Raw genomic sequence first — 275,591 nt, 5'->3', positions numbered from 1 at the left:
GGCCTGACGCCGCCCGTCCTTTGAGCCGTGGTGGAGCGGCTGGCTTTTAATGCCTTCGTACGGCGAGCGGTTGGGCGGCGGGGCTGTTTGTCCCTTGTGCCGAGGGGTGGCCTCGAGCGAGGCGGAGATGAGTCACCTGCTCGAGGGCAGATCCGCTACCCTCGAGCGAGGCGGAGATCGGTCACCTGCTCGAGGGCGGATTCGCTACCCTCGAGCGAGGCGGAGATAAGTCACCTGCTCGAGGGCAGATCCGCTACCCTCGAGCGAGGCGGAGGGTGTCCGGCGGGCCCGAGAGGGACCCTCGAGCGAGACGGAGATCGTTCCGCGGGTTCGAGGGGGATGCGAATGGGCCGCCCGCTGGGCTTCTTTGAGTCCCTTCCTTTCTTCCGAATGGGAGGCAGGTCGTGGGCCTTTGTGAGCCCAGTTACTTTAACAGGTGTTTTGTGTTTTTAAAAGCGGTCTTAGTACCCCAATTAGGGTGTCCCTAATTGTGATACCCGACAGTAGCCCCCGAGGCTTTGGTTGAATCAGTAGGTTCGGCCAAAGGGTGATTCGGGGATTTCCCTTTTGACGTGATCTGTCAATGTCGCGCACCCGCCAGACGCGTCTGAGCACCAGCCCGGCGGATGTGACAACACGCCGGTCGGGATAGTACGCCCGTGGGGGGAGTGCTTCGAGGCGCGTGCCTCTTTGTTTGTTTGTTTGAAGGACAAGACGTGTCCGCGCGCTGAGGGGGGCCAGGGTGATGGTAGCGCCCGCTGCTTGGCAGCTGGTGCTCCCATCGCGCTGTCCAGCACGTAGGGCCTTGACCCCGGCGTTCCTGGTCGTTTTACGGTGTGCCGTTCGAGGGTATTCGGCCAGAGCCGATGCTGCACCGCTTAGCGTCCAGGGGATCAGCTCCGCTTTATTTTGCATGGTGATGTCTTGGCACGGGGACCGAGGACATCCTTTGCTCGTGGAGCGCCGCTTCGTCACGGGCGATACAAGCCTCCGCTCTTTGACAAGCTTGAAGCTTTGTGCCCGGCGCAGCTATAAATAGAGGTCGTGGGGTTCCCTTTCTTCTCCAGCCTCCCGACTCTTTCTTCCAGCATTGCCTAAATCTTGTAATGTTTCCTTTGCCTTTTTGTGACCGGCCCCCAAATGGGGTGGCCTGGCTTTTTTAGGCTTTTGGCGCTAGAAGAATGCTTGCGAGCGGCAGGGGAAGACCGGAGTGGGCGTGCGCTCCATCCCCCAGGCTCAGTGGGATCAGCAGAAGAGCATTGGGCCCGTGGGGTCATGCTTCTGTGATGTCCCCTAGCCTGAAGGGGGATGGAGGCGCCTGACCATGGCGTTAGCGCCAGGTCCGGCGGCTGTTTTTCGCATCGTCCCCCCTGGCGACAAGGTTGCTCTCGGGGAGATGGTGCGGAGGGCGCCGTCCGCCAGCTCGACCCCCCGCGTGGTCTTCGGTGGAGGAGACGCTAGAAGAAGGCTTGCGAGGAGAGCGTCCCGCTGGACCTGTGAGGTCTGGGGGCTGCTTCTCGCATCCCTAGCAGCCTCGCTGTTGCGTCAGCTAGGGGCTCGGTGCCTTTCTTCGTCGCTCGCTCCTCCCCAAGACAGGAAAAATTGCCACGTAGGTGGCAACGTGTTTGTATCTTTCGATGGCTTCGCGCCGGTGACCCTTTGTAATCTTTATTTGCATTGAGCAATAAAGTTCCCTTTCTCCTCTGCGGGGAGGATCCCCGAGGGTATAGGGATGTACATAGAGTCTCGACCCTCGAATATGTGTGAAGTCACCTTCGCGGGGGCGCGTCAGCGCACCCGCGGGTGTAGCCCCCGAGGCCTTGGAGGAGAGTTTGTGCTCGTCCAAGGGCTATAAACATTGTCCCGCTGGGTAGCTTTACTGGGATGGCCGTCCAGCGTCTTTTTCAGCCGCATCAGCACTTTTTCAGCCGGCCTCGGCACTCTCAGTGCTGGTACAGCGATCCGGCGTTCAGCTTTAGCCGTTAGGGGAACGTACGCTAATAGCGGTGGGTTCGGTTTACACGTGGAGCTTCATAAGTGACGGTTGTCGATTTATTCGAGGGTGTGGTTTTGAACCATGGTGTGCGAGGAGCCCCCGAGCCTAGGCCCGTGTGAAGGCATTCAGGGGAAACCCTCGACTTCGACTACGACCCTCGTCGCCCTTCCGCAGGGAGGAGGGGTGAAGTGCACAATGCTACCCATGCCCGGGCTGCGAGCTATGGCTGCTTCAGTGAGCTATTAGCGGGTTGTTCAAGCGGATGTCCGTGCCCCGTTCGATAGGGGTCGGCTCGTGGTCCGTAGACACGTCCTATAAAGCGCTTGCGAGGGTTCGCTAGGCGGGGCTCGGACCCATTCGATAGGGTCCGAGGGCTCGATGCTCTCCCTCGATGGGATCCCCCTTCTAGGCACCCTCGACTGGCCTTGAACACTACGTAGGATGTCTCGAACTCCGCGTTCGAGGGTAGCTTGTACGGCACATCCCTGCAGTCCCTGACTCTGGTGATCTGGGGCGCCTGTCGAACCCCCTGAAGGGCCAGGCTTCGACCCCCTGATCAGTAAGGCCTCGAAATGCGATTCCTTCGAGGGTAAAGGGACCCTATAAAGGAATATTCCGTCGTGATCTGAAAACGTCGCAGAGCCGTGAGCCACACGCGTGCGGGTCTTCCGCCGGTAGCGGGCGACGTGGGCGCGCCTTTTCAGGCGTCCGCCTCGGGCAGACGAAGCGGCGTGGGCGGCGACTGACGGATGGGATAGCACAACAGTCGCGCCGCGCCCGCCGGTTACCGTGCCGCATTTATTGTTGCGTGCGCGTGTGGGAGACTCCGCGGTCGTGGGGCCCATCCGTCAGCGATAGCAAAATCTACCTCATTCAATGCGGTAGATTAGGGCCATGGCCGTGGATGCGCCCGTCATGGAGAATAAATATGAAGAGAAAGGGGAGATTCCGGGTTCACCTGGCCATTTGCCTTCATTCTGCTTTGCCTTCTCCGCCTCCCCTGCATCCTGAGCCCGCAGCCAAGAGCGGAAGGAAGAAGAGAAAGGAGAAAGATAGAGAGAGAGAGAGAAGGGAGAAAAAAGCACCTTAGCCATCCAGAGCTTTCGCTCCCACATTCCCCTTCGAATTGAAGACATGTCGGACATCCAGGAGCCCTTGCCGTGGGGGAAGTCCTCCGCCACCGTGGCGGTCCTGGAGCAGCTGGTCGCCGACCGGCTGCTGCCACGGAACCCAGACTTGGGAGCGCCGGCGTGGATTTCCCCGCACCCGGACGAGACCGAGCCGAAGCCCCCGCAAGGCTACGTCGTGAGCTTCGTGCGCCTCCACGAGCGAGGCTTCGGCGTTCCCGTCAGCAGGTTCATGCGGGCCTTATGCGACTACTATGAGGTGGAGCTGCACAATTTCAGCCCCAATTCCATCTCGCAGGCGGTGGTCTTCGTTGCCGTCTGCGAGGGGTACCTCGGCATCGAGGCCCACTGGGACCTCTGGGTCCATCTGTTCCGCGGTGAACTCTTCGTTGAGAATGCGCGGAACCAGCCGAGGCGGTACGCGCGCGCTGGTGGCCTGACGCTCCACGTCTGCCCGACCCGGAGGAACCTTTACATCTCGAGCAAGATGACGACGAACAACGCCGGGTGGAGCCGAGGGTGGTTCTACCTTCGGAACCACAAGGACGCGCTTCCGGCGTTCACTAACAAAGTTCTCCGGGAGCGACCGCCGAAGTGGGACTGGGGGGTGTCGCCCCCAGCGCAACAGGCCAAGCTCGAGGGCCTCACCGACGCGCTGGTGCGTCTGGTGAAGAAGGGGCTGACGGCGGCGGCCGTCATCGCGAACTTCCACCGGCAGAGGGTTATCCCTCTCGTGGAAAGGGCCCTGCGGATTTTCGAGCTCACCCCCGGAGCAAGGTTGAAGGCCCGAGGACGTCGAGCAAGCTTCTCTCCCACACCAACGCCGCCCGGAGGGCGAAGTACGCGGTGGCAGAGTTCCCCCAAAATCCTGCAGATCTTTGGAGGATCAAGATGCGCCCCGAGCCGGGGTATATTTCCTTGGTAAGTTTTGGCTTCGAACTCGTCGTGCGTCGCATAGTTCCCCTTTCCTGACCCTGTCTCCGGTGCGTTTTACAGGGGTTGAGGTGCGGCACCTCGAGGCCCCCAGTCCCAGAACAGCGCCTGATTAATCGCCTCCACGCGGAGAAGATGAAGAGGCGGAAGGACGCGGGGGAGACAAAGGCCGAGAGGAAAAGGAAGAGGAAGGCGAGGCACGACAAGGCGTGCAAGCTTGCTCGCGCGGAGGGGAAGCCGCAACCCGCCACACCCGAGTCCTCGGAGGAGGACGAGGAGGAGGCCTCGGATGCCGAGGACCATGCTCCGAGGAGGGACCGGGAGGGCGCGAGCCCTCCTCCGTTCTACCTATGGGACGAAGAAGAGGGAGCAACCGTGGCGCCAGAGGAGCCGGGGGCCGTAACGGGGTCATCGGCGAATCCCTCCCTCGAGGGTGCGGCGCGGGAGTCATCCCCGCCGGCGGCCGTCGAGGAGACGCCCGCGCCCCAGGTGCTGATCCGTGGCGACGAGGCTGCGGCGGGAGAGGAGTCGTCCGTGCTGGCAGCCTCGAGCCACCGGGCCGACACGAGGGGGGCGCCTTCGGGGCAGTCTTCGAGGGACGGCTCGATGCCCCGGGCTTGAAGGAGCGCCACGAGGAAGCGGAGCATGAGTGCTCGATCTGGGTAAGCATTTTGGATTTCGTTTTTTGTTACGTATTTGGTGGATTTCTCGATTCTGCTCAACTTGCGTCTCTTGATTTCCAGCCCCGGGGCCGTTCCCAAGGATGCAGTGCGGCTTGCCCCGGCCAAGGCTCTCAAGACCGGGGCACGCAGCACTCCGCACACGGCGCCGCAGCCCCAGCCCACCGTGGATCTCGAGGCGGCGGCAGCTAGGCTACGGGAGGCCGTGGCGCAAGGGGCCCAGGCGGTGCAGCAAGCTCGGGCACAGGAGGAGGAGGGTGATGCCGGCCAGAGCGACGCCGGCCATCGTGGTGCCGAAGCGGCTGCTCAGGCGGCCGATGCTGGCGAAGAGGCCGGGCAGGGCGACGCAGACAGCGCCGCCCATCCAGATACGGAAGGAGAGATCGGTGGGGGCGCGCAGGAGTGCCCTGCCGACCGTGTGGAGGAGACCCTTGTCTTCGAGCCCTCAAGGGACGAGGGCGGGGGCGTCGCAGAAGAGGGTACGACGCAAGAGGCGCCGGCGGTGGAAGGAGCCCCTGCGCCGGGGACCGCGGAGGCCCTGGACGAGGGTACCGTTGCGGTAGTGCCTCAGCCAACGGCGCAAGGGGGTGTGACAGCGGTGGTGGAGCTGCCGGACAGCAGCGAGGAGTACAGGGATTCGATGGACATCGACCCCGCTGCTGCGGCAAGCGCTGCCGCACACATCGCCGAGTTCGCGTCGGCCAGCGCGGGCGTGCTCGAAGCGGGGGCGTCCGAGGGGAGCCACCTCGGGGCGATCGTCCCGTCCGGGGTGCCCTCGGAGTTCCTCCGCAAGGAGCAGGAGCAGGAGGAGGCCTGGAACAAGCAGATGGGCGTCGGTCGCGAGATCTTGCAGGCCCTCGACCGCGCCTATCAGCTCCATCAGAATGCGGATTACCAGGTCAGCCAGGTAAGTATTTCCCCCCGGAAATTGCTCGGATTCGGTTTTAGCTTTTACACGTCTTCACCCACGCCCTCCCCCTTTGCAGCAGCTGAGGGAAATCTCGCGCGAAAAGAGCGTCGAGATGAACCAGCTGTACTCCCAGCTGAGCCAGCTCGGGCAGCACAACGCCGAGCTGGTGCTCAAGAACATTGACGCCAACGCGAAGATGGCGGATCTGGGAGCGCGTCAGCAGGCGCTGGAGGAGGAGCTGGCGCGGGTTGCTGGTGAGCGGGACGTCCAGAGGGCGGCAGCGGAGGAGAAGGCCCAGAAGGCCGAGGCACAAGCTGCCGAGCTGCAGTGCCTTCGGACGGCGCTCGAGGAGAGGGCTCGCGAGGCGGAGGTGCAGAGCGCTGAGCTGCAGCGCCTCAGCGCGATGCTCGAGCAGCAGAAGGCCGAGCTCCTCCATAAAGAGGTGGCCGTGATCGCGCTCACCGGGACCCTCCGGGAAAAGGGCGAGGCCCTCGAGGGGAAGGAGGTGGCCCTCCAGAACATGGGGGCCGCCCTTAGAGAAAAGGAAGCCTCCTTGTCCTCGCTCGAAGAGGCCGCCCGTACCCAGAGGGAGGAAGTGCAGAAGAACATGGCGGGTGAGTACCTTCGACTTTTCGTCGATTTGCTTTCTTTCGTGGCTAATGTCGATTTCCTTTGCTCAGAGCTGAGGCAAAAGGTGGCGGACGAGACCGCGGCGAAGGAAGCGGTCCACACCGCGCTCACGGCGGCACAGATGGAGTTTGCTGAGCTGGAGCAGACCGCCGTGAGCGTGTGTCAAGAGCTCGAGGGGGAGGGTGCCGTCTCGGGTAGTTCGGTGATCAGCCGCCTGCGCGCGCTGGGCGGTCGGATTGCTGAACATGCCAAGAGCACTTTCCGCCTCAGTGTCCTGCGGGCTCTCGCCGTGGCCTCGACGTATTACCTCATGGATCTCCAGAGGGTGTCGTCGGGGTACGTCGTTCCCGATGATGCGGATGCGGACGCCGCGTCGGTCATCATGGATGAAGCTGACGTAGCCGCGGAGGAGTTCGCCACCGTTCTCGCCGAGAAGCTCGAGGCAGACATCCCTCCCATCGCCGAATTCGACGCCCCTGAAGACCCGCAGGGGGGGATGGTAGCCTGTAGGAAAGTTGGGCCTCAAAGCCCATTGTAAATAGATTAGTGTTTATATCATAGTCGCGCTTTGTAATCACATCCTATGAATATAAAAGATTTTGTTTCGTAATTTGAGTGCGTGGCCCGTCGAGGCCTTGCGTGTTCGAGCTTGTGTTCCTTTACCTTATTCCTGTGTTCTTGTATGCGACTTGGATGACGTCTGCGAGGGGGTTCGCGTTCATAAGCAACGTAGACGTAGGGTGGTGAGGGGGGTGCCGTATCCCGGAGGCGTAGGCGGCCCCACGACTCGGCCGGCCCCGTACCGTAGTTGCTTATGCCTCGCGTGCGTTTTTTCCAAGGATACGAGAAACTTAGGGTTGATACGGAAATATTTCAAAAAACATTAGCGACTTTTTGGGGACGTTCGGGGGTTCCCCCCGTAGTAGCCCCCGAGGGAGGCTCGGCTTTGTCGAGGGTAAAGCCGGGCGTACCTCAGTGTTAACGCGCATCCTAGCCTTCGAGGGCCCAGACGGTTCCCAAAAATAAGCCAGTAAAGCGTACTTTATTATTTCGGGAAATTGAAGATGCGAGTACGAGCAAATGCACAAAAAACTTGAAATTCTAGGGATAGAAACGACATAGCTGTTGTATATTCCAAGCGTTGGTGAGGACTTCGCCTTTTTCGTTGGCCAGCTTGTACGTGCCGGGCTTGAGCACCTCGGCGATTATGTACGGTCCTTCCCATGGAGGTGAGAGCTTGTGGCGGCCCCTGTTGTCCTGTCGAAGCCTTAGCACCAAGTCCCCTTCGTTGAGGTCTCGGCGCCGGACCCTCTGCGCTTGATACCTTCGCAAGGATTGCTGGTAGCGCGCAGAGTGGAGGAGCGCCATGTCTCGAGCCTCGTCCACTTGGTCCAGCGAGTCTTCGCGAGCTCGCTGGTTTCGTTGTTCTTGATATGCCTTAAGCCTCGGCGATCCGTACTCCAAGTCAGTGGGGAGGATAGCCTCGGCACCGTAGACCAGGAAGAACGGAGAAAAGCCCGTGGCTCTGCTCGGGGTCGTCCTCAGGCTCCAGATGACCGAGGGCAGCTCTGTGAGCCACCTCCGGCCGAATTTGTTCAACTTGTTGAAGATCCTCGGCTTTAGTCCTTGGAGGATCATGCCATTGGCACGCTCCACTTGTCCGTTCGTCTGTGGGTGTGCCACAGCCGACCAGTCCACACGTATGTGGAAGCTGTCGTAGAACGCCAAGAACTTCTTGCTTGTGAACTGGGTGCCGTTGTCGGTGATGATCGAGTTCGGGACCCCGAACCTGAAGACGATGTCGTTGAAGAATAGAGCAGCTTGCTCGGATTTAATCTTGCCGATGGGTCGAGCCTCGATCCACTTGGAGAATTTGTCGACCGCCACCAGCAAGTGGGTGAAGCCCCCGGGCGCCTTCTTTAGCGGACCGACGAGGTCCAGTCCCCACACGGCAAACGGCCATGTGATGGGGATCGTCTGCAGGGCATGGGCCAGGAGGTGTGTTTTTCGAGCGTAGAACTGGCAACCCTCGCAAGTCCGCACGACGTCAGTGGCGTCGGCGACCGCGGTGGGCCAGTAAAAGCCTTGCCGAAACGCGTTACCCACGAGGGTGCGTGGCGCGGCGTGGTGGCCGCAGACGCCTGCATGGATGTCGCGGATCAGCTCCTTGCCCTCGGGGATGGGGATGCATCGTTGCAGGACACCCGAGGGGGCCACGCTTGTGTAGCTCATTGTCGATTAGAACGAAGGACTTGGCCCTCCTGGCGAGGCGCCGCGCCTGAGCATGGTTCGAGGGTAAGATCCCTCGAATCATCCAGTCAAGGTACTGGATGCGCCAGTCTCGCGAAGTGGGGGCCTCGTCGACTTCCATTGCTTCGACCTCGTCCGCGGAGGTGGTCCCGAAGTCAATGTCCATGGGCTCGACCCCGTCCGCCGGGGGGTTCCCGTCGGGGGACCCGGTGGACGAGGGGCCCGGCTCCGACGGGTCCTTGAATTCGGCGGAGGGTTTGGTGATGTCGCGGGCGAAGATATTCGGGGGGACGGTGGTCCGCCCCGAGGCTATTTTGGCCAGTTCGTCGGCGTCCTCGTTGTACCTGCGCGGGACATGATTGAGCTCAAGGCCGTCGAATTTGTCTTCGAGGCGGCGCACCGCGTTGCAGTATGCCTCCATCTTCGAGTCGTGACAGCTAGACTCCTTCATTACTTGGTCGACGACGAGCTGAGGGTCACCGCGCGCGTCGAGGCGTTTGACGCCGAGCTCGATGGCGATGCGGAGGCCACCGAGGAGGGCCTCATACTCCGCCATATTGTTCGAAGCAGGGAAATGCAAGCGGATCACGTACCGCATGTGTTCTCCGAGGGGTGAGATGAAGAGGAGGCCGGCACCGGCACCAGTTTTCATCACCGACCCATCGAAGTAAATAGTCCAGCATTCGCCCTGGATTTGTGATGGGGGTAGCTGAGTGTCCGTCCACTCAGCCACGAAGTCAGCCAAGATTTGGGACTTGATCGCTCTGCGGGGGGCGTATGTGAGAGTCTCTCCCATCAGCTCCACAGACCATTTGGCAATTCTACCCTCGGCTTCCCGGTTGCGGGCTATCTCTCCCAAAGAGAAAGACGAGACCACGGTGACGGGGTGGGCCTCGAAGTAGTGGCGCAGCTTGCGTCGAGCCAACACTACTGCGTAGAGCAGCTTCTGAATCTGCGGATAGCGTGTCTTGGTTTCAGACAACACCTCGCTGATATAGTACACCGGCCGCTGGATGGGCAGAGCCTGACCCTCCTCTTGTCTTTCAACCACGATCACCGCGCTGACCACTTGGGTCGTCGCAGCTACGTATAGATAGAGGGGCTCGCCGTCCGTAGGTAGTGTAAGAATGGGAGCACGGGTGAGCGATGCCTTCAGCCTTTCGAGGGCTTCTTGAGCTTCGGGGGTCCATGTGAAGCGCTCGGTTTTCCTCAAGAGTCGATACAGGGGCAAGCCTTTCTCGCCGAGACGCGAGATAAAACGGCTAAGGGACGCTAGGCATCCCATGACCCTCTGTACCCCCTTTAAGTCTCGGATCGGTCCCATCCGAGTGATGGCCGAGACTTTGTCAGGGTTGGGTTCGATGCCCCGCTGGGAGACAATGAAACCCAAGAGCATGCCTCGAGGCACCCCGAATACGCACTTCTCGGGGTTAAGTTTTACCCCTTTGGCCCGTAGGCAATCGAATGCGATCCTGAGATCGGCAACCAGGTCGTCCGCCTTCCTGGATTTTACAACGATATCATCGACATATGCCTCTACGCTCCGCCCGAGATGGTCTCCGAAAACGTGGAGCATACACCGTTGATAGGTAGCTCCGGCGTTTCTGAGGCCAAAGGGCATCGTAACGTAGCAGTACATGCCGAAAGGTGTGATAAAAGAGGTCGCGAGCTGGTCGGACTCTTTCATCTTGATTTGGTGGTAACCGGAGTAAGCATCAAGAAAGGATAAGAGCTCACATCCCGCAGTAGTATCTACAATCTGATCAATTCGTGGCAAAGGAAAGGGAACCTTCGGACATGTCTTATTTAGACTAGTGTAGTCCACACACATCCTCCAGTTTCCACTCTTTTTCTTTACTAATACTGGATTAGCTAGCCACTCGGGATGGAATACCTCTTTGATCAATCCGGCCGCCAGAAGTTTCTGCAACTCCTCGCCGATCGCCCGGCGCTTGAGCTCGTCGAAGCGTCGCAGGCGTTGCTTCACCGGCTTGGAGTTGGGTCGGACATCAAGAGAGTGCTCGGCGACCTCCCTCGGTATGCCAGTCATGTCCGAGGGGCTCCACGCAAAGATATCTGCGTTGGCGCGGAGGAAATCGACGAGCGCCACTTCCTATTTGTCGTCGAGGGTGGCGCTGATCTGCAACGCCTTGTCGTCGGAGTGGCTCGGGTCGAGGGGCACCTTCTTGATACCCTCGGCGGGTTCGAAGCTCCAGGCGTGTCGGTGCGTGGAGTCCAAGGCCTCGCTCGCCATTTTGTCGAGGGTGGCTACGAGGGCCTCGTCCTCCGCTTGAGCTTCCGCACGCTCAACGCACTCGACGTCGCACTCGTAGGCGTGCTCGAACGAAGAGCCGATGGTGATGACGCCCTTCGGACCCGGCATTTTGAGCTTGAGGTAGGTGTAGTTGGGGACGGCCATAAACTTGGTGTAGCAAGGACGACCAAGGATGGCATGATAGGACCCTCGAAATCCCACCACCTCGAAAGTGAGTACCTCCTTTCGAAAGTTGGCTGCTGTGCCGAAGCACACAGGCAGATCGATCTGGCCGAGGGGTTGGACTCGCTTCCCCGGCGCAACGCCATGGAATGGCGACTTGCTGGGGCGAAGCTTGTCCAGTCCGATCCCCATGAGCTCCAAGGTAGGGGCGTACATGATGTTGAGGCTGCTGCCTCCGTCCATGAGCACCTTGGAGAAGCGAGTGTTGCCGATGATGGGGTCGACAACGAGCGGATACTGTCCCAGATGCGGGACGTAGTCGGGGTGGTCCTCGCGGCAAAAGGCGATGGTATCCTTCGACCAGTTGAGGTAGGATGGCGTGGCTTCGGTGACGGAAAAGACTTCGCGGCGCTCACGCTTGCGCTGCCGAGGAGTCATATTCGTCGTTGCTCCTCCAAAGATGAAGAAGGCGTTCTCCACTGGGGGGAACTCGTCATCTCCAGCTTTGTCGCCCGCATCCTTCTTCTTGTCTTCGTTGCGATGCGCGACGCGGTTGTAGTACTTCTTGAGCATCTCGCACTGCTCGAGGGTATGATTGACCGGGCCCTTGTGGTAAGGGCACGGCTTCTTAAACATGTCGTCGAACTGGCCACCGCCGCCTCGAGGGGGGCCTCGAGGTCCCTTGCGGTCTGGGGCGGCTGCCAAGGCCTCCTCGGAGTCCTCTGCCTGCCCCGACCCGCGCTGGTTCGGTGGGACCGGCTTCTTTCCTTTCCTCCCCCGCTTCTGTTTCTTGGTGGGGGCGTTGGGCTTGACGTTGCCGCCCTCCGCGGGCGCATCGTCCTTGCGCTTGCTCGATTTGTCGTCGAAAATGGCACCAACAGCCTCCTCGCCGGCGGCGTAGTTGGTGGCGGCGTCGAACAACTCATTGGTGTTGACGGGTCGGCTTCTGGCAAGCTCATGCACCAAGTTCCTGCAGGTCATACCCTCGAGGAAAGCGTTGATGACCTCGACGTGGGTGACACTAGGGAGCTCGGTGCACTGCTTGGAGAAGCATCGCACGTAGTCACGCAGGGACTCGCAGGGCTTCTGGCGACACCCTTTGAGATCCCAGGAGTTCCCAGGGCGCACGTACGTGCCCTGGAAATTGCCCACGAAGATATGGACCAAGTCGGCCCAGTTGTGGATCTGATCCGCAAGCAGGTGCTCGAGCCACGTTCGTGTGGCGTCGGCAAGATGAAGAGGGAGGTTGCGGATGATGACCGTGTCCTCCGTCGCGCCGCCTAGCTGGCACGCTAGGCGGTAGTCATTGAGCCAAACTGCAGGATCAGTCTCGCCCGAGTATTTGACGAGGGTGTTGGGTTGTCGAAAGCGCGGGGGAAAAGATGCTGTTCGAATCTCCCGGCTGAACACCCGAGTGCCCGGAGGCTCCGGTGACTCACCCCTGTCGTGCTCAGGGTCGAAGCGTCCACCCCGTCGAGGGGTGTACCTCCTGCCGTTGATGACGTTGCGGGTGTCGCCGTCGCCAGCGTGCCCGCGAGTATCACGGATTCGCTCCCTTACGGGAACTCTTCTGATGCGCTCGTGCACCGAGGGTGCCCTCACACCGGGCGCTACGGCTGCCTTGCCCTTCCCCGCTGGGGGTGTGTGCACAGAAACCTTGCGGTCCTGACGCGCAGTCCCATCACGCTGCTCCGGGGCCTTCGAGCGCATACGAGACGCAGAACTCTCGGCCTGCTGCACGGCAGCTTGCTCGATGAGCTCCTGTGCCTCGCGGCGCAAGTTGCGGCCCGAAGGTGTCGATGGCTCGGGCATAGCTTGGAGTAGGTAGGCCGCAGCGACGAGCTTCTCGCCCGCCGTCTTCAGTTCCGGAGATTTGTCGACGTTGTCGTCGGCCAGGATGCGCTCCCGGGCAACACGTCCCGCCGCCTGGGCGTGTGCACCAGGCACGGTACGCTGCTGCTCGAGTGCGGCGCGTAGCTCCTGGGTTTGTTGACGCTGCTCGTCGAGCTTGGCTTGAAGCTCGTTGAGCTGCTCCAGTTGAGCTTGTCGCGCCGCTGAACTTGACGAGGAAGGGGCTGCAGGCGGAACCACCGGTTGCTTTGCCCGTACGTCCGCCCCGCCGTCCTCGTCGTTGGCTGGAGCATTGTCATCTTGCTCGTCCGCGAGGTCCGCCATGAAGCATTCCCTGGAAGGATCGAAATCCCCCTCGCTGGAGTCTTCGAAGCAGGTGAGGCAGTAGGCCTTCGCCAGCTGGAACGCGCGGAGAGCGTCGGGGTCGCGGACCCCGGAGTAGTCCTCGGCCTCCTCGGGTATGAAGTTGTTCATGAAGAAGTCGATGTCGTCGGCGATCGAGCTCGCCGTCTCGGGGTAGGATTCGTCAGGGAACGACGTGATGGGGCTGCGAATCGACCGAAGATGATGACCCGGCAGATCCTCATGCTCGATGAAGCTAGCGCTGGTTGACGAGGCGTGGGCGAGCGTTGCGTATCCCGAAGGGGAAGGGCGACGCCGAAGTCGAGTTCCCCCTGGGAGGCACTAGTGCTGCAGCAGGTGACGATGTCGGCGCAGATGACGCCGAGGCACGTGATGACGAAACGGTGGCCCCGTTGGCCGTGATGCTGAGTTGCGACATGCCAGCCTCAACCCACGTGGGGGAGCTGTGGCGTGCCGCACGACGCCGCTCCGTGCGTGCTTGTCGCGAACGCTGACCCGAGCGCCTGTTGCGCCGGGCTGGCGAAGTCGGAGTGATGGGGTTGCGTCCGGGAGAGAGGAGCTGCATAAGGTAACCGTTGCCGGTTGCCCTGAACTCGAGACTCCCGAACGAGATCACGCGTCCCGCTGGGAACGGATCCAAAACACCCATAGGGTATGGGTTGGATCTGCTCGCCATTCCTGGAGATCAAATGGGAAAAAGAGAGAAAATATCACGCAGAGCCCCCTACCCGGCGCGCCAACTGTCGGTGTCCCGACCCGGGGGCCTGGATCCCAACTAGTAAATGCTGCGTGTTTCCTCGTCCCAGATGATGATGCAAGAGGCAATCACAGTAACACACGGTTTTATCCTGGTTCCGGCCGCGGGGCCGTACGTCCCGCAAAGGGGGTGTGCGAGGGCACTGTATTATCTTACACCCGGAGTGCTTATAGTAGGGGATACAAGCGAGGCGAGAGAGGAAGGGAAGCTCCCAAGTATCTGCTAAGAGTGGAGTCGGTTGAGATGAGTACTCAGTAGTGCTGAGAGTTCTCTTGGGAGATAGAAACCAGAGAGACCCAGCAGACTAGAGTCCAGTTAGAGCCTAGAGACGCTTAAAGGGGGTCCGCCTCCTCCTTTTATAGTCACAAGGAGGGGGCGGCGTACACGAGTGTAGGGCGCGGAAGTCGTCGTTTTCCCCCGAATCGCGGGTACAGTGGTCGAACACTGTAGGAAGTACACTGTGGGAAGGCGGCGCGCGTTGCTGTTGTCCTGGATTTCGTCCTTGGTCCCGCGGGGATGGCGCCGGTCGTCCTGCAGTGCCCCGGCGGTAGTAATGGCGCGAGTCGGCCCCGGACCCCCTGGTCGGAGTGCGGGTGTGCACACTAGAAGGTCCGGGGGACACGTGACGTCGCCGGACCCCTTCCTCAGTGGGGGGCAGGTCCGGAAGGTCGGCGGGAGTAGTACCGAGCCTGTCTTGTCCAGCGTCGCAGGTCCCAAGGCGCTGCTACAGTGTCCGGGATGGCGGAGTGGTGACCAGAGTCAGCGGATGGGACCCCGGTCACATCTACTGTGGGAGTGGCGGCCTGACGCCGCCCGTCCTTTGAGCCGTGGTGGAGCGGCTGGCTTTTAATGCCTTCGTACGGCGAGCGGTTGGGCGGCGGGGCTGTTTGTCCCTTGTGCCGAGGGGTGGCCTCGAGCGAGGCGGAGATGAGTCACCTGCTCGAGGGCAGATCCGCTACCCTCGAGCGAGGCGGAGATCGGTCACCTGCTCGAGGGCGGATTCGCTACCCTCGAGCGAGGCGGAGATAAGTCACCTGCTCGAGGGCAGATCCGCTACCCTCGAGCGAGGCAGAGGGTGTCCGGCGGGCCCGAGAGGGACCCTCGAGCGAGACGGAGATCGTTCCGCGGGTTCGAGGGGGATGCGAATGGGCCGCCCGCTGGGCTTCTTTGAGTCCCTTCCTTTCTTCCGAATGGGAGGCAGGTCGTGGGCCTTTGTGAGCCCAGTTACTTTAACAGGTGTTTTGTGTTTTTAAAAGCGGTCTTAGTACCCCAATTAGGGTGTCCCTAATTGTGATACCCGACAACTTGGGACCCAAATTTAGTGTTTTGACTGCCATATTAAAAAGTTCTAAATATATTTCATTTTCCTCAGAGCACCTATTACCCAAAGACAATAGAATAATCTGAAAAAAAATCATATTTGTTAATTGTTACTTGCATGTTTCTTTCTCAAAGTATGTTTTGTCTCTATCTTTTTCATTTTATTTTGTTCCAGTGCTACTCGTACCATCATTTGGTATTTTTAGATTAAAAAGTTGTGACCTTGGTGGTTATTGGGGAGATTATGTATAATATTGATCCAAGTGAAAATTTTATCATTTGTGTATACGTGACTCCGAGCATATTATATGTTTATCTTCAACTTAAGATAATTCATTATTATATATATATTTATATGTAATGACTTTAAAATTATTTGAAGATAGTTTGTGCTCGAGAACTATCGTCTATGACTCTGCGTGTCAGGATTTGTTCATTATGTATCCTGTGTTTCTATACTGATAGCTTATTCAGGTTGGACAAGGCCAGTGAACTTTGATTATCTAGTGAACACCTTTTCTTCTACCATTTGAGTGTGACTGGTCAACAATGAAGGTTTGTCAGGACATGCCAGTTGATGGACTATCTGCTCAAGTATGGTTCTATGGAACCTTTTTTCTAAATTATATATATCAACTATGAAGACTTGTCAGGACATGTTAGTTGATTGAGTGTCCTATTGATACAGTGTGCTTGTGGTGCTGCATTTTGTGAATACATAAGAAATCTAGTGTCAGGGGATACCTGTTACATTGTTTGTAATCTAGTGCTGTGAGGTTGAACACTTATGAGCTCATGTCTATTCGATCATGCTCTGCGAAACATGAATACAACTATTGTATATGCTTCTCTGTCAATGTGATTTGTGGTTGATTAAATTTCAGAATATTTGTCTCATTGGATGTCTGAGATTCGAAATCTAAAATCTAAGTGTCACAACTACAATATACTAGGCGAGATGACAGGACCAGCTGCACGTACCATTAGTATATATGGTGGTTCTAAAATCAGGTGCTAGCTTCCTGAGAAACACTCGATTTTTAACCTGAGTGCATTGATGTGCCCAGGCAAACCAAAATGCTCGGGTGTTCAATCCTTCCAAAACACCCGAGTTACAGATAGACAGATCCCAGTTTAAAGGCAGCAAGCGCCTTGATATGAAGCTAGACACAGAAAAATTACAAGGGAACTGCACAACAAAAAAAAGAATGCCAAGACTTGGCCAAGATAATGACCAAGTTAGCAATGATCAGACAGTAAGCATATTTTTTTCATTCTTTTTCTTTGGAATCAGAGAGCGAACAGATTAATGGACCTGTTCATCAACTTATCTACAGTTGGATCAAATACAGGAGAGGGAAAGAATACAACGTATAGTTTCTTTTGAAACAAAAAAAAATACTTCTGCCCTAGTTAGCGAGAAAATCTGCCTTGAGTCCTGACAAAACTACAGCTACAACTTAGTTTCATTTACAATCTTCAGACCCCAGCTCACGTCCTCGCAGTGCCTCACGTAAGGCACCACCTTGCCCAAGTCAGTGTCCCTCTTTGCCTTGCAGTCGTAGAAGGGAGCCTGGTGGAAGCACGGCTCAATGGACATGACGCGGCCGCACGGTGGATCTGGTGTCACGTGGTTCTCTGACCTGAACATGATCCATGGCTTCAGGCCAGCGAGCCCCTGAGCTGCGTACCCGAATGTGGAAAAGCCACTGGTGATTAGCTCATCGTTCATGCTCAGTAGATAGATCTCGGCAAGCGCCTTCATGTTGTGCTTCCTATTCCTTGACCTCTGGTACTCCTCGTGGCTTGGCTGGTACACTTTGACAGTAGTTCCATCAACTGTTGGGTGTTCTTCGTATTTCTTCTGGATCTGATCACTGTACCAAGAGCTCAAAGAAGTAGTTAGAACGACGATTGTTTGGTTATTCTGAGTCTCAGCTGCTGCTCCCTTATTCTGAGCTTCAGCTGCTGCTCCCTCCATCATGCCAATTTCTGGCAGGAGCTTCTCATTCTGTGCACATGAAAGGATCTGATTCAAAATGTGCGGGAATGGGCCATTTCTTTGCAAGATGCCCTTGGTTTCATATATTCTTATCTGAATTCCCACTCTTTTTTCCGCTTTGGCCATGTAGGACCGGTAGTATTTTGTAATAGAATACCAAATATTGTTTGTTGGATGAAAAAGATAGCGTGCCAAGTGATGGAAAACAGTGTCTTTCTCTGGAAATAGCCTGCTGAGTTCATCTTGGAAACCTGGAATTAGAAACAGGGACGGCACAAAGTACATGTCTGTTCTTATGATCAGCCATGGAACACCTTGCAGGAACTGCTGGTCGTCTTCGCAGAAGAAAAGTTTGTCATGGAAACCATAGTTACCATCGAGGTGGAGATACACATAGTTAGGCCGAGTACCAGCCAAAGATCGATTTGTATTGCCACCGGCAGCTTTGTTCTGCAGCATGTTGCCATAGCTCTCTGGACTACTCTGAGTAAACTCGCCATAGCTCAGAGGGAAATCTGAAGGGACTAACCATGAGGTTCCAGGGAAGGGTTCGCAGAAAAGGTCACCAATCTCCTTGTAGCGGTCCACAAGCAAAATCCGATTTGTAAGTAGCGCATATAGTAATGCTGAAGTAATCTCAAGCATCCGATTCCCCAAGCCAGCGTGGATGGTCAGTATCAGATAGTTGCAATCTGTGGTATTGGTGGTCTGACTCTGACCGGACCTCAGCTGCTTTGATGCTTCCTTATATGCTTTGGTGCCTGGACCACACTTTTTCTGCAACAATTCTTGTTTCCTTAACCTCTCTATGAGGTACGGTGAAGGTATGCTTGGTGACTTGTGATAGCGTGCAAACTGATACCTGCTCCTACAAGATTTTTCATCAAATCCCTCGATCAGAAGGCCACCCAGAAGTCTATCATACTCAATTTGTGGGGACGGAGATATATCGTCAGACACATCATCTTGTATATCTGAAAGAAGGTGAAAAGGTTTTGAGTCAGTCACTGCAGCTTGCAATTCACTAACATATAACAAAACATGATGTTGGCACATGAGGACCGCCAAAACCAGAGGAGCCATGGAGTACTAGAAGGAGTTGGTACCAAGTATCATTAAAAGGAAAGGTTACAAGAAAGCAGGCTGTAGACAAACACAATGCCAGGAAGAACCAACAGAAAGAGTGGCTATTCAATGAACAACGCAGAAGCATGCAAGTACGGTTAGTCCATAGCTCCATATTAAATGTCTGCATCTACTAATTTGAATGTAGGTAGGTTGTTTGATCTTTTCCCTACTAAAATTGCTTGCAAGTTAAAAGAAATGATGCATCCACTTGGAGATCATTCATCACAGGCCTGCCCTTTCTGCAATTCAAGAGACTAGACAATGGGAAGGAAGCACTTCCTTGCTGTTCCCTGTGCAGGAGGCAGTATTATACGCATTATAACACCATGAGCTGGACGCCTGGACATGCATGCAGTTGTACATGGTATTGTTTGTATTGTATCACCAAGTGTAACATTTCCTCTGTTTGCCTAAATTGCAGATCAATGTATTTTCCCATAATGAAGATTTTACTCCAGATTTTCTCACAATGAAGCAGGGAAGTATCTAAGGTTAAGTACATAATAAAAAAAGTGTACTAAGAGTCATCAGGACAACAACTAACCTCCTGACAAAGGACTATCTGGAATTATCTAAACACAGTAAATCTTCCTGCTCCCGGCAGACTTACGGTAAGGAGTAAGGCCAGTCCCAGTGGAGGTTTCATAAGAATTTCATGCACATTAAATAGGGTGCCATGTCACCATTTTAGATGATGTGGCACTGATTTAATGAGGAGAGAGATGAAATGAGTTTCATCTAGATGAAACTATGTATGCACAGATACCAACACTTGATGAGTCTTAGAATTAAATAGGATGAGAGCCTATGAAATAGCAAACATGAAACAATGCATTGTGGGGGTGAGTTTCATCCATGGTTTCATTTGCATTTTGGTGATGTGGCACTCTTGGAAACAACAAAATGAAACTACCATTGGGATTAGCCTAAGGACCACACATTCAAGAGACCGTGGACAAATTGAACTAGCTGCCGCACAATTAGATCCATATCATTACGACTTTTTTTTTTGAAGAATTCTATCATTACGACTCTCAATGTTATGAAAGATCCCACTACAAAGTCGAAATCAGGTCAGTGACATTATAGTTTGTTTGAGACATGCCACTGATACGCGTATACTGCATGTATTTTGCGCATGCCAGACAAAATTGCCCTTATATCAGGTCATCACAAACTGTGGATACTTAATTCGACAGGACTAAAATTCACACAAACTGAAACTTCCGATGTATCCACAGGGTAGCCGTGTGGCCGAATGCGCATAAATAATTGACAGGTGAAGGCGTGAAGTGAAGCTCACACAACCGCCGTGTGCTGTGTGCTCACACAAGGCAGATGCACACGGCGACACGCACGCGGGACGAACCTCGGTCGTCCACCGCTTGCAGGAGCATGACGGCCACTCGGCCAGGACACCGAGCAAGCACACCGTCAGCGGGGCGCGTGCCGCGGCGGGCCAGAGCCCCTACGCCGCCGCCCTCTTCGTCTCCCCGTGGCCCGTCCCCGTCACCATGCCCCTTTTTTTTTTTGAAGAAGAAGTTCACCATGCCCCTGTCTCAGTCACATGAGCTCGCCATCGGCTCTTCTTTTCCTATGCGCGCCCGCGTGCCGGCAAGGCGAGCATCGCTGTCGGCTCTGGCCTTTTTTGTGCAGCAAAGGAGGGAAGAGGGTCGAACGAGGACGAGTCATGCTGCCATCGTCAGCTTGGGAGCAAGTTGCGCAGTTGTGTGGCTATCGGCGGAGGACCGGTAGTGGCAACTGGCAAGTGGCTACCGAATTGAACAGCAAGTGGCTGCTAGAGTGCTACTCGTACACTGCTACTAGTATATTTTCATTTTCCTATTCTTCGCTAGCCGCCCGCCCAAGTTGCAGAAATCCCAGAGGCCACGAGGGGGAAGGAACAGGGAAAGCGCGCCTCTGCTGCCTCTGTACATTTTCTTTTAAAAAAACTTGATTACCTACCAAATGTGAGGAATTAGTGAGCTACTTCTGACACGGTACTTTTTCTTTTGTAAATAAGACAAGGTAAAATTTAGCAAACCATATTTCATCCACGCAAAACAAGTGTTCTATTTTTTCTTTTGAAAAAAGGAAACATTTGAATTTAGCAATAGGAAAGGAAAGAAAACGTCAATTTTGTTTGATCTGGCATCCACCACGAGCCTCATTCCGTGTTCCATGCGGCGGGCGCCAAGTACATGGAAGTTGCCGCAAGGCCGGTCCGGCCGGCCCTGTTCGGATTTTCTGTGGGGATCGCGTTGGGTTTACCTGGCGGATGGCTATTGGCTAATCATAATCTCTGCATTTGCGTATCATTTCAAAGCTAAAATTTATGTGTCAACTAGCATAAACTAGTACTACTCCGAATGACTAATGGATGCGACCAAGCTCTCCAGGGGACAAAAACAACTCCGAATAAAATAAGCCGGAGGTGGCAAAGGAATCTGCTTTGCTGGTCCGATCCAACCGACCGACGATTCCCCCAAGAAAAGCCTCAAAGCTTCGAACCATTCCAGCTCCGATTTCCTGCCCATAGCACATCGGTGGTGGCAGGTGAAGACGATGAAGGATAATCGTGCTTGCTACTTGCTAGTGCCGTGCCGTGCCGTCCCTTTGGAATCGCAAAAAGCCACCGCTGTCGCACGATTGCGAACTCTGCCTGGCCGTTCGACATCCGGTCCGTGGGCGAAGAAATCGGCAAAGGATCACGAAATTTTGTACGAGCTAATACTAGTCATTGCGAACTGGCCGCAGTAGAAGCAAAGCAAGAACATACCTTGGTCGTCGTCGTCTTCCTCGGGCGCCTCGAAGTCAAAGACCCACTGCGGCGAGGAGTCGGCCTGCCACCGCAGCAAGAGCAGGACGGCCGGAACCGTCAGCAGGCAGAGCACCAGGCCGGCGCGCACGGACGCGCGCCAGAGCCTGCCGCCCCCGCGCCTCGCCTCCTTGAGCTGCTCCGCGGCGTGGTGGGGCGGCGGCGGCGCCCGCTCCGTCTCCAGCCCGCCGCGCAGGGGCAGCCGCTCCTCGTCGCCCCCGCTCCCGTGGCTCTGGTTCGGCCTCCCCATCACCATGAGCACAGCTACCGTAGACGTCTCATATATGCTCGCTGTCTCTCTCTCTCTCTCTCTCTCCCTCTTCGCTCTGGCTCTGGGCTCTGGCTCGCTCGGCCCGGCCGGGGTCGTGCGCTATGCGGTTATCTGCTCTCTCTCTCTCTCTCTCTCTCTCTCTCTCTCTCTCTCTCTCGTTCGTGGCGGAGTGGTCAAACGAGTACGACCGGCCGCCACCGCGTGGGAGAAGGTTTGAACTTTGGAGGACTTCCACACCATGGCCTGCGGACTGGACGGGCCCAAGATGGGTTCATGTCCATCGCATGGTTTGATGTTGGGGCATGTCCAGTTTGATTTCGAACACGGGACTATCGAGTTCACATGGCAAACATGGAAACAAATCTTCAACGCATGCCTGTATGTTGGAAGCTTTTTTTGACAAATGTGACAAGTATATCTTAGATTCAAGTGTAAATCCCAAAGAGATTTAAAATACATTATCCTTGTATAAATCCATTTTAGGAACTAAATGTAGCTCCATTAGTTAGATTCTTTGTGCCAAAGCACTCACTTCAATTGAGCTTGAATCAAGAGGGGACTCGTTTTCTTCTTTTTCCTCCTCTCTTCTCCTTTCTCCTCTTCACCATGCCAAAATTTCTTGAGGGGGGAGGGGTGTAACATCCCGACCAAAACTTAATAGGATTAATAGGATACTCATACCAACAAGTTGCAATTTTTTTTCAGAAGCCGGTCTCCAAAGAACTCCGAGATTAACCGTGCTTGGTCTGGAGCAATTTGGGGATGAGTGACCAACCGGTAAGTTATTCCCGGGTGCGCACGAGTGAAGACAAAATGTGCAAAAAAAAGCATGTGTTGATCTGTGAGGATAGTTTGTATCCTAGTTAAACTGCCAGATGTAAGCGGGCTCGGCCTCGGGGAGACGGGACGTTACAGAATGGTATTAGAACCGACTCTCGCGGTTTCACGGGCACATACGGGCGTAAGTGCGCGGGCATGAGCATGGGCGCGTGAGGCGCAGATGCCACCGGCATGTGGATGGGCACGTGACGGGTCAGTGCGCGGGTATTTGGGATGTTTGGGATTGACTGTTTGGGATTGACCGACGATGACGTCGGTCTCTAAAGGGGTGGTGAGTATGTGACATCCCGACCCAAGGCTTAATAGGATTAATAGGATACTCATACCAACAAATTGCAACTTCTTTTCCGGAAGCCGGTCTCCAAAGAACTCCGAGATTAAACGTGCTTGGCCCGGAGCAATTTGGGGATGAGTGACATACCGGGAAGTTATTCCCGGATGTGCACAAGTGATGATAAAATGTGCAGAAAAGACATGTGTTAGTCTGTGAGGATAGTCTATGTCCTGTTGAAACTGCCAGATGTAAGCGGGCCCGACCTCGGAGAGGCGGGACGTTACAGAGGGCTGCAGGCCCCCAAACGGTATTTTCGAACGCACGTTCTGGACAGGCACTATCCGAGCCGTCCATCAGGCCTCCTGCGCATCCGCGCCTCCACCAACTCTCAATTCTTTTATTGTTTCTATCTTCTATACCCAAATGAATACGGTATGTATACTAGTGCGGTACTTCTCTCTCCTACCTGCGCTCGTACTCTTCCTCCCACGAGCTCCTCCACTCCCTCTCCCCTCTCCTCCGCCGAGCTCCTCTCCTCCACTCTCTTCCCAAGAACTCTACCTCGTCTTCAACTCTTCTACAAATCCGTGGTTTGGAGTTAAGGGTCCAGGAGATAATATCGTATCCTCTGCAATCCTTCTAAGCTCATCAGTGCTGCAGCGAATCCTCTGAAAAGGTGGTCGTGCGGTATACTGTTTGCCAGTGGGTTCACGTGGTGTGTAAGGTTTGCAGAATCTTTTCTGTTTTGCATGTGAGCCTCCCTGTCCTTGGATATCACGGGCTGAGCTGCGGCTCTGCTGCTTCTTCTATATAAGCAGGGTCCGATACGCTTGAGTCTTCATTCTTGCGGTTGCAGTCATGATTTCCAAGTGGGGTTCTTCGATTTGTCCTTGTAGGTGCTAGAAGAGTGTTTGCGAGCGGCACAAACACTTGTTTTCTCTCAGGCCGCCGCCTTTGCTCCTCACATCGCAGTTGTCCTGGTTGTTTTTGTGGTGAGCTGGTGGAAGCCGTATCAAAAGCTCTTTTCGGGTGGGAACTGTGGTTGTCTCCCCCCCCCCGATGGCTTCTGGAGAGATGGCATTGTTTTTGTTGCAAAACGTATCAGGGAGAGGAGCAGGTGCAAGAAGAGGATTTGCGATGTTCTGGATCCATCCATATCTTCTTACAACAAGCTTTTTCCTCCCTGACTGTATCTAGATTACTCCCTTTTGGGAGTAACAAGCTTTGTATCGGCCCTTGGGCTGTCCTCTTTGTAGCTGAGGTTCGAGTGGTTTCGAGTGGTGAAACTGTTGAGATCTGAGTATTCTCTTTTATTGGAATGTAATTCCTGAATGGAAATCTCTGTTTTTTGCTCTAAATCCGCTTTTTCCGTGGAGAGGTCTGGGGTTCGTTGGCTGAAATAACTGTGAAGCCGGTGCGCGGCCTTTGGGCTCCTTGTTATTTTATCGTACTACCACTGGCTCCGCTTATTTAACTGCTCGAGTAAATCTAGGTTTATCATGCTTTCTTAACCTCCTCAGCCGCCGCCAAAAAACTCATCTGCTTTCGCCTCCAAGTGCCACGAGAAACTAGCCACCACTAGCCCCCGAGCGTGAAGCAAGAGAGAATCGTTCTTATGGCGCTGAAGAGGTCTGCTGCAAAGGGGAAGGTGGACGACGCTGCCGTTGGCGAGGCGGAGGTCCACGTGTGGAAATCGAGTAAGTGTGCCGACTCCCATCTTCTGGATCTGGTGGAAAAGCATCTTCTTCAACCACGTAGCGTTATCCATTGGCGTGGAGCTGCGGGGGAATCTTTTTCCCATGAGGAAGGAAACGAATCTGTTGTTTTCCTTTCTTATGTTCTTCGGGGCCTCGGTTTTCCTATTTCCGATTTCTTCCGGGGCCTCCTTTTCCATTGGGGGGTTCAGGTGCATCATCTGACCCCTAACTCGATTCTTCACATTTTGATTTTTGTCCACTTGTGTGAAGCCTTCCTGGGGATTGAGCCCCACTTCGACTTGTTTCAGTATTTCTTTCATCTGAAACCTCATCCCAACAATTCGAAGGTGGATGTAGTTGGGGGAGCCGGGTTGCAATTTCGTCAGGGGAGAAAACCCAAGTATATCCCCTACGATTTGAGTGACAAGGTCATCAACTGGAAGTCGATGTGGTTTTATATTTTCCCTTCCTCTTCGCTCTCCTGGTCCCCCTATGAAGATGTCGAATTGGAACTCTAAGGGAAGTGGGGGGGACCAGGTTAACTTTCTTATGGGGGAGATTGAGAAGTTGAAGGCAGAACATCAGATTTGTGGTGCATCTGTGATTGCGAGCTGGTCGCTGCGCCGGATCCAGCCGCTGCAGCGGCGGGTCAATCTGGGCTTTCAGTATACAGGAGATGCAGATCCTTCCCGTTATACCCAAACCAAGATTACTGAGGATGATCTGAAGGATCGGGTGCTGGGGCTGCTGAAGAATGTCCCTAAGACGGCCAATGTTGCTGGGACTTTCAGTGCTGTCAGGTGTCCTCGGGAGGTACTTTTTCGAGTAGTCGACTGAAGTTGTAATTCGAGTACTTTTGTCGAGTAGTCGTGTTGATTCGGTATCTTTCATGTAGATTAATCCCGAAAATTATCAGAGTAGGCCTCCGCTGCCTGAAGATGTGCCCTTGGCGCATACTGACTCAAGTGTGCATCTGACTTCTTTTGCCTTGTATTCTGATTGGAAATTGCCTTTGGATCCTTGTTTGATCGTAGTCGATTCTTGTTTGCAGGCCCTTCGGCGAGTTGGACGGCGTCGGACGTCCAGGAGCAGGCGACGGATGAGCCGTCCGTCAAGTCTGTGAAGACTCGGAAGCGGAGCGCCGCCTCTGCGAGTAGTGATAGGTGAGAACGTCTTGGTTCCCTTCTGAGTTATTGCCTTTTCTTGATGGCTTTTCCTCTTCTTAGGCCTCCTTCTCCTTCCAAGAGGCAGGCGGTTGGCTCTGTCGTGAGTCCTGCCGACTCGACTCCTGCTGCGCCGGGTGAGTCCGGTGGGAGCGGCTCTGCTAAGGGGCAGAGTGCTTCGGGATAGAGCGTTGTCCCGAAGTTTGTCAGGGCGAATAGATTCGTTCTGAAGCACTCCTCTCAGTAAGTGTGTTGATCAACTGTTTGTATTTGATCTTTTGATACTGCTATTGAGGTGTCGAGTGCTTCTTCCTTTTGTAGCAATTCCGACGCCCTTGGATTTGATGAGTCGGAGAAGGGGATTTTCGATTCCCTTAAGAACATTGCCCGGTTGCCTCTAGATTCGCCGAAGGAGGGTGATCGGGTGGTTGATTCTGCTGCTGGCGTGGCGGGGAATCAGGCCCTTGGGGAGCGCGGGCAGGGAATCTCCTGCCGCTGGCACTGGTAAGTGTCTTGATTTGGTCGACTGGTTTTTTCGTCGAACTTTTGTTGATATTTTTGTGCTTTTTCAGACAAGCAGGGTGAGGATTGGCCGAAGAGTCCTGCGGTTGCTATCAATGTTGACCTGATTCCGCTGGGGACGCCTCAGCTGGAGGCAGAGAATGCGGCCAGGGAGTCGACCGGTGTTGCCCAGGGGATTTTGGGCTGTCATTCTGCTCTTGTTGTGAGTAGCTTTTTTGTACTTGAGTACTTTGCTTGTTGTTGTCGAGTACTTTATCTTGATCATGCTTTGTTTGCAGAATCTGGCCAAACAAGTCGCGGAGCAGGCTGAGTTTCTTTGGCTAACTGGAGAGGATCTCCAGTTGACGGCTGACCAAGCGTTGCAGCTTGAGAAGATGGCTGCTCTTGATAAGTCTTCTCGGGAACAGTCGGAGAAGGTTAGGCTTCTGGAGGCCCACGTCGAAGCCTTGGAGTAGGATAATTCTGCTATGAAGGATAAGGCCTCCAAGCTGGAGGAGAAAGTCAAGACTTCTGCCAAGGAGAAGAAAGGTATTTTCTTCCTTCTTCTGTGTTCTTCGAGTGGTTTTCTTCAGTCCTCACGTTTTCCATGATTTGACAGAGCTTAAAAGCTTGTTGTTGCTAAAGGATAACGACGTGACTGATCTGACCAATATTATGTGTCGTCACGCAGATGCTTTGGAGAAGCTGACCAAGATCAAGGCCGACGCTGATAAGCAGATGGTCAGCGATATGAAGCAGATCAGGGAGCTGACGGCTTATCGTGATCAAAAGGCCCAGCAGCTGGCTGATCTTGAAGCGGCAGCTCAAGTAGTCGTCGAAATGGTGGAGGACGAGGAAGCTGCTGGGAAGAGTCTACTGGCACTGCTTCGTGAGGCCCCCCAGAGACTTAGTAGCTTTTTCTCTGATACCTCTAGGGACTACTTGGCCCATGCTTTCGGATTAGTTAAATCCTTTCTCCCTTCTGTGAACTTGTCCTTTATTGGCGATGGGGTTGCCGTTGGCTGCTTGGAGAAGAAATTCTCTGAGTATGTTGCGGAGATGAAACCCATCGTTGATAAGGTTATCAGTAGCTTGGACCCGGCACCATAGGCTTAAACAGTTTGTTGTAATATCCTCTTGGTTTTTGTGTATACGGGTGTCTATTGGAGTACTTTTGACATTCTGATGTATAGTACTTTCTTTTAAGTTGACGGCCGATCGGCTGGTTGCCTTGATATTGGCTGTCTTGATTTGTTTCTTCGAGTACCGTAGTAGTCGAATGTTCTCTGAGTAGTCGACCAATTGTTGTCTTATGGATGTAGAGATCCTTTTGCGAGATATGGAGCATGTCCGATCCATAGGTCGAGTACTGGAGTAGTCGGATAGTTCGTCGTCTTGCAGACGAGAGGAATAAGTCTTCTTTGGATGTAGGAATTTGGTCCCGTCCGAGGATCATGATGGTAGTCGATGGATTGTTGCCTCGTGGATGAAGAGATTCCTCTTGCGAGATAGGGAGCATGTCCTGTCCGATGATCGAGTACCGCAGTAGTCGAATAAGTTGACGTCTCATTGATCGAGGAAAATAGGGAGCTGGTCCCATCTGGAAATCGAGTACCTCAGTAGTCGATTAGGTCGTCTCAGGGACGAGAAAAATAGGGAGCATATCCCATCCGGGGTTCGAGTACCGTAGTAGTCGAACGAGTCTTCTCATGGTCGAGAAAAATAGGGCGCTGGTCCCATCCGGGGTTCGAGTACCATAGTAATCGAACAAGTCTTCTCATGGTCGAGGAAAAATAGGGAGCTGGTCCCATCCAAAAATTGAGTACCGCAGTAGTCGAGTAAGTCTTCTCATGGATGAGAAAAATAGGGAGCTGGTCCCATCCGGGGTTCGAGTACCGCAGTAGTCGATTAGGTCGTCTCATGGACGAGAGAAATAGGGAGCTGGTCCCATCCGGAGTTCGAGTACCGTAGTAGTCGAATAAGTCGTCTCATGGACGAGAAAGGGAGCTGGTCCTATCCGGAAGTCGAGTACCACAGTAGTCGATTAGGGCCGAAGGCCTCGACTACTCGATTCGCCGTGCCTTTGACTTTGAGTGAACAAAGAAATGTTGGTATGCGAGGTAGTCGAAGGAGTTACCACCCCTTGGGAGAGGGAGCACATGTCTCGTAGGTTTTACTCCTGAGGGTAGAGAACTTGTCTCTAGGGCCGCAAGGCATGTGTCCCTTAGCCCTAGTTACTCGATTCGCCGTGCCTTTGACTCTGAGTGAACAAAGAAAGGTTGGTATTCGAAGTAACTGATGGAGTGAAGACTCCTGAGGAAATAACCCCTTGGGAGGGGGGAGCTCATGTCTCCTTCGACGAGATCCTCTCTTTCCTTCAATTTAGCAGCACTCGATTTTTATCTTGGCCTTTATTGGGTGTGAGACCTTTGAAAGACTTGAATATTTTTTTCTTCTGCCAACCCGAGTAGTTTGGGGATTGAGTCAGAGCTCGGGCGAACCCATCCTAGCCTTTATTGGGTGTAAGACCGGGGGTAAGCCCAATAGATGACTCGAGTCAGAGCTCGAGCGAACCCATCCTAGTCTTTATTGGGTGTAAGACCGGGGGTAAGCCCAATAGATGACTTCTTTTGCCTCTTCTTTCTGTCAACACGAGTGGAGAACTGAGTCAGAGCTCGGGCGAGCCCATCCTAGCCTTTATTGGGTGTAAGGCCGGGGGCAAGCCCAATAGATGACTCGATTGCCAGTGCGAGTAGTTTTGAGGTTGAGCCAGAGCTCGGGCGAACCTAGCCTTTATTGGGTGTAAGACCGGGGGTAAGCCCAATAGATGACTCGAGTCAGAGCTCGGGCGAACCCATTCTAGCCTTTATTGGGTGTAAGACCGGGGATAAGCCCAATAGATGACTCTTTTGAGTAACTGGCATGCTGAATTTCTTGTTGGAAGGGTATATTGCTCGTGTTGACTTTCTCTTTGTTGTCTTTGTTGGCAGAAGTTGAAGGTGCTCCGAGTGCTTTGTGAAGAGTGCTGCATTGGAAGGTCGAGTGCTTTCCTTTTGGGTGCAAGAAGCATTTTGAGTGGATCTTCTGATGAGTGGAATCAGTCGTCAACTGCTTTGGTTGAGAAGGAGGTGTTGCCTTGTCGCGACGCCGTTTTCGCGAATTGTACCCGTAGAAGTCAGGTATCCGGTAGTTGGATGTCGAACTGTAGGCTTTGACTTCCTCATGATCTTCTCTTTTGCTGATGATGACTGTTCTTGCATTGTGACCAATGTTGATAATGTTGTGCAAGTCATTGTTCGAGTGGTTGAACGAGTTGCCGAGTTGTTGTTGATGTTCTGTCTTGAGAATCATCTTCGGGTTGTTGTCTAGATGGACTGTGACTGTGATTCCTGGAGGTGGATTTTCGCAGGTGGCTGCTGCTGTTTCAGTTGTCTCCGGTCCAGAGAGGAATTCGTCGTAGTCCAAGCCTCCCGGAGTTGTCGGATCACTCTCTCGGTTGGTAGCATCCGAATGGAGAGCCATGAAAATTTCGCGATCGTGATTGCGAATTTTTGAATTTATGTTGTCCTCCTTGAGCGGAAGGTCTTGCTGGAACAGTAGTTCTTCATCTTCTGAGAATTGCTGCCTCTCTCCGGAGTGTAGTTCCATCTTTGTAGTAGCTGTAGAAATCAGCTTCTTGTCGGATTCGGTCTTCTTGTCCGAATCGGGTTGTGGCATGAGTCGATTTCTTTTGACGTCCGAAGCCGGATAGACTTCGTTGTCTTGCTTGACTCGGGGAGGGATTCCGAGGGTGTGTCGTAGAAGATCTTCGTCGTGTGGAAAGTGGTCTGCTGGGGGCCATCCGCCTTTGACTTGAACTGAGAGTTTGTTTATGAATTTGTTGTATTTGTCCAAATTGTTCCGTTTTTCTGAGGAAGACATCTGCAGCATGTGGTGATCCTCTTACGGGGTAGGGGAATTCGGAGTTTGGATGACGTTGCACCAGCAATTCATGTAATCTTCGATTGAAACAAAGTCTTCTTCAGGGCGGAATTCAGACAAGTGTTGGTCCAATTGAGTTGGTGACTTGCTTTGTGAATTGTCCTAGAGGTTTTTTTACTTTGGACTACTCCCAGAGAGCTTCAAGCTTGTCGGGATTGATTAATCCTTCCATGAACAAGTCAATGTCATGTGACCAATCAGCTAATTCGTCTTCCTTAATTGGTTCATCCAATTGTTCGAGTTATTTGATGAAAGCTTGATCTTGTTCTAGTTCTGTAGAATTGAGAGTCCATTGAGTGGAGGATTCTCCAAGAGTAGCGTTGATGCTTAGTGTCGGTACCCCAGGACTGAGGTACCCCCTCTTGCTGTGTCTAGGCAAGAAGAGCTTTGTAGTTATCCTTAACTATGTCCAGCAGCCGAACCCCTGCGGTCCGGAAGCCCTGTTCACCCGTCAACGGTCCCGGACCCATCCTCTGGTTGGGAAAGGTCCGGGAGCACCACGTGTTCCGGAAGAAGCAGGCGCTTAGCCCGAACAGCCGGAGGCTCCGGACCTCCCGTGGAGGTCCGGGTCCCCGCGGAATCCCGGACCCCCCCTTTGGGGTCTCGGACCCCCGGTATAGTAACCGGACCCCTCGCCAAGGGAAGGAATCGACACTCCGCCTCGGGGTGGTCCGGAGCCGCCACGTGTCTGCAAGCACAGACACGTATGTAAAGCCGCTTGGTCTCCATATTAAGGTTCACCTACCGCTGTATTCATTGCGGTAGGAGGACGTCCGCTTTGATGTAGCAGAAGCCGAGGCGATTCTTTGACCAGGGGGCACTATTGATCGCGTATTACCAAGATGCTTAGTGGGGCTGCTGGCGCCGCCCACGCCGCGCCTGTCAGTCTGCCGTAACAGGTGGATACAACGGCTCGGCTTCACCCATTATGACGCCTACATAATAGCCTCAACAGGTCACGCCGCAAGCTACGTTCCCCCAACGGGCACCTTACTGACGGGACAAGAGAAGACCACCCTTCGTCAGAGGGCTAGCCGGGCATGGAAGCGTATCGGAGGAAAGATTCGTAACCACTGTAACCATTTGACTACTCTGCACAGTATGCTGCACAGTCACGTTGGGCCCACTTGTCGGGGCCCCAACGTCCTATGTATCCGCACCCCTTGGTCTATAAAAGGGGGCGCCCGCTAGAAGAAAAACTCAGGCTGGGTAAAAGCCAAGACCCGGCAGAGGATAGATTCATACACAACCAAGATCAAAACCTCTTCCAGTGGACGTAGGGTATTACGCTCCGGCGGCCCGAACCACTCTAAATCGTGTGTTCTTGTGTGCTTGTCTCAGAGCTAGATTAGTCCAATCGCCTAGTACCTTCCCGAGCACTCCCTCTTTGGGAATAGGCGGGTGCGTTCCGCCACCCGGCTGTGGGTACCCCAGAAATCCCGCGACACTTAGTATGTCTTTAGCTTTCTGGAGGCAGTGCTCGATCTTGTCATCGATATCATCGATGTTTGAAAAAGTGTTTTTCGACTACTTCTTTTTGCGAGTAGTTTTCTTGAAGCTAGTCCTTGACTTCTTCTTCTGGAAACTTGGTTCGGAAACACGGATGCAATTGGAAAGTGCAGTCTTTCCGTTTGTGGAAGTTTCCCGTTTGGAATCTTCCAATAGCTCCTTCAAATCCTCTTCCAATTCGGAAAGTGTTTTGGCTTTGATTGCATCGAATTTGGGTTGAATTCGGGCTTCATTGATGAGGTTCGAAACTCCAAATTCTTCGAGTTGATCGATGAATTCGTCGAATTCACGTTGTTTTGCAGCTTCTGAGACTTCTGGAGGATCTTGGTCGGTTGAGCAGCTTTCGAAGCCGCCCGATCCGTCGGCGATGAAGATCCAAGAGCCGATGCGAAGGGAGGTGCCATTTTCGAGCATAGGATTGTCATCGAGAAAAGCCATTGAATTCTTCTGACGATCTTTGGCGAGAGCCCCACGGTGGGCGCCAGCTGTCGGTGTTTTACCGTCGGGTTCTCCAAGGGGTATCCCGAAGAGAATGATTATGAGTAGGGACTCGCCGAGCTCAGAACGCGATGGTGCAAGGAACACAAGGATTTAGACAGGTTCGGACCGCCGGAGCGTAATACCCTACGTCTTGTGTGATGGTTTGTATTCCCTCTGGTATTGTTCTATGTTTTGGAGGGGTCCCTGCTCGCCCTTATATAATTCGAGGGAGCGGGGTTACATGGAAGGTTCTAGCCGAGTACGTTTAGAGTCCTATTCCGAGTGGGCCGGGTAGTTTTCTTGTACGTCGACTAGTTCTACTCCTATTCGGGTAGATACAAAAGAGGTAAGGCATAATCATGTGCTACTCCATACTCTAGAATATTTCATGCCCGTGAGCAGTCCTGCTGCCCCGGGTCTAACAGCATGTCTGGTATTCTTTTTTTTTTGAAATCTCGTTGAAAAATTATAATGATATTTTGGTACATTACACATCAGACTCTGGTGCAACAATACCAGGCATTAATAATGAAGTGGACAAAACAAAAATTATGAACTCTGGTATTCCCTGTGTCAGAAGAGATCTTTAGTTAGTGCTTGTTTTATTCCTTGCTATAAGAGTTATTAAGAACATCTATCATTCCTAGGTTCCAAGCAGACACTACATGGTCAAGCAGACTCTTTTGTTAAGTCACAGTTACGTTTCCTGCAAGACGGTGTTAAGTCCTTCCGGAAAGAAGTGTGGTCTTATTTCAATGTCTGAAATAGGAAGCCCAGTTCAGCAAACACCTTAATTTCCAACAACAATCAACATTAGAGTTCCTGATTCCCAGCCTACATCAGAGCAAAATACCCAGAACATATATGAACACTTATTCTTGTTCTAAATATTTTTATTACCCAAAGTAAATATACACCTAGCAAATTTTTTGACGAAAAGACAAAGTTGTCTGAAATAAAAGGATTATCAACAAACTTTAGTTTGGTTTCCCAAAGAAATTTCAGATATGTACAAAATCAAATCTTTTCTGAATCATTTTTTATAACCAACCACAAATTGCCACTTCAAAGTATAATAATGTTATCAGCAAATAAGTATGAAAAGACGGCTAGCAATGTGACAATGTGGCACATCAGTCACACTTATACAAATCGGTCTCAACATATTTCAAGGAGGGGGTAATTAATTCCTTATTGTCTTGTTCAGGTGGCTAAGGCCAATGTTTAGTTCCAAACTTTTTTCAGAAGTCCATATCACATCAAAAAGAATCTTATTATTTTATAGTATTAAATAAAATCTGTTTATAAATGTTTTTTTGACAGCTGAGTGCTAATTCGCGAGACGAATCTAATGATCATAATTAATTTATAATTTGCTACAGTGATGCTACAGTAACAATCCACTAATCATAGCTTACTATACCTCATTAGATTCGTCTCCCAATTTAACCCCAGGGTTCTGTAGTTAGTTTTATAATTAACTTTTATTTAATACTTCTAAATACTAAAAAATTCCAGGGACTTTAAAAAAAGTCCCTGGAACCAAACCACCCCTAAGTCTTCCGAACATGAGCAGTTATTACACAAAGCACAACATATTTACATCCTTGGCAATGTGTTTCTTTGCCTCCACTCGCTCTTGTAGCCATTTACAGTTCGGTTATTCATCAAACATTAGCAGTGACCATTACTATTTTCTCTTTTGAAAGACAACCATTTCTATTCTATTAACAGGTATCAACTATTCAATACTGAGGTCTTCATCAGCAAAGTTTTGATCCCTACATGGTCGAGTTTGATGAGTTCTATATCCATCTAATATAAGAGAAGTTCTCTATGTTTTCCATCTCAGACCTGCAAGATAAAGAAATATCAATTTTGAGAAATCTAAAAGTAGTTTCTGGTATAGAATAACATATATCGCAAGCCGATCCATATAAATCATTACATGATCGAAAGCGGCATTAGTTAAACTTAAACAAAGTTTCTTGACTCAAAATTGATGTTAATATATTAAATGATTCACACAAGATGAAATTACAGTTACTTGGTTAGGAATCAAATCTTAATCTCTACGAACACTCTGAGGAGATCAGTGGCTCTAAAATGCCGCATTGTAAACTGCATTTCGTTAATCTATCATTCTAAATGAAGTAGATCCTCCATATCAGGACTATCAAAATATATCACGTAATAAACAAATAACGCAATTGCTTTTGTAAAGTGCGCCAAAATTTCATTCAGAGTCTTGATGATAGAGATTAATAACCATACAAGGATTTCAGACTGAATCGCAATATATAGATACGCAGCTCTTTCTACTTGTTCGAGAGAAAAAAAGACTATTTTGGCAACAAAGATAGCAAAAGAATCAAATGTCCACATAGTGTCGGTACCCTGTAGCAGGGATACCCACTCATACTGCAGCAAGGCAGGACTCGCGTAGTCATCTGTAACTACGCCATAAGGGGCGGAGCAGCCGGGCCTCACGGGTCAGGCTCTTACCTCACCGGGCCAACGGCTCTGGACCCGCTCCCCGCTCTGGGACGGGTCCGGTGACGCCACGTGTCCCTGAGGAGGGGAAGCTCCGCGCCAACAGCCGAGGGGTCCGAGACCTCCCCGCGTCCGTCCGGACCTTCCACGCGCGTAGAACCAACATACCACCGGGGCGGGGTCCAGGGGCGCCACGTGTCCCGCAGGCGCAGGCGCGGGCGCGAGTCTTCCGCTGGAAGACTCGCCCACCCACCGCATTCAATCCGGGTGGTTGAGGCGTGCTCTGCCGCCGCGGCACGCGGGGCAGCCTTTATCAGACCTCACTGTAGACCGCATATTACCGAGGTACACAGTGCAGCCGCATCCGCGCAGAGCCCGTCTGCCACATTAAATGGATACGACGGCACGGCACCTTTTCATCATACCGCCTACGCCGCAAGTTACACGGCCCGTTCAGCTACGCTGCAGGAAACGCCGCAAGCTACACCCTGGCGCCGTTTCGACAAAACAGGGCATGGCTATGCCGGACGGAAGATTCCCACGAGCAAGGAAATCCAAGAATGAGATCTCTGTCGCCTGCAACGCCATGATGTCTGTACAGTATGTTATTTTATACTACATCGTTGGACCCACCTGTCGGGGACTCAACGGCCATGTACGCACCTCCATTGAGATATAAAAGGGAGGCGCTCGCTGCACACTCTAGACTTAGCTAAGGCCAAGGGAAGGCAGACTGGAGACACACGAAGACTCTCACAACACAAGCTCGGTTTCACTCCGAACAACCCTGCTCTCAACCTCTTGAGAGCGCAAGCAATACAACATACAGTGGACGTAGGATATTACGCTCCGGTGGCCCGAACCACTCTAAACCTGCTGTGTTCATCGCGTTCTTCCACTAAGATTGGGCTAATCCTAGCTAACCCCCGAGTACTCATCCTCTGGGTTTAGGCGGGTGCACTACGCCACCCGGCTGTGGGTTTGCACACCACGACACATAGCTACAGAAGATATTGCTGAGAACATAAACCTGAGTCAAACATTCTGGATGGAACAAGATGGGATAGTAAATAATCATAAGGTGAACAACTAAGGAGGCAAGATATATGGTGTTACTAGCAAATACCTGTTGAGTAATAACCAGCTTTTCTGTAATTGGCAAATGACCCAGACCATGCTCTACTACCTGATATGGCAAATTTTACATATCAGTTAAATGAATTAATTCAGCCATAAAATTGGAGAATAGAACTAAAGGCCATGAAAATATGTAGTACCAAACAAATCAACCGATATGAATAAAACACTAAGTCTGGTTGATTATTGTGTAAATGTGCCCTGTATACGCCAAAGCCTCTACATTATCAGTTTATACATGCCCTTCAGTTATAGCACCAACAGGCCATGCTCTACTACCTTTCATGTTCTGACAAGTAAATTATGGAGCAATAATCTGAACACCTAGGTTTTATATACTGCAAGAAAAATATGAAATAGCATATGAATATTACCGTGTAGATTATGGTGTATGGTGCCGACTGAAATTCTGATTACAATCAAAACTCGGAAGGGAGGACTTACATGCAGCATGTTTTCAAGAAGATGGTGATTACAATCGATTGAAGCAGAATGGAAGTAAAAAACCATGTCCTCAGCGTATTTATTCAGAAGATCCTCCCATATAAATAGGTTGCATATCTACGAAAAAGAACAGAAATGCGTAAATAAAACAATAATCAGTGAAATAAATAAAACAAAGAATCAGTGAAAAATATATACCGAGCAAGTAAGAAAACGCCGACCAGGGTTCCGGGGGGTACCGGATCGACGGGCAAAAGCATCTCGGCCGCAACCACACCGAAGAACAGGAATCTGTGTAGGGTCCGGCATTCTGGTGAGCGAACAGAGAAGAAAGGGCTAGGGAAAGGTGGAGAAGAAGCAAAGCAAGCTCCACGCCCGGAAAGCTCGACGGAGAAGAAGATCAATGTGCCACGGAGATCGATGGGAAGCTACGGATCTGGGGAGCAGAACTACGCAGAACAAAAACGAAGCAAAGGATGCGTGCACAGCGAGAAAGGGAAACAAGAACCCGTAGAGTACACTACAGAAAACAAGGTTCCGTAGATGCAGGGAAGCGGACCCGACGGAGCAAATCTGGGAGGCCGACCAGGGAGGAGATCGAGCGGAGGGGGCGCGAAGGAAGGAAAAAGTACGCTGCAACAGAAGCGGGAGAGGATAGAAAATGGCAAGTCCGTTGGGGGAGATCGCCGGAGAAGACAAGGAAGCGAAGGAGGCTCGTCGGAGGAGATCGCCGGAGAAGACAAGGAGTCCGTCGGCGCAAAGCTCGGACGGAGAAGATAAGCTCGGGCGGCGCAAAGCTCGAACGGGCGCCTCACAGGGGAGTGGCGATGGGCCCAGCACAAATCGGAATACATGTTGGAAATAAAACGGAATACACAACGAATAAAAAAAACTTGACCTACGGGGAGTGAGACCGCCCTCACGGAATTATTTAAAAAGTAGAATAATTTTCTCACAGCAGGCCAAGAAAACCCCCGAACTCCTGCCCCACCCGTACACGGGGGCCGTCGCCTTGTGAGTTAGGCCGAGCTTCACAGTGCTTTGGACGTGGGACAAACAAGGAAGTTTTTTTAACCCCAGAGTTGAAATTCGCCTCCGAGGAAAATCGAATCCAAAACTTCTAGAGAGTGACTCCAGCGGTGCTACCACTACCATAGCAGCCGTTTGGCATACACAACGAATACAGGGTGCGTCGGAGGCTGGCACAGATCCAGAGAGTGAAATGAACGGTGAGGATAAAGCATGCTCAGAACGTACGTTCGGTGAAGAGTTTTCGCTCCAGGCCCCCCTATCCCCTTGTCCATTGGAGCCCCAGAGCCCCCTCACGCTGGCTACGCTCATGCACAATGTCCATAGCTAGATAGCAAGCACTACGATAAATTTGTCAAACTAAAATATGTCGGATAATTCTCTCATTGGCACGTTTATATGAATACACCATGTGTGCACATATTTAGCCTTGCTAATGGGTTGGAACCCGCACCATACCCAACACCACCCAAAATTAACATATTTAGATACCCAACCCCACCCAACCCAATTAGTTAATTTCTCAACTCTAACCAACCCGCCCCATTACAAGCGGGTAACCCATAAAAACCCATGGGTTCTACTATGCAGAGGAATTTAGTGGTTCTACACTTAATGTGGGGACCACATATATGTCTAGTCACACTACTTTGCACAGAGTATCTGTCAGTCATATTGACTCATCTCTAAAAATTTCATTCAATTTCGATAAAATTTTATAGTGTGAACGCGAGGTTTTAATTCCAGGGTCCGGCTCTCGATGTGGAGCCCACGTATAGTTCTAGCCACGCTATTTTGCACAGAGTAGCTGCCAGTCGTACTGAGTCATCTCCAACAAATTTCAGTCAATTTCGATAAAATTTTATAGTGTGAACGCGAGATTTTAATTCTAGGGTCCGGCTCTTGATGTGGAGCCCACGTGTAGTTCTAGCCATGCTGCTTTGCACAAAGTAGCTGCCAGTCGTACTGAGTCATCTCCAACAAATTTCAGTCAATTTCGATAAAATTTTATAGTGTGAACGCGAGGTTTTAATTCTAGGGTCCGGCTCTTGATGTGGAGCCCACGTGTAGTTCTAGTCACGCTGCTTTGCACAGAGTAGCTGCCAGTCGTATTGAGTCATCTCCAACAAATTTCAGTCAATTTCGATAAAATTTTATAATGTGAACGCGAGGTTTTAATTCTAGGGTCCGGCTCTTCATGTGGGGCCCACAGGTAGTTATAGCCACACTGCTTTGCACAAAATAGCTGCCAGTCGTACTGAGTCATCTCCAACAAAATTCAGTCAATTTCGATAAAATTTTCTGATATAAACACGTGGTTTTAATTTCAGAGTCCAGCTCTCATGTGGGACCCACATTTATATATAGTTATACTATTTTGTAAAAAGTATCCATTTCAACCCATCCCAACCCGCCCCAACCCGCATTTATATAGAACCCGCCCCGACCCACCCCATTTACTAATACAACCCATTTTAAATTATTCAAACACACTCCATTTCAAAACCCACCCCATAAAACCCATTTCAACCCAACCCATTAGCAGGCCTACACATATTCATAGGGACAGGCGGGCATACCACATACGTGTACGAGTATCCAGGTATTTACTGCATTTTTTAGAAAAGTTTGCAAATCTTGCAGACCTAAGAGTTCCTTGTTAAAAACTTGGACTATAGAGTGATTTGGAACATTTAGATTCTCTTGGGAAGATTTCAACTCGAGGCAAGTCATTTAGATACAGTCAATGGGGCATACTGGTACAGTGTTGCAGCTCTGTGTACCGATTGTGTTGTACTTTCCGTGGACCGTCATTCATCGGCCTGGATATAGTTGCTGTATACTTTGTTTCAGTGCAGGAGTAGTTGTACGTTATGGTGCTGCCGGTTTCAAATGGAGGTGATCTTTTGTTGGTCATGGAATATGCTGGTTGTTTAGTTGAAGATGCACTCGGTCGTTTAAGCAAAGCAGGTAGCTTCGTGTTTTGAAAGTGTTCACATCAAATTTCTTGCATGTTTTTTTTATTTATACGTTGGTGTTCTCTTGAAAAATCGGAGTACTGCCCCCTCAAAAAAACTCAAAGTACTGTGACTTTTTAGTTAGGGCCTTCTTTGTGGTGGGCTTAATGTATCAGGTAGGCTAATTTTATTTTCGTCAATTGGTCATGTCCGCATTTGCGCACACATATTTCGATCAATTATATATGCAGTTATTATATACACAAGCTAAGGGAACAGCTTGAGACCTTTGTGCTCGTCCTCGCAGTGCCGGGCGTAAGGCACCAGAGCTCCAATGTCCGACCCCTCCGCCACACCGCACATCCGTCGCGGCGGCGCCTGAAGACAGGGCTCCACTGTCCTCGATCGGACGCACGCCGGATCAACCGGCGCTTCGGGCGTCGGTGGCCGGAGCAGCACCCAGGGCCGCACGCCGGCGAGCCCGTGCGCGACGTACCCGAACGTCGACACCGCGGTGGTGACGATGCGATCGCAGAAGCTCAGCAGGTACATCTCCGCCAGCGCCCTCTGGTTGTGGGCGCGCGCCTCCGTGCGCTGCTCCCTCTCGTGGCTCGGCTGGTGCACCTCCACGAACTCCCCCGTCTCCGTCGGGTTCGCGTAGTACACGCCGCGGATGCGCTCGTAGTAGTCGGAGAAGAGCGACGTCACCAGAATCGAGGTGAGCTTGTTGCTCCTGCTCCCCGACGACGCCACGGCCGCCGAGGAGTGGTTCGCCGCCGCGCCGCCCTTGCGCGCAACCTTCGGCAGCAGGCCGGGCTCCTGCTCCGAGCACCGGAGGATCTGGCCGTACATGTTCTCGAACGGCACGGGCATCTCCGGGAACACGCGCACCTGAAGGCCGACGCGCTCGTCGGCCCTGGCGAGGTAGGCCCCGTAGTACCTGCGCACGATGGCCCACACGTCGTCCGACGGGTGGAAGAGGTAGCGGGCGAGGTGGTGGAACACGGCCTCCTTCTCCGGGAACAGCCGCGCGAGCTCGCGCTCGTAGGCCGGCATGAGGAAGAACATGGCGGCGAAGTACACGTCGGACTTGACCACCACCCAGTTGAACTTGGCGAGCACGCGCTGGTCGGACTCGCAGAAGGCGGCGTCGGTGAAGGACTGGATGAGGTCCAGGAACACGAACGCGGGCAGGCTGTCGGCGGTGACGTTGCGGTGGTCGCCGCTCACGGCCCCGGCCTGCCGCATGTTCTTGTAGCTCGTCGGCGACCCCATGGTGAAAACGCCGGCGAAGTCGGTGATCGGGAAGCCGGCGGGGAGCGCCCAGGAGCTGCCGGGGAAGGGCTCGCAGAAGAGGCCGTCGAACTCGTGCGGCGCGTGCACGAGCAGGACGCGGTCGGTGAGGAGCGCGTACAGGAAGGTGTTGGTGTGAACGGTGATCACCAGTCTAAACTGGTGAGCCGTCATTTTTGACCAACAATTAATAGGGGCTTGATTGGAGCCCCCCAGAATTCTCCAGGGGTGTTCCCCCAGTGTATGGTGCTCAAATATATAAGGGGATGAAACCCCAGGGCAGAGACACGATACATAGACTGCCCTAAGCCTCTGCCCCTAAAAACCCAATCCACTGAGCACTACAAGCACTGGGAAGGGCTCTCCCGTGCCCTAAGGTGGCTAGAAGAAGGAAGAGAAGAAGAACAGAGGAATAAGAGCCGATGGGAGCTCAAGATCGATGGTATGAGATCCTAATTCGAGCCCTGTTTGTGGTTCTCTCTTAGGCTAGTGATCCTAGAAGTCTAACAATGGCACCAGAGCCATCTAGACCTAAGATTGAACCCTCTAAGTTTCAATTTCACTTTTCTGTTCATGTTCTTGCCCCAAGAGCAAGCCCAAATCATACTGTCCGGCCGTAAGCATAAGAAAAGAGCTAGGGTTTCTGAATTAAAGCATGAAGGAGGAGGGGAATTGAATCAATTAAGCACTAATCCTAAGAAATTCCCCAAAATCGGGAACCCTAGCTACAGTGAAATCCTCAAATCCCCACTGCACAAACCCTAACCCTAAAGAAAATCCCCAAATCCTAAGGAACTCTAACCCTAAGATGTAAAGTAAGATGTAAAGTGAATGGCGGGGACTTACCTAAAGGGCTGTCATGGCCGCCACCATGGCCGTCGGTAAAGGCGAGGGAGCGCTCGGGAGTTCGTCCCGAGCGGCCTCGCAGGCCCCGAACCGGCCGGCGCCGACCCCACGCGCGTGCCACGAGGCCGCGGTGGCCGGCCGCCAACCGGATCTTGGCCCCCTCGCCGTCGCCGCCGCGGATCTGGGGATCTCGTGCGCGCGGGAGGTGGGGCCTTAGGGCACCGCGAGCCATGCTCGACGGAGCTGCGCGCCGGCCACGGCCGCGCGCACCTTCGGCGAGCAAAGCTCGGCGGCGCCGCTGCCTCTCTCCGCGCCGGCGAGCGCTCCGCGCCGCCGTCGCTCTCCGCTCGCCGCTGCCGCTGTCGGGTGAGGAGAGAGAGAGGGAGGAGAGAAATGAGGGTTAGGGTTCGCGGGGGACGCGGCCGGCCGCGGTTTTGATCGCGACGCGCGCGATGACGGCCGTCGGATGCGTATCCGACGGCGCGCGCGCGTCGACCACCGCCCGGGCCGTAACAGGCCGGCGGGGGAGGCCACTTTACCGGCCCAGGCCCAGGTTTTTGGGCCTGGAGCCCGGGAGAAGAGGCGGTTCGGCTAAATGGGCCGGGCCGAAAGATGATGGGCCAAAAAAAAAAAAGAATAATGGGCCAAATTTATTTTTCTAAAAAATTAAGATATAGATATTGGGCTGCATAGTGTCGGGCCTAAAATACTTATGGGCTGAAATAATGTTGGTTTAGGTTATAAATATTGTTTTTTTTTAAGTTTAAAGATATATCTTTTGGCAAACAATAACAAGAATTATGATTAGAATTGTTAAGTAATGAAATTTTCTCATGATTATTTAAATTTTGTGATGATTACTTTATGGCTATTACTTGAAGTTATTATTTTATGTGTTACAAGTAATTCATTTTTAGTAAGGCCAAAATTAAGTAAAATTATGGTAAATTTATGTAATTATGAATGATTGAGTTTTTGCCTAAATAATATTTTTGGGCCAAACCTTATGGGAATTTTCTCCATTAATGATTAAGTATTCTCATTATGTTTTAATGCTTCATTTTATTTCTAAGACACTTTATGTATATGTTTTGCCTTAGTACAATTTATGCTACCACTGAAAATTATGAAATATTCTCCAATTAAATTGGAATTATTTTTCAGTGAAGCTTTAAATTCAGTTTAAGTCTATTTGAAATATTTATGATCCAATTATGATGATGAATTATTTTCATTATGAAATTAAGTTATCTGCCACATACTTATGTGCCACTTGAATTGAGGCTTAATTATGAAGCATCATATGACCCATAAATATTATCAATTATGTGAGCATATTATACTCACAAAATTGATATGCCCATAAGTGAATCATAAAGTTGACCCATTTTAGGAAAAAAAACTCAGATAATGACATCTTTCAATGGCCAATTTTCTAAGAAATTAAATAATGGGCCATATTTGTTTGATGCCATTAACACTTTTGTTTACATTTGGAAAATGTGCATTCCATTAATGACACCACTAAGGAATTATTTATTATAATGATTGGAATGCACAAATTCCAATAATTAAGTGGCTTTAACTTATAATTGTCTCAGATTGGAATCAATCCAATGGGATATTTTGATTCAAGATCAGAATTTTAATGGTGATTCGTGGTTGTATTCTAACCAAAGTTGTTTACAATCATGGATTATTATGATTTAATTCATTAATAAAGTATATTATTCTTAAACCAGACATACTTAATGAGTCCAATTTTGGACATAAATCTTAATAGCTGGTTTTTTTTTTGAATATTTTCTTAGTTGAGCCACAAATAACGTTGATAAGAATGTCAGGGAAATACTAAGTTTTCTCTGATAAGTGGGAATTTGCTCAAAAGAGTTTTGGCATAACGTAACCGATTATATGACTTGTGACTATACATGTCATTCTTATCCTGAAGATTATGATTAATTTTGTGACTCATGACTATATTCTGACCAAAGTTGTTTATGGTCATGTGTCGCTAAGGTTGGTTGAGTAACTAAGTTGTCAGCTCTTGAGCAATATTGGGCATAATTATAAACTAAGTTTTATCAGATTAAGCTAATGCTGAATGATATGAATAATGAGAAATTATGTCAATGCATATGGGTCATTTTCAATAAAATTTCCGCTGCAAAAGAAATAATACTCTGATTAAGTGTAGCATACATTCATCATTCTAGCCAAAGCTAATTGATGAGTGTGTGACTACAAAATTTTGTTATTCCGGTTCATCTTCTGGCCAAAGCTGATTTTGAATCGGAATAATGAAAAGAGTTCATATCTAAAACTAAGTGTGGCTTGTGATTATCATTCTGGCCAAAGCTGATTGATAAATACATGTCCACAATACTTTTGTTGATCTTAATCCACTTCTGGCCAAAGCTGATTTGGGTTATGATTCAACAAAAGAAGTTTTATGCACATAATATTAAGTGTGGCTTGTACCTATTCTTCTGGCCAAAGCTGATGAATAAGTACTAGTTCACAAAATTCTGTTGTTCTTTTCCATTTCTGGCCAAAGCTGAATTGGACTGGTTCAATAGAAGAAGTTTGTATTGATGCTTGCTAAACTATTCAATAAAGCATCACATGCCTCTAAAGATCAAAACTAATGAGTGGCACTAAGCAATTAAATGAGAGTAATCATGCCTCATGGAAAGTACATCCGTTTATGAATGCAAAATCAAACTTATGAATTATCCCTATTGAAGATAAGTATTAATTAAGTCATAAGTTCCTAAGATTATTTAAGATATCACTATCAAATGTGAAGTGGTTTTATCTGCACCTCATTAGTTCTTAAGATCATAACTAAGATGGCACATACAAGTGTTATAAGAGGTGCAGTTCCCATTAGAAAAGTTCAATACCAAGGATATTGATGAGAAATTAATGATTTTATTGATCATCAATACCTAATGGGAAAATATTAAGATAAGTCACTTATGGACAAATATCAGAATAAAGGGAAGCAATCCCTCAATTCTAGATAAATGTAAGAATCAGGGGGAGTAATCCCCAAGATAAGTATTTATTAAAGCACATTTGATATTAGTGGTGAGTTGTTTCCTTCATTTCAATGAAGGTAAGATAATATGATGTGCATCAAGTCATGATTAAGCTCAAAGGAAATAAGACTAAGCTAAGGTAATAAGATGAGTCTCTAAGTAATAAAGTTTTAAAGAATTGTATTTATGAAAAGGAGGATAGCGTCATTAGATTCTATTAGTATAAAATTATGTTTATTTCTAATGTATACATTCATGTTACTTTTATATGTTGTAACAAGGATAAACAAACAAATAAATAAAGATTCTTCGAAATATGGTACTATTGCATAGACCACATTTCGAGGGGGAGAGTGGAACCTTCACTAAGAAATTTTTTTTCCACCTCTTTATGTCAGGTAAAGAATTAAATATTGAGAAAAATATAAAGATAAGGTTATCATGTGTTATTTTCTTATGTGTCATTTAATTGACGTTATTCTTATTATGAGCTATATGCTAGCCTTAGAACTAAATATTATTTCAGTATCATATCTCACCACTAATGTGGCTAAGTTGAGAATTAGATGGGAGCTTTAAAGCAAGGAAAAATAATGTTAAAAAAAATAAGCTAAGCTCATTTATGAATACTTGCTTTAGCTCCTTGTGGTGCTTTTGTGCCCACATGAAGATCTTTGATCAATCCCACTTAAAGTGAAAAGGAATATATATAAGGAAAAGGGATTGATTATGTTATATAAGATATAAAGAATTGATGATATTTGTTGCTCATCATTTGAAAAACTATTGAAGTCCATAAGTGATACATAAGTACAATGAGAAATAAGTTATTTAATTAAGTTTTAAACAATAGGGATATTGTGTACATAAAATCCAGATTTTCTTTTATCTGGATACTAAGATTGTCTTGGTGATATTTCTTAAGTTTTGAACAAATAATGTTCACCAAGATAAAGGTCCAGGAAATGGGTTGATTCCCATTAAGGGCAATAAATTTGCTTATGTTATGGCAGACGTAAGCATTATATAAGTTATAAGTTGCCCTAAGTATCCTTAAAAAGACCGGGATATCAGGGAAATAAGTCCAGGACTGGACCCCTGGAAAATCATTTAGAACACTTCGCCTTATTGGCATAAGTGTAAAAGGTGTTATGTTACATGCCCACAAATAAGGAGTCCAATATTTTGGACAATTATATTACAAGAAGTGTTGATACTGAGAAATTCCACATAAAGTATTATCAACACTCTTGTGGGAGAAGTCATATGTGGAAGGCTTCGACCAATACTTTACCTAAAGGCATCGTTAAAGATGCAAGTTAAATTGTGGCATGTTTTTGAATTATACACCATTAAATATGGATTTGTGTCCCTGATCCATATCATTTTAAAGATAAGAAATTGCTTTAAGCAATTTATCCCGGAAATTATTAAATGAAAGAGTGCAATTTTGAATCGAGTAACATGTCGAAAGGTATTCCCAGACCTAAGACATTGTGAAAGATTGAATCCAGAATCAAATATGAATATTCAAGGCCTACATAAACTATGTTTAAGACTAAGTGGTGCTTGACAAATTAAGTATGTCATAAGTGTTGAGCATCAAATAAGTTCTAAGATTATGGTGCTCAATATGTAAGCATTAAGTGATGTGACTAAGTCCTAAAGATTGAGCATCATGTTCAGAGGCTTGCCTAATACATTGCCGGCATAAAAGATAAATGGCAGCCTATTAACTAAGGGACAAGATATGATTCTGGAAATACGTTGGTTTTCTTCCTCCTTTTAAAAGTGCATGCACATAAGAATAAATATATGAGGATAAATGTATATGTTTTATACATATAAGAGGAAAACCAACTGCACTCAGGGACTATAATAACCCCATCTCCCCATAATACTAAGTGGAATCACTTTGATTTTGAATGGGAACCATGATCACTTAGTCCTGTGGTACTTAATTGACTGCAGTGACTGATTGATCTGGTGTACCATCTTTTGAGAAGTGAGTCCGTAAGTTTTCTATAAGTATAAGAATAAGTTTTGGAGCTCCTAAGTTAAAGAAGTTCATTTGATATGAGATGGCATACTATAGCAACTGGGTTCAGCAGTATGTCAAATTCATCGTTGTAATCCTTTTGTCTTGGTATGCTATTTTGTTGAAAAGTGAACTTATTAGTTTAGCCTGATGATCAAGGGGGAGAATGTTGGTGTGAACGGTGATCACCAGTCTAAACTGGTGAGCCGTCATTTTTGACCAACAATTAATAGGGGCTTGATTGGAGCCCCCCAGAATTCTCCAGGGGTGTTCCCCCAGTGTATGGTGCTCAAATATATAAGGGGATGAAACCCCAGGGCAGAGACACGATACATAGACTGCCCTAAGCCTCTGCCCCTAAAAACCCAATCCACTGAGCACTACAAGCACTGGGAAGGGCTCTCCCGTGCCCTAAGGTGGCTAGAAGAAGGAAGAGAAGAAGAACAGAGGAATAAGAGCCGATGGGAGCTCAAGATCGATGGTATGAGATCCTAATTCGAGCCCTGTTTGTGGTTCTCTCTTAGGCTAGTGATCCGAAGTCTAACAGAAGGTGGATGCGAGCGAGAGCATGCGGTTGCCGAGGCCGTTGATCGGCGTCCAGACGACGTACTGGCACTCGGAGCGCGCGGCGTTGCGGCCGGACCGCAGGGGCTCGACGGCGTCCTTGAACAGCGGCGCGCCGGGGCCGCACCGCCTGTGCCGGGCCTCGTACCGCCTGAGGCGCTCCACGAGGTAGGTGGATGGCCGGAACGGCGACGGGCGGCGGTAGAGAGACGATGCGTACCTGGAACGGCAGGACTGCTCGTCGAAGGCCGGCGAGAGGAGCCCGCCGAGGAGGCGGTCTTGGTCGTGCCGAATCGTCGGCGGGGGCGGTCCCGCGACATGCTCACGGACAAGCGATGCTACGTAAACTGCACAGTGCAAATGAAGTCGATCAGTTTGACACCTGAAAAATCTCAGATTTCTGAGGGGGCGACGTGCAGTTTCATATCATTAGTTTGGATACAGATTTCTTCTTTCAAAAAAAAACTACGACTCCATATGTCCAAATTAAAATGTCAGTGTTCATAACAAACGTTCGAGGAATCCACTACTCTGCGGCTAGTAGGTTGGTTGACTCAAACAGAACTCTGCATGCAATCGCACCACCAAACGAAGAGCCAAAGTCCACCGGACTCGGGTCAATGTAGTACCTGGCTTTTGCACGAATTCGCATCCTGGCGACGATGAGAACGCCGGCTGGTTCCCGGCGCCGCCGAAGACCAGCAGAAGCAGCGTCGAGGTGGCCAAGAACCCCGTCACGACCACCTCCACCCGCCCCGGTCGGCGCCATCCCGGCCACGGCCACCGCCAGGCCACCTCCTCGTTGCCACCGCTTCCGTCCCTCCCGGCGCCAGCCACAGCCTTGCTGTACGCCGCCGCCGCGTCCATCTCTATCAGCGCACCGGCAGGCACTTCCGTAGACGCTCACGCTTCTCTCCCCGCTCTCCGCGCCCCGCCCATATAACTAGTGATTCTGCATCGCATGGAGGAATGCACACGCTGCTAAACTACTGTAATATTGACACTGCATTCCAGACGACGCTGACCGTGATGCAGTAAACTCACCAGCGAATGAATAGCGTAAGGACGGGGCCAGCCTGAGAAGCTGACCGTGCGTATAACGAGCGGGGTTCACCAAACCTCAAACCGGTCCGGTTCCGGTTTAGGCCGGTACCAAACCGGCACAAATTCAAAATTCGAATTTAATTCGAAAAAATGAAAAATTCCCAAAAAATTTCTAAAAATACTTCAAGGTTCGACGAATCTAATGGTGTCAAATTTTCTCAAAAATTCGTTCGTTTAACATATTTTTAGGGCATTTAAAGTTAAAACAAAAAAGAAAAAGAAAAAATGAGACGGCCCATTAAGACCCACTTGGTAAACCGTTCAAACCGGCCGGTAAACCAGTCAAACCGGCCGGTAAACCGGTCTAACCGGCCGGTATACCGGTCCAAACCGGTTACACATGCGATTTTAAATTTGGATTTGAATTCAAACCGGTCAAACCGACCGGTAAACCGGTACGAACCGGTTGAACTGAGTTTTTTAAATTCAAATTCAAATTTGACCGGTTTCTACCGGTAACCGGTCAAACCGGTTCGGTAAATCGGAACCGGAGTGCTCCGGTTTGGGGTGTCCGGTTGGGAAAAAAAACCCTGATAACGAGGGGAACGCTTGCACGGCCCGCTCGCGCTGTCGGTTCCTTCCTTGTGCGACCGCGCGCTCCTGTCCCGGCGTGCGTGCGTCGCGAGGTATGTGACGCTGATAAATAAAAGAAAAAAATTAATTTACCCTCCTCAACTATAGCCAAAGTTTGGATAACCCTCTAAACTATAACTTCAATTTACCCCCTAAACTATGCCATTTAGTTTATTTTAACCCATAATAGAATTTATCTTTTTTGTTTCTCCATACACAAGTTGAATTTTAATTTTAAATTTTGCAGAATAGTAGTGGACATCACAATGCATATTTAGAAAAAGTTTTATAATTTTTCGCCATTAGTTTTCATATAATTTTAAATTTTAATGATTAATTTATTATTAAATACCCTAATCTGTCAAAATAATGATAAAAAATTATGCTTATTTTTTCTAACATGCGTTATGGTGTGTACTATTATGTTGTAAAATTTCAATTTAAAACTCCACCTATGAATGAAGAAATAAGAAATACAAATTATATTAGAGGATAAATTGAATCAAATGGTATAGTTTAGAGGGTAAAATGAACTAAACGATAGTTTAGGGGATTATCTAGACTTTGGCTATAGTTGAGGAGAGTAATTTAGACTTTTTCCATAAATAAATAAGGGGCGTACCTCACGAGTCCAGCGCTTCCTTGGCGTGTTGATAGAAAAAGAAAAAAGAAAATACGGCATCGAGTGAGCAATTGAGCACTTGAATGTGCAAACTTCTAAAGACGCACAGTGCAGGGCTTGCGCCTCTGCGAAAACCGGATGCAGAGTTGAACTTGTTCTGCACCACACCAAAATGAATGTGTGAAATCACACTATATGATCGACGAATTATTGGCCGTGTTACTAATTGTGGAGAAGTTTTTGTGTGGCGCCCTTCTTTAAAAAAAAAATAATCTCATGCTTGCAAATTCCAACGTCGATTTCATCATGAAGACAATAAAAATGCAAAGGAAACAGGTCCAAGAGCGTCGACCTGCACCACTGAATTTGACATGCGTTTGTAGCGTCAAATGAAGTTTACCTGGCTTTTGAACGAAGAACCCGGTCCCTGGCGACGAGAACGCGGCCAGGCTTCCGGTGCGGCCGCCGGACACCACCGCGAGCAGCGTCAGGGCGGCCAAGAACCCAGCCGCGGCCACCACATCCGCCCGCGCCGCGGCGCGCCATCCCCGCCACCGCCACTCCTTGTCGCTGCCGCCAGGCTCCCCGACACCCTCAACCGCCACCTTGCGTGCTCCCCGCAGCGTTCGCCTCGCGTCCATCGGCAGAGCAAAGCAGAGCAGAGGAGCGCACCCGCTCTTCCCTCGACGCGCGCGCTTCCCGGCGCCCTTGCTGGCCTAACATGTATATACCGGAAGCAGCAGCAGCATGTACAATGATTGTGCCCCTTTGAAGCAACACGCATCACATCTTCTGGAACCATTGTTAACGCCACCGTCCGGACGCCAAACCGCAGTGATGCAGTCAACGGCTTGGCATCATGGATGCATACATGACGATGCGGCGAGCACACACGACACGACTAGGGGAATGCTTGCTTGCTCGGCCAGCCTAACCCTTGGACGTGGACACATTGTTATTTCCTACTAGAATACTAACTATACCTGCAGGAAGTTGCAGTGTTGCACCCATGACAGGTACGGGTACATGGACACTTGGCGATCCCGGTGCGATACCTCCTCGTTTGGCACTGGCACCCATGCCGTGGCCGCAGAGGAAATCAGGAAACGGCCTGCCCGGCGACTCACTGATAACGCCTGAACGTCCACGGCACGGGGTTCACCGGATTAAAAAAAAAGGGTGAACATTTTTTATATTCCGGAGATAAGGAACAATTTTATATTCCAGTTGGTAAATGTACGATAATGAAAGCTAAAATCTCTACCAGGCTCTGTGTGTACATATTTGCAAATCTTTTTATGACGAACGAATTTGAATACGGTGCAGAAACCCATCTCTGCAACTTCCACTTGTACAGGTCGGTACGGTACCGGAAACGAATACAACGAATTCTCCAAAAGGCCTGCCTAATTACTCGTTCTCCACACACCACAGGGGACGCCGCAGTTCTGATTCTGAAAGAGGAATCGGATTCGGATCAAGCAGCCGCCACTCAGAGAGTTAGGTGTCGAACAGCTTGAGGCCGAACTGGACGTCCTCGCAGTGCCGGACGTAGGGCTTGACGGCGGCCGCGTCGACGTCCCTCCTGGCCCGGCACCCGAGCTGGGGCGGCGAGTGCAGGCACGGCTCCACGGACGCCGACCGGACGCACGCCACCGCGGAGACCTCCTTGTCCCAGTCCGGCCGGAGCAGGATCCACGGCTTCACGCCGGCGAAGCTGTAGGCCACGTACCCGAAGGTGGACCACGCGCTCATGGCGATCTTGTCGCAGTAGCTCAGCAGGTAGATCTCCGCCAGCGCCTTCTGGTTGTGCTCGTTCGACGTGTACTGCTGCTGCTCCTCGTGGCTGGGCTGGAACACCGCCACCACCTCCCCGTTCCTGGTGGGGCTCTCGTAGTACATGCCCCGGATCTTCTCGTAGTACCCCGAGTAGAGGGACGCGATCAGGACGGCCTTCACCTTCCCCCCCGCCGCCGTGTGGTTCGCCGGCGGCTCAGCGCCGGCGCCGGCGAGCTCCGGCAGCAGCCGCTGCTCCCTGATGCACCTCATCAGCTGGTCGTACATGTTCTCGAACTTGATCGGCTTCTCCGGGAAGATCCGGATCTGGAACCCGATCTTCTCGCCCACCCTGGCCAGGTACGCCTCGTAGTATCTCGAGATGATGCCCCACACCCTATTGGTCGGGTGGAAGAGGTACCGTCCCAGGTGGTGGAACACGGCCTCCTTCCGCGGGAACATCCTCGCGAGCTCCGCTTCGAACATGGGCGTCAGGAACAGCGCCGGCGCGAAGTAGCTGTCGGACTTGAGCACCATCCAGTTGAACTTGGCGAGCACCGCCTGGTCCTCGTCGCAGAAGACGTTGTCGGAGAGCTTGAGCTGGAACTGCTCGATGTGGAGGTACACGTAGGGCGGCAGCGACGACGCCGGCACGCCGCTGGGGTCGCCGTCGTTGCGGACGGCGCCGCTCTTGAGCATGTTGGCGTAGCTCTCCGGCGCGCCGATGTGGAGCTTGTGCGGGTTGTTCTCCGGGAAGTCCCCCGGGAGCACCCACGAGCTGCCCGGGAACGGCTCGCAGAAGAGGCCCTCCTGCTCCGGCGCGACGTGGGTGAGGAGCACCCGGTCGGTGAGCAGCGCGTACAGGTAGGTGGAGGCGATGGTGAGCATGCGGTTGCCGAGGCCGTTGCAGGGGAACCACACCACGTACTTGCACTCGGAGTGGTCGGCGTTGCGACCGGACTTGAGCTGCTTGACGGCGCGCCGGTAGCGCTTGGTCCCCGGCCCGCACTTCTTGTGGTAGGCCTCGTACTTGCGCAGCTTCTGCGCGAGGTAGGGGGAGAGCGGGAACGGGGATGGCTTCCGGTAGAGGTTCGATCTGTAGCGGCTCTGGCAGGAGGATTCGTCGAATGCCGCCGAGAGCAATCCTCCCAGAAGCTTGTCCGGGGATGGAGATGATGTGGTTGGTGCCGAGATGTTCTTCGGAGTAACAGCTTCTGGTTCTTCTGCAGAGAAGATTCTTCACTGGATGAGTTGGGGAAAAAAAGGGGCGGGAAAAAATTTACCTCATCATAATAAATGTCATTCGATAAGAGACTTGCAGGTGGGCCCTACGACCCTAACTAACATGGACACTCGATGATGGTTTTTTCCCCCTTCAAAACTTGGATGGTATGGAATCAGCATGCAGCATAAAACGTTAAGCATACAAAGCACCATGATTCTGAAATTGCACTGATGTTTCGGTATCTGAATGTATGGTGTTTTCTTACACGCAATCATGTACTATATTCTTCACAACCACGTACTAGAAATGGTTAACGTCTTCCTTTTTCCGAAAGCTGCTAGATGCTTCTTACTCTGGCCCAGAAACAGGGCCATCGAGCTAGTCAGCAAGAAATTAGACAAGACAACAGAGACAAAACCCAGAAGGTCAGTTAAAAATATACAAATGGAGTATGTTTCAACTCTCGTACTCTCAAAATACAAAAAAAAGAGGAAATTCTGAAATTGTGACCATTTTCATCAACGGCGTGTCATGTTTCAACCCTGAACTGGATATCATAGCAAGAATAGGGGCAGATCCTCACTTTCTGAAGTTTCAGTTTATATCAGCATTATTGCTGGGGATGTGCTCACGGGAACTGTACTTTCTGGACACCGTCACTTTTGTAGTTTTGTTTGGAGTACTGGGAGACTATTCTTTTTTTTTTAAAAAAAACTTCCATTTCCCTTAAGGCCCCCGGCTAGACTTTAAGGAGTAAGTACAATAGTATGTCTCCTATAGCCTGGGCCACTCGAGCAAAGCCTGGCCCAGTGGGCCATCTAGAAGACATTTCGCAGAAAGGCAGGCAGAAGCTACCCCTTACCAAGAAACAGTGGCGAGGTAGGACAAGATCCGGGCAATGATTCTAAAAAAAAAAAAAACCGGGCAATGATGCACCGACGTGGTGCGGTGGTGCCATCAGGACACCGCCCACACGCTGACACATCAAACAGGGCACCTCTGTACTCCAGAAGCTCACTGTTCAAGCACGCAGCAAGTCGGACCTGAGTTCCCGATCCCAGGCCAAAAAAAGGATTTGTTCGTGCATGAAGTAGATCGGCGATCACAGCACAGATTTGGACTGCCCAGGCAAGCCTGATCAGTAGTTCGTACGCGGAATTCAATTCAAGCGATCTGATTAGGACGCGGTGTGCTCCACCATGGCCAGTTGGCCGTAATGCCAGCGTACCAAGTAGAAGCACGACCGGATCAACGGTGACGTCGTCAAGAATCGGAGCCTGAGGTGAGCTACCTCCTGACGATTGACGAAACACCAATCTGCTCTGCCCCTCCGCGATGAGGAAGGTAAAAGGAGCAGAATTGCTTACGACACCAGCTGCTTGTTCGTACGCCAACGGCCAACCCCGTCCGAGAATTGGGGCGCGAAACGCGAGAATTTCCCACACACACGCCGCCAGCCGGTCAACGAGCTTCTTCTCCGGCGTGGGAGGGGCGCGATCTCCCGAATTCACAAGCCGAAACGACGGGGTAGTAGCAGAGGACAGGGAAGCTTACTTTTGCTTTGCGGCGTGGCGCCGCGGCCGCCGGCGGCGACGTTGCGGGCGGCGACGGTGGGCGTAGACGGGGAGGACGAGGGGAAGGAGCCGCTGCCCCAGCGGCCGCCGAAGACGAGGAAGAGGAGGGGCAGCGTGAGGAGGAAGCCGACCAGCACCATCTCCGGGCGGACGCCGCCGCCGCCGCGCCAGCCGGCGCGCTTCTTGTCGTCCTCGCCTTCGGCCGGAGCCCGCGGGCTCCGCGACCGCTTCACGTCCATCTAGCCCCTCTTCTCCACAGGCCTCCGGCTCCGCTCCCCTGTTGATCCCCTCGGCTGCCTCTTCTAAGCTCTCGTTTGATCCGTGTGTTGACACGGCTTGCTTGTGCCGGCTTCTCTCCAAGCCCTTGGAGCTGGTCAACCTGGTGGAAGCTACGGGGGGCTTGGGCTTGAAATGGAAGGAGACGGAGTGACGCCGACGTGTGCCCGATCATACATTGGCCGCACTGTTTGTTCTCTTGTTGGTTTCTGCGACGCGAAGGGGTGTTTAGAAACAGAGACTTCAAAAAAGTCCAAGGGACTTTTTAGTATTTAGAAGTATTAAATAAATATTAATTATAAAACTAACTGCAGAACCCTGGGGCTAAACTGCGAGACGAATCTAATGAGGTATCTTAATCTATGATTAGCGAATGGTTACTGTAGCATCACTGTAGCAAATTATGAATTAATTAGGCTCATTAGATTCGTCTCGCGAAAAAGCACTCAGCTGTCAAAAAACATTTATAAACAGATTTTATTTAATACTATAAAATAGTAAGATTCCTTTTGATGTGACAGTGACTTTTGGAAAAAGTCTTGGAGCCAAACAAGGCCTTATTCTATTCGCATTTGCAAGTACCTAACTGGTGTAGTGTAAATTCGCGCGGGAGTTGTTAGCTTTGATGATCGTTGAATTAGTTATTTTGTGGGTCATCGTGATGGGAATGACGAGCAATTTTCTATATAGTTCATGCCGTTTTTTTATGGAAAGTTCCTGCACTTTCCGTTGTTCAAGAAAAGTATTTGCCCTTTCTAGCCAAACTGCAACTTAGTGTTATTATTCTCGTACGTCCTCCAAAGTTCATCTTCTGGTTCCGCATCTACTTCCTCCATTTTAAATTACAGATCATTTTGACAAATCTTGATACATAATTTTTGTCATGCACCTAGATGGACAATATGTCTAGATACCAATGTAAAAATTATGTGTCTTGATTTTATAAAATGACCATAAAATGACCTACAATTTGGAATAGAGGGAGTATATTTCTCCATGAAGCGGTAGACTGAGTCCTTGCTTGGAAGTTGGAACATGTACACCGGCTGTAATTTTAGAGGAATTATTACTGTATAAAAGAAGGAAGCAAGAGATTTCTAAAAAAAAGGTTAAAAATCTAGTCACTTATTTATTTGGAATGAACTTATTCAGTACCCAAAACGTCACTGGCCCTGTTTGGATCCATAGGTTAGAGTTAGATTGGGTTAGATTGGAGCCATCTAACCCAAAAATAGCCAAACAGGATGGGTTAGAGTGGGTTAGATGCATCTAACCCACCCAAAAAAACTATCCCCCTCTAAGGGGTGCTTATTTGGGTTAGATTGAGGTGGGGCCCACTCTTTTTCCTCTTTCTCTCCCCTCCCCGGATCCATCTGTGGCCGCCGCCCTCCCCCTCCGCACCGCACCCCGAATCCCCGATCCGGACCCAGGGGCGCCGCCAGCCCGCTATCCCTCCGAGTGTGCTCGTCCGCCGATCGCCGCTCCGAGCGCCGCCGTTCGCCGCCGCCGTGTACGCTCGTCCACCGGTCGCCACTCCGAGCGCCGTCGTTCGCCGCCGTCCGCGTGCGCTAGTCCACCGGTGGCCGCTCCGAGTGCCCGCGTTGCCCGGCAAGATCCGCCGCTCCGAGCTTGAGGCGGCCGAGCTCGAGGCGGCCGGAGAAGAGAGAGGGAGGAGGGAGATCCCACCGCCGGGGCGGAGCTCGAGCTCGAGCCGGGCCGCCACGAGCTCCACCGGGGAGGCTCCGCCGCCTGAGGGCAGGGGCAGGGGCAGGGACGGGCAGCCGCCCACGCGCACGGAGCTTCGCCGCCAGGGAGCAGGGTCAGGCGCCGGAGGAGGACCTCGGCGCCGCGGATCCGGTCGAGCTCGATGCCGGCGAGGTCGAGGTGGTCCGGGGTCCCGCCGCTGGAGGGCCGGAGCAGGGGAGGGGGCGCGCGGGTGAAGCGAGAGCGAGAGAGAAGGAAGGACGGCCGGCCCGGCGAGGGAGGAGGATCGCCGGCGATAGAAGAGGGGAGGGAGGGAGGCACACCGCGGGCAGTTGAGCGCCTTCTCCTTCTGCGACCAAGCAAATGGGGTGGTGTGGGAGGGAGAGAGGAGCTAGGAGGAGGGCACACAAAGCTGGCCACACCAAATCTTGCTAGAGAGAGACCAAATGATTGGAAAAGTGCATTTAATCTAACTCTAACTCTTGCATCCAAACATGTTTTTGGTTAGAGTTAGTTTTGTGTTAGTCATGAGCTAGAAACTAACTCTAACTTCTAACCAAGTTAGACTATCCAAACAGGGCAACTGTTTATTTATTTTGAACGAACTTTATGCATGAGGTGGACTTTTCTCCACCTATTCTAGGGAGTAAAAAGCAGCTCATGGTGTGGATCTATCTGTATTTCAATTGATACATAGCAACAAAAGAATATGACAGTGCGCAAGGGACGCCGTATTCGGGACACTTGGAGGGGCGGCAGATCTAGTGATCTACAATACCAGCTTATGAGGTGCGCATTCGGTGATTTGGGACTCTGGAGGCGCAGCACGCGTACACGTGCTATGTTTTTGTAGGGTGTCAAATTGACAAATTGTCCGCTCCCTTTCTTTCATCCTCCATTATTCCTACTCATCTTGGTGCAGGAACGAATGGACTCCCATCTCCGATCCTGGCCATGCCGCCGTGCCTGCGCCGCGTGTTCCTTCCTCCGGTATACCCCCCACATGGTTTGTGATGGTTTGTGACGTCCCCTGCGCATCTGTCTTTTCAATTGTTTTTGCGAGATTGGGCTCACCGGGACACGACGGCTTTCGCAAGGACATGTGATTTGATTCTTCCAAGAAGGTTTACTTCCCTTTCATGGTGCAGAAATTGCAGAGCGGCTAGCTAGGGATCACCATTATCATTGGGTCGAGCTTAATTCAATGGCGGTTGGTAGGTGGGGTGGTGTACTAGAATATATATATGGCCATATCGAGGGACCGAAACCGGCGACCAGAGGGGGTGAATGGGAGCCGATCAAAATTTCTTCGAAATTCGATCTGTCGGCCTATATCCCGAAAATTACCCAAGCCCTCAAACGTTCTGACCAAAGTTTGGAATAGCTATGAAAAGCTAAGCCAACACAAGAGACCTCGAACGAGCGAGCAAAACCACGAAGCAGATCGGAAGCGAATCAGAAAAAACTGCAGAAATGATATGCCTGGACTGGTCTGACCGGTGCACAGGCCTACCGGTCTGACCGGTGGCACCCAGAAAACCCCCGAAAACTTGGATTCAAACGATGAATCTCAACCAAACGACCACGAAAATCGATGAAACTTGGGGGATAGCTTCGCCCCTACTCCGTGAACATATCCCCAAAAGATCTCGTCCTAAAGATCAAAGATACTCGAGAATTCGAGGGGAGATCAAGAGGGATTGGGGTTTTCTCAAAAAATTCAAGAACTCCAATTCTGAAGAGCTCGTGATTCCAGAAAGTTTATGACTAAGCTAGGAGCACGGGAATCACTCCAAAAAGCTCTACGAACCGTCACAATCAAGTGCATAAAAAACGAAACGAAAATCCATAACAAAAAGCACAAGAGGGACAGAATTGGATTGATTCAAAAGCCCAGAGGGCACAAGGAGGATGAGGCCTCCTTTCCCAATCAAATCCAATACAAAGTCTCACACATCCATGGACAAATCTACTCTAAAGAGAAGAACAGAGGGAGGGAGACACAGGGGCGGCGTCCTGGAGAACAGAAGAGTCCACGAACAGATTACAAAAGCCGCAATTAACCTAACACAAGTGAAGGGGTATTTATACCCGCGGGACCGGTCAGACCGGTACGCTGAACCGGTCAGACCGGTTGGTTAGACCGGTCAGACCGGTGCCAGGGACCGGTCAGACCGGTTGGCCTGCAGCACCCCCTGTACACGATCTCATCCGACGGCCGAGGTTCTTTCTTCGAAACGAAGTCTTCTCCGTGATGCCGCCGTCTTGATGAAGATCCAGTCCGCGGTTTTGGAGGGTCCGCGAAACCCGGGTAGGTGGCCGGTTTTGAGAAAACCGTCAAAACATCACGCGCGGGAAGATTCCCGCCTCCACGCCGTGGCCCTAGACGCCGTTCCCGCCTCGGCCTTCTGACGGCCCTAGACGCCGCCCGACGCCCGTCACCTCCTCGCCCGCAGCGAGGCCCTAGATGCCGTCGACGCCCGTCACCTCCGTCAGTCCCGAGACCGACGCCCGTGCCTCCACGACTTGGCGTCTTCAACCGCCGTCCGCCTCCTTGGTTTTGTGTCGGTGTCCCGACCCAGGGGGCCCGGATCCCATCTAGTAAATGCGGCGTGCTTCCTCGTCCCAGATGATGATGCAAGAGGCAACACAGTAACGCACGGTTTATCTTGGTTCCGGCCGCGGGGCCGTACGTCCAACAAAGGGGGTGTGCGAGGGCACTGTATTATCTTGCACCCGGAGTGCTTGTAGCAGGGGATACAAGCGAGGCGAGAGAGGGAGGGAAGCTCCCAAGTCTCTGTTAGAAGTGGAGTCGGCTGAGATGAGTGCTCAGTAGTGCTGAGAGTTCTCTGAGGGGGAAGCCAGAAAACCAGAGCTGAGCCAGCCCGGCTAAAGGAAGCCCACCTCCTCCTTTTATAGTCACAAGGAGGGGTGGGGCACATGAGTGGGGGCATGGAAGTCGTCGTTTTCCACTGAATCGCGGGGTACAGTGGTCGGATACTGTAGGAAGTACACTGTGGGAAGGCGGCGCGCGTCGCAGTCGTCCTGGATATCGTCCTTGGTCCTGCGAAGATTGCGCCGGTCGCCCTGCCAACCTTTGCAGGCGGCGTGGTCGTCGCTGGTGCATGGTCTTCCATATACGGCGCAGTGGCATTCGGTGGGCCCTGCAGATTAGGGTCCTGCATGCACCAGCGGTAGCGGTGGTGGGACGCACGGTGCCCCCAGACCCTCTGGTCGGAGTGCGGGCGCGCACACTAGGAGGTCCGGGGGACTCCGTACGTGCGTGCCGAGCGCCCCTCCCTGAAGGACACGTGACATCTCCGGACCCCTTCCCCAGCGAGAGGCGGGTCCAGTTGGTCGGTGTCGGCAGAATAGTACTCGGGAGCAGTGCCGAGCTTGTCTTATCCTGCGTCGCAGGTCCCACAGTGTTGCTACAGCAACTGGGGCGGCGGAGCGGTGACCGAGGTCAGCGGATGGGACCCCGGTCACATCCACTGTGGGAGTGGCGGTCTGACGCCGCCTGCCCTTGGTGCCGTGGCGGAGTGGCTGGCCTTTAATGCTTTCGGACGGCGAGCGGTTGGGCGGCGGGGTCGTTTGTCCCTTGTGCCGAGAGACGGCCTCGAGCGAGGTGGAGATGAGTCACCCGCTCGAGGGTAGATCCGCTACCCTCGAGCGAGGCGGAGATGTGTCGCGCGGTCGAGGGTCCCAGGGGGAGCCCTCGAGCGAGGCGGGGTTTTGTCCAGCGGGCCCTAGAGGGATGCGAATGGGCCGCACGCTGGACTTCTTTGAGTCCTTTCCTTTCTTCCGGATGGGAAGCAGGCCGTGGGCCTTCGTGGGCCTAGTCGCCTTAACAGGTGTTCGTATTTAAAGTGATCTCAGCACCTCGATTAGGGTGTCCCTAATCGTGGCACCCTACAGTAGCCCCCGAGGCTTTGGTCGAGTCAATGGATTCGGCCAAAGGGTGATTCGGCAATTTCCCCTTTGACGTGATCAGTCAATGTCGCGCACCCGCCAGATGCGCTTGAGCGCCAGCCCGGCAGATGTGACAACACGCCGGTCGGGGTAGTACGCCCGCGGGGGGAGTACTTCGAGGCGCGCGCCTCTTTGTTTATTTGTTTGAAGGACAAGACGTGTCCGCGCGCTGAGGGGGGCCAGGGCGACGGTAGCGCCCGCTGCTTGGCAGCTGGTGCTCCCATCATGCTGTCCCGCACGTAGGGCCTTGGCCCCGGCGTTCTTGGTTGCTTTGCGGTGCACCGTTCGAGGGCAGCCGGCCAGAGCTGATGCTGCACCGCTTAGCGTCTAGGGGCTCAGCTCCGCTTTATTTCGTTCAGTTGTGTCTCGGCGCTATGACCGAGGGCATCATTTGCTCGAGGAGTGCCGCGCCGTCACGGGCAATACAAGCCTCTGCTCTTTGATAAGCTTGAAGCTTTGTGCCCGGCAAAGCTATAAATAGGGGTCATGGGGTTCCCTTTCTTCTCCAACCTCTCAGCTCTTTCTTCCAGTGTCGCCCTAATTTTGTAATGTTTACTCTGCCCTTTTGTGACCGGCCCCCGGATGGGGCGGCCTAGCTTTTTTAGGCTTTTGGCGCTAGAAGAAAGCTTGCGAGCGGTGGGGGAAGACCGGAGTGGGCGTGCGCACCATCCCTCAGCTTCAATGGGATCAGCAGGAGAGCTTTGGGCCCATGGGGTCCAGCTCTGGCGGCTGTTTTTCGCATCGTCCCCCCCGGCGACAAGGTTGCTCTCGGGGAGACGGTGCGGAGGGCGCTGTCCGCCAGCTCGACCCCCCGCGTGGTCTTCGGTGGAGGAGATGCTAGAAGAAGGCTTGCGAGGAGAGCGTCCCGCTGGATCCGTGAGGTCTGGGGGCTGCTTCTCGCATCCCTAGCAGCCTGGCCGTTGCGTCAGCCAAGGGCTCGGTGCCTTTCTTTGTCGCTCGTTCTTCCCCAAGACAGGGAAAATTGCCACATAGGTGGCAATGTGTTTGTATCTTTCGATGGCTTTGCGCCGGTAACCCTTTGTAATCTTTATTTGTATTTGAGCAATAATGTCCCCTTTCTCCTCTACGGGGAGGATTACCGAGGGTATAAGGGTGTACAGAGAGTTACGACCCTCGAACATGTGTGAGTCTCCTCCGCGGGGGCGCGTCAGCGCACCCGCGGGTGTAGGCCCCGAGGCCTTGGAGGAGCGTTTGTGCTCGTCCAAGGGCTACAAACGTTGTCCCACTGGGTAGCTCTACTGGGATGGCCGTCCAGCGTCTTTTTCAGCTGACATCGGCACTTTTTCAGCCGGCCTCGGCACTCTCAGTGCTGGTACAGCGACCCGGCGTTCAGCTTTGCCGTTAGGGGAACGTACGCTAATTGCGGGGGGGGGGGGGGGGTTCGGTTATACACGTGGAGCTTAAAATTGACGGTTGTCGATTTATTCGAGGGTGCAATTTTGAACCGTGGTGTGCGAGGAGCCCCTGAGCCCAGGTCCGTTTGAAGGCGTTCAGGGGAACCCTCGACTTTGATTATGACCCTCGTCACCCTTCCGCAGGGAGGAGGGGTGAAGCGCACCATGCTACCCATGCCCGGGCCGTGAGCTATGGCTGCTTCAGTGAGCTATTAGCGGGTTGTTCAAGCGGACGTCCGTGCCCCGTTCGATAGGGGTCGGCTCGTGGTCCATAGACATGTCACATAAAGCGCTTGCGAAGATTCGCTAGGCGGGGCTCGGACCCATTCGATAGGGTCCGAGGGCTCGACGCTCTCCCTCGATGGGATCCCCCTTCTAGGCACCCTCGACTGGCCTTGAACACTGCGTAGGATGTCTCGAACTCTGCGTTCAAGGGTAGCTTGTACGGCACATCCCTGCAGTCCCTAACTCTGGTGATCTGGGGCGCCTGTCGAACCCCCTAAAGGGCCAGGCTTTGACCCCCTGATCAGCAAGGCCTCGAAATGCGATTCCTTCGAGGGTAAAGAGATCCCTCGAAGGAATATTCCGTCGTGATTCGGAAACGACACAGAGTCGCGAGTCACGCACGCGGGTCTTCCGCTGGTGGTGGGCGACGTGGCCCGATCTGTGCGGTGCGGCGCGGGCGCGCCTTTTCAGGCGATAGCCTCGGGTAGATGAAGCGGCGTGGGCGGCGGCTGACGGATGGGATAGCGCAACAGTCGCGCCGTGCCCGCCGGTTACCGTGCCGCAGTTATTGCTGCGTGCGCGCGTGGGAGACTCCGCGGTCGTGGAGCCCAGCCGTCAGCGAGAGCAAAATCTACCGCACTCAATGCGGTAGATTTGGGCCGTGGTTGCGGCTGCGCCCGTCGTGGTGAAATAAAATGAGGAGAAAAGGGGGTGTTTTGGGTTCACCTGGCCATTTGCCTCCTTCCTGCTTCACCTTCTCAGCCTCCCCTGCATCCTGAGCCCGCAGCCAAGAGCGAAAGGAGGAAGAGAACAGAGAGAGAGAGAGAGAGAGAGAGAGAGAGAGAGAGAAGGGAGAAAGAGCACCTTAGCCATCCCAGAGCCTTCGCTCCCACTTTCCCCCTTGGATTGAAGAAATGTCGGACATCCAGGAGCCTTTGCCATGGGGGAAGTCCTCCGCCACCGTGGCGGTCCTGGAGCAGCTGGTCACCGACCGGCTGCTGTCGCGGATCACCGACTCGGGGGCGCCGGCGTGGATTTCCCCGCATCCGGATGAGACCGAGACGAAGCCCCCGCAAGGCTATGTCGTGAGCTTCGTGCGCCTTCACGAGCGAGGCTTCGGCATCCCCGTCAGCAGGTTCACGAGGGCCTTGTGCGAGTACTACGGAGTGGAGCTGCACAATTTCAGCCCCAACTCCATCTCGCAGGCGGCAGTCTTCGTTGCCGTCTGCGAGGGGTACCTCGGCATCGAAGCCCACTGGGACCTCTGGATCCATCTGTTCCGAGGCAAACTCTTCGTCAAGAACGCGCGGGGCCAACCGAGGTGGTTCGCGCGCGCCGGCGGCCTGACGCTCCACGTCCGCCCGACCCGGAGGAACCTCTACATCTCGAGCAAGATGATGACGAACAACGCCGGGTGGAGTCGAGGGTGGTTCTACCTTCGGAACTACAGGGGCGCGCTCTCGGCGTTCACCAACAGGGTGCTCCGGGAGCGACCGGCGAAGTGGGATTGGGGGGTGTCGCCCCCAACACAACAAGCCAAGCTCGAGGGCCTCACCGACGCGCTGGTACGTTTGGCGAAGAAGGGGCTGACGGCAGCGGCCGTCATCGCGAATTTCCACCGGCAAAGGGTTATTCCGCTCGTGGAAAGGGCCCTGCCAATTTTCGAGCTCACCCCCGGGAGCCAGGTGGAGGGCTCGAGGACGTCGAACAAGCTACTCCCCCACACCACCGCCGCCCGGAGGGCAAGGTACATGGTGGCGGAGTTCCCCTCAAAATACCGAGGATCTTTGGAGGATCAAAATGTGCCCCGAGCCGGGGTACATTTCTCTGGTAAGTTTCAACTTCGAACCCGGCGTTCCTTGTGTAGCCCTCCTTTCCTGACTCCATCTCGGGCGTGCTTTACAGGGGTTGAGGAGCGGCATCTCAAAGCCTCCGGTCCCGGAACAGCGCCTGATGAAAAGGCAGAAGGACACGGCGGAGGTGAAGGTCGAGAGGAAAAGGAAGAGGAAGGCGAGGCACGACAAGGCGTGCAAGCTCGCTCGCGCGGAGGGGAAGCCGCAGCCCGCCACGCCCGAGTCCTCAGAGGAGGACGAGGAGGAGGCCTCGGATGTCGAGGACCACGCTCTGAGGGGCGACGGGGAAGGTGCGGGCGCGAGCCCCCCACCGTTCTACCTGTGGGACGAGGACGAGGGGGAGCCGGCGGCGCCGGAAGAGACAAGGGCCGTGGCCTTGGCGCACCCATCCCTCGAGGGGACGGACCGGGAGTCGTCGTCTCTGGCAACCGGTGAGGAGACGCCCCCGCTCGAGGTGCCGATCCGTGGCGACGAGGCTGCGGCGGGCGCGGAGTTGTCCACGCTGCCGGCCTTGAGTCCCCAGGCCGACACGAGGGGGGCACCCTCGGGGCGGTCTGCGAGGGGTGGCTCGGTGACCCGGGCTCGAAGAAGCGCCACGAGGAAGCAGAGCATGAGTGCTCGATCTGGGTAAGTGAATTGGATTTCGTTTTCGTTGCGTGTTTGGTGAATTTTCTCGATCCCGTTGTCCTCAACTCGTGTCTCTTGATTTCCAGCCCCGGGGCCGTTCCCAAAGATGCGGTGCAGCTTGCCCCGGCCAAGGCCCTCAAGACCGGGGCACGCAGCACGTCGCGCACGGCGCCGCTGCCCCTGCCTGCTGTGGATCTCGAGGCGGCGGCCGCGAGGCTACGGGAGGCCATGGCTCGAGGCGCCCAGGCGGCGCAGCAAGCTCGGGCACAGGAGGAGGGGGGTGACACCGGCCAGAGCGGTGCCGAAGCAGCCGCTCTGGCTGCCGACGCAGGGGAGACCGGCCGGGGCGGCGTGGACGGCGCCGCCCTGGCAGGTACTGAAGTTGAGGCCGGTCAGGGCAATGCGGCTAGCGCCGCCCGACCGGACACAGGAGGAGAGACCGGCGGGGGCGCAGGAGTGCCCTTCCGACCGTGTGGAGGAGGAGACCCTCGTCTTCGAGCCCTCGAGGGCCGAGGGCGAGGGCATCGCAGAGGAAGAGACGGCGCAAGAGGCGCCGGTGGTGTTAGGAGCCCCCGTCCCGGGGCCCGCGGAGGCCAGGGATGAGGGTACTGTCGTGGTAGTGCCCGTGCCAACGGCGCAAGGGGGTGTGACGGCGGTGGTGGAGCTGCCGGACAGCAGCGAGGAGTACGGGGTCTCGATGGACATCGACCCCGCTACTGCGGCGAGCGCTGCCGCGCACATCGCCGAGTTTGCGTCAGCCGGCGTGGGCATGCTCGAGGCGGGGACGTCCGAGGAGGGCCATCTCGGGGCGATCGTCCCGTCCGAGGTCCCCTCGGAGTTCCTCCGCAAGGAGCAAGAGGAGGAGGAAGCCTGGAACAAGCAGATGGGTGTGGGTCACGAGATCTTGCAAGCCCTCGATCGCGCCTTTACGCTTCACCAGAATGCGGATTACCAGGTTAGCCAGGTAAATACTCCCCCCCCCCCGAAAATTGCTCGGATTCGGTTTAACTTTTACGCGTCTTCACCCACATCCTCCCCTTTGCAGCAACTATGGGAAATCTCGCGCGAAAAGAGCACCGAGATGACCCGGCTGTACTCCCAGACACGCCAGCTTGGGCAGCACAACGCCGAGCTGGTGCTCAAGAACATTGACGCCAATATGAAAATGGCGGATCTGGGGGCGCGTCAGCGGGCATTGGAGGAGGAATTGGCGCGGGTTGCCGATGAGCGGGATGCCCAGAAGGCGGCAGCGGAGGAGAAGGCCCGGGAGGCCGAGGCCCTCGAGGATAGAGCTCGGGAGGCTGAGGCGCAGAGCGCCGAGCTGCAGCGTCTCAGCCTCATGCTCGAGCAGCAGAAGGCCGAGCTCCTCCACAAGGAGGTAGCCGTGGTTGCGCTCACCGGGACCCTCCGGGAACAGGGCGAGGCCCTCGAGGAGAAGGAGGTGGCCCTCCAGAACATGGGGGCTACCCTTAAGGAGAAGGAAGCCTCCTTGTCCTCGCTCGAAGAGGCCGCTCAAGCCCAGAGGGAGGAGGCGTAGAGGAACATCACAGGTGAGTACCTTCGAGTTATCGTCGATTTGTTTCTTTTCGTAGCTGACGTTGATTTCCTTTGCTCAGAGCTGAGGCAGAAGGTGGCGAACGAGACCACGGCGAAGGAAGCGGTCCACACCACACTCACAGCGGCGCAGATGGAGTTTGCTGAGCTGGAGCAGACCGCCGTGAGCGTGTGTCAAGAGCTCGAGGGGGAGGGTGCCGTCTCGGGCAGTTTGGTGATCAGCCGCCTGCGCGCACTAGGCGGCCGGATTGCCGAACACGCCAAGAGCACCTTCCGTCTCGGTGTCCTGCGGGCTCTCGCCGTGGCCTCGACACACTACCTGATGGATCTCCAGAGGGTGTCGTCGGGGTACGTCGTTCCCGATGATGCGGACGCGGACGCCGCGCCGGCCATTATGGACGAAGCCGATGCAGCCGCGGAGGAGTTCGCCACCGTCTTCGCTGAGAAGCTCGAAGCAGACATCCCTCCCATCGCCGAATTCGACGCCCCTGAGGGCCCGCAAGGGGGGGATGGTAGCCTGTAGGAAGACTGGGCCTCGAAGCCCATGTAATAGATTAGCGAATATATCATAGTCGCGCTTTGTGATCGCATCCTATGAATATAAGAGATTTTATTTTCGTAATTTGAATGTGTGGCCCGTCGAGGCCTTGTGTGTTCGAGCCTATATTTCTTTACTTTATTTCCGTATTCTTTGTATGCGACTTAGATAAACATCTGCGAGGAAGTTCGCGTTCATAAGCAACGTAGGCGTAGGGTGGTGAGGGGGTGCCGTATCCTGGAGGCGTAGGCGGCCCCACGACTCGGCCAGCCCCGTACCGTAGTTGCTTACGCCTCGCGTCCGTTTTTTCCAAGGATACGAGAAGCTTAGGGTCGAGACGGAAATATTTCGAAAAAACATTGGCGACTTTTTGGGGATGTTCGGGGGTTCCCCCCGTAGTAGCCACCAAGGGAGGCTCGGCTTTGCCGAGGGTAAAGCCGAGCGTACCTCAATGTTCGTGCGCATCCGAGCCCTCGAGGGTCCGGAAGGTTCCCAAAAATCAACAAGTAAAGCGTACTTCCTTATTATTTCGGGAAATTGAAAATGCGAGTACGAACAATATACAAATAGCTTGAAATGCTAAGGATAGAAGCGACGTAGCTGTTGTATGTTCCAAGCGTTGGTGAGGACTTCGCCGTTTTTGTTCGACAGCTTGTACGTGCCGGGTTTGAGCACCTCGGCGATTATGTATGGCCCTTCCCATGGAGGTGAGAGCTTGTGGCAGCCCCTGTTGTCCTATCGGAGCCTCAGCACCAAGTCCCCTTCGTTGAGGTCTCGGCGCCGGACCCTCTGCACTTGATACCTTCGTAAGGACAGCTGGTAGCGCGCAGAGTGGAGGAGCGCCAAGTCTCGAGCCTCGTCTGCTTGGTCCAGCGAGTCTTTGCGAGCTCGCTGGTTTTTTTGCTCTTGGTATGCCTTGAGCCTTGGCGATCCGTATTCCAAATCAGTGGGGAGAATGGCCTCGGCGCCGTAGACGAGGAAGAACGGGGAAAAGACCGTGGCTCTGCTTGGGGTCGTCCTCAGGCTCCAAATGACCGAGGGTAGCTCCGTGAGCCACCTCCGGCCGAATTTGTTCGGCTTGTTGAAGATTCTCGGCTTCAGTCCCTGGAGGATCATGCCGTTGGCACGCTCCACTTGCCCGTTCGTCTGTGGGTGTGCCACAGCCGACCAGTCCACACGTATGTGGAAACTGTCGCAGAACGCCAAGAACTTCTTGCCAGTGAACTGGGTGCCGTTGTCGGTGATGATCGAATTCGGGACCCCGAACCTGAAGACGATGTCGGTGAAGAATAGAACTGCTTGCTCGGATTTGATCTTGCCGATGGGTCGAGCCTCGATCCACTTGGAGAATTTGTCGACCGCCACCAGCAAGTGGGTGAAGCCCCCGGGCGCCTTCTTCAGCGGACCGACGAGGTCCAGTCCCCACACGGCAAACGGCCACGTGATGGGGATGGTCTGCAGGGCATGGGCCGGGAGGTGTGTTTTTCGAGCGTAGTACTGGCAACCTTCGCAGGTCCGCACGACGTCGGTGGCGTCGGTGACCGCGGTGGGCCAGTAAAAGCCTTGCCGGAACGCGTTACCCACGAGGGTGCGCGGCGCGGCGTGATGGCCGCAGACGCCGGCATGGATGTCGCGGATCAGCTCCTTGCCCTCGGGGATGGGGATGCATCGTTGCAGGACACCCGAGGGACTGCGCTTGTGTAGCTCGTTGTCAATTAGGACGAAGGACTTGGCCCGCCTGGCGAGGTGCCGCGCCTGAGCACGGTTCGAGGGTAGGACCCCTCGATTCATCTAGTCAAGGTACTGGACACGCCAATCTCGTGAGGTGGGGGCCTCGTCGACTTCCATTGCTTCGGCCTCGTTCGCAGAGGTGGTCCCGAAGTCAATGTCCATGGGTTCGGCCTCGTCCGCCGAGGAGTTCTCGCCGGAGGGCCCAGCGGACGAGGGGCCTGGCTCTGTCGGATCTTTGAACTTGACAGAGGGCATGGTGATGTCACGAGCGAAGATGTTCGGGGGGACGGTGGTCCACCCTGACGCGATCTTGGCCAATTCATCGACGTCCTTGTTGTACTTGCGCGGGACATGATTGAGCTCAATGCCGTCGAATTTGTCTTCGAGGCGGCGCACTGCTCTGCAGTACGCCTCCATCTTTGGGTCGTGACAGCTAGATTCCTTCATTACTTGGTCGACGACGAGTTGAGAGTCGCCGCGCGCGTCGAGGCGTTTGACGCCGAGCTCGATGGCGATGCGGAGGCCACTGAGAAGGGCCTCGTACTCCGCCATGTTGTTAGAGGCGGGGAAATGCAAACGTATCACGTACCGCATGTGTTCTCCGAGGGGTGAGATGAAGAGTAGGTCGGCTCCGGCGCTGGTTTTCATCACCGATCCGTTGAAGTACACTGTCCAGCATTCGCCCTGGATTTGCGGTGGAGGTAGCTGAGTGTCCGTCCACTCAGCCATGAAGTTGGCCAAGATTTGGGATTTGATCGCCTTGCGGGGGGCGTAGGTGAGTGTTTCTCCCATCAGCTCCACAGACCATTTGGCAATTCTACCCTCGGCTTCCCGGTTGCGGGCTATCTCTCCCAAGGGGAAAGATGAGACCACGGTGACGGGATGAGCCTTGAAGTAGTGGCGCAGCTTGCGCCGAGCCAAAACCACTGCGTAGAGCAGCTTTTGAATCTGCGGATAGCGTGTCTTAGTTTCAGACAACACCTCGCTGATGTAGTACACCGGTCGTTGGACGGGCAGAGCATGACCCTCCTCTTGTCTTTCGACCACGATCACCGCGCTGACCACTTGGGTCGTCGCAGCTACATACAGATAGAGGGGCTCGCCGTCCGTAGGTGGTGTGAGAATGGGGGCACGGGTGAGCGATGCCTTCAGCCTTTCGAGGGCTTCTTGGGCTTCGGGGGTCCACGTGAAGCGCTCGGTTTTCCTCAAGAGTCGGTACAGGGGTAAGCCTTTCTCGCCGAGATGCGAGATGAAACGGCTAAGGGACGCTAGGCATCCCATAACCCTCTGTACCCCCTTTAGGTCTCGGATCGGTCCCATCCGAGTGATGGCCGAGACTTTTTCAGGGTTGGGTTCGATGCCCCGCTGGGAGACAATGAAGCCCAAGAGCATGCCTCGAGGCACCCCGAACACGCACTTCTCGGGGTTGAGTTTTACCCCTTTGGCCCGTAGGCAATCGAATGCGATCCTGAGATCAGCAACCAGGTCGTCCGCCTTCCTGGATTTTACAACGATATCATCGACATATGCCTCTACGCTCCGCCCGAGATGGTCTCCGCTGGTATGTGGCTCCGGCGTTTCTAAGGCCAAAGGGCATCGTAACGTAGCAGTACATGCCGAAGGGCGTGATAAAAGAAGTCGCGAGCTGGTCGGACTCTTTCATCTTGATTTGGTGGTAACCGGAATAGGCATCAAGAAAGGATAGGAGTTCACAACCCGCAGTAGTATCTACAATCTGATCAATTCGTGGCAAAGGAAAGGGAACCTTCGGACATGTCTTATTTAAACTAGTGTAATCTACACACATCCTCCAGTTTCCACTTTTTTTCTTCACTAATACTGGATTAGCTAGCCACTCGGGATGGAATACCTCTTTGATGAATCCGGCCGCCAGAAGTTTCTGCAACTCCTCGCCGATCGCCCGGCGCTTGAGCTCGTCGAAGCGTCGCAGGCGCTGCTTCACCGGCTTGGAGTTGGGTCGGACATCAAGGGAGTGCTCGGCGACCTCCCTCGGTATGCCAGGCATGTTCGAGGGGCTCCACGCAAAGATGTCTGCATTGGCGCGGAGGAAATCGACGAGCACCACTTCCTATTTGCCGTCGAGGTTGGCGCTGATCCGCAACGCCTTGTCGTTGGGGTGACCCGGGTCGAGGGGCACCTTCTTGATACCCTCGGCGGGTTCAAAGCTCCCGGCGTGTCGGTGCGTGGAGTCCAAGGCCTCGCTTGCCATTTTGTCGAGGGTGGCTGCAAGGGCCTCGTCCTCCGCTTGAGCTTCCGCGCGCTCAACGCACTCAACGTCGCACTCATAGGCGTGCTCGAACGAAGAGCCGATGGTGATGATGCCCTTTAGACCTGGCATCTTGAGCTTGAGGTAGGTGTAGTTGGGGACGGCCATGAACTTAGCGTAGCAAGGCCGACCAAGGATGTCATGATAGGATCATCGAAACCCCACCACCTCGAAAGTGAGTACCTCCTTGCGGAAGTTGGCTGCTGTGCCGAAGCACACAGGCAGATCGATCTGGCCGAGGGGTTGGACTCGCTTCCCCGGCGCAACGCCGTGGAATGGCGACTTGCTGGGGCGAAGCTTGTCCAGTCCGACCCCCATGAGCTCCAAGGTGGGGGCATACATGATGTTGAGGCTGCTGCCTCCGTCCATGAGCACCTTGGAGAAGCGGGTGTTGCCGATGATGGGGTCGATGACGAGCGGATATCGTCCCGGATGCGGGACGTAGTCGGGGTGGTCCTCGCGGCCAAAGGTGATGGTATCCTTCAACCAGTCGAGGTAGGATGGCGTGGCTTTGGTGACGGAAAAAACTTCCCGGCGCTCACGCTTGCGCTGCCGAGAAGTCATGTTCGTCGTTGCTCCTCCAAAGATGAAGAAGGCGTTCTCCACTGGGGGGAACTCGTCATCTCCATCTTTGTCGCTAGCATCCTTCTTCTTGTCTTCGTCCTGGTGCGCGACGCGGTTGTAGTATTTCTTGAGCATATCGCACTGCTCGAGGGTATGGTTGACCGGGCCCTTATGGTAAGGGCACGGCTTCTTAAGCATGTCGTCGAATTGGCCACCACCACCTCGAGGGGGGCCTCGAGGCTCGTTGCGGTCCGGGGTGGCAGCGAAGGCCTCCTCGGAGTCCTCTGCCTGCCCCGACCCGCGCTGGTTCGGTGGGACCGGCTTCTTTCCCCTCCTCCCCCGCTTCAGTTTTTTGGCGGGAGCGTTGGGCTTGACGTTGCTGCCCTCTGCGGGCGCATCGTCCTTGCGCTTGCTCGATTTGTCGTCGAAGATGGCACCAACGGCCTCCTCGCCGGCGGCGTAGTTGGTGGCAGCGTCGAACAACTCATTGGTGTTGACGGGTCGGCTTCTCGTGAGCTCGTACACCAGGTTCCTGCACGTCGTACCCTCGAGGAAAGCGTTGATGACCTCGACGTGGGTGACGCTAGGGAGCTCGGTGCACTGCTTGGAGAAGCGTCGCACGTAGTCACGCAGGGACTCGCGGGGCTTCTGGTGACAACCTTTGAGATCCCAGGAGTTCCCAGGGCGCACGTACGTGCCCTGGAAATTGCCCACGAAGATATGGACCAAGTCGGCCTAGTTGTGGATCTGATCCGCAGGTAGGTTCTCGAGCCACGTTCGTGTGGCGTCAGCAAGATGAAGAGGAAGGTTGCGGATGATGACCGCGTCCTCCGTCGCGCCGCCTAGCTGGCACGCTAGGCGGTAGTCATTGAGCCAGACTGCAGGATCAGTCTCGCCCGAGTACTTGACGAGGGGGTTGGGTTGTCGAAAGCGCGGGGGGAAAAGATGCAGTTCGGATCTCCCGGCTGAACACCCGGGTGCCCGGAGGTTCCGGGGACTCACCCCTGTCGTGCTCCGGGTCGAAGCGTCCACCCCCGTCGAGGGGTGTACCTCCTACCGTCGATGACGTTGCGGGCGTCGCCGTCGCCAGTGTGCCCGCGAGTGTCACGGATTCGCTCCCTTACGGGAACTCTCCCGATGCGCTCATGCACCGAGGGTGCCTTCGCACCGGGCGCTATGGCTGCCTTGCCCTTCCCTGCTGGGGGGTGTGTGCACAGAAACCTCGCGGTCCTGATGCGCAGTCCCATCAGGCTGCTGTGGGGCTTTCGAGCGTATACGAGACGCAGAGCTCTCGGCCTGCTGCACGGCAGCTTGCTCGATGAGCTCCTGTGCCTCGCGGCGCAGGTTGTGGCCCGAAGGTGTCGATGGCTCGGGCATAGCTTGGAGTAGATAAGCCGCAGTGACGAGCTTCTCGCCGGCCGTCTTCAGCTCCGTAGATTTGTCGACGTTGTCGTCGGCCAGGATGAGCTCCCGGGCAACACGTCTCGCCGCCTCAGCGTGTGCACCACGCGCGGTACGCTGCTGCTCGAGTGCGTCGCGCAGCTCCTGGGTTTGTTGACGCTGCTCGTCGAGCTTGGCTTGAAGCTCATTGAGCTGTGCCAGCTGAGCTTGTCGCGCCGCCGAGCTTGACGAAGAAGGGGCTGCAAGCGGCACCACCGGTGGGTTTGCATGCGCGTCCGCCCCGCCGTCCCCGTGGTTGCTCGGGGCGTTGTCGTTTTGCTCGTCCGCGAGGTCCGCCATGAAGCACTCTCGGGAAGGATCGAAATCCCCCTCGCTGGAGTCTTCGGAGCAGGTGAGGCAGTAAGCCGTCGCCAGCTGGAACGTGCGTAGAGCGTCGGGGTCGCGGACCCCGGAGTAGTCCTCGGCCTTCTCGGCCGTAAAGTTGTTCATGAAGAAGTCGACGTCGTCGGCGATCGAGCTCGCCGCCTCGGGGTATGATTCGTCAGGAGACGACGCGATGAGGCTGCAGATCGACAGAAGATGATGACCCGGCAGATCCTCATGCTCGATGAAGTTAGCGCTGGTTGATGAGGCGTGGGTGGCAGCGTTGCACATCCCAAAGGGGAAGGGCGACGCCGAAGTCGAGCCCCCCATGGGAGGCACTAGTGCTGCAGCAGGTGACGATGTCGGCGCGGATGACGCCGAGGCACGTGATGACGAGGCGGTGGCCCCGCTAGTCGTGATGCTGAGCAGCGACATGCCAGCCTCGACCCACGTGGGGGAGGTGGGGCGTGCCGCGCGACGCCGCTCCGCCCGTGCCTGTCGCGAACGTTGGCCCGAGCGCCTGTTGCGCCGGGCTGGTGAAGTCGGGGTGACGGGGTTGCGTCCGGGCGAGAGCAGCTGCATGAGGTAACCGTTGCCGGTTGCTCTGAACTCGAGACTCCCGAACGAGATCACGCGTCCCGCTGGAAACGGATCCGAAATGCCCATGGGGTATGGGTTGGATCTGCCCGCCATCCCTGGAGATCAAATGGGAAAAAAGAGAGAAAAATGTCATGCCGCGTGCCCCTACCTGGTGCGCCAACTGTCAGTGTCCCGACCCAGGGGGGCCGGATCCCAACTAGTAAATGCGGCGTGCTTCCTCGTCCCAGATGATGATGCAAGAGGCAACACAGTAACGCAAGTTTATCCTGGTTCCGGCCGCGGGGCCGTACGTCCAGCAAAGGGGGTGTGCGAGGGCACTGTATTATCTTGCACTCGGAGTGCTTGTAGCAGGGGATACAAGCGAGGCGAAAGAGGGAGGGAAGCTCCCAAGTCTCTGCTAGAAGCATGGTTGGAAATAGCCCGCTATAGTCTCGCTATAGCCCGCTAATAGCTTTTTAGGAGATCTATCGCTACGCTATACAACATTTGTCCGCTATATCCGCTAAAAGAGGTTTTATGAGATTTAGCCATGCTAAATGTCCGCTAAATAGGTTTTTGTGAGACTTAGCAGCGCTAAATGTCAGTTGGGTACTATTGGGTAGTTAAGAGACGTGTTAGACTCAAATTTTAGGTGTTAGACCAACAATACTTATCATTTGTATGAGATTATTTATTATTTTATCATTCCGCTAAATGATTTAGCTTTCGCTATAGCCCGCTATAACTTCGCTATAGCTATTCTATAGCTTTTAGAGAAGGTTGCCGCTAAACTTCATAGCCCGCTATTTCCAACCTTGGCTAGAAGTGGAGTCGGCTGAGATGAGTGCTCAGTACTGCTGAGAGTTCTCTGAGGGGGAAGCCAGAAAACCAGAGCTGAGCCAGCCCTGCTAGAGGAAGCCCACCTCCTCCTTTTATAGTCACAAGGAGGGGTGGGGCACATGAGTAGGGGCATGGAAGTCGTCGTTTTCCCCTGAATCGCGGGGTACAGTGGTCAGATACTGTAGGAAGTACACTGTGGGAAGGCGGCGCGCGTCGCAATCGTCCTGGATATCGTCCTTGGTCCTGCGAAGATTGCGGCGGTCGACCTGCCAACCTCTGCAGGCGGCGTGGTCGTCGCTGGTGCATGGTCTTCCATATACGGCGCAGTGGCATTCGGTGGGCCCTGCAGATTAGGGTCCTGCATGCACCAGCGGTAGCGGTGGTGGGACGCGCGGTGCCCCCGGACCCTCTGGTCGGAGTGCGGGCATGCACACTAGGAGGTCCGGGGGACTCCGTACTCGCGTGCCGAGCGCCCCTCCCTGAAGGACACGTGACGTCTCCGGACCCCTTCCCCAGCGAGAGGCGGGTCCGGTTGGTCGGTGTCGGCAGAATAGTACTCGGGAGCAGTGCCGAGCCTGTCTTATCCTGCGTCGCAGGTCCCACAGTGTTGCTATAGCAACTGGGGCGGCGGAGTGGTGACCGAGGTCAGCGGATGGGACCCCGGTCACATCCACTGTGGGAGTGGCGGTCTGACGCCGCTCGCCCTTGGTGCCGTGGCGGAGTGGCTGGCCTTTAATGCTTTCGTACGGCGAGCGGTTGGGCGGCGGGGTCGTTTGTCCCTTGTGCCGAGAGACGGCCTCGAGCGAGGCGGAGATGTGTCGCGCGGTCGAGGGTCCCGGGGGGTATCCCTCGAGCGAGGCGGGGTTTTGTCCAGCAGGCCCTAGAGGGATGCGAATGGGCCGCACGCTGGACTTCTTTGAGTCCTTTCCTTTCTTTCGGATGGGAAGCAGGCCGTGGGCCTTCGTGGGCCTAGTCGCCTTAACAGGTATTCGTATTTAAAGTGATCTTAGCACCTCGATTAGGGTGTCCCTAATCGTGGCACCCGACATTTTGTGGCGCAAACCAAGAAACCCGCCTTCTGTCGCCGCTTGCGCCCTCGATCCAGGAGTGGACGCCACAGCTGCCGCCCGGTCCGAGCTCCGGTCCCGGCTGCCCTTTACCGCCGTCCACCGCACGGTCCATCGGCCACAGCACCTCCACGGCAGCTCCCCGTCGACACTCGACGCCCGTGTACCTGCAATCCAAAGACCAAGTGCACGATCACACCGCACAGTTGACAATTCACTCATCACAAGCAGGATAGAGTACTCTCATTCCTCAATCTCCCCCTTGATGAGTGCATTGTCAACACACCACAAATGAACCAAGAGAAGTGAAACCAGAAAAGAACAAAGAAGCACAAGCAAGTGACAAAAGGCTCAGAAAGGCAGGAACAGTCACTTACTCAAGCAAAATCGATCCCCTAAGACAAGGGCAAAGGCTCGACGCAATCAATCAAAAGCCAAAGCATGACTCCTCAAAGACAGAGGTAACGCTCGACGCAGTCATGCAAGAAGCAGAGAGAAAACGAGAAAAACCAGGAGCCAAAACCAAAGCAGAAACTCCCCAAGCAAAGTTTTTCCCTCTCACAAGTGCAACTCTCCAAGCAAAGTTTTTCCCTCTCACAAGTGCAACTCTCTCAAAATGATGCACTCTCAAGGCCCTGTGCACAACAAGTTTTTTTAAAAAAAATCAAACAAGTCTCCCCCTTGTTCGATCACTTCTCTCAAAATTCTCCCCCTTGTTGGCACATGCACACATCAAGCCTAAAAAGATCTAAAGCTCCCCCAGAAGATGAAACTCCCCCTGAACAGATCTATACAATGAATGCAATGCAGGAGGTGTAAGTGAAAGCATTCAGGGATACAATGATATGAGCAACATCTAGTCACAAGCATGTGTGCATCCATAAACAAGACCTGCATCTAGCTCAATAGGGTATATCAAATCAGTCTAGAGCTAGGCAAGTTCAGTTTAGGAGAAATAAAAGCATCACCCATGATCTAGCACTAACAAGTAGGGAATGAAAACCAGTGCTACTCAAACTCATACAGGTGAGCCAAACCAGCCAAAACAAGTTGCCAACATTTATTTTTCAACCAAATTTAAAATAAGCAATTCTTAGTGCCAGGGGTTGAAAGATTGTCATGCTTTACTTAGCAACGAGGCCAAGCCTATGCCAAAAGACAATCAGAAGCTTAAAGCACTCGTTTCAGTCATGCACAGCCTTGCCCGGGTTCTCACAAGTGCAAAGTGAGCTGTCCCGAAAGCTCGATCAGTGCGACAAGCAATCCCACCTGGATCTTTTCAAACCATTTCCAGAACCGTTCAAGCAATTTTATCAGATTTAGATCATTTCAAATATGAATTGCTGAACTAAAAGCCACACTAGCATGAATACGATAGCAAAGCATATCAACACGCCCTAACATGCTAGTAGCCAAGACAGGGTGATAATGTTTTCAGTTTTTCAAATCAAAATAGCTTAACTCAGATGATGTCATATACACAGTAGAGCAAGCTATACATGATCAAATTTATCAACTCACACTAGCAGGCACTAGAAGATCATAGCAATGTATACAAGAATGCTAGTGTAAGTGAGACAATGCAAAATGCAAACATGTACAATGCATATGCACAATGCAACTACCAAACCTAGAAAACCAAGAGAAGCAAAACAAAGACCTACCAGGCTAACCAAAACAAAAGTCAGCTATCAAAAGGGGTAACAAACCCCAAGCTCCCCTCGCAAGCGAGCAAAGGTGTCCTGCTCTAGCGGTTTGGTGAGGATATCTGCGGTTTGCCTCTCTGAAGGGACATGGATCAGGTCTATGTGTGCTTTCTCATGGTTATCTCGCAGGAAATGGAATCAGATATCTATGTGTTTGGTTCTGGAGTGTAGGACAGGGTTCGTTGCAATGCTAATAGCGGACATGTTGTCTACAAAGATGGGAACCCTACCGAAACTCAAGCCATAATCCTGCAAGGTTTGTTTCATCCAAAGTATCTGGGAGCAGCAGCTAGCAGCGGCAACATACTCAGCTTCTGTGGTAGAAAGCGCTACGCTAGCCTGCTTGCGAGAGGACCAAGACACCAAAGATGTACCGAGAAATTGACAAGTGCCGGATGTCGACTTGCGATCCAACCGACACCCACCAAAATCGGCATCAGAAAAGCCCACCAAAACCAGAGAAGAATCCGTAGAATACCAAAGACCAAATTCAGGGGTGAATTTCAGATACTTGAAGATGCGTTTCACCACCTGCCTGTGAGAGATGCGCGGCGAAGCCTGATACCACGCGCAGAGGCAGACGCCGAACTGGATGTCCGGTCGCGTTGCCGTCAGGTACAGGAGTGTAACACCCTAATTTAAATTCCAGCATTTATTAATAAATTTAATTGGCTTCATTTAATTTTCTAAGGTTTATTGTGTTTAGTTGGCATTTAATCAAATTTTTTGTTCCTTAAGTAATTAAAATTTATCATAGGTTTAAATTTTGTGTTGCATTCATGCTGGTGCATACTTTTATTTGAGTGTGGTTTGAATTCAAATTCAAATTTGAATTCAAACTTTGTTTGAATTAGGTTTAGAAAGGAGAAGAGTAGGAAAATAGAAAACCAAACCCGGCCCAGGAAATCCAGCCAACCCCAGATCCCGGCCCAAAGCAAACCCAGGCCCAGTTTGTTTCCCCCTCGGGCCGATCCAGCCTCTTCCCCGCTTGGGCCCGCTTCCACCCGCACCACACGGCCCAGCTCACCGCCCCACTCCTCCCTGCTCCCACGCGCGGCCCACACCCCCCTCGGCCTGCCAGCGCCCGGCGCCCACGCAAGCCCAGCGCTCGCCCGCTCTCACCGCCTGCAGCCGGGCCCCGCTCGTCAGACCTCCTCTCACGCCCGGCTCGCGCGCCAGCCGCCCCTCTCTCTCTGGCGAACCGGGCCCGCACATCAGCCAGCCATCGCCCAACCGCTGACAGGCCGACCCCAGCGGTCAGGCCCGCCGTCTACCTCGCGCAACGGCCGCGCCCTTCGCCCGCAAATCTCGGCGGGGTTACCATCGGGGCACGCCCTCCCAAGATCCCCGCCGGCATTTATTTAACGCCCCACGGACCCCCGCTGCACCCCACCTCTGCCGCCCTAAACCCTAGCGACAGTTCTTCCCCCCCCCCCCCCCCCCCCCGCAGAACCTCTGCACCGCCGCAGGTAAGCAAGCGCCGCCGCCCCAATTCCCTCGCCACCGGCGACTCCTGCACCCCTGATCCCCCGCGGCATCTCTGCAGGACCCCTGTGAACCGATTCGTGGCGACTGGGAGCCCTGGGGAGCCCTACGCCGGCGGGACCACGAGCTCTGCTCCCGCCTCGCCGCCGGTCAGCATCGCCGTCGACGCTGCGCTCCTTCTCCGGCCAAGCTGAACCCTCAGTAAGAACCAGTGCCCCTCCCTTGCCCTTTTGCGCCAGGTTAGATAGGCCGTAGCCCTTGCAGCGACCGGGACGCCGTTCACCGGAGTTCCGCTGCTGCGCAGCCCCGCGGTTCGCCGTGGCGGACTCGCTGCAGCCTCGTTTGGCCCCCCACGAAACCCACAATAGTTGCCCGTGCTACACAGAAACCTCCCGCGCCCTATGCACGCACGCATAGCTTACAGCAAGGCTTGAATCTCGCGCGCCGGCGAGCCCTGTCTTGTAGGGTTGCCGCCCGCACAACAACCGCCGCCCAGGGCGTCCCCATGCTCCGCTTTTGGCCCAGTTGTTTTACGCGTGCCGCGGGCATGCTCCACGGCCTTTCCCCGACGCGAACGAGCCCCTGTAGCGGCCGGACGGCCAGCTCCGGTGAGCTCGCCGCCGCGGAGCTCTGCTCCGGCGGTTTGCGCCGCCAGCCCGCGCCCAAGCAAGTCCCAGCCGTCCGATCCGTAATCTACGGATCAGATTAGATCTAAATCCAAAACCGCGCTGAGCCACGAGATCAAGATCCAATGGCCCATACGCGTAGATACCGGTTCGGCCTTGACTTTTTGCTAAAGAGCCCCTGCCTTTTCCCTGATTCAACCCGCAGTCCACCCATGTTCAAAATATTTACAGTTCAGTCCTGGTTTTTATGTTTTGAACCCTGATCTTTTTAGTTTTTGAACCCGCCGTCCAGCACCTGGCCTTTTGCATGTTAGCCCCTAGATTTAATGGTTAATTATGTTTTAGTCCTCAGTTTTTACAGAAAACCCCCAGAAACTTAGTTTTTCTTACAGAAAAGCCCCTGGAACTTCAGTTTTCTTACAAATAAGCCCCTAGGACTTGTTTTTGGCCTAGAAAATGCGTTTTAGCTCCGTTTTTAGCGTTCTTTTTACTCACGCGATCGTTGTGACGCGTAGAACAGTATTAGAGTAGTTTAGTGTGCTGTTCTTATGTATTGATATACTGTTTCTTAGTTTTTGTTAATGTTTGTTTGTATGCTTATTTTCGTGCATTGTTTTGGCCATGTGTTCGTGAGTAGACGTTGATCCATCTGAGGAGCCTCAGTACCAGTACCAGGAGCAGCCGTCTTCCGAGCACTTTGAGCAGCAGCAGGAGCAGTACGAGGAAGGCAAGTATAACATGAACAACCTATCACTTTTAATTACAATTTCATACTGCATTTTAATACTGTATGCCTTTAAGGATTTCCTAGCCAGTTTATATCCTTTAAATATACCTTTGGGTTGCATTTTGGTTAGTTGTGCTAGGTTGCTGCGCTATAACACACTTTGGTCCTTTTAATTAAATTGATTAATGGTTTACTTGAACTTAATCCTGAGAGTGGCCCTCTGTGTGGCTTGAGTGGCTCACGTCTCGTTAAAAGATGCTTTTGTAGAAACATGGTTTAGGGGGCCAGCACGGTGCTTAGTGCTTGGTTGGCCACTCTCCATAAGGACCGGTTCATAGAGCGACAACCTGGGACAACAGCGCTACCACAAGGCTAGAATGGGATAGACTTGGCGTAATAATTAGATCTTTTTGGTTTGGAGTAACTTACCTGCGGGGCAAGAGTAGTAAGCTTCAATGGTCCCTGCTCCTCCGGCTTGGTCTGTGCTTGGATTGCGCTCCTGTGCTTGTACCCCCGGAGGTGGGCCCCATCGTCGCCGACCTAACTCTCGCGGTTACGCCTTACCAACGAGATTCTTTTTAAAGGCCTCGTAGTGAGTCGCTGGCCATCTCACCTAAGGAAGTGTGATGAACAACTGGCGTAGCTCACGACTTGTGGGTAAAGATGTGCAACCTCTGCAGAGTGTAAAACTGGTATACTAGCCGTGCTCACGGTTATGAGCGGCCCAGATCCTCCTTTTGATTAGTGAAGTTATCTCCTTCCGACGAGGGAGGTGCTTCTCGGGGTTACCTTGGTGGCTTGGTTTTGGTTTGGTTCTCAGTAGTAGTGTAATTAATTCTGATTAATTACTATGTAACTGGGTCAATGGTAATTCATCAACTCATAGTAAATAGCTTTAATAAAATTTTGCCAACACTTAAAAGCTAATGCAGTTGAGTCAGCCAGCCTAGAGCCTCATAGTTTGTGTTATACTTGTTGAGTACAAGTTGTGTACTCACCCTTGCCTCTTCTCTACTTTTTCCTCTTGGCTACGCTACTGCTGCTCAGTTCCTGCCGACACGAGGGAGTTCGTCCAGCGCTACCAGGACTACGAGGACTTCTAGGTGCTTCGTCTCCCAGTCGACGTCCCTGTGGCGCCCTGCTTCAGCTTCGGAGAGCTTTATTCGTATTTTGTACTTCGCTTCCGCTGTATCAGACATTTTGTCATTAATGTAATAAATAACTTTCGTATTCGCTTTATTATGTCTTTTTACGTGATATGTGCTATGATATACTGTTCATTCTGTTGTATATACGTGTGACTTGATCCTGGCACGTATATGATTGCTCGGTTTATGTTCTTTTATAAACCGGGTGTTACAAGGAGAGAGCCGATCATGCTCCTGTACTCCTTCTGGTCCACCGCCTCGCCGTCCAAGTCCTCATCAAGCGCCGTAGTTGTGCTGATCGGAGTCGGCTGAGGAGACAAGTCACTCATGTCGAACTTCCGCAGCAAGTCTCTAGTGTACTTGGCTCTATGAACAAAAGTGCCCTGAGGAGTTTGCTTGATCTGCAACCCGAGGAAGAACAGCAACTCACCCATCATGCTCATCTCGAACTCCCTGGACATCTGCTCAGAAAACTTGGAGACAAGAGCATGAGAAGAGCCACCAAAGATAATATCATCCACGTATATCTGAACCAAAAGAAAATCAGTGCCAGATCACATGAGGAACAAAATTTTATCAACACATCCCATTTTAAAGCCCTGAGCCAGCAAAAAGGTTTTCAATCTATCATACCAAGCTCTAGGTGCCTGTTTCAAACCGTAAAGAGCTTTTCGAAGTTTATAAACACGGTTTGGAAACTTGGGATTTTCGAAACCAGGGGGTTGCTTCACATAAACCTCTTCTTCGATAAAACCATTCAAGAAGGCAGATTTAACATCCATTTGGAAAACCTTAAAACCCTTGGAAGCAGCAAATGCAAGAAAGATTCGAATAGCTTCCAAACGAGCAACAGGGGCAAAAGTTTCCTCAAAATCAATACCCTCTTTTTGGCAAAACCCCTGGGCAACAAGACGAGCCTTGTTCCGAACAACCAAACCATCCTCACCCTGCTTGTTTTTGAAAACCCACTTCGTTCCGATGGAATTACAAGCAGGTGGAGGCTCGACTAAAACCCAAACTTGGTTTCTTTCAAAATTTTCAAGTTCCTCATGCATGGCATTGACCCAATTAGAATCAGAAAGAGCGTGTCCAATATCTTTGGGCTCAAAAGAGGCAACAAACGCTGAATGAGCAAAGCCAGCAATACTTGTTACTTTGGACCTGGTGACTCGCTCGTTGAGATCACCTAGCATCTGTTGAGGTGGATGGCGGCGCTGAATGTGTCGCGGTGGTTCCCGTGTCGAAGTCGCCTCCTCCTCAACCAAAGTTGATGTCTCCTCAGGTGCAGCTGGTGAAGCCTGAGTCACCTCCTCGAACAGCCCCCGGGAAGTAGACGTAGTCGGATCGGGGCCATCGTCATCGTCCGAGCTCGTGGCAGAGACGGCTGGGTCCACAGCATGCGTGGTAGCCTCAGCCTCGCCATCTGCAGCTTCTTCCTCCTCATCTTCAAATATGGAGGTGCCGAGCTCATCATCTCCTGCAAATTCAAAGACAGAAGAATTGCACGGTGCAGTCTCGTCGAAAGTGACTTCACAAGTCTCTCTGATGATGTTAGTATCAATAATCAGCACAAGGTACGCTCTAGAGTGAGAAGCATAACCGAGAAAAACACAGTCAGACGAGCGAGACTCAAACTTATCAAGATTTCCATCTTTCAGCACAAAGCACCGGCAACCGAAAACTCTGAGATGGTCAACACGGGGCTGGCGTCCAAACCGCAACTCATAAGAAGTCCTGTGCATGAAAGCACGCAAGAAAATGCGGTTGGACACGTAACAAGTGGTGTTAACCGCCTCAGCCCAGTATTTGCGAGGGGTCCTATGCTCATCGAGCATCGTCCTCGCCATCTCAACCAGCGTCCGATTCTTCCGCTCTACAATTCCATTCTGCTGTGGAGTGTAGGGAGAAGAATACTGGTGTTCGAGCCCTTGATCACTACAAAAGTTGTCAAAACGAGCGTTTTTGAATTCTGTGCCATTGTCACTGCGGATCGCTCTCATGGCCAGAGGTAACTCATTTTTCAACCTCAAGATCAAGTCTCGAACAAACTCGAAAGCCTCATCCTTGGTTCTCATGAAAAAGACCCAAGAATAGCGAGAAAAATCGTCCACGATCACAAGAACGTACCACTTCCCACCAACAGACATCACCCGAGAAGGACCGACAGTGTCCATGTGTAGCAACTCTCTAGGGTGAGAGGTCATCACCTGATTAACAGGCGGATGTGAAGTGGCAATCATCTTCCCGTGGCGACACGGATGGCAAACAAGGTCCTTTTCAAACTTCAATTTGGGCAATCCTCGGATTAGGCCAAGTGAGCTAAGTCTCGACAACAAGTCAAAGCTCAAATGTCCCAGTCTCCTATGCCACTTCCACAGATCAGAAGAAGGACTAGCCAACAAGCAATGAGAAGGGCCAAAAGGAGTTCCAGAGAAGTCAACCAAGAAAACCCGATCGCGAGGTGTAATCCGGCAAACCAAATCTCCCCTGGAATCCAAAACACGGGAGCAACCCTCCTTGAAGCGAACCTCAAACTCCTCATCAAGAAGTTGCGAAACAGAGAGCAAATTAAAGCCAAGATTCGAAACCAAAGCAACTTCTCTCAGGGTAAAGCGATCAGAAACTCGAACAGCGCCAAGTCCACGTACCTTTCCTCTTCCATTATCCCCGAACACAATGTACTCCTTTGAGCGCATCGGGGTGAGGCTGGAGAACCATTTGTCATTTCCGGTCATGTGGTGCGAACAACCGGAGTCCATGATCCACCTGTTCTCCAAGCCTCCGACCTTCACATCAGTAGTGAGACAAAGGGTGAGCAAATGTCTCCACACTGGGGTTAGCAAAGTGAGAAGCAAACCAGTGTCGAGCCATTTACTCTACAGAAGGGTTAGAAAAACCAGACAAAGCGTATCCCACGTCCCGTCTATCGCGTGACTGACAAACACCACCGCGAGGAAAGCGTGGAGCCTCAAAACCTCCTCAAAAGCCTCGGTCCCGTGATCCATAGCCATACTGAAAACGATCAGGAGCACGACCGGCAAAGTGACCACCCGCTGGAGCACGGTAACCACCACCGTCTCCCTGACCTCCACCTACACGGCGCACCCTAGCATCTCGCCTATCACTACGCCGAGAAGGACCATGCACCCGAGCAGAGTACATGTCCGCGTTTCGTCTCTCCTGCTCTCTCCACACAGCCCGCTTCCTCCTGAAGCAAAACTCCTCCAGGTGACCTTCCCTGTCACAGAACTCGCAGTGGTACCTCACCTCACACTTGGGAGGTGGAGGCCTAGCCTGCGGACGGGGAGGAGCAGCCCTCTTCTTCTGGGCAACCTGGGCTGTGGCAGCAGGGAGCGTGTCGAGGGGGTTCCTCAGCGCATTGGGCTTTGGAACCCAAACCTGCTTCTGCGGAGGTGTTTTCGGTGGTTCTTTAAGCACACCATCCGTGGGGTCAATAAGCGAAGGCTGTGTGCTCGTGCTAGCAGTGTTTCCAGCAGCCTAGCCAATCTTACCATACAACCTATCAAAGTCTGACTTCGTGTATGTGTAACCGACCCCAAACCCATCACCACGCTTGAACTACTTAATCATCATGCCCAACTGCGGCTCACTGCTAGAAACCCAACTCAGAATCGCCCTAAGATAGGTATTCTCGTTCTCTAAGTTGGCTTTCTCTACTGCAAGACTATCTAAATCAGCAATCAAACCAGGGCAAACAGAGCAGTCAATAGGTGGGCTAGACTCTATGACCTTAGTCTTTCCAAAAGACTTGATCAAAGCGTTCTTCTCCTCTAGCTCCGACCTAAGCGTGGGACAAAGCTTACAAGCGCTTAGCAAAGCAGGCCTAGATCTAAACTCCTCTAGTTCACAAACAACAGTAGCAAACTTGGACTGCAAAGAAGCTAGATCAGACTTGAAGATAGGACACTCATCACATTCAAGCACATCACTAACGATGGGAGCGTCCTTGACAAGTTCAAGCTCATGCTTGGCCTTAGCTAGCTCGTGAGACACGTCAGAAAGCAAAGTCTTAGCAACATCTAAGTTCACGACGTTCTCATCATGCTTGGCACGGAGAGCAACAAGATCATTCATGTGAGATATGCAACCAGCGCACTCATCGTCACTAGATTTCTCCCTAGCACAAGCCAGCTCAGCCCTAACCTTTCTACGCTCTCTAGCTACTTCCTTAAGCAGCCTCTTTTGGTTGTCGAGAGTGGCGTACAACTCTCTAACCTCTGTATCAAGCAGGTCGATCGTGGAGTTTACCTCTGAATCGCTCTTGGATCCAGGAGAAGAGCCGGAGTGCGTCGGTGAAGCATATCCACCCGAAGACGCACGAGCACCATCAACTTCGCCCGCCATGGTGCAGAAGCTCTTACGCCGACCGGCCGCCAAGCAAAGGCCGATGAAGCTGGTGGCTTCCTTGTCCCACTTCTTCTTCTTCCTGTCGTCGTCGTCGGAGGTCGGTGAAGAAGAGCGGTCGGTGTCGGAGCTCTTGTCGAGGTCGCTGAGCTGCGCCAGGAAGGCCTTCTCCCTCTTCTTGGCTTTGTACTGGAAGCGCTTCTTGAGCGACTCCTTGTCGAAGCAGGGGCGGAGCTACATGGTGGTCCGGGTGGTCCATGGACCACCATGTGCTCGGCCCATACAGATAGGAAATTTGGATGACACTAGCCCATGTACCATACTTCGTAGCTTTCGTGTTTCTGCAACCCTACTTTCCTGTTCCGCAGAGCGCAGAGAGTGCAACTTCGTATCCTGCTGCCTGCTGCACCCTTCCGATCTCTCTTTTTACTACGACACATAGCGGCAGCGACGGCCGACGGGCCAGTGGCGAGCACCGGACGACGAGTCGACGAGTCGACAAGCAGGCGAGCAGCACATGTGAGTGCTTTGCAATACGCCTCAAAATCTTCTTTCGATTATCCTATTTGTTTAGCCATGTTTCAATTTTTCCTTCAAATCTCTCCGTAGAGCTACTGAGCTAGAGATGCATGATGCATCACGCATCTGCTATTTGCTAGTGGCTGTGATCAGCAATGCGTCATCTATTTGCTAGTGCCTAGTGGCTTCGATCAGCAACAACGATTCACCACCAAGCATCAGCCATAAGGTGCACAAAATCTTATTTTATTCTATGTCACTAGAAAATAATATATTATTGGAATCCCTTGGTTCTTAGCGTAGTCAAATAGACCTTCATCTTAATATTTTACCGACATGTTTAATTTATAGCGGGTAAAAAAAATTAGACAATGGACCACCATTGCTCCAAATTCTGGCTACGCCACTGTGTCGAAGCGTCCTCCCCGGTCACGACTGCGGTGCTTGTGGCACCGACGCTCCTTGTTGGAGCCTCCCTCATCGCGGTCACGGTGGCGGTAGTAGTCGAAGGAGTTGTTCTGGCCACCACCAGACTTCTTGGGGCAATCGGCGACGAAGTGGTTCAGATCGCCGCAGTTGTAGCACCCGGGGTTCTTCTTCCTCTGCATGTTGTGGTAGACGCGCTGGAACTTGCTGATCAGAAGGCACAAGTCGTCGTCGCCCAGCGACTCCAGCTGCTCATCTGAAACAGAAGGCAAAGAGGCAAGAGAAAAGCCAAGAGCAGAGTTAGCGTTAGAGCTCGATCCACCTGGGCCAGTCACAAGAGCGACGCTCTTGGAAGGAGGGGCACCATTAAGCTTGTCTCGTGTCTGGTTATCCACCTCCGTGGCCTTGAGCTTGCTAAAAAGCTCATTCACGGTCAGAGTCTCATAGCCTGCAGACTCAATGATCGTGTTCACCTTGAGATCCCACACAGAGCGGTCAAGTGCGTAGAGCAACTTGAGAGCCTTCTCGTGCTCTGTGTACTCAAGGGCACCAGCAGATCTGTTCGCATTGACCTTGTTCACAATCGACTGAAAACGACTGAACATCAGGTCAATGCTCTCACACGGCTCCTGTGTGAAGTTCTCGTACTCACGCCGGTGAGTCTCGAACAGTCTGGCCTTCACCTGAGGTGTACCCTCATGGTAGTTCTCAAGGCACGTCCAAATTTTGTGGGCTTCCTAAAAACCCTGGACGCGTGAGAACTCCGCACGAGAAACGCTAGCGAACAAGGCATTGACGGCCTTGGCGTTAGCCTCGTGCTGGGTCACCTGGAGAGGAGTGGTCCGAACAGCAAGCACCTCGTAAAGCTGGTTCGTGGTAATCTCCCAGACATCGGCTCCCATGCTCTGCAGGAAGGCTCTCATGCGAACCTTCCAGTAGGCATAGTCCTCGCCAGAAAATACCGGGAGCTTACCAAGACTCGCCATGGTCGCCGAGTGGTTTTCGAACCGGTTAAGGTACTAAAAACCTCAACCCGCTCTGATACCAATTGAGAGACCGAAGCCGGCGACCAGAGGGGGGTGAATGAGAGCCGATCAAAATTTCTTCGAAATTCGATCCGTCGGCCTATATCCCGAAAATCACCCAAGCCCTCAAACGTTCTGACCAGAATTTGGAATAGCTATGAAAAGCTAAGCCAACACAAGAGACCTCGAACGAGCGAGCAAAACCACGAAGCAGATCGGAAGCGAATCAGGAAAAACTACAGAAATGATCTGCCTGGACCGGTCTGACCGGTGCACAGGACCAGTCTGACTGGTCGAGTCTGTTCAAAAACTAGCAGACCGGTCTTGCCTACCGGTGGCACCCAGAAAACCCCAGAAAACTTGGATTCAAACGATGAATATCAACCAAACGATGACGAAAATCGATGAAACTTGGGGGATAGCTTCGCCCCTACTCCGTGAACATATCCCCAAGAGATCTCGTCCTAAAGATCAAAGAAACTCGAGAATTCGAGGGGAGATCAAGAGGGATTGGAGTTTTCTCAAAAAATTCAAGAACTCCAATTCTGAAGAGCTCGTGATTCCAGAAGGTTTATGACTAAGCTAGGAGCACAGGAATCACTCCAAAAAGCTCTACGAACCGTCACAATCAAGTGCATAAAAAACGAAACAAAAATCCATAACAAAAAGCATAAGAGGGACAGAATTGGATTGATTCAAAAGCCCAGAGGGCACAAGGAGGATGAGGCCTCCTTTCCCAATCAAATCCAATACAAAGTCTCACACATCCATGGACAAATCTACTCTAAAGAGAAGAACAGAGGGAGGGAGACACAGGGGCGGCGGCCTGGAGAACAGAAGAGTCCACGAACAGATTACAAAAGCCGCAATTAACCTAAAACAAGTGAAGGGGTATTTATACCCGCGGGACCGGTCAGACCGGTACGCTGAACCGGTCAGACCGGTTGGTTAGACCGGTCAGACCGGCGCCAGGGACCGGTCAGACCGGTTGGCCTGCAGCACACCCTGTACATGATCTCATCCGACGGCCGAGGTTCTTTCTTCGAAACGAAGTCTTCTCCGCGATGCCGCCGTCTTGATGAAGATCCAGTCCGCGGTTTTGGAGGGTCCGCGAAACCCGGGTAGGTGGCCGGTTTTGAGAAAATCGCCAAAACCTCACGCGCGGGAAGATTCCCGCCTCCACGCCGTGGCCCTAGACGCCATTCCCGCCTCGGCCTTCTGACGGCCCTAGACGCCGCCCGACGCCCGTCACCTCCTCGCCCGCAGCGAGGCCCTAGACGCCGTCGACGCCCGTCGCCTCCGTCAGTCCCGAGAACGACGCCCGTGCCTCCACGACTTGGCGTCTTCAACCGCCGTCCGCCTCCTTGGTTTTGTGGCGCAAACCAAGAAACCCGCCTTCCGTCGCCGCTTGCGCCCTCGATCCAGGAGTGGACGCCACAGCTGCCGCCCGGTCCGAGCTCCGGTCCCGGCTACCCTTCACCGCCGTCCACCGCACGGTCCATCGGCCACAGCACCTCCACGGCAGCTCCCCGTCGATACTCGATGCCCGTGTACCTGCAATCCAAAGACCAAGCGCACGATCACACCGCACGGTTGACAATTCACTCATCACAAGCAGGATAGAGTACTCTCGTTCCTCACATATGGGCGTCTGAAACATCGGGTTTCTTAAAGACTGGTGCCCCCTCCGGCCTTCTCCGCATTTCACGCCCGCCGCTGCTCTCCGCATCACGCCACATCATCAAGTTGAGCTCGTGCTGGTGGAGGGAAAGAGTAGATGTGCACATATGTTTTGATTTTCGTGCATCCTAAACTAAAAATACTCTACTTTACAAACCAGTTATCCAAATTAAATTTCTATTACACTGTTATGTTTCTTACGACAAGATCTTCAAAAATAGACCACACTTGATTATATTTAGATGATATTTAAAAAAAATATTTTTATTTGTTCTGGAACATTTTCTATTTTGGGATAATTTTATCCTATTTTGGAATATTTTATTTGGTTCTGGAACAATTTGTATTTCTGGAATATTTTCAACTCCGACGGATTTGTGCGATGGTATGACGGTAGTCGCATATGCTATGAGTAGACACCCCAGGCGGAGGCCTAGACAAGCTTCGAGGATCCGGGCATCAGGACCATAATGTGCTAGACACGGAAGGATGGACCACACAGTCAGCGCGGAACAGGTTCAGCTTGGCAGACGAGAGCGGACATGGAGGAAAAAATACGGCAGCATTCATCCGTGTCGTATGCCCAAGTTCCACCCACACAGATTGATGGGTCCTGAGCTGTGACTACCCCACCTGGAGCGATGGGCAAAAGCAACATATGGGGCTCAGGGTGCGGTTATATATCACTTCAGATGGCATTTCCACCTATCATTATCTGGAGGATATATTAGATACCCACAAAAAAAGAGGATATATTAGATGGACAATCATCAGCCCAACTGCGAAACTGTTTTCATTCTATGATGGGCTGTCATCAGCCCAGCTGTGGAACTGTTTCCACGCGTACTGCGGGATGATAATTTTAGCTGGCGTGACCCACATGCATGTAAATTCAAAATTTAAAAAACTATAACAATTAAACCAAGCATCCAAATTAAATTTGGATTGCACCATTGTTTTTCTTATGACAAAATATTTCAAACAAGACCCCAGTTACCTTTGTTTGCATGACATTTTGAAAAAACATTTTTACACTAAATAATTAATTTCAGATATTGGGAATAAATATTTTGTTAAAAAATTAAACATATCGAACAAATAATAATATATTATGAAGAAAATATTAAATATCACGAACATTTGATTGTATATGATAAATAATAGAAAAAAGTTCAAAAAATTTAGGTACAAATTGAACAGATGATTGTGCATTTGTAAACACATTAGTTACACATAGATAAATAAATTTATGTGAAGCACAAATTCATCTACATTGAAAATATATATTCTATAAGTATATATACACATGATGAACAGCTTAACTCATAAAAGGAAATAAATTATTTCACACCCCAACTTATGAGTCCACAACACAAATGAATTAATATAAATAAGCATGGCTCATTCTCAATTGTGATCAAATAGTTTGATACTATAGTAAAAGTTTTTTTAGATCATAGTAAAAGGTAAGTAAGTATAGATCTACTAATATCTTATAAAAGAAACAAACAAGGTTGATAAAAATTATAACAAAGATAAATTATATACTCAAACAAAGATTATGTACATGAGATTTATAATGAGGAAAGAAAGAGAGAGAATATATAAATAAATAGATACAAAGGATTGGGAAAAAGAAGGGAAATAGACATAGAAGGAAAGAAATAGAAAAGAGAAGAAAAGAGCAAGAGAAATAAGCGAAGGAAGACAATAAATAGAGAAGAACAAGATTTGTTACATTCTTATCACTAATATAGTGTACTCCCTCCGTCCTGAAATATAAGTCATTTTGAGAGTGTTTTACTGTGTCCAGATTTATAGAATGTTCAATGAATCTGGACATACAGTTTGTCTAGATTCAGAGAATATTCAATGAATCTGTTAAACTGCCAGAATGACTTATATTTCAGAACAGAGGGAGTAGATGTTAATTGGGAACATGCAACTTTATTTTATAGAATTAATAGCTGATCGTCTGAGCTTCTATTCATCATCATAACTCCATCAAAATTTGTACCGGATGATATTTAAAGTAATTGTAATAAATTGATTATTGAGAATAAGAAAAGGGAAGCATAGGCTTAGCAAAACACACTATATTAGGGATACCAGATATAATTTTTTTTACATACTTTTTGAAGAAGTAGATGCTCTTTAATTCATTTATATTGTTAAAATTTATGATAGCCATGCTAGAGCGCGCAAAGCACGCTTAACGTTCTAGTTATTAAACGCCAACAGGCTCTGAAAATGACAGCAGGATCGACCCTACGCTAGTGACGTGCTTGTATATACTTGTTGAATACTGTACTTTAGCATCATAGAGCTCATCCGTCGCCACCGGGGAGAAACCCAAAGCTCAGGCTACTCACAGACGACTTCCTGTGTGCCGTGTGCGTGGAGGAGGAGAAGGCTCAGGCTCCGGGTTTGTCACTTGTCAGTCTCTAGTTGAGGTGTCCGTGGCACACACAAACGCAAAAGCGCAGCAAGTGGAAACTGTCTCCAGAAGCTCTGTGATTTTCTGCGGGGACCGACTCGGTTGGTTGATCCATATAGAAACTGTCCGTACTACTAGTAGCTGTGTATGCGTCTTCCGAGGAGGGAACTGCCATGTCACCGCTGGATTGGTGAAGGATAAACCTTTCTCTACTAGGGAGGAGTTCCTGGCGAATCCAAAGAATAATTTAATACTAAACCATGTGCCACATGGTCTTAGTTCTCCCTCGCTAGCGTGCCTCCTCCGATGCCACGGTTTCCTAATTTGCAAAGCACATTAACTTGGTAGGACATTAGCCCTGATTAGATTCATGGGTTAGAGTTAGATTGAATTAGATTGGAGCCATCTAACCCAAAAATAGCCAAATAGGATGGGTTAGATGCATCTAACCCACCCAAAAAACTATCCCCCTAAGTGGTGCTTATTTGGGTTAGAGTGGTGGGGCCCATGTTTTTTTTCCAATCGGGATCTGACTGTGGCGACCCCCATCCCCTCCCGACCCAGCGAAACCCCTCTGTTCCCGACCCCCTGGCGACCAGGGCGCCTGGCGGCGGATCCGGCACCGCCGCTTGCCCTCCGAGCTGCTCCCTGCTCCCCGGCGCGGCCCCCCTCCAAGCTGCTCCCCGGCGCGGCCTCCTCCGAGCGGCTCCTCGGCGCGGCCCCTCTCTGACCGGCTCCCAGGCGCATCTTCCCCGGCCAAGCGCCCCCTGACCGGCGCGGCCTCACGTCCGTGCTGCTCGCCGATCGCCCAACGTCCGAAGCTCCGTGGTCCAGGAACGCCCCCCCTCCCTGTCTCCAAGCTCCACAATGGACGGGGATGGCTTCGGCGGCAACGATTGGGCGTCGCAGGACTCCTTCGCCGGCGCCAACGCCTGGAGCCAGCAGCCGTCGGCGAGTGGCCCTGCTCACGGTCCCCCTGCCCGCGGCGGCTTCGACCTCAACTCGCAAGCGGCCGCAGTGGACGAGTTTCCGAGTCTTCGACAGTACGGAGCCTTCCTCCAGGGCGACGACGTCGAGCTCCCCCCTGGCCGCGGCAGGAGCTCCGGACTCCCTCCTTATCGTGCACCCCGTGCCGGAGCAGGAGATGGATTGACGACTCCGACGGCACCCTCCGCACGGCAAAACCTCTTTGGCGGCAGCTCCTCGGCGGGAGCCGGTTGCGGAGGAGGAAACGGCGGTGGCCTGAGGCAGCGCGCGAACTCGGCTACCGCGGCACCCATCCGCCGTCGTCGAGGCACCCGCGCACCGGCGTCAGGGTCAAGCGGCAGCGGCCTGCGTGGACGGCGTCCCCCTGCTTTAAGTGAGACATCTCATTTGTATGGACACACAAATTAATTTTATCATATTTTCCTTGCTTTTTTTTCCATAATTGAGGACTTGTATGTTTAAGTGAGACATCTTATTTGTATGGACAAATTAATTTTATCATATTTTTCTTGTTTTATTTGTGGAGATGATTTATTTGTGACATTTGTGAGTGGCAGGAGGCCACACAAGAGCTGGCCACATCAGATCCAGCCAAATGATTGGAAATGTGCCTTTAATCTAATTCTAACTTTTGCATCCAAACACCACTTGAGTTAGAATTAGATGAGAGTTAGTCTAGAACTAACTCTAACTTCTACTAACAAGTATCCGAACAGGGCCATCGGTAGGAAACGGAAGCCATCAGTAGTCAAGTACAGTGAGCCAGCGGCGCCGCAACACAAACCAACCAGGGAGGCCATCGAGTGAGCCTGTCGCCGAGAAATGAAACACAGCAGTGGCTCGACGCAATCACGCGTCAGGCCGTGGTCTCATTCATCATCGCGTCTCGTCGGTGAGCGCGCATAATTGCGAGCACGCATTTGCCGCCGCGCCGCCTGGAGCTACCAACCCTTGCATGCATGCCTCCTCGAGACGTGGCCGCGCCCCGGGCGGAGCCACCAGGCATGGACACCGGCTTTTACTGTCCGGCTACACTGGCAGCACGGCACGGCCGCATCATGTCGCTGCCGCCGCCGGTGGTGACTGCCCGACCACATGGCTTGCCGCTTGGCGCCTGGCCCCCGGCGGATTCCCTGTGCGGGGGGCAGGTAGACCAGGCGAGGAAAGGGTTGGGTCGCCACTCGCCATGCGCGTCGGTGCTTGCTTGGGAGGAGGCGGAGGCATTGCCGCGTGGCGAGGGGAGCCGTGAAGGCGGGAACCTCTGCGGCGGCGGCGCCTTGACGGCGCTCGTGGCGGAAACAGCTAGCCCGAAAGGCCCAAGTGTGAAGGAAGCCTGAGCCCAGATAGAAAGCCCAATACAAACAAGAGATGATGATGGTGATGAGGGGGGTTGGTGGGCTGGTGGCCCGTTGCGGTATTGGGCCCCTGTTTTCTTGACTTTTGCATTTTAGACCCATTTTTTCCATTTATGCTGGGAAATCTTTAGAGGCTGAATCCGCGTCTCTGTGCTTGAAAAAAAGAGAGAAAATAATCACCCCGTTGTCGTCCTCAGCATCCGAACCGTTCAATTGAAGCAAAAATCATGGAACAATTGTCGCACGTGAGTTAGCATTCTGCCTTTGGGTGTTTCTTCTCTTTCTGCATGTACTTTGACTTGGCTGTGATTTATTAGCAGTCGGCTCAGTTTAACGGAAGTTGCTATCCTACAAGTTTTTTTTTTGTCTCACCCGTGCTTGCCATACCATCTTTCTCGGGCTAAAAATAAGAAATGGAGCTCGACCATACGAAGAGTATAGGGGCGTGCGTGCGTGCGTGCAGCAGCACCGCCCATAACCCGCAAACCTATCATGGCCTCACAACTTCTGTGCACACTCCTCCCTATATATACAAGCATCCGCGTCCATGGACACTCAACATTCGAGGTCGCTCATCACCACAGCACAAGCAAATCCACCACCACCTAGATTGACAAGTTTGTAGCTAGCTACGTGCGTGAAAGAAACAATGGCTCGGAGGAGGATCGTCATGGCGGCTCTGTTCCTTTTCGCTCTTATGGCAGCGGCGCAGGTGGCGAGGGCAGCCGAGAAGCCGGAGAAGAAGGCCGAGGAGGGGGAGAAGAAGGCCGAGGAGGAGATCAAGGAGCTCGAGAAGGTCGAGAAGGAGGACGAGAAGGCCGAGAAGGCCGCCAAGAAGGCCGAGAAGGCCGAGAAGGGCGACGACAAGTTCGTCAAAGAGTTCAAGAAGAACTGCAAGGGGGTGTGCGCAAAGGTCTGCTCGAAGGAGAAGGAGGCCCCCGCCTGCATCGCCAAGTGCTTGAAGGAATGCAAGCAGATGAACGACAAGGAAATCGACACCCTCTTCACCGAGATTCAAAAGCTCGTAAGCGAAGCCGCCGCCGCCGCTGGGAAGGAACAACCAGCTGCCGCCGCTGCCAAAGAACAACCAGCTGCCGGTGCCGCCGCTGGGAAGGTGTAGAAGAAACAACCAACTGCCACCGCGCGCACTCCTTAAGCTAGCACGCCTGGCCATGACACCGTCCTATCAATTTGTGTCCAAAATAACCTGCGCAGATTGCACAGCTAAAGTTCATTATCCCTGTTTTTATTTCTTGCTTGAGTTGTACCAATTTTGCTGTTCCTAGTAGTAGTCAACAACCCGTGTCCGTGTGTTTGTACAAGTTATTAGCAGTCTTCAAAGACTTGCTGGTTGCATGTTAAACTTTTAATTGGTATATGGAAATATATATTTTATTTCTCTATATTGCCAGACTTTTGCAAATGGATCTCGTTTTGTTATCCCCGGCCCTTTCTACCTTACTGTCACTTTACTATTACTAATTAGATGCTTTTTTTAAAGCCTCACGTGAAGCCGCCTAGAATTTTAGACGGATACTCTGTAAAATAGAGAAATCATAGAAATTCTCACAAAATTCGAAACATTCGGCAATCAATCCGACAACAATAATCATAATAGTTAGTGAATCTATTTTTTCTAATAAATTATCCACCTCTGTCATTATAAAAATAGACTAAATTAACCTCCCTAAATACTTATCTAAATTAGCCACATCTGCCTTTATAAAAAATCTAATATAGCCTCCTAATCTTTGTGTAAATTATCCACCTATGCTATTATTAAAATGGCAAAATAGTCAAAATCGTCCCTGAACTTTTGGTAAAGGGTCAAGTTGGTCCATGTACTTCTGTTTGGGCTAATTTAGTCCTCCAACTATCAAACTTGGGTTCACTTATATCCCTCATCCAAACTGTTATATCCCTCATCCAAACTGTTGTTACTAACACTATTAAATCAACTAACGGACAATGGGAAAAGACTCATTTGCCCTCCTTCCAGCGCCCCCTTCCCCCACGGACGGAGAGGCTAAAAACCAGCAGGTGCATCAAGTATGCAGGGACCGTTACCCACTCGTCAGTAATGCATGTCTCCATGTTCAGTGGCGATGGTGGTGGAGAAGAAGCTGAACATGTTAGCACTTTCTTTTCTTTTTGACCGTTACCCACTCGTCAGTCATGCATGCCTCCGTGCCTTTTTTTTTTTTTACGGTGGGAGATGGGGGCGCTGGAAGGAGGGCAAATGTGCCTTTTCTCATTGTCCGTTAGTTGATTTAACGGTGTTAGTAACAGCAGTTGGGACGAGGGATATAACTGAACCCAAGTTTGATTGTTGGAGGACTAAATTGGCCCAAACAAAAGTACAGGGACCAACTTGACCCTTCGCCAAAAGTTCAGGGACAATTTTGACAATTTTGCCTATTAAAATAATGCAAATAACCCGTAAATTTGCATATAAATTATCGAATTATAGCATTATTAAAAGTTAAAGCAACATCTAAATCTGAATCTAAGTTATATAATTATAACAAAATATTAAAGTGTATCAACTTTAAATCCTAAATTATTATTTCTTATTATTAATATATTATTTATATAAAAATACTACCGATGATATGTATCACCGTGTATTCATGTATGATAGAAGATATAGGAATACCAATTCACAAACAAATACTTCAATTAAATATATGTCAAACACATATGGATATGTGACGCGAAATGAAATCTATTGCGACTAGATAATGTTAAATATGGATTTTGGAGTATGCGTTAGTATATTTAATAGATGAAAGAGAGTGTGAGATAGTTAATTATAATTATTAGTTATAAGACTTACTTTTTATATTAATTCTAATGAGCCTGTGCAGAGCACCGGTTGATAGGCTAGTTAACAATAACTGTGTATAACAATATATATAGATGGTATAATTGCACCCGTAGGGGTGGAAATGGTGTTGATGACTCCCACATACATCCAGTCCTAATCCAAACTTTGAGGGTACGAGGAAGGAATCCAGATATGCTTTATATGAGGTGGAGGGAAAGATAACAGAGGTTATTCTTCATGCCACGTAGTATCCGCGGTTTCTGGACCTCCGCTTGATCTCTTGTCAAATACATACCACTTATTATTAGTACACCCCATATATGTGAGCGGATTACGAATTACAACAAGCACGAAAGGAAGGGAGTTTGGGACTTTAGGTACACAGCCAAAGGCCCGGACACTGTCCACACTTCAGATTACCGTACAGATACTACTAAGTAGCGCAATACACAACCAGCTTAAAATCTTAAATACAGGCACTCTAGGATAGGGGAAAAAAGAGAGAGAAATACATGCATTCTGATCTCCTGTCGCAAGACGAGAAAAAAACTGCTAACAGCGTAGCAACACGAATGACCACGGGAGCAAAGCATATCGCCATTTCACAACCATTATCGCCTATCTCATCATGCCGAGCGGCGTGGCCGGCGCCCCCATCACCGTGCCGCCGGCAACGCCTCGCTTCTGCCGGTCCATGTTGGCATCCCAACCTTCTCACAAATAGACACGGCACGTAAGTACCCAGCAGTGCGCGTGAGTATGAGCACAGAGCACACCGAAAAGAGTCGCTAGCTTTATTTCCAAAAGGAAAAAAAATGTTTGCCTTGAAACAAAGCTACTCCCTCCCTCCCCAGTTATTAGTTATTCTAACTTTTTTTAGATAGGTTGATTTTGCTACACATTTAGATATATATAATATATAATAAAAATTATATATTTAAAAATTAAAATAACTAATAATTTAGAACGGAGGGAGGGAGTATTACCCAACAAAAGCAAACCCGAGGTAACTCGAGACAGAAGCAGAGCAAGCGCTTACCGATCCCCAGGTCGAAGCCGTGGTTCTTGAGCTCGCGGTACTCCTGGCATAGCGCCAGGTGCTCGCAGCAGCAGTGGACCAGGAAGTCGGGGCACTCCCCCTCCCCCAGGTCGTACTCGGCCCTCAGCTTGGACCGGTAGAAGCACGAGTAGAGGCAGCCCATCCCCGTCGAGGCGCAGATGAGCCCATAGATCAGTCCACTCGCAATACAAGCTGCGAAATCAAGGTTTGATTTGCCAGCGGTGAATTCCCCGGCAAGATCTTGGGGTGGTTTGCATAGCACGCAGTTATTAGGAAGCTGGAAGGAGGAGGAGAAGAAAAAACAAACTCACAGCAGGTGCCTTTGTCCACGATGTCAGCGATCTGCCCGAACGTGATGCAGGGGCACAGGCATGTGATGAGACCTGATCTCCACGAAAGAAACGGATGTGATGAAGTAGCGAGTATCTAGAGCTCCAGTGGCCATGGCAGGGCAGCCTAGCCGTTGGTCTGAACTCTGAGGAAGAAGAAGCAGCAGCAGCAGCAGAGAAGGGAACGACGGTTACTTACAGTTCCCCGGGTCGTCCATGCAGTGGAAGAGGCCGGTGGACCATGTCCGCAGCCCGGCGCCGGGGCGTGAGGGGTTCATGATGTTCACGGCCCCGTGCTGCTGGTACGCTGCCGGCGGCGGCGCCGTTGGCGGAGCTCCGGCGCTGAACTTATGATAAGCGTCCGGCGGGACCGAGGGATACATTGCTTGGGAGTAGGATCGGTTGTTTATGCGCGAGTGGAGAGTTGGAGACGCGCAAGGCAGGACCTGGTTCCGCTTTTAACGATTCTCTCTACGGCGCCGGGCCCCAGACGGCGACTCGACTCGAGAGTCTCCGGCAAGTCACTCAGCAGTGGCATTAATAATGCACCACGGTTCAAGCTTCCTCCTCTTGGATTCTTGTGGTGGTTGCTATGCCGACATGTAGCAATGCGCGTTTCGTTCAGACACTAGTTAGAAAAACTGGTTGCATGCCGGAGAGCATTAAAGATCATGTATTTTCCAGGAGGTTTAAACTTGCAAATTTTCACTAGCTAAATAACGAGGGGATAAGTAGGGTTGATAAGTATTTTTTTTATTTTGATCATTGTGCCCACCCTAAACTATCATCTGTGAATGGAAGGAGTAGTTAGCAATGAAGAAAAGGGTTGGTCACTGAATGAAGCACTGAGCATCATTAGCATTAGCATATTGGCATATATTCATATTCAGATGTACCATCACAACATATTTTATTCCTGTACGAGATAATAAAAGGAAGGATGATACTTGGCACCACACGTACATGGATATTTCAAAAGGCTAAAAACATAATGACAGCTCCGAGGTGGGGTGAGAGGTGGATGACTTGTACTCCAAACGCGGTCCTGTTTGGTTTGTGCTATGCTAGAAACTGTAGTAACTTTGACTATTAATTAGAGGTATTAAATAAAGTCAATTTGCAAAACTAACTCCACAACCCTTGCGCTAAGAACCATGAAGAATCTAATGAGATCTTTGACCACGCGACTAGAAGATAGCTACTGTAGCATCACTGTATCCAATCATTGATTAATTACCGTCATTAGATTCGTCGCGAAAAATTATATCCATTCCTACAAAAGTTTACAAATAAACTTCATTCGGTACTTCATGCATGCAAAAAAAATTCATGCTAGGCACATCCAAACCAAACAAGGCCCTCGTAGCAGAGTGCTAACCGCATGATTCAGAATCTGACTAGGGAACTGGAAAGATCGGAAAAATATTATCCTCTGATTTAGCAGTTAAGCAGCTCATTTTGCTAATAAAAAATGCAGTCCTAGTGGTGGGGGTTGGGGGTGGGTTGCTATCTGGAGGTACAGACGATTGAATTTTATTGAAGTCTAGGTGTCGGACACATAAAAAGGGTAGTACGTTTTCAGACTTGAGTCGTTGGACACAGTAAAATTACGTGCGCCTTGGTTTGCTCGTCCTTGAAGACTGGTCCTCACATGGGAGAGCTTTGGAAGTTCAATACTCAATGGCATACTAATTTCTTCTAATCCTGGATGCTGCGGCCTAAGTACTACCAGCTGTGAGACCGATTGCTTCTGCTATAAGGCAGAATCAACTTAGATTTACTGAAATTCTTGACCATCGCTTACCTAATGGCTAAGCCTATGCGTCATTGCTCCTCAGAAGCAGCCTGCTAGTTGTTACGAATCTGTGTGAGCCACGTCGCGTCTCGACGACCATCTTCTAGAAACTAGAGCATGCTTACTTGGTTACGACTGACAGCATGGCCGTATACCGGCATACATGTATCAGTAATCCTTGCTCTCACTAGCCTCGTCGTTGCCGCGCGAGTTCAAATTTGGCCGTGTTTAGTTCCCTGTCGTGTAAACGCAAAAAAATTTTGCGACGGAATCTTACTAATTTGAAGTACTAAATGAAATTTATTTACAAAACTTTTTTGCACAGATGTATTGTAAATCGCGAGACGAATCTAATGATGCTAATTAATCTATAATTAATCAATAATTAGTGGATGGTTACTGTAGTATCACTGTTGCAAATTATGGATTAAGTAGGCTCATTAGATTCGTCTCGCGATTTACAGCCCATCTATGCAAAAAGTTTTATAAATAGACTTCATTTAATACTTCAAATTAGTAAGATTCATTCGCAAAATTTTGCATTTTTGCATTTACGGGTGGGAACTAAACATGGCCTTTGATCGACCACCAACAACCGAGCAGAGAAGCAGGCAACAGGACCACTCATGCATGAACAGTGCAGCACAGCAAAGGGAGAACGCATCCGATTCTTCAATTGATCCCCTGCTCGATCTCGTCCCATCCATAAATTCTGATGCCGGGCCTTCCCGTTTCCAGCAACGAATATTAGCCATCTGTCAAAAAGCCAAGCCGTCTCCGGGGATCAGCTCCTTGATTCTCCCCCGCCTAACAACGCACACGAATTCCACGCCCCCCCGTGTCGTCCTCGTCCACGACCGGCGCCGTGCTCGCACCCACCATGCGTGCGGCAACCGAACTGTGCAAATCTCCGGCGCCTTCTTCTGGCCGGCCTAACTGCGCAGACCGGGAGACAGTATATATAGCGGCGTTGTTACCTATAGCCTATAGGTCACGGTCTCGAGGATACTGGATAGCCATCGATCGACCATCACCGTATCAGAGGCAAGCAAAGAAAGGGAGGAGTCATCAACGTTCTGAACTTCTGATCGAGAGGACAAGAGCAGGGTAACAATCGATGGCGTTCATGCGGTACTACCGCGGGCTGCCGCACGGGGAGACGACGGTGGAGGAGTTCAGGGCGTGGCTGAGCCAGTTCGACGCGGACGGCGACGGCCGGATCAGCCGGGAGGAGCTGGAGGAGGCGCTGCGCAGCCTCAACCTGTGGTTCGCGTGGTGGAAGGCGCGGGAGGCGATGCGCGCGGTCGACGCCAACCGCAACGGCGCGGTGGACGGCGACGAGATGGGCAGGCTCTACGCCTTCGCGCACAAGCACCTCCACCTCAAGATGAGCCAGCTGGAGGAGTAGTAAATTGGAGTGAAAAATCATTTGTATATATAGTCGTGTGCTGCAAAAGTTTGGTATGAGCTCGTGAGTTCATTCTGCCCTGTTTACTGAATGCAACTTTCATGATCTTGGGCTAGGATGCCTAATAAATCCGAGAAGTAGAGATTGTATTTTTCTGTACATAACTAGAGATTGTACGTTACGCAACAAACACTTTTACGGATTGTACATTATAATTTGTCAACGTATTTTTTTTGAAAAGTCAACCAGCAAGAATTTTGTGCAAAATCTTTTGTTATGACTTACTTTATCAATACAAGTTCTTCAAGAATAATGACTTAAATTTGAATATATTTACACAAATTTTTAAATACAAGACGACTTGTCAAATTTGAGATAAAAAAATCAAACAAACTATAATTTAGAACTTAGAACGTACGGGTACATGCGAACTTTCTAGTGCCAGGGAGACCTGAATTATGGATGAAACCATTAATCGCATATTCAGGGTCTTGCGATTGCGATCCAACTTTTGGGTGGGCCTACGCCAAGTTGGATCGCGATTACTATCCAGGTGGGCTAGGCTGCTATCTCCTCCGCTGTTCTGCCGCCGCCTACCCACCAAATTTAGATGGCCCAAGTTCAGTCGCGATCCTAGGCCTTAATTAGCTTGGCCCAGTTACTGCTCCTCCTTTCTCTTTCCCGCATCTTCCCCTGCACGCTTCTCCTTTCCTACCGCCAAAAATTTCGCAGCGCCTCTCCACTTTCTAATCCCCCAACGCGAAGCAGCCATCGAAGCATCCAGAGGCCTCCATCCTCACCCATTTCCGCTGATTCACTTTGGGAGGCGAGGCGATGCCCTCGAGGAGCAAGCGCAACCGACTCGGCCTCGACGGCGAGGAGGAAGAGGAGGTCGCCGCCACCTCATCTGACCCCGACGACTCGGAGTCGGAGGCGGAGCGCGGGGCCGAGGCGGATGACGGCGACGACGAATACGTGGGGGAAAGCAGTGACGCGGGCGGCGGCGACGGAGCGGAGGAACGAGGCAGCAGTGACAGCGGCGATGGGGGCGGCCGCGGCGACGGCGGGAAGCCACTTCGTAGCGGGAGGCGCGGGGTGGCGGCTCCCGATAGCGAGAGGAAATCACAGAATGTCGATGCTTTGGTCAGGTACGCTCTGATGCCGTCATTTCTGGCGCTGGATTAGCGGATTTCGTCTTGCCTGTAAGCTGGTGTTGTAATAATTGACGCAATATCACCAGTTACTACGGCGTGAATACGCATGGATCTGGATATAGGGGGAGGGGTGTCCGATGAATACCTTGAATGATAGCCTTGTGAGTTTCTATTGCGAGTTCAGCGTTCGTTCACTTCAGTCACATATGGGCGCTTTTAGTCCTCTTCGCAAGTTTAGCTTAATAGCTCCATCACACAAACCAAAGACAAAACTCCTTACACTGCCTTGTTGGGGGCAAGGCAATGATACAGTAATAGGGTTTAACCCCACTCCCTGTGGAGCTAAGCCAGTGGAATCGGACACCTAAAAACGTCACAAGGTTTGATCCAATTGAGGGATTGGTTGTTTCATCACTCAAGTATTTGATGGTTTTAGTCCGTGAAAGTATGTTCTAGAATATCCAATGGCTGGAGCCTTGAATGTCTATCAGTTGGTTTAAGCCCTGTGTCTAACTTAACATGTGTTGGTGTACTAACTCATGCATGATGAGATAGCAAAAATCTCAAACAAGTTTGACAAGTAGGATTTTCTGAAATATTATGAAAAATTTCTCAATTGAACTACCTGATAGCATGTAGTGCCAGGAGTTTTAACAACTTTCTGAGACATGGGGCAATGTGCATACAAACATGTATAACATGTTAAATAGCTGATAATGTTGCATGTTTGTGCTATATCATATGCCATGCATTGCTTTTATTATTAGATTGATTGGTGGGTGAAATTCCCACTACATGCATGGGCCCCACTGAGAAGTGTGTGGCTTATGTCAGAAGTCCAATACTCCAATATGCCTACAAAATAGATAAAATGATTGCTAATCTGACACAGCATGATTTTTCCCTGATAGACTAAACTAACAAGCACACTGAAATTATCTTGTTTGACTACATTTTCTTTTTCTCTGATTTCTGTCAGGGGTAACCTGGTTGTAAGGAGGCAGCCACTCATTCCACGTATCCTTTCAGTTTCTGATGCGGCGGCAATAGCTCGAAAGCCATTCAAACCTCCATGTCAAAATGGATATAGTGAGAACAATGAGCAGCTTGCTCGGCGCCTTTCAGCTCGTAAAAGATTTGTCCCTTGGGGTTCGACGCAGACATTTGCAGTTACACGTGATCTTCCACAATCACCTGCTGTTACCAGTGTTAGTTCATCAGAAAAGGAGGAACCTCTCCCACCTGGCATAGAGCCTTTGGTTTTGTGGCAATGTGAGGAATGTGACAAGGAAAACTGCAATTCTGCTGCAATTGAAGTTGATCACTTGCTTGTACGTTACCTCCGACCGCATCAAAGGTATTATGCTCTTTTGTGATTTTTTCCCTCATTCTTACACTTGATCTTGAATTTTGGTGATACATACATGATGTATTGCAATTATATCTGCCACTCAGGGCTAAACCATGTTTTTAGGAAATCTGTTTTGTCCTTTATAGTAAAATCAGTTATATGATTATTATGATTTAGTTCAGCATGCATCTTTTGAAATGCTTATGTTTTAATGCAGGGAAGGAGTTCAGTTTATGTTTGATTGTGTCTCTGGGTCGTTGAGTGATGATGGTATTTCTGGTTGCATTTTAGCTGATGATATGGGGTAATAAGCTAGACAATCCTTTCCTCTCTTTTCCATTGTTATAAACTTTCACCCAATATGCAATACTACACGTTTGTTTGCAACCCTTCATTTAGTCACTGTTATAAGAAGCTATTTCTAACCTTTACCTTGCTTGTCCAGATTGGGGAAGACTTTACAGTCAATAACTTTACTATATACCCTTCTTTGTCAAGGCTTTGATGATAAGCCAATGGTTAAAAGGGCTGTCATTGTAACCCCCACAAGCTTAGTTAGCAATTGGGAATCTGAGATAATTAAGTGGTTAAAAGGCAGAGTGCAGCTGCTTGCCCTCTGTGAAAGTACACGTGCTGATGTTCTTTCCGGGATAGAAAGTTTTTTAAAACCCTTGAGCCGTCTTCAGGTTTTCTTTTGCTTACTCATATATCTTCTTTATATATGCTATACTAAATGAAAAATATAACTCCAAGTTGATGAAAATGTCTTCTCAAAATATATGTTGGGTATGAATCTTCTTCAGGTACTTATCATATCTTATGAGACGTTCCGCACGCATTCTTCAAAATTCGAGAGACCAGGCAGCTGTGACCTTCTGATATGCGATGAGGCCCACAGGCTGAAAAATGATCAGACACTGACAAATAAGGTTCATCTGTTTGTGATATTCATTTTATACACACTGTACGTCTGTTCTCTGGGTTCCTTTCCAGCTTTGTCTCTGCTGAAAGCACTAAATTCAATAATGTGTAGGCATTGGCTTCCCTTCCTTGTACACGTCGAATCCTCTTGTCCGGTACCCCAATGCAGGTATTTTTTGGTACCAATCACCCCACCCCCACCTAGCAAAAAGAGAAGGAAAAACACCTATGCTGGAACAATTTATTTGAAATTTGATTTATTCAATATTTTCTGGTGCTGCAGAATGATCTGGAAGAATTCTTTTCAATGGTGAATTTCACAAATCCTGGGATTTTAGGGGATGCTTCATATTTCCGCCGATATTATGAAGTACGTATGGAGCTTGAAATGAATCAGGCTGTACTGCCAAATTACAAGATACAGCTGTTCCCTCACAGATAATCAGTATTTTCATCTATGCTAAGGGCAACACATGAATACATGATTGGAATTATCCTTCAGTATTTTTATTTACTTTTGCGCCTATATTCACATACCTTTCCTCTCTATTTACCTCTATGCCATCCACCCCTAAATGAAGGCACCGATCATTTGTGGAAGAGAACCCAACGCAAGTGCAGAAGAAAAGAAGTTGGGATCTGATAGATCTGCAGAGCTTAGTGCAAAAGTAAATCAGGCAAGTCTTTACTGCTGAGGAAGTTTATTCATGGTGCAGAGTATTCCACTGTGTTTATGATGTGCATGCTATGCTGTTTTACACCATTAAGGCTATTTTGATGTATTTGCTTGTGCTGTTTTATGCTAGATGGAGACTAATTGAATTGTGTTGTTTTCTTTATGATATTCAGTTTATACTGAGACGAACAAATGCCCTGTTATCCAATCACTTGCCTCCAAAGGTACGCTTTTCTGTCTTAGACATTTCTTATTGCTCTGTATTGTACACGTTCAACAGATATGCTCACTGCGCTTTTGGTTGAATTTATTTTGTTATAAAGGGTGACCTTGTAGTTTCTGAAGTAGTTTTTGCCCCTTTTTTTGAATGCTTTATCTGCCTTGCTTAACATCGCTATTGTATAGATTGTTGAAGTTGTGTGCTGCAAGCTGACTCCTTTGCAGACAACACTCTACAACCACTTCATCCATTCCAAAAATGTGAGGACCTAATTTTACATTGCTTTGGGTCTCAAATGATTTTTTTATTAGGTAAATGTATACGGTTAGAGTTGTGTTTGCAACAGTTAGAACGCCCCACCTAGCCAACCCGACCATAAAACCCAGGTGTTATAGTGGGAGGGGTGGGGGCTTTTATCCTCAGTCCAACATTCCCCCTACTGCGTGCGAGCCGGGCGAGCCGCGGGGCTGTGCCACCTGTCCGGTCTCAACACTTCGGTCTAAGCGAACGCAGCCAGGGAAATCGCGCAACGGAAATGCGTGGCCGGGAGGGATCGAACCCAGGACCTCGGCTCTGGTACCATAATATACACATGGGCTCAATATACATGGGCTCTATATACTCCAACACCCCCCGCAGTCTGAACTACCGGCGCAGCGGTGTTCAAGACTGGACAACAAGAAAGCTAACACCCCCCGCAGTCTGAACAACCGACGCAGCAGTGTTTAAGACTGGACAAGATGAGAGTACAAATAGAGTACAAATGGCAAACACCCCCCCGTAGCCACAATTAGCCACCGGCAACGTTGAGGCTGGATCGAAACTCCGAGAAGGTCGAGGAGGGCAGCCCCTTGGTGAAGATGTCAGCAAACTGGGAGGTAGTCGGGACATGGAGTACCCGGACATTGCCGATTGTGACTCTGTCGCGCACGAAGTGTAGGTCGATCTCCACGTGCTTCGTCCGCTGATGCTGGACGGGGTTGGTGGAGAGATACACGGCGCTGACTTTGTCGCAGTAGACGAGCGTACTCTTGGCGAGCGGGCTGTGGAGCTCCGCCAACAGCTGTCGTAGCCAGGACGCCTCCGCCACGCCGTTAGCGACAGTCCGGTACTCCGCCTCGGCACTGGAGCGGGAGACAACCGGCTCCCGCTTGGACGACCAGGAGACCAGGTTGCCGCCCAGGAAGACGGCGTAGCCGGAGGTGGAGCGACGAGTGTCCGGGCAGCCCGCCCAGTCAGCGTCGGTGTAGACCACCAGCTCAGTAGAGGACGAGCGGTGAAGCACCAGGCCGAGGTCCACAGTGCCACGGACGTACCGGAGGAGACGCTTCAGCGCAGCAATGTGTGACTCCCTGGGATCATGCATATGGAGACAGACCTGCTGAACAGCGTAGGTGAGGTCCGGCCTGGTGAAGGTGAGGTACTGCAAAGCGCCGGCCAGACTCCGGTAGGCAGTAGGATCAGCCACCGGATCACCCAAAGCAGCAGACAGCTTCGCCTGAGTGTCGACTGGAGTGGAGCAGGGTTTGCAATCAGTCATCCCAGTCCGCTCCAGAATATCGAGGGCGTACTGCCGCTGGTGAAGGAGAAGACCAGACGGGCGAGGCTCAACAGTGATGCCCAAGAAGTGGTGGAGCTGACCGAGGTCCTTCATAGCGAACTCCTGCTGCAGAGAGGAGATAACACTCTGAAGCAACTGTTGACTGGAAGCTGTGAGCACAATGTCATCGACATATAGCAGCAGATATGCAGTCTCATCCCCACGGCGGTAGATGAAGAGAGATGTCTCAGACTTGGCCTCGGTGAACCCCAGTGTCAGCAAGAACGTGGCGAACCGAGAGTACCAAGCCCGCGGAGCCTGCTTCAGTCCATAGAGAGACTTGTTGAGCCGGCAGACCATATCCGGACGACTCGAGTCTCCAAATCCCGCAGGCTGAGAGCAGTAAACAGTCTCTGACAAGGTGCCGTGAAGAAATGCATTCTTCACGTCCAGTTGGTGCACAGGCCAAGTGCGCGAGAGCGCAAGCGAGAGGACCGTGCGCACCGTAGCGGGCTTCACGACTGGGCTGAAAGTCTCATCATAGTCCACACCAGGCCGCTGAGTGAACCCCCGGAGAACCCAGCGAGCCTTGTAGCGCTCCAGTGTGCCGTCAGTCCGACGTTTATGCGTCCAGATCCACTTGCCAGTCACCACATTGCAACCAGACGGACGCGGCATGAGGTCCCACGTCTGTTTGGCAAGAAGAGCCGCGTACTCTTCCATCGCGCGACGCCAGTGAGGATCCGCCAAGTCGTCGCGGACAGAGGAGAGTACCGGAGAGACCCGCGGCTCTCCCTCGGTGGCGGAGAGAGTCGCGGCCTGAGATGCCATCCGCCGAGTCACCATGGGATGGATATGCCGAGGATCCCTATGGATGACCGGCGGGTGGTACACCTCCGGCTCGGCTCGAGAGGGAGCCGGAGGAGGCGGCGGCGGCGACGGCTCCGGTGTCGGCGTCGCAGGAGCCTCCGGAGCAGGAGGCGGCGCCGGTGTCGACGCCGAACGACGCCGGTACACCTGCACCGGCTCAACGTACCGCTGCGGCGCTGGGTTCGGCGCCGAGCGACGCCGGTACACCTGCACCGGCTGAGCGTACCGCTCAGGTGCAGGGGAAGGCACCGGGGCCGCGCGTGGCGCAGCGGGAGACACCGGGTCCATGTGCGACACGACCGGAGGTCCGGGGGCCGTGCGTGGCGCGACCGCGGGCACCGGGGCCGCGCTCGGCGCAGCAGGGATCGCCGGAAGCGGTGCCGGTGCGCCGGGAAAACCTGCAGGAAAAGGACAGACAGGTAACGGTGGCTGAACCACCGGTTCAGTCGGAAACAGAGACGCCATCTCGGGATCAGAAGGTGTGGAGGAGGTGGAGTAGGGGAAATCCGACTCGTCGAAGACGACGTGTTGGGAGATCAGAACGCGGCGAGAGGTGAGGTCAAAGCATCGGTACCCCTTGTGGTCAGGGGAGTACCCGAGGAACACACGAGTCGAGCGGGGCGCCAGCTTGTGAGAAGCGGTGGCGGAGGTGTTAGGGTAACACGCACACTCGAAGACCCGAAGGTGGTCGTAGCGAGGAGGGGTACCGAAAAGAGCGTGGTGTGGAGTGAGAGCAGGAGAAGCAGTGGACGGAAGGCGGTTGAGCAGGTAGGAGGCGGTGTGGAGGCTCTCAGCCCAGAAGCGCGGGGGGAGAGAAGCCTGGATCAGAAGGGTGCGCACGACGTCGTTCGTCGTGCGAATCATCCGCTCAGCCTTGCCTTTCTGAGGGGAGGTATACGGACAAGACATACGCAGCTGAACACCCCGAGACAGGAAGAAAGACCGGGAGGTGGAGTTATCGAACTCCCGCCCGTTGTCACACTGGACGGCCTTATCGGTGAGGCCGAACTGAGTGGACACCAAGGCAAAGAAGTGCAGGAGGGTGGGGAAGGTCTCAGACTTGGCGCGCAAAGTGAAAGTCCAAGAGTAATGAGAAAAATCATCAACAATGACCAGATAATATCTATAGCCAGACATGTTGAGTACTAGAGATGTCCACAGGTCACAGTGAATGAGATCAAAAGCATGCGCAGCATGTGAAGAAGAAAAAGAAAACGGAAGTCTAACATGACGACCTAACTGGCACGCATGACAGAGGTGCTCAGCAGGAGCCCTAGTACATGGAACATTGGTACTACGGAGGAGCTGAGCCAAAACGTCGCGACCGGGGTGACCAAGCCGGCGGTGCCAGGTGGTGGAAGAAGGCGTCACGGCAAAAGCAGAAGACGAAGAAGCCGAAGGTGAGGCAGCGGAAGCAGGAAGCCGAAGAGTGTAAAGGGGCCCCAGGCTGTCACATCGGAGGAGCGGACGCCGGGAAGCCGAATCCTTCACAGTAAGACCAGAGGAGTCAAATTCGATAGAACAGGAGTTGTCAGCAGTAAACTGGCGAATAGAAAGAAGGTTGTGAACCATTTGAGGAGCAACAAGAACATTAGGAAGACGAGGAGCAGAACCCACGGCGGTGACAGGAAGGCAAGACCCATCACCAACCATGATAGAAGGACAAGAGGGGTGTGGGGGTCGGACAGAAGAGAGGATACCAGCATCGGGAGTGGTGTGGAACGAGGCACCCGAGTCGGCGATCCACTCGGTGCTGGTCGGCAGCGTCAGTCCCATGGTGCTGAAGGACTGCGCCAGAGCGGCCTGGTCCCACCCCCAGGCCAGGTCGGCTGCTGGCTGGGCTGAGCGGGCGGGGTCCAGGACGGCGCGAAGAGTGGAGCGCCAGTGAACATGGCCGCCGGCTGGAGCTGAGGACGAGGCCCCCCACCCGGACCCTGGAACGGCCACATCGAGATGCGACCTGACCATGGGTTGCTGAAGGATGGCCAGGGCGTACCTCCAGCGGCAGGGGCAGGAGCGGGAGCCGGAGCCGGTGTCGGCGCGCCCCGACGGCCCCCACCGGTACCGGTGCTCCCAGAAGCAGGGCCATCAGTGCCACCACCACCACCCCGTCGCCGGCGACGTCCACGGCCCTCCTCCTCCGGTCTGCGCGGCGGGAGCAGCACCAAGGAGGGAGGTGGCAAGAGCAGCGGAGGAGGTCGGTGGAGTAGCAACGAGCGTGGCGAGGGTGGGCGAGGACGATCCGGGCGCGAGACCCCTGGTGATCTCCTCGAGGGCGAGGTCGTCCCGGACTTGCAGGAAGGTGGGGAAGGGCCTCTGGCGGGCGATCCAGCCCTTCAGGTGGTCGTAGGTGCTGCTCAGTCCCCGTAGGACATTGAGCACCAAGACCCGATCGGACACCGGATCCCCGAGGTCGTGAAGAGCATCGGCCATGCTCTTCATCCGCCGGCAGTACTCATCGACGAAGAGGTCCCCCTGCACGAAGGTACGGAAAGTGGCGTCGAGCTGGAGGGCGCGGTACTCGGCGTTGCCGAGGAACTGCCCCTCGAGCGCCACCCAAGCCTGCCGCGCGGTGCTGCCGTGGGTCCTGACGAGGTCCTGCAGATCTAGGGAGATGGTCCCGAAGATCCAGGACATAGCGACGCTGTCGAGGCGTAGTCACGCCGCGCCTCGATCGGCGAGTCGACGAGGACGTGGTCGTCGAGGGCGTAGCGGCGGAGGGTGAGGAGGACCTGGTCCCGCCAGCGGCCGTAGGAGGAGGACGTGGAGTCGAGGAGGACGAAGACCAGTGCCCTGATGTTCTGGACGCCGGCTGCCTGGAGGAGGCGCCGTGCTCGGGGTCGACTGGCTGGCCGGAGGAGATGCGGAGGTAGCGCTCCGCCTCGGCGACCCGGAGAGCGAGGGCGTCGGCCGTGGCGCGCTCGCGCTCCCAGGTGAGGGCTGCCACACGTACCTGCTCCTGGGCCGCCGATGCATCCGACTTGGCGGCGAGGAGGGCTGCGGCGAGGGCGGCGTCGGCCTGCTGCCCACGGAAGGCGGCGGCGGCGGCGAGCGGCGCATCCGCGGGGGCCATCCCGAGGCCCAACCACGCGGGATCGAGCGCGGCGGCGTCGGCGGTGGCGGCCTGCTTGCCCGCAGCGATCGCGGCGCGGTGGGCCACAGCGGCAGCGGCGGCCGCATCACCGGCCAGCGGCTGCAGGGGGCCGGTAGCACCCCCCACGCCCCCTGCGCCCGCGCCCCCTGTGCCAGCGCCAGCAGTGGCGGCGACGGCAGCAGGGGCGCGCTGGGCAGCGGCGGCGGCGTTCGCGGCTCCCCCTGCGCCCACGCCCGCAGTGGCGGCGGCGGCGCCAGGGGTCTGCAGGGCGGGATCTGGGCCGGGAGGAGGAGGAGGCGGGCCGCCCGCGCCGGGAGGGCCTGCGCCGGCGGCTGCGGCCATTGCGACCACGGCGTAGGCCGGCTGCGAGCCTCCCAGGGCGCGCAGCGCGGCGGCAGCAGAGGAGGGGAGGGGCCAGGCGGCGGCGGCGCCCAGCGCGCCCGGAGCAGCACTCCCCGCGCCCGGAGCAGAGGAGGAGGTAGGGAGGGGAGGGAAGGAGGAGAGGGGAAGGGAGGGGGCCGGCGGCGCCGGGTGCTGCGGGCTGGGAGGGTGGGAGGGAGAGAGGAACCCTAACCCTAGGCTAATGATATCAAGTTAGAACGCCCCACCTAGCCAACCCGACCATAAAACCCAGGTGTTATAGTTGGAGGGGTGGGGGCTTTTATCCTCAGTCCAACAGCAACAATCTGTTATTGATCCTTTCAGGTTAAATGCCTGATATCCGAAGAAGCAAAGCAATCCAAAATTCTGGCATATATTACTGCGCTTAAGAAATTATGCAACCATCCGAAGGTAAATAATTTTAGTGTTTCTCTGAATTATCTTAAAGCTTCAAGTTTCAACTAATTTGTCTTAAACAGTATGCTTTCTGCAGAACAATTTGTTATGTCCACTGTTACTTTTTCCAAACAGTAGGATTAAGTAAGAACAATGTAAATTTGTCCTTCTATTGTTAAATGTTAGCACGTACTATTCTTTATTTTATTCTGAAATTCTCAAAGTTCTAGCCTCTTGATGGTATATAATTTTTCCCTGAAAGTGTGCACTCTACATGTTGATATCAATATAACACCACAAAACAAGCTATAACGAAATTCTTGACAAATAGCTTGTATTAGTTGTTTTCTAGGCATCATGAATCTGTAATTCATATTTTTTTTGTTATAAGAAAAATCCATGATATATTTGTCGGTCCATTGTCTTCATATCACAGCTGATCTACGACACCATAAAAAATAACAATTCAGGTGGCTCTGGTTTTGATGATTGTCTGCGCTTTTTTCCACCGGAACTGTTTTCAGGAAGGTATTTCACACTTCTCTCTGTATCTTTTCATTTTGCTGAACCAACTTACAAATACTGTTTATTTTATGCAAAGATCTGGATCATGGACTGGTGGAGGAGGAATGTGGGTAGAACTATCTGGAAAAATGCATGTATTAGCAAGATTACTGGGCCACCTGCGTCATAAAACTGATGATCGTATTGTCCTTGTATCAAATTATACTCAGGTAAGGTATTTATAGTACAATACTTTGGTACCATGCCATAAGGTATAGTTGATGTACATAACTTTATATTTTAAAGACCTTGGATAAGCACAAATTTTTTTTACTAGAAACTGTGAGGCAAGTCCCCACAGCAAGATCTTTCTTCGTAGATGAACACGATTCTGTACATTAGAGGAAACATTAAAGTATACAACTAACTGGTGACTACATTTTTCTTTCAGAAATATTAAAATACTGAATGCATGTCAATATTTCTACCTAGAAATTTTTCTATGCTTTCCTTAGCTCTTACTAGCTTCTAAAACCAAAAGGGCAAATTAGATTCTTGAAATTAAAGTATCAATTACTTCTACAAAACAATGAGAAAGTGGTAAGCCACTACTAATCCTAAATTCTGCATTAGCTTTACTTTCTTGTTTATGATCATACCAGATCGTTACTGAATGGACAATCAGAAAAGCGTCAAATGATGTGTTTAACCAGCAGTCCCATAATTGGCTGCTCTATCCCAATCCTAGATCACAAAAATTTTGTTGGTTGGCTCAACAAGATACAGATTGGGCATGCCTGCTTAAGACCAGAATACTGTACTGTGCGTTGTAGTCTTGAGTTGCATGCAATGCACCAACCAATTCAACCCAAAAGCTTAAGCTGATGGGAAGAGGTGGGCAATTCACTTATACTTAAACACTCCCCCTCACATGCAGGCTCCCTCTGGCCTCAAACGTGGAAATTAGGAGTCGGTTGCACCACCATCATTTTGGTCCTAAGCTTCGCCCCTGTCTGTTTACGAAGAATATTACTTATTGTAATTGCCTACACCAACTTGCTTGGGACAAAAGGCTATGTTGTTATTGTTGTATTACTTGTTGTAATTAATTGCTTTTGGATACCCTCAAAGTTTGGAATGACTAATTGTTGCCACTTTTTTTTTTTGCTTTGTGTCAGACATTAGATCTATTTGTTCAATTATGTCGGGAAAGAAGATACCCATATGTTAGACTTGATGGAGCAACATCCATTAGCAAAAGGCAAAAGCTGGTGAACCAATTCAATGATCTATCTAGGGTACATAAAATTTGCCCTGTACCTTCAATAACTTTTACAATATACCAGTATATCTGAAATTATGGATTTGGTAGGATGAGTTCATCTTTCTACTTAGTAGCAAGGCAGGTGGTTGTGGGCTTAATTTGGTAGGAGGAAATCGCTTGGTTCTCTTTGACCCTGATTGGAACCCTGCCAACGATAAGCAGGTTAATATCTATGCATCTCTTGTTTCATCACCTTCCGAAGGTTCTTTTGCTGTGATCTCACTATGTGATCTATTGCCATCTGGAAAGGCTGCCGCTCGAGTATGGAGAGATGGACAAAAAAAGAGAGTCTACATTTATAGGTTCTTAAGCACAGGAACCATTGAGGAGAAGGTTGCCAACGTTGAATCTTGTATTCAGTTGTTTTTTCTCATTGCTTTTCATTATGTAGTGAAGGGATGATGATTCTTTTCCTCATTGCTTTTTCTCATTGCTTTTCATTATGCTTCATTGTTCTACAAGGTATATCAACGTCAAATGTCAAAAGAAGGCCTCCAAAAAGTTATACAACAGGAGCAAACGGACAACAAGATGCAGGTTTAAGTACTTGGAGTGACTTTTACTTTCCTTTTAATACTTTGAAGTGCCAAATATATTGATTTCTCATCTTATTTTTATAGGGAAGTTCTCTTTCAACAGAAGACCTGCGTGATCTTTTTACTTTTCATGAACAAGTCAGGTTAAATCTGTTCCTCTTATTAATACAGCTTGTCTTTTCTTCTTTGATTATCTTGTTACCAGTAGGGAAAGGCATGTCCAAATGATTTTGAAAAAACAACAGTAACCAACTAAAGATTAATCAAATTGGAACTGACATTGGATAAATGGTGAACTGGGTTGGGAAAACATAGTCATCTATTTTTGGTTAATCGTTATCATCAAATTGTGCAACCCTTTATGTAGTCAGCCTAATAGTTCATCCAATTGACATATAATGTTGCATCAGTTTTCATTCAATTAAGTTGGTGTAATTACTAATTGCTTTCACATTCAAATTCAGTTGTGAGGATGTTCTTGTATTATGTAAAACAAGTCACTGTTAACTGAAATTAAATCATTATCATGCCTTGTAGGTGGACTGTATAATATCGAACCATTAAGGCCAATGGTAAAATCTTCAGGAATAGTAGCAGTTTCTAGCTTGCAATTTAGATTAATCAAACTCCCTGTAGAGAATTGGGAAAACACCACACACCCTAAGAAGGGGGGCGACCTCTATTATATATTGCCGTATGGCTTGGAGTACAAGTAAACTCAATACAAAGAAATACAACAATATATCTCTAATATCCGCCCGTAGTCGTAGGCGGAGCTAGGCGAAGACCAAGACTAGATCTAAAGTCAGTGTACAACTGGACTGGAAGTCCCTTAGTCATAATATCTGCATACTGATGAGAAGAAGGGACATGCAAGACTCGAACTTCTCCCAAGGCCACCTTCTCGCGAACAAAGTGAATATCAATCTCTATGTGCTTCGTGCGACGATGGTGGACCGGATTAGCAGTCATATACGCAGCACTAACATTGTCACAATAGACAATGGTAGCTTTGGCGAGAGGAAGATGAAGCTCCTGAAGTAACTGGCGCAGCCAACAACATTCAGCGACCACATGTGCAACTGCCCTGTATTCAGCCTCAGCACTGGAGCGAGAAACTGTAGTCTGGCGTTTGGAGGACCAAGACACCAAATTATCTCCAAGATAGACACAGTAGCCTGAGGTAGAACGTCGAGAATCAGGACAGCCCGCCCAATCGGCATCAGAGTATGTTGTAAGAGAGTCAACAGGGCCAACACCTAGATGAAGTCTAGCGTCGAGGGTGCCCTTGACATAGCGCAAAATCCGCTTGACGACTGCAAGATGTGGCTCCCGAGGATCATGCATAAACAAGCAGACTTGCTGAACAGCATATACCAAATCAGGATGAGTAAGAGTGAGATACTGTAGTGCACCAACAATACTCCTGTACTCTGAAGGATCTGCAACCGGAGGACCATCTGTAGCGGACAACTTAGACTTGCTATCGATAGACGTCAAGGTAGAGTGACACTCGCTCATACCGGCGCGCTGTAGCAGATCCGAAGCATACTGTCGCTGAGATAAAAACAGCCCATCTGAAGAACGAGTGACAGAAATCTCAAAAAGTGATGAAGAGCACCAAGATCAGTCATAGCAAACTCAGTATGAAGTCGGCCAATAATGGAACGAAGCAGAGCATCAGAAGAGGCTGTGAGTACAATGTCATCCACATATAAAAGAAGATACGCTAGCTGAGTGCCATCCTTATAAATAAACAAGGATGTGTCGGAAACTGAAGGAATAAAACCCAAGTGTCGGATATATGTGGCGAAACGCTGGTACCACGCGCGAGGAGCCTGCTTCAGACCATAAAGTGACTTCTGCAGAAGACAGACATAATCTGGATGTGCTGGATCAACAAAACCAGGAGGCTGCTGGCAATACACTGTCTCGTTAAGATGTCCATGAAGGAAAGCATTTTTCACATCAAGCTGATGGATCGGCCAATGACGAGAAGCTGCAATGCTAAGAACGATCCTGATAGTTGCAGGCTTAACCACAGGACTGAAAGTCTCATCATAATCAATCCATGCTATTGTGAAAAACCTCGAACAACCCAACGAGCCTTGTGGCGAGCAAGAGAGCCATCTGAATTATGCTCATGTTTATAGATCCACTTGCCTGTGACCACATTGGCTCCTGACGGGCGAGGAACAAGACACCAGGTTCCATTATCCATAAGAGCTTTATATTCATCCGCCATTGCAGTTCGCCAATTAGAATCAGCAAGCGCACTCCGATAATTGGATGGAATCGGAGAAGCAACAAGGTGTGCAGCAGATAAATTCTTGTAGCTCTTTGGCTGAATAGTACCTGTCTGAAGACGAGTCAGACGCCGCAAAGCAGGAGGCGGTGAAGAGCTGCGCATGGGCGGCTGAGGCACCACACGAAACGAATCAGCTGGCACCACAGGAGCAGAGGGCCGCACACGCACAGGTCCAAGGATGGGGCGCCTGACCGGAGGTGGAGACGGAAACCGACGAGGCGGATCAGCAGGCTGCTGCTGTGGTCGTCTCACGTAGATCTGACCAAAGCGACCAGGAGGGACGTCCTAGACTGGTGCAGGGGCTGCTGCACGGACGGATCCTGGCGAGGGCACGAGACCACACTCACCGGGACTGGAAGAAGTCGACGGTTCCGGTGGGGGCACGTGACCACGCCCACCAGAGGCATCGGGAGCTGCTGCTGCTGGCTCAGAAGCCGGCGCAGGTGAGCTGGAGGAAGACATCCCGCCCGGAGTAGAAGAAGCCGAAGGACCAGACGGGGGCACGTGACCACACCCGCCCGGACTTGAAGAGGCCGAGGGCCCTGGTGGGGGTACAGAACCGCTCCTACCAGGTATCGAGGGCGGTTGCTCAACGTCTAAGGAAGACGGAGCATCCGCTGGAGGGCCACCAGCTGCATGATTAGTAAACAAAGGTGCAATATCCAAGTCGCTACCGAGTAGAAAATCAAAGTAGCTGGTGGGGGGAGGATGAGTCTCGCGAGCGAAGGGAAAAACGGACTCATCAAACACAACGTGTCTATATATAATGATCCGACGCATGGAGAGGTCGAGACAACGATATCCCTTATGATCAGGTGGATGTCCCAAAAAGACACATGCTGTCGAACGCGGCGCGAGCTTGTGTGGAGAAGTGGCCTGTAGATTAGGATAACACAAGCAACCGAAGACGCGCAAGTGCTCATAAGTGGGATAGGAGTTAAAAAGGCGAAAATAGGGAATCACGTTTCGAATAGAGGAGGAGGGGCGCCGGTTGAGTAAATAGGTGGCCGCAGCAAGTGCCTCAGCCCAATATTTGGGCGGCATGGAAGCATGGATGAGTAGGGTTCGCACTGAGTTGTTAAGTGTTCGAAGGATACGTTCGGTCTTGCCATTCTGTGAGGATGTATAGGGGCATGAGAGGTGAAAAACAATGCCATTGGCGCGTAAGGAGGTATGCATGGCGCGGTTGACAAACTCAGTCCCGTTGTCGGCTTGAAAGCACTTAACGGGAAGGCCGAATTGTGTGCGGGCGTAAGCAATAAAATTGACGATATGTTGATGTACATCGGATTTGTGCTTAAGCGGGAACATCCAACAGTAGTGTGAAAAATCATCCAGCAAAACTAGGTAATAAGAGCAGCCAGAAATACTAGCAACCGGTGAGGTTCAGACATCACAATGAACTATCTCAAAAGGCGAAGTAGTTTGTGAAGTAGAAGCTGTGAAGGGAAGACGCGCGTGCTTGCCAAGCTGACAGGCATGACAAAGCGACCGATCTATTTTATTACATGGAACTAAAATGTTCTGTTTTAAAGTAGCTAAGACTGCTGGACCAGGATGACCAAGACGACGATGCCACAGGGATGAAGAGGCGGCAAGGAGGGCTTGTGCGGCTACAAGGGCGACTGATGGGATGGTGTAGAGGTCGCCGGTACTATCACAGCGAAGGATCACTCGTCGCGTCCTGGTGTCCTTAACAGAAAAACCAGAGGCGTCAAATTCAATAGAACAATGGTTATCGCGAGTGAATTGGTGAACTGAAAGTAAGTTGCGAATTATGGATGGAACGATAAGGACGTTGTTCAGAACGAATCTAGACGTATCTGTGGCTAGAACGGAAGAACCTCGGGACGTGACAGGGATATGTGCACCATTGCCTACAGTAATCGAAGAATGAGCAGCTGGGAGGCGAGAGAGAAGGATACCTTCTGAAGAGTGCATGTGTGTGGACACCCCGGTATCCATCACCCATGCATTGCCCTCGAGCGTCATCTGCTGCAGGGCAGAGATCAGACCAGCCTGATCCCATGAGGGAGACTGGGCTGGTGCCGGAGTCGAACTGAGCGCGTGAGCCTGAGGGGCGCCAAGGATGCCCTGACCACCATGCCAGAATTGGCCTCTTGCGCCACCCTGCGCACCCTACAAAGCAGCCCACAGGTTGGTGCAAATCCATGGGCCGCTAGGGTTAGGTGCGCGGGGTGGCTGCTGCTGCTGGCCGCTATTGGACCTCTTGTTCCTCCGGTGGCGTTGCTGCTGCTGCTGCTACTGCTGCGGTGGACGCTGCTGCTGCTGGTGCTGCTACAAAGGAGAGGGCGAGGACGTCGCCGACAGGCAGGAGGGGCCGCACCCAGATGAGGAGGCGACCACCTTTGCCTGATTCGCTAGGCGCAGCTCCTGGAGGGCGAGGCGGTCGACAGCCTTGGAGAAGGTCATGCCAGCCTCGCTGGCAATGATCTCTCCAGTGGTGTTGTAGCGCGGGTCAACGTTGGTGATGAAGTTCAGCACCATCTCGGACTCGGCGACAGGTTTGTCGACGTCTCGAAGTGCCTCGGCAGCCTTCTTCATAGCTTGGGTGTAGTCGTGGACGGACATGTCCCCTTGAGTTAGCGTATGGAACGCATGACTCAAGTAGATGGCACGAGGAGCTTTGTTCGCCTGAAGTGGTTGGCGATGGCGACCCAAAACTGCCCCGCCGTTTGGTTGGCGGCCATGGTGAAGTCGAGGACGTCCTCGGAGACGGAGCCGTACAGCCAGCTGCGGACAGCGCAGTCGGCCTCGTTCCATGCATCAGTGCGCGGATCGGGAGGAGGGGTGCTGTCGATGTGATGGAGGAGGCCGAACTTGCCGCACATGGCCTCGAAGAAGTTGCTCCACTTGGTGTAGTTGGAGGAGCGGAGTTCCAACTTGATGGGGACGTGCGCCTGGACAGAGACAGCGGCATAGGCGGCCATTGCAGTCGGCGGGGGCGTAGAGTCGTCGGAGAAGAGAGCAGCGATGCCGTCGAGGAAGGAATCGCCGTCGTCGATGGTGTCACCGGCGTTGGTGGAGGTGCTGCTGACACAGGACATCAACAGATTGATCTGTTGAGGGGAAGGGGGTGCGCCCTGGGAGGGGAGGGCGCAACAGGGAGGGGGCTGCAGCGAGAGGCGGCGGCCGGTGGTGTGGGTGGCGCCCTAGGGTGGGGCGCAGGGAAGGGGGAGGCGCCCTAGGGTTAGGGCGCAGGGAGGGGTGGCGCCGATGGGTGGAATCCCTGGACGGCGGCTAGGGCAGCGGAGGAGAGGGAGGTGCACGGCAGGGCAGGAGGAGGGCCTGGACTCGTGATACCATGTAGAGAATTGGGAAAACACCACACACCCTAAGGAGGGGGGGTGACCTCTATTATATATTGCCGTATGGCTTGGAGTACAAGTAAACTCAATACAAGGAAATACAACAATATATCTCTAATACTCCCAATCAATTCTTATGGTTGGTCTAAATATCCTGTCATTACAATTTTTCAATATTTGCAATTGGCAATCTGTATCCACTATTTTTATCAAAATGTAGTACCTTAGTTGATATCTTGCATCATGTAGTTGCTTACATGCATTTGTTGCACAGGTCTGAAATACATGAAAATTTGAAGTGTAGCCGCTGTAACAAGGATGGAAATTCGCTTTTGGGTGGTAATGGTTTTGATTTAGCAGCCACTGAGCATAAGCCTTCAATGCCAGCAGTGCAAGATTATATTGATATTGGTGGGTTCGGAGAGATATCCGGATGTTTGCAGATAATGGATAGCTCACATCATCAGGTGAATTTTGTTGAAATCCTATTTGCTTGCTAACACACTACGGTAGCAGTTTCAAAGCTCAATAGATTTCATTTCTGTTTATTCCCACACTTATCAGATTGGAAGACCTTCTGAAGAGGATTTAGGAAGTTGGGGACATCATTGTGATCCATCAACTGTACCTGATACTATACTGCAGTGTTCTGCTGGTGATGAGGTGATGACCCAAGACATCAATGCAATTTCTTTGTCTGAACTAATCAACCCTAGAAGATACCAGTTTCTTCTTTTCCAATGAAACTGGATCACTTGTTTGTTCATGGGTTACTTCATTGGATTTAGATAGTTTTTTTTTAAAAAAAAAACTTAACCGAGAAGCTGGTCTCGACAGTTAATATATTTACTGTCTTTGAGGAGTAAAAACCTTTGTTGTACAAAGAATATGTATACTGTGCTGCATAGTTTAGTTTAACTTGGTTTTCAGGCAACAACTACAAGAGTTACAAATCACATGTGCATCTTGCAGGTTTCTTTCGTTTTCACCAATCAGGTTGATGGAAAACTTGTTCCGGTTGAACCTGTGGCACGATCAGCACTTCATCAACCAAATGGAATAGCAGCTCATGGAGACAAGGAAGTGGGGAAAACCAATTCTCCTAGAAAAACCGGGAAACAATCCTTACTTGGCAAGAATTTGAAGATGATGGGATTTAATTTGAAGAATTCATCTTTGAAATGCCCAAATAGGTCCAGAACCGCATCACCAAATTGCTTGCAAGGGTTGAAGAAAACCAGCCCCTCTTTAGAACAGCCTCAAACTAAAAAGCTTCATGTTGCTTATGATATATCTGATGATGACTTTGTTTGAGTCGTCATATGTTAATCTAATGATCTGCTGTCTGTTGTTTAAAAGCTCTCATCTGCTTTGTAAATCCCGCATCCAAGTTGGTGAGTTAACTGGTCATCTGAAGGAATTTTTTCATGTGCTCATCTCTTTGCAGAAAGTGTAGCAGATATATTTCTTAAAATGGAAGTAAAGTATAACTTTTTTAGGTGTTAATCACCTCTTCTAATTTGTAAAACCTGGAAAACACTGAACAAAATACAAGCTGCTGACATGGCTGTTGATCACTTGCAGTTCATTTCAAGCAGAAGGGCTCAATCCTTGTAGCATATTACTATAAAAGGTCTGCTTCTTTCTATTTTATTTTTCATACATACATTTGTATTGCTTGGTGTGGATTCTGCATTATTTCTTGTTTTCTTAACTCCTCCAGTGTTTAATGCTTTTGGGTATTTGATACATATTTTCTCTTAGTCTACATCAATGATTTCCCATAATGAAAGTTATTTTATTTGTAGCATGTATTATGAGTGTAGTTTTGATAAGTACGTCTAGTGATTATACTACTACATTACTACATTCTCCACATGGCCTTGGGGATTGTACCCCTCCTGTCCAAAGTTAGTCGGCGTGTAGCGGGTGCCCAAATAAAGGTTCAGAAAAGAGTGAGATCTGCCCCAAGGACAGGAGACCAACTGGTAGATTTAAGCTTGCCATTCCGACAAACAACTACACTAGCCACTTGGATGATATGCTTTCACCTCCAGCTGTCCTTTATTGGGGCCTTTCCATGTGGGTGACAGCCACACTTTTGAGTTCTAAAAGCTTGACGTTTGCACTCCACTCTCTCCCTTGCATAGTCAAGTCAAATAGACTGGACAATTACGGTTCTGTTAATTCTTAGCATACACTGCAGGGATGAGTGTTCCTTCATTACCGTGGAAGTATAATTTTGTTGCGGTATATGGGGATTACTTTTAGGGGGTCACGCTTTATTTTTCTGTTGATTTGTTGATGACTTTGGACCCTCTACATAGTTTGAGATCTGTGCTCATGGAGGGAAAACTGTTGGTGTCTTTTTTTTCGCTGAGATCTGTAGGTGTTAGCGCGCCCCACCTAGCCAACCCGACCATAAAACCCAGGTGTTATAGTGGGAGGGGTGGGGGCTTTTATCCATAGTCCATCATTCCCCCTACGGCGTGCGAGCCCGGCGTAGCCTGCAGCAGGTTCTAGTGCCCGGCGTAGCCCGTAGCAGGTCTCAGCACACGAGAGGCGCAGGGGAAATCGCGCAGCGGAAATGCATGGCCGGGTGGGTTCGAACTCGGGACCTCGGCTCTGGTACCATGTTAGCGCGCCCCACCTAGCCAACCCGACCATAAAACCCAGGTGTTATAGTGGGAGGGGTGGGGGCTTTTATCCATAGTCCATCAGTAGGATTAAAGGTAGGAGTCAGGATCACAATGAGGCCGGTCTTCATTCCCATCCCTCACATGTGCAGTCACAATGGTTAAATACATATTGGAAGAAAAGAATTGGTGTTGTTCATGTGCTCACATGGGTTCTCTAGATCTTAAGAGCTTTGCCTAAGCTCTGTCGGTTTGACTATTATGAGGTATTCCAGGTCTCCATGCAAGCTAACTTGTGAGAGTCCCTTGATAGACTATTCTCTACTTGCTGCATGGTTTAATTTCACTTGAGATGATTCAGGACTTCTGAGAGAAGAATGCTCCTTTTTTTTGTGGCAAATTTGGCCTTCTTGTAGGGGAAAAAGTCTACATCACCCCCTCATCTATTGGGGGTGGACTACATAACCCCCCAAACTATGAAACAGTCTATATCACCCCCTCAAGTTTTCAAAACCGGTCAAATTACCCCCCTAAAGCAGTTTTGAAAAATTATAGTAAATCACAGAAAAATCATAAAATGGAAAATCCATTTGTGTTAGACTCTAAATGAGTAGATCTACACAGTGAACATATAATATGGTATGCTTTAGTATATTTTTTTGGTTGTAGCTCTAGATCTATGTTTTTATTTATAGCTGTAAAAAATGTACTAAATCATACCATATTATACGATCACAGTGTAGATCTACTCATTTGGAGTCCAACACAATTGAATTTTTCATTTTATGATTTTTTTGTGATTTACTATGATTTTTCGAAACTGGTTTAGGGGGTAATTTGACCGGTTTTGAAAACTTCAAGGGGTGATATAGACCGTTTCATAGTTTGGGGGGTTATGTAGTCCACCCCCATAGGTTGGGGGTGATATAGACTTTTTCCTCTTGTAGGGATTGGGTGCAGAATCTCATTCCAGATTATGGTGAAAAATGTGGACATGTGTTCTCCCCATTCCACTGTTGCATCGTGATTTGGGGTTAGACACTAAGGGGCCTAGTTTTATCAAGCTTTGCACATGTTCCGTTATTCCGAATTTACTGCATCAGAACAATAGTCCTAGCTCCTAATGGGAATTGGATTTGTTATGATAATTGGGGAATTGGATTTGTTCTGAATACTAATTGGTACCAAAAGGAAGCGAGGGTAGAGTTGGGTATGTCAACCTAATGGTCTATTTGACATATGGTGCATTGCAAATAAGGATGTTTAATACATGATTCTTCAGACTGGTGGACAAATTAAATTATCTATGCTTTTTTATGACCAGAAGAGTAGTGGCACCACTGCATAACTGAACCTTGAGCTCTGGGTTAAAAAATAACAAAGAACCCTACTTGAGTTAACTCTGTTTTTTTTTTTTTACTTCTGTTGGAGCAACAGAAGGGCGGGCCTGGTGCAGCGGTAGAGCCTATCGTCTGTAACCGGAAGGTCCCGGGTTCGAGCCCCAGCCTCTGCACATTTGTGTGGGTAAGGCTTGGGGCTTAAAGACAACCCTTCCCCAGACCTCGCACAGTGCGGGAAGTCTACGGCACTGGGTACACCCTTTTTTTCTGTTGGAGCAACCTAATTCTCTTGCTCAGCATAAGAATCATGTTTCCTTCAGTATATTTTTGCGAAATAAGTTTCATGGCACATGATAGTGTACATTTATGAACAGCGTTACAGCAATGTTAATCTCTCTGTCCTGCTGCCAGTCAATTAGCCATTCAGGCAGTACAACACTGCAGCAGTTACCATGTGTGCTTTTTTCTGAACCAGAAAAGAAGGAATTATCTCCTTTAATAAGTTCCGATGTGAGGTAGAACCATGAAACCAGTGGTGTTTAAATGGTCCTTTTTCCAATAGGAGTGCTGTTGCGATTTATTACAAATAGGACCCAACATTACAATGGAACAAGATCTCTTTGACTGGTCCGTTGTCACCTGGTGGCACAAGACCAAGGACTTGTGTTATCATTGCCTGGTCATAGAGGTGCAACCAAAATGGGGAGGATTCTTGGGGATCACATGGTCCTATTCCGAGAGGTCGATGTCGCCAGCTCACCATGGCTAATAACAAACCGGTCAAGTATCAGTCTAATGATTTTGTCACCAACCTCCCCTTGCTTGTGCTCAGCTCATTGCCTGATTAACCTCCGGACATTGTTAAGCTAGATTTTTCCCCCATAATTGTGCTCATATTCATTTTACTATAGCTGTGATTTCTTTGTTATTCAAATCGGGAATAGTATAGAATTGCAGTTCCCATTTTCAGTTTCTAGCTTTCAAAAAATCAAGTGAAATCTACCAACACTGGCATGATCCAGCTTCTCTTAATTCTTTGCATGTGTTGGCATGTTGCTTCACGAATCTATACTTATGTAGCTCTTTCGAGTCATATGAAGTTTACCTCCCCTTTGACGTTAGAACCGTCACACTTTTCTGATTCTATGCTCGGCTCTCGTGTACTCTAATTTGCTTTGATCGCAGGTTACCTGCATTTAGAGCTCTTAATTAATCACGGAGTCGCTTTCTCCCTGAACAGCACATTTGTTCACTTGTAATGACCGTCGCTTTCTGGGCTCATCTTGTGTGCTCTTCGTCTCAGGTTCTCAGCAGTAGCAGCTGGTCCCTAATCCGTGCCAAGAAAGCTACCACCGGCCTACACCCCTGCACCGTCGGCGGTTGGACCGTACGGGTTTCTTGTTCCTTGGTATTCGGTTCATGAACAAAGCCTCAAGTCCCAACGTCCTGCATGCTTTCAAACAGTCCCCCGGTGTGATTCTGTGTCGCATGGTGGATCACCAAGTCATCAATGAGGAAGGCGATTGCTGTCCACGCCTCGGAACATCGCTAATCTCCCCGTTCCCCGCAATTATGGACTGATGCTTGTACTCCACCTCTGGGAATGCAGGAAAGGTTTGCTGCTCGGTTTATATAGACCACTAAATTATTAGGTGTTGCTCCACAATTATTACATGCCCGATCAATATTAATAATAGTATAGTGCTGGTAGCAAACAAAATCTAGACACGATGATAATATCGACTTCGACGTCGGCCCTCAACATTATGAACCGTACTGGATACTGATTATTCGCGGTGAGCTGGGCCCTGTAGACAGTGGTGTATACTGTATACAAGAGACGAGGGGCGTTTTTCTGTACGATTGGCAGGTCAGACCTTATATAATCCGGCATTTGATTTTCATCGTATCTTTATACGTTATATTGATCAGTTAACATTTTAATATGAAAATATTCGGATTTGACACGTGAAATGGTATGAGTAGGCACGTTGTTAGATTTATTTTTCGTACCATTATGCCTTTAGTATAATTTTTCTTCACGTATGTTTACAAAGCAATGGTCCAAATGGGAGCATTTGATAGTAAGTTGAGTTGGAAACAAGTGAGTGGGGAATATAACTTGGGATGTGACTAGACCATGTAATCTGGATATAAAGGCTGAGGTTTATAATCTCAGGCATTTTGGTGAGGCATTACTTGTCTGGTTGCCAACATCTACTTCTACCTTGCAGTACGTGCCTTTTGGCTTTGTCAGAGTAAAAGAATACAACGGCGTTAGATGGAAGGTAATGCATCGTCCTCCAGTACTGTAGTACAACAGACTCAGGACAAACACCAGTTCGAGAAAAGGAGAAACTACAGCTCATGGTGCCCAGATCCACGTGCGCAACTACTGAGAGGAGTACCAGAATTCAATCTATCCAACAACCAAGTTGGTTTTTTATAAGGGCACCCTTTGTATAAACTGCGGGCATGTACCTTCGCAGTATCGCCAAAGAACATGCATGGAGGCCTGGACAAATGTAGTTTGACCATAGTCAAACCAGGCACCAGCGGTATTTGCCACCTATGCAAGCAACTCTACCCTTTATATAGAGAGAAGAGAGAATCTATATTTTCTGACGCCGACGCTCTCGATTCTTCCGCCCACGTACGTCCGTCCATGCGTCGTCGGATCCGTGTGGAGACGTGCGATCCATCATCCAACCCCTCCAGATCGTATACCAGCGACCCAGCCTTCTTATCCCAAAGTTGACAGAAAAGAAAAGTCAGAGCAGGCTTGGGAATCATCTCATTTTCCTCCACATGCCTTGCCCGGGGGAAACGCTTAAGAACTCTGGCACTGCAAAACAAAATTCTGGCACCAAAAGATCGCTCTGTCCTCTCCAAGCAATGCGTGTATTCAATATGCAGTGGCCACCGTATTATTTTGATTTAGTGCTCGTATATGTGCTGCTCTGCTAGTATAACTGATAGTCAGAGAACGTCACAGTCAAAGTGGGTATGGAAGCCAATAGAAGAGGTGAAGGCGGTACATGTAATGGTCAATGACACAGATCAGATTTACACCATGCCAGCATCAATTTATATTGCCGGAGTCCTAAGCTACCAAAGAGGGCCTAAGTATCTAGTCACATTCTGCCTTGTGCACACCTCAATCATCGCCACTTACTCTAGGCGGTGCTAAACAATTGCATTGCCCATCCACCGGAGACCTCCACGCCACGCATTTCGCTAAGCCCCCTCCCTTATATAAACCATCCAAACTAACCAGCCAGCGCCCAAACAGTGGCTAGCTAGACCGCCCACTCGGCACACCGTTCCTCTTCTTCCTGCTGCTCGCTCGCTCGCCCTCACTCACACACCACCGCTACCACCACCACCCCACCACCTTTTAAAAGCCCCCACCACATCCTGCGCTGCACGCGAAGCTCAAGCTCAGCTCATCAGCTCACAGTGGAAGAGGAGGAGGAAGGAGGAGGCAGCGCACGAGAGGGAGCGGAAGCGCGCGAGGAGATCATCAGGGTCAGGCGACGCCCACCACCAGCGCAGCCACGACCGCGCGATGGCGTGCATCAACATGTACAACCCGGACGGCGCGGCGGGGTTCGGGGGCGGGCCGCAGCCGCCGGCGGCGCTGGGCCCGCGCATCTCCTTCTCCAGCGACTTCGCCGTCGAGCCGCCGCCGCCGGTGCAGAACCGGGCGATGAGCCTGCGGTGCCAGGAGGAGGACCTCAACTTCGAGTTCTCGGTGGGCAGCCACCCCATGATGGCCGCGGACCAGCTCTTCTCCAAGGGCAGGATCCTGCCCCTCAAGGACAACGGCGCCTTCGCCGGCCGGCCGCCCACCACGCTCCGCGACGAGCTCCGCGGCGGCGGCGCCAGCGACGACGACGAGAGGGCCTCCGACAGAAAGGGATCCAGCCGGTGGAAGGAGATGCTCGGCCTGCGGAAGGCGCTCTGCGTCGGCGGCGGCAACGGCCCTGCCAAGAAGGCTGGCAGCAGCGACAAGGGCATCGCCGATGCCGACATGGTCACCGCCGACATGGCCGCGTCCAATCAGGTTGGTATCTCCTGCATGCGTCCACAGCTGAGCTTAATTTTCGGTCGACACCTTGTCTCATCACAGATTTGTTTGCTTCACGCAGCAGGAGCTATGATGATGAGGTGACTGACGGGGAAGACGAGACAGGCATGGGGCACAAGGGCACAAGGGCACGCACTCCACATGAAGCTTTTGTCCTCCCTCCTTCCTGATGCTGTTGATCAACCTCTTGAATTGTGCTTGTCGCCATCCATGGGCTAGGTTTTTGTAGATTGTAGTGAGTTTGCTTGTGTGCTAGATGGCCCATTGAAAAGAGCAAAAAAAAATGTGTATTTTTCTTGCATAAGTGCTCTCATCTCTCTCTAGCAAGCTGTCCACTCACTCGATCCATCCATGGTCAGTCTTTGCTTCTCCTCCTTTCACTTGTTCTTGGCTTTCTCCACCCTGTACAAAGTGGCTGTGTAGATGGGAAATTTATGGTGCAATGATTAGATTTGCCAGGTGGCCAGATCTGTGAAGTGAGGAGGCTGTAGTTACCAGTGATGGAGCCTTTCTGGCCGCCCCTGTGGGGATCAACAGTGCTCTCCTTTGTCTCGTTGCTCCGCTGGACGAGTATATAAGACCGTCTACAGTGGAGGGAGCAAATGAAGGAGCAAATACACTGTTTGACACTGTAGATGCACTGTTTGGCACTGTAGACAGAGAGGGCGTGGGAAACGAGGAGGGAGCAAATTTGCTCTTGCTCCCTCCGCTGTGGTCAGCCTAAAGAGGGACAAGAGCCTCAGAGCGAGCATGTGTGAGGCGACAGCGAGAGCTAGTGGAGGAAGGAAGGCTCCCCTGCCCCTGGCCCTGCATAATGATCATTTTTGTTTTGTTTTGTTCCTGGCAAAATGATCTCCATCTTTTTCAATTGAAAAATCTAGTGGACTCGATGAAGTGATCGATCTTCCGTCTGGGCTCCCGACATGTCCTCTGCAGCCTGTCATGGATGCACAGCTGCCTCTATGCTTGCAGTGCTTTCAGATCCATCGAATCCTCCTCGCGGCCAATCAAGTAAAATAAATCCATGGGCACTCAGTTTATTTTAGAAAAAATAAAAAGAAAACTAGAGGATATACAATTCAGCCGAGGCACTATTGTGTTGTGTTGGTGCGAGCATGGCAATGGTGATGTTCAACTTTCCCATCTTTACTGGCAAATAGGACTGTCAACAAATGCTGATGTTCCTTTAGCGGATTTCATGGCCGCCTTGTCTCCATTATCGGCCGTCGGACGGTACGGGCGTCTAGGCATAGTGGATATATAACAGGATAAGCATGGCAGCACAAGATCTACAAAAACAAATGATAGATATACAGATGTTGGTCAAGGCCACTTTGCGTACAGTTAGATAGTAGCAGTGGCGGAGCGCTGTGGAGGCAAAACCGGGCCATGGCCCCCCCTTGGCCCAGAAAGAACAATGAGGCGGCCTGCCGGCCTCCTGCTCCACCATCCGGCCTACCGGCGAGACGATCTAGCTGAGCTGAGCGAGCTAATCTAGCTGGCGCGATAGATGCTTCGTTGGATCGTGGAGCTTCATTGCGTGTGCAAGTGTGGTGTGGAGCGACGAGCTGACGCGCTAGCGTTACTGCGATCACTGTAGCACTGGCTCCCCTTGGGTTCAATGCTAGCTCCGCCACTGGATAGTAGGCTTTAGATTCAGAGCATGCTTTAAGAGTGTGTAATGGACTAGTGGAGTGCAATGCAAAACAAGCTCAATGGAAAGAGACGGTAAATGTGTCATGTTTTTCTGCTGCTGTTAGCTACTACTACCCCTAAAGATGGTCGATGGATTGAATTAAAGAGAGTTAGGGGGCACCCATTCGCACCATACAACCAAGCACGCGACCTGTGTAATGAACACACACCTGTGACGGCATTGGCGAGGTAAGGGATGTGTAGGGCACAAGAGTTTAAAGGAACCCACACTACTACAAAAACGTTGATTTGTCCCGGTTGGGAAACCGCTGTTGTCCCGGTTTCCCAACCGGAAACGCCTGTCCGGGACAAAAGGGGGTGCCCTTTTGTCCCGAGTGTGGCAACCGGGACAAAAGAGGACCTTTTGTCCCGGTTGGTAACACCAACCGGGACAAAAGGTGCAGCCAGCGCCCACGTGGCTGGCGCACCCTTTTGTCCCGATTGGTGTTACCAACCGGGACAAAAGGTCTCTTTTTTTCATGTTTTTCTTTTCTCAATTCTTTTTCTATTTCAATTATACTTTTGCATTTCAATTAAACTTATGTATTGGAATTCAGTGTGTATGATCTCCACTAATATATACATATATATATAGTTACTTATATAATATTTGTCCTAGATAGTTTTCATATATAAATTAATTCACTTATATATATATGTATACACATATCTATACATGTGAATTCCTTTACATATGAAAATGTCTAGGACCAATATTATATAAATATATATATACACATATATATTATTGGAGTGCTTATATATATAATACATACATACTCCATCATATTTGCATAGGTATATTCGTTCTTAATTACATAGTAGAATTCGCCTTTTGGAAATTTAATACATACATACATACTCATAAATAGAAATTTAATACATAGACACACATATATATTTACATAGTTATATTCGTTCTTAATTACATATATACGCGTATATTGTCATATTTGCTGTGATTGTCAATATTAGATATTCCATCGTAGTAGAATTCGCCTTTTGGATCGAGGACTTGCTCAACAATAAATCTGGAGAATTGTTCTTGAATCGCCATAATCTTTTCCTCCGGTATGAGTTTATCGCGCATCTCCCCGACCTATGGAAAAAGGGGATAATTAATTTCGACTAATTAAAATACGAGTTCAAATATTAACAAATTTTTTACTTACTTCCTCCTCCCAATCTGTCCAGCCCTTTGGAGGACCTACCAGACCATGGATGTTCTCGCATACATAGTATGCGCACAATACAGTGCCTGGTTTCTGTCTCATACACTTTAAGAGAGAAGAAATTATCAGGTATTTACATGAATATATAATAAAACTAATGAATCGTGCAACGAATCATCCAAGCGCGTACCGGAAAATCTGTCTTGATCTTCAATTTCTTGTCAAATTTGCCTGGATGATTTTTAGCGAATTCTTTCCAAACCCTGTGCATGATTAGAACAATTATAGTCAAGTAACAAAGTGATTCAAATTATCGGTCACCGACGGAGTAGTGGTAGATTTACTTTTTCATCATGTTAAGAAGATTTTCGTATTGTTCTGGAGGTCTCCTCAATGAGTCCATAACCACGAGTAGGCTCTTCTCGGGAATTATGACAATTAGGACCCAGTGTTCACTGCAAGATTATACGGAGGCAGTTCTTGGTAGTTAAGGTTTAAACAATTCGATTACAGAATAGAAAGAGTTAGACGGAAGGAATCACTCACGCAAAGTTGTAAAGAAACAATATCATTTGCTTGTTGTGATAAACGCTTATGTACTTGAACAACATTTGGAATATCTCATCGGTATTGTCGCGTAGAAGCCTCCAATTACAAGTAATTGGGTCGATGAAGCCGAGGTGAGAGTATCCCTTTCTTCTGCAAGTATGTATCTCCATTCTACATGATACCGAATAAATCAAGAGATCAGTATGTTGAGATCATGCAAAACAATACGTAAGGAGAGTAAAATACTTACAGAACCCACAAGGCGACCATAGAGATGTCGAGGGCCTCCTGATGGAATAGTTGGTAAATTTCTTCCCAGTTTATCCATAGAATGGCCTCCCCCCGTAAGAAATCGTCATCTTTAATCTTTGCGCCCTGCATGAAGATGCAATCGGCCATCGCACGCATGTAGTGCTGGTGCAGCTTATACATTTGCGTTGGAAGCACAGACACTACTTCGGGGGTACAAGAGTTTTGCCGATCTCAAACGTCCATTTGACGACCACATCGGCCTTTGGAATATCTTCTCCCCCTGCAATCTGAGCGGCCGTCAGGTTTGATTCTTTCAAAAATGTAACAAAGTCTTATTCTTGCGTCGTCTGTCCCACTACGAGAGCCTCTATTGATTGTTTCTTTTGGGCTCCGAGCTGTGGAACGTCGGACGACGACGACTTTGATTGTCTCTTCTTTTTCTCAGTAGTTTTGATAATTGTGCGTTCGTAGTCTGAAGGGGGGGTCTCTCGGAATGAATTTTCTCTTATTTGCTTCGCACATTCCCTTAAAAAACATACTTTTTCATTGTCTTCCATGGGAATATCGTCATCGAATGCACCGATTCCAGCATTCCCGGGAAAGTGGTCGTCAAAATCTTCTTCTTCATTGTCTTCCATGGTAACCCCCTGTTCTCCGTGCTTCGTCCAACAAACATACTTTTTCATGAAACCATTTGCGAAAATGTGGCTGTGTAGGATTCTTGAAGATGAGTAATCCTTGTTATTGTTGCAATGAACACACGGGCAGCACATAAAACCATTCTGCTTGTTTGCCTCAGCCACAGACAAAAAATAATGCAGGCCATCAATGAATTCTTTCGAACGTCGGTCAGCATTGTACATCCATTGCCGGTCCATCTGCATTTTAAATAAATCGATTTGAATTCTTTACACGTATCGAATAAATAAAATATATCAAACCTAAATTAAACTAAATGTAACATAACATGAATAATTAAAAGATATGCAATATCCATCATACATCTTGATTAATTAAAAGGGGTACTTAATCCATTACAGAACTTAACAAAGGAGTACTATACATGAAATTTAAAAATTCGGTCAACAACACATAGGTTTTCAACCGTCCTTGCGTTGGAACGCAGAATGTTCTAACGGATTTCTTGCTGGCGCAGAATAAGATGGCGGAGCTGAAACCTCCGAGTTTGGTGGTGACGAACCGTAACGCCGCAATAACGGAGCGCTGCCCTATGAAAAGCACTAGGTTTTTTGGACCGACGACCTACTCAAGTTGTGCCCTTCTCTCCAGAAGGACAACGATCACCCCCACCGGCGCCACTCCCTCCAGCTGCTGAAGCCATATTTTACTGAAAAATACCTTTATTTTCCACAAAATTATAAATTCTTACCATTACAAAGCAAAAATTATTTACTATTACAATTACAATGATCAGATTAATAACTCTTGCAAATAACAATGAAATTATATAAAAAAGACGAAATGTATCATTAATCCTCAAGAAATCTCTAATTAATTGAAAGAAATCTCTATAACTTCTAATTACTTTGACACCCTTCAGTTCCAGGAGTACACTCTTTTCAATATCCAGAAACCCTCTAGAAGAAAAATAAACCTTTATTTCTGAAAATGTATATGTCAGTAACCTCAACCCTGCGGTGATGACACTGCCTTTCGGGGGGGGACACGGTGCGGTACAAGGATGTCACCAATCGGCTAGTCGCAGCACCAACATTTACGATTAATAGGCACAGCACTTGGCACAGGCAGCATGCTCGTTCATATGCTCTCAGTACAACAACGGCATGCTGACTGCGTCAAATGATGTCTTCTTATCAATCGGAAGTGCTGGTGATGCGACCAACCGATTTGCGACGTCCTTATAGCGCATCGTGTATCCCTGAAAGGTAGTGCCATCACCGTTGGATGGAGATTAACGACGTATACTTGTTTCGAAATAAAGATTTTTTTAGCTTCTAGATGGTTTCAATGTGAGCCTGATTAAATACATCACTAGAGTGTCAAAATAATCCATTCATAATAAAAAAAATTCTATAATATACTCATTTCATTAATTCATTCACGAATAAAAAAATCAACTATCCACAATATGGTCATATATACAAGTACATCACATGAAGTATCTACACTCATTCTAAAAATTTCTACTATCCATATACTCATCTAAATCTAAAAGAAAATTACACCTACATATGCAATCTAGCTAGCTAAATGTCCAAGAAATGAGCTAGCTACACATTTTCTCTATTTCTAAAGTATGAAATGAGCTATACAAGCCAAGGAAGAAGAGAAAAACAAGCCCCAAACCTTTAGAGCAGATGGATGGACGGGGAATCAAAGATCTTCACAAATGTGGTGAAGAAATGAGCAAGAACTCCTCTATCCCGAGCCAAGAACAGCAAGAAAACAAGTGAGCTGAATGGCTCGGGCGGGGGGAGAGGGAAGGGGATAAGAGGCGCAAGGCCTTTTGTCCCGGTTGGAGGCACCAACCGGGACAAAAGGGGGGACTTTTGTCCCGGTTGGTGGTTCCAACCGGGACAAAAGGCTAACCGGGACAAAAGGCTCCCATTTTGTCCCGGTTGGTGTCTCCAACCGGGACAAAAGGCCCCCGTCCCCCGCTGGCCCGGCTAGCCGTTGGACCCGGGACAAAAGCCACCTATTGTCCCGGGCCCAAAGGCTGCCGGGACAAATGGCCAGGAACAAAGGTCTGTTTTGTAGTAGTGCCATAAGGAGTCACGGAGGATATGTCGCGTCAACAGCGCGCCCAAAAGCGTGCTACAAGCCTACAATGCAGTGTCGCCATGAAAAACAGCAGCGATCCATGGCGATGATTGATTGGTGGTGCAGAGAGACAGAGAGAGAGAGAGAAGCCGTTCTCCCAGTCCCTCGGCTCTCTAATCGGGTTAGGCATAGCCATTAGGGCGAAGGCAATAATGCACTCCCCTTACCTCTGAAGCTGGACTAGGAACTGTTGCTACGGCAGCATCACGTGGAAGCTACGCCCCATCGCCAAATCTTGAGGCAAAACTCATTGCGCCGGAGATCTTGGCCGGCATGCGCCCCTGTCTAAAGTATGCACGAAGTTCATCAGATCGTGGTAACATAGTAGCATCACTGTGATCTGTTGGCGCGCTGCTGGTACTACAACCGAAAAGAACCTGAATTCCTGAAAGTTGAAACAGATTTCGAAGACAAACTCTGGCCAGTGAGCCGAGGACGTGCAGCGGTCACAATGCAACTTTGTGTTAGTTGGAGCAGCTCTTTGCATCGCAGCTGGCTTGGGTTGCTAGGCCACCTCGCTCTGGAGGGGAGATGCATCTGAATCTGTTGTTATCATTGCCAATCAAACGGTGTGCGCGCGCGCGTGCGTGACGTCCTCCCAGTCCCAGAGCCACAGGCCACGAGCTCGCTCGCAGCTCGCTGTCCTCCGCTCCCCATCCGCGCGTCGTCGCCCTGTGGGCTGTGGACATTGACCGGTGGCGGGGCACGCCGGCCTTGTCCTCGCACACCGGGCGGTCTTATCGGCGGCCGCAAAGCGACACCGCCACACATGGCCCGATCCGGCGCAATGATGCGGGCTCCTCTCGTCCCGGCGAGGCCGTTGCATTGGCCCGTCTCCGTCCGCCCGACCTTGCTACCCCGCCAATCCAGTCGCGAGCAGCCAGCAGCAAGCCCCGTCGCGTCGCGTGCCCTAGCGCGCGTCAATCTGTTACAGCTGGGAACCACGACACGACGGCGCGCGGCCAGCCGTGCGCGTCGCCGCGGGGACGAGCGAGAGCGAGCTTGCTTTCCGAGCGCCCACGGACAGCGGCGCCCGTGCTCGAGGTGAGCGAGATCGGCCCGGCAGACGCGACACGACACGCGGCGGGGGCGATGCGAGACGTGACGCGAGGCCGGCGCGCGATCCGCCGCGGCTGGGCGAGGTCGAGCACTCGAGGCTCGAGCCGTCCCGCTGAAAAAACCCAGCGCGATGGGCCGTGGCCTGGTTTTGGGCTTAGCCGCTTAGGGCAGTTCACAAAGCTGGGGGAAGAAGTGGGCCTGTCGAATCAACCACGTGGTGTGCGCGCGCTTCACTAAATGGGCCTGGATTGTTTAAAGTGGATCTCCGTGCGTGACCCAGTGCCGCCGAGCAGGCCTTCTCTCCTTCTGCTTCTCTTGATAAAGCAAGGCAATCACCCTCGTCCAATCATTCCCAGGAGGTAACGTACCCCCATTCCTCTTTTTTTGTTATTTTTCACCTCAGCTGTGAAAACGAGTTCGTACTGTGTTCATCTTTCACACATCCACCCCTCGGCAAAAAAAAAAAAAAACAGCGCCGTTCGCCCCGTCGTAAATTCCCGTACCAGATCCAAAGCCGCCGTAGCCGATCATCCCGTGATCACATACGGATTTCGCAAAAATACCATCCCCATCCACCATACCCACGCCGTAATCACAAATCTCAGACCCGCTCCCGTGCGTACCACGCAAGCTGCGACGCCAGTGAATGCGCCAAGCAAGCAACATCACCAAAAAAAACAAGCGGCGCCGTACGTGCAGCGGAAGTACCCTTGACATAGTGCCGGAAGAACATGCGGTTGGCTCGCGGCCTCGCAGCGAGCAGCTGCAACACGAGCCGTCCTTCGCCTGTACTCCCCGCCCACCGGCTCGGCGTCATTGATTGGTCGATCTGCCTGTCGCTTCACCTGAACCGGATCGATCGAGCTGTGATACAGTTTCTACTCTGGGTGTGTTTAGATGCCAACCCCCCAAATCCAAACTTTCCATGCATAGAGTATTAAATATAGCAAATGATCCATGCATGGAGTACTAAATATAGGTAAATAAAAAAACTAATGGCATAGTTTTGATGTACATTGCGAGATTAATCTTTTGAGCATAGTTAGTTCATGGTAGGACAATATTTACCACAAATAAACGAAAAGTGCTATAGTGAGTTACAGTGTCCGATGTGATTTTTTCTCCCACTTTTCCAGGGATCTAAACACAGCCTCTGCCGGAATTTGCAGGCACCACAGTTAACACGGGATCCGTACTCGTAGCGGCAGGAGATCATGCCGATCCATCGAATTGATGGCCAGCATTTGGGCGTTTAACTGACGCCATCTGCCGTAAACGCTGTCATTCCCTGCCTCGTTTCTTATTACTAGCCACTGTCAGGCTGTCGCGCACAGCAGGATCCCCTTTTCGAATTTATGCTACTGCATCAGCCATTCAGCCATCAGCGTCTCTCTAGACCAAGGTTTTTGTTATCGGAAATAAAAATTTATCGGAGGTCATAGATAAATAGGACAAGCAAGATATATCGGAAATATCGGACCAAATTCAAATAAAATTTAAAATTATTTTAAAAAAATTGTAGAATTTGACTTGAAACTATTTCTAAGATATTAAACATCACTTGTGCACAAACTAAAACAATAAGAAAATATTATGAGTGCGGGATTATTTACGGTTGAATTTAGGTTGTCTGTATAGAAGCAGGATAAATAGAAAAAATTTAGCCTATATCTAAGTTTATCGGACCCTAGGGATAGAAGGGAAATATCAAAAATTTCAGTGAAAATCGGCCGATAAAGGAAACCCTGCTTTGTACTCAGTTCCCATCTTTAAAAAAAAAAGCCTTTCTTCTAGATGGGAGCTGCAGATCTAGGCGGACCTGACGGCGGAACAGGGCCAGCAAGTGACAGGGATGAACCCCTGCCAGTCTGTGCCACTACTACCAGACTCCAAAGTTGGGACCGAAAGGGGAGGAGTTACAAAAAAAACCAGAGTTTCAGTGCCACCACTGGATGGTTTTCGCGGAATGTCTCACCGGCCTGGGGATCCTCACCTTCCTCGGCGCAGACTCCAAGGCCCGCCACGCTTCCCCCGAAGCGTACTTGCCCCCTGGTTGATTTTCATTTGCTTGCCCAACCCCGGTGATGGTGCCGGGATGATGCACGTACTTGCCGCCCGGCTTCCCAAGATCTCACCCACCATCCACGGATCTCGGCTCGCCGCTAAGCCCTGCTTGTTTATTGGCCATCAATGTGGTCGAACGTGACGTGCTCTCGACTGGTGAATCATGGCGCCCATCTCTCCCATGCACCCCCAATCATCAACCAGCCTCTTTCCTCCACGTCTGCTGGACGCTATTCTACGCATCCTTCGTCTGCTATGCTCTCAACTACCACCATGCTACGCTAGTCTCCAAGCGCTGCGCCGCTGCTTCATCTTCCATCCCGGCAAACTAGGTCAATTGCGCGCTACGCCGCGCGCGTTTAAAAATGTAAAGCAAAATAATTGATATGTGTCCTCTATTAATCTTCTATTTTACTCTATACAAATTACCAACAGCGGACCCCGCTAATCAGTTTTTTTCTTCTTTTCCCCCACCGCCGCCCTCCCTCCCTCCCACTCTCTCTCTCCCCCACCGAGTGCTGCCTCCGCCTCATTTCCTCCGCCGCCTGCTCACCTCCCCGGCCGGTGCGCCTCGTTTCCTCCTCCGCCTCCTTACCTCCCCGGTCGGCTCGCCCGCCCCGCGCGCGCCATCGAGCAGGCGTGACCGGCGAGGTGCGGATCGAGGCGGCGAGCTCCGGCGCCGGCCGGATTCGGGTCCTCCGCCGCCTCCTCCCCTCCCCGGCTTGCCCGCCCCGCGTGTGCTGGCGAGCAGGCGCGATCGGCGAGGCGCGAATCGAGGCGGCGAGCTCCAGCACCGGCCGGATTCGGACCCTCCGCCGCCAGCTGGATTCGGACCCTCCGCCGCCTCCTCCCCTTCCCGGCTCGCTCGCCCCGCGCGCACCGGCGAGCAGGCGTGGCCGGCGAGGCGCGAATCAAGGTGGCGAGCTCCGGCTGCGGCCGGATCCGGGCGCGCCGAGCTCCGAGCCATGGAGGCGGCCGGATCCTCCCTCCCTCTCCTCTCCTCTCCTCTCCTCTTCGCCTTCCCTCTCCTTCGACGCCAGCTCCTCGCGGCTCCGAGCTGCGGTGCCCGGCCCTCCCCCCGCCCCCTCCCATGGCGGCGGCAGCGGTGGAGGCCATGCGCGGCGGCCGGATCCACGCAAGGCATGGCGGATGCGACGGCCGGCCTTCCGCCCCCTCGTCCTCCCTCCTCCGGTGGTGGAGGCCTGTGCGGCGGCGGGTACATGCTCCGAGCTCCATGCGTGCGTGCGGCTCGGAGGAGCAAGGCGCGGCAGGTCACCGCGGCGCGGCGTTGCGGGGAAAGGAGCGAGCGGCAAATCCACGCCCCGCGTCGGGCTTCTCTAGGACACGTGTCGCCCAGGGAGCGTCTTACTGCTCCCGTCGCTCCCCCTCTAGGGCGTATAGTAATAAGAGTATGTCATGCCGGCCTCTAATGACAATGTTCCTGGCTTCATAATGTTGCCTAGTTAGAAAAATCTCTGCTTAATCTTTTTTTTTTTTGCCGTGGATTCTTTTTGACAGGGTCTGTAACAAAAAGAAAAACACATTCTGACACCGAATATATTCAACTTAGCTTGGACGTCGTCGATATACTAGGTAGGTGCATAAAAACCCAGCGCAGTGAATTTTCCCGTATTGGGCTAGACCTAGACTAGCAGCAGGCCAGGAAACGGAGAGGAAGAAGAGAGCCCATGGGCGCGGCAGCGAGGTAAAGCCACGGGAAACAGTGGTCCAGCATTAAAAAAAAGCCCCACTCCCTTTCAGTGCAAAGCCAGCAGGCGGCAGTGGGCGACGCAGTGCAGTGGCGCCGAATCACCGGCTTGCTTCCCTGGCCTTCCTAGTTTTCACCAACCTACTGAGCAGACCAGATCCCGATGGCAGTAACATTCCTTGCTCCCACCCTCTCCCTCCCACTTGCCACCCTGCCCATGTGCTCACATGATCCAAAGCCATCTCTATCATCTCCCAGTAACATGTGTCCTCACACTTGTTTAATTACGCCAGCGCCACGCTAATCATGGTTCACGGCCTTACTTTAATCGCGCTTTACTGCTTAACCGCTGTTTTTAACTGCCGGGCTGATGATGGTGGTGGTGGCAGGCAGAGGCAGGAGGTGGTGACTTGCTTCCACTAGCAGCGCGCGATCCGCCTCGGCGAGAGGCGAGAGGGGAGCTAGCGAGGGCCGCGGGCCCCCACCTTCGCCGTAACCTTCTTTCCACGGCACGCCATAGAAGCCTCCACTGCAGTTTGCCTGTCCTGGGATACAGTAGTAGATGCATGAGGATTATGCTGCGTAACACTGCGTGCGTCCTGTCAGATGCAGGTGAGGGGATAAAATTAATCTCGCCGAGATCGCTCGTGTGCGCTCTACGTCACCATGGCTGCTTCTTCCGCTGCTGCTACCTCTCATCAACTACAAACGGGGTAAAAATATAGCCTGGTAAAACTAACTTTGAAAGATTTCTTACGAATTATTTGCAGGTTTGACTTATGTGTATGTACATAGAAACGTATGGTAATTTTTTCACCATGAGGTACAGCGAGGTTGATACGAATCGAAGTACTACCATCCAGATGGAGATGGATGGAGCATAGCGTGATGCGGAAGGATTCAGGACCAGCAGCAACGAAGAGGGAAGAAGAAGAATATCCAAACGGCGGTGGTTAACTGATCAATCAATCAGATTTGCAAGGAATGAAGGCAGCTAGCTGCTGTACAGTGAATTAAATTCCATCCAAAATACAGGAGAGCAATTACAGTGAGCGGATGATTCTATAGGGGTCAAGGTAACCTCTCTGAATAAACAGTAAACACTACTGATCGATGCGACTCTTGTACAAGCTACTTCAGGAAAAAGTAAGGCATGGACGAAAAACAGTTGAATGGTGGTTAGGCTATGATGCTTCTTCTTTGGTTTCTCCTTTCCCCTTATTTTTCCGGGGCATCTTTTTCTCCTCCTCTTTCTAGCTTCCGATGATCCCTTTGTACTGCACGCTCGCTTCAGATGCTGACCACCGGGGTCCACTCGAACCGGCCGCCGTCGAGGGGCACGCCGCGGACGACGTCGAAGTTGTACCTGCCAAGGGGAGGGCGCAGCCGCGCACGTCAGATTCTAGCACACCGAGTCAAGGAGAAATTTGCGTGCGGTAAGCCAGTAACGTTACGCTGCATGCTACTAGCACGCGGTAATTTTTCGGGCCGCTGGTAGCTTGACGAGGTTACTTACTTGGCAGCGAAGCGTTCGGCCTGCGCCTTCTCGGCCGCCGCGAAGAAGGCCTTGATCTCGTCCGCCGGTGGCGTGATCAGCTGGGGAGCCGACGTTGTCGCGGGCGACGACTGGCCGTTGTTCTTCTGGCCCGCCAGATCCGACTCCAGATCGCTCACCTCGCCGTGCGCCCGGCTCGATGGCGTCGTCTCTCTCCTGAATTTTCAAAAACCACGAGGGGAACGCCGTCAGGAGCACGCCGGAAGGCATAATTCGACAGGATTTGGGAGAAACAAGGATAATTCTCCTACCTCTCGCGCTCCGGGCCGCTCCCCGAGTTGCTCGCCGAGACCTCCATGTTGTGATCCCCGCCTGCCTGTAGAGCCACAAAACAGAAGGAAAAAAAACGGAATTCAGCAACGGGAGGCGCTGGAGAGAGATCTCGAACCATTTTTGAATTCGAATTCTAGGGTTTCCCCTCTCTCACCTCCGCGGCGTCGGAGCGGCAGGCAAGGCTCCTGTCCTGACACCCGACGTCCAGGGACGACGCCGTGCTGGAGCAACGCGACAGCCCGGCCACTAGCGCCGCCGCACCATGGCCGGCACCAGCAGCCTCCGCCGGCACCGGAACCCTCGGCGCCGAAGGCTGCTGAGGCGGCGCCTTGAACAGCGTCCGGCTCCGCAGCTTGATGTAGCAGCTTCCGCCATCACCGCCAGCGGCAGGCTCCCCCTCCGCCACGTTCGGCGGCGCCAGCGCCTTCTTCCTCCTCGGGGCGACCTTGGCGACCCCGCCGGCCGGCGGCGCAGGCGCCGCCGCGGTCCGCGACCTCGTCCGGACGCCGACGACCTGTGTGACCTCGACGCCGGCGACCTCCTCGCCCGCGGCCCCCCTGCACTTGCGCATGTACTTCCCCATCTGACGCACGCCGCCGCCCCGGCCTCCCTCGCCTCCCCTTGGCCGCTTCCTCCTTTTCTCCCCCCTCTCACACCTGCGCGGCGCTGCCTGCGGCTGCCGCTTGCGCTTTGGATTCTCTCTCTCGACGCCTCCGTCGGGCGCTCGCGTGCGCGTACAAATATAAGATGCCGCGGCGCGGGGATGGGATTCCCGATCCGACGGCCAGGATCGCTCCCCCGTGACGGCGCCGTTAGCCGGATCTGGCCGTTGGGCGGCCGACCGGGTGCGCCGCGCGGTGCCGGTCGCGTGCGGCCCGGCCCCACCCGCCGCGGCCGGTACGCGACCAGGCGCCCGCGGGGGCGACGGGGTGCAGCCGGTGAGAACGGCGTGCAGGCCCCCGAACGGGGCGTAACGGAAGGAAGCTTCGGCGCCTGGCACGCGTGCTCACCAGATAGGCCCCTCCCCGCTGGCCTGCGGGGCCGACACGTGTAGCGCGGCGGATCCGACGGTTGGCGTGCCGTTGGGGGCTTGGGGCTTTCAAATTCGAAACCATAACGGCGAGGAGCGGCGGCGTTTTACTCGGGCCGCACCGTCTACGGAGAGGGACGTTGCGGGGGTCACGTTACAGGCTTTGTTCCCTTCCCGTTGATGAAAACGTCGCGGGCGTTGGTACATGTAACAGGGTGAGGGCAAGAAAAAAGGAAAAGGAAAACGTAACGGGCGGGCTCTGGTGCGGCGCAGCCTTACCTGAAGCACGAAAGAAACTTGGGCTAGGCGGCCACGGTTCCGGTCTGCGGCAGACGGAGCAGAACAGTACAGGTACAGCAGTGGAGTAACTCCCGAAAGGTTCTCTCTGGAAAAGCGTGCTCTCTGTTTGGCACAGCAGCAGGATTGGGGGCAGGTCCGGGCCCGGTCCGGCGAACAGTGCCGGGAGCCCGGGAGGCTGGCCTGGTTCTATCCGCCGCCTGCGACTGACGAAAGCCTGTCGGTCGAAAGAGCTCTGCTGCAATCGTATCGTCTCCATTTCGCATTTTCGCCCGATAAACACGATGCCTGAGAATTGGGAACCGGAACGAAGAGGTTTTCGAATTTGAAGCTTGCCTGGGCCTGGCCCCGTTTGCATTGCATGCGGCATGCCCAACGGGCAGTGACCTGAGCAACCGAGCATGACCACGCAGCAGCAGACTGGTAATGGCCAGTGGCGGAGCCAAGGGGGGGCCAGCAGGGGCCGTGGCCCCCCTCAACGGCGCAACAAAACATTTTTTTTACCTCTGTTTGAAAGTGTCAATGATCCAATACAGTTGTTGTTGACCCAATACAAGTTACAGAGCATGGTTAAGCTCCTAATTAACCCTAGAAAAACTAGAATTTTGCATCACCTTACATATACAATAGACAAGCTAATGCATGTTGTAGTTACAGTGAACATAGACCGAAGCAATCAATCTTTTTGTTCACTTGCGTGTGCCTCACCAGGGTTATAGGCCGCCTTTAATATCTCTAAATCCCTAATTCTACTGCACAATGGCTTCATGTATCGATGCACACGATAGACGACAAACCACCCATGGCTTCACTTTGCTACGACCATCCGGCCTCCAAGCGTGCTCGGCCGCTCTGGATGCTGAACACCTTGGCTGGATGCCGCCTCCAACTCTAGTCCTCCATAGGTCCTAATCATGTAGGCTGCGGCGAGCTAGTGACTCGTGATATTGCTAATCTATGGCTTGTGTACGCTAAATCATTCAGTTTTTTCTTGTTATTTTTTTTGTCTTGGTTTATGTTATTTGGTAGCCAATACTCGTACTAATACGAGTTATGAGTGGTGAATAATTTGTCGAGAATATATATTATATTCTTATTTGTTAGCCATCAGATTATATCGATATGTTGGGCCGGCCCCCTCTATGAAAAAATTCTGGCTCCGCCACTGGTAATGGCAAGGTGGCAGCGCGAGGCGTAAATATGTCGAACAGGGGGCGGCCGATGCCCACCGGCCGCCCGTACGGGACCGTGCTCCTCGTAGTCCCAGGTCCCAGCAGGCGGAAGCACCAGCCAGAGCCCAGATCGATCGCACGCAGTATGCAGCAACCAGTCTTGGCAGAGCCAGAGCAGAGCAGGTCCCCGACTGATCGACGCGCGCGCAGAGGAGAGGCGGGTACTGCTTGTCCCACCCCGAGTGGACGGGGCCCCGCGGCGCGGTCGGGGCTTGCCGAGCCGGGGCGCCATTTCGACGGGCCGCGGGCGTGCACGTGTGTCAATTGTCATCGTGCCCGGGCGCGCTGGGCTCGGAGGTCTGCCGGGCGATGCAGGCATGGGCTCCTTCGGGCTGGCCGCGTCGGCTTGTCCTCTCGCGGTCTTGCTGATCTTTTGGCCATCCAAGGGCGGCGCAGTAGCTGATGATGCCGTTTTCCACGGGTTTCGCGGTGCAATGCACTCTCACCTGTCCGTACTGTTTTTGGCTGGGCTTCGTGGTCCGGAATATAAATGGTGGGCATCCGAGTGACAGTTCTACTTGCATTCGTTTATCTTTTTTTTTTAAAAAAAATCTTTACATCTATTCCGATGTTATTTAATTGTATTTTGCTTCCAGTCTCTTGGTCCAACGCTCCTTTAGAAAACTATTAGTTTCTTTTTCGGTGTGCAAAGAAAAAACAACTAAGAGAAGACCACGTTGACCATCCATGGATGTACGCAAGGCGAGTTCCTTTTTCTTTTAGGATTGGCGCTAGAGGAGGAGTTGACGGGTATACCAATGGACAGTGACAGTACCTGACTTACCTGCTCCTGCACTGTACGCCGTCCAAGGTGGACGAGAAAAAGAATGTTGTATGCTCCAACCTCCTCTGGTGCAGTGTGGCCTTGGATTCTCTCCCTTGGTTGTGTTTTGTATAAGATGGTATTTCGTCGTTTTCGCTACGAGTCCGAATGGATCCGATGCCCTTTACGGCCTTACCACGTTACGAACAGACACCTCATCATAGGATACAGATTGTGATCCGTTTAAATAAACAAACGAAGGAAAAGAAAAAATGGGTAAAAAACAGATTTCAGAATGGGTGCCTGGCCTGCCATGATAGGAATAGGGAGCAAAAAGAAGACCTGGTCACATCACATCACATGCATGGCTTCGATTCGATCTGACCAACCGAAGTTTTGTGCCATCTTCTGATGTAAGCATGCATGTGGTTCCCACTAATCGCACTTAAATTATCGAGCAACGTTACCCTATGATTGATGAGCTTCTCCCGTCGGAGACAAAAAAAATAAAGCAGTATGATTAGGAGTTGCGGATGAGATTCTGCCGACTGCCGTAGTAGAGGGGCTCCAGATTAGCACCGACGATTTAATCTACGGCAATATTAAACAGTAACTAGATGCAGAGTCGGCTTGTTGGGGGGCATGGAACATGCATGGTCTGTGGTACTAGTACTAGGAGTATTTCCAAATGACAGGAGCACACACACTGCATCCAAGAAATATACCAGACCTGCAAAGCACTACTACTGGTACAAAGCCGCATTGACTATGCCTGTAGCCCAAACAATGGGCAGTGTCAATTAGTACTAGGATTATAACCAATAAAAAATCTGCAAGTTGAGTAGCTAGATGCTCATGATGTTCTTTTGGCAGTAATTCCTATAGCTGACAAAAAATTACACCGGTGGCAGAAACAGCAGTAGGGAGCACAAGATCAGAGAGATGTTACAGGCTCCTACAGAGTAAACAGCATCATGAATGAAAACTCGGCCGGAGCACTCTGCAGCAAGAACCTTCTCTTTTGGCACTGGAACCCCTTCCGGCGCCAGATGGTCCCCGGCGTTCTGTGCCTGACGAGACGAGCATGGAAGGACGGTGACAGTGGCGGAGCAGCGGCGCACAGTGAATCGGCATGGGCTGGTGAAAGCGGAGGGCGGGGCATGGACGGGGGGTCCTGGGCTCCTGGCAGTTATTCGGGCGGTTTGTTCTTTTCCCGTGTCCTCCCCATCCCGGATCGCTCGCCGCCGTACTGCGCCCTCCCATTGACGAACTAACGCCGCTTGCCGTTTTCCCAAGGAATCCGATGCCATGCTCTCCTGATGCTTTGCTTTAGCTAGCTATCCGTTAGTATGAATCAGCAGCAGTAGAAGAACCATCCGCTTCGCTGTCCATGCTCGCCTCGCTGCAATCTTCTTGGACTGATGCAGACGAGCAAGATCAACGTGGTTACCTACCAGCAAGTTGGCCTCAGATCAGCCCATCTTATCTCGAAACGGGTGGCTCACAAGAAGAGCTCGTGCCACTTGATCGGAAGATGAAAAAGGGTATGGGGGTCGCTCTCGCTTGCAGCTTGCCTGCAGGCGACGTCGGCAGCGGTGGGGTGGACCCGGACGCGGAGACACGGCGGTCGGTGTCAGTCATGGAAGGCAAGGGCCAAGGGGCTGCTGGGACATAGTGGCATGCCCAAGTTAACTGATCGAATCTACAAGCAGCGGCGCGCGTGGCTGCGGCCCAGCGCGACCGCGGCCGTGGGAATCAACGGCATCCTTTCCAAGGGGTACCATGCCGCGCCGCTGTTGCGTTGCCCTCTGGCTTCTGCTGCCCCCCTGGTGGTCTCACCTGCCAGTTTGTTTTGCTCCCATTTCCGTCCCAAGTTATTCGGGCAACTGCTGCCAGCATCTACCGCTCGGAACTATCCAAATCACCGGCATCCAAATCCCCTCCAGACTGAACTGCTGCAGAAACTCCATCCGTCTACACAGAGCGGGCCGGTGACCTGCAGATGCAGAGGAGGGTCCAACCACGCGTGCGTGCGTGGGAGCCTCGGAGGTGTCAGTTATTACAGTGCCTCCATCCGGTAATGCGGTTAGCTGTCAGTTACCGGGACCAGCAGCGCGACGGGTACTCGATCCCACTTCCCACCGTCCTAGTCCTAGGCCACCACCATGAATTTGCGCGTGGGACGGAACGGAAGGCGTGATCCCGTTGCCGTCGCGCCGCAAGGGCCCCCCTCGTGATCCGTTCACGGCAGCCATTTATGCCAGTGGGGTTTGACCATGGCTGCTCGATCGCTCACGGAGGCGGAGGCCGGCCAGGAATCATATGGATGCCGCCGCCGCCGCTCCGCCGAGCATTCATGGCCCTCATGCGCACGGGGCCTGGCCGGCGGCCGGCGGGCGGTGGACGGGGCGCGCTGAATTTGTTTTATCATCCAGTTGGATACTTTCACTCCCACTTTTACCGACCACCACGTTCCTCTCCTCTAATTTTCGACGTGCCGTAGGCTAAAAGTTTTGGCGATGGAGGGGATTCTATTGGACGCGCACGATCAAACGCATGGATGGATGGTGAGATGCTGAGGTGACTGCTAAGACCAGTAGCTGCAGCTTTGTGATGATGATGATGATGATGATGAGTGAGAGAGAGACGGGCAAAAGGAAGGGAAAATGTGCTCAAAGAGAGTTTGATTAGTAGCGCGGGGGACGGCGATGGATCGCGTAAAAGCGTCATGTGTCATGATTTCGTGCATGATAGGGGGTGGATGAGCAACGAAATATTCCCTCCTTTTTGGCGCCCCCGGTGATAGGAGAAAGCCACGAGCCCACGACGTGTGTCCGAAATAAAGATGAGAGGATAAAAGCGCCCTCCTTTCCACGATTAGCGTAAAGCTGTTATACTAACCATCGGCTTGGCCAGCACCTACCCATGTGCAAATCGTAACGGTATACTAGCTCTTACTATGTGCAACCGGAAAAAAAAAGACAGCGTGGCAAAAGAAATCCATGTCTAGTAAAGAATAAGATTAAGCCTTCTTCCTTTGTCCCCTCGTATTGAACAGCAAGTAGTATATCATCTGCAACACACCAACAGCCGAAGAATTTCCAGCTAGCCGAACTTCTCAGTGCACGTGCAGCCGGCAACAGCGCTGCATCCCTGCCCAATCTGAAATTTCCAAGCCAAGAAACAGTGCGTCGGTCACCTAGACTATAGTGTGTGAGGGCGTGAGGCTACCTCTACGATCTCTTCGCTGCTCCTGGTCCTGGCGCAATTCTTCCGAACCACCAGGGCCCTAAGGCTCCTGGAGTCCTGGCCTCCTGGGCCTGTGCCATTGATCTTCACACCAAATAGGCAAATAGACTAGGGCCCTGTTTGGTCCTGGGCCTTTGCCACTAATTTTAGTCCTTGCTTGTTTTGTTTGTAATATGGGATTAAAGGGGACTAGAGGTCATTAAATGAATTGTAGAAAAGACCATGTTACCCTTAGGAGAAGAAATCCTCGCTGTTGCCGGCCATGGCGGATGCGCGGGTCGTTGTGGGATGCGCGAGCGAGTCGAGGCGCGGGCGGTGGCGGGGGAGGGGCTTGAGCGGCCAGCGGCGCCTAGGGTTCGGTGGGTGGAGAGAGGGGCAAGTGCAGGCGGAGACGAGAACGGCAGGGGCAGGTGCAGGTGCGGGAGTGGGGGTAGCATGTGGAAAGGCAGATTTATTCCTAATAAGGCCCTCCAAGAGAGTCTAAAGATTTTAGTCCCAACAGAAACGTTTAGTTCCTTTTAGTCCCTTCTGTTTGGTTTGTTTAGGGACTAAATGAAGGGACCATGAGTCCAGGACTTTCACGATCTGATGTCTTTCTGCGTTGCTTTTCCTGTAACAGAATACTAGTGTCTGTCAGTTCCATCAGAATCAAAGCCACACGAACAGCAGTAGTGGCATTGCCAAAAGCATGCGGAGAAAAATGTCAGCGGTGATACCTCCTAGCTTTGGGAGCAGCAACTGAGCCTGTGACTGAACGAAGAGGATGGACTCAAGAAGGCTAGTGATTCGACTCAGATCGGCACAACCGAAGGGAGATGGATAATTCGGAATAGCAGGTGTCATCGGAATCCAGCCCATGAAGGCCCGTCAGGGACATGCCGCCGGAATCCTGTTAAAAGCCCAGAATTCGGAGCCCACTTGACTATTCGCGCCTTTCCCCAAACCTCCGAGCGCCGACGGACCAGGGACCGCCTCCACTCCCCTTCCTCCCGGCGCGCCGCCACTCCGCCGCTGTCGCTTCTCCCGCCAGGCCGCCATGGGCAGCTCCGTCGGTGACAGCGCGAAGCTACAGCCATCAAGGGCAGGGAGTCGCCTCTGCGTGCGGTGCGGCGAGAGGAAGGCCGCGCTGAAGCGGCCCAAAACCCTAGAGCAGGTGCGCCTCGCCCTCGCCACGCTTTCCGTTGTACTCCGTAATTGGTTGCGATGTTTTAGGAAATTTCTAGAGCTAGGGTAGCCAACGACTTACCTGTAAAAAATTAAGGTGGGATCACAGGGCTTTGCTTCAATTTTGCTAAGTTGGGCGAAGAAGAGATGCCCTCCGGTGTACTTGTGAAGTTTTGTTAAGATTTTTTTTTGTTTACGATGTTTTACACAAATTATGTGATTCATCATTCATGTATATTTGTGTTTCTTTGAATGTTTACATTCTATCCTTTTATTGAGCTCTTGTTTTGTGGTCTTGTGGATATTAGTGAATATCGTGAGTTTCTTTCATCTGACGCCCATAAAAGAATGCTTAGGTTTCTTCTTTTAGATCTGTAGGGAATGCTTCTACATCGTCTTTGAGGACGAAATTCATCAAACTATTGTCGACAATTCTTTGTTTAAAGCTGGTGAGCGTGTGGCAATCGGTGCTTCTGGTGGAAAAGGTATGTCCAGACTTGTATGCACCATCAGTAGGTAAAGAAGTTGTAACTGCATTTTATGTTTTTCATGGCAATGTGTGCACCTTTATAGTTTTCTGCATAAATGCTTGTATATATACAGACATGCTTCATAATACCTGTCTATGTATTGGTGATGTTATTGTTTTCTCTTCTGAAAATAACTGCATGACCAACACAGAAGGCATATGTCTTCTTGTTGAGAGCCTTATGTCTTCATTTCATTGATCTATACAATTTAGGTTTCGTAGCAGTAGGTTAAGTGCCATTCTACCATGAGTATTATAAACCAATCATCAGGGTTAGTATCAGGCCATTTGTGTTTAGCCAGAGTACAAAGGAAAGTTATTTACACACTCGTGATGGATGCCACGTGCTTCTTTCTTGTTTAAAATGCATATGATCTTACTGCAAGTTCCAACACTTATTTTTATTTCTGTTACGCAGATTCAACAGTGCTCGCATACGTGTTATCGGAGTTAAACTGTCGTCACAACTATGGCCTCGATTTGTTTCTTTTATCTGTTGATGAAGGAATCACAGGATATAGAGACGACTCACTAGAAACAGTTAAAAGGAATGAAATACAGGTTCCCCCTCCCCTATCACGGGCACACTCCCTCAGTTTGTCTGGACCTTCAACTGTTAATATTATAGTGTGTTCTATTCAGACATTTAATTCAGTAAGTTTCACCATTCCCTTGTTGCAGTATGGTCTGCCACTGAAGATTGTTTCCTATAAAGACCTCTATGGCTGGACAATGGATGATATTGTTAAAGCAATTGGTCTGAAAAATAATTGTACATTCTGTGGAGTTTTTCGACGTCAGGTAGTCCCTACCTGCAAATCTTGCACAGAGATTTCTTTTCTTATCTTTAACTAGACTCCGCCTTCACTGATAATCCTTTTCTCTGTAGGCACTAGATCGAGGTGCTGCTCTCCTGAAGGCTGATAAGATTGTAACTGGGCATAATGCAGATGACATTGCAGAAACTGTCTTGCTGAATATTCTGCGTGGTGATATTGCAAGGTATATGTTGGTTGTAGGATTATGCTGTTTGTCCTAGGTTTCCTTTTTAATACTTTTGATTTGATGTTGTGTTGCTCCTTTATAGGTTAAGTAGATGTACCTTTATAACTACTGGAGAAGACGGGCCAATCCCAAGATGCAAGCCTTTCAAATACACCTATGAGAAGGAGATTGTCATATATCCTTTCTATGAAATATCTCATATTTTCATATGTTACTTGTTTGCTTTATTCAATTATATTTTAAATCCTTGACTGAATGACACGTACGCATACTTCAAAAAGCTGGACTACTTCTCCACAGAATGTAATATCTGGTTCTTTTACTGTGCAATCCCTTTTTTTCACATTGAAAAATAATAGTTCATCCAATATCTGAAGATGCTACGATGGTACTTCAATAAAAAAATAGATCTCAATCATCACTGCGTTTCCTTCCACTAATACCACACACTTACATATGAGTCTGCTTACCTTCATTTCTCCAAAATCGGTGAATATATAACACATATCTATTAATTCTGTTGACTGCTCTCTGCCACAATTCTGAAAGACTAGAAAATGTCTCAATTTGGCTGTATTGTGATCCAGGCATCTATTCACCAAATGCATACCGTGGTTTTGCTCGTGAATTTATTAAAGATTTAGAAAGGATGAGGTAAAGGTGCATTTTTTCCCTATATAATGCAGACCTCTGCATCTTCTTACCCTTGGCTCAGTAGATAATCATCGTTGCAGGCCTAGAGCTATACTGGACATCATAAAATCTGGAGAAAATTTCAGAATCTCCACAACAACAAAGATGCCAGAGCAAGGGACGTGTGAACGCTGTGGCTACATTTCTAGTCAGGTATGGCCATTACATCAATTTTGAATCCTTATGGTGCATATGAAATATGGATAGCTGAAGTCTGAACATTTTTCTTCTACTAAGACACTTAAAACAAGCCCTTAGTATATTTGAAGAGCAGCTTACAAAGTGATGATTAATTCCATTGGAACAGCTTACATGCATACAGTGGCTCAATCCACCTTGTTGACTCGCTAACCTATTCGAAACATGGGTGATGTGCCAAGGGTCCTTTGCTTTGTACTCGCAGCATGCAGGCACTGTTTGCCAATAATGCGAACTGCATGAATTTGCCCTCGTTTATCTTGGAAATTCTTAAACGTTTTTTTCTATGGAAATAACTGAAAATTTCATGAACTTTTGGGACAGAGATTATGCAAAGCATGTGTCTTGCTGGATGGATTGAATCGAGGTTTGCCGAAACTAGGCATTGGAAGGACTAAAGCTGGTGACGGCAAGGAACGCATCAAACATTCAGAGAGGAATACATCGAGCTTACAAGGAAAACATGGGAACTTCGACTTTTAGATCTCAATTGCAGTTTGCAAAAAAGAAAGAAATACTGCAATAAAATTTTCCTGTAATCTGTAATTTTATATCATTGTTGTAGTACTTGGTACTGGTCAGTTGATCATTTTGGTTGTTGTGGCTGTTCATGAATCATGACTATAAATACAGCCATGAACCACAAGAACGCGTCTTCTTGAGTCTTGACATGCTTACGAAGATGTATAAGCCTTGGTCCCGAAACAGGTACATGTCACATATCAGCTCTAATAAATTACAGTTTTCGGAAATTATGGATGCTCATTGAAAATTGTAGTTCTAAAAGAACTGATTGTGTTTCGTAATATGCAAATCGATAAATTTAGAATAAGATAACAAAATTGTTATTTTTTTTCTCGCATATGGGATCGAAGTTGAAATTAAACTTTTGCATGTATGCAGACCATACATCCACCATAAGTCTGTTCGAGATTTTTTTTTCCCAGAATTTTGGACAACCTCTAAATATGGTTCTTGGAATTGCACCCACCTCAAAACAGAATTTCTATTTAGTATTTTGATAATGATCCTCTTGTTTCGTATGACAATTTCAAACATTTTAATTCCCAAAGTTTAATAAGTAAACAGTAAAGGAAAAATTGCTCCGTAAGGCAGCCTTTACCACAGTAAGTAAACAGGGAAACACGTATTAAGAACAAGCAGCAAAAGATTGAACATAAACCAACCTCTTTTGCTAGCAATATCATTCAAAATTGCAATGCACAAACAATAGATTTTCGACATAACCATCTTCCTTCTACAATTTCATACAACCCAATTTGTTACATTTTGCAGTACAAAAAAAAGCAGGTGGGGGATCCTAAGAATCCCCAGCACACTAGATTCCCAACCGGCATAGTGGGTTGCTCTTGATAAGGTTGAAATCAACCTGGAAAGAACATGACATGAATAAAGAAGGGTTCATGATAACAGGAGAAAATTTCAGTACGGCAATATGGCACAATACCTTTGGTCCAAAGAGGTCCCTAATGTTGTCAATTCCATATAGAATCATTGTCGGTCTGAATGAAGAAATAGAATCCAGTAAGTAGATTTCTTGCAACTAGCTAGATAATTTATGGTCTCAGCAAATAAGGGAGAAAAGTTTGAAAAATCACACTAGGTCCAAACTTGTTAAATGTATAAACAAAGAAAACCTCATTGTGAGCAAGCAATGTCATACCGTTCAAGTGAAAGACCCCATGCAATAACATTAACACCTTCTGGCAATCCCATGGGAAGCAACATCTCAGGCCTAAACATGCCTGAATTGCCAACTTCCACCCATTTCTTTAAACCATCGTGATAACTGAAAACAGAACAGAAAAAATCATTCATAAACAACAAGAATCATGAAACTAAGAACAAAGCAAAAGGAATTGTTTCTGACCTGAAAATTTCCATGCTTGGTTCAGTATATGGATTGTAGGCAGGCTTGAAACGCAGCTTTGACATACCTAAGAATCACGAGAAAAGATGACAATAACTAATTAGGGGCATAATCTGTGCATGATGTATCATATGATAAAACAGATGATTTAGCAACCTAGGCTCGAGAAGAAATCCTCCAATACACCAATCAGATCACCTAGAGTCAAACCATAATCACAGATAAGACCTGAAAAACAAACATTACATGAACATAATCTAAGAGATTTATATAGAAATGCAATAGGACATGAATGCTATATTAAACAAAAACTTCCACTTCTGTCTTGGGACATCAAATAAACAACTATATGCATAGGACAGCAAACAGCTACCTTCTATCTGGTGGAATTCAGCAAGATGAGTTCGGTCAACAGCTTCATTACGGAAAACCCGATCAATGGAGTAATATCTCTTTGGGGCAAAAGGTTTCTGAAAAGTCAACGGCAATCAAAAAAATCACAAACCATTCAAAGAGACATGCAAATTTCATTGCAGCATTGAACAAACTATTGGAAAAGTTGCAATACTAGCAACTTCAATGTAGTACAACACTTACCTCTTGAGCAAGCTTGTATAACATTCTCGTGGAAACAGCAGTTGTATGAGTACGAAGAAGATTTTTCTCTGCTTCATCCCGCTTCCAGTCATAACCATATCTGCAGACAATAATTTTACATGACCGAAAACTTTGGAGCTAAGGCGCTACACAAACATCAGAAGTATACCCTTTCGAACCATAACCACCAGACTGATGAACTTGCTTTACTTTCTCAAGATAGTCCTCAGGCAACTGTCTCGTAGCTGCAGGGGCTGCAAAAATTTGATAGACAATTGAGACATGCAAACTTTGATCATGAGACTGTACAATATCGCAAAAAATACCTTTCAGGAAAAAGGTATCATGTGAATCCCGAGCAGGATGCTGTTGTGGCTGGAACAGTGCGTCGAAATTCCAGAAGCTATAGCAAAGAAGCAGCAATTAGCCAATTACACGTAGCATTAGGAACACAAGTGCCGGTAAAATGGGGCTCATAGAGAGCTGCATTTCTTTTCTTTTTTAGAGCACAACATCAAAGATATATGGTTGTTTCTAGTTGGGTGCAAATATTAGACCACACACCTGCTTTCAACGAAATTGTTGGTTGGCATCTCTGTGAATCTGCACCAATACAATTAATTAGTACATTTTCTGAAAACACCTTGCTGAATACAAACATGACAAACAAATTGTCTTATTTACCCCATCATAATAAAGATGTTCTCGATTGCCTCTCGGACCTGAAGCAACACAAGTTATAGTTGGGATTTATTCAATTTATCAGAAACAGGCTATGTTAAATTGCAGAAACTCTATATATACCTCCATCAAAGGCTGCACATAACCTTTGGCTATAGGTTGTCCCTGAGCTCCATAATTATAGTCTTTGAATTCAAGGTCCTTCCAGTCACCACTAAAGAGCAGAAAATTAATTCCAAAAATGAAAATAAAAATGTATCAAACGTTTCATATCCATAAAGAAAAACATTGACAAACAGATCATTTACGATATTGTATGCATTGATAAAACATACTTACGTACATTAGTTAAAACTGCCAAATGTGCCAAATTTAACATGATAAATCCTGCTCTATTTTGGAAACTAAGTCGAGAGAAATCACATAAAATTACCTCCTAAGGTGTTCTGTTGTCACATCAGTTGCCAACGTTTTTCTCTTTACAACAAACTCAGGCCCTTTCTTTAGTGAGTACCAAATTGATTTCCTGTTAAGCATCAAGGTAGATGAACAAATTTGTACGATCACAATAGTACATACTACGAAAAAGAGCTCATCACTTCAGATCAGATGTACTTACTCTTTTGTAATAAGCTTCCTTCTCTTCAAATCATCAATCACTTTATCAGGAACAACCTACATCAAAATGCTTTTGTTTTTCATAAAGGGAAGAATCCACAGTGAAATGCAGGGACAAGGTAGCTAACAATGGTTTTAGTACAATATCAAGAGGAATATTTTTATTTTGTACAGAATACTGAACTCAACAGAAGTGAATGGCTCAAATGCGCTAAAGCGGATCAGATAGTGAGCTTGAAAACACTGTTCGCAAATGATTCCAATGAAAAAATGCAAACAATAGGAGTCAAATATGGAGCCCAAAGTACACAAACCTCCCCTTTCTCTAGCTTTTTAAGATGCTCTTGCAACTCATCCTTGACATTCTCAACCTGAATAAAGATGGGAGTGCAAGTTATATGCGTCATCTTGAGATTGAAACTGAACCAGCACAGCCCACAAAATCACTTTAGAAGAAATTGCATAATTATGCACCATCATACCATTAAGTTGAAACCTAGTCGCCAAAATACCACCCAAAGTTTTGGCATAGCCAAAATAGCATCAGCTCAGCTGTGTCTGACACTTGGGTCTTTGACAGTGTCTTATATGTGACTTTGGATGGCATTTTGGCAATCAGCCCAGCAACATAATGGTTCATTTTGCATAGAGAAATTATACAGATTGGTACTAATAGATTCCTACAGAAATAGATAATTTCTGGGAACATCACTATGCCAAATAACCATAAATCTAAGCTGTTCGAAGCAGCGTTACACATACTCACATTGCATAATGAGAGTTTTTTTTTTGAAGAAAACATAATGAGAGATTGAATCCATACCTTCCTGAGGACCAAATCCTTGTTGCCCTTCTCGAAACCTATCCATTTGTTCCGCGCAGCTGCCTTCATGCCGACATCAAATGCATCCCCCAATTTCGCCTAAAACACACCGAATCTACGTATCAGCATTAGGCAAAAGCAAAACCATCCAGTCACTCTCGGAGGATAGAACACTACAAACAAAAACTCACCTTGAGTGCATCCTTGGAGGCACCCTCCGGTGGGATGGCGGCGACGAGCTGCGCCTCGGGGGATCCCCTGGCGGCGTAGCCCTTGGCCTCGTCGGTGAGCACCCATGTCTCCTTGATGATGTCCTGCGGGAAGGCAAGCAAGAGCCCGTCAGGCCTCCGGGTTGGAGGATAACGGGGATGGAAAGAGGAGGAGCGTACGGTGCTGTCGACGATGCGGAAAGCTGAGAGACTCTTGATTACGCCCTCAAGCTCGAGGTGGGAGACGCCGAGGGAAGAGGCAAAGGAGCGGGAGTCGGAGACCTCGCCCGTGGAGTTGAGGTGGGCAAGGAGACCAGCCTCCACGTCGGCCGCCGGTGACCTCTCCGCCATGGCGCAAGGAGGAGATTGCGGCGGCGGCGAGGCTTCCGATAGTCAGATGACAGAAGGGCAAGGGGGTCGTCGTCTCGGGAAGTTTGGGGTTTAGGCCTCCGGTTCATTTCACTGGTGGGCTAACTTGGCAGCCAAGTTTCCACCCAGCCCAGAAATTATTTCGAAGGCCTGGTATTAATGGCCAGATAGCCTTTCCTCCCTTCCGGCCTAAGCCCACGGCCCACTATGCCAGTGGCGAAGCGCAGGCCGCCGGCGCAGCGACGCCGCCGCGGCAGTCGCCGCCCGCCAGCACCTCGTCCTCGCCTTCCCAAAGTTCCCAAACCACACAAGCCGCACGCCCGCAGGCCACACACACCCCCGCAACTCTCGCTCGTCTCCCCAGTCCCCATGGCCAGACCGTCGCCGCCGCGCCTGCTCTCCTCCTTCCTCGGCGACCGCGTCGCGCTCTCCTCCAGGCCGCTCCTCCTCCGCTCCGCTGCCCCAGGTACCTGCCACCTGCCGGCGCCACCTCCCGCGCTGCCACTCCGTGGCTGCACCCGTGTTTCAGCGCGTTGGCCCAGGGCAGCAGTTCGCTGAAATGGCTCTCTCCCCCTCTTGCAGGAAGCAGGCGGGTGGCGTATCAGGCGACGAGAACGCTGTGCAACTTGGTGGATATCCTCTTCAACAGGAGGTAAGCTTTCATTCCCCTCGCGAGCGTCATCTTTCCTGCTCCCGGTTTGTTGGATAACTAGTACAGCAGCATGTCAGCATCTGAGCTGCTCTGAAAGGTCCTCCTGGGTATATGGGATCATAATTTTTCTCCTAGCTTTACTTGCCATTCGCAGTACATAAATTATCGTTTATGGACTTATTTTGCTACTGAAGGTTGAACAGGTGACCAATCGTAGTCATGATATCGAGATAAGGATTAAGAAAAGGAGATGTCATCTTTTGGTAATCCAATGTGACTGACTGTTTAGTCTACGATATTGTTGTATTGTTTTCAGTTTAAAAAAACACGGCCGGGGGGTGAACGGACCCCACCGTTTTTCATTAAGAGGAAGTGACTTCGGCTTCTCCCGGCCGCGGAAAAACCCCCGAACCCTGGCCCATGCCTGAGAGGGCCAAGCCTTGCGGCGAGCACAGCGACAGGATTTTTTTACCCACGAGCGGAAATTCATCCCAGCTGGGATTCGAACTCATGACCTCGTGGGAGCGATGCTACCGGGCTGGGCTAGCCAACTCGGCCGCCGAACCTTTCGCGTATTGTTTTCAGTTTACATGGGCAAAAAAGGGCTAAGTAGTGATTTAATGATTACACAGTTGGTCAGTTGCAGTAGAATTGGATACAGAGTACTTGAAGTGATTGAGATTAATTTAGTATGAAATTTCAAAGACTACTTACCTTGTGGGATGTGGACCATGTCTTAAATCTTCTGCATAACTTTGCTATGCTTATATAGTTATACAAGTTATTATTGTATTTGTAAAGATTATGGCGTGCATTATGGCCTGCATTACATAGTACTGTCGGCAAGCACCATTTATATGGGAATTCCACATGCGGATCCACAATTAGATGCACTTACTGTGACAAAAATTTCGCAGGAGTCGGGATGACGCACAAGAAAACAACCCTATACGCCTACGTCCTGGGAAAGTATCTCCACGCTTAAGTGTTCCCAATCATATACAATTGCCTCCGTATGTCAATTCTCGTCAAAGACCTGGTGTGACTAATGGACCAGAAATACATGATGAGAATGGGATTGAGTGCATGAGAGCTTCTGGAAAGCTTGCTGCGCAGGTTTTAAAGTTTGCTGGAACTCTTGTAAAGGTAATATCATGTTGCTACAAAAGTTTGATTGTTCGTTTCAATCAGAAAACCATTGTTTCACTAGAGAAACCTCATTCCTTTCAAAAATTTCAAAGCACATGACATAACTGAATCTACATGCTACATACCTATAACTTATTTTCTCAAGCTGAGGTTCCTTCTTTTTTAAATTATCAGTATCATTTTCTCTGATATGGGCAATAACTCTTGTCTCAAAGTCTGTTTCTTGGTTTTCTTTCCAACTGATGGGTGTCTAAGATTTAAGCGCAAGAGAATGATTTTATCTTATTGACAGCCAGGCATAACCACTGATGAGATTGATAAAGCAGTGCACCAAATGATAGTCGATAATGGAGCGTATCCTTCACCTCTTGGTTACTGTGGATACCCAAAGAGTGTCTGCACTTCAGTGAATGAATGCATCTGCCATGGGATACCAGATTCTCGTCCACTTGAGGTGAGCCATCCAAAATCTAGATATCAAGTTTGAGCACATAGAAATCAGTTACACTTAATCTTCTTTGTGGCAGGATGGCGATATCATCAATATTGATGTTACTGTCTACCTCAATGTAAGTTGCTCCAAACTTATCTATACCAGCTGACATGTTTTTTTGGGTTTATTTAAACCTTCTACGCTTAGTCATCAGTGCCTTCGAACGTTTGTAATGATTTTCTCAAGAGATATTTTCTGATTCCTTGCATGGTCATGCACATCCTTCTGTTTTCACAGTAGACAAAATCTACACATAGGTTAGAAACTTTTTATTTTTTGGGTTCCAGTCTGTTATTGTTATGGATCGCTGCAATTTTGATTTTTCAATGCATGTGCTGTTATGCTAATGTCCATTTCTGAAATGTTCCATTGCAATTATATAATATTTGTATGCTCTATTCCAGGGTTGCCATGGTGATACATCTGCCACGTTCCTCTGTGGTGATGTTGATGACGAAGCTAAGAAATTAGTTCAGGTGATCTCACCTGGTGGTCAGTTTTAAGTAATCAAGTACGATAGGATTTGGAATTTGTTTACATAAAAGTTGAATTTATGTTGTGTATTTAAGAGATCTAATTGATGATAGACTGTTGTACCAAGGCACTTTGGTTTTCCTTAATTCATTGTACAGTTTCTTGGTTACGAGGCAATATTCTCTCAGAAGTTTCTCTTATCCAAGAGAAGTTTATTTCTACTATGATGATTGATTCCGAGTTTTATGTAACCTTTTTTCCAGGTGACAAAAGAATGCCTTGACAAGGCTATATCAATCTGTGCCCCCGGGGTCGAGATCAAACGAATTGGCAGAACCATACAGTATGTAAATGAGAAGCTGTATCATTGGATTTGCATATGTGCTTGTATCTTTTCCATCTCTATTTTTTTTCACAGTGCTTATTTATTTTGTCGAACTCTGAATAATTTTTGGAAACTTCCTGCAACGAAAGTCATCAATTTTTTGGTTACGGCACATTTATCACAGAACCTAACTTGAATTGTATAATAATGAACAGCATCAGCAGCAACAAAACCTTTTAGTCTTAAGCAAGTTGGGCTAGAGATGAAATCCAAATGAACACGGGAATGCTTGTTTATTTCTAGTAATCCGATGCTCTTTAACAGATGCATGGAGTATTTTATTATATTATGAATATTATGATATTAAAAACTGTATACCAACTATCCGTAAGCTGTATTGTCATAAGCTTTATTATTGTCTCTAATGTACTGATTTCTGATTACAGTACACTGCTTGTTGCAGACTGTATGATATTGGAAAGTAGTTTTTCTGTAACAGTCCTGATAATCAAAATAAACTCTTATTCCTTCTGTAGACTTCTAGTCATTGATTCATCAGCAGGTTGTTTTTAATCATGATTTCCAACTGACAACTAGTGTACTTACGACACTCAATCTTTGAAGGGATCATGCAGATAAATTCAAGTTTGGTGTTGTTCGACACTTTGTTGGCCATGGGGTAGGAAAAGTGTTTCATGCTGAGCCTGTTGTGCCTCATTTCAGTGAGTTTCCCACTTTAACAAACATCTTTTTAAATGCTGTCTTATGTCTCAACAATCTTGAGCTTCTAGTTGCATTGCTTTTATGTTGCACGATCATATCAGAGCTGTGGACTGATGACTTTGGAATTTGCAGGAAACAATGAATGGGGTCGTATGATGTTGAATCAAACATTTACTATAGGTACATGTTTCCACATTTTGCCCTTGTTTCACCTGTAACTAAAATCATGGCCCTTGTTCCATCGATTCGTGATTAATATTGCATATTCTGTCATCCAACCTAGAGCTAACATGTTTTAGAAAAAAACAGGTACTATGTCAGTTGCATTTCATTCAGGCATGATCATAGATCACTGCATTTGGCCACTGCCATCTTTCTGCACATAAGTACTACCGTTTCTTTTTCTTTTTATTCTTAAGCATATTTATGGCATTACTGGCATCTAGTTGTTTTGATGCGAGAAAGCATATAAAGGTGGAACAGAACTCTTAGTTTAACTGATATTTACGCAACAGGATAAAGCATATGAAGCTAATTCACTTCATCTCACTTTTTTTGTCAACAGAGCCCATGCTAACCTTAGGGAGCATAAATCCTGTCATGTGGTCCGATGACTGGACAGCTGTGACGGAAGACGGCAGCTTGTCAGCACAATTCGAACACACGATACTGATTACTGAAGATGGCCCGGAAATATTAACACAGTGTTAATGGAAGGCGGAAGAAGAGCAATTGATAGTCGGCTGGCGAGATCCTGCATTTTTGTGGACTAATTGGTCCAATCTAAACTCATGCAAAATGGCATATTCACTTTATAATTAATCTCTTTTATTTGAAATTGTACTGTTTTGACGTTAATTTTGTGTCTTGTCTATTGGTGTTTTGGTCACGATGTCATCGGGCTCCCGGGTGGTTGCAAGTAGGTCTGACAGTTTTGATTTGAGTTTGTTGGTCGGGGGGCTTGCCGAAAGGCATATCTCGCCGCATTTATTAGGCCGTGCACGGACCTTTGCTTGATTCACACTTTTTGCGCGAGTGACTGACCAGCTGTTCCCTCAATCACTCAAATCACAGAGGTCGGGTTGGTTGTCGCTGCTGGCTGTATGCTCAGGGTCTGTTCATTTTGCAAAAAAAATTTGCAAAGGAATTTTGGTCATTTGAAGTACTAAATGAAGTCTATTTACAAAATTTTTTGCATAAATGTGTTGTAAATTGCGAGACGAATCTAATGATGCTAATTAATCCATATTTAATCAATAATTAGCGGATTGTTATTGTAGCATCACTGTTGCAAATCATAGATTAAGTAGGCTCATTAGATTCGTCTCGCGATTTACAGCCCATCCATGCAAAAAGTTTTATAAATAGATTTCATTTAGTACTTCAAATTAGCAAGATTTCTTTTCACTTTAATGCATTTACGGTTTTTTTGCATTTACATGTAAAGAAGGGCCTCAATTAGTTCTGTTCTGTATGACTGTAAAGGAATGACAGCCTTGTATACGAGATTCTTACCTTCTAGGCAAGTTATCCGAAGCTTCCAACATTAAACAATGCAGCAATTTGCAATAGAGAACACTGACCGTCTGAAACTCACAGATTATTTGATTACTATATACAGTATGTGCTATAATCACAGTTGCTAATGATTGCATTCAACTTAGCCCTCACTAATGAATCTCGTTTTGAGAATCAGGAGGAATACAGGGACGGGAGTATGGGACCGCTGATTCGCAAAACACCTGAACACAGACAACCTCCTCAAGAAAGTAACCTGACAAGTGGGCCCAAAATGCTAGCGTCAGCAAAGCCCCCGCGTCGCAGGGGGGTCAAGCCGAAATTCCTACAAGGGGAAGGGGATTGCTTCGTATAATTCCTACTGTACTTCCTTTTACCGCCGGCACCGAATCCCCCCTTCCCCCGGGTTATTTACATATTTACCATTATAAGAAAGGTCACTCGCTGGATTAGCACTCTTAAACGGGCTCCTACAGATTTAGCACAACTGTAGTCGTAAATCTTACGTTTTTACCACTTTTGCCTACGTGGCAGGACACGGCGGCAGGCCACGTTGGCGCCCGGTCCGCAAGGCGAGGCGAAATGTCCTTTGTGCCCCCGCCCCTTTGTTCATGTGCCCGTGACCCCGGTCCAGCCCGTTGACCGCTCCCACTCTCCTCACCCCCCTCTCGCTATCCCGCCGCCGCCGACGCGCCTTTCTTCCCCACTGCGCCGCCGCCGCCGCCGCCTCTCCCGTCCCGCCTCCCCCAGCGCAACGGCGGCCAGGGCTATGGCGCAGAGGGCCGACTAAGGGCAAGGTACGTGGGCTTGTTTCCTCATGGCCACCCACAGCGATTAGGGTTAGGTTTTGCGGGATCTCAGGTTTTGCGGCTTTTGATTTTTTGTTTCTCGGTTCAGGCGTGTGATGTAATAGGTCGCCATCTCCCGTGGCCGCAATGGATCCTGGTGATTGTCCTCCCTGGTGAGTTCTTAAGCTCCACCTGATGAATGTTTGTACTATGCATAGCAAGAGCGTGTGTGGGTCCTCATTTGTTGTCATTATTTATGATGATGCCAGGATCGATCCTGGCAGTGCGTTTAAGCTAGTTGTTAAGGTTTCTCCATATGTTGCTGATGGTGAATATGGGCTAGTGGAAATGGCAGAGCAGCAGCATAACATATGGTTTCATAGGAGCAGTCAGTACTCTCTGGCTCAATTCAGTGAGGATTTGGCCTCAAAGATTATATGGGGGCCTAGTCAAACACTGGCAGTTTGGGTTCTTGACCAAGATACTGGGTCTGAGTGGAAGCTAAGGAGGGATGAACATATGCAGCAGATGATTAAGGACAGATGGGATGAGAGGCATGCTATTCTTGTAGTAGATGTTGTGAGCAATGACTCTATGAAAGGAAAATATTCATCAGATGCTTCAAAAGGTAGATGTGTCTCTGGTGTGACTAATGGAACTAATGCAGAGGCTACTGATGTTGAAGGATGTGGTGATACCCACAGTTCCCTGCAAGCAGCACCTGCTCAACAGCCACCAGCAATTGATTGGAGCACTCTGACCATTTTAGAGAACCCAGATGATGATGGTATAGCTGCACAGCTTGTTGATGAGGACCTTGTATTTGAGGCAATGGGATTCAAGGTTGCTGTGGAACCAGAAGAAGCTGGTCATGGACAAGATGTGCCATTTCCAGCTATGTCAGCAGAGATGCAGGAAGACATCAATGAAGCAGCTGTAAATGTTGATGACACAGCTGATGAGGAGCCACTGTATGAATAGAACAGGGACCATCCTGATCTGAGTGTAGGCATCTGCTACCCCAGCATGCCAGAGTTGAGGCTTGCAGCTAAGCAGCATGCTATTGTTCACGAGTTTGAGCTTCAAACTGAGCACTCTGACAAAGAAAGGTACAGGGTTTGCTGTGCAGCTCGAGGGTGTCCCTGGAAACTTAGAGCTAGAACACAGCATGATGGCAGTGTCAGGGTATAACTTCTGAAATTTGTTCATAATGTGATTATTACTTACTTGTCTTTGTTTGCATACTCTGATTTATTTAATTATAATTGAACCTAGCTTAATTTCTATTTTGTAAATGCAGATACAAATAAATGAGGGACAACATCAGTGTGCATCTACACAAAGAGTTCTGAGCAAGATGGCATCAATAAACTGGGTGGCAGAGAGAGCTATTCCATTGCTCAAGATGAACCCAACAATGGGGGCTTCAGAAACGCAAAAGCAGTTGAGATTCAAATACAACATTGAAATCCCCTACCAGACAGTGTACAATGGGACAAAGAGAGCATCTGAGAGAATTTTTGGTAAGTGGACTGATTCCTTTGATTGGTTGTACAGGTTTAAGGCAGAGATAGAACTGAGATCTCCAGGCAGTGTGGTAGAGATAGACACTGTCACTGATGAGGATGGCAAGGGAAGCTGCTGCAAAAGCAAAGAGAGATGCAGAAGAAGCAGAACTGAAGGCAGCAGCAGCAAGGGAAGCAGCAGAAGCAGCAGCAAGGGAAGAGGTTGAAGCTACCAGGAATGAATTTGCATCATCTGTCCCTGAGCCAAGTGAAGAAGCAGCCCTTGAACCTATGGCTTTGGCAGTGATTAATGCCCCAGAACCAATTCAGACAACCCCCCCAGCAAAAAGGTCATTGTCTGCAACATCTTTTTCCAAATATTAACTCATTTGTTCAATGTGTGTACTTGTTTTCATGGCAGGGCACTATTCTCAGATGGTGAACATGGCAAGAAACTTACACCAAAGAGGAAGGCCTTGGCAACTAAAGTGAAAAAAACACCACCTAAGAAGAAAGCACGCAAGAGCAAGTGAGGAGTGAGTAGTGAGAAGTGAGCAGTGACGCTAGTGTCTTTTGTGGTGTATGATTGGCCAAATTACTGTATTTTACATGGCCTTTGGCAACTTCTGTGTTGTAAAGTGAACTCCATGTATTCTCTGTTGGGAACATTCTCTGTTGGTCATCTTTTCTGTTCGTCATTCAAATTACCTCATTTCATTTGCTCAATTCAATTTGCATTCAAAAGCAGTAGAGCACTTTACAAACTAGACATGAACACACTCTACATCAGTTCATTGCAACAGATTTTACCACAAACGCCAATACAACTACTGCAATACAACCAATGAAAATGTTCATTTTCCACATCAGTCTCTCCATCTTGTTCTCCAGTTGTTTCATCCCCTCATCTACAACAGGTGCTTCATCCTCTCCATGTTCATCAATCTGCTGGCAGCATATCCTGACGATCTTCTTCTCCACCAGCTCATCCAAATACTCCCTCTGAAACCTATAGAAGCCACACAGCTTCGGATTCTGCAAAAAAACGATGAACATTGAAACCCTACGTTTCATTGAAAATGGAGAAAAACTCACAACTTACCCCATTTCTCGGGCATTTGAAGAAGATGCTCCCCTTGTTCTGACTTTCCAGCTTCACCACGCGAAGCTCAATCACCCGGGCAAGATCGCAATCGGGGCACACGATCAAAGGCAGCCCAGTCTCTTTACCGACCGGATGCTGCTCGCACACGGAGCTCACTCCTCTCACCTGCCTCCTAGTTGCCCTACTCGCGCTGGAGCTGGAGGAGTCGGCCCTCTGCGCCATAGCCCTGGCCGCCGTTGCGCTGGGGGAGGCGGGACGGGAGAGGCGGCGGCGGCGGCGGCGCAGTGGGGAAGAAAGGCGCGTCGGCGGCGGCGGAATAGCGAGAGGGGGGTGAGGAGAGTGGGAGCGGTCAACAGGCTGGACCGGGGTCACGGGCACATGAACAAAGGGGCGGGGGCACAAAGGACATTTCGCCTCGCCTTGCGGACCGGGCGCCAACGTGGCCTGCCGCCGTATCCTGCCACGTAGGCAAAAGTGGTAAAAACGTAAGATTTACGACTATAGTTGTGCTAAATCTGTAGGAGCCCATTTTAAAATGCTAATCCAGCGTGTGACCTTTCTTATAATGGTAAATATGTAAATAACCCCTTTCCCCCTGCGGCACCGAGAGAGCCAAGAGCCGATCAAAAAAAAAAAAAACGAGAGCCAAGAGGAGCAGCAAAATCCGGCGCCGCGGCCTGATTCCAGAAGTTCCTTGCATCGCCGCGTCGGCGTCAGTCGAGCGTAGCCAGCGCATTGGTAATTGGTGTCGCGCGCGGTGCGGCGCTCGCGCGAGATCGAGGCAGAGCAATGCCGCGTCGGTAGGGATGGCGGCGGCGGCGGCAGCGCCATGGCGAGGGGCATAGCGCGGGCGGTGTCGTTCGGGGGCCGGGCGACCGCAGGGTGGTGCTCCTACCGTCGCGTCACCGTGGCAGTCTGCCTCGGCAACCTCGTCGCCGCGCTACTCGTGCTCCGCTCCCTCACCGCCCCCACCCCCGCCTCCTTCGCTCCAACCGCTCCCAACCGTGAGTGGAATCCATCGCCATGCTTGCATATTTGTTTTTTTTTTCTCCTCTGATCTGATTGAAATATATTATTTTGATCTTAACTTCAGCCGGCGTGGTGCAGTACACGGAGGAGCAGATTAAAAGAGTGGAGGAGTCGATCCGAATCCGCCACGAGGCGGAGCCTGTCGAGCTCGTGCAAGCGGTACTAGTAGTGAACAATCCTTGTATATTTAACAAATTTTTGGTTGACTAATTCTCAATACTGCAATCAAATCCACTGAAATTTTGGATGCCAAAGGTGAAGAAGCTGCAGAAGGTTTTCACGCGAGAGGAGAAGCGGCGGAAGGAGCTGCCACTGGAGCTGAAGCAGAAGATCTCGTATGATATTGTACGGCGGCTGCAGGACTTGGGGGATAATGGTAGTCTTGCACAGCAAAGAGGTATTCTGCTTAGTACTACCATTTTATGTTCTAGAGATAGGGCATTTTCTATACTACATGCACTTAGCCTTAATGCGTATCTTATCCTGTTCTTCATTGCTCATTTGGCATCCATTTGAGCAAAGGGTCTATTTTTAAGCACTCCTTTGATGCATTCAGTGGATAGCTGAAAAAACTGTTTCTGCTATGTTCTATGTTACTTTCAAAATTAGTGCTAAAACTGACCCTCTTTTTTTTTTCTTGGCTTTGTGCTATGCCTGCTTGCTCTTTACTTTTGCAGCATGCAAGTTGTAAATTGATTTGTCAGTTAAACATGATCTTCTAGTAATCTACAGATGATTCAAGTATTTATATCTCTTTTATCCAATATATGACAGAAGCTGTCGAATCATGGCATGCTGAGAAGTTAAAAGACCTCAAAAGTGCATCTACTCAAAATCAGACAAATTTGGACCTATCCAGTGAGGAAACTAGTATGTGATCATTGCTTTCTAATAATTTGGTTACATATTTTGCTTTCTCAACTGTAAAAATTTGAATTTGATCTTTCCCTATAGGAATGTTAAAACAAGCCCTGGAGTTCAATTGGCGTATGCTTATGGAGGATATTGGCCTTTTGATACCAGTGGAAGTCACTCATACTGTACATGATGACAAACCTGAAAATGAACCAGAAGGTTTGTTCCTTACACTGCCACACAGTCAGTGCAAATTAACTTATCATGTTTAGAGCATAGCAAGGTGTCAAGTTGGGACCCTTTTGTGTTTTTTACTTAATGAGTTTTGAATTGCTCAAAGAAGATTTGAATTATGATTCCGGATGTTCTCTGTTGTTGCAGAAGAAGAGATAATAGCAGGTCCACCTTTGTCTCCACAATGCAATGCTGAGCTACATACTGATTATGATGGTGCTGCTGTTAGATGGGGCTTAACACACCACAAAGAAACTGCTGCTGATTGTTGTCAAGCTTGTCTCGATCAAGCTAAGAATGCAAAGCCAGGGGAATTGAAGTGCAATATATGGGTTTATTGCCCATCGGAGTTTGGATGCTACTCACCAGACAAATATGAACATAAACATCAGGAGTGCTGGTTGAAACAGGTATCATGTCTGCTTAATCTGTATTTTTGCAATTATTATTGCAGTCCTTTGATATTTTCATCTTACATTTTTAGCTGTAGGTGACTATTAGCATTATCTGGTTCTTTCTTCCTCAGTGTTTTATGCATCTTGAGTATATCACACAGCTTAGTTGTTATTCAAGTCATATTTTAAATTGGACTGTTGACTGTATGGAATTAAGGAGATATTTGTGTATTCCTTCCCAAGATGAAGAGCGCTGTAGTTTGCTAACTAGTTGCAAGTGATTTAAGTAGCAGAAGCAAAACAAAAACGTGGTGCAGAACATGTAACATGTAGTCATTACTCCTGTTTTCAGCTTTGATTTTGGAGTAATCTGATTTTTCCACAAGCTTGCAACTCAATGAAGCTTGCATGCTCATAAGGCTAGGATGATGTGCAGTCAATTTAGTCACATATTGGTTTACATAGCTTTATGATGATTCATGATTGATGAACCATTTAGCTGTGCTTGGCTGCTTGCTTTATTTTACCTATTCTTTGTAATAATCATTAGTCATGGTAACAATCAATTTTCCTCTTATTATATTAGATGTAAATAAATGGTTCTGTTATGCTTTATCATGCATAAATTTGGTTTAGGATCGATTGGCCGTATCGCAGTACTAATGAATAGTTTGAGAAAGCGTAAGGTTTCTTTCATGTCAGGGCTTTTTTGCCCTACAGGACAAATAGTTGTTCAAACATCTGCCCACTGTTTATTGAATTTGTCATGTGTGAGCACTTGAAAAAAAAGGCCATTTATTTTTCCTGGCAAATACATCTCACTCCCGATGGTTTATGCTATCCGTTGCAGGCCGACAACCCTAAACTGAACTTCAAAGACAAGTATTCAGAGTCTTACAGAGATACTCATCCCACCGCCCCTGTTGCCGTGCCATGGATGTCTGGTGTCATCAGTGCATGAACTAACAGTCTCCCAGCAGCTCAATTGAGATTCATGCTGATGCAAATGCAACTTCGACACAGCCATACATTTTTTTATTTCTTTTTCTTCTTTCTTGCCACTATACTGCCTTGTTTTTCTTCTTCTTTCTGACCTCGCATATACGATGTAAAACTTAGCTTAGTCGACTCGGAAGCAAACGTTTTTGTGGGATGATGTTGAAGTACAATCGGAGTTGGTAGTGGTCAACTTGATTCATATATGGGTTATCTTCCAACTTTACTCTTGACCCTGATCGATGTATGTGTGATCATGAGTTCATGCGTTGCCCATTTGTGATCTCGAGCTCTCCCTGAATAAGCTCTCATACGCTCCTGATGTCAGTTGTGTGGTGCGTGCGATTTCGACAGTGCTCCAACGAGTGGAGCACGGCAGCGATGCGCAAGAATCGGGCTCCGACCGTCGTCTTAGGACTTGGCGCGCCACACATCTCGCGGTGGGTTGGGTTCGTTTGGTAGCCCAACTACCTCGCGTCTCCTCGGCTCTTCCTCATCGCTTACGCTACGCATCGCGGCAATGGCAGGCGGCGGCGGGCGGCGAGGGTGGAGCCCGTTCGACGCGATCCGCAGCTTCCCGTCGACGCCCGAGTCGCTCATGTCGCAGATCGACGCGGCCATCGCCTCCACGGAGTACGCTCGCGCCTGCGCCCTCCTCGACCCCGACTCCGCCCCCGCCTCCGCCTCCTCGCAGCCGCAGCCCACGCCCGGGGAGGGCGCCGCGGCCTCCCCTCCGGCCTGCTACGACGAGAGGGTCGCGGACGAGGCGTACCGTGCGTCGTGCGCGGCGCTGGGGGCGGGGCGGCCGGACGCCGCCGTGCGGTCGCTGCGGGTGGCGCTGGCAAGCTGCCCGCCGGAGAAGACCGCGGCCGTCGCCAAGGTGAGGTCCATGCTGGCCATCGCGTCCGCCCAGCTGCACAAGCAGCAGCACCAGGCGCAGCTGAGCAGGAAGTGAGGCGCTGCTTCTCGATCGTTGCAGACTGCCGATGTGATTAGATCTCATCAAGACATGATTAGATTAGATTAGATACATTGATGTTTCAAGTTAGTAAATGCGTTCTGTTCTAATTGCACCGGCAGCAAATTATAGAAGGGAACTTGCTGTGTATCCCACTGCGATCTGCCGCCAATTTAGATAGTCTCTGAGCTAGTTATTGCCCACAATCCATTTGAGAGCAAATCTCATCTTTTTCTGAGGTATGTGCAAGTATTCATTCTGCTGCTGTGATGGAGGGGGTGCTGCAGCCGTGTAAGCTGATGTTATATCGACAGAATTTGGCATTCATCCGCCCGGGCAAAGGTTGAAAAAAGCAATATCGTGGCAGATAATTCTGTATGCGGATAAAGGAGGCTGAATGATGTTCGGTTCATTGCTAATACGCATTGCGTAGGTAACAAATAAAAAAGAATGGAGAACATTATGCTAATCGATAAGCATGAATCTCGGCTCACAATGACAGCCAAGGAATTGACCAAGATTCAGCTAGTTTACAGGGCCAAAGTTTGAGCCTTTGGCAACAGATGCAAATCTGATCATGTTATCCAACGAGGTGATCCCAGTACAATTTGATAAGCCGGAGAAGCCCGAGCCGTGGCCGTCGTTTAGTAGCACCACCGACAGAGCAGGAAGCCAAATTCATCACTGCTGCAGTTTCTCTGCTGGGAAAATCACTAATTGTACCTTGGACAGATTCATGTTTCCCATTTGTTTGGCTTGGTCAGGACGACAAGATCGTAGATAGCAAACTCGGTGTGATACCGACCTAACCATTCGTTGCAAAAATTGCGTGATGGATATGGGAAACCATAAACAATTTGAGCAGATCGCATCTCCTCTTTCTATTCTGACTGAATCATTGTGTACATCAGTGCATCCGACTTGTTTGAGCTCTGAGCTTACATGGGGGAACACCGCATGCTAAACGTGAGAAATCTACCATATACCAATGTGCTTCGCTCCTGGCTTTGAACTAATTATTGCTCCCAAAAATTGCATGGGAAAGGAGGAGCCAGAGTTCAGTTACAGCCATGGTTGAAGGCCCGAACTGGAAATTTCGAAAAAAAACACCTCATGACTAATCCTGCAAAGGCAGGAGCGGAGGACCTCACAGGCACTTCTTTACTTCTGGGAATACCGGCTTTTCCTTATTTGCAGCTTCGACATCATCAGGTGATGCTACAGCAACAACCACCCCGTTGTCCTTGATGCTTTCGACTGCATCAGCAAACTCCTTGAAATCCTTCAGGCTGCCACCAGAGAAATAACACAATCAATGTTTCTCGTGAAGCAAACATCACGCTTGAGAATCAAACAAGCAGAAAAAAAATGTCTATGATGCCTGTATCATGGACTTGCTTACCTCGTCGATAGTATCTCTTCACGTCTTTGCTGGCGTTCCTCGTCGGTGATACCCAGCAAATATCGCATTAGACTGAAAAAAGGTGGCGTGCATGTTTAGTAAAATCACATATTTTTTTGTGCTATGAAACCAAAATAAATAAAGAACCTTTAGCGTGTTCATCATATTTCCATAAAGTTTCCAAAGACCAGGGTGCACCAATACCAGGATCTATATTCATTTTCTCTAATTTAATTCACATTTTCAAGCTTGGGCCCACTGCAGTGAAGGCTGGGTCACAGCCAATGTTGCTGGGCTGTACTACCCATGAATAGGCCTATAAGTGACAAGACAGCTGGTTTACAGTACCACCAAATAAGGCATATCATCAATTATTGGTTCATTTGTGCTGTACGAGAGTATGCAGCACAAACAGAGGTTTACACATACCTGCTGTAACCTTTAGCATCAGGTAGCTGATAGGCGTCAACATCACCTATGGTTCCAATAATAGCTTTTGTGAGCGCATCATCATCCATTTCTAGCTCTCTTAGGAATTTTGCTGTCTCATCATAGACCTCTAGTGTTTTCAGCAAGTTTGGATCACGATATGACAAATAGGAGAACACTCCTGCAACAGTAAACAGTATTAGCATTACGCGAATAATTTACCCTGGATAAAGTGTGATACTTAAATACAATAAATAGAAAAGGGCAATGGGACATACACTTTTTTACTGTTTTACATGTTATTTGGGGAAAGTTGAAACAACAGGTCAAGAAACAGAATATAAGTACCTGAATGGGTGTCAAAATCACAAAAACCTCCATATGCGCCACCACTAACTCGAACACGGTCCCATAACCATGTATTGCTTATGTGCTTTGAGATGACATAGGCACTTCCATTGAGCTGGTATCCACTTTGGTAAAGGTTGCCAGCTTTTCCAACATAATTTACCTTAAAACAACAGATAAAATGATCTTGAAAATTTACTGTGCCAAATTCCATTGAGGATTAATCTCTCAATCATTGCTGTAAGCCATTCAGACTAATAGCCCTTACCTGAGTTGGGACAACAATGGCTTCATTAACAGAAGGTAGCCGAGAAAGCCATGGATCATTTCCAAGGGATGGGTTACTTGGTAGTGAATCAAGAAACTTGGCAATATGTTGGCTTGATTTCTCAAGATTTTTCCAGTCACTTGTTAGGTTGATCAAGCAACCTTTCTTGGAAAAGAGTGATTTTCTCATCTCCTCAAGTGAAGATGATATGCTGTCCCAGTCTTGATCAATCTTAGTTTCCAGGTCCCGCAGATACTCGAGATAACTGCCAATAGCAGCATACAAATAAATAAATATCTCGACACAGTAGCATGTTGAGGAAAAAAAACATAGAGGCTACTTACAAATGGCTTATCAAAGCACTGAAAGCCAAGACCTTCACGCAAAAGAAAGAAAAAGGAAGAATAAACCAAGAAACCATATCATAGTGGTAACCTGTAGGCTACCGCAGAGTAATGCAATATGCTTACGAGGCAGTAGTTATAGATTCCATTGCGGGAGCCAGCTGACTTGAAAATCTGCATATATGCATATACCATCAAAAGAATCTTACCTAACACCACCCAGTTGTTCACCAATCCATCCAGCTGCATTTAACTTAGCATCCATTCTAGCAGCTGCTATGCCATGGCCGCTGCCCCTCAAGCGATTCTGTATTGGACAAATCGTCACATGATCACATCAAATGAATGTTTATGGTAATTTGAACACAACGATGATAGTTTAGTACCTCCATTCTTGCTTTACTTTGACAAACGAACTGCTTGAACCTCTGTTGTTCTGTGAACTGAACGTCTTGAAGAATGGTGTACATCTGAAATAAGAGAGAATTGTTTAGCTCCCTTATGCAAATATGCGAGCACCGAGCAGCGAGTTCATGATAAGATCAGTTCTCATGCAAGTTACACCAAGCATGTATTCTGCACCCTGGCATTCCCTTTGCCATATAAACTATATAGAACATTAGCAAAAGCATACCAGATTAAACAAATCTTCTACTCGTGGTGCCATTGCCTTTCCCCGAACAATAATGCGAGTAAGAGGATCTTCTTTACCCCTAACTGACGATGTGAACGGGTAAACTGATATGCCTCCAGTTTTTCTTCCAATTAATTGATTAAGTTGCACAAAGTCCATGTCTTTTGTGCCCATCTCCAGCAAGGATTGGCTGGCACACATTCTCGTAATTAGTTCAAATTCAAATGCCACACATACTATACAGAAAATCTTCATGATGATCAATCAATCAGCTCACCAGAACAATGGTAGCAACTGTAGGTGCTCTTTCTTCATTGAGCCCATGTCAAATACAACTTCAGAGTAGACAACATCATTGGTGAAGAGATCGTGTTGCAAAACCTTGACACCATTTATCTCTCCAACCTGCATATATTCATATGCCATTTATGGTCATTTTTCTAGTATAACTGAAACAATAAAAGGAAGAAAGCTAAAACTATATGACCAAGGAAGGCAAAACAAAGGCACATTCGTAGTTCTAACATCATAAACCATCTCATGCATATTCCGAGGAAAAACATTTTGCCCAGTAAATAGAGTAGCATTCAGCCCACACCAATTTGAGGGACAAGTTAGGAGATGCCTAGATGCCCACACCACTTTGGCTGGTAATTTTTTCCCTAGCAAATTTGGCCTACCTGAGAAAAAGACACTCTTAATTTCACATCTTCACCACATAGTCAAATTAACTCTTCAAGGTGAAAGTTTTGAGAAGTGGGGAACCACGAAGATCCATATCCTAGATAAATTTTCTTGTTACAAGATGCGGTAACAAGTTCTGTCCAGTATATTTAACTCTGGTTAAGACCAGTTTTTTTTTCATAAAAAGTTTACATTTAACTTATTGCACTAAGTTGGCCAGACTGCTGATTTCATAAATACTTGGAGAACTTCACTAGGGACAATTCAAATATATCATTAGGCTAGTTTCATGACTTTTTTGAAGCTCTGATGGAGCCAAAGCTTTCGGTAACCTGGCATCAGAGCTCCAACTGAGATAAAATAAATCCAGAATATTGGGCCAAATATGTCATAGTTGCTAGACAAGGAAATACCTCCATTGGTATATGAATAGGATTTTTGGGGATATCTTGCAATGATAAACAAGGGACAGCCTTGAGAGCCTCTGGAGGATCTGGTGTTTCTTGTTTTTCCTTTAGCTCCTTTGTAGCACGTGCCAACTCTGCAAGATCCTCCTGAGTCATGCTAGATTTCACTTGTTTTAGAATTTCCTTCTCAGCTGCTTCATCACGTGATGCTTTCTCTGGATCAGGCTGCATATTAAAGGTTAAATTTAAAGTAGCATAAAGAAAACTCTATCACGAATCGGAAGTGAGAAGTCCTCTACTGACCTGCATTTCAACTGTGACACGATGCGTATTCTTCAAAATAAAATTTTCAATGAGTGGTGAGAAGACAGCTTTTGATCCCTCCTCTGCAATGCGTGATTTCAATTGCTGCAATGGCTGTTCATATTTCAGAGGCTCAAAAGGGTCCATATCATATATCCATTTGGCCTGCAATTTTTCGTGAAGTTGAAGATATTACATGGATATGTTGAAACATATGCCTGTTCTTAAAATGAAAGTCATGCGATAGTTATTCATACAATTGAGCGAAGCATGAGTGATAAGCCTCGAGGGAATGATCCTGTGTTGTTCTCCCTAAGAGCAAATTCGATTGTGTTCATAGAAGCCTCCACTGCGTCTGATGCAAAACCTTCTTCTACCAGATTCTTCAAAGTTTGCATAACCAACTCTTCAACTTTTTGAATGTTATCCTCTGATACACCTTTAAGGCCAATACTAAATTGTGGTTGAAGGAGCTCATCCTCAACACCACCACCAACTATAGCATCTCCTAAACCACTTTCAAGAAGAATCCGTCTAAGTGGTGAAGCAGGAGTCCCCAGCAATAGATGATCCAGGAAACCAAGTGTAAGCTCAGTTTCTACATCTAGAGGCTCCTCTGATAACAGCCAATTAATGCACACCATATATTTTTTTGTTAAATCGCCTTCTTGACCAGCAGGGAACTTCTCTATGACCCTCACTGGTTCTTTGAATAGCCTCTGTGGCCAAATCTTTGATTCATTAGGAGCAGTGCTGGCTTCAAATTGGTCAAGGTATTCTACAGAAGAAAGGGGTAGGAAAAGGACAGAAGTTTTAAAAGGGTAAGAAAAAGGAAAACTTGGAGTCATGAAAAGGTGGTTCAAGGAAAACAACCATGTGATAAGATGAGCCTCTTAGATTTGCAACTTACCACTTAGAACGCGCAGCCGCTCTTTTGGGTCATCATCACCATAGAACCAGATCCTCGCATTGCTTGGATGATAATACTTACTGTGGAACTCCTGGGCACAAGGCATACAAAAAAAGTGAAAACTAAATTAACAACAAACTAAGAATCAAAATTAGCTTAATGCTACTCCAAAATATAGAAACATTTTTCTGGTGGAGCTATAACGAAATCAGGTGCACTGATTTAGCACTTGATCTTTATGATTTTAGCAAAAAATATCAATTATCGAAACCCCTATTATATAAGAGTAAAAGGCCCTTGCTGTCCCAAGCAATAGCTAACAGCTCAAAAGACACCATGAAGCACTCCATTGCTGGTACAGAGCGTATAATAGCAAATGGCAAAGTAATCAATAAAGAAAATCCCAAATTTGGATCCAGATTAAGATCAGACCTTGAATTCTTCAAAAGTAAGCTTTGGAATTTCATTTGGGTCTCCGCCACTATCGACGCCATATGTGTTCTCAGGGGAAAGTGCCTGCAGAAGGTTCAAAAAAGTTAAGCATTCTACTTCTACCAACTGGCAAAACATGATCATGACTATGAAAAAATGCCTTGGGGACCTCAAAAGAATGGCAAAAGCGGGTATCCAGACCTATTAGCACAACGAATAAACCAGAAAAGAATCTGTTACTGCTCCCTAATGTACTCATCAAGACGCAAAATGAATACCAGAAAATGAATACTCATCAAGCGGGTATCCAGGGATGTTGCATTTTACTGCTCCCTAATTTTTACTGCTCACTAAAAATAAAGTTACTGCTCCCTAATGTACTGAAGTATAAAATAAACCCAGCTGAAACAAGACGCAAAATGAATATCAGTAAAATGCAACATCCCTGGACCCAGGTTCATTGCAATGCTTAGTTAAGCAACTCATCAAAGTGGGGGAAAAGAAAGAAAGAAAGAAAGAAAGAAAGAAAGAAAGAAAGAAAGAAGCGATAATCCACTAGTCCGGATCTGGTTGAAGATAATGACACAGTAATGAAATTAACAAAAAAAAATTGAACTAATCTATAGGCCAAAGTTTAAACTCAGCAATAAATCTACTACTACCTAAAAAGAACGAAGTTCTGTTTACCCCCTCCCATGGGTCTGCCAGCATCGCATGTCAGTCGTCAGATCGGCGTCCCGTGCGATCTCATCCCTCCAACACTCTCTCAATCCGCCTCTCAGCCCTCCCCACAACCTCGAGGCCAACGGTTCCTCCTCCGCCCCCCGCACGCCTCTGCCTCCTACCCCCGCACGCTCATCCTCCTCCGCCCACCCCCTGTATCGCCGCCGCCGCTCCCCGTCCCCTCTCACACGAGCCGCCGTTGCCGCTTCGCGTTCCCCTCGCGGTGCCCTTGCCTCCCTCTCTCGCGCGCCAGACGCGATTCCCTCGCCCAAAACAGATCGCGGCCGGTTCCTCCCTCCCCACGCGAGTTCTTGCCCCTCCGCCCCGGCGCCGACGCATCCTGGCACCCGTTCCTACACCGGCGGCATGAGTCACCAAGTAAAAGGCGCCAGCGGCTGAGGCTCGTGCACCTGGCGGCCTTCTCTTTCTTCTGCTTCAGCTCCTCCCAACTGGCAGCGTCCGACGCCGGGAACTCACGCTCGCCGACTCCGCCCGCGACTTTGGTCGCGCAGACTTCTCCAGATTCGTGCGGCGAGCGTGGTTGAGGTGGCGGCGCCGCCTAGGAACAACGCATGCTCCAGGAGGCGTTGTCGGCCCCACGCACCCTCGTCGATAGCGGAATAGGGGCCAAGCGGGTGGCGTTGGCGGCGGGGATGGCGGAGCTGGTCTATGTCGTGCTCTTGGGTGGCCCTCCTCGGCATCGAGTGACACAGCCGGGGCGGCACTGAGGCAGCAACGGATGCTGGGTGAAGAGGACGAGGCCAACAAGGGGGAAGAGAGGTGGCCGGAGAGGGCGCTAGCGACCTAAGGGGAGGCCGCAGCGGTGATGGCGAGAATGGAGGGGTTTGCGGTATGCAGAGACACTCGGCATGTGGCCGCTCGGGGAGATTGCCTTAGGGATCAACCACTACATGCGCAACTAGGTAATCATCGAGCCTGTCTTTGCTCGGACTGCCGGCTCTGTTTACTGATCATGAACATCAAACAACAAAATATGATCTTGGGTGTAAAAGGTGCTTAATTTTTTTCAATACAAAAGGAACATCTGGATTAAAAAAATGATCTATTTTGGTGTAGTTTCTTGATTTAGGATGCAATTTAGTAGGACACAAGTTTTGATCATAGTTTACCAAGCTGTAATTTTCTCACTTTTTTCTGAACTTGGCGCTAAGAGCATCAAAGTTTGATCAATTTGTGAGATTTTTTTGGGATTCGATAGTAGCCAGTCTTGACATACTATTCAAACATGTCAAACAATAAGTAGGCTTTCTGATTTCTGAAATCTCACAAAAGGAACATTGTTAAGGGGTTGTGCTTCCCATCTTTGAGGTTGAACTATGCATGACTGATTAATGTGAGTTGATTAATGTAGAACTTTAAAAGGAAAACCAAAAGAAGAGAAAAAAAAAGAGATGTCAAATGTTAAAAATTATTCTCAAATGTGGATATTTTAAGGTGAGAATGGTAACTATTTCATTCAATGTTGCTTTCCATGGAGGATATGGGATTCCAGTACAGATGATGAATGGAGTCCTCAGTAGAATGCTATGAAATAACTGTAGAACTTTCATGATTGGCCTGAATCCTGATGCTCTCACATGTCTTTCAGGTTTCAGCCCAAGGTACCCACAGAAGGCTAAGACTTACTGAGTTCTTTACATGCCTTCAACATAAACGTTTAATGTTGGATACACATATTCAGTTATACTTGCACAACATCATAATTCCATCAGTGAGCCATCTTCCAATTGTGAAATCTGGGACTCTGGAGGTACTTTCTCCTGTCATTTTCCAATTCTTTTTAAATGCCACGTTATTTTTGCATTTTGATTTAGTGTTTTGGTATTTTGTCTTAAATAGCGAATAGCGATGACGAGAAATGATGGGGCCCAGAGGGTTACTCAAAGGCCAATTTGATGGTGGTAAGCTCTACCTGTATATTTAATTAGGTTCAGGCTTTTCCCACCAAAGGGTTCAGAACAGAGAAATAATATTGTAACTTCAAAATATTCTACTGATGTTTGATGAAAAGAACATTGCTCAGTAACATACAATATGTCTGTTTTCCTTGTAATCAATTCGAAGAACATTTCAGAAAGTTGAACTCTAAGCTTCTATAGATGCTAGGCATGCTAGACTGATTTGGCTCGTGGATATGTGATGCATTTTACAGCAATGCTACCATGGTAGGAGTGAAAGAGGATTACATAAGGTACACTGAAACAGTTTCTCTCTTAAGTTGGAAATGTGGGAGTAAATGAATGTGGTTTTCATGCCTGATCAATCTTCGGCCTTGCTGATGCCTGATGTATGCCATCAATCATGCACTTCATTGGTTTTGAAGCGAAGCTTTTATCCTTTTTTGTCCTTCTCAGTTCATTTTCCAGTATATAATAATAGTTCTTTTCTTTTCCGCGTGTTACCAGAAATTAATGATATGGATGATTTCCCAGTATCTTAGTTATATATGTACACTTGAAGGTGATGCTTATGGTACAAATTTTCCGTTGCTGTATTTTGTGATAAATATTTTTATGATGAAGATTGATGCTTATGGAGAATTTATTTCGTCCGTAGCAATGCACGGGCATTATGCTAGTGTAGATTGTAAAAAAGAACCAGATCATGTTAAGCCCTCCACAAGGAGATCCCAAGTACAATAAGAGATGTAATTGCATTCTCCAAAAAGCTTATCAACTCGAACACAAGAGGCAAAGAAATTGAACAAGTGAAACAGACCAATTAATTTACCTGTTGGGATACACGACCCATTATGTTATCGGGTTGAGAGTAAACTCCTTTCATCTCATTGAAGACAACACCTAAAGTGACAAATTGAATGATTATATCCAAATAATTTTTCAAGGACATGTAACCTCACATATAAATGTGCTTGCTCCATTGGGTTAGAATTAATAACCAAACCTTTGTACGTTATCTCTTCGTCAGGGTTGTCAAGCTCATAGTGCCATCCTTCTTGTTGAAATGTTTGGAAGTCCTCCACACATTTAGGGAAAAAGACAGCATCAAGGTATACATCTACCAGGTTGTAGAAATCCTGGAAAGCAATCAAATATGCGATGATGATGTGAAACAAAGAGTTAACTAGGACAAATGACTGAAGCATATTTGTGGCCATTAGGTATTACCTTAGTGTTTGTTGATGCAACTGGATAACATGTCCGATCAGGATATGTGAATGCATTCAGGAATGTATGCAAGCTTCCTTTTAGGAGCTCAACAAATGGTTCTTTCAAAGGGTATTTTCTTGATCCACAGAGAACACTGTGTTCAAGGATGTGGGGTATACCAGTCGAGTTTTTCCTGGTAATAGAAAGATACTTCTTTAAAACACCACAGTAAGTTTACATGCAATGATTCTTTACTTCTATCTATGTGTAGGGCTGACTAGCTCATTTCTGGACAAATCCCGTGCGAAATGAAAACAGCATAATAATGTACCATCAACAAAATAAAAAACAAGGACTAGATTCACTTACGGAGGGGTCCGGAAAACAATGCCAAACACTTTATTCTCGTCGTCGTTTGACACAGACATCACTTCAGCACCCGTCTTCTTGTGCTTGTAAAGAACAGCAGTTGATTTGCACTCATCTATAACCTGTTCAGAGACCTTTTCAAATCCGAGCTTTGCAGCATACTCATGCACATCATCTGTATCTGCTTATGTCAGAAGAATGAGGTCACACTCTTGATAAAAACATATAGCCTTGATTTTTCAAATAACAGAAGTATGTAGTTTCAATGATGGCTCCCTTTGCAAGTAGTGTATTATCAGATTCAGCTGCCTCATGTCAAAACTATGAGGCAAACAACATAGCAAATGAGCAGTTTGTATGATAAAAAAATAATCTTGAGACCTAAATGGTACATAAAAGGAAATCCCGGCATACACTACTACACTAGCCATCAAAATGCAACTTTTACACCTAGATTCCAAATCAACTATGTGCTTCCATGACATCCAATACATTGCTTCCTCTTGCTTCGGCAATTGCAAGTAAAACAGCACACCTCAGTACGCTTTCGACTAATGATAAGGTCGAACAGAAGCAGTTATGTTCTCACCATAGGGCACAGGAGAGGGCGAGGTAGAGACGGCAGGCGCGGACAGCCTTCGCGCGAGCCGTGGAGTGGCGGCCGGCCAGTACCGCCCGGAGCAGTGCAGCGGCGCGGCCGCGGCCAGAAATCGTGCGCCGCCGCCGGGCAGCGACGAGTAGCCGCGAGCCGGTAATGAGGACGACAACGACCGGCGCGCCAAGGACGAGGAGGCGGCTGCGGGGACGACGGCGGGCCTGCCCCCGCGGCACCGGTGTAGGAGGCGGCGGCCTGAGGTGCGGAGCAGCGCCACCCGCTCCATGCCGCAGGTGTCCAGCTTGCCGGTGTGCCTCTGCGGAAGTCTGGATTAGAGTTGGAGGGGAGAGCCGGAGAGGGCTTGGGTTTGGGGCGGAGACGTGGCGGCGTAGCTTCTTGTGATTAGGCTTCGTTTCCTGGGCTTTTTCGGTCGCGAGGTTTTGCTTGGGCTTAAAGAAGGTGAAGGCTGACGAAGAGAGAAGAAGAGAGAAAAAAAATCTTCGATTTTTGTCGGACTCTTTTGAGTTTTTTATAGTGGACTTTGGAATGGCTGGGATTGTTTGATGGAATTTCGTGTGGTTGATGGCGAGTTGGTGTGAATTGTGGTACACGCAAAGCATTTTGCAAATTTTGGCGTATATGGACGTGTCTTCAGCATGGACGTTGGACTATTGGAGAGGTGTGGTAGAGATTTGCAAGTCGGTCTTGGGCGCCCAGGGCATCTATACATCTTGTGGAATATAATTAAACTATATATTTTTGATCCAGCAGCGGCCCAACAGCGGCCCAACATATACCAGCAGGCCCATATATGATAGGCAACGTCTCTGTATTTCTATATATGATTCCCCCGCGGTTCGGCGGCCTCTCGGCGTGGCCACGATAGCAAAAATATATGATTCCCCCGCGACTCGGCGGCCTCTCGGCGTGGCCACGATAGCAAAAAAATTTACAGCGTCCGATGGTAAATGTACGGCTGATGTTCAACCCATCCGCACAGTACTGTAGCGGTAAAAAATCTTCACATCTTCCCACCGCCGTCTCGTGCTCCCTGCTCTCCTCCCCGCCGCCGACCCACCTCTCCTCCTCCCTGCCATCCCCATCCCCGGCTCCTCCTCCTTCCTCCTCCCCGCCGCCGACGCAGCAACCGAGCTCGGCGCCGGCCCTCCTCCCTGCCATCCCCATCCCCGGCTCCTCCTCCTTCCTCCTCCCCGCCGCCGACGCAGCAACCGAGCTCGGCGCCGGCGCCATGCGGGCCGTCCTCCTCTTTTTCCCCTCCTCCTTCCCAACACGCAGCGCGCCCCCGTACGCACGGCGCGGCACGGTCCTCCACCACCGCTAAACCCTTCCGAAAGAATCCCCAAATCTCGCACGCCCCGAAGCCTTCGACGCCCGAAACCCTAGCACCTCGGCCGCCCCGCCGCCGCGCTCCCATGGCTCCAGGACTCCAGCGCTTCTCCTACATTGCCGGCGACGGAGCGCCCCGCCTCGACGCCGCCTCCGGCGAGGAGCTGGTCCGGCTGGACCGCGCCGCGTCCGTCGCCCTCGGCCGCCGCTCGCCGGAGCTGCCGGGGACCTTGTTCGTCACCACAAGGAAGTGAAGCTCGGCTTGCACGAGTACATCTCCAGCACTTTTTCCGACGGTTGATGTTTCGCTAACCGTTGGCTTGCTCACCTCAACTAGGAGGTTGATTTGGCTCAGCGAGGCGGAGAAGGGCAAGGGCTACGCCGTGGACTTCCTCGCCATCTCGCTCCACGCTGCGTCGCGCGACCTGGAGGCGTATCCCTCGCCCTGCCTCTACACGCAGGTGATTGGACAAGCAAGCTCTCCTTTTGCGGATACTTTAGTGCTCGTTGTAGAATTACTCCCTCTTGAGGTCCAATAAGATGAAAGATCGATCAGGTCTAGCTCTTATGTCCTAACAGTTGAGCTATGTGTGCTTAAAGTGTGGGGTGTACTGTACCTTGAAGTGTCTTGGACCATGGTCTAGGATCCGGGAGTGCCCAATAAGCTTCTTGTTAGTAGTGGCCTAGTGGGGTAGGCTGTACAATTCAGCGTGAGACGCTCGTACAGTCTTATTGGTAGATCCCTTTGCTCACGGAATTTCAAAAACTTCCTTCTTCTGTTTTCTGGATGGTTTCAGAATACCTCATAGCTTTTAGAGAACTAGGATCTTTGATTCACATACCATAGAACGGTTGTGTGGACTATTGAGTATAGGATTTTTTTTGTCACATGATGCTTAGTTATTCTTTGACTATTGCAGTTGGCACCATTGTGCTTTTGGCATCTATAGCTTGGCATAGCTTGGTTCTCTTGTGGCATTTGCGGTTAAATGTTCCCTTGTCGATAACTGGATATGCAGAAGGCTCAGAACTGTTGTAGCCATGTATTTCCACTGATGAACAAAGTTTCTCTCTGTGTCTATGAGGGATGATGCTGTCTCATTTGTGGATAGGTGGCAGTACCTGTTTTATTTTGTAGCAGTACTAAGTTTCTCCATTTCTATTGAATAACTCACCAGTCACCACATGTTGCAATAGAGTTCCTGAACAAAGCAAGCCCTCATCTGCATATAAATAAATTGTACTTTTGCTGTATTAGTTAAATTTTTTGTGGATAAGTACCCTGCTGAACTTACATTATATCTGCATATCCTGATTCTGACATGTCTGTACCATTTTGTTTTTTAATTGGTGTGCAGTGAACCATTATGTATCTGTTTTGTTCTGTTGCTTTGTTTTTAATATTCCCTGGTATAAATGTCTGACATTTTGCCCATGTAATTTGAAGATTGAGGCAGAAGTTGCCACAGACGAGGAGGCTGTCGAATCAAATCCTGAAGCAAATGATGAATTAGACCTATCAAGAGTCTCTGAACTGCGCATTATACTGGGGGACCCTGGTCAACGTATCCTTTTAAATTACGGGCGACCTTGGCTTCTCCCCATCCTTCCGCTGGGACGACACTCCTCACTGCAGCATGGTTAGCCTTCTGCAGAAGGAATCTTAATGATGCAAGGTAATCCTTGGACATTTCTTGCATATTCCTTTTGTCTAACTTCACAGTTTAGTTCACCTGTGTACTATGGTGTGTTATTGCTGTCAATTTCAAGATTTGGTATTTCAACTGTAGGATTTAGTTGTTAGTTTGCTCCCTTTTATTTTCCTTTTGACTTCTTGATCTTCCTTGCTTATATAAGAAAGTGCTGATAATGGATATGTGCTTCCCAAGTTACTTACAGTTTTCAAAGTTTTTTCCCTGCTCTCATTTCTAGAGTGCCTTTTTTTAGGGGTATTTCTTTTTAGGGGTCTAGAGTGCCTTTACATGCATACAAGCGGCTTTGGGATGCTCTAATAGATTTGCAAGAGCAACTATTGACTGCCTAGTTGCAATTACACATATTTGATAAGATGTCAGGGCCAAGCCAATTCAACTCCTTTACTTCTAAGTTCTATCCTTCCCTGGTAAGAGGTTGGTTCCCAATGATTTTGCATTAGCAGCTATTATTATTGAAAAATTATGTCTAGGAAGATGCCATCTTAGTAACACTGCATATTTACTTCCTCCTGAAATTAGGTTCTTGCTGTTCATGTGTTGCCTGTGTTAAGCAAGGTTCAAATTTAATGCTATTTGAGATGACATGACATGGACCTTGACTGCTGAGGTAACTGCAATATCATGAAGACCACTTTCTAGCAATCCTATTGAAATTTACATGTCTGCTTGGGGGCCTGTTTACGAAACTGTACTTTCAGTTAAGCTCCAAGCAATTGCTCTGAATGTTGACCAATTTGTGAAAATTGAATGACAGAAATTTTCTTTTGAGAAATGCATCTACATGTTGCCGATTGCTGTTCTACCACAAGCTCTAATTGGCGAAAGCAAATTTCATATACGAAAGAGAAGCCACAGCTCAGACTTACACAGTAGTTTCTTATCCGAAGTTTAAAAAAAAAGTAGTTTCTGAATGCAGACTCATTATTTTTCATTTTGGTGCAGGTTCACAGCAGATTTTTCTTTCATATGGACTATTGGAATATAACTAACCAAATGGAATATGGTGAAGTTGGTGCACTTTATCCTTCTCATCACAGATGGTAAAGTAGATCAGTCACCCACCCCCCTTCTCATCTTTTCATTACTTTGGAAGCAGTGACAGATTATTATTTTGTTATATGCTATTTAATTTAGTGTATAACAGAGTCAACTCTCAGCAGGTATCCGGTGTGAATATTGATATAACTGGGTGATAGAACTCCTTATCAATAACTTATATATTTATTGCAACAGATAGATGTGTTTTTTAATAGGAAGGGATTGTAAACTAGGGATGGCTACTGTGCTGCCATTGTTTGCTACCACGTATTTTCTTAAAAATAACACAGCTTCTTCCCTTTCCTACAATTGCATATTTGATTTATATATTATTTCTCCTCTCTTTTCATATCCACTAAGGTATTATGAAGCTTTTCTAATTTCTGTGTTGGACTACTTGATCAAGTAGTCCATGTTTGCTGTACATAAGATGAAATCTTTAAAATAAACTTGGAATGTTGCCTTAAACTGGATTATACCATTTTACTTCCTTGTTCTTAAGCCAGCTGCATGTGAACATATGCAGAATCAAAGCAACGAAAAAAGACTATCATTCTACTGTGTTTGAAAGACTTGACGGTGCCCTGCCCCTCCTGCACCTACAACGCTGCATCTGTACCTGGCAGCCTCCAATTTTGACTGCCCTACCTTCTTTTCCCATCAAGTTGGTGTGAACACAAGCCACCGAAGCAAGAAACTATAACTCTGCAGCTGTACCTGGCAGCCTCCAATTTTGACTGCCTTACCTTCTTTTCCCATCAAGTTGGTGTGAACACAAGCCACCGAAGCAAGAAACTATCAACCTCCACCGCCAGTGCTACATGCCACTCCAGGTTTGTAAACAACGCCATTTTCCCTTCCATTTACAATGTTTTGAGCATCTCCTCCATCATGGAACCAGAGGTCTGCCACTGAATACAAGTATGCAATTATTTCCTCCTACCACCTCTGTACCAACACAAGATAGCCAACATTGATTAAGCAACTTTAGAGTGTGAATCCATAAATATTGATCTGTTGCTGCAATTCTCTATTTCTGAGTAAAAGAGAGGAGATTTCAGTGCTCGTTCTATCTCCCTGCTTTAAATTGATTGTAAATCTTATTTGCCTTCTGAAACTCAAAAGGTGTGGAGTAGTTTTTTTTTAATCTCTAGCTATTCATTCAAATTTGGGTTCATGCCTGGAAGGTCAACCATGGAGGCGATTTTCTTAATACGACAATTGATGGAGACATATAGGGAGCAGAAGAAGGACTTGCACATGGTCTTCATTGACCTTGAGAAGGCATATGACAAAGTACCGAGAAATGTTATGTGGTGGGCCTTGGAGAAGCACAAAGTCCCAACTAAGTACATTACCCTCATTAAGGACATGTACAAGGATGCGACGACGTTTGTCCGGACATGTGATGGTAACACCACTGACTTTCCTATTAACATAGGCCTACACCAGGGGTCAGCATTGAGCCCTTATTTATTTGCTTTAGTGATGGATGAGGTCACAAGGGATATACAAGGTGAGATCCCTTGGTGTATGCTCTTTGCTGATGATGTGGTGCTAGTTGACGAGAGTAGGGCAGGGGTTAATAGGAAGTTAGAGCTGTGGAGACGCACGTTAGAGTCGAAAGGGTTCAGACTTAGTAGGACCAAGACCGAGTACATGATGTGCGATTTCAGCGCGATTAGGCATGAGGGGGGAGACGTTAGTCTAGATGGACAAGTGGTGGTCCAGAAGGATACTTTTCGGTATTTAGGATCGGTGCTACAAAAGGATGGCGACATTGATGAAGATGTTAGGCATAGAATTTCAGCTGGCTGGTTGAAATGGCGACAAGCTTCTGGCATCCTTTGTGACAAGAGGGTGCCACAAAAGCTAAAAGGCAAATTCTATAGGACAGCAATTCGTCCGGCGATGCTATACGGTGCTGAATGTTGGCCTACAAAAAGGCGACATGTCCAGCAACTAAGTGTAGCAGAGATGCGGATGTTGCGGTGGTTTTGTGGGCACACAAGGAGGGATAGAGTCCGGAACGAAGTTATTCGGGATAGGGTCGGAGTGGCACCAATTGAGGAGAAACTTACCCAGCATCGGCTGAGATGGTTTGGACATGTCCAACGAAGGCCTCCTGAGGCGCCGGTGCGTAATGGGGTTCTTGAGCGGGTCGATAATGTAAAGAGGGGTAGAGGTAGACCTAAACTGACGTGGGATGAATCGGTTAAGAGAGACCTTAAGAATTGGAATATCTCTAAAGAGATAGCTTTGGATAGGAGCGCTTGGAGACTAGCTATCAATGTGCCTGAACCTTGAACTTATTTCTTTCGGGTTTCATCTCTAGCCTACCCCAACTTGCTTGGGAAAAAGGCTATGTTGTTGTTGTTGTTGTAGCTATTCATTCAAAAATAATATTAAGCAAAATATGTTTATTTAAAATTGCATGCCTAGATTTTTTTCCCACCAAATCACAATCCTACAAGTACTTGCTCTGACAATATGTCTCTGGAAACATTATGATGGCTTCTCCTTACAAACCAGGTCTTTGGGTAACAATTTCATCTGGTACATTATTTTGGATCATGCTGTTTAGCATCCTCATGCCAGGCATAAAGGGCACAGTGCAGCTAAGATTCCAAACTTCGTTCCTTGTCTACATATTGACCCCATTGGCCATTCAGTTTGCTAAGGGCGTCGAATTAGGGTGGTGCAGATTTAAGCCTACAGTGCTGGTTTTCTTGGGTCAGCAAGTGCTTCCAGAAACAATAACAGGCACCAACTGAATCTCCCCAGACGAAGGAAGCAGTTACTATAATAGCTCACTCCTAGATCAGATGAAGGTCCAAACAAATGAAACCAAATATATGTTATTCTTGCTCCGGATTAATTTCTAACATGTTTCTCATGCTTGAACCTTATGCAGCTGATTAGGTTAACCCAGATTTAGGTGTTGATGATGTCATTCTCTGAAGCGACGTTTGGTAGCAGTTGGAAGCAGTTAGCTTTAGAGAATATTAGGCCTTTAAGCATGTACAGCAAGTGTGCTACTGTACCCCTTGCAACTCCGTAGTTTATGTACTATCTATCCAAATATGAATCTTTCTGAACTATGGTGTGTAATGTTTTTACCCGCCTTTATTACTTTAGATGGCTTCAATTTTCTACTATTCGATGGCTTGCAGGCACAGAACTTTTGCCGAACAATGTAGTAACGCGTGCAAATTAAATCATTCTCCAAATGGCGTTGCAGACTTCTGGCAGGCCCATGTCCCAGTAACAACCACAATTGGCCCATCAACTACCTTAGCTTTCAAAACAAACTGCCCGGCCAACGAAAAAACTTCGTTGCAACTAAAAAGAAACTGTAAGCATACAACGAAAAAAATCAAGCGCGCTAATGTAGAAGAGTGCGTTGGAGATTCAAAGCAAATATGAGCGCACGTCGAGATTCCTATTTTCCGACATCTTTAACCCCAATCTTCCTGTTCCTCTTGCCATAGTCAAATATGAAAAAAAACTGTAAAACAATTTCTATAATGCACGTCCTGTGAATAAAAACAACTTTTTTACCATGATAATTACCCCCATTAATACAATGAGACCAGGCGCGTGCACGCGCAATCCACTAGTTTCTAATCATTCGCGTGATTGATGGATAGCAGGACAGCAAGCTGCCTGCCGTGCCCAATGTAGTCTGCTGTGGGTACTTTAGAACCTTTTTTTTTGTTTGTTTCTTCTCTTGCTCCGGTCATAGATCTCCAATTTTCGTTTTTGGCCAATAGAAAATATGAGTAAATGTTGAGCTAGTATATATTGTTTCAACATTTCAAAATACTCTGTTCAACATTACTTTAAATCTAGTTCAACATTTCAAAGAAATTGATTCAACATTTTCTTTGGTAATGTTGAAATAGTATATTTAAAATGTTGAAACTAAAAATGTATATAATCATGTGGGGTCTCAATTTGTTGGAAAAATTCAAAGAAAGATGATGGTTGAATCAGAATTGAAGATCAATGAGCCATCCGAGAGATATATATAAGTTCAAAATCGGAGATTGAATCTAGCACAAACCAATAAGTGCCTGCCACCTGTCCGTCCCCTCTGCCCACATGCTTGCAGCAGGTCCTCCGCACGGTCACGGCTGTCTGTCAGTGTCCGACCGCATCGTCCTCGCTCTATCAATAGGTTAACATGCGCGCATTTGGTCCGTTAGTTCAAGTATACGCACGAATCTTAAAGTGGAAGATGTATAACAAACTTTTTTGCGGAAGATATATAGGAATTCTCTTCTGTAACTTCGTTCGAATGTGTAGACATGTCATTTTCAGCTTCCAAGCTGGACACACTCTCTCTGGAGTCTGTAATTTTTTTTAAAAAAAATGGAGTTGGGCTTTTTACACCTAAATGCAATTAGCCCATTCTTAGTAGCTGGCCCATTGGCCACCGAATTCTCTCTCGTTCTGGTTAGTTGACTAGAAAAACGAAACCAACCCAACCCAATTGGCAGCAGTTCCTCCTCTCCATTAGTCTCCGCCACGTTCATATCCGCGGCTCGCTCCGCTTTCCTTTGTGGCTTCCCTCTCAAAATCTCCTCTCGCCGCGACGCGCATTTCCAGAGGCGAGGCCAACGTCGCGATGGAGCTCATCACGCCGCCTCCGCCGCAAGAATTCCTGGCCGGCAGCGCATCCGCCGGCGCCTACACCCCAAACCCCGCGATCATGAACCCGTTCGCCTCCGGCGACGACGTGGCGGCGGGCAACCCGTTCCTGGCCACGGCGGTGACCGCGCCCCCGTCGCCCAACCCGTTCGAGCACCTCCCGCCCGGCGCCTCCGACGCCGACCCCTTCGACCTCTTCCAGCACTTCACCAGCGCCCCCGCCAGCCCGGCGCGGGCCGCCTCCATATACGCGCAGTTCGACGGCGTGGAGAGCGCTGGCAAGGTCGACGACGACGCGGGGTTCCAGCCCCGCGTGTCCTACTCCACGGTGGCCTCCACCGTGCCGTTCAACTGGGAGGAGAAGCCGGGGAAGCCGAAGCCCGAGTTCGCCAGCGTGGCCGCCGCGACGGTGGAGGGCGGCGAGGTGGACGACACGGACTTCGACTTCGGCGTCCTCCTCGACAAGGCCGCGCAGGCGCAGGAACTGACGACGGCCGACGAGCTCTTCGACGAGGGAAAGATACGCCCTCTGAAGCCGCCGCCGCGCTTGCTCGAAGGCGGCAGCGTCGGGTCGTCGCCACGATCGGCGAGGTCCGTGATGTGGTCTCCCCGGCTGCGGCGGAGCCTTGTCCGGCCCGGTGGCGCCGACTTCGACCCGTTCGCCGCCGCTCTGGCGAGGGCAGCCAACGCCCCCTCCCCTCTTGGCGCCGGCAGCAAAGACGACGTGAGCGGCGTCGAGCCAGCGTCGTCACCCGAGAACCCAGCAGACCCTGCCGCGACGGCGACCTCCACTCCCCCGACCGCGACCAATGGCGGGAGGAAGAAGTGGCGGCTCAGCGACCTGCTCCTGTTCCGGAGGGTATCAGGCAAAGGCCGCGACGCCGGCAACATTAACAGGGACCCGGTGTTCAAATACGCGCCGGTGCAGCAGCTTGGCACGCCGGTGAAGACGGCGAGCGCAGGCCCCGCGGCAGCCGATGGCGAGGTCTCGTCGAGCAAGCGCAAGAAGCAGAGCAAGAAGACGGCACCAGAGGGCGGCATGCCGCTGCCGCACCGGCAGGGCATGACGGGGTGCGTCCGGCTGCACCCCGGCCTGCACCGGCTGGCCAAAGGGTTCCACGGCCACTCGCCGCACCTCGGCGGCGGCGGCACCTCCAGGTCGGCCATGAAAGGGTAAACGTTTCTTGGAAGAAGAATGGCGAACGTTTTTACGTTGCGCCATTTTGCTATTTCCTTCGTAATTCCGTGAGACAGTGTACAATTCGATTCATTTTTCTTCATTTTGTTTGCCCTTTTGGTGTACTATATAACCACGATGTATGATGATGATGATGGTGGTAGATGAGATTATGTCCAATAACAGGCTGTTAATTACCCACCTCTTCTTCTTTCCACCATTGTTTACTTGCATTGCTTAAGAACATGCTCTCAGTATTATCAGGAACACCCAGCGGCGGCTGAACTTGCAGAACGCGGCGGCTAGCCGGCGCGCGGTGAGGTCGCCGGCGCTAGGTCCCCCCGTCTCCCACTCCGTGGCATAATGTCGTTGTTAGATGATACGCTGACATGGTCTGAACACAAGAAAGATTCGAGACAAACTGTTCTTGCCGACAGAAGTCGAGCAAATTGGCGTTGTCGATCATGCAATGAACCAGGCATCCAATTACCGTAACTTTCATTGGACAAGCATCGCTGTAAACTATATTGTTGGTCCAAGTTAGCTTTAGTGTTTGAATCCAAGTGCTAATACTTAAAAGTGCTAAAATTTAGCATCCAAATAGGAGTGCTAACTTGTGCTAAACGTTAGCTAAGATTCAAAAAATTTAGCAAAAATATAAGTGCTAATACTAGTACATGCTAAAGTTTAGCACTCAACTTTTCCACTGAAACAGACCCCTGCTCTGATGATGTTCTTTTCTCCCGTGCTAAACACTATCATGTCTCGAGCCTCAACTTCTCGATGGAGTGCTGGTCATGTTCTGAACACGTCTGCATCACTACCACACATATCATGCATATATGTCACTCCACATATCACACGTCTTAACCGCTAAATGATGCGGCAGTGTGACCACCTGAATCAGATTCTCGGAATTATTTGACTACCCTGACATTCCACTCCTCTTTGCCTGGTCAAACACAACGTGACGGTGTCACCCCGATCCAAGCCACGAACAGATGTTTCCCTGCCCGGCCAACCACCACACGCTTTTTCTTTTCGTGTAAACGTGCGACGCATCTTCTGGAAGAAGTCTGCACACAGTCACACACCACACACAGAGAGAGGAGGGGATTTTGGTTCGGATGAATCTTGCACGATGCAATGCCGCGGTCACGAGTAATCGGGCATGTCTCGGAAGCGACAAGCAAGAACTGCTTGCTTGCTGAACCAAATTAGTAGGATTAAACTTTATGCCCACTTATTTGCATACCAAATAGTAGAACTAAACATAAGCTAATTGTTGATCTAATTACCCGCAAAAAAATATTGATCTAATTACATAAATAATGGCTGATTAGTTTAGAGTCCATTAACCCTTGGTTAGCTCTCATTAGCATTTGTAAAGATAAACTTTAGCACCTCTATTTAAGACATCCAAACACCTCCTTAGCGTTCACTCCAATAAAGAAACTCTGGGGTAGAAGGCCTCATGCGCTTAACTAAATAATCATCGCTTGGGAAAAAGAATCCCCACTTTGGCAAAATCTTCTGAAATTTCAATTTCGGGACTCTCCAATAGCTAACGATGGACATTTTCTTTTGCGGTAGCTAACGATGGATATAGAGCAATATACATATGTGTGTTATTGTGATATAAAATGAGTGCTTCAATTTTCCACGGAAACAGCTTTCGTACTAAACTGAACTCAACAAACTATTCAGGATAGATTTTTCGAGTTCGAAATCTAGTTACCACAATTTAACAAAACAATTGTTTCTTGCTTGTATTCCACCTCATGCGAATAGGTCATCTTGTTAAGAAATCAGAAAACATAGAAATGCTAAAGGTCAAATTGGTCATTGAGAAATAGTATTATAATTATCAGTCCGTAAAGGTTGGACACTGGACACCACACCAATTCATATCCCTCTAAAACCAAAAAACATATTTTTAAATCCCTAAGGAGAGAAAGTTATCTTTAAGTCAAACTATATCGGGAAAAGCAAGCATCTATATTTTTTCAAGGATAGTTTTGGTTTGTGAGAAACTAACTTCTTTTCTAAGAATATATTTATTTAAGAAGAGTCAGGAATACATTCCAATAGCGGTTATCTATATAGGGGTCTTCTCCCCTCTTACACCTATTTTTCCAATGCTCAAATTTTGATATTAAGGTCACTAGAATATCTTCTTTCATATCTTCTCTTTTTAGCTTCTCTCTTCCCGGTCCACTTATCGCTTTTTGTGCATGATGTTCCATTCTCATACTTGTTTATGACATTTCCTTTAGAAAGGTATCCCTTCTCTTTCCACCACCAAAAACGATCTTTATTGGGAATGTGAATTGATATCACTGTTCCAACTCTCCCAATAATCGTCCTCTATCTATCGATCGGTGAACGATGATCTTCTATTTCACTCATCAATTGCTGAACTAATCTTTCCAACCTTTCTATCTGAATCTGAAGATTGAAGAAGTTTCTTTCTCGCCAAGTCCCTAAAACACTTCCTTGCAAAAACAAAAAAAAAAAGTCCCTAAAACACTTAGATTTAGAGGAAAGAAGAACACAATTTTTCAGTTGGGAAAATAAAATTGAAAATAACTTTCTCTATTCATATCTTAGTTTGCAGAATAATTCGTTCATATCTCAACTTAATGCCAGTTCGTTTCAATAAAAAAAAACTTAATGCCAGTTAGGAAATAGAAAAAGAACGGAAACCAATTCAAAATCCAAAACTGCCGTCTGCTTCGGGAAGGGGAAAACCCCATCAAACCCTTCGTTCTATTCATCACTCGGCGCCTCGGCAGCACCCAAACCCACACTGCCACACACAGAGCAAGAAATGGCGATCGCGATCTCGCAAGAGGCCTTCGACGCCATGGTCCGGGAGAACATGGAGGACCTCGGCATGGACGCCGACGAGGCCCTCGCCGACGCCGTCGAAGCCCTCACTCTCCAGGGCGCTGATCTGTCCGGTAACCACCAACTCCTCATCAGATCCGCACCTTACCTTTCTCTACACTCTTCACCTAAACCCGTCGCTGCTTCGTGCAGGGATCATCAAGCGCGTGCCTGGAGAGGCCGCCGCAGTGGAGGTGAGCCCTGTGGTCCGGGTGCTGGACGAACTGAAGGCCTCTCACGGCACCAGTGGCGGGTCGGCGGAGGATCTCGACGGGTTGGTCTCTCTTATCGATGAGTTGCGCGGCCTGTGCTGCTCCGGAGAGGGATCGGAGAATGCGGCGATTGCGGTGCGGAATGGCGGCGTCGAGGCGCTCGTCACTCTGTGCGGGTCAGTTCGAATAGCACAGGAGGAGAGGCTGCTTGTGTCGGCCTTAAAGGCTTTGAGCTCCATGCTCCGGGGTATGACATTAGTGTCCCTGCGGGTCTTCTGAGATGCGGCAATGTGTTTGGCAATTTACAACATTCTTCACAACTTAAGTTTGTATCCATGACTTCCCAGTAGAATTTTGAAATTTTCTTAAACTAACATACTTTTCTTTTTATCAAGAACTCATCCTGCTTTTTATAGAAAGCAATATAGTGTTTTCGTACATTCTGCTGGGAATTCCATCTTACAGGATAGCATAAAAGAAACAGAGGAGAGTTAAACTAGCATAGTAGCTTGTGTACATTCCTGGATGTTTTGAAAAAGCACCTGGAAGCAGCGGCATTTCGGAAATGTGTTAAGTTCACAAAGGAATCCAGTGCTAGAAACTAGGTTGTTCATCATTTTCAGAAAATTGAAATAGTTGTGATGATAAAATCACCACGAAATTGCTTCATTCAACTGATGCTTTCGGGTTTAGTATAAGCAGCTTCAATTCTGTATGTAGTTTCACATATTGCATACAGCTACAAATTGACCTGTTCTGTGATGACCTGGCACATTTCAGTTGTGGTGTCATGTGTATTTAGTTACCTTATTATAATTATTAGTCTATTTTTGCTTGATTCCGCAATGCAAACTGGTAATGGGATATGTCTGCGATATTCAATCTGTAGATGTTGGAAGCACTGAAAAGTTCAGACAAAGTGAGGGGCCCAAAATTGTCATGGATATCTTGAAAGGTGGCTCAGAAAGTTCAGATTTACTGGATGCTGGATTTAGTGTTGTGGCAGCAGGTTCTGCTGGCAATGAAGTTGTGAAAGAATCCTTTATGGACTTAAAGGTTGATGAACTCATTCTACATGTTATGAGGGACAAATCAAAAACTAATGTGCAAAGCTTGTATGATGCCATACGTGTTCTGTTGACGCCTGATGACAATCGAGTGGTGGCTTCTCAAGTATGCTCTATATGCTTGCAGCAATTTTTTTTTCTCTGGAAAGTATATGCTTGCATGATTGTTGAAACAGTAAGAGTCCATATGCTTGCAGGATTGTGTGAAGACTTGCTGTTTCACAGTTTTAGTGTATCACCAGTTGTATGCTAATATGCTAGTCTGCGCAAGTATTTGGTAGTGGCATTTTGGCAAGTACATGTCAGAGTCTAGTCTGCACAACTAGACATATATATGCTATGTGATATTTATAGAAATAGAGTGTTACATGGCAAATAGCTTGCTCATATATATCTAGTTGTGTGTTTCCGATGAGTCTATATGTCATTGTTAAAACTGTAACTTGGTGATTTCATTTCAACTGGGATGCTACAAGAACCAGAATACAGCATTTCCGTAAAAATCTGACTGAAATCAGATTTGACACTTGTGATTTAGTTCTAAATAGACTTTTAGCAATGATTGGTTATTGAGGTAGCATGGTAACAGAAATAATATGGAAGTGCTAGGTGTTGACTTCTATATTTGGAGACGTTATGCCCACTGTTTTTCCCTTGTATATGGCCATTTTTGTTTCTCAATGTCATCAGAACATGTGTGCCATAATTGCTAATTTGATTTCCAATTTGTGTTGATCTGTTTATCACCTTATGCATTATAACAACATTTTTTTCTTGGGTTTCATCTCAATATGAGTGGCTGGGTTTTTCACGCAGGCGGAGTTTTTTTTTATCACCTGATGCATATCATTTTTATTTTATTTTACCTTGAGTTTGAAATATGGACTGAAATAGATAAACTTGACAGGTATATGGATACTCCCGGAGATTTGCAGAAATTGGGATGGCAGAAGTTCTTGTCAGTGCACTTCGTGAACAAGTTGCTCCTTCCAGCTTGCCATCTGCTTGTGCTGCTTTAAAGTCAATCGCTGTCAATGTAAGCTTTGGCACAGTTTACTTTTTTTTAAAAAAAAAATTGATCATCTTCATTTACTAGGAATAAATAACTTCTGTGGGGATTCATACGGGCAAGTTCGGGAGTTAGTTCAAATTTGAAAGATATAGTACTCTTTCAAACAGCTGTCAGCCACCTTCTTACCCTAGCCATTTATCATAATTCTATGTTTATAAAGCAAAACTAGCTATTGCACAGTAACCTATACAATTGTAAGCTGCCAGCTCCCATTGCAGAACTTCACCATCATCTGTTCCGTGTTACCACAGGATGAAATATGCCGTTCAATATCTGAAAATGGTGGAATCGATGTGCTGCTTCAATGCATTGATGAGGCTGGTCAACAGAAGAACAAAGTTATTGCAAGATCTTGCTGTTCTTTGTTGTCAAAGGTATGGTGGTGCGGTACAGCATGTAACATTCTTGTGTTTGAGAACACCACACTTTCATCAAATTAAACTTATATCGCATTCTTTCTGTTCCTAAGCTGGCTGCGAGTGATGCAAACAAGTCCGTTATCATCCAGCGAGGTGGTTTTGATAGATTCTTACAGCTGACATCCAGATTTTCTGAAGACCCTTCTATAATACAAGAGGTACTGCATTTAGATAGGAAACACTGAAGAATCTCTATTTTAATATTTTTGGATACTTCCCTAAGCACGAGTGTGCACTGTTCAGGTGATGTCCATGGTGACGGTTCTTACATTGAGATCGCCGGAAAATGCAGCACGTGCAATGGAAGTAGGCTATGGAACTCTGGCGATCCAGGCATTGCAAAGGTTCCCGTCCTCCGGCCAGACTCAGAAGCAAGCTTGCCTTATGATTCGCAATCTTGTTGTCCGAAACCCTGAGAACAGGTATGCTGTGGAACTTACGCATCTTTCTTTTTGGCATGATAACCTATGCAGAATCAGTCTGGCTAGCATAGAGATCTCTGGATGACATTCCAATGCCATTTGCCAGTGTAGTCTCCAGCAATTTTTACATCCATTTTCCAATGTACCGATAGTATGTTCCTACATCTGACACTTGATGTTGCCATTGCAGGACCATCCTACTTAACGATGGTGCAGAGAAGCTTATTAGAAAGGCCAAGGTGATGCATGGAGGCTGCAAAGATGCTGCCTCGTCAGCCTTGAGGGACCTGGGCTTGGACAATTACAACGCATAGACACCATACGAAGTATACATTGTGTTAAATTTGGCCATGGTAGACGACAACAACAACAACATAGCTTTTTTTCCCAAGCAAGTTGGGGTAGGCAAGAGATGAAATCCGAAAGAAATAAGTTCAAGGTTCAGGCACATTGATAGCTAGTCTCCAAGCGCTCCTATCCAAAGCTATTTCTTTAGAGATATTTCAATCCTTAAGGTCTCTCTTAACCGACTCATCCCACGTCAGTTTAGGTCTATCTCTACCCCTCTTTACATTATCGACCCGCTCAAGAACCCCATTACGCACCGGTGCCTTAGGAGGTCTTCGTTGGATATGTCCAAACCATCTCAGCCGATGCTGGGTAAGTTTCTCCTCAATTGGTGCCACCCTAACCCTATCCTGAATAACTTCGTTCCGGACTCTATCCCTCCTTGTGTGCCCGCAAAATCACCGCAACATCCGCATCTCTGCTACACTCAGTTATTGGACATGTCGCCTTTTTGTAGGCCAACATTCAGCACCGTATAACATCGCCGGACGAATTGATGTCCTATAGAATTTGCCTTTTAACTTTTGTGGCACCCTCTTGTCACAAAGGATGTCAGAAGTTTGCCGCCAACCAGCCAGCTGAAATTTGGCCATGGTAGAATGCTTTAAAAGTACATGAGTTATCAGGTGACGCAATGGAATTATACTACCGTGCTTGCATCTGTAACTAGGCCCCAGTTTTGCGTGAAACCCAACTGCAGGGCTGCATGATATTACTAGCTAGCTGTGGTGTTTTTGTTTAAAGAATCACCTCATCAAGAATGGAATGGTTCTCATGAGTCAAAAGCATGAAATTTGGTAGGATAAATCCATTTCTCATTAGTATTAAACTAACCATGTGCTTGTGAGGGATGAGGTGATGCAACCCATTCCATTCCCGTACCAAGAAAAATGTGTGGGGGCGAGAAGATGGTGGATTGCCCAATTAGTCAAACCAAACACCCTCTAAATGCACAAAATAACTCCAGTGCGATAACAAAAGGCAAAATAAGTTAGTGGTGGTTCATTGACCGAATCAGTCTATTAGCACTTGCAGGCGTTCCTGCGAATCTGACTGCTTAGTATTGGGAATTTGGGATTACATTTCTACTATATAGATCCATGGTTCCTTCCATTCTGGAAACAAAAGGCTCTAGCGTCACTGTCACCCCACTATTTCAGGGTGTCTGATGGGAGTTTTTCCTGTCGTCAAGCTCCCTCCTGCATTAACAAATAAAATATGATATCAGAATGTGCAAGCAAAAGCAATTTACAAAAACTGCCGATATATTAGCGGTAGATCTGATTAGTGCTTACCTGAACATTTGACTTGCAACAACATAATAACTATGAAAGGTTAAGCTAGCGGGATCAACTATTCTCCTACAAGAGAACACAACAAATTATCTGCGCTTTAGCTCAATTGTATTAGAAGCCAATGACTCGTCATATCCAAAGATCCAGACTAGCAATTTCATTGAGCGAAATAACAGAATGTGGTAGTAGAAAAGTACGTTGTCACTCTTCTGTGATCCTCCTGAGGGTTGGAACAACCTTGAAAACGCCTTCCTCTCCTGATCTCGTTTGTCAGAAATCTGTCAGATTTGCCAGTGAAAAGTCAGAAAAATCTGACATGATCCATTACTCTTAATATCCCTGGCGGTAGCAAACCAACCTTCTTCTTTGCAGCAGCAAGTTCACGCTTAATTCCTCCTGAAGAATGTCAAAACAAAATCCAGTGGTCTCAGTTGTGAACAGAAGAGTAAGAATAAGTGATGAAGTCAGGGAGACAAACCATCATTTGGTTCTAATTCCAGTGCCTGCTTGAAGCTCTCCACTGCAGCATCGATATGGTTTAGCGCCATGCGTACCTGCAAATATAGTACCATATGAAATCCTGGCATGTCTACATGGTATGAATCAACTGAAAAGGCACTTAAAGTAAGTCCTACTAACACCATGACAACAAGGACTATGAGTAACACGGTATCAGCAATAGCAAGAACTATACTTATATACTACGAAATGTGACAGGAATGCAACACATGGGAAAATAAGGAACACATCGGTTTTGGTGAAACCCTGCTTATTACACATACATCATATCATTGTGTGATATGCTGCCAAAAATGTGGATTTCCACAATTTACACCAAAGGCAGACACTAACCTGTCCTTGTCGGAAAAAAGCTTTTGCATTGTCCTCCCTTTCACGCAATGCAAAATCTGCATCTAACAAAGCATCCTCCAAATCTCCCAACTTCAGCTTGCAAGCCTAAACAAGTAACAACTGGCACTATTATACTATCAAGAGATAATAAGGTTTATAAAGATAACAGACTGCTCAACTGTGGAGCGGTTGAGGAGGAAACACACTAATGATGCAGCAATAGAACCTTTCAAAATGTTACATTACACTACAGAACATCAGAGATTTGGGTATGAACAAGAGGCTGGAATGGAACTTACAGAGCTATTTGTGAATATAATTGACTTTGTTTTTCGCAGCGCTGTGCTCCTCTCTGGGCATAAATAGAATGTTAGAACTAAAAGAAAAATGTGTGTTGATCTTTAAGTACCAAAAATGTAGAATAAACATAACTGAGCAGCGATGAGAATTGAGAAAGGGGGGGGGGGGTGGCTACCTTCATCAATGTCTTCTTTCTCCCAGCAAAGATCTAAGTACCGCATGGCTTTTCTGTATTTTCTGAGGGCTGTCTTGTAATCCTGTTTCTGTAAAGAAGCAGTAACATAAGTAGTAAGGTACAAAAAGGAGAAACATTGGATGCCTATTTAGTGCATTTAGGTTTAGCAAACAATTTGGTCAGTTTTATTTCCAAGACTCAAGATATAGTGGAGCACCACCAACGTTTTCACAAACTACCATGTTTTGAATTTGACATGAAGTTCATTAGCTAGTTGCATTGTATAGCTTCTAATTTGCATCAATCCGAATAACCAAATGGTACTAGTCTGCCACAGTTGAAGTGGTACATATCACTTAAAAAGAGAATTTATCAAGCATGTAGTATAAGCTGCAGTCAAGAAAAGAGAAGGAACCTTGAAACTTTCATTTCCAAAAGCTTTTGCAGACTCCACAGCATCAATCCACCAAGAAACTTCTGCAGGCTTTTCATCAAGATCATTTGGCCAGTCAGGATACATGTCACCATCCTTGAAAAAGTTAACTACTCCATCATTGGCACCTTCTGGTATCTCTCCACAATCAACAATAACAACGTCATCAGTCGGGTGATCAGCTTCATCAACAGGAATATGCTCCATTGCACGAACCACCCCCATTCCTTTTATAGCCCTTCCAAAAACAACATGGTTTCCATCGAGGTGAGGTGTTCGGGTGGTAGTGATGAAAAACTGAGATCCATTCGTGTTGGGTCCAGCATTTGCCATTGATAACATCCCTTTCCTCTCATGCTTCAGGACAAAATTCTCATCCTCAAAATTCAATCCATATATTGAATGTCCACCAGTTCCATCACCAGCAGTTATATCTCCACCTTGTACCATAAAACCCTTGACTATGCGATGGAAACATGAGCCCTGAAAGTAACATTTTTGTTGATAAAGTACTTGTAAGTTGTGAGCAGAAAAATCTTGGAGAATTTGTCCAGATGGAAATATTGACAGTAATTGGCAGAGGTCAAAAGTTAACTGTTCAGAAAGAACCAATGCATTCTGGTCTACATAACAAAGGTTTCCAGCAACACAAGAATGATCTTATAAAGTCTTGAGGGCTACGATCATGGTAACTAAAACTATGTACAGCACTCCAACTGACATCATAGCCAAGTCCCCACCACTACAAAGTACAAAGCATAGAAGTCCCATTATACTCATTGTACAACTGGATACACATAATTCCCAACAGTTGGCTGGGAAAGGTCAATCACTACTGCTTCAATTATGCGAGTATGTATTTCTCATGCATCGCCATCAAGAATCTCTGCTGTTAAATGCCACACCTCGTTCAAAATGTCAACCATACAAGACCAATTATGTCTTAGACTCCTATCACACTACAAACTGCTAACTGAACATCATAATCACAAATGCTGTTTGTAGGCGTTAAATCTACAGCTGAAATAGTGTTCACACAAAAGATACCAGAAACTGTGCATGTCATGTTCAGTTTCTGGATCTTAAAACACGTTTGGTTAAAGCCAGCCCAAGGTTGTTTCTATGTAATGATGACCGTATGACCATATTGCTCAACCGTGACTTTTCTTAGACCAATCTTGACTTCACATTTCATGTTTCATAGGGTACTCTTGCCTTCCCAACAATAATTGGCGTGTAAGGCAAAATCAATAAAATTTGAAAGGAACTATGATACATTGTGGCCTTTCAACAGTACTTCAAACCTCCAGAAAATAACAGTGTGATGAAGTAAAAAAAAATGAAAGTAGGGGCATGTTTACCTATACCAGCACTAGTAGCAGGCAGTGTATAATTTAGAGTTTACAGAAACTAAAAAGCAAACTACATTAACGGATAAATATATTGTCTGACAAAAGCAAGCAGTCTATACAAGGATCCCAAAAACAATTCTTCGAAATTCAAGCAAAAGGGAAGCAACCAGCAAGGCCTTGGGAAGAGAACCTTCCAATCAATCTAAACAATACTCCTATAAATCTAGTTAGATTGGCAAAAATCCATCAGATAAACTGAGCTATGTTGTCCCCAATCGATTACTGTACGTTTCTACCCTTCATTGCATCACACCAGGCTCCTAGGGTACTTTAACTGGCAGAATAAAGCGCATGAGCTGCAACCAGATGCAATCGTCAGCGCCAAATAATTGTACTAATTCGTGAACCACAACTTGACAAAGTTTACAGCTAAAAATTTGCCCGAGTTAACGATAGGCACTCATTAATTAAGAAACTTATTGATCTCGCGCAAACCTCTCTATTTGCACCCAACCAAAATTCCAAACCTAACTGATAATCTTCGAAATCGCACTAGTAGAAAGGACGACTTCCAATTGAACGACCAAAACACACGAACCCCCAGCTCGAAATGCTTACACTACTGCACAAAACCCCAATAAGCACAGGCACCGCGGCAAACCCCCAAACCACTGCAACCGAGAAGGCGAGAACGCCAAAATGCACACTGGGACCAAACCGGGCTAAACCTTGTAGTGAAGGGGCACGCCGTTGTCGGCGCCGACGCCCTTCTCGCCGGTGCAGAGGGCGCGGAAGTTCTCCGCCGTGCGCGGCACCACGGAGGCGTAGAGCTCCACCACGATCCGCCCCTCCAGCTCCCCGCCGATGCTGACATCGAGGTAGCACCTAGGGTTCCTCGCCGCTACGGCCGCCTCAGCAGCGGGAGCAGCGGCGCCCTCGCCGCCGTCATCCATCGCCGCGCCAAGCGGGGGACGCCGGAGCAAGTCCTAGCGACGGAGGGAGTTCTGGGGGCGCGTCTCGGTCTCGGTGCCGGCGGCGTGAGCGAGGCGCCTCCGCGTCTCCTCGGAGGCTCGGAAGCTCTGTGTGTTGTGTGCTGCCGGCTCGCAGCGCGGCGTGGTAAAAGTTCAAATAAGGAAGGGGGGGGGGGGGGGGGGGGCGGAGTGGCAGGACAGGACAGGGACAAGACGCGAGGGGCACCGCAGCCGGACAGCGGACCTCCGCCGCGTGATGCTTGTGCGTTGTTGGTTGGAGAAGTTTGTTGCTGCGTGAGAGCTGGGCTGGGACCTTGTTTTGTTGGGCTTGGGCCTAGATGACGTGAAGTTTTCCGTTTAATTTCGTGCGATTTTTTCGTAAACTCCAAAATGTTTCGTGCCACCTGGTCTCACTGAGATGGCGATTGGCAATCGGCCAAAACATTCTCATGCTCCACTCCTCAGGCTGACAGACGATATTTGGGTTTATTATGGGCACTGGGGACCTCACCTTGGACGGAGGCGTTGAGAGGCCAGCTGTGCTGCGAGACTCTTGCTGTGGCTGCACGCTGCTGACCACTCAGCAGTTGAGCTCAATCAATTGTTCGAGTACTCCCACGGAAACTAGAGAACTATCGTCAATGGGAGCATGGATAGATGTTTGAGCACAGCTTAAGGCGCTATCGACAGTACATAGGTAAGCTGCCAAGTCATAGGTCATAACTTATGATAGCATCAGGTACATAGAGGGACAGTGACAAGAACAAAAGTAGACATAATTCTAAAACCTTAGTTAACAACCTAGCAGACGGTACGGTACAAAGCGGAACATCGCATCATGAAGCCACAAGGATGACAAATCAGGTTAACTGATCTCGCTTCCAATGCAAAGATTATTGCAGTCTGAGTTTGTCCATAGCACAGGTGCCTATCCGCTGAGGCCGCAGCTCCACTCAGATCCGCACGGATGCTTTTATGCTCTTATTTCCATCCAACGCACGGCAACCTGCACAATGGTGACTTCAGTTAAAAAAGGTACAAACACAAGATAACATCAAAACATCAAATTTAGCTGTCTAACCTCCACTGAACATGCCAAGAAATTTACCTCCTATCTAAAACTTATACGTAGCTTAGCACTACTTTAAAGCTTTTACTACGTTTAGGCCTAAGAATGAAAAGGAAACGGCCAGCTGCGGATAATAGCGGTTGATCTAATTCCATGCCGGTTTGCCACTAAAACCATAACTGATTCAGGTAATCCAAATTAAGGTTATCATTAACTGAGGCCAACATAGAAGGTAAAACCATAACTGATCACAAGCCAACACTAATCAAGGTGAGGCCAACATAGAAGATGGTATGACAAGAACAGACAACACGATGCTCGGTTGATTAGCTAGGTTATCATATCTTAGCCAAATCTGAATCTAAGCAGGTAGAAGTACATCATTAAAATGTTTCTGTTTTCGGTGAAACTTGCCGGCATAAAAGACAAAGCAACTACCAACTCACCCTAATTTCAGGGATACATCTGAACCATCATCATTATCCTGTGAACTTCCGGAGTGCAGTGCAGTCATCACAGATTCTGAGGATTGCCCGTCTTCAGCAATAACATTTTCAGTATCAGCAACCGCTTGCTTCCCAGATGGGGGTATCTGGGATACCTGTGTCCAGATAAAAGATTGAGATGAAATATGTATTCAGATGGATCCTTCAAAGTGATGGCTAACTAAAGAAGTGCAGTTACTACTTGATTCCTCAGTTGCGTGTTCTCCTCTGCCAGCTGTGAACTCTGCGGTACAGCATGGAAAAAACAATGTATAACTCAGCATAATTCCTTTAGAACAGTAGGAGAGGGACCTACTGAATATATATTGGCTATTAAATTCATCTTGCTAATCAACTGACAATGGTACATCAAACCAAAAGTCAGGTGAGTAGTGCCCTTCCCTAGAAAAAGGTTCTTTCTGCTAATGCAATACCTGAACAGCTTTAAATACCATAATGAAAACTTTTAGATTCTTAACTGAGAGCTGAGACGATAGTGTTTCACTTGAGATAACCGTCCAAAAACTAAAGGTGTGCATCTTTCCATTGAAGTCGCAACAGACAGTGAACTGTGCTAACTGTAGTTTGCAACCAGTTTTTCTTTTAAATTAAAAATGTGGACCTTAATCTTCTGTCTAGGAAAAACATAAGGAAAATATTTTTTTAGAAAAAGTTTTGCTTGTCCCTGCTGTTAGGCTGCTCCCAAAAATTTAGAGAGAAAAGGAACTACAAATCCATTTGTGCAAAGGATCACGCATTCTTCAAACTTCTAATGGTTGAACAACCTCAGTTAAATAGGTTGGTAAAGGGCCTAGAAATTTTAAGAATCAGACTCAAAAAGGGCTGTGCCCATATTTTATATATTTTTGACACAAGTATGATTAAGTATTTTATATATTTTTGAGACAAGTATGGTTAAGTGCTGAGTTGGATTGTGAAGGAGGCATTAGGGCCATGATGCATTACCACCCCTAGTTATAAACCATATCAAATTACCAAAAAAAGATTATCTATCAAAATCCAACATCTATAAGAATATCAACAATACTTAAGCTAAATGATCATCATCACTGTTAGTGTTAAGCAAAGATGACAGATACCTGAAGGTCTTGACATCAATTACAAACAGCAAGCTAGCTTTCCACAAACAACCAATATAATGGGGCTTAAGGGGTGAATGGTATTGGTACAGGAACATGTTACATTGAACAGGTGAATCCATACCTTTCGTTGGAGCTCGCCGATCTGTTCCAAGAATTGTTGATCCTGCACAATCATATATCCTATGAAACTGTTGCTCAAATGAAACCCGATAGGAGTAGGATCACGCTTAATTGCCATACCTTTGTTTGAAGCACCCTGTGAAGACCAGCTTCAAGGTTCTTTTCCAACTGCTGTAGTTCTTCAACACTCAATCCCTCAAGCTCCTCACCTCTCATCTGCCTATAAATAAGAAATGAAGCATCATAAGCCTAACCACTACAGGCATTCTTTTTTCAATTGATCATGTAAAAACAATCAATAGGACACCTGAGTCGAAGGCTTGCTTCCGCAAGTTGCTCATTCAAACTTGCATATTTGCTATGTTCCAACTGAAAAGAAAAGGAAGGACTGTCAATATCAGCAATAAAGTAGACATGCCAGTATGCCACAGGTCTATATCATTTAGAGAAACAAAATAAAAAATAATAACAACGAACCAGATCAGCTTTACAACTACATGCATGTGTTCAAAAGTATTTTACCTCTGAACAGTGCAATGAGAAATTCAAGAATGAATTAAGAATCTTGCTGGATTTGAAAATAAGTACACAGAAATTAAGATGGTTAATGTGCTTCTATCTTATTATTTGTAAATAGACAATTAATTAGCTCATAAGCCCCTCACACTTATACTCATGAAACAAAATATCGTGCTCTACTGTGTCATGTCCACTTGGTATGGTGAGTGTTATCCGTAACAAGCTATTAAAGAAACCAAGGAATTAGGGAATAGGTAGGGTGTTTCATAGATGGTGAAAGACCAAAAAGGCGCATCGCTTGAGCATGGTCGTGGAGCAACAGCTAGGGTGCACATAAAAAGGACCAAATGAAGTTTTTTTCAAAAAAAAGTTCATTTCAGTTGAACAAAATTTCAATGTCGTTAACCCAAACTAAAGATTCATATTGAACAAGGAATTTAACTAGCCCAGACCCTTGACATAAAATGATCCACTTTGAAACATTTCTCATGTTGCTTCTGTTGTTTCCTGGGTTTCCAAGTACCATGTAGCATTACAGTAGAGAAAAGAAAGATTACATACGTTCAAGTCAAGTGAAGGCGGTTCTGCTTTCCCCAGATTTTTAGAATGTGTGTTGTACTTGTCAATGATCTCATTCATACTGTCCAAGGGAAGCAATGTCAGTACTACAACAAACCAGCATATGAAATTAATAAGTAACACAGATGAAAACATGTTCATAATCCTATGTATACAACGCGAATGGACGAAGATCGGTGCTATGATGGTTGGGATCACATAAGCCAAAATAGGAAAACAAAGCATATATCAAACAAGAGCCACAGTTTCATATTCAAGGGGTTGATGAAACCCAATGCTAGAATTGATTGGTCACAAATAGCTTAAGTATATGTCAATATGATCATTCCCTTCAGTAGTGACGACTAAACTTGGCAAGATAAAAGATGATAAAGTAGATATATTATATATATGACTTCAAAGAGGGTATGGCATTATTCAGTGGATAAATGGTTAAGTAGCATTTTTTCGCTAAGTCTGCTGGTGCACTTTCTGTCGGTAAGATCAAGGAAAACAAGTGACAACTCAAATCAACAAGTTCTCTGTTTGAATTTTCAAGTTACCCATCCCATTGTTTCAGCAACATCCCCCCCCCCCCGCTCCTTTCTCCAGTAATAATAGGGCCTGATTCCCTTGAGGTGAACCTACACAACGTAATGCATTTAATACAGGCAGATTAAAACTTCTTCAACATTATCATCTGTGTTCATGTCAAAGTTATGATTCTACATCAACATTTGTTGCTCATAAAAACCATATCACTTCAACATGAATTGCTGCCTCAATAACATCATTTGATTTTTAATTAAAATTCCGGAGGACACTCTTCAGTAAAACAAAGTATGTAAGGATATATTCACGTTCAATTAAACAAATTTGAAAGACGTGTCTTGAGCCATCACTGATACATAAAACTGCACTCCTAAAGCTGAACTTTCTGTTGGAAATAGAATTTGTTATCATAGCATGAGGATCAATCAATGTGTGTTAAAAATAAACCCTTAAATGATAGCATCAATATCCAAGGAAAGAGATTCTAAGAGCATCTCCAAGAGTGCCCAAAGCTCTACCCAAAAATCTCATTTTGGGAGCAAATACGAAAATCACAGCTCCAACAGATGCCCAATCCAACTCCCAATTTTTTCGCACGTCCAAAAACGGCGGCATCTGGAGCCATATTTCCGCCGCTGCAGAGAGCTCCCAGTCCTTCCACGCACTCTGCTGGTCCCACGCCTTCACCTATCTGTGCCCCAGCTCCATGCACCATGAAACTGGGCAACTAGCAGGAGTCGCTGCCGCAAAGCATGCCGTCGAGATGCGCTCCATGCCGGCGACAGAGCCTGCTGAGGTGACAATCCCGAGTTTGGGCTAGGTCACGTACGTTCGTGACCCAAACCTCCAGCTGCACCTGCTAGCTCGCTTCCTTGGATGGAGTAGAAATAGCTACACTATAACATCGAGGAGAGGATGAGCAGGATAAAAGTCGTCAGGAGGGAGAACCAGGGAAGAGAGAGCTAATGGAGAAGGAGAGACCGTGGAAAGAGGAGTATGGGGAGGGAGAAGAGTTTACCGGCTTGGACCACCTCGGGAGAAGGACGAACGGATAAGAACAAGAATCACAATTGAGATGCATGAATGATGCTCCTCTGCTCATTGCAGCAAATCTGAACCAACCTTTGCATGTGCGAACAAAATCTGATAGCATGAGTGCAGGAGAAAGAAGATCCTCTCTGGAATGGAATGACGTGGCATATTTTTGGAAACTAAATATAGGGCAATTGTTGGAGGAAACCATTTTTTTTGTGCCCAAAACTTTTTGCAATGGTCCCAATATAGGATTATTGGGAGTAAATATATTGGGCACTCTTGGAGATGCTCTAAGTAGAATAAATAACATCACTTCAACATGAATTGCTGCCTTAATAACATCATTCAAGAAAAAACAATTGATTTTTAATTAAAATTCCGGAGGACCCTCTTCAGTAAAACAAAGTATGTAAGGATATATTCACGTTCAATTAAACAAATTTGAAAGATGTGTCTTGAACCATCACTGATACATAAAACTGCACTCCTAAAGCTGAACTTTCTGTTGGAAATAGAATTTGTTATCATAGCATGAGGATCAATCAATGCGTGTTAAAAATAAGCCCTTAAATGATAGCATCAATATCAAAGAAAAGAGATTCTAAGTAGAATCAATAACATGATGATGAAATTGTGTTGACAAATCAAATACTAGCAAGGCATGTCATTTGTCTAGTTGAGAAAAACTTTTCACTCTAATATGTACAGTACAATGAAGACATACGAATCTCTTGTTGAAGGAGTAGTAGATGCATCACCTAGTGTGGAAAAACCAATGCATCTACAAGATTGAGATTCCTCACAAATGAAAACAAGCTTACTAGTCAATTCAGTACATATAAGTTAAAGAATTGATAGGCATCATTTTTAGTTGATGTTTGATAAGAAAAGGAGGTATATCAAAAAGGGCGTACCCAGTGCCGTAGGCTTCCCGCACTGTGCGGGGTCTAGGGAAGGGTTGTTTTTAAGCCCCAAGCCTTACCCACACAAATGTGCAGAGGCTGGGGCTCGAACTCGGGACCTTCCGGTTACAGACGGTAGGCTCTACCGCTGCACCAAAAGACGGTAGATGATATATTATTATTATTATTATTGAAAGGAGGTATATCAATAATAAAAAAAATCATCTAGACTAAACTCCAAAGTTATTCTGTGTTTGAATCTAGACTAAACTCCAAAGTTATTCTGTGTTTGAATCTAGACTAAACTCCAAAGTTATTCTGTGTTAGAATCTAGACTAAACTCCAAAGTTATTCCCAACAATCACACATTCTGCCGATGTGAATGCAACCTGGGCAAAGTAGAGTAGTATATCATAAACAAGCATACGGCATAACATCTAGGCGCCACATAAATGATTGCTTTGAGGAAAGATCGCTTTCAGCACACGCCAAAGGAAATGGATGACGAACTAGAGGGCGGCAAGAGCAGCACATGATATATTTAACAAAAGAGACAAACAATTTCATATCAAACAGCAGTAGAGTAGCACATGATCTACAAAAACAATTTTAGTAACAGTAGCACATGATTTAACAACAAAAACAAAGTTCCACAACACTAACCAACGACAGGCCATGGTTGCTGCATGTGGCAGCAACGCACAAAGCACGAGACACCTCTTTTGATCTCTGCGTAATGTAATGTCATCCAGCACCACATAAAATCACAAGGACGATCGTACGAAATTAGCAGGCGTGACTTTACCCCACCACGGAACTGGGAAGACGCACACCTCGATTGCCTCTACACAGGCATACGCACAGCAAATAACAGAGGGTCACAGTACTAGCAGCAGCGGAGATGCCTCCTCCGTCTACACCCCAAACGGGAAAAAAAGAAAAGTCCCCAAAACAACCAGCAGTAGTAAAGTAAACTGGGCTAAAAATCCCCATTTCTCCGGAAGATTGGACGCACCAACGCCGGCGCCGTCGAACCTAAAACCCACCCAGAACGTCATTGCCGCGAGGCGTGAGTCTCATTCGCTTGTAAAAGCAGCGATCCACAACGATCAACATCGGACGATGTTGAAAAAATATACGAAGCAGAAGTAGTATCACGCGGCGGGAACCCTAACCAGGCCGGATCTTACAGCTCGGACGGCGCGAGGAGAGGATAGGCGGGTAGATCTACCGAAACACGGCGGCGCCGGGCTGGAGTGAGGAGGGGTATGTAGACGGACGGACGCGGAGCGCGCGTCGACGCACCTGGAGCTGGCGAACTGGGAGAGCTTCCCCGTGGAGGAGAAGACGATGAGCGCGACGTCGGCATCGCAGAGAACGGAGAGCTCCTCGGCCTTCTTGAAGAGGCCGCGGCGGCGCTTGGAGAACGTGACCTGCCGCGCCGCCGCGCTCTCTATCCTCTTTATCTCCCGCCGCTCCCTCGCCATCGTCCCCGCCGATCCCTCTCCGCCGCCGACGCGGACACCCCCCGGCCGCCGAGAGCCGAGCACCGGAGGACGACCTCACGCGAGGCGGAGGCGGAAGAGGCTGGAGCAGCAGCAAGCCAGCCGGCGGTGGGGGCTGTGATGTGATGCGATGGGATGCGAAAGAAGAGGAGGGGGGAGAGAGAGAGAGAGAGAGAGGAAAGGGGGAGGGAAGGATAGGGGGTGAGTTGGGGTCTCGAGACGGGGAACTTGCTCCTATTGGCAGGTCGGCATAAATAAACCCAGGCAGGCGCAGCCCACGCAAATTACCAATGACCCCCGGGAATAAACAAAGCATAAAACTGGGCGAGCGAAATGGGGCGGGGGACTACGGCGGCCTACGGGGCCGGCCGGCCCAGTCATTTTTTATGCTCTCCCTTCCCTCTTCCCTCGCCCGCCAGTCCGCCACACGGAACCGCGAGGCGGGGCCCGCCCACGCAGAGAGAGAGGGGCTAGAGAGGCGTAGCGTATGGGTCGAAGTGGGGCGAGGGGGCGGATTCCTGAAAAGGAAAGGGGAGTGGAGTGGGGTGCGGTGCGGTGGCGCATGGCCGGAGCAGAACAGTACAGCCTGTAGCAGGCGGCCGCGTGCGGTGACGGCCGCAGCCTGCCCGCAGCCGCTGCGCGTCGTGGGGAAATCAAGGAGAAAGCCGACGGAGGAGGAAGGGAAGGAAGAGAAAGGAGGGGTGCTCCGCGTGGAGGATTGGGGGTGGCTCGGATTGGATTGACCGCACGGCTCGCCCGCGGACTGCACCAGCTGCCAGGGTTTTTTATCCGGACGGGACCGGTCCGGAAACTGCGGTCACCGGTGTAACCGATCCGGATCGGTTCTGGTACCGGTCAGTTGGAAATAGGTCTAAATTTAAATTTAAATTTAAAAAAATAAAAAAAATTCTAAAAAACTTCAAGTTGTGACGAATATAATGATGTCAATTTTTTTCAAATATTCGTTCATTTAGTATACTTTGCGGGCATTTGAAGTTAAACAAAAAAACGTGCATACAAAAATATACAAAAACATGTTATGCATTGTATTAATGTAAAAGTAGTACAAAAGAGGGTTGGAGGGTTCATTTAGGTTAAAACATGTTATATAAACATTCAAATTTTGAACTAAAGTAAGTTTTCTGTTGGTTTTTTTTAACTCTCCGGTTCCCACTCAAACCGGACCGGTTTACCGGCCTAACCGGTGGAAATCGATTGAACTATCGTTTTCATTTGGAATTTGAATTTGATCGGTTTTTTTCTAGTTACCGGTCAAATTGGTCGGTTTACTGAAACCGGACGGCGCCGGTTTCATTTACCGGTCGGTGAAAAAAACCTGCCAGCTGCACGAATCGCTGTTCCGGCCGCGACCCTGTGGCGCCCCGGTGTGGCGCGCCATTCCCGGATACTAATTGGTCGTGATACTGATTGGCACACAGTTTTGCCTGTTCCGTTTGATGTTTGGTGGCATTTCAAATGGTACCGGAGTGCGAACCGAGGAACTGCAAGAGATAATAAGCTGGAATAAATCCAAAGCAGATAAACTGAACATATATAAGGATTTAAATATAGAAATCTAAATTATTGTAATTTGCTCCTTCCGTCCTAAAATATATGGCACCCCGAGTTTTTAGACAGATTTTGAAGTTAGAGAAAAAAACAGATTTTGAAGTTAGAGAAAAAAATATATGTACCGCTCATTAATATGCCTTTTATCTTGTCTGCACCAAAATAAGGAGATCAGTATATCTTTTTTACTCCTCTAGCCCACCGCAATTGATTTTTCTACAAAACTAACACCGAACCAAGAAGATTAGCATGACTTTTTTTATTGAGTAAAATGCACTGGGGTCCTTAAACTAGTTGACCTGTTCTGTTTAGGTCCATAAACTTCGAAAGTGTATTTTTAGGTCCACGATCTATTTAAGTGTGTCAATTGAGATCCAAAACGTCTCTTACCAGCGTTGACCGCCTACGTGGACCGCCATGTCGGATCTAACATGGACTGGGCCTGTTGCGAGAGCGGGGCATATATGCAAATCACCCCCTCTCCTCCCTGTCGCGCTCCGCCGTCCGCGCTCGCCGCCGAGGGAGCAGGGGAGGGTCGCCGCCCCGTGCCCGCGCACGGAGGAGGATGGGGAGCAGAGGGCCACCACCGGAGCTCGGGAGGGAGGCGGCGCAGGGGAGGGGGAAGGAGGCCGCCGTGCCTGGCCCCCGCCGGCCCAGCCGCCACGCAGCTCTGCGGGCCTGGCACAGCCCCGCGAGGCCCGCCGCGAGGCCCGCCACGAAGCTCCATGGGTGGACAGAGTCTGGCGTAGCCCTCCGTGGCCCTCGCGGAGCTCCATGGGCGGATGGAGCTGCGGCGCTGGGGAGATGGAGCTACGGCGGCCCCTCCCTCCTCTCCTCCCCTGCGCCGGCTCCGCCCCATCCCCTGCTCTATCCGTCGCCGCCCCCTGCAGCTCGCGCGGGGCCATAGCGGCGGCGGCCGGAGCCGTGCGTGGCTATGGCGGGCTTCACCGCGTGCGAGGGCGAGCGGGGGCGCAGGGGAGGACGCGGCGGCGGCGAGGCGGTGGCAGGCGCAGGCGGCGGCGCGGCGAGGCAGCGGCAGGCGCATGCGGGCGGCGAGGGAGGAGGAGCAGTAGGTGCGTGGAATCGACAAATGGCTCACCGGAGAGGACGAATCGGCGTCGGTCGGCGTCAGAGAAGGAGCTCGTGGCGGCGGCAATGGAAGAGCAGCCGGAGCCGCTGCTCTATGCTGCCGCTGCCTGGACTGGTAGCTCCGCCTCCCGCGCTGGCCCGCCTGGCCGCCGCCTGGATTCGCGCACGCCTCCCTAGCTGTAACGCACGCGTTTTCGATCTCTAACAACTCACTATTTAAAATCACTCGTTAAAAATCATTTTTCAAATTTTTGCAAAACTAGTCTCGAGCTCGAATCCTTTTTCCATCTAAAATCCATCCCAAGCCTAATCCCCTTTTGATTAATCCCTTCACGATCCATCATCAGCAAAATTAGCAATTTTTATCTCTCTCTCTCTTTTTCTTTTTCTCCATTTTATTTTCCCCTGTTTCTTTTTTTTCTTTTCCCTCCTCCTTCCTTCTCCTTCTTCCTGCTTCTCTCCTCTCCCGCACGCGCGGCGCGCCGAGCGCGCCCAGCCCCGGCCACCGCCGCCCCCACTTGCGTAGCCGCCTCCTGCTCACCCCGTCCCCGCCGCGCACCCGAGCCCTTACCCGCCTCGACGCTCACGCTCAGGCCACGCGCGGCGCCCTGCCATCGCCGCCGGTCACTCCTTGCCCGTGCACCCGCGTGTGCGCGCCCCAGCTCCTTGCCGCCCCACATGCTCCACGCGCGCGCCCACGCGCACCACACGGCCGCACCGCTCGCCCACCTGTCCCGTCGCCTAGCCACCTCGCCGCACCGCCCGCGGAGCCGCACTGCTCGTACAGCGCCGCCGCCTCGCCGCTCGAGCCCGCTCGGCGACACGCACAGCGCCCGGGGCCCCTCCACGTGCTCATCCCCCCCTGCGCGCCCTGCTCTGCCGAGTCATCGCGTCGCCGCCGCGAATCGAGCACCGTGACGCCCCGAGCGCCATTAATGGCCGCGGCATGCCCGCCGGCCGGCCGCCACCGCGTCCCTCCCTCCACCGCCTTCCAGCGCCTATAAAGGGGCCCTCTGCATCGCCTCTGAGCTCTGCAACCGGTCCACCACCTCCAGCTCTCCACCCTGGCCCACTAGCGCCACCGCCCAGAGTTCCTCGTGGCCCGGCCTTCTTGCTTCGCCTCCGCCCGAGGTGAGTAGGAGGATAGGATCCTCTCGCTCGGCGCCCCCTTTTCCCCCTAGCCCTGGCCGCCGCCAGGCCCTGCAGCGCCGCTGCCGCACCGGCCAGAGCCGCCCGCCACCCGCCGCCATGGCTCCCTTCCCTGCGGGCCTCCTTCCTTGAAATAGAGGGTGGGAATCGAACCCCCGCACCTCCCTACCCCTTTTCCCCCTCCTCCCAGCCGCCACCGTGGCCCAGGGCCGCCGGCCAGGCGCCGCCGGCTACCGCCCCTCCCTTCCTCTGTTTCCCGTCACGGGAGGGAGGAAGAAGGAAGCACATTTGCCCAAAACCCCATCTCCTTCCCTTTATTCTTTAAAGAACCCTTCCACTCTCTAGTCGTTTTCCAAAAAGAGACCCTTCCTATTTTTTTCTATTTGCAAATAAACCATCCACCATATAGGAACAATTCTGAATATGCCCTGTCCCTTTTCAGAATAACCCGTGTATTTCTAGAAATTACAACCAAGTCCTTTTCTATTACAAAAGTATTTACAAATAGGTCCCTGAATCCTTATTTAACCTCTGAACCCCTCTTTAACTCGTCATTTCATGCGACAAAAATCCTCCGATCGACCTGAAACTTTACCAAACCATTTCTAATATAATTTTGGCCATGCCATAAGAAACCCGCCCAAAAATATTACTCCTATCCCCATATCTTAACTGTTTCTGATTCGAGCTCAGCGATAAAACCTTTGTTTCTTTTTCTTGATTGTGTGCTTGCTTGTTTGCGTCGTAGATCACGGTGTGAACAAGGGAGAACCCATCGACGAGCAGTACTGCAAGCAAGTGAACGAGGACCAGTACCGCAACCCTGAACCCGAAGGACAGTACCTCAATCAGGACTTCCCGGAAGGCTTTGAGAACGGCAAGTTCAATCCCATCCTTTGATGCATGTTTTGTCCTAGTTTTTATAAACACAACCTATTGGCCTGTTTTACAAAACTGCATAAGTTTTGCCTGCTGAAAATATGGTTGAATAGCCACCCCTTGATTTATTATAACCATTCCTTATCCACCTAGATTAATGACTGAATGTGATTTGTTTGGACGTTAATCGCTGCTAGAACGCTTAGGACCTTAAACACGGTACAACTTGTTTTATAAAAAGAAAATGTGTGAGTGTGTGTGGGAAGGGAAAATGTGAAATTTTTGAAAGATGAGTTAGATGGGATGGATGGCACTTCTGTGTGAATTGCCGAATGATGTGCTCGTACCTATGTGGTTGAGCAAGGAAGGCAGATATCCATCTTGTCACAATTAAGGACCGAGTTGGTGTGTCATCTTGCCTAACTCCACTATCGTGCAAACCACTCGACCGTTGTATGGGCAACGGCTTAGCATAAACCCCACTAGTTAGTCTGATAACCATCAGGAGAGCTAAGAGCAACGGGTGACTAAGGAGAAGGGATAAGCTCTGTGTGACTTATGCCCCTGTTAAACCTCGGAGATAGGTCAATGGCTCCTTGGTGGATCCTGTGGTGGCTAGTCAGGTCAAGCTAAGGTGGGTAATGGCTTTTTTGGGATCTGCACCGACACTAAGATGATCGTACTGTGGTACCCCGCTTGTGGATAAAGTTGCACACCTCTGCAGAGTTAAAATCTATTCGAATAGTCGTGCCCACGGTACTGGGCGAGTTACGGTTTGGTCACACAACTAGTGTTTCTTCTGGGAATGAATGGGTTGGCGTGAATTGTTTTGGGAAGTGTCCGACAGCTGTGCCGTGTGCTATGGCGGATGAGGAGTCCGGTAGCAATCTAAAACTTGGATCATGTATGGATCAACCCGGCGGTTCACTCAGTGCAAGATAATTGCTTTTGAAAACCTCTTTCTTTCAAATAAACCCCTGCATAAAAATTAGCTTTCCGCACATTAAACCCTAGCCTTATCCTTGATTTACCCTGTGCATTATATTCTATTTATACCCCCTCCGTGGGTGTGGTTGGACTTACTGAGTACGTTCATACTCACCCCTTTCCTAATTTTTACAGAGGAAGATCCAGACTTCGTTCCCGAAGACGTTGAGTAGGGGTTCCGTCCTACACCCAACCTTGCCTGTGGATAGGGTCACCCGCAGGAGCTTCGTGTGGCGCAAGACTCTAATGACCTCTTCGTAGTTAATATCGTTGTGTGGGTTTTAGTTGTTGTCCTTGTGATAGTGACGCTTCACTGCCCATTACCGCGTAGAGTTGTACGGTGATGTACCATCTGATGTAATAAATGTGCTATCAGCCTCCTGGAACTGATATTGTATCACATTTAAGTCTTCTCTTATGAGGGGACGCTGTAAGGATCGATGGACCAAGAGAGGGGGGTGAATTGGGCCTTTTTCAAATTTCTAAAACAAAGTAAAGCAACATTAACCTATGCAATACTAGTAAGGCTCAATTCACCAACCGGCTAGCTAAGCAAACTACACAAGCTTATGAAGATACAACTAGATATAAAACTAAGCGAGGTAGAGCTAAGCTATGATCTCTAAGGTCAAGCACATGAATAATTGCATGAAAGTAAGTGCTTGAAAGTAAAGAGTGGGCAAGAGACAACCGGATTTTTTCCCGTGGTGTCGATGTGTTGGCACACACACCTAATCCACGTTGTGACACTCACTAAGAGTCTTGTCACCTCCCAAGTCACCGAGACGAGGGCGCTCACTAAGAGTCTCCGTTCACCATCCCGACGTGGTGGAGCTCAAGCCACGTACAACCTTCTTCGGGCTCCCACAATCGTTGGCAAGCTCCGGAAGAAACACCTTCAATCACCAAGATCGCCTAGGTGCTGCCAATCACCAAGAGTAACAAGCTAGGGCCTTCACTTGAGCAAGAACCGATCACCAAGAACGGATGCACACAAGCTTCTCTCTACTCAAGTCCTTAGTCTTGCTTCTTGATTGATTGAATGAACAAGTATGTGAAAGATGAAGCTCAAGGTGGCTCTCAACAATGTATGAGTGTATGAATGTTTCCAGGTGTTAAGAGTGTGCAAAATGACCCATTGGAGGGGTATATATAGGCAGCTCACACAAGCCATTGGAGGGGTATATATAGGCAGCTCGAAACTCATTTGTGTGAGCTGCATATATATACCCCTCCAATGGGTCATTTCGCCTACTCTTGACACCAGGCAACATCCAAACACTCATACCATAGTCAAGAGCCACCTTGAGCTTCATCATTCACATACTTGTGCATTCAATCAATCAAGAAGCAAGATTAAGGACTTGAGTAGAGAGAAGCTAGTGTGCATCCGTTCTTGGTGATCGGTTCTTGCTCAAGTGAAGGCCTTAGCTTGTTACTCTTGGTGATTGGCATCACCTAGGCGATCTTGGTGATCGGGGTGTTTCTCGCGGAGCTTGCCAAGGATTGTGGGAGCCCGGAGAAGAAGATTGTACGTGGCTTGAGCTCCACCACGCCGGGATGGTGAACAGAGACTCTTAGTGAGCGCCCAAGTCTCGGTGACATAGGAGGTGACAAGACTCTTAGTGAGTGTCACAACGTGGACTAGGGGTGTGTGCCAACACATCGACACCACGGGAAAAAATCCGGTCGTCTCTTGTCCACTCTCTTTATTCAAGCATTTTCTTTCATGCAATTTACTCATAAGCTTGACTTAGAGATCATAACTTAGCTCTACCTTGCTAGGCTTTACTTTGTTTTTATCTCTCTTAGCTTGTGTAGGTAGCTTAGTTATCCGGTTGGTGAATTGGTGCCCTACTAGTATTGCATAGGTTAAGGTTGCTTTACCTTGCTTTAGAAATTGAAAAAGGCCCAATTCACCCCCCCTCTTGGTCCATCGATCCTTACAAAGTGATTGTTGATCGTGAAGTTATGCCACCAAGCATGCCACTATGAACCAGAGTTTCAAGAGATGACAGCTAATCAGCTATCCATCTAAAATACCTATGATGCTCAGCCTGTCCGAATAAACATAAAGTTCTCCTTTTGCTATTACTCAGGACAAACAAAGCACCTTAGAACTAAGAAGAAGGAATATGCAACTTTCTCATATACGTTTAGTGAGCATGGTCATCAAATGTTCACAAAATGAGATGTCACTGTTGATGACCAAAATTGAAAGTAATCTGTGCTGACCGGTCTGACCGGTGCACTCAAGCGGTCAGACCGGTCGAAGCGTCTGTAGCTGGTCTGACATGACCGACAGTCTGACCGGTCCAAGTGGAATCCAAGTACAACTAGGATTTTTAATAGATTTAGATCTTGTAATAGGATTTCTTGCGGAATAAGTCCATCCCACCCTATAAATATAAAAGGTCACAGCCGATTAGGGTATCCAATCGCATCTATCAAATATATTTTATCTTTTTACCTTTTTCTTCCACCCTATGTGCTGTTCGTCTCTCGTCTCCATGGCGTGAGGAGGTGCCCTAGCTGGCCTGCTGAGCCTAGGGCAACCCAAGGTGCGCTACGGGGTCCCTCCCGGGCGAGCGTTCGTTGGATCTTCGTCGGACTTTCCGACGAAACCGGTCTGACCGGATCTCGCGGAGGCGCTGCAAGGAGCGTCGCTGCGTGCTGCACGTTCGAGTGCGATCGTGTGTTGGCCCGAATCGGCGTCAACATATTTTTGGCGACTCCGCTGGGGAAGAAAAAATAAATCGGTTGCCATGACCGGTATTCCTAAACCTAGTGAAGTTGATTCTGCCAATATCCGGAGGCCGAATGTTCAATAACTTCCGGTCGAGCATCAGAAGATTCTTGATGACATCCAGAAGAAGATCAGAGAAAAGAAGGAGAAGGAGATCCAGAGGCTAGAAGAAGAAGCCATGAACCAGTACATCTCGCACTTCTCCATCGACCGACAAGGGAAGGTCACGACGGATGACGCCTTCGATGCTTCACAATTTCAGGTAAAATTTGATGAGGATAAACAGCCTGCTCTTGATTCAAAAGTAACTAATATGATAGATAGTGCTGTTGCTTCTCATGAAAATAATAAGTTAGAATTTATTGGTCAAAATATGCATGATATGTTTGATTATCGTTTTAGCCGAATTGAAATACATTTTGGTATGAAGTCTATCGGTAATAATGCATCTACATCTAATACCGATAAGATAATGTGTGGTTCGGCAATTTTAACTAATAATGCTATTGCGACTAATTCGGCTAATCAGCATAGCCAAATTAATTATAATGCATCACCTAATGCCAATGTGCCATATGGGGCAGCAAGTTCATTGTGACATTCTACACCGCCGAACTTTGCTCAACCTTATAGTTCACCGATCACAAATCAGCCTAATACCGATGATGTTGGATCGGGTAGTATTAAAGAAGAGGTGATGAAGATATCCTCGGCAAACCTTTGGTATAAAACCTAAAGCCAAATGCCGAACTTATCAAAGACCATACCCTGAGAATTACGATTATGTTGCATATTCTCAAGGGTTTAAAATTTCTGAATTTGTTAAATTCACTGGTGATGATAGTAGAACTACATTAGAGCATATTTGTGATAAAACTGCCCAAATTAAACCAGCTTAAGTGCGCTAACTATCATCTTAATGGTTAATCAAGTTACTGTGTACTTAAAACGGTATAATCCGGACGTCTGTCGGTTTAAGGATAGAAAAACACTGGAAGTCTCGCACGAGGACGAGCACAGATGATTACAAGCAGACAAAAGTTATTAAAGTTAATTTACAAGCAGAACCTACAAACAAGTTTATGTAAAATATCAGAGTTCAAAATACAGCGGAAATTAAATAGAAGTTTAGTTAAAAAACCACGATAACTACGATGACGTGAGGACGTCACATCGAGCCCACCAATGTGAATCCTAGTTAGCTCCAACTAGCAGTAGTTACCTGAAAACAGAGTGACAACAAACCCTGAGTATACTAATACTCAGCAAGACTTACCCGACTAGTGGTATATACTTAGCCGACTCCTAGACATGCAGGCTTTTGGCTATGGGTTTGTTTTGCTGAAAAGCTACTAATAGTGGATCCTTACTTTCAATATTTTAGCTCAAATTTATCATACAAATACCAACTAGGCTTGTCTGAATATCTAGAGCACGTATGGTTGATCACGTTATCTTTTCAGATTACCACAGTCATATCTCATAATCTCAACTTTCCAATCTCAATTCGATCTTTTACTACCATGTGACGCAGTGACCAAGGTTCTCTTAACCGAGAGAGACGGCGAATCGATCCGATTTAGCCTTGCAAGGTGGACCTAACTCACACGACACATGCAAACCACGTCGGGCCACACGCGTCAACTGTTCCCATCATTACCCCGACGTCTGAATCACGCCTGCCAAAACCCGGGTGAAGGGCCCCTCACAGCGAACTCCCAGAGAACCCGGAGGCGACATACACTCCAACACCCACCATCATTCCACTCCCAGAGTAGCAGGTCGCGATTCAAAGTATCGTTGCAAATCAGATAATTAGCTTATCGGTTTCGACTACCTCCTACTTCCGGCATGTGGTTAGTACTGTTCAAACTCGGTCAACAGGGCCAACAACGGTACGGTCATCAATCGACACAGGCGGAGGCTTACTATCCCTCCATTCCTTATCCAAAACCAAAACCATCTCCGCCTGGTCTCCATTTCTCTTCCTCATTGATTCATTCTCAAGCCATGTTGCCATAAGTAACAGAAACCTATAGCTCACGAGTGAAACTAATCACTCGACTTCTACCGGATCCTAGTTAAGCATGGCAATACTAATGACACCTGTATACTAGTATAGACTCATAGGTACCTAGGGAGAAACATGCATACTAGGTTTCCATACAACTCCTAAAAACGTAAATGCACAAATACTTAAATAAACATTGAATACTCAAATTAGGGGTTATGCTCCGGGGCTTGCTTGGATTTGATACAAAGTCAGTTAGTTAGCTTGCACCGGCTTGATAGCATCTCCGCCCCTAGCTTGCACCTTAGTCGGTCCTTCCATCTTCTGGGTCGGTTCATCAGTACACCATCTTCTGGATCGACTCAAACATCACCCTTCAGTTCCACGCGTCACACATCTAGCGTACCTAAATGAGATGCAACAATGCAGATGTCTGAATGCATGGACAATGCATCGAAAAGGGCAAGCAAGATATGCACAAGGTCGCTATTCATGGGCATGAACATCTAAAGAAGTGAATGTTAATTAAACATCACGCAAGTCTACCGTAGAGATAGCAAGTACAGCAAGCATGGTACACAACTAGCAGTCGATATAAATAAAGTATTTCGCTTCCAAAAAGCATTACATAAACTTATTTTGGAAAAGCTAAGACACAGCGTAAAGCAGGAAGGTTAGACTAGAACTTCATTAACTAGCAAGCAAGTATGAGCAAGAGAACACACTAAGGTTTTCATTTAGCTTAACCAGCCAACATAAGCAAGATGGAAATAACTAGGGACTTCTATTCAACAGAGTTAACACGCAACAAAACATTTCCTAGTAACCGCATACAAGGAAAACTAACACTAGGAACCAAACAAAAAGTAAAAACTTAATTGCAATCATAAACTGGTAACCAAATTTTACCAGCATGATAAGCTACTAAGAAGAAGTGTAAAAACAATTAACCAACATTTATTGATAACATAAAGCATTTATTTTATCCTCAACAACACAAACTGAACCAAAAATAGATTTACACACATGTGGATAGCTTTTGGACATGAAATTTTTACAGTGAACTAGACATGTAAAGAGTAAGCTACTGCAAAAATTTTATAATTTTTGAACATCCAGAACTGCAGATATTAAATAAACAATCTAAAACAAGCATTACTCATGATTAAATCAATATATCAAGAAAACATTAAACAAATAGCAGGTTAAATATTTTTCCTAAGTTCTACATTCCAAAACAAAACTAACCCAAGTAGTTTTATATTTTTCTCAAGCCCCTAACTCCACTTAGGCATTTAACAATATACAAAAGCATTTATCTAACATAAATAAAACTGTACATAAACATTTGTAAAACAACACATTTCATGATTCTATCTTATAGAGCATAAAAATATGAATCTAACAAAATTAGTTTTGCATTTTTAGCATTTTCCTACTATTTTCTACGGATTTTCAAAGTTTCAAGCAATTTGGTCCATGAAAAACTATTCATATGAGTCATAGACTTCGCAGAAAACCCCCTGGACTTTATTCAATTGCTGCATGAGGTCCTTGGTCGCATACAGAGCAGGAAACGACTTAGGGAACGGCGATTCCGGCGATGGAGGTGCTCACCGGCGGCGATGGAGGGGTGCATGAGCACGAGGAGGTCGAGAGCTACCCATTGGTGGGTTCGGACGGGATTAGGGGGCAGCCGGAGAGGGCTCTCCACGGAAGCAGGGGCGCGACGGTGGTATTGAGCGGCGGCGGCGGCCGTCCGGCGATGGAGGGCGAGCGGGTTCGGGCCGGGAAGCTTCAGCGCGACAAGGAGAACCCGTTCAGGGGCTCAGCTTGGGCGGGGGACGGCCGGAGGTGGGGGCGCTGCGTGTAGGGCCGAAGGCGGGCGTGGCGGGCGGCGGTGCTGCGCAGGCGCAGGCAAGCGGGGTCGGCCGGCGGCGAGGCAAGTAGCGTTGCGGCCAGGCACCGCTGCGGTGCCCCGTGGCGCGGCGCAGGGGAGTGCGGAGGCAGCTTGCGGCAACGCTCGCGAGAGGAATCAAGGAACGGCGCCCAGAGATGGTCGGAATCGAGGACCGTGAGTGCTCGGCTCGGCTTGGTGCGATGAGGAAGAAAGGAGGGGAAAGCAACCAGGGCACTCGGGAGAGGATAAGGCGCTGATGAAGGATAAGGACGTGCTCGCTGTGGTGAACGAGGATCGCCGACGCTGGCACGGATGTGCGGCATGGGCGCCGGGAGCAGGGAACATAGGGAGAAAATGATTCAACGAAACTTAGCTCGATTTTGACTGTCCAAAACTCAAAACTTCATATAGTAACTCGAAAAATTTCAAGAATAAAAGTTGTTCAAAATTTGATTTCCTCCAACTTTTGTTTTTGGCAAAACTTCATTTGAAGATCAAATCATGGTTTAAAATTTGAAATGTTAAAACCAAAGCATTAATGTTCTATTCAAAGCAAAATTAAAAGTTTTCTTCAAATTTTGTGCTGAAACTAAAAAAACCATAAACACGAAAGTTTTTATCACTCCAAACTCTACAAGTTTGTTTTTAGGCAAAAGTTTATTTGAGCAAGAATTTAAAAATTATTTTTAAAACATGTTTCATTGGATTTGAAAAATAGTCATCATTTCATGTGTTAACAAGCTAGTAAAAATGTAATTAAAAAAATATTTTATGCATGCATAGTTAGTGTTAATGATGATACCAAACACATGATTAACCTTAACTACAGGTGATTAACACCTGGGGTGTTACAATATTGGTCAATTTATTATACAATGTGGTGAAGCTAGCACTAATGACATTTACAAATTGAGGTTATTTCCTTTATCTCTATCGGGTGCTGCATTTACTTGGTTTATTTCATTGCCACCCAATTCAGTTTCACTTTTGCTGATTTAGAGCAGAAATTCCATGATTATTTTTTTACTGGTGAAACTGAATTGAGATTGTCACATCTTTCATCGGTTAAACAAAAAATACATGAAGGTGTTTCTGAGTATATTAGAAGATTTAGAGATAAAAGACAGCGATGTTATAGTTTTACAATTTCTAATAGAGATTTGGCTGATCTAGCTTTTGCTGGTTTACTAGATTTTCATAAAGCAAAGCTAGAGGGACAAGAGTTCCTAGATGTTAGTCAAGTCCTACAAAAGGCTCTGGCTAATGAAAGCCGAGCTAAAGAAGCTAGAGACTCTCAAAAGTCCAATAAAAAACCTAATCGTCCTGTTTATGTGCTTTGGGTGTGATTCCAATTGTTCGGACGATGAGGGTAAAAATGTATATGCTGCTGAATTTGTTTGGCCCCCCAATGATAAACCTTGCATTTGTGGTTCTCTCAAGCCGGTTCACAAATAACGCCAAGAAAGATTTACTTTTGATGTATCCAAATGTGAGAGAATATTTGATGAATTATATAAGAATGGATACATCAAGATGTCGCATGTCATACCGCCGCTTGAAGAATTAAAGTGGCGAGCTTATTGCAAATTTCATAATACTTTCTCTCATGCGACTAATGATTGCAATGTGCTTCGAAGGCAAATTCAATCGGGCGTTAATGAAGGCCGAATAATTGTTCCACAAATGAAGGTGGATCAAAATTCTTTCCCTGCACATACACATATGCTTGAATTGAGTAATCCTAAAGTATTACTTCGGCCAAATCAAGCCGAATCAACAAGAGGGAAAAATATAATTATTGGTGAAGAGAGATCTGAGCCTTCAAGATCTCACTAGAAAGCTCCAGCGAAGGAGATCCCAGAAGATTGATTGAAGAATTCAACGCTGGGGGGGCAGAAGCAGAAAAAAGAAGCCAAGTCTGCGAATGACCGGTCTGACCGGTTTGGAAACCGGTCTAATCGGTCACTCTGGAAATTCTGGAAAGAATTCTAGAAACAAGAAAGAAAAAGAAAGGCCGAGTTTTAAAGAACTCTTGGCCAAATATGAGAAGAAATGAGTCGTCCAGAAGCAGAGGGGGCAGCCAGACAAAGTCAAGAATACAAAGCCATTATCGTCTCAAGAGCAATCGAGTTTGAGCCAAGGTAATTCATTTAATGGACCGATTGCTCCATGGTATTGCTGGTATTCTTATTATATGCCTTTGTATTATAGTAGGATGCATATGCAGTCATATTATATTCGTTATCCTCTTATATATCTAGGTTTTGCTTCACAAAGACCGATTAGTGATAATTTGGTCAAAAGGGACATTGATTGCAGCAAGGAGTGTGAGAAGAATATAAGACAAGATTCAAAATATCTACAGCCGAGGTGGTGTCCCTCAGGCTTGTCTCACACCCAAAAGAGAAGGCTGCAACGGATGCGCAAAAAGGAGTCCATGGAACAGCAAGCGGAGGTTATACCAACAAGATCAGCGACCATGAAGCAGGTATGGAGGCCTAAGCAAGTTGTTTCGTCATCAGCTTGAAGAAGAAGTAAGATATGGTCGATAAATTGTTATCGCCCTTAGCACAAAAAATTGCTGATGTATTCATCACTCTTAGAAAATTTTGGTCCAGAAGAGTGTTCTTTGGCACGCAAACTTTGCCAAAGAACAAGGGGGCATATGTTAACGACTAAAATTGGCAGCAACCTGTGCTGACCGGTCTGACCGGTGCGCTCAAGCGGTCTGACCGGTCGAAGCGTCTGTAGCCGGTCTGTCACGACCGACCGGTCTGACTGGTGTGTTTGACCGGTATGACCGGTATAAGTGGAATCCGAGTACAACTAGAGTTTTTAATAGATTTAGATTTTGTAATAGGATTTCTTGCGGGATAGGTCCACCCTACACTATAAATATAAAGAGTCACGGCCGATTAGGGTATCCAATTGCATCTCAAACACATTTTATTTTTTTACCTTTTTCGTCCAACCCTATGTGCGGTCTGACCGGATCTCGCGAAGGCGCTGCAAGGAGCGTCGCTGCGTGCTGCACGTTCGAGTGCGATCGTGTGTTGGCCCGAATCAACGTCAACAGTCACGTCTTACCAAAGTGTTGTAGAGGAGAAATTGCACAAGTGCAGGGACACTTTTCTGTGATAGAGGTGATTAGACGAAAAAAACCCTGCGCACACTAAGCACAACGCTCTTGCACGGCCCTACAATATGCCTTGCGCTATTGTCGCATGACCGCCGAATGTATTTTCCTTTCAAAGAGAAAGGTACGTGATCATAACATTGAACAAACATGAAAAATCATTTTGGTGAATTTCTACGTTAATAAGCGTCATATTATGAACACAGTACATCAAAGCTGAATTCCACGTCAGTATGAGTGTGAACAGGACCAGAGAACCGGTGCCCAAATTGGCTAGTATCCTACGCCTAATCCCCGGCTAGTAGCCAAATGGATTGGCCCGGCTCTATTTATCTCTGCCTGGTCCAATCACAATACCACCAGATGCCCGATGGCATCTTCATCCGGCTGCTACAGCCCGATACGCCGAGTAGTTTACTTTATCCCTTGAGCTTTTGGCATTACCCAAAGAGATCACACCTACTCTACACCTGCCTGGCTGTGGGTAGCTTCATCACCCACTGCAATGGCGTGGTAGATGGAAGCGGTAAAAGGAATCGTTTCTTTTGAGCCAACGGCCGCACCAGCCTAACCCGAGGCGAACAATGTCCGGGCCTGGCCACGCGGGTGCGCGCACGCCGGCCTCCCCGCCGTCCACGCGCCCTTTTGTACGGCGGACTAGTTTGAGTACCCGCGGTCAAAGCCGCAACAGTCCAGTTCCTCTGCCCGGGCGCAGCCTCTCTCCCCTCGTCGTGGTGGACTCGTACGGCCGGGCATCCTCGAGGCTAGGGAAGACCATTTCTTTTTGACAAGGAAACGAAGGCCATTTTAGACGTGTGTTGCCGTGCTGGGGATGTACAGTAGATCACCTCGCACCCCGGGTAGCCTTTTTTTTTCTTCTTTTTTTTGAAGCAACCGGGTAGCATTGTCAAGTTTGGATGATAGAAGAGGCGTGAATTCGTAAGAACATACAGGGCCCATTTAGTTCCCAAAAATTTTCATGCACTACAGTAGTTTGGAATGTTTGACTACTAATTAGGAGTATTAAATGTGGATAACTGACAAAAACTCATTCCACAACCTCCGGACAAAATCGCGAGACGAATCTAATTATATAATAATTAGACAATGTCGTGCTACAGTAATCAATCTCTAATGATGAATTAATTTGACTTAATAGATTCGCCTTGCGATTCCCCGTCCATCCGTATAATTATATTTACAATTAGATCATGTTTAGTCCTCCTAATTTTCGGATGAAAATTGCTACAGTAATTTTTCCAAAACTTTTTTGGACTAAACGCGCCCACAGTACTATCTTTTTTTTAAAAAAAAGAACATACAGCACGTAGTTGAGTACTATACTAACGCTCCAAGATTTGGAGCGCTCCCGTTCGCTCTGGGCCCACGTGGGGGCCGGGGGTACTGTTCATGTGGCCCGGAGGTACTGTTCATGGGCCCACGTGTGCTGTTTAAGTGGGGCCCGTGCGGACCCGGGTACTGTTCACGGGCCCGCGTGTGCTGTTTATGTGGGGCCGACGTGTGCTGTTTAAGTGGGGCCCGCATACTATTCAAAGTGGTGCCCGCGTATAAAATATATTTATTTTTTTATATAAAAAATAATATGATTTTGTATACTGCGTTTACATGTAGTAGCTCTACTGTTTGTATACTACAAAGTGGGAGCCACACCATTTGCGACCCATGCACATTTAATGTGCCCCATTTAATGGACTCACGGTACTATTAGGTGCCTCTATCATTTGAAAAAAACATCAATGATGATTTCGTATACAAAATATAAAATAAATTTAACTTTTCCTATATATATGAAAATAATAACTTTGTACACCACGTTCATCTACGATAGCTCTAATATTTTTTATAATTTGTTTCCCGTACATAAATTCAAAAAATAGGATCAATTATTCTTTCATCACTAATTTTATACGTTACTCTGTCAGCTATTTTTACTCACACCTAAAAGTCAACGGATTTCTAAAAAAAAGTTATACTGTGATTAGATGACCATTGTTATAGCATAAAATATCTAAATTTAATATTGGATTGAGTACAACAAAATATAAATTTATGTTTTATTATTCTTTTCAAATTAATATCTTTCAAATAGACGCGCATCGCGCGTCAACCGGCCTAGTTCTTCTGGTACCGCCAAAGAGGAGGATTCTGCAAAAAATGTCCTGTCACCGAGTTCCTTTGGGATCCCACATTTCCACTGTTGACGAAGTGGGAAGAGAAACGGGGAAGTCCTAGAGTGAACAGTGCGCACTCTAGTGGCAGTAGACTACATATAGGCTACCGCAAGTAGAAACACTAGGCCTCGGCAGGCTGAAAGGCTACGGGGGTCGTCCCGTCCGGCGCCCAGACCTTTGACGCCACGGGACGTCGGACGCAGTCATTACGGCCCGCGGCGCACGCGTACGCCGCCCCGGCCGCCCGGCCCGGCACCGACGACGGCGTCGAGCGGCGCACCCACTCCGTAGAAGAAGACGGCTGCCGAGCCGTCCAATCCCTGGCCGCCCGGCCCTCGATCGGGGCGCGGCCGTCGCGATGCGATCCGATCCCCTCGCTCGCCCAAGCGTACAACGTGGAGGACTGGGCGCCGCAGCCTCACGGGCAGAGCAGTGATCCAGCGCGGCAGCGGCGAGCCCGCGATTGGGCCGGCGGGGCGAGGGAGGGTGACCCGGCGGCCATCGCTCGCCTCGGACGCCCGGGGGCACTGGCGCACTGCTACTTGCGTCCTGTGCCCGGGGCGCCTTTTCTCCCACCCACCCAAGTCCCAGCAAAAGGAAGCGGTGGCTTTCGAGGAGACCAGGGAAGGGGCTCGGCGGGGCGGATTTCCTGCGCCACCGCCGAGCTACAGCCGCGGCTGTGCCTGCGCGGTGCGCGCCCGTGGATTTCTCTCTTTTTTGGCCTCTTATCTGGGTACAGCTATAGTATCTGTTCATGTACAACTCACACCAATCCTACACACGCACAACACACTCACACCACACGTACACAAACAAACCTACAACTACACTCAGATCAAATCGCGTCCTTCGTGAGATCACCGGATCCATCCAAGACTCCGTAGGCGACGGACGCGTCGCAATCTATTTATGGCTCCACGCGTAAGAGACAATATAATTTAATAGAAACTTACTGTTTTCGATGGGAAATCCGGGACGAGGAGCGCTCGAACCCGCGACCGGTGGCTTCCGCACCCGGACGCACCAACCGAGCTAAGACTCGGTCCCAATTTTTCTCTCCTTGGCAGCGCCAGCGCGGCGCGGAACCGTGTGCTCCAACCACGGCCGAGATTCGCATGTCCCTGTCGCGTTTTCCTGGGTTCATTCACTGCACCGCACCCGACCCGGGTGCTGGTGACCGGTGACCACCCAGCAACAGCAACGTGGGCGGGAAAGGCCATGCCGTCCGGAGCACAGCGGCGTCCAACGTTCGAGGGGTACGACGTGCGCGACCGGTCGACACGCAGAAACGATGATTAATCGGGAGAACTGCTCAAGAGCAGTTGTTTCCTCGTTTTCAAAAAAAAACAGTTGTTTCCTGATAACGATTAGATTTTTGCGTCTTTGGATGGAAATGGAACTATGACCCGGAAAAAAACAGTTGTTTCCTTTTCTTAGAATCATACAGTACAACGAACACATCCACAACACTTACGCACACTCACGCCCTATGAATATACGTACGCAAACTCTATCTCTATGAGTATCTCCGAAGAACTGAGCACCGGCAGATCTGAAGATTCTCGAAGTCACCATTGGCGCCTCCCACTTACCACTTAACGTGTAACACCGATAAATCCTAAGAAAATCTCAGGAAAAGATGCAAGCAACAGAATTTGAATCCTGATAAATAGCGTCCCACTGGACCGTCCTAACATTAGACTACAAGCCAATTCGAAAAAAAACAGTTGTTTCCTGAGAACGATTAGATTGCCACAGGTAAAATGTCGTGTGATCTAGACAACGAAGGCCGTCGCCGCTATGGGCTATGGGCCATACGCGGGCCACGCCATGGACGCAGCTGTGCCGGGCTGCGGGCTCGTGGGAGTTGGGAAATCCACCCACCCACGCACGACACCAAGATCATCAATTTAGCATCAACTAATGGACAAAAATCGACTGTTTCTTTTTTTTTGAAGAAAGTTGCAGGAACACTGCATTATCAGTTGAGAACTTGAGATAAATTACCGACTGTTTCTCGGTTGAAGGAATCATAGCACGGCGACATCGGCGTGGAATTGTCAAACATCTCTGGTCTCGCTGGCTGGTCCGCCGATGTCATCCACTGCTCGTGCAGTTCAGTTCACCAGCCGCTCTCTGACGAAGGGGAAAGCATCAGGCGACAACGCAGCCCCGGCCCCCCACCACATGACGGAGAGCGATAGTAACAGCATAGTCTTAGCACAGACAAAAAAAAAGTGACACTTCAGAGCGGCTCTAGATTGCAGCGAGCAAAGGCTGCCGGGAAGGAACATCTGATCGGATCGGCGTCAACAGGGAATTCATCTTGATGCGTTCATCCGGCCAAGGCTCTGTTGTTGCGCTGCGAAATTTTTTTGAAAAGACATCTTCCTATATTTGAAGAATTAAACATAGACTAATCATAAAATAAATTACAGAACTCGCAGAACTCGTCTGTAAATCGCGAGACGAATCTAATGAGCCTAATTAATCCGTCATTAGAGGTTGTTACTGTAGCATTAATGTAGTAATTTAGCATCTAATTACGGTCTAATTAAGTTTATTAGATTCGTCTCGCGATTTACAGGCAAACTGTGCAATCTGTTTTTTATTTCGTCTAGATTTAAGTCTCCATGTAGGTGTCGGATTTTTTTTTTTGGAATTTTAAACTTTTCAACTAAACAAGAGCAACTTTGAACTCCTTTCGCAACGCTGTCTCTGAAATCTTCAGGGTTTGTTTTTCCTGAGCTGGGAGGCTCCTACAGCTTGCCACTAAAAAACAGCCGGTCATCTCTGATGATAGCGTGGTAGCCTGGTAGGTCTACTTGAACCGTGCAGACAAGTCTCGGATTAGTTTCGAGATCAAACAAAAACAGGTAAGCTAAAACTAGTTCTAGAAGGATGGCAAATAAACTTGCCAAAACTTCATACTCTAGTTGCTTAGGTCCTGTTTAGTTGGTGAAAATTGTTAATTTTGGTATTTTGGTACTATAACACATTTCATCATTATTTAATAAATAATATTTAATTATGAACTAATTAAATTTAAAAAATTTATTTTGTACTAATTAATTAGACTATGCTGCATTTAATGTTCCATATATGTACTGACCGGTGCTCGTATAGCTCGATCAGAAGCGCGCGTGCTTCCAACGACCGGAGTGCCACGTCGCTCCATGTGCCTCGCGAGATCCACACGATGACACGGCTTCTTGGATCGTCGCAGACCGGACTAGCCAAGCCAAGCCAGCGAGCAGCAGGGTCTGCAGGGAAGGGGAAGGAGGCGGCGGCACGCAACTTTGAAGCCAAATCCATCGAGCGTCGTGCCGTGCGCCTGACCTGACCTCTCGCCGATCCAAGGGGCGGGGGGAGTCCGAGCTCGATCTCCATGGCGACCGGCAATCTGGGGAGCGTGGTGGTGTCGGTGGACGGCAGCGAGGAGAGCATGAACGCGCTGCGGTGGGCGCTCGACAACCTCCGCCTCCGCCCCGACGGCGAGTTCGCCGTGCTCCACGTCCAGCCGCCGCCCAACATCGCCGCCGGGCTCAACCCGGCGCCCATCCCCTTCGGCGGACCCAGTAAGCAAGCCGAATCTCGTCTCGCTCAACCCTCGTGCTCCTTGCGGTAGCTCTTGCCTGCCCGTCTGGTGCGTGCTTGACTGGTGTTCCTGGGCCGGGTGGATTGATCAGGCGGGTTGGAGGTGCCGGCGTTCACGCAGGCCATCGAGGCGCACCAGCGGCGGATCACGCAGGCCATCCTGGAGCACGCCCTCGAGATTTGCTCCGAGAAAAATGTAAGAGGACCTGCAACAGGTTCAATTCCGAATGTTCGTGTTTGCTGATTGGGGATTGTCTCTTGAAGGTGGAGGTGAAGACGGAGGTGATCGTGGGTGATCCCAAGGAGAAGATATGCGAGGTGACGGCCAACCGCAACGCCGATCTGCTCGTCATGGGGTGCCGAGCCATTGGGCCGCTCAAGAGGTAGATATGAGATCCTTGTCTTGTGCTTTGCTAGCTAGCTAAAATTGCTGCTGATTTCGATGCTGTGTTGCTTAACTGGGCACAGCCTCTTTGTCCCATGGATATCACATGGTGCCTTTCTCTAGGAAAGTAGGAAGTGGAGCCAACTAGTTTTCAGTCCATTGGAGATCATAACATACTCCCTCCGTTCCAAAATATTGTAGATCGTTTTGGCAAATCTAAATACATAGCTTTTGCTATGCATCTTGCCAAACATTATATCTAGATACATAGTGAAAATTATGCATCTAGATTTGTTAAAACGATCTATATTTCGGAGCGGAGGGAGTATATAGATACATCAGAAAGCAACATGGACTGAAAGCAGATAACCGAGGAAAATGTTGTGGCCTTGTGGGCATCGAAACAACAATTAGAAAAGGAGAGCCGAGAAAAACCCAAATTTAAATTCCATTGCTCGGAAAATGGTGTTTTGTGTGAAATTGTGCTTCCAGAAGATTGGTCCCTTTGTTTTTCTATTAATTCGATCAAGCCTTAAAGGCGCATAATGTGAACTGCGAGGAAATTTTTGGTTTTAATCTTTCTCATCAGTGGATGGAAATTTCAGACTGTATTCCCAAGTTCAACTGTATAAAATTTGTTGGTATGCCTATCATCACTGATGTTGAATTGTTGATGCTGGAACATAAAATTCATTTTGTTGATGCAGTAAATATGTTGATGTTGGAACATAAGACTCCTTTTCATTATGAATTAGAAGATATTTATGGTTAGGGTGCTTCTCTGTATACCATGTGTAAACAAAACATCAAAGAAAGTGAAGCACCTTCCTGGTTTGTGCAATAGCGCAGCTATCTGCTTGAATGTCAGTCTGAATACGTACCAGCAGTTATGATTGTGTGTTGCGGTTAGCATCTGGCACTGAGTGCATCCATTGAGCTGCATTGGCATTTATTTTTTGATCAAATTTTGCAGCCAGTTGTCTGTAAACCCTGTGTTAGTCATTCAGGGCTCTGGTTAATACTGCCTCTTCACATTTCTTTGAATACTCTTCTCTTTGTTGTTCGATTTGTATATCAAATTAAAGCCGCCCTCTAAATTGATGCCTCTGTACAGGATGTTCTTGGGGAGTGTGAGCAACTACTGCATCAACCATGTGGGTTGCCCTGTTGTTGTGATCAAGGGGACTTGAGGCCTTGAGCTACCCTCGATCAAGTGTTTTGAGGTTGCTATTGTGTCATTTGTAATCCTGTACAATATTGGACATTTTGCATCTGAAGACCATGCATCACATTTGTCAGTCTGCTGCCGAGGGAGGAGGGTTGCTCTGTGATCTCCGTTGTAAAGGAAAATGTGTCCTGGTTCTGTAATCGTTGAAATAAGACTGCCCTGTGGGATATTGTTCTGTATATTCTTGTATTTGTTGGGGATACACATTGTGCTGCCTGAACTCTGAACATCTCAAAATTGCCAGAATCCCGGTTTTTGTATGTTGTCTTGCCAATGCCCTAGTTGATGTCCTGAGTTCAGCAGACTATTTTCATTTTTTGCATCTATGATCTTGTGCAAACTCACGTACATTCCTATGACCAATAGTGTAGAGTGTGTGGATAACTGTCAGCTGCATTCTAGCAGCTAGAACGAAAGCTGAGCAGCAATTTTAAAAAGGATCCAAGAAAGCAGGGTGGGGTACGGTCTTATTCACTCTGTCCAGCAGCCAGTCGGTCAACAGTATTTTTCTCTCACACTACTCTAACTCAGCGAACAGAGTGATTATTGGAGATCATGTCCCCCAGTGCGTCGGAGCTGCTGCTGGTAACCTGCAGAATGTACAAATTGCCCTACTAGCAGAGTCCGAGCTTGTTTTCAGGCCATCACCATCAGATTTGCTCCTGCCTCAGACACCCATGGATTTCTTTGATTTAGACAAATGATTGGCAAAAATGAAATGAAAGAAAAAAGAATCAAAGCTGAGCTCAGATGATACATGAGAAACTTTATTATCAGGCGAAGTGCGCGGAGCCGACACTCAAACGACCGACACGGAGAACGAAAACACAGCGACAAACAGAACAAATACCAAACTCAATTCAACATCGAGTCTCAAGCCAACTCATGTGCGGATGTGCTGCTGCCGCCTGCTCTGCCTCTGCGCTCCTGGAAAGCTGGAAGCTTATGCTGCAATTGCAAGCCAGACGATGCTGCAGGCTTTAGCTTCTTCACATTTCATAAAGCTGCTGAATCAACTCTGAAGGTCCTGCTGGAGCATCTGGAACGATCCTCTACGATCGTGTGCTGCTCGAGTTCCACTGATATCAGAAAGTAGGAGCTTCCGCCCCATGTTCTTGAGTTCAAGGCTGGCAGTCTCAGGTGGCTCACTGGAAACAACACCTTCCTTCAGGGAAGTTACTGATGACAGATCCATTCTTGTGCCGGCATTGCCATTGTCGCCGGCGGGCGCAATCTTCTTGACCCCAACAAAAACCTCAGCAGACCGACGGATGTAGATGACGCAGTAGTTCTGCGGCAAGCTGAGCACGCTCAACGAGTCAATTGGGGCGGCAAGGATGCCGCCATGCTTGAGCACCCGATCGGCGAAGGCGAACCTGTCACCTTCCTCGTCGAAGTACCCGAAATCCAGCAGAAAGTCTACTGACGAGTCCCCTAACATCAGCATCCGCCGCAGCGAGGCGGGTCGCAGGACGCTGTCCTGGTCCTTCATCGGGGCGGGCGCGTCGCAGCCTCCATAGGAGGCTAGGACGACGGCGCGGGTGCCGGGGGCGAGCAGGCCCTCGCGGCGCAAGTCGCGGAGCAGGAGCTCCGCCTGGGCGGCGGCAGCGCCGCAGGCGTCGACAGTGTGGCTCCGGGCCGGAGCCTCGGCAGCGCGGAGCCATGGCAGGAAGAGCAGCGCGGCGGCGAAGAGCACGGAGCGCGCGAGCACGCGGAGGGCGCGCGGGCCGGGCAGCCGGATCACGACAGTGTCGCCCCGCATGGTGTGGGCGCGTGGGTTGAGCAAGGAGTGTTCGGTTTTACCGTATGAGACGGCGACGAAGAGAAGGCCGGCGCGGGGGGGAGGGAGGCGAGCTTAGCGGGTGCAGAAGCGGGCGGCGGTGTGGTTGCCACCCACGAAGGCGAGGCGGGCGGGCAGCGCGCGCAGCGTGAGGAGGACGAGCTCCCGGATCCGCTCGGTCTCCATGGAGGTGGATCTGCCCGGCTGGGCTGGGGAGGGGGTGGCTCTGCTGTTAGGTCTCCATCGGCGGTGGCCGCCGGTGGGATCTTTGGTGCGGAATTGGGAGGTTCGCGTGGGGATTTGGGACGGAGAACAGCCTTGGAATGGTTTCGTGGGTACGGACGGTGGTGATGGGATGCTGTGAATTCTGGTACGTGGGACCGGAATTCTGGCTCGGTTGCTCGTCTTTCTCCTCTTTTGGGTGGGTTTCATATACAAATGGAAGAATAACATCAAATTAAAGTTGGAAACAAGTGAACTTCAAATATCCTGGAATGTCAAATAGTCATGGCGTTGTCATCGCCTCACAGCAGCTAATTCGGCACTAATTCAATTCACCTGATTTCCTTTTAATCTTTAAAGCAGCTGGAAGATCCTATCCATACTAAATAAAATTATAGATCTTACATCCATTAAAAAAAAGAGCTCAAGCGAGTAGACATTCAAATCTTTAGTTATAAAATCCGAAATTGACTTTCCACTCTTTACTTGAGGAAATAAACATTGTACCTAGAGCTCGACCTTTGCCTTGAGGGCGTAAAAGAGCTGAAGCGAGTAGACATTCAAACCTTTAGTTATAAAATCCGAAATTGACTTTCCACTCTTTACTTGAGGAAATAAACACTGTATCTAGAGTTCGACGTTTGCCTTGAGGAAAGGAGAGAGAGCAAATCATTCGAAAAGTCAAAATATGATTATAAGTACCAGGTCCGTTGTACGACCATTTGAAGAAAGAAATTTGCAATCTAGCTACATTGCATACAATACAGCAGTAAAGTATTTTTATTAGGTCTTATTTAGTTTTCCGAGATAAAGTTTTTGAAATAAAATTTTTTCTTGAAGTATTAAACATAGAATAATAACAAAACTAATTACTAAACTCGTCTATAAACTACCAGATAAATTTATTAAAACTAATTAATATATCATTAGCACATGGTTACTGTAACAATATATTGTCTAATCACGGACCAATTAGGCTAAATAAATACGTCTCATAATTTACAGGTAATTTGTGCAAACCAATTTTTTCGTCTATATTTAATGCATCATGCATGTATCCAAACATTGATTGTGATTGATATGTAAATTTTTTTATGGAGAACTAAACAAGGCCTAAGATAAAATTTTGTATAAAGATCTATTTAGAAGAATTTATTCTGGTTTCAGCTTTAACTATTTTGCACACAGATATTTACTGTAGGGTGAAGTCATTTATAAATTCGGATTAAAATAAATTAGATATTATAGTAGAGCCCTTTTGTTTTGTAAGAAAGTAAAAGCTGTTTTGGACGGTCCCTCCAGATGGCCTCTCAGTATCCATCGAACGGCGGAGGAAAAGGTCGCAAGGGATAAAGACAAGTGCACTTTGCATCCCGAGGTGATAAACTGATAAAAGCATCTCGGGATTAATATAGCCCCACTACCTCCGGTCGCAATTCACAGGAGAAACGCCGCCGCCCGCCCGCAGAAAGCCGTCGAGTCGAGGAGACAGTCGGAGGAGAAGAAGAGAAGGATGGGTTTCGAGAAGGAGATCCTGAGAGCCGGCACCGGCCCCAAGCCGACAAAGGGCCAGAAGGTCACCGTCCACTGCACCGGCTACGGTTCGCCCCTTCCCTTCATCCCATAAACCTCTGCCCTACTCCGTTCTTCTTGGATCCGCATCGCTTTTGGGTTTAGCTTCAGATGCTTCCAGATCCATCTCATGCTGATCAAAAGAATAGCCTTGATGAATAAACGGCGGCTTTCCCCCCTCGGCGTAGATGCATAGGATGCAAAGTTCAGTCGTAGGATTGAGATCAAGGTTTAAAATCGCGGGCTATTAGCGGAATTTAGCGGGCTAATAGCGTTTTATGGTGCCTCGCGCTACGAAATCTTCCATATTGGCGCTATTGCAGCTACTGGTGATTTAGCGGCGCTAAACTGCATAGCGTTTTGTATTTTTTATTACTGCATTTTGTATTTCTTAGGTCCACACAAAGACACGCAATAGGCTGCAACATAATAGGATGAAGGACCTTGTCTTTGTCAAATTCAACTCTAGACTCAAGCAAAAGAAAGACAATAAGAGCAGAGACCCCATTGAAAAAACAGTAGCTGATGTTCTAGATGATGAAGACAATGACTGGGTCACTGATATTGTGCCAAATGAATCTGCAGAAAAACAGCAACAACCTTCAGGTGCTCAAGGTCACGGTGCATCATCATCACAGGGAGCAGCAGCAACATCACAACAGAAAAGGAAGAGAGGTGTCCAGCACCACGGTAATAGGAAGAGAAAGAGGCTGATTACTATCATGGATGAAGAAGAGCTTACTTCTACTTCCTCTTCGGAGTCTGAAAATGATATTGAACTTGACCTTCACATGCCATCACCTTCATGCTCAGATGCAGATGATGATGATAAGTCGGTCTCCTCTGACTGAGTGAAGAATTTGGCATTGTTAGCTGGCTGTCGATGTACCTACCGCTGTTGTGTCTTTCATTTGCTTTGCTTATTAGTATGCCTACTTGTCGGCTTATCGTTGTAATTGTTATTTTTGTTATGCACTTAAAGTCTGGAACTCTAAACTTTGGATGTTATGTACTGTAGTAGACTAGTACTGCTACTTGAAGTATTCACCGCGTTCGGCAGGCTGGAGCTGGAGGCTGGAGCTGGAGTGGTGTGAGAAAAACACTGTTACCTGGCTGGTGGCTGGAGGCTGGAGCTGGAGTGGTGTGAGAGGGAATTACTGTAGGGCTGGAGCCCTACCCACCAGCCGAACACGGTGATTGAATTGATCTTATTATGGACGTATGGCTATGGAAAGTTTGCTGGAATTAGTCGCATGACTCATGTTATTGGCCATATTTTCCATGTTTTTTTTGCAAACCGCTAAATGGATAGCTCCGCTATAGCTTTCGCTATAGCTTTCTTAGCTTTTTGGAAGGGCTTCCGCTAAATGTCATAGCCTGCGATTTAAAACTTTGATTGAGATCGATCTGATTCAGAGTTGCAAGCGAACCTTTTTATGCCGCCATAATTCGTTTCTCGTTCTCGTTTCTATGACCAACAACACAATCGTCTTTTCTATGACCAGCAACAGCAACAATATCTACTCTGCAGTAATTGTTGGCTGACCTTTGTTTATTGCTACTCTGTTTTCTGCAGGGAAGGATCGTGATCTATCCAAGAAATTTTGGAGGTAAAGGATAAATCTATTTCTTTGTTTTTACATCCAACTGTAGCATCGCTGCTGTAAGCATGTGTACAATAATGGGGATGTTTTCTGTTCTTGTAATGTTTTTTGGGGGTGGGGTGTTGCAGATTTCCTGTAGTATTTATATATGTGAGTAATTTAATCTGTTCTATGTTCATATTCTGCTGTTGTTCCTTTCAGCACCAAGGACCCAGGTCAGCAGCCATTCAGTTTCAACATTGGTCTGGGTTCAGTGATCAAAGGTAATCATGTCACAATGTTATTCTGTTCAAATATTACATAATCACTGTTAATTATCTTCACACATATTCCTAATTTGATTTAGTTTAGTTGTATTGCCATCACCTCTAATGATTCATCACTTAGGTTTATGGTTTGTCAAGGGTTCAATTGTCTAACCACTATGATTGCTTCCGGACTTGTTTTATATTGTATTCTTTCATCAAACTTGTACATTCGATATTTATTAATAAATGCAGCATGAACTTACTTCTGATGATGTTTTATTTGTAATAGAGCTCCAAACTTGCACTGTTTGCCTTTGCTTCTTATATTCTCTTTAAGCTATGGTTGTCAGTCATGTTTTCCTTGATGAAGTAGTAACTCTTTTGAAGGCTGAAGCTCTGTTGGGCATCTTTGAACCATTTTTAGTTATTTTTCACCCAGAAGTGATCTGTCATTGTTCATGGGCAGTCCCAGACTCGTCCAGTTTCACATCAAGGTTGCGCTAACTGCTTTGTTTCTTATAGGATGGGATGAGGGAGTTATGACCATGCAAGTGGGTGAAGTTGCTCGTATCCAGGTATACTTCTGAGATGTTAAATTAGCTTGATTGCCTGAATGTGTTTGTTTTACTCTTCCGGCTTGCATTTCATCTGTACTGCAACTTTGAAATGCTGTTATTCATGGCAGTTTTCTCTCTTGATGGAAGTAACTTGTTCAAAAACAAAGCATGCTTTTATTGTGGATTTTTAGGCCTTTTGCAATGCATTTTTGCCATATAAAGTATAAATCTACATTGCTGTTTTCTCTAGCTCAAAATAATTTGTCGTAGCTGTATCTTGGCACCTGATACTTGAGTATTCTTGCTTCAGTGCACCCCAGACTATGCTTATGGAGCCAGCGGATTTCCTGCCTGGGGAATTCAACCAAACTCGGTGCTGGTGTTCGAGATTGAGGTCCTCAGTGCTCAGTAATTCGCGTTGCAATTCTGGATAGAGCCTTGCCTCTTAAGTACTGAAATAAATCCTGTTCTACATACAGCACACTGGTGTTCTTAGTAAACCCTGTTCAACTTTAACACTGCGTGGCCGTGATATATCAGGTTTATGGAATTACTTGTGGCACAACTCAGTCAAGTTCTCGTCACTGACAGTAAAACGGTGCTGTTAAAGCACAACGTTCCTACTTCCGATGTTGCCCTTGCAAACGTTAGATTTGCTTGGAGACTTGAGTGGCTGACTGCTCGAGGATTGTACACGCGGCCCGTCAGATAGGCCAGAGACACTGAACTGGCAGCGAAAGCAGCAAGCAAAGACAAGCTAAAACTGTGGATACGACGGTTTATATTGAAACTTAAAGGCTTATGCACTTCTTTCAATATACTGTTGCTATACGATACATGAACATCTGTAACCTTGAAAGTTTTCATGCCCTTGTCCATACATTTTAAAGAATTCCTAACAACCAGTTAAAATGTTCGAAAACAGAGCAATCGCTTAACCTCATCTAGGTGCTACAATAAAGCTAACCAATATTGTTACTTCAATTACGCTCTAAAGTGCAATCCAGTTTCCGAATGTAGACCAACAGACCATACACCATCCCGCAGGCAATGGGAACATAGCCCGGTTAATCATCAAAACTTTTTGATGGTGTAACATGACAGTTAACTTCATGTACACCCCGGAGCCTCCGGTAGGCTTCAGTGATCTATTCTCTTTAAAACGATCCCAGCATCCTCATTATGACCTTTTTTCTCCATGACACCTCCTTCGATTTTCCAGAAAAGCTGCATGAGCATTGCGCATGACTAGTATGTACAGGAAAAAACTGATCAATAGTAGAAGCTAGAACTCTTCTGGCGGGGTGCATCTTTGCAGAGAATAGAGCGAACTTCCATGATGGATCTGGGTGGCTCTAGGTCCTTTGGTGGGAGTGTATTGCCGAGCAGCTGTTGCAGCTGGGATGCAAAAGTATCATCCAATACCTGTCAGATTAACAGGTTCTATTAGACTATAGCCAAGATAAAGAGCATTGAAGCAAAAGGCTAATACAAAGATTGGCAATACATTATATGGGGGGCTGTGGAACATGAGCTTACCGAGATCGCGACTCGTGCACCTTTATACCAGGCTTTATTTTCTTTGCGATTCTCCAGGAAACTCAGCACGTCCTAAAACTTGATCAAATTAGTAACAGAAGTGATAAGAATATGGACCATCACTATTGATACTTCATATACCTGTCCCATCCTGTCCCAAAAACCTCGGCATATGGCTACAAAAACATGTACTTCAGAGACTTTGTGCACATGATTTATTGCCTCAATTAGTTGATCCTTCAATGCCTGCATCCTGCTGCGGATATCAGATTCAATCACCAACTCTTTTGAATCCTGAATAATCTTTTTGAGCTTTGTGGTATTTTGCATACGGGTCTGCACAAAAACATCAAATGGAAAGAATATTGTGAGTTTATAGCAAATGTGACTGCACAATTACACTGTAAAGTGCAAGTAAAACCACCTAACCATAGGACTATAACTAAATCGGTGACTAAATAGCTAGCGTAGAGAGTTGATGTGGAACCAGGACTTGGTTTGAGAAAAGCTTGAATCACTACAAAATGATCATGAAATCACACCTACATAGAACCTCAATACTATAACAAGACAAAGATCAAATGAGGGCTTGTTCGGTTTGAAGTGGGTTGAAGGGGATTGGGAGGGATTAAATCCCTAACAAGTCAAAATCCCTCTCAACCCCCCACAATCCCCTTGGGGAGAGGATTAACCGAACAACGGGAAAGAATTCATAGTTCTGGTCTCATACTGGCAGATCCACACTGGAGCAGACCCATGCCAGAACTTGCAGTTGCAGCATGGATATAGATAATTCATGAAGCAAATTTCTTTTTCAGGTAGAGCTATGGATGAAGCATGTCTTGGTTTATGACATGACGAGTTTTGTGTCCAGTTCATTAGATTCACAAGAATTCATAACAAGCCAAGATCAGGAAAAAGTAACAGGAAAGAAACACACTCACGTTCTCTGAAAGCTTCTCAACAACTGCTTGCATGTAATTTCGGAATTTAGCCCTCAATGTCACAGTAACTTCACTAAGTTTTTCTCCGATGGCTGCAGAATTTCCTCCATTAGGTATACAAGAACTCCACGACTTCAGGTGACTCTCAATCCGAGGCCGCAAAACATCAAGTAGTCTTTTCAATGTATTCAAGAGAATGCCAAGCTAAAACCATATAGGGAGTCAGATATTAATAATTGAAGTTCTGATAAACATGAATTACTACCAAAACTTACATCTTCTGATACAGTATAGGGCACCGTTGAATTGCGCTTTGTGAGTTTCTGGACAACTTTGAGGCCAAATTTCTTTGGTGCAATACAATCCTTGAGTGGAGCTAAAACATCCGCATACTGTTTTTCCAGAGACTCAATCACCGCTTTCTCAACGTCTGCAATGGCCTTTTGTTTCAAGGAATAAGAAAAATTCATGGTAAGTCAGATTTTACAAATACAGCAATTAAAGAATCTGTAAGAGAATCCAGAGTTTCTGTCATACATTCTCAAGAACAAATATGTATTCTGGCCATCGGCAAATGATAACTTCATACTCTGTCAATGTATTCTTCAGTAAATCATACATCTCATCCACAAAAGGTGTTGTCATATGCTGAGTCCTAACTCCTGACCATTTGACCTGATAATTGGCAAAGGTAGTGTGCAATGAGATCCAGAAGAGTAAAATAATGAAAATCTGACCGCACTCTATAGATATGCCACAATAATTGTTTTGAACAAACTAAAATATTTTGAAAATAAATTATGGATAAGTTTATATGCATTTTATCTGCCCTGTTCCTAATGGCACTACAAGTAATATTAAGCAAACATAACCACAACTGCCCAATGTGCTGCCAGGTAGGGGGATAAAAAGCACAACCAACATTATGAATCTATTGAAGCAGATTGACCATTAGCCACCTTTCAATTTAATCATGTTATGAATCTGTGCTCTGCAAATAAAAACTTAGCACCTACCTTATCCAGTCTGCAATTTTCCAGTAACATCCTGCGCTTGTCTTCAATCCATAATACAATGTATAAATGGAACAACTCTTTTGCATCAACACCTGCTTTTATAGGGCTGTGCGAAATTCAAACATATATAAGGCATGATGCAAATACAATAATAAGACTTGATTTAGATTTACAAGTGCAGAAAGTTACCAGATATTCCAGCTAGCAAGATCCTTCTGAAAGTCAGCTGTAGCAATCACCAAATCAGCAACAGGTGATGCAGGACCAGCAGGAGGGCACGCAACAAGAAAAGCACGTAGTCTATTTGATAGCTCCACACTACATATGGCGGCAGCTAAATTTGGGAGGTCAACAAAACTGTGGAACCAAAGAAACAAAGAGAAACAAAAACATGTCAAAACAAAAGAGCAAAAAGAAAGAACAAGCAACAGATACATTACACATAATGGATATTTCCAATAGACTGCACAAAATGTTCTGTGCTTAGAAGGTGTACAACAGGCTATAACATTACAGCTGAGTGGCACTGAAGTTTGGATGAGATCACGTACCTCGGAAGTATGTGCTGATTATGAATATCAATATCGGTAAAAATTTCATTGCGCAGATTATTGCATAATGATTTCATCTTCTGGTAGGCCGTGGTAACCGTTACCAAATCCACCCTAATGCCTTCTGAATTTCCTGTTACATACTCATCAGTCTCAAGCATGTGTCGCCTCGATCGCTTCCTGGCAGCTGCCTGGACATGAATTAAAACATAAAACATAAGTTCCAAGTAGAGAACATAATGTGCCGTTTATTTACTGAACAGTTGAATAATGACCTGGAAGTAACCACACAATCTTAGCTGAGCCTCCGGAGATAGAACGTCATGTAGAAGACTGTACAGCTTAATAGCTGGCTCCAGTGCAGAAGCAGCCAATCCAGTTGGAGGTCTAAAATCTTCCGCCAAACCCGATGGTATAGACTCATCTAGCGACTTGTAATTCTCAAAAACCATCGCTAGAGTTTGTTCAATTTGCTCCTCAACATCCCCCAGTATTCGGTTCTGTGTGAAGAAATACCAGTCAATCAATAGTGAGATGTTTGTCACAGCAGCGTCTCAGACATATAATAACAATACAAAAGTCAAACAAGAAGAATTTAATTTATTTCAGCTAAGTCGATTAATACTAGCCAGAGGCGCACCGCAGTGGTAACACTTGCGCCCTGGAGCTTCAAGATTTTCCCAGACCCCGCACAATGCGGGAAGCCTACGGCACTGGGTACACCCTTTTTTTTAAGTCGATTAATTTGATCAAACAATCTAACATTGACGCTAAAACCTAGGAAATGTGTTGCCATGCCCGAAAACACAGTGAGAGAAATATACCTCTTGGTGGCTCAATGTAGCAGTACTGTGGTTCTTCATCAGTATAGGTAACAAAAGCTCGTGAACTAGATTGAGCCAATCAGCAGTAGGGGTTGCAACATCCATGATATAAGAGAGATACCTATACAAGTATAGCAGCCAGCAATCTCTTAGAAGAACAGACAACAAAAAAGAAAAACAAAAGAAACGAGGATGAGAAATGAGGAGGGGGTTACATTAATTTAATTCATTCTAAAATCAAAGCAACTAGCACATAACCCTTTTGAGCAATGTCCTCATTTTGCTATATCAAGTACAAGAGGACACATAATAAAATAAATGACATGTGCTTTGCCTAAGGACATTAGATCCAAATAAAGCATCCCACGGTTCTCAAGGTAAAGTAGAAGATAGAAAAGACAGGCCCAGTAAATAGGGAGGTACCTCAACTTCGTGTAGGCGTCTGAAACCCCATAATACAATGCAAATTCTGTCAACAACCACTTCCAAGAGCCATGAACGACTAGGTTCCGTTGTTGAATGTGCTGCGCTTTCATTGCAACCTCCAAAATGATATCATATGCCACAGTTTCTGCAACAGAACCATACTACAGAGAAAAGAATGGCTATTAATAAAGAGACAGCCATTATTGTCCAGCAAGTGAAAACAGAGCAGTATTCCTTCAATCAGTATATAGTAACATTTAAATGCTATTGCCAAACTGGCAAACAGTTGTGAAATGATAATTAATTCATGTCTTAAATGATTTATATTTTGAAAAGGGCCACCTTGTCTTTTGTATTATATCCAACAAAGTTATGCAGACTCTCTAGGTCCATTATCTTTGCTAAAGAAATATTTAAGAGTAATATGATTTCACATTGAAGGTGCTCTTAGTATGTCAAAACTCAGAACCATAGATAGTGTCAAATTCAGTTCTGTTTGTCCTAAGTCAAATTTGTTTATCTTTGACCATCAACAGCTAAAAATGCAAAGAGCTCTTCAGCATAAGGTTGATGCTACTAGATTCATCATTAGAAATGATTTTAAAATATATATAAATATATAGATATAACCTTTTCTATTCAAAATAACATATTTTTACAGAAATTGGTGGTCAAAGTTGCTTATACTTGTGACCTAAACTGTTGATGACCTAAACTGCTTATATTTGTGATCGGAAGGAGCAATATGTCTGGCAAGTAACAAGCCTTTTGAGAAAATCGAAGATAAACTTGGTATAACCTTTCCAATAAAAAAAACTGTCATATACCATCAAGCCAGAGATGAGCTGATCCAGATACTGTTATTATCATGTTAATAAGAATCAAAACAGCTTGCGAGCCTTCAACTACTGTGATAACCACCAATTAAACAAATATAGTAATGGCATGTGAGCTGGTTACAGTCTACCATGAACTAAGCCCAACAAATTACATTAGATAAATGTGCAACATATTCAGAGAGCTGAACTGGCAGCATCTGTACCTTCATGTTGTTCTCATCAGCAGCAGTGGTATAGTGGATATATAGTTGTATGCGACCCACAAGTTCATGCTCAGGTTCCCGATATATTGACCACCAGCGAAGCTTGTCAGTCTGCACAAAGAAATTTTGATGTTTTTAGAGGAGAATTAGTTTTATTGAAGCACAAAAGTTATATGATGCATTGAGAACAACAGGGTATGAACACAAACATGAAACAAGAGATGATTTTTTATGAATGCTGGGTACAGTAGTAGTATTTGAACATGGCAACATATGCCCTCTCCTCCCCTCCCTCCCTCCCCTCCCTGACACTCCGTATACACACCAGACCTACAACTACACTAAGTAAAATCTACGGAAGCATCCTGCCCCAAAGGTGATGGGTACATCGCATTTCCGTTGTAGATTCACATGCGCGAGGCAACAATTTTTATTTAGGGAACCAGCCCCTATGTCAATCCAATCGAAATCAGGACAGATGGGTTTGTAACACTCCACTTAGCTATTGCTCATGTCCTAACAGGAGCCTTTTTTTTTGAAAAATAGTAACAGGAGCCATTTTTGATAAACAATTTTGGCAATAAACAGCAAAATGGTTCATAAAGTCTTACAGGATCCTCAGCCATTGTAGCAACTTGAGCAACAACACGACCACAGGGTTTTCCCTTTGAATCAGACACATCGATGATCAAATCATCTCCAAGGCTATCAGGAAAGCTGAAATATCAACATAAATGGTCAGCTTGACTAATTTTGTTCCTACAAGAGTAGGTTTTGACAAATACATAATGAGCTGAGAGTAGCATGCAGAGCAAATGAATGAATGGTGACATAGCTATTATAGGAACTTCTCTTGCACATACAAGACATGAGTTTCACCAGATCCTGGCTGCATAGGTACCACATCATCTTCAGGTGAACTTTTAAGCCTCAGTTGGCAGGAGTACGTCTCTGAGGCAAGAAAAAACATCATGAGGCTATTTCAAGAGGCTGAAGTCTACGGGAGAAGTAAAGCATATTAACCTTGTGGCGCTTCAATGGTTGAACTGCTCCGCAGAGTAGACACACCAACCTTTAACAGACCGGACACCTGCTTGATATACTGAGCACTTGCTTGCATGTATGCTAAGCTATGTTTCGAGAACGAACTGTTAGCAGGAAGCTGTGGTAAAACTCGAACTCTCCGTACAGACTCCCATCCTGATGAAAGCGTGGATTGTACATTGGATAAACGGTACCGGACGGAATCCAATTTCACCATTGGCAATGACGAAAAGTTGCAACCAGAAGGCATATCTACAGACATCCGAACTTTGCGAACTGCAATAAGAATGGTATTAAGTTAGCATTAATGCCTCAGCATTTTATGTATTAGTCATTTAGTCTAAACTGGTCACATGCAACAGTCTAACAAATTAACAATTGATAGGATGTGCTAATTTCCTAGAGGCCTTCATGAATAATAAACCAAAAATACCAAACAGATAGGGTATGCAAATGGAAAGAATATATTGATTTTGTACCTTGAACCTTCATTTTGCCTATTGTTTTCTTGGGCTTTGATGCAGCTCCTTCACTAACTAGCTCTGATGCACGCTTCGACATAAGCTCCTCTTCTGATTGTAACAAGACATTTTGCAAGCTAATGAAACATTCAAGAATGTCAGAGCTTACTCAAGTTTACATTAGGAGTGCAACAAAAGACATGTAGAACAACCGGCATAAGCTAGAACATTGCACTATGATAAGATGACAATGAATAACTAATAAGTTGGTGAAATACATGTTGGAACGTGGTAGCCAAAAAAAAGCATTTTTTTAAGTAATATACTCCCTCTGTTTTTATTTAGATGTCGTATTAGGTTTGTTCTAAGTCAAACTTGACTAACTTTGACCAAGTCTACAGAAAAATGTAGCAACAACTATACTATCCGATATATGCACTATCAGCATATACTTCATGATGGATTCAATGAAACAAATTTGGTATTGTCGATGTTATTGTTTCTTTCTATAAGTTTGGTCAAAGTTTGCCAAGGTTGACTTAGGACAAATCTAATACGACATGTAAATAAAAACAGAGGGAGTAATATCTGGGGGCCTAGCTGAATTTGCTATTCCTGATATAACCACATTATTTTAGTTTAAAGAGCATATGTAGATTAATGTAGACACTGAAAGAAGATACTTCAAGTCATTCAGTAGCTTCTATTCTTTATAACCTGCAATAGCAAGTTGAGGTTGCATTTTTCAAACTGAACCTAGTTCTGGTGGCGTATTTTGGTTCCAGAATAGAACTTAAAACTAATGAATTGTTCACAGGAAAATGTTTTGGTACTTGCGCACAGGAGGGCCTAAAAATACAAAATACAGAGCAATGGACATCCACAGAACTGGCAGTTGCAAGAGGCAGTAACAATATTTAATGATGATTATAGCCTGTTTGGATTTAGTGTTAACTCACCTGAATGTATTTCTCAAGAGTGTACATTCATTTTCCAGAAAAACTGGAGCTTCCATACAGCCTCTAGCCCATGCATGAAGGCAGAGCCGGACACAAGCATCATAAGCAAGTACAGAATACCAGGGACCTTGCAGACTATAAAAAAGTTCAAGAAAATGTGTTAAGTGATTCCACCATATTTATTTGAATACTTGTTCTTTAATAAAAAATACCTAGCATGAAATGTTGGGACTCGAAGAGGAATTGAACTAGATGGCTTGCTTGTGTGTCCTCCATTCAAAGTGCCCCTGCATAGCAGGAAAAAACAATTAGAAGGATGAGTAAACAGAATGAAACATTTCGTCCCATTAAAAAATGCTTTTTAGGACATGTTGTAGAGGCTAAGGCTACCTGTCATTTTTGTCAGCTAGGTTAGGTCCCCCATTAACTTCTTGGTGTTCGTCAATTTTGGTAGATAAGCCATCAGTGGAATTCGTGTTGGCACAAGATCTGGTATCATTGTGAGTAACTGGACGATGATCTTGTTCATAATCGTGTATTGGAGGTGCACTGGGGACATCAGACGGCCCATCCTGCACATAAAACATATTATCAAACTTGAACATCTTTAAGAAAAACACATAAAGAAATTAGTGCGATAAAAAAATAGGATTCTGTATGAACCAAGAACCATTTAGTGCTGTAACTAGAAGTTTATTTTCAAAGATGACGGATAATGTCAATGGTGAAGGACAAAGCAAGAAACATCAGACCCCAGACCCCAGCTGATTTAGCCTTTTTGTTTGGACTTTGGAGGACATCAAACCCCAGCAATAATAAGTGTCGAAAATCAAGATATGCCCCCAAGGTGTTCAGAAGTGAATTTTCTCCATGGACTATACAGAATATTGTCCTAGCAAATGCATAAGGGTGTTAGCCTTCAATAGCGTCCCGGTATGGCTTACGCACGGAATGGGAATGGAATTACTCCAATTTAGCCAGTTAGCCACGGAAACCTATAGTGACGTTTACAGAAATAGTGGTAGTGTCCAGAGAATCAGTTGACCAATAACTAGAATATTTGTTAAAGAATTTCAAAGTTAAATCTGTAGTTTCTCAGAACCATGTAAAATAATTATGTATTGAACAATTTGGCTTGAAAAAATATTTCTCGATAAATATGAAAATTTACATTCTAATTGTGTGATGTTCTGTTAATTTTCATATTTAACAGGTACATTATTTGTTGAGATACTTAGCATATTCCCAGTTCAAACACTTTTAAATGCAACCCTGACTTGAAACAAAATGGAACTAACAGATGGTACATCACATAGAGAAACAAGGTAGATGAATGGAAATGCTTTGTAGGTAAACAAAGAAAACTAACCAATTTATGTGTTGATTTCGCGTCCTCTCGGGCAGGGACATGAGAAGAATAGCTGTCTGACTGGTAGGCTTTCGAATTTAGAGGCTTATTGCGGCTGTAATTCTCTGCAGCCGCTGCACGAGTCTTCTGAACCACATTATTCACCTCTCTTCGGGCTGGACCAGTATGGGAGTACTCTGATGCGTACCCACCTTTGGAGGTCACTCCATTGCTCTGCCCTTCCACCTGGCTAGAAAATTCAGAGCTGGCTGCAGAGTCTGAGTACTCCTCGTCAACATACCCAACAACACGGGCCTGCGGCCGTCGCGGCTGCGCCTTAGCCCTTGGCAGTGCCGTGTCTCGTGAAGAGCTCAAGTCCGAGTAACCATCATCAGTGGAGTAGTAGTGCTGTTGACCAGGCATGGTGGCGTAGCGGTAGAGGGGCACGGCAGTGCGTCGGGTCACATCGTCGCGGCGGGGCGACGAGTCCACTGAGTACCTGCCGCTGCAGACCTCAATCTCCTCGTTGTCCGACGACTCGACCATGTCGGATCCCGAGGCGGCGCTGCCGTCGTCGCTGCGCAGCGAGGAGCGTGTGAGCGGCACCGCCGTGCCGCGCGTCATGTGCCCGCTCCGGAACTTCTCCGGCGGCGGCATGCCGAGGCCCCCGCGGCCGGCCGCGCCGCGCACGGCGCGGAGCGCGTCCATGCGGTCGTGACTGTGTAGCGCCGCCGCTCCCTGGCCCTGCCGCCGCATTGGCACAGAAAACACGCGTCAGAGACGGAAACCCGAGGCCGCAGCAACTCAAATCAGCTAGGGTTCGGCGGCGCGGCGAGCTCACTCACCTCTCGCACCCACTGGAGCGCGTCGCGATCTAGCCCCTCCGTGAACATGGCGAGCGCATGCGGATTCCAACTGCAACGGGCGAACAAATCAAGCAAAAATCAGAAAATCCCGAGCCAACCGCACCAAATGCGAGTGATTTCCACACCGAGGAAAAAAAAACTCACCCGCAGATTAAAAAAAACAAAGTGCGAATTCGAGGGAATGGGAGCTGAATCGTGCGGGGGGCGGAATGCTCACCTAGTCACCTGGGCGCCGAGGCGGCGCGCGGATTTGTCGCTGGCGTAGTGACGCGAACGCCCGGATTTGAATTCCTTCAAACGAATGACGCGAGGAATTCTGCGAGCTGCGCGCTGGGCGATAGCAACGGGAGCGAGAAACGGAACCGAAGTTGGCGACGGGGGAAGAAGGGGGAGCCGAGGAGGAGGAAAGGGACAAAGCCTGTGGCCGTACTGGCAAAATTACTAAACCCACACTGACTACGGGAAGGGGGCGGCTGATTTTGCAGGTCAGTCCTCGGTTGTCGCGGTAATATCGGAACGAGATCGACCCTTCCATAAATTTAAGAGAAAGAAAAAGACCGATCCTACGGTTGAAATAAAGCGTTTTGATCAGGTGCTTCTAAAACTGACGCACACTATCGGCGCAAAAAGGAAACAATTGATTCGATAATAAAATTTCCTATTTACCATGCAGCATCGGTAATTAACTTTCTTATTACGGTGCCGTGAGCCCCTTAAGTTACTGCAATGAAATAATCGCATGTTCTAATCTACTTGTAACGCGAAGACCCACGCGGAAAACGCCATCCTCTTGCTGGGCCCTCTTCTGGTCGTCCGTTTCCTTTCTTTCCGTTAAACCTCCCCGTAAGCCACAACGGGAGGACGCAGCTGCGCCTGCGCTCCGCTCCGCTCACCGACCCGGCCACCCGGGCGTCGTTGACGACGTCAGGGCGCGCGCGACAACGTCGGGGAACGGGGGCCCCACCGTAACGGTCGAAACGTTAGTGGTGGCCGCGGACGTTGCGGCGCAGGTGCGCGGAGTGGGGTGACTGTGGAGTGTGGGCCGGGCTCCGGTGGGAACGCCCACTGGCCCTCCCATCCAGCTGCGCGCCTGCGCCCGCCGTGCGACGCAGCGACTGCCGTTGGATCCGCCGCGGGGACACGTGCCGGGCATCGAGGACGGTACGGCGTGTTGGGCCCTCTTGGGTCGGATAGATGGGGCCGCGATGCTGAGTTTAAGGTCGACTGTAACTTCCGCCTCTAGTGGTCGATTTTTTCCTTCCCCCTTCCCCGCACCTTTCTCCTTCCCCGTTCCCTCTTCCTCCCCGGCGCTGCTGCGCTCCCTTCCCTCCCGCCGATGCCGCCGCCCCCCTTCCTTCCCGGAGCCTGCGCTCCCTCCCCTCCCCCTGAGCCCGCTCCCCTTCCTCCCTGGAGCCGCGCGCACCTCCCCCGCGCGCCGCTCCCCCTTCCTCCCCTGGAGCCGCGCTCCCCCTCCCCTGAGCCCCACTCCCCTTCCTCCCTGGGCTGCCGCAGGCTCCCCCATCGGCGGCGCTGCTAGATCCGCCTCCCTCGGCCGTCGCGGGCTCCTCCGGCACCGCCGCCGCCGGATCCGAGCTCCTCCCCCCCCCCCCCCGCCGAGCGCCGCCGGATCCGCTCTCCACCGCCGTGCGTGACGCCAGATCCGCCTCCGCGCGCCGCTGGATCCGCGCTCCGGCGCCGCCGCGGGCTCCTCCGGCACCGCCGCCGCCGGATCCGCCTCCCCGGGGTGCGGCGGCCGCCGCTTCCCTGGGCCGCGCGCTACCCCGACGGTGAGGAGGACGACGGGGCAGCGTGGATCCGTCGCCGCCTCGCGCCTCCAGTGTTTTTTTTTTTGCAAAAAAATTTCAACAAATTTTTTTAATTCCTTTTTGATTTTTTCGGATGAATATTTTTTAATGATGCAAAAAAAATTCTTGAAATTCTTCTGCTCTCCAATTTTTTTCTTGAAATTTTTTTCTGCTCTATATTTTTGCTTGAAATGTTTTTTGTCTCAAAAATTTTTCTTTGTATTTTTTGATCGAAAAACGACAAAAAATTTTCCATAAATGAAAGAAAAACAACGGCCGGAAAATCGACCGTACGGAGCCTCCCGTACGGTTGACCCGTAAACTATCAATACCGGATGGGGGCGGCGCATGGGGAGCTGCGTGGGAGAGGGTCACATGGCAGCGGGCCCCGCGTGTCGGGATCCTTTTTCAAACGGCGTGGTCGGAGGAGTTATGAGCCTAATCAGTCTGTTCTTTTACGTGTCAAAAGACGTTGCTGCCCCTGGTGTTTTGTGGGAATTGCAGCGGCGGTAGCGCTCCGCTCCTGCCCCTGACAGAGCGGCACTTCGAGCTTTCGGAAGATACTGTGCTGGAATGGCGTGTCTGTGGGCCCGAGGCGATGGGTTGTGGGGAGCAAAGGCCAAAAGTGCTAATCGTCCACGCCCATGTTATATGTTATAGGATTCTCATTTGTGCTTATGCCATTGCTCTCGAATTCCACTCGGTTCGCTTCAATCAGCCAACAATATTTTTCTCCCATATCAAACCAGCACTAGCTAGCTAGCAGTGCTTTTCTCTCATAACAAATCAGCACCAGCCATAGCTAGCCGAACAGAGTGTTTTGTAACCCAGTCATCATTAATTCATTTCATTTGAAGAGTCAATCAAACACACCTACTAGCGGGTTAGCACGTCCCTGTCTTCATTAGCATTTTTACAGTGACTAAAAGAGCCACAAGGTTGTCCACAGTTCCATCTTCCATCTTGGTCGTGCCTTCCAAGTTTCACTAAACATTTTTTTCCTCCTCTCGAAAATAGAACCAGACGCTTTTTCGTTTGAGTGAACCACGGAGCGAGCCGAGCTTTTTCCTTCGGCGGGAAAAGGGCGCGCGGTTTGGTCTGATTAGACGAGAAACCGGCGGGGGCGCCGGGCGGGGTACTCCGGTAGTGGGTGGTGGTGCTGGGGCCATGGCAACACGCGCATCGTCTCTCACGTACTCGGCGCTCAGACTGACCCCAACAGACGAGGGAACACGCGAGGCAAAAGTAAAATACATCCCGGTCGGGACTGTGCACGCGCGGAACGTTCTCCAACAGGCGAGGCAGCACGCGATGCAAATTGCCGTCGCTGGAGAGAGAAGGTGCAAATATGCGCTCTCTCTCTCCTCAAATGCAAACTGCCGTCTCTTCCCGCACCACACGGACTCCTCCGCCGCTCGCGTACACGCACCAATGGGGGACAGGGGGAGGCCGCGGACCCGGCGCCGGCGGCCGCCAGGGGCCGCGTCGCGCCGCCGATGCCGTGGCGGACGCGAGGCCCAGATCCGCCGGCCGCCGCGGCCCGGCCTCCGCGCGCCGTCGCGGCCCGGCCGCCGCGTGCCTCCCGTGGCTCGGCCGCGGAGCTGCCCCGCGCCGCCGCCGGCGAGGGCCGAGCTCGGGGCCGGTGGAGGGAGCGGCGAGGGGGCGGAGCTCGGGGCCGGTGGAGGGAGCGGCGAGGGGCCGCCGTGACCGAGCTCGCCGGCCGCCATGGAGAGGAGGGAGGGAGAGCTCGCCGGCCGCCATGGAAAAGAGGGAGGGAGAGAGAAGGGGGCCGGCGGCGGAGAGAGAGTGGAGGACGGCACGGCGCGGCTCGGTCCCTCGGCCGTCGTGGCGAGAGGCCGAGCGCGGCCGTCCGGGCGAGCGGCCGAGCGCGCGCGGCGGGGCCGGCCGTGGGGAGCCCACGCCGCGGAGCCGGCCGTGGGCGGCGGCGAGCTCGGCCGTGGGCGGAGGCCCGCTTGCCGGCGGGGGAGAAACAGGGGAGGAGAGAAGGCCGTGCCCCTCCGTGCGCGCCTCTTCCACCCCGCCGCCGCCGGCTCCCATGAGGAGGGCCGCCGCGCTCGAGCGCGCGCGCCGCCGCCGTCCCTTGCCCGCGCACGCTCTGCTGGCCCGGCCGCTGCTGGGCCGCCATGGGGGAGGGGGCGCCAAGGGAGGGAGCATGGAGGAGGTCCGCCGCGCTGCGCAGGGCGCCCCGCTGCTGGCGCGCAGGAGCCCCGCCGCGCGCAGGCCACTCCCGCCGGCGCGCAGGCCTCGCCTCGTCCTCACCCGCGCGCGAAAGGAACGGCCCTCGGGATGCTTCTGCCTTTGCCTCCGTGTGTTGGAGATGAGATTTTTGCGACACTGCTGCATCCACTGTAGACGAGAGGCAAACTCGATATGCCTCTCCAAAATGCACATCCACTGTTGTAGTCAGTCTCACATGAAACGCACTAGCGAGCGCGGCCTGCACACACGGAAAGGATGCGCCCAGGTCGAGCTCCTTTCGCTCCGTCGGCTCCTAGGGGTAAAGCTGGAAACCGTGAAGCGTTTTTTTAGCCAGAATGTGTGCAAAGGTGTTTTGGTGCTTGACCTGCTGAACAGAACATCGGTGCGCAGTGACTGTCTTTAGCTCGTTGGTGCTGATTTTTTATAAGAGAAAAGTACTACTGGCTGGTGTTGATTTTATGTGAGAGAGAAATACTGTTGTCTAGATGCAGTCACGAAACGAACGTACTCACTAGCCTAGCATTGACTGACCTCGTTCACTGCTCAGTGGGAACTTCCACGTGCATGTGAGGCATTTTCCTCGCAAGATCTGCTTCCTTCAGGACTACGGAATGTCAGGCTGGGGACAGACGGGGAAACGGCCTGCCTGCGAGCTGTGTTTGGATTCTTCCTAGAGGTTGGTCTAATGCCGAACCGTGTTCGTCTGCACTGTTTTGTTTAGTACTATAGCAGTAGCAAGTGGGGGATGCAAAGCAGAGCTCGCCCAGGTAACACGGCAGGTTCCGGGGACGGGCCCCTTCGATGATCCGAATGCGGAGAGGCGTTTGCGTTCCTGGAACCAGTGGAGCGTCTCCTGGAACCAATTTGACAGAGCGTAGGCTAGTTAGTGTGCCTACTTTTAGATTAGTGGGGGAAAGCCGGTGATCAAGATCACGAGAGCACTTTTGCCGTGGTACTTTTAGTTAGTACTAGCATAATATTTTAGTAAAATGCACGGTGGTGCCTTTAGCGAGTGTAGCGCAAACATAGCTTTAATTCGAACTTGGATGCTCCCTCCGACCACGATCGTGTATTGTCATTACTGCAATTTTCCGAATCACGACGTGCAAACATGCTGTTTTTCTGTCGACTCCGCTGACATACTGCTGGAGTGCTGGAGAGTAGCTTTGCTGTTGTCCTATAAAATTCCTTGATTTTCTCTAGTTTTATCTGATTTTATAGCGCACGGCGGTGCAGGGGCAGGCCGCGAGTGCAGGCCTGCACGTGCAGGCCCCCAGACCTAGGGCCGACGGCAGGCAGTGAGGCACAAGGCGGGGGACGCGCTGATGCAGCGGACGTGCAAATATTATGAGTCGCTTGGGTGACTAACAGCCAAATCATCGCATAAGGTTCAATAATTTTTTTCGAAACAATTTTTTATTTCCGAACAAATTTTTTTTATTGCTGGAACAATTAAAAAATATTTTGGAACAAAAAAATTATTCTAAAACAAATTTGACTAAATTACATATGTGAGTCGATTTATTGAACTAATTTATGTTCAAAACGTAAAATCTAAGATGGATAAGGCCGGTGTGACGGGTTTGCTGGGGAGGGGGGGAGCAGTGAACCACCAGCTGCGTTTGATTCATGTTTGCACTGTATTTCTGAACCTGTGGCCAGTCGGATAATGGGCCGTGGCTCAGTTGCGTTTGGGTCCATGAAGCCCAAAACCCAACTAGTACTTCTAGTACAGAAGGCCAGACGGTCCCAGGCCATTGCTGGGCTCGGCCTAACAAACAACTGGCTAGGCCTAGCCGCGTCGGTCGTGTCAAAGTTTTGCTCCAGTCCCTCTGAAAAAAGTTAGTAAATAGTTGTAAAAAAAAATCTAGAACCTTCTGCCGTCCAGCCCACAGAATCCACCAACCTGCGTGCCCCGGCACCCCACGCCGCCACGCGCCACTGCCATCTCCGGGAAGGAACCCCTGGGAAAGGAATCGGCGCTGCGGCAGCCGGCGGCGGCAGAAATCCCGCGGCGGCGGAGCGAGGGAGCCAATCCCGCGTCGAGGGGAGGGTGCGAGATGTGGTGGGAATGGGAGGGCGGCGGCGAGGAGGCGGCGCGGGAGGAGACCCCCGTCGACTTCGATTTCATCTCCCTGCTCGCCAAGCCCAAGGTGAGGCGCAAACGTCACCCCTCACCTGTTCTTCCTTCGATTCTGCCGCCCGATTTTGAGTTGCGGCGGTAGGGCAAATTGGGCCCTTTGGAATTTAGAGGCCAGATCGTGTTGAATTTGAGTTCCCTTTGTTAGTTTGCCCCTTTCGCGTGCTTCGCATTTCTACGAAGCTTACTGGCTCGTGCTAAACGGCGGAACTGTGTGGTGCCTGCAGGATTACTACAAGATATTGGAAGTTGATTACGATGCGTCGGAGGAGACAATCAGGTCCAGCTATGTCCGGCTTGCGCTGGTTGGTATCCATCCCAATATCAATGAAGTCTTGTAATTTAATCATATAGTTCAGTTTTCTTGAGCAAAGTGGTTGCTTCAAGTGGCATATTCCTTGCAAAAGTTTCATTGAGGATACTCTGTGTTTGCTAAACTATTGGCATCCTTTGCATTGCTCTCTCATTGTTGATGCCATGATGGTAATGTATATGCTTTCCATTTCAATTTTGTCTGCAGAAATGGCACCCTGATAAGAAGCAGGGTGAAGAAAATGCAACGTCCAGATTTCAGGAGATTAATGAGGCGTACCAAGGTCAGCTTGATTGGTTGCTCAGTTGCTCAGCATCAGATCTTCTCCGCATGAGAAAAGTAGCATACATAAACTGTATCATGTACTTTTTGCATAACTCATGCTTAGTGCCCCCAAAATGATGGTGTCTAAGCAGCATCGTTTGCTGTACTTCTGCTTGTCTATTGTGTTTGCTTCTATAACCATAAATGCTGTTAAGAAGAAGGTATCAGCCCAAGTCGGATATCAGTGTATACAAACGTACCTACTTATCATGGTTATGGTTCCCCAGCCATACCCGCCACAGATTGTGCTAACTTTTAGGAGCGGGGGGGGGGGGGGGGATGGTGGGTTGGAGGTTACCACAGTTCCACAAGACTATGAGTGTGTATACACCCTAAAACTCAGTTCCACAAGACTATGAGTGTGTATACACCCTAAAACTTAGTAAAGCCATAATATTTGTTAAGAAGTTGCAAAATATTCAGATATGAATTCTCAAGATGTTAAGGAGTAGCAAGTCAGGTTGGCATAGTCATAACAGTTGTCTGTGTTCCTCGGATACAGATCAATTACTGTCCCTGTCGTAGATGCTAGCTAACTGCTCCAAGACTAAGAATATGCCCTTGTACAAGAGAATGGTGGAATGGCTACCACAATTATAAAAAATTCCCTATTAGGCTATTACTTTTATTGTTTTAGTGGCTTGTAGGGATATCTTGCTGCGTTGAATTGCTTGGCAAGTATCTACACTCTTCTGTGTTTGTTATGATAAACTTTTATTGCTTCTTGCAAACTATTATTTGATAATATATTTGAAGGCCATAAAACCGTGTTACATTTGAGGCAACCATGCTTGAGCAGTTGAGCGACAACTGTTGAACATTTTGAACTTTTAGACTGTATCCATCACCAGTCTAGCTCTAGAGAAAGCTTACTGTGATGATAAGACTATCTCTTTTTCCCAAAGAAATATTCTCTCACCGTGCCCTTTACTTTACATTCAAGAAAGAGAGACAAATCCTGGGCTATTATGACACATCTTGTGTTATTGTTTCTGATGCTCCCAACATTTCTTTAACAGTTCTGAGTAATCCTGCAAAAAGGCAAGAGTACGACAAGAAAGGCATTCTATATGTTCAAGATCAGAATGTAGTGGTGAGCAACTATTTTTTTTCTGTAGTTATCTTGTCACCCGGTTGTTCTCACACATTATGTTGTTTGCCAACAATTTCAGGACTACCTGAACCGGCACAAGGGTTTAATACTCACTTGCAATGGCCTTGGCATAAGGTACTAGGTATGGTGAGCATGTTCAGAGACGCCACGGTCCGCATCCACCTGCAATCTTGGGTGGTGTTAAGATACCATCTAGTAAAAAAGAATATGGTACGGCAGTACCATTTTTGGGGAGCTAAAGATGGACATATCTTACAACAAAGTTGATTTTATTTGTTGATCAGCTGTTGTTGGTTGCTAGAGGCAGATATGTTCCTGTAATCCTGTTGCTGCCTGATGCCCTGTATGTAAGACACTGTTCCTAACCTATGCAATGTGAGCGTCTGTTCCTGAAGAATCGACAATGTTTTCGTCTTGGCATTTTATGTTGACGAACTGGATTGTCTATGGTGTGGGGGACTCGGGTGGTAAAAACGCGTGCACTTTACCAGAAAAAAAAACTGTAATCCCTTGGTTTACTGTCTTACTGCAGTATGTATCCGTACCCACGTTACTGCGGTATTCACACTTCCGTTATCGTTCAAAGGGTATACTGCGTTCTGTACATGATCCGATGTACAAAACAATAATCTCTTATAAAGAGATGCAACTTGGTAAACTATAAAGATGATTTCAAAAGGAAACGAATATATAAAATAGCATCAGCTATTACAGAAGGCTCCTCGTCTTTGAGCGCAGCAATTTTTTTTTCCTATGGAACTGGAATTGATGATTACTGGACAGGAGCACAATGGGTTTTAAAACTTGCGTGAGTGATTTTTTTTTTAGACTTTACTCACAGTATACAGATGGGATCAAGTAAAAAAAATAACAAAGACTTAACAAGCACACAGCCAAGCTTCAGAAGTCTGACCAATGCCCCAAGAGGAGAAACATAACTTTAGATACACGACCTTCTTTACCCTTTCAGTAATATTTGAAAAGAAAAGTAGAAAACCTAATGATAAGCGGTTTGTAAAGCCTAAACTTGTGCCCAAAGATCATTCATTGACATCTCAAATAATCCTCTGTTTGAGATCTTCGAACTTCCCAAGCAGGCTGTCTCTGCTTTCCTGCATATCGAAAATTTGAAAAAGAAAATCTAATCTTCAGGTTACTGAGGACACAGCAGGGTACAGTCGAGGCTGGTTTTGTAGGGTGATTGAGAGTTCAAATGTACCTTGTAAATGAGATACCGTGCAGTGAACCATATCGAGTAGCCAGTTCCTACTAGTTCCAGAATTTTTGGAAGCTGCCATGAATAAGCCAAGGAGGTTAATGCACTTTTGTTCTTATAATGAAGTAGAGATTTCATTATCGATGTCGTAACTACGTACCAGGGGAACTGAATCAATTGCAGAAACAACGGAAGATAGAACCCATAAAGCGACAAAGGCACCGGCTCCAGTGAGGATTAAAGTGGGAGTTACTTCAATGTTCAACTGAAAAATGGATAGCAATGAAGAACTCATCCAAGATACAAAAGGCATCCAAGAACACCAAAAAGTGCATATATTGACACAATGTTTATATCTGAAAAGTCAATTATCTTGACGTACGACAACTGATGCTGAATCAAGATTAAGATAATACATGTAGTAGCTTTTCTATTCAGAGAATAATCCATGAAATACGTACAGACTGATACGTGATGGCATGAAAAAGCTGGGTCAATTAAGAGCAACAAGACTTGAGTTTTTTGTCTGGTTGGGCACCTGATAAAGATAAAAGTTTGTAATTCATAACATGTTGAGCATTTGGTGCTCTAGGGGTCAGCAGATGTTAAACTAGAGCCTAATCCCTCAGGTCAATTATTTACAAGTTTTACAGGTAACATGGCAATAGAGCTCAACATTGGACAAATAATAGGGAAAAATGCATCTAACGGGGTCAATTAGAATAGTATTTATGCATGATATATTGTCCTAGTTGATTCTTCTTGCTTTGTAGACCGTCTTAGAGCAATGTATCGAATGCAGTAAGGACAACTTTTGCTCCTTTTTTCCCAGAACGGGGGAACCCGGAATTTCATAACTCTGGAGCAACGAAATTACAGCAGTTGAGTTCAGGACAATGTATCATTGGAGTATCAGTCCTTCTTTCACCTCACATGAACTCCATTTCAGTTTGGTTTAGTTCCCACGTGAGAGTCAATAAATGGTGCGTTCAGAGGTGCCAAGATGGTACCCGCAAAGTGGTGGTCAGTTCTAATGCTTGTAAATGAGATGGCATGAACATTAGCGATTACTAGTGGACAGACAGCAACGGAATGGCAAAGATACCTTGCTCAGTATTTCATCCAGGTTGATATCATCTGGGGACGGCGACGCCTCCGACGACACCAGCTCTGCAACAGGGGCCTCCGCGGAGCCACTGGACGCGGCGCTAACCTCCTCGACCTTCTCGTCGGCAGGCGAATCGGGCTTGTTCGTGACGACGACGGTGGTGGAGGAGGCGGAGGCGGGCTCTTCGGACGGCACCGGGTCAGGCACAGCCGCACTGGCGCAGCGCCAGCCTGAAGCGGAAAAAAAAATATTAGCAAACAAAGCGCTGTGAGGAAGCGAATACGAGAGGGAGGGAGGGACCGACTGAGACCTCGAGCTTGGAGGCGCCGGCGGAGCGGGACGGCGGTGACGGGGCACGCGCCGCTGCGGAGGGGCGCGAAGGGCGCGGCGGTGGCGCAGGCGGAAGCGGTGGTGGAGACGCAGAGCTCCATGCTCTCTCCTCTGTTCCGGGTTTCCCCCCCTCTCCTCTCCTCTCTTTTTCTGTGGAGGCCGACCTGGTTGGGCTTGAGGTTTCTGTGAGCCGCGAGGGCGAGGATGAGAGGTAGGGGGTGAACGGTGATGCTGCTGGGCTGGTGGTTCCGAGTGACGTGTTCGCCCCCGCGCTGCTCCTACTGGCGCATGCCGCCCTGCTGCTGGTCTGCTCCTGCTCGTCCGCTCGGCGGCTTCTGTGACATGCGCCTTGGATGCGCGCTAGAATCCAGCCCTATAAGAGAATCTTTCCCATAAAAGACTGAATGAATTTTATTTATAAAATTTTTTTAGGGATGTGTGTAATTTTTCGCGACGAATCTAACGATGATAATTAATCAATGATTTGCTACAGTGATGCTACAGTAACCATCTTCTAATCGTGCGGTCAAAAGCCTCATTAAATTCTTCAGGGTCATTAGCACAGGGTTCTAAAGTTGGTTTTGTAAAGTGACTTTGTTTGACATCGTAATAAGCGGTCAAAATATCACTATTCACTGGCGCGCTGGAAAACCAAACAAAGTCATGGGAATGCGATGGCCCGCCTGGCCGCGCCTGCGCTGCGTTGTGTTTTCTGGGTCCGAATCTTGGTTGGAGGACAGGTGGTGCTTTCGCTTTCGCTTTTGCTTATCTCTCGGTCCCGTTGGGTTCACCCTAGGAATAGTAGCATGCTAGGAATATTAACATTTTAACTGTTAATTATAATATCAAACAAAGTCAGTTTACAAAAATAACTCCATAACCCCGCGTTAGGAACCCTGAACAATCTAATGAGGTCTTTGACCGCGTAATTAGAGGATAGTTATTGTAGCATCACTGTATCCAATCATCAATTAATTACTGTCATTAGGTTCGTCGCGAAAAGTTACACTCATCCCTGAAAAAATTTTGTAAAATAGATTTCATTTAGCACTCTATGCATGCGAAATTTTTTCTCAACTTGCGTGCACTAAGGAAACTGGAATGGAACCAAAACATGGCCCTTGTTCCGGGGCCATCATGTCCTGTGTGGCCTGCATTTTTGCATTTTACAAAAGAGCAAAAAGGAAAAGGAGAAGGTGGACGGACGACTCTATCTATTTCTTCCGTCGGTGCATGTTTCCGCTGAGCAGCTTTTTCTTTTTTTTGCGAACAACTGTGCGGCTCATATGCAACACAAGGGTATGAAAGAATGAAATGATGGCAATCTGTCCAGTTCCATCCCACAAATTTATGTTCCTTTGCTAGCATTTTCGCAATTCAAACATTGAAGATCGTGAACCAGTTCCTCAGGAAAAGAAAAGATCGTGAACCACACTCTCCTTTTTTTTTTTTTTGAGATTGACACACTCCTGCCAACGCGCTTGAAGTGCAGTGGTGGGCACTCCCGTCGTGGAGGCCACCCGCCCGGGTTCGATCCCAGTCTGGGACGAATAATCGGGTGTAGCACAGTTGCTCCCCACAGGTTTTGCTCGTGGGTAAAAAAATCTTTTCGCTGTGCTCGCACAAGGCATGGCCCTCTCAGACATGGGCCAAAGTTCGGGAAGAAGTCGAGTCGCTTTCTCTTAATAAAAAAGAGTGGGATCCGTTTATCCCTCCGGCTGCGTTTTTTTAGATTGACACACTCCTTTTTTTTTTGGCACAGAGTTGTTGCGGCGGCGTCTTGTTGGAGCAGCTCTTTGATTTCATTGGCCCAGATGACTTGGCGTATACTAGGCCCATGTATTGAGCCCAGCTTCCTCGATCCCAAAAACAAGTTAGCTCACAGTCCACGTAAAAAAAATGTCCCAGTTGAGTGGCGCCGTCCAAATTGGGTGAATTACATTTGCACTGCCTCGATCTTCTTGTGTTTAGTTGGTCAAGATGACACCCCACACATTCCCTTAGAAAAGGTTTTAAGTTGGGATAAAAAAAGGTTTTAAGTTGGGGCTGTCTTCACGAGGCTAGAGGGGTTTGGTTTGAGGGGTCAAAATACTTTATCTATTTTAATCAAATGGTCATGGCGCCTTCTTCTTCCTCGACCTTTTTTCTACTTTGGTTAGCTCCATGGCTAGAACAAAACAACCCGTTCTGCTCTCCGGCGAGCTCATCCAGCTACTGACATCCCGTTTCATCCTTTTCCCGTCTCCGATGGCTCTCGCGCTATCGGCTATATCCAGTACCTCAAGACGCTACTGCACTAACATCTTCCAAGTTGAAACCTTCACCTCAACCTTACCCGTCGGCTATGCTCTATCACCCCAGCTAGCGACGCCCCGCGGCCTCCATCCATCCATCTCTTCTACTATGCCAGGATACATGTGAGACCCTAGTTCCAAATTCCCACACCCTGAACTCAATGGTAGACGCAGGATTAAGTCCTAGGAGGGCTCTTCTGTTCTTTTTCCTCCTCCCACCTCCCCTTCTCTTCGTCTTCCTCCTCGAATTTGTAGAGGAAGCTTAGGGGCTTCATATAGTTTTTGCGTGTAAGGGGGCTGGAGCCTCCACTACCCCTATGTTGGATCCGCCTTTGCATGAACTTCTGAAGAACTCTTCTCCTGAAACCCTCACCTCTCTAAAGCTCGATGAAGTTGGGGGGAAGGCGCACATAAGCAAAAGTAGTAAGAAAACGGAGATGCCGAAGAAATCATGTGTAACTTTTCAAAAAAAAAAAGAAGAAATCATGTGTCGGAGTCCACAGAGGCACTCAAGTCCAGGATAGGATTCCCATTTATGTCTTATCCATCCACGAGCTTACGATCATGGCATGACCGGGCACGACTCCATTTTTGTCCCCACAAATGGCCACCCCCGTTGGTACATCTATATTTCCATTTTTCTCTCTGGTTGTGTTTAGTTGCAAATTTTTTCTCTCCAAACTTCACTATTCACCTATCACATCAAATCTTTTGTCTTATGCATGGAGTACTAAATGTAGGTAAATAAAAAAACTAATTATATAATTTTGATGTACGCTGCGAGACGAATTTTTTGAGCCTAGTTAGCCTATGGTAAGACAATATTTACTATAAATAAACAAAAAATACTATAGTATACTACAGAATCCAATGTAATCTTTTTTACCACTTTTTGCGGATCTAAACACAGACTCTGTCGCGACGGCAGGGCACGCCTGCCTGCTGCCTGGGCCGGCCGCGACGCTAGTGGCTGTTCTCTGGCACATGCCTGCTGCGATCGGCCCTTGCGGCCTTGCCTGGCGGGGGCGGTCGAAACCTTTGTTTACTCGCGCCCCGAGGCGGCCCTGCCGCCTGACCGATCAACGGCGCCGCTCATACCCGTCACACCAGTCTGGTGGTTGATCGAGTAGGTAATAATTTACAATTCACCGTGGATGTATGTGTCCAAGTCCAAGGTTAAAGCAGTTCAAAAAAAAAGTCCAAGGTTAAAGCAGTTCAAAAAAAAAGTCCAAGGTTAACAGCAGTGTTTCTCGCACCTCGCGGTTACCCAAACGAAGTATACTCCGGAGACGGCTCCCTCCTCCCTTGGTTGGATCGCTAGTTCACCACGTGACATCCCCGCGCAGTGCAGCGCATTCTATTTCTCTCCGTATTTCCCTCGCGGATCGGCGCACGTACGACGCGGCCCTGCGCACGCGTCGCGGCCGCCGGCGTCGTCGTGGCGGCGGAGGGCGCGAGCAGCCGTGTCGAGGCAAGAGCAGGGTTAACGTATCCGACCGGTGACCGGTATCCGCCGGCCTTCGGTTCCGGTATACCGGTCCGGTTTGGCCGGTTACCGGTCGGAACCGGTGGAATTCAAATTTGAATTCAAACTTCCCCGTTTAATCGGTTCCGACCGGTATACCGGCCGGTTTGGCCGGTATACCGGCCGGTTTGGATGGTAACCGGCCGGTTTGACTGGTAACCGGTCAAATTCAAATTTTTTTCTTTTTTTGTTTAAATTCAAATGCCCACAAAGTATACTAAATAAATGTTTGTACAACATATTTTAGTCTAAATGAACCCTCCAACCCTTTTTTATACTACTTTTACATTATATTTGTATACTTTCGTATGCACATTTTTTTTATTTAACTTATAAATTCCGCAAACCATACTAAATGAACGGTTTTTTGAGAAAATTTGACACCATTAGATTCTTTGCACCTTGAAATATTTTTAGGAATTTTTCATTTTTTGAATTCAAATTTAAATTTTAAATTTGGACCGGTTTCATACCGGACCGAACCGGAACCGGTCCGGACCGGTTTGACCGGTAACCGGTCAAACCGGACCGGTTACTGACGGTTCGGTTAACCCTGGGCAAGAGGGATGGGTGGTAGGATGGTCCGGCCCCCGGGAGCGTGGCAGCGCGCGCCGGCGCCACCGCGCGCGCATGCATGGAGAGAGAGGCGTGTCCCGAGCCCATCGGGGGCGGCGAGGCGGCGGCAATCAAGGTGGCGAGCCCATCGGGGGCGGCGAGGCGGCGGCAATCAAGGTGGCAGCGGCGGCGGCGGTCGGCGCCTTGGCCGCGCCCGCGCGCATTCAAAGCCCGGGCTGCCAGATCGCCGGCGCGCGACCGCTCGCCGTGGTTCGCGCGAACACGAGCCTCGGTTTGTCGCGGGCTTGCTCGATCTCCTAGCCACCAAAAGTTACTTGATGCGGGGGTCGTAATCTATTCCACCGCAGTCAATTTACACGTAAACTAAGGCTCGTTTGTTACCGACCTCCCTGAACAATAGCATGGGAGGGCGGATAAGATAATGTTTTCTGACGCCGGGCTCAACAACGGAGGCACGCACGAACGCCGCCGGCGCCAAGGCACGGGCACGGGCACGGCAACGGCGAGCCGTGTGGTCCTCGTCTCCAAGCGTGCAGGCAGTCTGACTCGGAACACCTGGAGAACTTCTGATCCGATCCTTTTTTGCCTTTCGCTTTGGCCGGGGAGGGACGCATGGACCCTGCAGGCTGCAGCAAGAGGAAACCCAGCAGAGACGCAGCAGGTCCCGCCCCGGCCCGGCGGCCGACTGCTCCGTGGCCTCTCCTGCTCGCCACCACTCGTTCGTCGGTGGGAATTGGGATACGCTTCTTTATATACTCCTCCTACCACCACCAGAACCACGACGCCGCCCTCATCATGCGTCCGGCCTGGCCGATCGACCGTCGAAACGATCGGGCTGGTGGTGGCGGAGTGGAGATCTGACTCTGCAAATCTGGGGGGCCGGGGGGACACCAGGCATGTTGCCGCTGTCCTCTCCCCGGCCATAGTTTACTCATCGAGAGCTTTTGGAAGGGCCTGGCCTGGATTTCAACCCCCTTTTGACAGGGACGATCGGTTCTTAACATGTAAGCAAGCAAGCAGCTCGCCCCCTCCCGGCGCATGATCGCAGTTACTGTGGCGGCACGTTCCGAGGGGGGTGGATCAGATTCGAAGCATCCGCTGCTGCTGCGGCATGCGTCCGCTTCTCCGGATGCCAGCGGATAACAAAACAAAGGGCACGCATGTGTGCGCGGCGTGGACAGGGGGAGGGAGCAGGCAGATGGGTCACGGCGGCACGCGGCGCGCGGCATGTTCCGAGGCTAATAATGTATACTACGTGTGTCTCGGATGTCGGATCCCTGATCCCGTTGGCATTGGCCGTTGAGTCGATAGTCTGCCGCATCGTGGTAGATGCAGATCTACCGAACCGGCGCAGTGTGAGGAAATGATAGTGCTTACGGAGTAGATCGATCGATCTAGACACCCATCCCAGAAAAAAGGGCGAAAAAAAGAAGCACCACCAAGAGTTATGATAAGGACCATCTCCTCTGCACGCTAGTAGCCTTTGAACTCGATCCAACGTGCCGCCCATAAATCTTGCTTTGGTTCCACTCCAGGGAGTGAAAAAGCCTTTTACGCGGCTCATGATCGTACGGAGCAGGTGGCCGGGCCGTGCCGAGAGCGAGCGACGCCACCCAACCCATCCTGCCGATCCGATCGCCAAGCCGCCGCCCCGCAGAATACTGCGAGAGCCGGACGTACGGACCCCCCTATACTATACCCCAACACGCCGGGGTCCGGCCGGCCGACGTGGCGCGTACGTGCAGGCCGGGGCTCGCCGTTGGATTGGATCAGATGCTGGGGAGGGAGGCCGCAGTGAGGTGGATCGATGATTACTACTACTCGCTCGCGCGTGCTGCGTGTCCCTCGATCCATTATTGGATATGATAGGAATCGGGCAGGGAGCCCGATCGGAACGTTCGGTGGCGGACGAGGACAACATGGGATACCCAGCGCGCGCTAGCTAGTCAACCGGATGGAAACGACGACGTCCTCCTAGGTGTCATGGGTTGGTGGTGGACTAGTGCGCGGGCGAGCGAGGGGGGCGGCGTGCCGGTACCTATTAAATCGCCAGGAATGGGCACGACCGGACAAGTTCTAGAGGGGCTTGACGTGTCCGGATCGGTGGGATCCGAGGGAGGGAGAACACACGGATGTCTCGCACGCGATCCGGGTGGGGGGAAACACACCACACCCCCGGGATGAAAAACGCTGCGAGAATGGAATCCGCGCGCGATCCAGGGGTCGGAGTTTTTTTTTCCTGATCATGGATAGCGATCCGTGAGGGGAATAGACGGATCGATCAGAGCGTTGGCATCCCTGGTGTCTGGTGACGCTGCTATCCTCATGGGGAACCGATTCATGCCGGGGATTCCTCTCTATTGGAATAAATCATCATGTGTCGGTTTGGCGCCAAGGGAATTACACCAGCTCCCCGCCTTGGCGCCTTTTTTTTTTCATCACCCTGGGAAAAAAAATCTAAGTCTTCTAGACGTACTACACTAAGTCTTCTAGACGTACTACAGGCCGTGAAAGGTATTGGAGGATAAACTAGATGAGCTAGCAGGCCACGAAGGATCATCATGCCACCAGCCAGAGTGGAGCCGAGCGCAGTTGTGCCGCATCTTGTTCTTTAGTACACGGAGGCTTGCAGGCACTGGTACTAGGATGTTTACAGCCAGGCAGGGCGCACAGCGGGGCGGAGAGAGACGTCCACAAAACCGGGGCGGGGTGAGCAATGACGGGAGTGGCCATCAGCGCCGGTCGCAAAGAGCTCCCTCCATTCCGTGGGCGTTCAATGATGGCCGCCCCCGGGGGCCGGCTACTCTTACTCTAGCCAGCGGCCATGGCCGACGCTATCATGCTACAGCTTAGTGCCGCCGAGCAGCGCTGGGTCTTCCGCTCGCACCGCACGGCACGCCACGGCACGAACAGGGCGGAGGCGTGCATGCCCTCCACTTTGCAGCCGCGCCGGGGAACGTCGCGGATCGAAGAGGCTCGAGCGGCGCGAGGTCGCCAAGTTGCCATGCACAGTGTTGCCTCGAATGGGACGATGGATCGATCGATGGATCAATCAAAGCTAGCAGGCAGCCACCCACCCATCAAACTCTTGTCGGAGCTCACATTTGCTGGCTACGAATCGAGCAGGGTGACCAGGCGAGTCCTCTCCTTTTAGGCTTTAGCCACATGATCCGACGGACGATGAGCCGATCGGACGGTGCGTGATCGTCACCGACTCCTCGAGAGGAAGGCCTTTCCCAGAACTGAACCGGCAGAGCTGCAACTCCCCGTGCCCGCTGTCTCGACGAGGACGCCGACCACGAGGGCCATCCATCTCCTCCGCTTCGCCTGCTGCGTCCCCACCCGTCGTGATCGAGATCGACACGAGCCCCCCCCGCACCGAGTCACCCGCCGGGCCGCGAGGCTTTCGTGGCCGCGGCGCTGGAAACCCTCGGGATTTTTCTTGGACCGCCCACGAGGGCTCCGTCCCCGCGGCGCGCGCCGGTTTCTTTTTTCTTGGATCGCCGCGAGGGCTCTCCGCGCCGATTCTCGACGCGCACGCCATGGGCGACACGGCCACCACTGGCGTGGCCTGCTGCTGCTACTGCCGCTGCCGATTATATATATATTTATATAAGGGGCGCGCAGCTGGTCACGATCGAAGGAAACGTACAAATCAGAGAAGAAATTAGCCGGAAAGAAAACAATTGATTAGTCGTGGAGCAGGGGGGTGATGGGATGGCAGTGATGGGCTCTGAAAGATTTTTCAAAGGAAAAGAAAAGGTTAAATGGGTGCCTCCCTCCGTGACCTTCCTTGATTCCTTTCATCCTTGGCCGCGTGTACTGCGCATCTGTTAAATGGAAAGGTAAACGGATCCTCCCCATTTCATCCTTTGCCGCGTCAGAGCAGTGTAGACAGAGTGTGCCCGGGACAAAAGATCGGGCAGGATCGTCGAGGATCGGGGTTCCCAAGGAGAATTCGGCGTCCTAGCAAGGGCTACGTGCGAAAACATTCATGGGTCGTCCAGTTTTCTCCAGCGGCGAAGTTGCTTCCGCTGTGCTGCCGTCATGCTCCCCCTCGCAGGCAAGGCTGGCAGTGTCATTCCCAAATGGTCTAGGGCTATTTACAGAATAACAAGAGGAGGGGAGGGGGAAAACGATTTCGTTTTTTTTTTTTGCCAAACACTTGGAAAGCTACTGTTTTTGATCGACGCCAGTGCGAGAAGCTTTGTCTAGCACCTGCCTTTCGCGGGCATCTGATTCCCCACTGCGATGCACCTGCTAGCACCTTTTGGGTGTCCTTTCTGAGAAACACGTATGGAAATTTGTCGCGATTTATATATGAGGCTTAGTGGCTAGCATTGTCTGGTTTAATCGCACTTAGGCTGTTGTGGCGCATTTGAGAGATTTATTTGCCTTTTTGTCTTGGACTCGGTTCACGCTAGCCTTATTTTATAGCCATTTTATTTGCAACATTTTCTCGAACCTACCTAAAAGTATTAACAGTAAAAGGAAAAGGAATATTGCCTAAAAGACACCTGAGAAGTTGAGATGCGGGGGGGGGGGGGGGGGGGGTCATCAGTTGCTTGCATGTTCCCATGTGACGAGCCAACACCACATAAACAATGACAAAAAAAACAAGATAATGGATGTCATATACTATGCTATATACCAACAAGCAATCACCGATAAGGCCTATCAGCTCTTTACCAGCACATTTGCTTGGTTAATCACAATTAGGACGTTAAGATAGTTTTACAAATGTGTTTTTTTATCAAATGGTGAAACCTACTTCAAACTCTACATAAGAAAAGATATACAAAAATACCCGTACATCATAAATGGCAGTTCAGATTATTTTGGGAGAACATTCACTGCTTATATGCCCCCAAAGCCATAAATTCAATCCAGATAATGATGGAAAATTCCAAAAAAAAATACATTATCCTCGATCATTCCACAAAATCAAACTTGAAAACACCCATATATGATGGTGTCTTTTATTAGATGAATGAAATTATTGACTTTTATTTACCTTCACAAAGTCAATTTTGTGTAACTATGTTTGTCGTCATGGATATTTGCCTAGAATCTTTAAGGGTATAGAACGGGAGTACGATTTTCCCCTTGAGGTCAATTACTATTTGTTAATGAAACCAGTATATATGCATAAATTGATCCTTTCAAACTTACCGGCATGCCAATAGATAATCCTTTTCTAGTACAATCCTACTCCCCCGTCCTCAAATATAAGTCATTGTGGATTCAAAATTTGTTCTCAAATATAAGGCATTCTAGGTTAAGAGATGAACCCAACCATTTTAATTGTGCATCGTTTTAGAATCTTTCTCAATATAAAGATGTGCATGCAACCATGTAAGAGAGGTACATATGGGTGTAGTGGCGGATCTAGGATTGAAACTTAGGGTATGTCATATTAAAGTTTTAACATACAATTCAGTATTCGGTACAATCTAAAAAAATTCGGTGCACAATAAAAAATTTCACGAGCAATTCGGTATACAAGTAATTAGGTTCAATATTTGCATAGATTACAATATAAATAGTAGAAGTAAATTAAAGGTGTGTTTAGTTGAGCTGTGACTTTTGAAAAAACTGCTGTAAGCTGTGGGCCACGGAAAAACAGCTATGAAAAAAGCAGAAGGCCATTTGGTTGGGCAGCTGTAATTTTTTATCAAAAAACTGTTAAGGGAACCCATATATCATCCACAATCATTCCGATGCGGCCCTCTCGAGAGAGGGGAGCGGCGTGGGGAGGGCGCAGAGCCTCAACGACGATGAGGGCAGGGACGCGCGCTCATAAGAGCAGGGCCGCGCACCCGCTGGACAAGGCTTGTGATGCGCTGCCGGGAGGGGAGGGGAGGGGAGGGGCGCCCAGGAAGCGGTCGCGAGAGGGAGGAGAGAGTGACGAAAAAAACGCAAACCGGTATCTACATAATCAATGGCAAGTGGGTAATTTGTATGTCCAAAGACCAATAAAAGTAGAGGAAAGTGATTTTGGATCTGTACTAGTAAAAAGCTGACTTTGGAAAAAAAAATATTGCTACCGGTAGAAGCAAGACCAATTTTAGAAGATTGTAAACCATATCATAAACCTTATGCCTCTCAATTTGAACTAGAACTGAGAGGTCAACAAGATTGGTAAGACATTTGAAGGTGTCCTGTCTAGTGTCATCAATATGATTGTCAAGTTGTAATTCAAATTTTATTAATTCCAGTTAAAGAAGTCATTAGAAAGAGAAGTGCTGGCTTAGGGTATGCCACGGCATACCCTGGCCACCCACTGGGTCTGCCAGTGTATGGGGGAGGTACATAGAAAAAGACATGTTAATTTAATTAGTATATTTTCAATACTTAATAATTAAAGGTAGGAGAGTCTTTTCTACATAATCATAATCTGTCCTAAAAGTTCAGGAATGACTTACACATTAATAGAGACAAAAAATTGCATGGTTAAACATAACGAGAGCTAACCAGCCAACCTTACACAAACGAAAGGTTAAAAAAGAAGGGGCCGTGCACAGTTCTCCACGAAGAGCAAACCACACCATCCAAGCCTGGTAATGGCTGGTCCCGGCCAAGCCAAACGATGAAATGACTGAGGCCGAACTTTTTCAGAAGTCCCTATCACATCAAAAGGAATCTTACTATTTTATAGTATTAAATAAAATCTGTTTATAAATGTTTTTTGACAGCTGAGTGCTTTTTCGCGAGACGAATCTAATGAGACTAAGTAATTCATAATTTGCTATAGTGATGCTACAGTAACCATCCGATAATCATAGATTAAAATACCTCATTAGATTAGCCTCGCAATTTAGCCCAGAGTTCTGCAGTTAGTTTTATAATTAACTTTTATTCAATACTTCTAAATACTAAAAAGTTCCAGACTTAAAAAAAATCCCTGAAACCAAACAACCCCTGAACTTCCCCCGCAGCGCCCCTCGGGGAAAGGAATTCCTTTCACAACCATCTTTTCACACATCTCGGTGTGAAGTTACTCGCTGCTTTGACTGCCGGAAAGCAGCTTGCCATGGCCGTGTTTGGTTAGGGGTGAAAAAACTTTTTGCTTCTTTGACTACTAATTAGAGGTATTAAATGAAGTCTAATTATAAAATAATTTTCACAATGATGATACTGTAACATGTGCTGTAGCTAATAAAGTTTTTTTACGTACAATTAGAGAATAATTAGGTGCGGTTACTGTAGCATCACTGTAGCCAATCATAATGGAACTTGACTCATTAGATTCGTCTCGAAAAATTACACTCATCCGTGAAAAAATTTCGCAAATAAACTTCGATTAGTACTCCATGCATATATTCATTTTTTTTGTGAAATTTTTTTCACATTATGAACCAAACATGGCCTACGATGCCTCCTCCGCCTTCGCTGGCAGGAGGGCGCGTAGGAATGACCAAACTACCCTATTCTATATATAAAAAACTATTTTCCAAAAGTAATAATGTAAGAAATCTTCACACTGGGCAAATGACCAAACTACCCTTTTCTATATAAAAAAACTGTTTTCCAAAGAAAGCTCCACGCCGCATGTTCGGTGCCGCCGGTCCACAAGGACCCAGTCTACAAGGGAGAAGACACGTGTGGTGGCTTGGGGTTGGGGCCTGCCGCCAGCATGAGGTCCCGCATGTGCAGACAGGAGACCGGTCCGATGAACCAACCCGTCCCCCTCCCGTCCGAAAAAAACCGGGTTCGCTTCCATCTGAACGGTCGAGCCGTGAAGCCGTCTGAACGATCGAGCCGTGAAGCCGGTATTGGCTTCCGGCTCCTTTTGCAACGCGCGAGCTGGTGGGCAGTATGGTCATTCTCACGTGTCCCTGTGCCCCCACGGAAGGATGGTGCCACCGAAGCACTTTCCTACGTGTGCTAGTTTCCGCCACTGTCTAAAGGTGGGCATGAAACAGAGGGATAGACCCCTACTAGATATATATTAAAGAAGTAAGAAAAAACAGTCCAAAATAGTTAATAAACAAAGAAGGAAACAAAAAAATAAAAAAAATTACACAAAGACTCTTGATATCTAACTTTTGCTCTTAGGATAACTAAAACAAATTCTTTTCAAAAGTGCGATGGTGGAATTTCTCTGAATATCATGTCGTTTCTTTGCATCCAAATACACCAGCTCATCACAAATGATAATCTCCATGAAGAATGGCACTTGCAACTGGTTTTCTCTTAATGAAAAACGTGCTCAGACATGGTCGCGGAAAAAAGAATGGCACTTGCAACTGATTTTTAAGTTGGATCAGCGTGACAAATGGATCATCTTGACCAACTAAAAGACCCAATGAAGCCCAGCAGTTCTGTGCAAATGGACAATGAATGAAGAGATGCACTAGAGTTTCTTGCATAGAATTGGGGCAGCACACATAATTATAATCAGGTAAATCCATATTACGCCTTCTAAGCAAATCTCTTGTATTGAGCCGATCTTGCGGTAAGAGCCAGAAAAATACTTTATGCTTATTTTGACATGCTGATTTCCAAAGACATTTGAAAGCATCATGAACCATTCGATGACTATTTAAGTGAACATAAGCCTTAGCAGAGGAGATGAAAGGTTTATGCCATTCTTCTTAGTTTGGATTAGTTCTTCAAAATTGTGGATCTAGCTTTGCAGATTGGACGAGATGTGCCACCGTAGCGGGTTTTAACGTGTACTGGGCTTACCAATTTTCGAAATTGTGGATCCAGGTTACGCAAGTTTCTTGTTTCCGTTGTGGTGCGTAGATTGTACTGCTACCGCAGTCACTTTGCTAACTTACGCTTATATACGTGCATCCTGTAGCAAGAAAATTCTAAAACGATTCATAATAAATAGGATTCGGCTGGAATCAGTGAATCACCATTATCTTGTGGCTGATGTCGTTTTGAAGGTTTGGTATGGATAAGAGCGCGATGAATTGGCGGCAGAAATTATCCACGACATATAGGTACTGTAACATAAATTGAAAAAAGAATAATATCCACACCTACTGTTTCAAAGGAAAATAGCTAGAAACTTTTCAAAAAAAAGGAAAATAGCTAGACAGCATAACTTCAACGCAACATAATTAAAATTCACCAAAGCCAGATGTGATGGCATTGAGTATACATATACTAAACGGCTAAGAATCGGCGCAACGCCGTGAGTTCTGGCCCACATGGGGCCCACACAGACTATTCACAGTGGGTCCCATATATATACTGTTCACAGTGGGGCCCACATGCACTGTTTAGACTGTTCACAAGTGGGCCCACACGCTACTGTTCACAAGTGGGCCCACATGTCACTGTTCAGTACGGTTCGTGAGGGTTTTTTTATTCTTTCCAACATAAGTCTGCCTTCTGTTTTTTTTAAAGAAAAAACTTCCCAATATTTGCTTTCTAATATTTAAAACATTAGTTATCTAATATACACTTGAGACTTCCTAATATTTATACTACCAATTATCTAATATACACTTGAGACTAAAGTTCTAACAACATTTATTTATATGAACGATCCAGCATATAAAGGGGTAGCCTATGTGTTAATTTTACATCAACTGAGAATTTTAGATCGTTAAAAATATTTACCATTTAACTAACTGATTGTACTAAACCAAACTTAAAAAAATATATCATAGTATCTTATCTGTACTATACGATCTCATAAGTTCATGATGTCCCTAAAAGACAATAATACCTATCGTTACACACTACAAGTCTATTGTAAAATAAAAAAGACTTCCTAATATTTATACCACTAGTTATCTAATATACACTTGAGACTAAAGTTCTAACAACATTTATTTATATGAACGATCCAGCATATAAAGGGGTAGCCTATGCGTTAATTTTACATCAACTGAGAATTTTAGATCGTTAAAAATATTTACCATTTAACTAACTGATTGTACTAAACCAAACTTAAAAAAATATATCATAGCATCTTATCTGTACTTAGGCCTGGGCATTTTTTCACCGAAAAAACCGAACCGAACCGAACCGACCCGAACTGAACCGAATTATCGGTTTTTCGGTTTTTTCGGTTCGGCTTCGGTTTGGATTTTTAGAAAGTTCGGTCATCGGGTTCGGGTTCGGTTTTTAGCTTGCACCGAACCGAACAGCCGAACAACCGAAATTATCAAGAAATTATCAATTCCAGAGCGCCCAAAACCAGCCAGTGCAGCCCACCTCGGCCCATGGCCCATGAACCATGCGCAATATATACCTGCCTCCCAACCCTAAACCTTACTCTTTCCCTCCTCCCCACCCCACGCACTGACCAGCCGGCGGCGGGCGGCCGCAGTGCCCCTGTGCCCGCATCTGCATCTCGTGGAGCCCTCAACCCTCAGGCACTCCGCACTCCACCCGAGCACAAAGCGGGCGGCGCGAGGCAGTGCGGCGCGGGTGCGCGGGGCCGGGCAGCGCGTGCGCACGGGGCCGTCGCCGACCGGCGCCGGCAGCGCTGGCGTGCGGGAGCGAGGCAGCGAGCGGCAGCGCGCAGCGGCCATCGGGTGCAGCGTCGGGCCGGGCGAGCAGCAGGAGCCAGTCAAGCGGCGGCACACAGCAGAAGCAGCGGAAGACGGCGTGTGCATGCTACTTGCTTGTTGCTACGGCTGCAGGACTGCTTGCATCCCTATCTTGCGCTACTTGCTTGTTGTACGTGTGCCTGCTACATGCAGTTTGCATCTATTGCTTCGTGCTTTCGTGCTGCTGTTTGCTTGATCGTTGCCGACTTCTTAGCTGAGCAGATCTGCACTGGTTGCTGAAAGTTCGGTGAACTTCGGTAAAAACCGAACGCCGAACCGAAAAACCGATGACAGAACACGTCGGTTTTTGATTTTGTATAGCACCGATCGGTTCCCATTTCTGGTACACCGAAGTTTTTTTACAGCCGAACAACCGAACCGAACGTACCCGAAAAACCGAATGCCCAGCCCTATCTGTACTATACGATCTCATAAGTCCATGATGTCTCTAAAAGACAATAATACCTATCGTTACACACTACAAGTCTATTATAAAATAAAAAATATACATTTTTATAAAAAAAATAATTTCATATTTCACATTAATATATTTTTTATATAATTTAAAACATCGTATGATCTTTTTTCGAGAACAGTAAAAAAATATTACTTCGAGTTATCAATTTTCTATACGGGCGCGCATAGCGCGCCTACCAAACTAGTTCTTCATTTATGCTGCGGAACAACCTGAACTACCATCAATAAAAGTACACTTCTTAAATGTGAAAAATGTCAATCACTGAGATTGCAACAGTTAATGAACTACTATTCCAACCTCTAATTGGGGTA

The 275,591-nt window shown here is 48.5% G+C and overlaps 24 protein-coding genes and 4 long non-coding RNA genes across 49 annotated transcripts; 15 read left to right on the top strand and 13 right to left on the bottom strand.

Annotated features, from left to right (window-relative positions):
* Positions 1–16,500: 16,500 nt before the first annotated feature.
* On the bottom strand, positions 16,501–21,606 carry LOC120642762 (galactoside 2-alpha-L-fucosyltransferase-like). Of its 2 annotated transcripts, none has more exons than XM_039919341.1 (2): positions 21,164–21,606; positions 16,501–18,230 (listed from the first exon to the last, which is right to left on the bottom strand). In XM_039919341.1, exons 1-2 carry the CDS (start codon positions 21,456–21,458, stop codon positions 16,708–16,710), a joined length of 1,818 nt encoding a protein of 605 aa, XP_039775275.1. In that variant the 5' UTR covers positions 21,459–21,606; the 3' UTR covers positions 16,501–16,707. The 2 variants fall into 2 exon arrangements, with proteins under 2 accessions (XP_039775275.1, XP_039775282.1); XM_039919348.1 differs by lacking the exon at positions 21,164–21,606 and adding an exon at positions 19,754–19,899.
* Positions 21,607–39,246: 17,640 nt separating this feature from the next.
* On the bottom strand, positions 39,247–47,631 carry LOC120656340 (probable fucosyltransferase 8). Its single transcript, XM_039934404.1, has 3 exons — positions 47,394–47,631; positions 46,757–47,111; positions 39,247–40,405 (listed from the first exon to the last, which is right to left on the bottom strand). Exons 1-3 carry the CDS (start codon positions 47,629–47,631, stop codon positions 39,247–39,249), a joined length of 1,752 nt encoding a protein of 583 aa, XP_039790338.1.
* Positions 47,632–50,308: 2,677 nt separating this feature from the next.
* Positions 50,309–54,101, bottom strand: LOC120642773 (probable fucosyltransferase 8). The gene is made up of 2 exons (XM_039919359.1): positions 53,619–54,101; positions 50,309–52,062 (listed from the first exon to the last, which is right to left on the bottom strand). The coding sequence occupies exons 1-2, from the start codon at positions 53,875–53,877 to the stop codon at positions 50,564–50,566; spliced, it is 1,758 nt and encodes a 585-aa protein (XP_039775293.1). The 5' UTR covers positions 53,878–54,101; the 3' UTR covers positions 50,309–50,563.
* Positions 54,102–96,204: 42,103 nt separating this feature from the next.
* LOC120642754 (cell number regulator 1-like) lies at positions 96,205–97,835 on the bottom strand. Its single transcript, XM_039919332.1, has 4 exons — positions 97,536–97,835; positions 97,319–97,390; positions 96,987–97,199; positions 96,205–96,657 (listed from the first exon to the last, which is right to left on the bottom strand). Exons 1-4 carry the CDS (start codon positions 97,717–97,719, stop codon positions 96,566–96,568), a joined length of 561 nt encoding a protein of 186 aa, XP_039775266.1. The 5' UTR covers positions 97,720–97,835; the 3' UTR covers positions 96,205–96,565.
* Positions 97,836–99,837: 2,002 nt separating this feature from the next.
* On the top strand, positions 99,838–100,784 carry LOC120642745 (probable calcium-binding protein CML17). The gene has a single exon (XM_039919320.1). The coding sequence runs from the start codon at positions 100,249–100,251 to the stop codon at positions 100,537–100,539; it is 291 nt and encodes a 96-aa protein (XP_039775254.1). The 5' UTR covers positions 99,838–100,248; the 3' UTR covers positions 100,540–100,784.
* Positions 100,785–101,277: 493 nt separating this feature from the next.
* On the top strand, positions 101,278–125,023 carry LOC120642730 (DNA repair and recombination protein RAD54-like). Of its 3 annotated transcripts, XR_005662718.1 has the most exons (24): positions 101,278–101,687; positions 102,673–103,050; positions 103,262–103,348; positions 103,490–103,730; positions 103,848–103,973; positions 104,078–104,134; positions 104,249–104,335; positions 104,547–104,642; positions 104,815–104,865; positions 105,047–105,121; positions 111,071–111,157; positions 111,579–111,670; positions 111,744–111,876; positions 112,825–112,944; positions 113,019–113,132; positions 113,220–113,303; positions 113,433–113,507; positions 113,591–113,649; positions 119,418–119,610; positions 119,708–119,806; positions 120,116–120,537; positions 120,728–120,776; positions 121,868–122,045; positions 124,423–125,023. XR_005662718.1 is itself a non-coding variant. In XM_039919309.1 (21 exons), exons 1-21 carry the CDS (start codon positions 101,374–101,376, stop codon positions 120,455–120,457), a joined length of 2,910 nt encoding a protein of 969 aa, XP_039775243.1. In that variant the 5' UTR covers positions 101,278–101,373; the 3' UTR covers positions 120,458–120,601. The 3 variants fall into 3 exon arrangements, 1 of the variants encoding a protein (XP_039775243.1); XR_005662717.1 differs by lacking the exon at positions 121,868–122,045; XM_039919309.1 differs by lacking the exons at positions 120,728–120,776; positions 121,868–122,045; positions 124,423–125,023 and having other exon boundaries at positions 120,116–120,601.
* A 1,263-nt stretch (positions 125,024–126,286) lies between these two features.
* LOC120642716 lies at positions 126,287–127,685 on the top strand. Of its 2 annotated transcripts, none has more exons than XM_039919293.1 (2): positions 126,287–127,185; positions 127,274–127,685. In XM_039919293.1, the coding sequence occupies exons 1-2, from the start codon at positions 126,688–126,690 to the stop codon at positions 127,280–127,282; spliced, it is 507 nt and encodes a 168-aa protein (XP_039775227.1). In that variant the 5' UTR covers positions 126,287–126,687; the 3' UTR covers positions 127,283–127,685. The 2 variants fall into 2 exon arrangements, with proteins under 2 accessions (XP_039775227.1, XP_039775221.1); XM_039919287.1 differs by having other exon boundaries at positions 126,393–127,185; positions 127,271–127,685.
* An 11,775-nt stretch (positions 127,686–139,460) lies between these two features.
* Positions 139,461–141,047, bottom strand: LOC120642708 (cyclin-dependent kinase inhibitor 1-like). Its single transcript, XM_039919276.1, has 4 exons — positions 140,493–141,047; positions 140,317–140,381; positions 140,027–140,221; positions 139,461–139,876 (listed from the first exon to the last, which is right to left on the bottom strand). The coding sequence occupies exons 1-4, from the start codon at positions 140,919–140,921 to the stop codon at positions 139,801–139,803; spliced, it is 765 nt and encodes a 254-aa protein (XP_039775210.1). The 5' UTR covers positions 140,922–141,047; the 3' UTR covers positions 139,461–139,800.
* Positions 141,048–147,839: 6,792 nt separating this feature from the next.
* Positions 147,840–151,218, top strand: LOC120642700 (cytoplasmic tRNA 2-thiolation protein 1). The gene is made up of 10 exons (XM_039919268.1): positions 147,840–148,062; positions 148,444–148,558; positions 149,021–149,163; positions 149,284–149,403; positions 149,492–149,604; positions 149,690–149,782; positions 149,870–149,910; positions 150,195–150,261; positions 150,342–150,453; positions 150,823–151,218. The coding sequence occupies exons 1-10, from the start codon at positions 147,946–147,948 to the stop codon at positions 150,979–150,981; spliced, it is 1,080 nt and encodes a 359-aa protein (XP_039775202.1). The 5' UTR covers positions 147,840–147,945; the 3' UTR covers positions 150,982–151,218.
* A 430-nt stretch (positions 151,219–151,648) lies between these two features.
* On the bottom strand, positions 151,649–155,746 carry LOC120642684 (phenylalanine--tRNA ligase alpha subunit, cytoplasmic-like). Its single transcript, XM_039919253.1, has 18 exons — positions 155,498–155,746; positions 155,300–155,422; positions 155,109–155,207; positions 154,600–154,656; positions 154,287–154,342; positions 154,101–154,193; positions 153,791–153,881; positions 153,671–153,708; positions 153,551–153,589; positions 153,313–153,389; positions 153,156–153,240; positions 152,987–153,086; positions 152,763–152,859; positions 152,546–152,617; positions 152,390–152,456; positions 152,183–152,308; positions 151,967–152,021; positions 151,649–151,888 (listed from the first exon to the last, which is right to left on the bottom strand). The coding sequence occupies exons 1-18, from the start codon at positions 155,666–155,668 to the stop codon at positions 151,838–151,840; spliced, it is 1,497 nt and encodes a 498-aa protein (XP_039775187.1). The 5' UTR covers positions 155,669–155,746; the 3' UTR covers positions 151,649–151,837.
* Positions 155,747–155,996: 250 nt separating this feature from the next.
* LOC120642689 (methionine aminopeptidase 1D, chloroplastic/mitochondrial-like) lies at positions 155,997–160,360 on the top strand. Its single transcript, XM_039919258.1, has 10 exons — positions 155,997–156,152; positions 156,269–156,338; positions 157,256–157,484; positions 157,780–157,941; positions 158,015–158,056; positions 158,385–158,456; positions 158,718–158,797; positions 159,404–159,501; positions 159,635–159,682; positions 160,068–160,360. Exons 1-10 carry the CDS (start codon positions 156,056–156,058, stop codon positions 160,211–160,213), a joined length of 1,044 nt encoding a protein of 347 aa, XP_039775192.1. The 5' UTR covers positions 155,997–156,055; the 3' UTR covers positions 160,214–160,360.
* Positions 160,361–160,810: 450 nt separating this feature from the next.
* On the top strand, positions 160,811–164,692 carry LOC120642675. 2 transcript variants are annotated; one of them, XR_005662683.1, is made up of 4 exons: positions 160,811–161,817; positions 161,918–161,981; positions 163,109–163,663; positions 163,735–164,692. It is a non-coding gene; the product is annotated as an uncharacterized LOC120642675 (long non-coding RNA). The 2 variants fall into 2 exon arrangements; XR_005662684.1 differs by lacking the exons at positions 160,811–161,817; positions 161,918–161,981 and adding an exon at positions 162,091–162,993.
* A 290-nt stretch (positions 164,693–164,982) lies between these two features.
* LOC120642638 lies at positions 164,983–168,133 on the top strand. Of its 2 annotated transcripts, none has more exons than XM_039919206.1 (7): positions 164,983–165,422; positions 165,512–165,606; positions 165,703–165,844; positions 166,222–166,317; positions 166,402–166,521; positions 166,684–166,946; positions 167,782–168,133. In XM_039919206.1, exons 1-7 carry the CDS (start codon positions 165,248–165,250, stop codon positions 167,890–167,892), a joined length of 1,002 nt encoding a protein of 333 aa, XP_039775140.1. In that variant the 5' UTR covers positions 164,983–165,247; the 3' UTR covers positions 167,893–168,133. The 2 variants fall into 2 exon arrangements, with proteins under 2 accessions (XP_039775140.1, XP_039775146.1); XM_039919212.1 differs by having other exon boundaries at positions 165,019–165,422; positions 166,225–166,317.
* A 121-nt stretch (positions 168,134–168,254) lies between these two features.
* On the top strand, positions 168,255–169,237 carry LOC120642654. Its single transcript, XM_039919224.1, has one exon. It carries the CDS (start codon positions 168,448–168,450, stop codon positions 168,880–168,882), a length of 435 nt encoding a protein of 144 aa, XP_039775158.1. The 5' UTR covers positions 168,255–168,447; the 3' UTR covers positions 168,883–169,237.
* Positions 169,238–169,734: 497 nt separating this feature from the next.
* Positions 169,735–180,366, bottom strand: LOC120642622 (presequence protease 1, chloroplastic/mitochondrial-like). The gene is made up of 19 exons (XM_039919201.1): positions 179,859–180,366; positions 179,270–179,450; positions 178,919–179,093; positions 178,695–178,827; positions 178,521–178,591; positions 175,047–175,130; positions 174,615–174,705; positions 173,962–174,482; positions 173,705–173,869; positions 173,408–173,626; positions 172,588–172,715; positions 172,311–172,500; positions 172,063–172,146; positions 171,886–171,983; positions 171,333–171,597; positions 171,065–171,227; positions 170,717–170,897; positions 170,288–170,359; positions 169,735–170,174 (listed from the first exon to the last, which is right to left on the bottom strand). Exons 1-19 carry the CDS (start codon positions 180,148–180,150, stop codon positions 170,033–170,035), a joined length of 3,255 nt encoding a protein of 1,084 aa, XP_039775135.1. The 5' UTR covers positions 180,151–180,366; the 3' UTR covers positions 169,735–170,032.
* Positions 175,887–178,284, top strand: LOC120642664. 2 transcript variants are annotated; one of them, XR_005662675.1, is made up of 4 exons: positions 175,887–176,692; positions 177,379–177,540; positions 177,630–177,691; positions 177,943–178,284. It is a non-coding gene; the product is annotated as an uncharacterized LOC120642664 (long non-coding RNA). The 2 variants fall into 2 exon arrangements; XR_005662674.1 differs by having other exon boundaries at positions 175,894–176,692; positions 177,630–178,284.
* Positions 180,367–180,922: 556 nt separating the features above from the next.
* Positions 180,923–187,122, top strand: LOC120642581. 12 transcript variants are annotated; one of them, XR_005662630.1, is made up of 10 exons: positions 180,923–181,672; positions 182,659–182,887; positions 183,159–183,340; positions 183,446–183,533; positions 183,681–183,795; positions 183,869–183,966; positions 184,491–184,797; positions 185,152–185,375; positions 186,497–186,795; positions 186,879–187,122. It is a non-coding gene; the product is annotated as an uncharacterized LOC120642581 (long non-coding RNA). The 12 variants fall into 12 exon arrangements; XR_005662625.1 differs by having other exon boundaries at positions 180,926–181,672; positions 183,159–183,333; XR_005662628.1 differs by having other exon boundaries at positions 181,010–181,672; positions 183,159–183,333; positions 185,203–185,375.
* A 1,361-nt stretch (positions 187,123–188,483) lies between these two features.
* LOC120657780 lies at positions 188,484–189,995 on the top strand. The gene has a single exon (XM_039936174.1). The coding sequence runs from the start codon at positions 188,595–188,597 to the stop codon at positions 189,792–189,794; it is 1,200 nt and encodes a 399-aa protein (XP_039792108.1). The 5' UTR covers positions 188,484–188,594; the 3' UTR covers positions 189,795–189,995.
* A 2,547-nt stretch (positions 189,996–192,542) lies between these two features.
* Positions 192,543–196,935, top strand: LOC120642547 (armadillo repeat-containing protein 6-like). 2 transcript variants are annotated; one of them, XM_039919136.1, is made up of 9 exons: positions 192,543–192,757; positions 192,837–193,142; positions 193,785–194,068; positions 194,870–194,998; positions 195,286–195,408; positions 195,504–195,611; positions 195,697–195,875; positions 196,066–196,228; positions 196,818–196,935. In XM_039919136.1, the coding sequence occupies exons 1-8, from the start codon at positions 192,625–192,627 to the stop codon at positions 196,187–196,189; spliced, it is 1,386 nt and encodes a 461-aa protein (XP_039775070.1). In that variant the 5' UTR covers positions 192,543–192,624; the 3' UTR covers positions 196,190–196,228; positions 196,818–196,935. The 2 variants fall into 2 exon arrangements, with proteins under 2 accessions (XP_039775070.1, XP_039775062.1); XM_039919128.1 differs by lacking the exon at positions 196,818–196,935 and having other exon boundaries at positions 196,066–196,376.
* A 237-nt stretch (positions 196,936–197,172) lies between these two features.
* Positions 197,173–201,746, bottom strand: LOC120642562 (peptidyl-prolyl cis-trans isomerase CYP40-like). Its single transcript, XM_039919144.1, has 10 exons — positions 201,359–201,746; positions 199,261–199,761; positions 198,846–198,933; positions 198,670–198,722; positions 198,371–198,475; positions 197,997–198,072; positions 197,877–197,914; positions 197,716–197,796; positions 197,519–197,584; positions 197,173–197,422 (listed from the first exon to the last, which is right to left on the bottom strand). The coding sequence occupies exons 1-9, from the start codon at positions 201,581–201,583 to the stop codon at positions 197,573–197,575; spliced, it is 1,179 nt and encodes a 392-aa protein (XP_039775078.1). The 5' UTR covers positions 201,584–201,746; the 3' UTR covers positions 197,173–197,422; positions 197,519–197,572.
* Positions 201,747–202,257: 511 nt separating this feature from the next.
* Positions 202,258–209,802, bottom strand: LOC120642570 (MADS-box transcription factor 22-like). The gene is made up of 8 exons (XM_039919157.1): positions 209,250–209,802; positions 205,459–205,537; positions 204,686–204,747; positions 204,499–204,598; positions 204,380–204,421; positions 203,358–203,399; positions 203,117–203,271; positions 202,258–202,607 (listed from the first exon to the last, which is right to left on the bottom strand). The coding sequence occupies exons 1-8, from the start codon at positions 209,429–209,431 to the stop codon at positions 202,583–202,585; spliced, it is 687 nt and encodes a 228-aa protein (XP_039775091.1). The 5' UTR covers positions 209,432–209,802; the 3' UTR covers positions 202,258–202,582.
* Positions 206,394–207,161, bottom strand: LOC120642576. Its single transcript, XR_005662620.1, has 2 exons — positions 207,026–207,161; positions 206,394–206,903 (listed from the first exon to the last, which is right to left on the bottom strand). It is a non-coding gene; the product is annotated as an uncharacterized LOC120642576 (long non-coding RNA).
* Positions 209,803–230,245: 20,443 nt separating the features above from the next.
* LOC120642539 (universal stress protein PHOS34-like) lies at positions 230,246–232,577 on the top strand. The gene is made up of 4 exons (XM_039919115.1): positions 230,246–230,685; positions 230,797–230,900; positions 230,969–231,087; positions 232,204–232,577. The coding sequence occupies exons 1-4, from the start codon at positions 230,496–230,498 to the stop codon at positions 232,277–232,279; spliced, it is 489 nt and encodes a 162-aa protein (XP_039775049.1). The 5' UTR covers positions 230,246–230,495; the 3' UTR covers positions 232,280–232,577.
* A 481-nt stretch (positions 232,578–233,058) lies between these two features.
* LOC120642530 lies at positions 233,059–234,480 on the bottom strand. The gene has a single exon (XM_039919104.1). The coding sequence runs from the start codon at positions 234,077–234,079 to the stop codon at positions 233,330–233,332; it is 750 nt and encodes a 249-aa protein (XP_039775038.1). The 5' UTR covers positions 234,080–234,480; the 3' UTR covers positions 233,059–233,329.
* A 1,219-nt stretch (positions 234,481–235,699) lies between these two features.
* Positions 235,700–238,923, top strand: LOC120642519 (peptidyl-prolyl cis-trans isomerase FKBP12-like). 2 transcript variants are annotated; one of them, XM_039919084.1, is made up of 6 exons: positions 235,700–235,920; positions 236,477–236,581; positions 237,468–237,501; positions 237,697–237,758; positions 238,266–238,318; positions 238,611–238,923. In XM_039919084.1, exons 1-6 carry the CDS (start codon positions 235,833–235,835, stop codon positions 238,710–238,712), a joined length of 444 nt encoding a protein of 147 aa, XP_039775018.1. In that variant the 5' UTR covers positions 235,700–235,832; the 3' UTR covers positions 238,713–238,923. The 2 variants fall into 2 exon arrangements, with proteins under 2 accessions (XP_039775018.1, XP_039775027.1); XM_039919093.1 differs by lacking the exon at positions 236,477–236,581 and having other exon boundaries at positions 235,715–235,920.
* A 141-nt stretch (positions 238,924–239,064) lies between these two features.
* On the bottom strand, positions 239,065–249,743 carry LOC120642511. The gene is made up of 23 exons (XM_039919074.1): positions 249,538–249,743; positions 249,300–249,369; positions 248,476–249,198; positions 247,497–247,678; positions 247,319–247,393; positions 247,107–247,241; positions 246,166–246,284; positions 245,666–245,962; positions 245,506–245,593; positions 245,254–245,359; positions 244,643–244,753; positions 243,598–243,761; positions 243,175–243,295; positions 242,626–242,850; positions 242,351–242,541; positions 241,989–242,156; positions 241,800–241,905; positions 241,321–241,458; positions 241,059–241,223; positions 240,784–240,987; positions 239,981–240,175; positions 239,840–239,911; positions 239,065–239,725 (listed from the first exon to the last, which is right to left on the bottom strand). The coding sequence occupies exons 2-23, from the start codon at positions 249,345–249,347 to the stop codon at positions 239,573–239,575; spliced, it is 3,786 nt and encodes a 1,261-aa protein (XP_039775008.1). The 5' UTR covers positions 249,348–249,369; positions 249,538–249,743; the 3' UTR covers positions 239,065–239,572.
* Positions 249,744–255,216: 5,473 nt separating this feature from the next.
* Positions 255,217–257,640, top strand: LOC120642502 (chaperone protein DnaJ-like). The gene is made up of 5 exons (XM_039919065.1): positions 255,217–255,498; positions 255,713–255,790; positions 256,006–256,081; positions 257,142–257,215; positions 257,295–257,640. The coding sequence occupies exons 1-5, from the start codon at positions 255,406–255,408 to the stop codon at positions 257,355–257,357; spliced, it is 384 nt and encodes a 127-aa protein (XP_039774999.1). The 5' UTR covers positions 255,217–255,405; the 3' UTR covers positions 257,358–257,640.
* A 387-nt stretch (positions 257,641–258,027) lies between these two features.
* Positions 258,028–260,181, bottom strand: LOC120642488 (protein CURVATURE THYLAKOID 1A, chloroplastic-like). Of its 2 annotated transcripts, none has more exons than XM_039919045.1 (5): positions 259,871–260,181; positions 259,558–259,790; positions 258,613–258,717; positions 258,456–258,527; positions 258,028–258,377 (listed from the first exon to the last, which is right to left on the bottom strand). In XM_039919045.1, exons 1-5 carry the CDS (start codon positions 259,989–259,991, stop codon positions 258,258–258,260), a joined length of 651 nt encoding a protein of 216 aa, XP_039774979.1. In that variant the 5' UTR covers positions 259,992–260,181; the 3' UTR covers positions 258,028–258,257. The 2 variants fall into 2 exon arrangements, with proteins under 2 accessions (XP_039774979.1, XP_039774988.1); XM_039919054.1 differs by having other exon boundaries at positions 258,028–258,348.
* Between the last annotated feature and the right edge of the window lie 15,410 nt (positions 260,182–275,591).

This window comes from Panicum virgatum, chromosome 1K (genome assembly GCF_016808335.1).
Source record: "Panicum virgatum strain AP13 chromosome 1K, P.virgatum_v5, whole genome shotgun sequence".
Lineage (NCBI taxonomy): Eukaryota > Viridiplantae > Streptophyta > Magnoliopsida > Poales > Poaceae > Panicum > Panicum virgatum.
This window is presented reverse-complemented; position numbering and strand designations above follow the sequence as displayed.

What these genes read in the sequence shown, in the direction of transcription:
- LOC120642684 (XM_039919253.1), bottom strand. Translation starts at nt 155,668, where the DNA reads ATGGCGGAGAGGTCACCGGCGGCCGACGTGGAGGCTGGTCTCCTTGCC. An exon ending in TCCGCATCGTCGACAGCACC is followed by an intron (nt 155,423 to 155,497) that starts GTACGCTCCTCC and finishes GCCTTCCCGCAG; the next exon opens with GACATCATCAAGGAGACATG. An exon ending in AGGAAGCTTATTACAAAAGA is followed by an intron (nt 154,194 to 154,286) that starts GTAAGTACATCT and finishes GATGCTTAACAG; the next exon opens with GAAATCAATTTGGTACTCAC.
- LOC120642488 (XM_039919045.1), bottom strand. Translation starts at nt 259,991, where the DNA reads ATGGAGCTCTGCGTCTCCACCACCGCTTCCGCCTGCGCCACCGCCGCG. An exon ending in TGGATGAAATACTGAGCAAG is followed by an intron (nt 258,718 to 259,557) that starts GTATCTTTGCCA and finishes TCCATTTTTCAG; the next exon opens with TTGAACATTGAAGTAACTCC. An exon ending in CAATTGATTCAGTTCCCCTG is followed by an intron (nt 258,528 to 258,612) that starts GTACGTAGTTAC and finishes TATTCATGGCAG; the next exon opens with CTTCCAAAAATTCTGGAACT.
- LOC120642502 (XM_039919065.1), top strand. Translation starts at nt 255,406, where the DNA reads ATGTGGTGGGAATGGGAGGGCGGCGGCGAGGAGGCGGCGCGGGAGGAG. An exon ending in CCCTGCTCGCCAAGCCCAAG is followed by an intron (nt 255,499 to 255,712) that starts GTGAGGCGCAAA and finishes TGGTGCCTGCAG; the next exon opens with GATTACTACAAGATATTGGA. An exon ending in GATTAATGAGGCGTACCAAG is followed by an intron (nt 256,082 to 257,141) that starts GTCAGCTTGATT and finishes TTTCTTTAACAG; the next exon opens with TTCTGAGTAATCCTGCAAAA.
- LOC120642638 (XM_039919206.1), top strand. Translation starts at nt 165,248, where the DNA reads ATGGCGAGGGGCATAGCGCGGGCGGTGTCGTTCGGGGGCCGGGCGACC. An exon ending in ACCTGAAAATGAACCAGAAG is followed by an intron (nt 166,522 to 166,683) that starts GTTTGTTCCTTA and finishes CTGTTGTTGCAG; the next exon opens with AAGAAGAGATAATAGCAGGT. An exon ending in AGGAGTGCTGGTTGAAACAG is followed by an intron (nt 166,947 to 167,781) that starts GTATCATGTCTG and finishes TATCCGTTGCAG; the next exon opens with GCCGACAACCCTAAACTGAA.
- LOC120642519 (XM_039919084.1), top strand. Translation starts at nt 235,833, where the DNA reads ATGGGTTTCGAGAAGGAGATCCTGAGAGCCGGCACCGGCCCCAAGCCG. An exon ending in TCTGGGTTCAGTGATCAAAG is followed by an intron (nt 237,759 to 238,265) that starts GTAATCATGTCA and finishes TGTTTCTTATAG; the next exon opens with GATGGGATGAGGGAGTTATG. An exon ending in GTGAAGTTGCTCGTATCCAG is followed by an intron (nt 238,319 to 238,610) that starts GTATACTTCTGA and finishes TTCTTGCTTCAG; the next exon opens with TGCACCCCAGACTATGCTTA.
- LOC120642530 (XM_039919104.1), bottom strand. Translation starts at nt 234,079, where the DNA reads ATGCGGGGCGACACTGTCGTGATCCGGCTGCCCGGCCCGCGCGCCCTC.
- LOC120656340 (XM_039934404.1), bottom strand. Translation starts at nt 47,631, where the DNA reads ATGGACGCGGCGGCGGCGTACAGCAAGGCTGTGGCTGGCGCCGGGAGG. An exon ending in CGAATTCGTGCAAAAGCCAG is followed by an intron (nt 47,112 to 47,393) that starts GTACTACATTGA and finishes TGCACTGTGCAG; the next exon opens with TTTACGTAGCATCGCTTGTC. An exon ending in AACCGCATGCTCTCGCTCGC is followed by an intron (nt 40,406 to 46,756) that starts ATCCACCTTCTG and finishes CACCGTTCACAC; the next exon opens with CAACACCTTCCTGTACGCGC.
- LOC120642700 (XM_039919268.1), top strand. Translation starts at nt 147,946, where the DNA reads ATGGGCAGCTCCGTCGGTGACAGCGCGAAGCTACAGCCATCAAGGGCA. An exon ending in GGCCCAAAACCCTAGAGCAG is followed by an intron (nt 148,063 to 148,443) that starts GTGCGCCTCGCC and finishes TTCTTCTTTTAG; the next exon opens with ATCTGTAGGGAATGCTTCTA. An exon ending in GTGGCTACATTTCTAGTCAG is followed by an intron (nt 150,454 to 150,822) that starts GTATGGCCATTA and finishes CTTTTGGGACAG; the next exon opens with AGATTATGCAAAGCATGTGT.
- LOC120642539 (XM_039919115.1), top strand. Translation starts at nt 230,496, where the DNA reads ATGGCGACCGGCAATCTGGGGAGCGTGGTGGTGTCGGTGGACGGCAGC. An exon ending in AGATTTGCTCCGAGAAAAAT is followed by an intron (nt 230,901 to 230,968) that starts GTAAGAGGACCT and finishes TGTCTCTTGAAG; the next exon opens with GTGGAGGTGAAGACGGAGGT. An exon ending in GCCATTGGGCCGCTCAAGAG is followed by an intron (nt 231,088 to 232,203) that starts GTAGATATGAGA and finishes GCCTCTGTACAG; the next exon opens with GATGTTCTTGGGGAGTGTGA.
- LOC120642708 (XM_039919276.1), bottom strand. Translation starts at nt 140,921, where the DNA reads ATGGGGAAGTACATGCGCAAGTGCAGGGGGGCCGCGGGCGAGGAGGTC. An exon ending in AGCGGCCCGGAGCGCGAGAG is followed by an intron (nt 140,222 to 140,316) that starts GTAGGAGAATTA and finishes TTGAAAATTCAG; the next exon opens with GAGAGAGACGACGCCATCGA. An exon ending in GCCGAACGCTTCGCTGCCAA is followed by an intron (nt 139,877 to 140,026) that starts GTAAGTAACCTC and finishes TCCCCTTGGCAG; the next exon opens with GTACAACTTCGACGTCGTCC.
- LOC120657780 (XM_039936174.1), top strand. Translation starts at nt 188,595, where the DNA reads ATGGAGCTCATCACGCCGCCTCCGCCGCAAGAATTCCTGGCCGGCAGC.
- LOC120642762 (XM_039919341.1), bottom strand. Translation starts at nt 21,458, where the DNA reads ATGGTGATGGGGAGGCCGAACCAGAGCCACGGGAGCGGGGGCGACGAG. An exon ending in GGAAGACGACGACGACCAAG is followed by an intron (nt 18,231 to 21,163) that starts GTATGTTCTTGC and finishes ACCTTCTTTCAG; the next exon opens with ATATACAAGATGATGTGTCT.
- LOC120642716 (XM_039919287.1), top strand. Translation starts at nt 126,688, where the DNA reads ATGGCGTGCATCAACATGTACAACCCGGACGGCGCGGCGGGGTTCGGG.
- LOC120642745 (XM_039919320.1), top strand. Translation starts at nt 100,249, where the DNA reads ATGGCGTTCATGCGGTACTACCGCGGGCTGCCGCACGGGGAGACGACG.
- LOC120642689 (XM_039919258.1), top strand. Translation starts at nt 156,056, where the DNA reads ATGGCCAGACCGTCGCCGCCGCGCCTGCTCTCCTCCTTCCTCGGCGAC. An exon ending in ATGTTACTGTCTACCTCAAT is followed by an intron (nt 158,057 to 158,384) that starts GTAAGTTGCTCC and finishes GCTCTATTCCAG; the next exon opens with GGTTGCCATGGTGATACATC. An exon ending in GCCTGTTGTGCCTCATTTCA is followed by an intron (nt 159,502 to 159,634) that starts GTGAGTTTCCCA and finishes TGGAATTTGCAG; the next exon opens with GAAACAATGAATGGGGTCGT.
- LOC120642622 (XM_039919201.1), bottom strand. Translation starts at nt 180,150, where the DNA reads ATGGAGCGGGTGGCGCTGCTCCGCACCTCAGGCCGCCGCCTCCTACAC. An exon ending in TGGGTCGTGTATCCCAACAG is followed by an intron (nt 175,131 to 178,520) that starts GTAAATTAATTG and finishes AACCTTCTGCAG; the next exon opens with GCACTTTCCCCTGAGAACAC. An exon ending in GCGGCTGCGCGTTCTAAGTG is followed by an intron (nt 174,483 to 174,614) that starts GTAAGTTGCAAA and finishes TTTCTTCTGTAG; the next exon opens with AATACCTTGACCAATTTGAA.
- LOC120642773 (XM_039919359.1), bottom strand. Translation starts at nt 53,877, where the DNA reads ATGGACGTGAAGCGGTCGCGGAGCCCGCGGGCTCCGGCCGAAGGCGAG. An exon ending in CGCCACGCCGCAAAGCAAAA is followed by an intron (nt 52,063 to 53,618) that starts GTAAGCTTCCCT and finishes TCTTCTCTGCAG; the next exon opens with AAGAACCAGAAGCTGTTACT.
- LOC120642654 (XM_039919224.1), top strand. Translation starts at nt 168,448, where the DNA reads ATGGCAGGCGGCGGCGGGCGGCGAGGGTGGAGCCCGTTCGACGCGATC.
- LOC120642511 (XM_039919074.1), bottom strand. Translation starts at nt 249,347, where the DNA reads ATGTTCACGGAGGGGCTAGATCGCGACGCGCTCCAGTGGGTGCGAGAG. An exon ending in CTACAATGGCTGAGGATCCT is followed by an intron (nt 244,754 to 245,253) that starts GTAAGACTTTAT and finishes TTCTTTGTGCAG; the next exon opens with ACTGACAAGCTTCGCTGGTG. An exon ending in ACATATTTGTTCTTGAGAAT is followed by an intron (nt 241,224 to 241,320) that starts GTATGACAGAAA and finishes TTGAAACAAAAG; the next exon opens with GCCATTGCAGACGTTGAGAA.
- LOC120642562 (XM_039919144.1), bottom strand. Translation starts at nt 201,583, where the DNA reads ATGGATGACGGCGGCGAGGGCGCCGCTGCTCCCGCTGCTGAGGCGGCC. An exon ending in GCGTGCCCCTTCACTACAAG is followed by an intron (nt 199,762 to 201,358) that starts GTTTAGCCCGGT and finishes TGTTACTTTCAG; the next exon opens with GGCTCATGTTTCCATCGCAT. An exon ending in CTTTTTTCCGACAAGGACAG is followed by an intron (nt 198,073 to 198,370) that starts GTTAGTGTCTGC and finishes CTATATTTGCAG; the next exon opens with GTACGCATGGCGCTAAACCA.
- LOC120642730 (XM_039919309.1), top strand. Translation starts at nt 101,374, where the DNA reads ATGCCCTCGAGGAGCAAGCGCAACCGACTCGGCCTCGACGGCGAGGAG. An exon ending in CAGGAACCATTGAGGAGAAG is followed by an intron (nt 113,304 to 113,432) that starts GTTGCCAACGTT and finishes TTGTTCTACAAG; the next exon opens with GTATATCAACGTCAAATGTC. An exon ending in AGTGTTCTGCTGGTGATGAG is followed by an intron (nt 119,807 to 120,115) that starts GTGATGACCCAA and finishes TGCATCTTGCAG; the next exon opens with GTTTCTTTCGTTTTCACCAA.
- LOC120642570 (XM_039919157.1), bottom strand. Translation starts at nt 209,431, where the DNA reads ATGGCGAGGGAGCGGCGGGAGATAAAGAGGATAGAGAGCGCGGCGGCG. An exon ending in CGCCTTCACTTGACTTGAAC is followed by an intron (nt 204,748 to 205,458) that starts GTATGTAATCTT and finishes TTTTCTTTTCAG; the next exon opens with TTGGAACATAGCAAATATGC. An exon ending in GATGTATCCCTGAAATTAGG is followed by an intron (nt 202,608 to 203,116) that starts GTGAGTTGGTAG and finishes ACCATTGTGCAG; the next exon opens with GTTGCCGTGCGTTGGATGGA.
- LOC120642754 (XM_039919332.1), bottom strand. Translation starts at nt 97,719, where the DNA reads ATGTATCCCTCGGTCCCGCCGGACGCTTATCATAAGTTCAGCGCCGGA. An exon ending in CATGGACGACCCGGGGAACT is followed by an intron (nt 97,391 to 97,535) that starts GTAAGTAACCGT and finishes CGTGGAGATCAG; the next exon opens with GTCTCATCACATGCCTGTGC. An exon ending in CGGCTTCGACCTGGGGATCG is followed by an intron (nt 96,658 to 96,986) that starts GTAAGCGCTTGC and finishes ATTTGTGAGAAG; the next exon opens with GTTGGGATGCCAACATGGAC.
- LOC120642547 (XM_039919136.1), top strand. Translation starts at nt 192,625, where the DNA reads ATGGCGATCGCGATCTCGCAAGAGGCCTTCGACGCCATGGTCCGGGAG. An exon ending in ATCGAGTGGTGGCTTCTCAA is followed by an intron (nt 194,069 to 194,869) that starts GTATGCTCTATA and finishes TAAACTTGACAG; the next exon opens with GTATATGGATACTCCCGGAG. An exon ending in GTCCGAAACCCTGAGAACAG is followed by an intron (nt 195,876 to 196,065) that starts GTATGCTGTGGA and finishes TTGCCATTGCAG; the next exon opens with GACCATCCTACTTAACGATG.